The 208283-nt window shown below is 36.4% G+C and overlaps 3 protein-coding genes across 4 annotated transcripts; 2 read left to right on the top strand and 1 right to left on the bottom strand.

Moving 5' to 3' along the window:
* The first annotated feature begins 24750 nt into the window (after positions 1-24750).
* Positions 24751-26712, top strand: LOC126055510 (ctenidin-1). Its single transcript, XM_049844928.2, has 3 exons — positions 24751-24868; positions 25327-25366; positions 26227-26712. The coding sequence occupies exons 1-3, from the start codon at positions 24857-24859 to the stop codon at positions 26619-26621; spliced, it is 447 nt and encodes a 148-aa protein (XP_049700885.2). The 5' UTR covers positions 24751-24856; the 3' UTR covers positions 26622-26712.
* A 1654-nt stretch (positions 26713-28366) lies between these two features.
* On the top strand, positions 28367-32834 carry LOC110378326 (uncharacterized). The gene is made up of 6 exons (XM_064038267.1): positions 28367-28473; positions 28699-28738; positions 29253-29723; positions 31597-31679; positions 31884-31923; positions 32235-32834. Exons 1-6 carry the CDS (start codon positions 28462-28464, stop codon positions 32735-32737), a joined length of 1149 nt encoding a protein of 382 aa, XP_063894337.1. The 5' UTR covers positions 28367-28461; the 3' UTR covers positions 32738-32834.
* Positions 32835-43603: 10769 nt separating this feature from the next.
* On the bottom strand, positions 43604-204460 carry Ptp36e (Protein tyrosine phosphatase 36E). Of its 2 annotated transcripts, XM_064037990.1 has the most exons (17): positions 204301-204460; positions 122324-122891; positions 92697-92720; positions 72102-72220; positions 67771-67858; positions 65056-65132; positions 61137-61271; positions 57046-57183; positions 55159-55325; positions 53488-53623; positions 47126-47375; positions 46720-46796; positions 45226-45357; positions 44793-44921; positions 44039-44226; positions 43818-43953; positions 43604-43743 (listed from the first exon to the last, which is right to left on the bottom strand). In XM_064037990.1, the coding sequence occupies exons 2-17, from the start codon at positions 122517-122519 to the stop codon at positions 43663-43665; spliced, it is 2073 nt and encodes a 690-aa protein (XP_063894060.1). In that variant the 5' UTR covers positions 122520-122891; positions 204301-204460; the 3' UTR covers positions 43604-43662. The 2 variants fall into 2 exon arrangements, with proteins under 2 accessions (XP_063894060.1, XP_063894061.1); XM_064037991.1 differs by lacking the exon at positions 92697-92720.
* Between the last annotated feature and the right edge of the window lie 3823 nt (positions 204461-208283).

Below are 208283 nucleotides of genomic sequence, written 5' to 3'. Positions count from 1 at the left end.
AACCAATAAAGTTTTCAAAATCCTACCCGCTTCCCTCGTAATGCTCATGACCGCGATCTTCAATTGCGCCATGACCCATAACCTGTTCCCACAGGCATGGAAAGAGGCAACCGTAATCGGTATTCCCAAACCCGGTAAACCAAAATCAGACCCGTCCAGCTATCGCCCTATCAGTTTACTCAATGTGTTCGGCAAGATCTACGAGATACTTATCTATAAGCGTCTCAAAGATTACGTCGAAGCAAAGAGTCTTATTCCATTAGAACAGTTTGGTTTTCGAACCCATCACTCTTGTGTCCAACAAGTCCACCGCATCGTGGAAGGTGTGAGCCACGGATTCCAACGTGGCCAACTCACCGGCACGATTCTCTTCGACATAGCAAAGGCATTCGACAAAGTCTGGCACAAAGGCTTGATTTACAAGCTCTACCAACTCGGTGTCCCAGACCGTCTCGTCGTCATCTTACGAGACTTTTTGTCGAATCGCACCTTTCGCTATCGCATAGACGGCACTCTTTCTTCGGCCCACCCTATAAAAGCTGGCGTCCCACAAGGCTCGGTACTCTCCCCCATCCTCTTCACGCTATACACTAGCGATATTCCTAAGAACAAGCATGTTCAATTAGCCCTATTCGCCGACGACACGGCAATCTACTGCTCAGGCCGCAGCCCAGCCGCCATAGTGAGACATCTCCAAGCCTATTGCAACACCCTAGGTGTCTGGACTAGGCTATGGAGAATCGAACTCCACCCCGACAAAAGCCAGGCCATACTCTTTTCGAGCCCCCGCCGTAGGCTTCCTCCCGCGCCCCCGTCAGTCACCATGTTTGGTAGGCCGATTCCTTGGAAGGAGCATGCCAAATATCTAGGTGTAATCTTAGACCAGCGCCTCTCATTCGCCGAGCACATACGTAAGGTGCGCTCTAGAGCAGCCTTTGTGTACGGCAGATTGCACTTCTTGCTCAATTCAAAGAGCAAATTATCTCTTAAATCCAAGTTACGCCTCTACGGATCGTGCATACGCCCCGTCATGATGTATGCTTGCCCTGTGTTCGCACAGGCAAGCCATCGCCGCCTTCACAGAATGCAGGCCCTTCAAAACCGTGCTTTACGGAAAATCACAGGAGCTCCTATTATGTTCGAAATGAGATTCTTCATGTCGACTTAAAATCCCTACCATCCGCCAGTATATGAAGCGTGCCGCCATACGGTACTTCGAACGCGCTGAGAAACACGATAACTCACTTATCGTGTCAGCCAGTAATTACACTCCCTCCCGCATCAGTAGGATTCGCCGCCCTAGGCATGCCCTTCTAGAACCTGACGATGAGATAACTGTCCTCCAAGAGAGTAGTAAACTCACTAGCACCCTACACAAGCACAAACCGCGTTCGTACAAACCTCGCCGCCGAGGTCCGCCGCGACGTCCCGTTCTCTGTCCTCCCGACCCTTGCTCATCGAGCCAGCCCGCGAGCTGAGCCAGTAGCTTTAAATTCCCCATTTAATAATAATGATCATATGATCCAGCCTGTCCCTTTGCTGCCTCCCCAGCGACGCCCTAAGCCGAGGTCCGACCCCACAGGGGGTACCCTTAGCGCAGTCGCTTAGTTTATAAGTTGTTTTACGCCCCTGGCTGGAGGCCTTAAATTCTAGGCATCCACAGGGAAAAGTCCGGTTAAGCAGTACACGGCCTCCTAGGCTGAACTGCGAGATGCCATACCAAAAAAAAAATACATTTAATATACTTTATACTTTTACACCATCATCGCTGTTTCATTTGAACACTACCTGCATTGCTGCTACATTTTGGTGACCCCGAGAGAAAAATGATGGAACACAAGCAAGAAGTTAGTGAGCCTACAGACCTCGCCGTTATCTCCGTGCAGTCGCGTCTCCTTCCCTTCTGGCGTGAATATCCTCGCATGTGGTTTATCCAATTTGAAGCCGTCGTCGAGCCGCAAAAGACCAGTGACGAAAACAAATATCGTTACGTCCTGGGCCAACTACAACCGACCGATCTTCAACATGTCACAGACATCGTGATCAAGCCGCCAGAAACTAAGAAGTACGAGGCCATCAAACAACGCCTTCTCTCCGTGTACGAGCAGTCCGAGGTGAAAAACTTCAAGAACCTCATCAGCGGATTGGAGCTTGGCAACCAAAAACCGTCTCAGTTGCTACGACGTATGCGCGAACTCGGCGGCAACATGATCACCGAAGATGGCATCAAGATTGAGTGGATGAACCACCTTCCGCCGCAAATGCGAGTTGTGCTGTCAGTGAACACTGATTCATCACTCGATATGCTCGCGGCAATGGCAGACAAGATGATGGAATATTCCGAGTCGGCAAACATCGCAGCTGTCTCTTCATCTCAACCAGATTCTGCGGCAGTCAACCAGCAAATCATGTCCGCGCAGATACAAGTGCTCTCAAAACAACTCGAGAATCTGACACTCGAAATCTCCGAACTTCGAAGCCGTGGAAGACCAAACCATCGCCGTCATCAGCGCTCCCGCTCAAGGTCAAAGTCGACTGCAAGGCATCAACACGATCCCAATCGAGTATGTTACTACCACTACCGATTCGGAGATCAGGCAAGACGCTGCGTGTCACCGTGCGCTAGGCGAAATCAAAAGAAGTCGGAAAACTAGAAGAGGCACCGACCGTGGCGGACGTCGGTGTAACTACGGCAAGTAACCGCCTATGTGTCTTCGATCGCAACACGAATCACCGTTTCCTCGTTGACACCGGTGCGGATATCTCCGTCCTAGCCGCCACATCGATACATAAGAAGAAATGTTCGCCAACTTCATACAAACTATACGCTGCGAACAGTTCTCCAATCAATACCTACGGCGAGAAAGAACTACAAATCGACCTAGGCCTCAGAAGACGATTTCGCTGGTCATTTGTAGTCGCAGATGTCAAAACATCGATACTCGGAGCTGACTTCCTTCGCCACTTCAAACTCCTCGTCGACTTGCATCAAAAGAAGCTAATCGACAAGGTGACACAACTCTCAATAAACGCAGTAGAAATCTCGTCGATGCAACAAGCCGTTTACGTACTTAGCAACAAGCAGACATATCAAGACATACTCAAGCAGTATCCAGATCTACTGCGACCTATGTCCTTGAAAACGCCCGCTAAACACAACGTCGTGCATCACATCGAGACTACGGGACAACCTGTCTTCGCCCGTGCTCGCCCCCTGCCGCCCGACAAATACAAAGCGGCTAAGGAAGAATTCGAACGCATGATGGAAATGGGCATATGTCAACCTTCCAAGAGCCCGTGGGCCAGCCCACTCCATGTGGTTAAGAAGAAAGATGGCAGTCTACGAGTGTGCGGCGACTACAGGCGTCTTAATTCAGTCACGCTACCTGATAAATACCCGATTCCGCGCATACAAGACTTCACCTATGAACTACACAATAAGAAGATCTTTTCAAAACTCGACATGAAAATGGCCTATTACAAAATACCAATAAACAAAGAAGACGCACAGAAAACGGCAATCATCACACCCTTCGGGTTGTTTGAATTCACCTGCATGCCGTTTGGCCTACGTAATGCGAGTCAAACTTTCCAACGATTCATGCACGAGGTTCTGCGCGGCATCGAGGGCTGTTTCTCATACATCGACGATATCTTGTTGTACTCAGATAACGAACAAGAACACAAGGAATTACTGCATCGAGTTCTTGAGCGCCTGAACCAATACGGCGTATCACTCAATGTAAACAAATGTGAATTTGCACAGACAAAAATCAACTTTCTCGGCTATGAAGTAACAGCGGACGGCATAAAACCAACTGAAGAACGGATAAAAGTCATATCCAATTATCCTCAACCGAAAACAATCATCGAGCTTCGTCGTTTTCTGGGCATGCTAAACTTCTATCGAGATTGTTTACCAAATCAAGCCGACATGCAGAGTGAACTCAACAAATATCTGCACAATGGGAAAAAGAATGACAAAACGCCTATCACGTGGACGCCGGCCGCCGAACAAGCATTTCAAAAATGCCGCCAAAGCATATTGGAATGTGCAACACTATCGCACCCTATCGCCGGCACCCCACTCTGCATCATGACGGACGCTTCTGACCACGGCATTGGAGCGGTGCTACAACAACGCGACAACGCAGCCTGGAAACCGCTAGCATTCTTTTCCAAAGCATTGAGTGCTACGCAATCTCGATACAGCACGTATGATCGCGAACTACTAGCGATCTACGCGGCTGTGAAACATTTCCGAAGACTCATCGAGGGCTGTGACGTCACTGTCTACACTGATCACAAACCGCTGTCTTATGCGCTCTCAAGGCCGCAAAGTAGCAGCGACACTCAGCGACGTGAACGACAACTCCACTTTATCAGTCAATTCGTCAAGAACATCGTGTACGTAAAGGGAGAAGAAAACTCAGTCGCTGACGCCTTGTCTCGTATTGACGAAATACAATGCCCGTCAAACATCGACTACGACAAGTTAGCACGTGATCAAGATCAAGACGACGAACTGAAACAACTGAAGCTGCAGCCGAATTTAAAATTCATCTCAGTTACTTTGCCTGGCACGCAACGACCAATCACGTGCGAGATGTCAACGTCCACGCTTCGCCCATACTTACCACCGGCACATCGTTTTGCTGCATTCAAAGCGCAACATGATCTCTGCCACTCTGGTATCAAGGCGACTAGGAAGCAAGTGACATCGAAGTTCTTCTGGTCATCCATGAACAAAGACGTAACAACGTGGACAAGAAACTGCGTCGGCTGTCAGCGAGCAAAGGTACATCGTCACGTCGTCACGCCGCTAGGAAGTTTCCCGCCATCGCAACGCTTCGAACACATACATATCGATATAGTCGGCCCACTTCGACTATCTTATGATTATCGATATTGTGTTACTATCATGGACAGATTCACAAAGTGGCCAGAAGCTGTACCAGTGCGTGAAATAACAGCTGAGATCGTCGCAAAAGCACTATATGAAAACTGGATTGCTAGATTCGGCTGCCCACTACGTATATCAACCGATCAAGGCAGGCAGTTTGAATCGTCGTTGTTCAGCGCGCTAATGAAGAAACTCGGCATTACACGCATACGTACAACTGCATACCATCCGCAGTCAAATGGTCAAATAGAGCGCTGGCATCGTACGCTAAAAGCTGCGTTAATGGCTAGAGGCGCAACTACCAACTGGAGTGACGAACTTCCCACCGTACTACTTGGCCTCCGAACAGCGCTGCGTGAAGATAACAACCTAAGTCCCGCGCTAATGACCTACGGTTCTACGCTACGTGTGCCATCGGATTTCTTCGCGCCGACTACTACAACTAACATGTCGGACGAAGATTACGTACGCTGCCTCACACAAACGATGACGTCACTCTCACCTTCGTGCACTACCGCGAGAACAACAGCCAGTCCCTTCATACATAAGGACCTCGGTACGTGCACACACGTCTTTGTGAGGAACGACACCGTGCGAGCGCCGCTGACTCCACCCTACGACGGACCGTATCCAGTGCTACAGAGACATGAAAAATACTTCAAGATTCAGCTACCGAATCGAGAGACAGTTGTATCGCTGGATAGACTGAAACCGGCATACATCTGCAACGAAAACGAAGCGCCAAACACTACGTGTCCTACGAATACAGCACCGAGCATCGTGGATCCTGTACCTTCACAACAACCCTACGTCACCAGGACCGGCAGAGTATGCAAGCCAAACGTACGCTTCGCTGAGGGGGGGGTACTGTGAGGTACGCTACGCTACACCTCCCACAACATGGGACTGAAGACCGCTCGCGCCGAACGCGTCATATTTACGTATGTGCTATCTCGCTCGCGCGCGCATCTGTCTCGTTTCTTTTAGGTACTCACAGAGTCTTATCAGAGCGTTCTTATTGGACAATCGCGCGACGCTCTCGCCTGAGCGTTAACACTACTTCGGCCCCTGTAATTTTACACTTAAGCTCGTTCTGTATTTACATTTAATATACTTTATACTTTTACACCATCATCGCTGTTTCATTTGAACACTACCTGCATTGCTGCTACATGGGCATGCATAGGATTAAAACTTGATTCTCAGATGTATGTCTGGTGATACTATCAAACAGTGAAGGTTTAGAGCTTACCTGATGATGGAGACGTGAGAAAGTCGAGAGAACTCCTCAACGGTATGTTTTAGTAACGTCGTGTTTGGGCTTATATTATTCGTATTGACAAAAGAACTTTTCACAAAAGTCAAAAATAAAAACTTTTTACAAAAAAAAGAACTTCTAAAAACAACAAGAAAACTGTTTATATGCATCGGTCTAGATCTTGGTGGTTAAATAAATATAGATGCATTCTCTAGACACCGACTTCTAGACCGATGCACCTATCATCTTTTCAATTTCTTTCTTGCGTTTGTTTTCTTGTTGCTTTTTTATATGTTTGAAGTTGGATTTGTTTGTAAAATGCTACAAAATAAAATAAAGCCGATTTTATAAAACAAAGAAAAGGACAGAATTACACTTTTGTCAAGGCTCTAGAAACGTAAAGCCAGCAGCCCCGAATCCTACACTCTAACAGTCGTTGTTACAATTCGACAGTTATAAGTCGTCAGGCAGTTTCGAAAAAAACCTGAAACTGGGGCTCGTTAGGTGATTAATCCCTCAAAAATAAAAGATCCCATTAGTACTGAATTCTCATCACCTAAAATAAAATAAGCTCCAACACAAGGTTACGTTATAAATTGTAAAGGAGTTCCCATAACTATATCTGATCTTTGCTATCGATCCCACAATGGCAGTCAAACTTATCTATGTGGAAAGTCTTCGCCAATACGAATAAAATAAGCCCAAACACGTGGTAGTTGCAACATATCGTTCAGGAGTTCCCTCGACTCTCTGTAGTCTCCATTATCAAATCAGCTAAAAACCTTCACTGTTTACCAGTACCCTCAAAAATACACTCACATGTCTGGTTTTGACTCACGTGCCTACAATATTCAAGAGTGGCCCTCGATTTCTCAGGGTTTCCAGATCCTCATCAGATCCTGGTCATCCGAATTGACATCCTCCTTCTTTATGAAAAGTCTCTAACAATAAGAACTGGCATTGCAACCTGTACAATCCTCTGAAACTGCTTGTCTTTTATATTTTTCAAACGATCCTGGACATTCGTCTCCATGGAATTTTGATAAAATATTTATATTCAAAGAAACGTCATACCATTCTCCACGATTTAAAACTACTTTGATTCATGTCCGCCAGTTTTTACAAAATGGGTCAGATATGCCCAATGACCTTAATTAGCTATTTTCAATCAGATTTCTGAATGATGACTACAAAATGTTGTATATAAATAACTTTAATAAAATAACTTTTACAAGGTACTGGCCTACTATTTTGGTTATATTATAAAATAAAAAATATTAACTATTTTGGTCTCACAAAATAATCATAACTATGATTGTTCTAAACTGAACGGTTGGCGCGAGACTTACTTTTTATCTATACAGGATTTGTACGGAACCCTCGGTGTGCGAGTCCGACTCGCACTTGGCCGGTTTATTTTTTATTATGAGGCTTGCATACTCTAAGGCGGCCAACCGTCCCGCATTCTGCGGGACCGTCCCGCAATGCTTGACGAAATCCCGTTTTGAAATTATTAGTAAAATAGTCCCGCAAAACGTTGTATGCGTCCCGCATGTCCCGCATCCCTATTTTTCTACCACGCTTCTACACAACACCTACCTGCGCGCACGCTCAACAGTGCAGAAACACAAGATTACCTATAATATAATCTCGTTCTCTTTATTTCTACTGAACTCGTGAGGCCTAATGATTTAGAAAATAAGACATTAGTGCACGCTGTGACACGATATTGATAGGTTAAATTATAGCTTTTTGCTTACGGTTTTTATTTTATCAGTTCCGTCCGATCATTTTTCAATGCCCCCCCCCCCCTTTTTCACGAAAGGTTAAGTCCCGCATTCAGTTTTCGGAAAGTTGGCCGCCTTAGCATACTCACTGTAGACAGCAGAAATTAAAGAAATAAGAAAACTGTCTTCTTGGAATAGTCCTTCTGCAGTTTTGCGTGTAATTTAGCAAAGTTTTTCAACAGAATTTTCCAGTAGATTTTTCACTACGCAGGCCTCTATTTAAATTCAAAAATTGAGGATGTAAAGTAGGTACTAACACGTCGTCTTATTCTAGGGGACAACTAGGGGAAAATGGCTTATGTTATGTACCCTCGAAGCCAAAGACTAAACTAAACTTGGCTTAACTTTACTGTGTGCAGTAACTATACTATCTAGCTAGTGGCTGCAGTAAACGGGGCGTCTTTGACCTTAGATTGAATGAGGGATACTAGCTCCATACTTGGTCCAAGTTCTAGCTTAAATTTACGCCGATCTTCAAAGAATGAGACAGAGAAGACTAACCTTCTTGTATATCCTCTATTTAACCAAAGTGACAGTTGTAAAATTGTTTAGGAGTTAACAAAACCTGGTCACTGCTTTTTTGTCCGGACACGTAATAAACTAAAGGTTTACTTTAAGTATCTATAGAATTCTTGATTTCCTCAAAAATACTGATCACACATGAAACAAATATATATATTTTGTCGTTATTCTAGTTATTTTAAATCCATTTCCCTACTGAAAACAGATATGCAACAGATTTTAACGCTACAAAGGTGTTGTTAGCTTCGTAACGGCCATTTGAAGCGTGTTTTATCGAGTGTCCGGTACTTTAATGACGGGCTGTACGTATAGACACGGTGGTGTGAGCTGACACTAGACACTGGACACTGGACACCGGACAGTGGACACTCTGCGAGTGGTTAGCTGTCGGAACGCCTTCCGCGCGTTGATCAAAGCATGGTTGAAAGATGGCAGGGCTGGCAACGATATTTAACATTTATTATCTGTTCATTGAAAAATACCCAAGTATATAAACGCATTTACATATGAGAGTACCTTTACTGCCTCTGTGTTTTGTTGTTTTACTTTTGGCTATATAAAAGGCGTCTCCGACTTTAGTAGTTACCTTTCGATTGTCTTGCAATTTTATTTCATATTGACACGTAGCAAGAATTTGGTAAATTATACACGTATTCTTAAACATTGCTGGTATTGAAGACTAACTAAGATGACCTAGTATGGTGACCTAACACGTAGCTATTATACCTTATCTTCAATACACCATAAAAGGACCACAAACAATAACAGCACATCAAATGAGAAAGATAAACAGTTGTTCTTCAATGGACGGCGGTAATAAAGAATGAGTAACGTTAAGTGGCAGCCCTGGGGCATCAAACACAGCTGGATAGTGGAGGCGTGTGGCGCCTGTCGGCAATATACTGTGTGTGTCGAACTGTTGGGCCATTAAGGTAGAGAGAATATCAGGAATGATAATGTTGATGACGGGACAATAGTGTGTAAAGCGGCTGATAGTTTGATCGTGCAATATAACAATCAGGTATCGGTTGTCAATTGTTTTTACAGGACTCACGAATACCTTCATAGTTGGTTGACAGTTTAAAGGATGATGGGCAATTTTATATGAACCCTGGCCTGATAACCAATAAAGTTCTTATGTATATTAGATTATTGCTTACACCATACAGTTACTGAAATAAAACAGTTCATGTCAAGAATCGACCGGAAATAAGTACAGTCGGACACAAAAGAGTTATACTTTTTGCACCATTTTTTTTTTGTTAAAATACAATCCATAGTAGAAAAATTCATTGCATGGTGTATTTTCGTCAACTAATTACTTATTTAAATAAGCCTAGGGTAGACTATCAATTTAAAACGGTCTTAACTAGGCATAATTGTTTTAATAGCAAAACAAAACATAAAAACTTTTACTTCTACCACCGTATATTATTTCCATTATTGGAGATAGCATTTCCTCTTTCTGCGGCACCAGGATATTCGGCCCTGGGTTGTCGAATTATTAGAAAAGTAGCGACCCACCCCAGCTTCGCACGGGAAAACAGTATTTCGTCACTATTTAACGGATGTTATTACACATACAAACCTTCTTCTTCAATCACTCTATCTTTGAATATAATAATATATTAAAAAACCGCATCAAAATCCGTTGGGCAGTTTGGAAGAGTTAAGTTTTCAAAGTGACATAGGGATAAAAGGACTGAAAAAGCGACTTTGTATTATACTATCTATGTAGCGATGCACAAACCACAGGGTTATATTTCAAAGCAAGATGTATTATCCTGGCCATTAGATGATGTTTGTGCAAGTACTCACGACAAGTATTTGCATTAAATGGGCTACGAACTGACTGATTTGAAAAATCTTTCAGTGGTGGAAAAGCTACGTTATCTTTATCTTTATCTTATATATAAAAATGAATTGATGTTCGTTAGTCTCACTAAAACTCGAGAATGGCTGGACCGATTTGGCTTTTTTTGGTTTTAAAATGTTTGTAGAGTTCCAGGGAAGGTTTAAACGATACGAAGTTCGCGGGATCAGCTAGTTTATAATAAGAAGATAGGTATACCTATACGTGCCAAAGTGGTTTAATTCCATAGGCTGTCCTATGCTATCAAGTGTCATATATTCGTTCTCCGGTGGTTTACAAGGTTGTGCCCATAACAAAAAATGAAGCTTAGGGTCTAAGCTATCATTTGATATGCTAATGGTTTTCATTGGTTATGCCGGTTAGAACCACCAGAACGGCGGAATACGTACACCATACGTTGTAAATACTACCTGCTAAATATATATTTTTTTCAATAAACTTCCAAAATATGGGCACAGACACCTTCTGTGACTCGTTCTGACAATGATTGACAATAATAATACACTTAAACATCCCTCCCATATGCAATGAAGTGGTTCGAGTCCATGGGCTGTCCTATGCTATCAAGTGTCATATCTTCGTTCTCCGGTGGTTTACAAGGTTGTGCCCATAACAAAAAATGAAGCTTAGGGTCTAAGCTATCATTTGATATGCGAATGGTTTTTATTGGATATACCGCTTAGACTCACCGGAATGGTGGAATACGTACATCATACGTTGTAAATACTTCCTGCTAAATAATCTTTTTTTTTTCAATAAACTTGGAAAATATGGACACATGCACCTTCTGTGACACGTCCTGACTGATATTGACAATAATATAATGCACTTAAACATCGCTCCCATACAGAATGAAGTGGTTCAAGTCCTTAGGCTGTCCTATGCTATCAAGTGTCATATCTTCGTTCTCCGGTGGTTTACAAGGTGGTGCCCATAACAAAAAATGAAGCTTAGGGTATAAGCTATCATTTGATATGCTAATGGTTTTCATTGGTTATGCCGGTTAGAACCACCAGAACGGCGAAGTGCGTACACCATACGTTGTAAATACTACCTGCTAAATAATCTATTTTTATTCAATAAACTTCCAAAATATGGGCACAGACACCTTCTGTGACTCGTTCTGACAATGATTGACAATAATAATGCACTTAAACATCCCTCCCATATGCAATGAAGTGGTTCAAGGCCATGGGCTGTCCTATGCTATCAAGTGTCATATCTTCGTTCTCCGGTGGTTTACAAGGTTGTGCCCATAACAAAAAATGAAGCTTAGGGTCTAAGCTTTCATTTGATATGCGAATGGTTTTTATTGGATATACCGGCCAATTTTACCCATCATCCTGCAGATAAGGGGTTCTTAAAAAAGTTACGATGCAGTTTGCCTTGACCAATTGTTAACAGTTTGGCCACAGCGGTTCACCTCAAAGTTTACAAGAATATTCGAAAGCTCCTGCAGTGAGGAGAGAATTTAATGTATGTGGGTTGAAGGCAAACAGAGTTGTATTTACTCCATCTTTTATATAGTGTTATTAATCTGCCATTTTTTTGTATTGTGGCAGTTCTGAACTGACTTGATTTTTCTCAACTTGACCAAATCCATCATGGGTTCGGCTTCCTGTCTAACCAGATCCAACCGTGTACCCAGTTACCCCTGCGATCCGATACCACTCGGTACGACTGGTTATCGGACTTTCAGGCTTTAATTAAACCCCGCTGTCTTACTGGCTCCACTCAAAACGTTACAGTAATAATATAAATAATGTTCTGTGCTGTGTTTAGTAGGCGGCCAGTAGTCGGGTCGTGAACAAGGCTATAAATCCTGCCAGCCAGCCCCTAACGTCTCATTGCTTTAGTAATGGAGTGCCAGACAAACCATGGCGGAAGAATTTTGAAATATTGCGCTTTTGTTGTTATTTAATAAGATAAGCATAGGCTTAATCAAGTCACTCCTTGTAAAGCACTGCTACATCCGGTTAGACTGGAAGCTGACCCAAACATAGTTGGGAAAAGGGCTCGGAGGATGATAATCAGGAGAATTTATTTGATGACCGGTCACTGGGGTCTTCAAGGGGTTATTTTCAGGAAAATAACATTAAAAATTGGGTCAACACCTAAATAACAATCTGCTAACATAATCGTTAAACTTGAAAGAAAGAAGAAAGAAAGAAAGAAAGACTTGTAACTTTTAGGTGAAAATACTTGAATTAAATTAACAAAAAAGAAACCTGAGTTATATTTTAACCATTTGCATACAATGATTTCAAAACGGTAGCAAAATTGTGCTAAATACTTAGTACGTTCAATAAAGGCGTTTTATTTAGATGAATTTCAGAGGCTAAAATATCTCAAGAGCCTGTAATTTACATAAACTACATTGATACCTACCTTCAAACAAAACTGCCTAACACCCAAATTGGTTTTTGTACCGCAACGAGCCTTTTTCATTGCCAGTCTAAATTCAATACTATATGTAACTAGATAGCAAAATATAGAAAACTAGCAGTTCTCCGCGGTTCCACCAACTGAACGAAGGAACTATTTATCACACCTGGATAAAAAGTAGCCTATGTCTTTCCTCAGGCTCTAAACTGTTTGTAAAACATTTAAATCTGTTCAGTAGTTTCTGCGTGACAGACAGAGTTAATTTCGCCTTTTATTAGTAAGGACTAAAAATATTCCATTAGTAATAGACGCTATACAAATATCTTAAAACAGTTTTTCTTTTGATAACAGAACTCCCAAAGGTTTTGAAAGAAATTAATTTGCAAATGAAGGGACAGTTAACCGGAGACTTTCATCATGACTTTGACTTCAAATACATTAATTAAAAGGGATATCTAAAAAATATATTGCTCGTAGATAAAACCGACATCAAAGTTCATGCAAAAAAGGGTGATTCTTCATCTTCATTTGTAGGGTTGCTGTCATGGAGTAGACAGTGAATGGAGTTTTCAAATCCCTCGTTCACAATTTAATTAAGTACACACCGGGTAAGTACAACGTAGAAATTTAGAAAAAGTTTTATTTATTTTGTTTTTAATCGACTTACAGAAAAAGAGGTCTCATTCGGCTGTAAGTACTCTGCCTTGTTGTAGGTTTTCTAAAATACTAGCTTTTCATGTAGCAAATATGAGATGAAATATGATATGAGATCCGACAGCAAAAGTTTAGTAGGTCGACAAGAGCTTTGTAGATCTCCTAGAAAAACACGAAAACTAACGATCGAATTAGGAAAGTCTCACTATTTATTAGAAAAAAAAAGCAAAAAACATGAAAAACCAACATTCCATCGACTATCTTCTCCATGTTCCTTGTAAATTACGAGCAGGGATTAGGCCGGGGTACACGGCACATTTGAGCCTTCCAGATAAAGCATTGTCATAATTATCTGCGGTGAGAACACGCCTTATACAAAGCATGGCTGGCGTAAATAATTATAATATATTAGGCTTGATTAATTGTTACGTGGAGATAAAGGCTTCTAAATGGTTAGTATAGAAATTAAGGGGTACGGTGCTGGATTACGACACATTAGAGCGAGCTAGCTACTATTAGAAAAGGGGATACTGAAATTTAGATCGCTATGACATATGTACATAAGTAAAATTAATTTGATATTTAAATGGTAATTTTTAACTTGTGGCACAGCGAGGTTCTGTTAAATACTGTACAATGTGTTTAAAACTGAGGCTGGTAATGATTTCTAAAATTATAATCGTACATCTTACTTCGAGTACGTATCTTTAAGTAGGAAATCTGGACTCTAACTGTACATTTCTTAATCCGTTTTCAGCGAGCATGATCAACGAATATGATAATAAGGCTTTGCCTCACTGAAACCATGAAATACAACATTATTAAGCCACCTAGCAACCAGCTCATAATAGACGATTACAGACGTGTTGCGTACAGTCAACTTCAGGTCAGTGGTAACAGTTTTATAGGAAAATCGTACTTATTACTATTGAGTTAAGGTGCATGACAGTTACCACTGTTGTGCTGTCTACTGTACAAAGTGAGCTAAAGCCTAATATGCTGTACATTGCGGTGTTATCTCGCTATAAATCGTTCCGAAGCCGGCTCATGGTCAACCACGCTTGTTTCATATACTTGCAGGTATTTGTTTGGTTGGTTAAAAGGAGTATATTGGTAAGTATATGGTGGGTATGTACGAGTGAGCCTTTTAAATGTTTAGACCAGAATTAACACTATTTTTACTCTTCTTTGAAATGAATAACTGCAATTTGTGTCTTTCTTATTGAAACATGAAATATGTATTATATTTTATATTGTAGGTATATTTCAAATATATGATAGGGCAAGAAAAACTTATATTACAGTACTTTTACAACGGCGGGTTTCAAACTCGAGTTTTGACGTACAAATTACCTTCTGCACTATGTTTCATCGTTTAAACCGGTAGTTATTAAGTTTGCTACGCAGCACCGCCCGTAAGATTCGCTCTGAAAAACCTAGCCGAAAATTCGCCAGTGTGAAAGCGCTGTTACAATTATCTGAATCGACACAATATAATCACAAAATATTCGCGTTACCAGCAATCAAAACAAATGCATAAAGGCGAATCGTTTAGTCATCAACATATTTATATTATAGCTCACTATACATAGCATAATAACATTAGCGGGTAGTCCGCCCCAATCAGCGGTGCTCGGATTAATTTGATGGTAATGGCGTATTATTAATCCCTATAGTGTTCGCAATGAATGGGGTTATTAATAATTGGTGGGGCTTAGACATGATACAAAAGTAGTAAGTTTCATTATGTAATAGTCGTTTCTCAGTTTCACCCGTATCCCGTGGGAACTTCTCCCTGAATCTTTATAAAAAGTAGCCTGTAGGCTTCCTCAATAAATGGGATATTTAACACTGAAATAAGTTTTCAAATCGGACGAGTAGTTCCAGAGATTAGCGCCCACAAACAAACATTCGGGACGCGGCTGCAACCGCAAGTGAAAAAAAAAATAACATCAGATAATGGAACGAGGTCAAAATTAATTTACAGCGATGATACTAAAAACACATTTTTTCTTCAGGTATTATGTAAAAACATGAGAAGGTTTGCCAACCTGAGTGTTCGGCAGCTGCGTCAATACCAAGAGCACTCTCGTGAACCAACGAACCGATGACGTCAGGCAGGGCGAAGTTCACCAACTACATAAACGTCCGTTTTCTTAAAACAACCGTATAAATGTCACTCTCGTCGTCTCGTCGAAGAGGTCGTGCAAAGTCAAAGGTCATGAGGTTTAGAACCGCTTGGTGAGGTCGGTCCGTGGATGGACCATCCCGTCATGAAGAGTTCTTCCGAGTTTTGAAAGGCACTATAAATTGGTGTGCTATTTGAACCTTTGTGGCAGTCGTTACGGGTAGTCAGAAGTCAGTTAGAGAACTGGTTAGAAGTGGTCAGATAGGCAGTCGCTCCATGTAAAACATAGGTAATATGCTAGGCAGATGATGATGAATTTATATTTTCACGTACAACTTTCAAAGTAAACCGTAGTTTTAGGAAAAACGGACGCTTATGCTGTCGGTGAATTCCGGCCTTAGTGTAGGATTACTTGACAGGGAAGAGGTTCCCATTGCTATTATATTACCTGTTTGGCTTCACATTTTGGACTAAAGCTACCGGAGTGGAGCTTTTATTCGATAAAAAAATATTTTAGGTACTCATTAGTTAAGGAGATTATATTTTTTGTTGTGTAGAAGAAACTGTTTTAAAATGCAATGCAGCTGAATATGGAAAATCTGTGATGACATAGTTTGCGTTTTCATACAAATTAAATAGAACGTAACTAGTTGTTAACTACCGTATTGACTGATTCCAAAGCATCTTTCAGAGACGGAAATTCTCATAATTGACTTTAGTACAGTTCTTTTTTGTTTGTGTAAAATATCAAGCGACATGGTAACCATGAATGTTTTGAAATGATTAATTGCCGAGATATTCTTAATTTTATTCTAAAAAATAACATGAATTTCCATAATAAATACAGCAATTAGCAAGGGACAGTGAGTGACGTGTACATTAGCTAATTACTACATTGCTACGGTGAACAAACATATATGCTAATTAGTTGCTCCGTCCGTCTGTATGCAAACACAATTAACTACGATATGCACTGGGTGTACCGTGATAAGTGTGTAAGGGTGTAGGTACCTATATTTTATTTGTTTTATGTAGATTTATTTTAAATCTAGTCTGTGCCAAACTATCTAAAGAACAAAGTTTAAGTTTCAAAATAAATATGAGTACTCTCATCAAAATAAGTGTATGTGTTGTATTAATAGATATTCATTATAGAAATGCACATTGTTTGGCTTCTAGATTAATAAAACGAATGTTTAGAATGTTTATAAATAATCACCAAATAATGTTGTAGTAATGTTGTTTAATGTAATAACCTATTCAACCTGAATTTTTGAAGAAATTAATCCTGGTCTAGGTACCCAGTTAGTTATAATGTCGAATGTGTTATTTAACTTTTTATTGCTGACTGTACCCACGTATACCTACAGTAAAACTTATCACAAAGAAAAACTTTATAGACTCTTTTTATAGATACCACACTTGCATTGCATCAAGTAATTTAAAAGCAAAATGAAAACTGGCCAATACAAGAAAAAAAAACAAAAGATATTAACTGTTCGGTCGCCTACCGTCTCATTAGCGTGATCAATCATTGCTGGCTGACGTGGCCATGTGATCGATGCACCTCCATGCTCCTCTCAGCTGAATGGTCATCACTATCATGATCACTTTTGAGAATACAGTTTAAGGAGACTTTTGGAAACCTCTGCGGTGCTTATTTTTCTTTACTAAAATTGCACAACACACATGCTTATCCATTCATACTTCATCCCATGGAATCACTGTCCTAACTCTGGAAGTTATGATTAGTGATTTTCTTGATTATCTATGTTTGTCGTGCCTGTTGCGATTTTAATCCTGTAGCGTGTAATAAATTACACAATGTATTGTAAAATACTCGCTTTATTTACCATATTCCTACGAAAACTAATGAAGATAATGGTGCTTGATGTGTAGGTACCTAAATAAAGTAATAGTTAAATTGTTGTCAATACAAAAATCCTAATACCGCACAATCAGTTCTTAAAAACAATACACGTGCCGACTTATCAATTATTTATAAAACAATAAAGTAGGCAACTGTTAACGAAATAAAATAACTATACATAGGTATGTATGTACTAATCATACACCATGTTAACCCCGTAATCAGTTCGTAGATATTTAACAGTAGGAAGAAAAAACGTGATTAAGTAAATAATAAATAACAATCCACAATGGTATTGTTATCTTATACCTACTGAATGATGTAAACAAATAGAGTAAAACATAATCAAAATGAACAAAATTCAAAGGCGTAACATATTGCAAGTCTTACAATATGTCTGACACAACTTTCTTAAACTTTGCAAAAGACTGTTACCTATACCTCTTCATTACAAATGTTTAAATTATTCAAAAATATACAATCGCTAGCCGTATATACACGCTGCTTCGTAACGGGATAAAATACAGCCTATGTTACTCGATAAGAGTACAGCTTTCCAACTGCAAAAGATTTTTTCAAATCGGTTCAATAGTTTTTGTTTATCAATTACAAACCAAGAAAAAAAAAATGTTTTTTCCTCTTTATAAGATAAAGATAACCCTCTCTCTACTATTAGCGTGAAGATCAAAATGCAAATAGGTCAGCAAACAAGGCGCCATCGGAAGATGATCTCCAAGAGAGCCGTTACAAGGGTTAAGTGGGCGTTCCCGACAATTTGCAAGTGATGCGGCTTGCTCTCAAAATTAATTAAGTCACCGGACTGGAGGTTAAAACCCTTCCCGTGTACTGTGATTCTCGCGACCTCTAGGGGCGAGGGCTTTCAAACCAGCGGAGATTTTTACTCTATATTATGTATTAGGCTTTTTTATGTTAGGAGGCCATGTCCAGGATGCCCCCACCCATCGCTGAGATACCAAAAGTATATGTCACAATTAAGGGTTCCTTCACCATTGGACATTGGTATAAGTAGAAATGGCGTCCACCGCCGATTTCAGCCACGGCGGCTGTTCTCATTTGAGGAGATCAGCCAGTTGCGCAGGACATATTATAGTGCACGAGCATTTGCGCAGACACATGTGCACTCCCTATTCCTTCACTCTCATAACCCGATGGGACTATATAAGTAGTATATAAGAAGTATATAAGTAGTAGACTAGGTATTAGTTCGTTTTGTAGCAAGGTCTTACATAAAATATGACGAGGCTAGTAACACCGCTAACTTACTGGCCTTCTATAAGAGAAGGCCCAATGAAAATCTGTAAGTTTCAAAGTTATTAAAACTAATGGAATGTAATATTCTCCATATGAAATCGAACTACCAGGCTGTTGCTAGGTACCTACTCATTGATTGACCATAGAAGATCGAAAATGTAAAAAAAAACTCAAAAAGAGTAAAAAAGTTACCGTAAGAATTACTTAAAGCTCCAGACGATTTGAAAGATGGATTACTAGCATTCATTGCAGGATTCCGACGTGCAGTGATTAGATCTCCCCTCAGCTCAGTAATCCTTCAAGATTGATAGCATATCCATCCAACTTCTTATTGATCGAATTACTACGGCGAGACGATGACGTCATACAAAAAGATGGCGGAAAAGTACGTGTAAATGAAATAGGTCTTTTGAAGATTGAAGGCTGATTTTAAAGTGTTAAAATTGTAGGTCCAGCTCATAAATGAATTTAATTCTGGAGGTACCGAAAAATAATTGTTCAAATCAGTTGGCCAAGAACCTTTTCCTTTTTGGAAAATCGGTTAAAAATCATTGAAAAACAGACACGAGCTAAACAAAAGGCAACTACTGAGGAAAAAGTGATAAGTTTCGTTTCAAAAATACATTCATAGCACTTCTTTAAATTCCAACTAGATAAAGTTAATTTTTAAATCCATTAAACTCAGTCTTGACTCCGTTATGGATGGCTAAAGACAGAGCTCTTACTGTATTTTTATTCAATAGATTAAGGTCAGAATAAATTTTAAATCTTCTGTAATAGAGTGCAGTTTTCTGAGCGGTCCATTAAGTCATTGTGCATTATACTACGTCTGTAAGACCCGCCATTTTGAATTTTGTCAGTTGAGTACTAAAAGGGGTTAAATGCAGTCGATGGCTTGTTTTAAAAATAATTTCATTCGACAGTATCAGTCAGTATAGATGAGTTATTTATCGGATTGTCACATCACCTTTTTTGGAGTTTTAGTAATAATTAGCTTTAAACTTTGTTGGTAATATTACAGTATCGTTAGGAAAGTAGTGGGTGATTTTTAAAACTGTTAACAGTTTGTTTTGAGGCTGCAGGAAAAGGTTTTAAAGCACATAATTTGCCCATTCACATACTTCTTTCCGGTAAGTTAATAATTATATTTTATAAAACAAATCTGTTCGCGATAAACTCAAAAACTAATGCACGGATTTCCGAGCGGTTTTCATCATATTGTCGCTCTATTGCACAAATCTGTAGTAAATGTGCCATCAGGCTCCTCGCTCAGAATAGCTACGTCACAGAAAATACTCCCGTCAAACTGCATAATATCAACCTAACCAAACACAACCTCTTAGGTAACACTATTACCCGTTCCTCACCTTCAAATAATGTTCCCGTCACAAATGACACCCACTCCTGCTGACGAAGAAAAATGGCTCAAAATTCCCCGCATCTAAGTACTGAAGATAGTTCGTAATTGGACCCGTGTGACCGATTACACGAACCTGAGTGGGTTGAGGCGACGTTAGATACAAGTGTTAAATATTAATGTTTGTGGATTTATGGGTTTTTGGTATTGTATTTGTGAATGGAAAGGGTGGGTAACCAGGTTGGGTATGTGAGCGAGCTGAGTAGCATTGCTTTTGTTTGAGTGTTGAATTTGTATGTCAAAAAGTTTGAAAATTTTATTCTTCGTACTAAAATTGCAAAGAGTTTTGTTTGTTTTCGATCTGATGAAAAATTTTGGATCTATATATTTTGAAGGTTCGTTTACCAATAGAATAGCCCTATAAGTTCCTTCGCGACGCAGGATAGGAACTTTGATAAAATGGAGATATGATTCATCGTTGGATTAGAATCTAGCATAGTCGTAAAAAATAACAATAGGTATTAATAAAAAAGTTCGTAAAACTTGTAAATTGTTTTTCATACTACTTCTTTCTTTCCTTCCTCTTCTGTTTGTTGGCGAAAGGAATGTCCTCCCATAGATGTATCAGAAACCATGAATATTAAATGAACAACAACTATGAAAGATACCTCTAGTTTCATATCTCCTCATTTCAATATAACATAAGTTTGACCAGGTAAATCAAAGCACACTTCGGTCCTCCTTCCCAATTTCTTCACCAATATAAAACTGTCGCTATCTGTGGCCACAAGTATTGCGTGTCGTGTGACAAATGGAGAAGAACATGACTAGCGGAGGTGCCATAACGGAAAATCGCCTAAAAGAGTAGCGCGTCAAAATGCGACTGTAAGGGGGACGAGGAACATTACTGTTTTTGCTTTTATACGCCTTCTTTGGACCCGACTGTTTTTTGTAATACCAATAATAGTTGACAGAATTTGACCTAGATGAAGGCGCCTGACCTACCTGCATTACGGGATCTCCGCTCATCTTTCTAATCCGTGGTGTAGTGTGACAAATGGACAGACAAATGGTGGGCTATAACCGTCACACGGATATAAACGTTTCTGTGGGTATACCCGTGGCTATGTCACTGGCATACTATATTTCTACCCGCAGTGTATGGTGGATGGATTTGTGATGTTTTTGCATTTAGAGTTATATGGTCATAACAAAAGGCTTGTTTTTGTTTGGTTGGTTGGTAGATGTTAGAGTCACGTTAGTCTGCATTGTCGGCCGATGGTAGCCAAGCCATTGGGTTGGCTGAATCCAATCAATCACTTTTAGTCACATACACATTCATCTCCATAATGACGTTGGTCGACACGAAGAGTTTATAGTATGCTTGTCTCAATCGAATAAAGAGTCAAATAAGACAAAAAATTGTGGACTTGAAATTTTTGAAGGTCATGGTGCTTATAGTATACTTACCTAACTTCAGATATACACGCTTTCTCAAAACGTATCTTGAACATCACATAACTCAGCAAAAGTTGCATAACACATGCAAAACATATATTAAGACCCATGGGGAACTTCGATGGACGGAATCAAAATATCCTTACCCGTCCATCCAAGTTCTTCCCTCGAGAATAAAACCCGAAACGTTCATCAAACTAACAAACTTATCCAACTAAAGTTAGGGCAGAACAAACAGGGAAATAATTGTTCCCATTAAACGCGTGCGTGTAACATAACGATTACCATATAATCACCATTAGCAGCCCAAGAGCCAGCGACCGCTAAACCTGCGTTATTTTGTAAAGGCTGAAACTTTGTGTGTGCATCTACTTGACGGTAGGTATCAGTTCCGGATTAAGAATACGCGGGGCCTGTAGCACAAATAGCGAGGTCCCCTTACTAAAGCGTTAGGAAGTTCTAAACTTGTGACAGTGAAAAATAAATGTCCTCCTTTATATAAAAGATTATATCAATATAGACCACGAACCACAAAGCTCGATCATATCTTTTCTCCCGTATGAGGTGAATAATTGTTGTTATAGAATTGTCTGTATTGATATAACCTTTAAAATAAAGAAGGATACAACTTGGTAGTTGATCCAAAGCATTACATATTGCATATTGAGTTAGGTGAAGTTTTTCTTTTATTTTCCAAAGCCACCGTCAGTCAAACTTCGTAGTAGTCTATCGATCATACATACCCACTGTAAGGAAGATGCACATACAATAAGTTTTAGCCTTTATAAAATGACATAGGTCTGGCGGTCGCTGGCTCTCGATCTACAAGGAGAGTTTGCTGTGAACGACGGTTAGACTGATCGGTCGTCATTACCACAATGCCATCCATGTCTTTGTTGGGAAGGGAATTTGTAGGAGGAAATGAAGATTAGTCCTCTGCGGTAATGTGAGAAGTGATGGTAATGAAGTGGGCGTAAATGGAATGAAAGCTATAATTATAAAAAGTAGGTGCCTACTATTATAAATGACAATAAGTTATCTGTAAAGGAAGATATTTGTTAATCTTTAAATATAAAAGGAAGTCGTGCTAGTTACACATTTTATAAGTCAAGAATGGCTAAACCGTTTAGCCTGGGGAGATAGCTTAGACTCGGGAGAAGGATATATGACGAGTTTTTGTCATCATCCGGTTACGGGAAGCAGTTATCTCGGGACGCGGATGAAACCGCGGGCGGAAAGCTAGTTAGTAATAAGATGTAGGTACACCTCTTTGCTTTAATCGAGTGATTGTTCGTTGCAACTACACCGATGTATTATTCTAAGAAATTCGAATGAGTCAGTCGTGTCATCGTGTGTGTTCCATCAAACTGAATTAATTGAAGAATTGTCTTCTTATTCTACTTATTCACCTCTAGTTTAAAGATAATTCCATATTTTGATATGTATATTTTTTTTTACCTACCTTACACTGCAATTATGTTCGTAGTCGACAGATTAAAAGCCAGCATTTTATTTTAATTTAAAAAAGCACTCACCGGATTGCGAAGCCATTTAAATAGATTGACGATTTTGCAGAAACTATTGAAAAGCTCACTTCCGATTATCGAATCAAATTATTAAATGGAAAGAAAGTCTCATTTTCTTATAAAAGTTCACTTTTTTCTTTTCTTTCGACTTTTCTTTGCTTCTTAGACACTTATTTCACTTCGAATAGTAGGCTACCGAGATTTGAATAAATTACTGAATTGAAACCTGTTGTTTTTGGGCTTCTAGTGAACTGCAATAAAATATGAAGTAAATATGTAAAATGAGGAAAATTGAATCACATTTATTGATTCAAATTTTTTTCCAGTCAAAGTTTCAAGTAAAACATTCGAATTTTGAAAAAGCATTTTCGCATTTCAAATCAGATATGACATTTCAAAGGTCTCTATTCTTATTTTGAAATAAAGCGGCCAGTGTTATTTTACAATCAATCAACAGAGGCATGTTTGTGACAGTTCGACAAACCAACCTTTTTGGTAAAAGAATTGCACGCTGGCACTGTAGTTAACCAGAAAAAAAATTGCGATGCCCTATAAAAATATTGCAGGGATTGTTCGAAAGAGTTACCGCGGTCCTGGCCCTACACAAAGGGCTTAAGAAAGAACATGGTTTGTTTTAGTCGGTAAGAGGCTGACACTACCTCACGCTGCACGCACAGCGGGAGGAGTCATTTGATGACTTCCCATCACAAAAAAGTGTTCAAATAAAATAAAACAGCTAAAAATCTTCCAATACTAAAATCGTAAACAGCAGAAAGATAAGAATTTAGGAAGCACTATATAAATATACTTGTACTTGTTGGGTGTAACTTTCAAAAGCAGGAAAAGATAATGAAATATATTGGAAAAGTTAGTTTAAGAAGTCAAGGTCTTAGCCGACCGAATGTTTCACAGTTAGCAATTCACAACGATGGGGAATTGGCTTGATTTATTTATTTACTAAATAGGTTTTCCTCGTGACGTATGATGGGACATCTCTTCTGGCTTTCTAGCCAATAGGTACACGCAATGCGGACTACATACGTAATTCTATCACGTTTTGGAAAGCAAACAAGGTTGTACCGTAAGTTGGTCCTGCAGCTCAACCTAGCTTTCACTCTACTAGAGTAATCGTCTACTAAATGTGATTTCCTTTGACTGTTGGTAATATAGGTAATCCTATAATCGTCATCTGCCTAGTCTTTTATTTATCATCTGCCTAGTTTTTTTTTCAAGTAAGTACTTAAGTATGTTGGTGCCGGCTATCAGTCTACCGGGGTGAAGCTGACCCGATGCCTCGAAAGAATGGTTGTCTAACTTTCTTAAAATTCCTCGTTTTAGGCCGGGTGTTATAGTCATCAAACACATAGAGTAGTAAGGTAACTTAAAAATATATGATAATCGAACTCAATTGATATTCACGTGATTGAAATCAATGTGACATATTTGTTTATTTAGGGACTTTTAATTAGTTTTCCGGGATCTTTATTGTTATTTTTTATGATAATATGTATGTTTTTATATCCTAAAATGTTTGGATGTTTTCTTGTTACTTATCAGCACCAAATAACATCTATTCGTGGAATACAAGAATTAGGTTTATGTTTTTGTCAAGAACTTTAACGGAACCAAAGATAATGTTTTAAGAACGGATTTATTTGTAAATAAATATTCACGCGACGATAAGGGAATATGGTCACATGTATTCATGGTTGTATATACATAATATTATTAATTTTGTTCTGAGAACGTGTCCGTGGGGTCAGCCGATACAGATAAGTAAATGGTATATAAGGTAACATTCCAAAAGTATTCGACATAAAGTTTGAAACTATCGTTCTATTCGTTAATCCCTGTTTGAACAACATGGCTTTCAAAGTGAGTATTTCTGTGTTTTTTCGTGAATAAGTGTTCCTACTTAACATTATTAAGTCTCAAAATTCAAGTTTTTAAAATAAAACAAGTAAATAATTGATTATGTGTTAAAATTCTTCTCATTAATAGACTATTCAATGAAAATTCATTTAATTTTAGGTATCTCTAAACTTCGTTCATACGAGGTGTTTAATTTCATTGGTGTTCTGTCGAATGAGAAGCTCTAAGTTTGATAGACAATGTTAGTAGAGTTTTAAATGTTGATTATCTAAGGAATGTCTGTAGTCAATTTCTAATTTATTAGTCTCTAACATTGTATGTTTATCACACTATGTTTATTCTTAATCGTTGTGCTTAGTGAACTTGCCTTCTCACATTGTGCTAAGAACAGTTTAATTTTAAACAGTTTAATAACTCTTTCTGCTATTGTCTTATAAGTAATCCTTTTCTTCCTTTTACAGATCGCTTGCTTGGTCCTGGCACTGGCTGTAGCCTGCTACGGTAAGTCATATTTATTGCCGTGGTTTCATCCGTATCCCAAGAGAACTCTTTCCCGCTTATGGTCTAATTGGCCTACGTGATATTCTGGTATATGAGCTATATTACTGTCAAGTTTCACCAAATCCATTTGGTTGTTTTGCGTGTAAGAGGAACAAAAATCCATACCATAGGATAGTGACGAGCTGTGTTCAGTCTTCAGTACCAAACATTTAAGAAACTAATTAAAATAAGACCATAAAACAAACATGGCGTATTATTCTCCAGATATCTAGATAGCCAAAAATAGCACAAGCCGTATCTAGCATAAAACTTTTCCTATAGATAAGTGAGTGCTTTTTACTTTTAATATTATTGCAGTATGAGAGATAACCTCTGCACTTGAGATCGTAAAATTAATTAATTGTATTACGTAGATATTCTAGATATGCATATTAGTGATAACGTTTGTACTTATTGCTTATTGTCGTGGTTTTAAATGTTATTGCTGCAATAAATGGTTCTTCTAGTAATAGTAACACAATACATAAGTACTTGTAACCTTAATGTGCTTGGGAAATATAAAATGTTAAAGAAACTTTGCATTAAATACTTAAATCAAAGCTGTTATATAATTTTTAAGTTATAACAGCTAATATATCAGTGTAAAGACAGTTCATTGGATAATGGATTGAAATATTTCATTTTCTACTTTTCACACTATTTTGTGTTAATTCGCAGTACTTTCTACCATCCCATAATTACCCATAAAAATGATTAATGATCAATCCTTCTCCGTGTGAGAGGCCTGTGCCCATCAGTGGGTCGATAAAAAGGCTGTATCAGTAACAGTACTTAATGTTTATTTTCCGTTTTGTTGACAGGATCCCCTCACTACGGCGGCGGTAACCAAGGTTACGGTGGTGGCCAAGGAGGCTACGGTGGTGGCCAAGGAGGCTACGGTGGCGGCCAAGGCGGTTTCGGCGGCAACCAAGGTAGCCAGGGCGGTTTCGGCGGACACCAGGGCGGTCAGAGCGGTTTTGGCGGGCCCCAAGGCGGCCAGGGTGGTTTTGGTGGGCCCCAAGGAGGCCAAGGCTTCGGAGGACAACACGGTGACCAAGGTTTCGGACAGGGTGGTCATGGACAACAGGGCTTCGGGCAAGGTCAAGGTCAGGGTGGTTTCGGAGGCCAAGGAGGTAACAGTGGCTTTGGATCCGGAGGCCACAGCGGACATGGGGGCCACGGTCACCAAGGAGGCTACCAGCAACACGGATACTAGATATTAAAAAAAAGAACTGATTGACTGATGGAATTTTTATGTAATAGGTTTAACTGTGATTAATAAACGAGTGGAATTTTGTTTACCAATATTTTTTTTTTATTTACGGATGAAGATGATTTTGGCTGATGACACCTTTATACCTACTTAAGTTTGGGGTTATCTTAACGAATATGGCTCGATGTTTTTTTAGTTCACTTATTTGGGATGATTCATTAATTTAGTACTGTACTATGACGTAATAGCAGGTACACTGCTAGTCATGTAAAAAAGACGCTGGAACAAATCGTAAGGAGTGTATTTGTGAATAGTAGGTACCTAGAAATACTTGCGCATGATTATACTATGTAGATCTATTGAATTATTTGACCCAGCATTTTCTTCTCGACTTCGTACACAAGTAAATTAATCGTAGGTAGATAGTAAATAGATGGATAATTACTATCTAAGTCTATCAATAATTCTTTCTTATCAAAGCTTTCTCTTTACTACAGAAAAGAATGTACTTTATAGAACTTAAAGTAAAGCAGTCTTTTTCTGAACTACAAATACCTATGGGTACATACTATAATACAAAATTTCAAATTATTAAATATGTAGTCGTCACTTATTCATGTACTACCCCTATTTAATCACTGCTCCTTACGTTCCTTTTATACTGTGCTTATACACTCAAAAATGTAGGTACTCCTTCAACATACTTCCTAAGCCTATGTCTTCTCTTACCTACTGCCTCAATGTACACACTGAGGCAGCCATTACTAGGAACTGGCCCTTAACAGATACATACAGCGAAGGGAAACACTTACATAACCATCATCCTCCGAGCCTTTTTCCCAATCATTTTGGGGTCGGCTTCCAGTCTAACCGGATTCAGCTGAGTACCAGTGCTTTACAAGAAGCGACTGCCTATCTGACCTCCTCAACCCAGTTACCCGGGCAACCCGATACCCATTGGATAGTGTGTCAGACTTACTGGCTGGAAACAGTTATAACTAAAGCTAAGTAAAAGTTTGTTGGAGTTTTACAGTTCGCGCCAAGTAACTTTGAGTTTCTGAAGTTAGCCATTTGACGCCTTACGCATGCGCAGTGTCTGGCAGCTTTTCAACAGTATGAACAAAACGCGCAAGGAGTATAATGATTGTCTTCATACGTAATCTTATTTGGCACGAATTGTACTTATGTAAGTACAAACGTAGTCTGTTGGCTGATCCGTGCTAGTTACCTAGAGGTATGTACGGTAGACGGCACATCAGTGGTAACTGTCATGCACCTTATCTCAATAGTACTAAGTACGATTTTCCTATAAAACTGTTACCATTGACCTGAAGTTGACTGTACATTATCCTTGAGTAATATATGTAGCAGTAACATAGCCAGGCCATATTTAATCCACATTCGGGCTGTTGTTCCCATGAGAAACGAGTGAAACAGCGGAAAAAAATAGGTGTAAATAAACATTACGGTGATGAAATGGTTGGTCGCATTCTATAATCTATTTATCAACCGACTTCTCAAAAAAGAGAGGAATATTAATTCGGATGTTAGTATTTCTGTTTGTTTGGTTGCCCATATCTCCATCGTTTACCAACCGATCTGAAACACTTTTTTTTTAATCTAGCTATAAAACTTCCTAGGTACTTTTATCGTGTCCGTGAAGCATATAGTTAGATATGATCCCATATCAGACGAAACCAAGGGAAACAACTAGTGTTATTCTCAGTACATCTTCGGGGTCAGACGGTTTAGATAACAAACCTGTATATAAGATAATGTTTCAAAACAATTTGACATACAGTTCGAAACTATCTGTCTATTCGTTAAACCCTGTTTGTACAATATGGGTTTCAAAGTGAGTATTTTCGTGAAAATTCAAATTTTGTGAATATGTAATTAAAATAATTGAACTATGAAGATGTATATTAAAGTATAATTTAAATTGATTAATAAGTTACATTTAAATAATGAAAGTGTTATTATTTCTAATGAATTTTAAATTGATTTTAGTTGTCGTGAATAGTGCTGGTAATCGAACAAATTATAAATAATATAAGTAATTAATTTCTTTCTTTTTCAGATCGCTTGCTTAGTCCTGACGCTGGCTTTAGCCTGCTACGGTAAGTACTCAAACAGGTATATATTTCATTCTCAAACATTGTCTTCTTCCCTTCGTCAGCCAACTGTTTTTTTCTTTTGTTTTAATCTCTCTCTATTATTTGGAGCGCTTAGACCAGTTTCGTTTTGTGCTGAAGTTCTTAATTCCAATGTGAATTTTTTTCCATGAATGCATTTGTGAGGTACCCACTGTGTCATGCAATTATTTTCTCATGGATGTGAAAAATAAAGTAGTTTTATAAGTAACATTAGTGGTTATTTCTATAGGTTTAAACGGGATAACTGTTCAACGATTGTGCAATAATTCACTAGATATGTACATACCTGCTATACATTGAACTTACGATTAGAAACTGGGTCAATAATATCGTCTTATGTTGATGATCTCATGTATGTAGCATTTTAGTAATATTTATTGGGTAAACTTATTTAAATAATTCGAAGAACGAATAGTATTCGTTTGTTCGAATCCTTTCCCAATAACCTCGGGACTTATGTAAGGTGTTTTTTTTGCAGGATTCCCTCACTACGGCGGAGGTGGCTACGGTGGTAGCAAAGGTGGTTACGGCGGCAACCAAGGTGGTTTCGGTGGAAACCAAGGTGGTTTCGGCGGCAATCAAGGAGGTTTCGGCGGCAACCAAGGTGGCTACGGCGGCAACCAAGGTGGTTATGGTGGCGGCCCCCAGGGCGGTTTCGGTGGACCCCAAGGCGGTTTCAACAGTCCCCAAGGCGGTTTTGGCGGTCCCCAAGGCGGATTTGGACAGAGCGGGCCTAGCTTCGGTCAAGGCACACAGGGATTGCCGCAACACGGATCAAACATTCCTTCGGGAGCCTTTGGTCCTGGCCAGGGTGGTTTTGGCGGACCTGGATCTCATGGAAGTAGCAGTGGATTTGGAGGACCAAGTGGCAACAGTGGCTTTGGGTCTGGAGGCTCAGGAGGCTACGGAGGTCACAGCGGCCACCACGGAGGTTACAAAACACATGGCTACTAGATTACTTGTTACTTGATTTGTATTTGACTTGTGTAATTTATATTTGACTGTGATAAATAATTTTTTGTTTACATATACTTTTTCTTTTGTTTACGGATCAATGGATAGCACCTTTAATGCGTTAGGTTATCTTGGAAAAATGTAGATGGTTTATACATTATTTCATCATGTTTAATCTTTTTTTTATTATTGGACTGTACTGGGACCTTTTAGTTATCCAGTTTACATTGTAAATGATTCCAATAAAATTGAATCCGAGCATGAGTTCTAGGGTTAGAAAATTTAGGAATTAGTTGAATTAGAAGTTAACTATTCACCTAAATGGTTAAAACCAATCAGATGAGGACATTTATAGTACTTAAACAAGAATAAATTCAAACACAACTGTACTCCCTAGGACGTCCACCAACAAGGTGGACAGACTATCTTATAAAGGTCGCCGGAAGACGCTGGATGCAGGTCGCCTCCAACAGGTATCTGTGGAGATCTAAGAGAGAGGCCCATGTTCAGCAGTGGACGTCCTATAGCTGAGATGATGATGATGATGTACTCCCTAACTCCCTATTCCTATACTCTCATAGTCCAATGGGATGGCACGACCGGAGAAAGATCAAGCGCAAGACGTGCTCTGCGATGTACGAGTGTATCAATCGACATTATTCAGTCTCCAGACTGCTTTGTGAAAGTTTCTAAAACCCTCTAAGCGATTTGGATCCTACCCGGTGGACAAACCGGAGATCTCGAGCACAGCAATGCGACCACTAGACTAGAATATAATCAAAATGTAACTTTTGTAAATATTTTTGGATTTATTCCCTAAGAATAATTCAGAAGTTTTACTGTTGATATTTAGACATTAATGATTGAATGAGCTTTCGAAAAGCTTTTAATGAGAAAACATATAGGAATACATGTTTTCTTTCGACAAAGTATGAAAAGTTTGCGGGAAGCTTTGTCGTGATGTGAACTGGCGAGACGCAATGGTCTCGCGTTGCGGGCCTGGACTGTTGACAGTACGAGTAGGTACCTATAATTCTGAGGCCAGACGTTAAGTGGTTATTGTTGATGAGTTTTGAGGATATTTTCCTGTTTATGTCATCTATTTTTTTACCGTTTATGTCACAAACTTCAATGAATCGAGAGATAATGGTTTTAGGTACAAGCTTGTTTGTAAATAAATATTCCCGAGACGATAAGGGACTCATCGTCTGGGTCTTGATCGTATGTTTTAATTACTAGTATATGTCGACGGTTTCACTCGCTTCTCGAAGGCACTACTTCCGCAAACAAATCAAAAGTAACCTGCACGATAAATGAACTATATAACTGCTAACTTTCATCAAAATTCATTCAGTAGTTTTTTTACGTGGTAGAGGTACCTAGAACATCCATACATGCAATCTTTCTCATGCATAATATAAGAAAGATGTTGGTTCCACAGTTATGTGCTAATGTATAAAACTTGTTTGATCAATTTGATTAATCTCATTGGCATCTTAGATATCCCAGCATCAAGGAAGACTAAGTAGGTACATATTTTTTACTAGCTTCTGCCCGCGGTTTCACCCGCATCCCGTGGGAACCTCTGCACGAACCCGGGTAAAAAGTAGCCTATAGCCTTCCTCGATAAATGGGCTATCTAACACCGAAAGAATTGTTCAAACCAGTAGTTCCTGAGATAAGCGCGTTCAAACAAACAAACTCTTCAGCTAAATAATATTAGTAAAGATTCGGTTACCCTCGCTCAGCTCTCTCCAAATCGCGCAAAACAACGGGTATCAGCTAGTGGATTTATAATTGTATCGTATTAATTTATTCTGAGAACATCTGCGAGGTCAGACGATTTAGATAAGAAAGTTATATATAAGGGGATATTTCAAAACAATTCGACATATACTGTGAAACTATCGTGCTATTTGTTAATCTCTGTTTGAACAATATGGCTTTCAAAGTGAGTTTCTTTTTGTGAAAAGTGCAAATATTAAATATCAATTTACTGAAGTATTTTTTAAAAGATTACTTTTTTTCATAAGTCTATTAAATAAAAAGACTGTAGCTATTTAACAGATTTATGATAGTAAAGTGACTGGTAAAAGTGATCGATACGTGATTCTACACACGATTATTGATTGGAAATTATTTCTTTATTTTTCAGATCGCTTGCTTGGTCCTGGCATTGGCTGTAGCCTGCTATGGTAAGTTTTCTTTATTACTGACTGTTTCCCTACAGTTCCACCCACTTCCAGCTACCTGGTAAAAAGTAGCTCATGTCCTTTCTCAAGCTCTATTCGGCCTGTACCTAACTTTCATTTAATTCGGTTCTGTAACTTTGGAGTGTAAGTGCTATATAATAATATTAAGTAAGGAATATTACTATTATACATATATTTTCCTCTATGTTGTCATTATAATAAGTAAATTAAGCTCAATTCCCACCAGTATATCTCTTAACATTAGTAACCATACAGTACGAGTAAGATGATCATACTTTCTGCTCTATCAACAGGATTCCCTCACTACGGTGGAGGTGGCTACGGCGGCAACCAAGGCGGTTATGGAGGCAGCAAGGGTGGATTCGGCGGCAACGAGGCTAGTTTCGGCAGCCACCAGGGTTACACTAGTTCCCAAGGCGGATACGGCAGTGCCCAAGGCGGTTTTGCCAATCCCCAAGGAGGTTTCGGCAGTCCCCAAGGCGGATTCGGTGGACCCCAAGGTGGATTTGGACAAAGCGGACCTAGCTTCGGACAAGGCACACAAGGATTCCCCCAACACGGATCTAACATTCCTCAGGGAGCCAACCAGGGTTTTGGACCGGGAGGTCCTGGTAGCTTCGGACCTGGCCAAGGTGGTTTTGGCGGACCTGGACCTCAAGGTGGGTTTGGGGGGCAAGGTCCTAGTAGTGGTTGTGGGATTGGCCATGGGTCCGAAGGTCACGGCGACCATGGCTCTGAAGGCCACGGAGGACACAGCCACCACCACCATGGCGGTTACAAACACCATGGCTATTAGATTGAATGACTGGCGGAATTATTGAGTTACCTATATGATGTTTAACTTATTGTGTTTTACTGTGATAAATAAAGAAGTTGGATTTTAGTTTAAGTAACTCTTTTGTTTTATTTGGTCACAGCCTTCTTATCGTTCCACTACTGGGCACAGACCGCCTATCACACGGAGAAGGATTAAGCGTTAATCACCACGCTTGCTCATTGTGGGTTGGTGATTTCAGGCTTTACAGTCCATTTTCCTTCACCTTTTTGATTATGTTGTGTTATCATAACAGTGTCACCAATAAAATATATACTTACGAAAATGATGGAAAAAAAATCCAAAGACTAAGTAGGAAACTTGGATTAAATCAAAATGAAAGCTACTTGTATTTATTCTAAAGGTGTCTACACACCAAAGCCGCTGATGCCGGCGGCACAGCCCGGCGGCCCAACCCGCCGGCCGTATTTTGTACAATCATGCCGCCGGCTTTCATAGAGTATTTGACAATTACTAGAACACCACATGCCGCGGCAGTCGTGCCGCCGGGCTGTGCCGCCGGGTCAGCGGCTTTGGTGTGTAGACCCCTTAACGCATACTACCCCTGTGTTATGCACGAGCTAACAAAGCGGTTCTATACAACACCACCAGTTTTACCTGACCCCTACACCCTCCACTGATACTCCAACCACGGACCTTACAAGGGAAAGCTGGTTTGAAATCAGGGGTCTCACTATACTGGTTATGTGCCGGTTCGTCTAGTATGCATTGTCGGGCTGACAATCCTATTTCAAACACGTTTGGTCCAACGTCGGCTGTCTAATTCAAATAAATAGTTTATATACTACGTGGTCTGAAAAGTAAATAGTGTTAAAAATGGAAAGGCATTTTTTTCTTGGTGTGATAGATGATATACAAAGTTGGTTATTAACGGGTCTCTTAGTTATCAAACTTTATAGGCAAGTCTATTTTTTATTCAATAAAAAGTATCCTATATTCATTCTAGTACCACCAAGAATCATGATGATCGGTTAAGTAGGTAGTTTTTCTAGACTTTCACATTCTTAATATTAGTTTGAGGAAGTATCATATAGTAATCTGTGGTAGTATGTCGCTCATTGTAAAACACTGGTTCCTACGCAGCTGCATCCGGTTAGACTGGAAGCCGACCCCGACATAGTCAGGAAGATAGATAAGATAGATAGATAAAACATTTATTCAGATAAACAAAAAGACACCACAAAGATACACAATAAGAAAAATAAAATAAAACAAGAAGTGGGTAGAAAGAGAAACATAAAATATGAAATACAATCAGAGATTAACGGCGCGCTGCAGTGTCTTACGTTTGCACCGAATGGGAGTCCAATTCAGCATGTGTCAGGTAGAATACCTGACGCTGGTATTCTGCTGGATCCCTAAAAAGGACGCAAGGACGTCGAGTAGACTATTGGTGTGTGTGCTGTGTGTATTTGAAGTAAGTGTTTTATGTTCTGTGTGTGTGTTGTGCTTGAATGTGAACTATGATTAATATTGAAGTGTAGAAATGTGTTACTAGGTAAACTACTAGTATTAGTTCTCTCAGACTACGAGTGAACCGGAATACGGCGACGAAACACCATCACGGCAGGTACCTGCTATCGCTATATTATGGACGTGTTTGAGATCGTCATACCAAGTTCTTTTTGTGAGTTAATGAGGAACTTTCGAAGGTGTATTCTAAAAGTACCAAGAGTTTTGGCATTTCTTATTGGCGGGGGAATATTGTTCCAGCATTTAGTAGCAGCGTACCTAAAACTGCCGCAGTGCGGTGCGGTTCCGTGGAGAGTTGCTTTGAGCATTGTCTTACCGGGCGTTCTCTCTTACTAGCAAGCTAAGTTTGCTATACATATAGGACGGTTCTTTGTACTTTATAACCCCAAAGAGTAGGCAAGCCAGGTGTAACTTGCGGCATGACTTCATCTTAAGGATGGAGTGTTCATTAATAAATGGAGTGACGTGAGTTCTTGGCGGTATTTTAAAGCAGAATCTGGCGCAGGAAAAAGGCTCGCAAGATGAAGAGTATGATATAACCAGTAAGTATACTATTCTGTTAATGTTAACTATCTTTAATTTATTCATATAACATTGTACATTTTTTTTTTATTGGAACACAAAGCTCTGTTGTAAACTTATTTCACAAGTATGAGTTTTCTTCAGTTATGCCACTGTTTTCTCGCTGGCCCAGTTTTGACAAAGTATCCAATAGTTTTAAGCGGGGATATTATTTACAAAGTGTAGGAAAGCTGTTAAAACTTTTAGGAGTTTATAGTTAAAGGTGGCATTCATTCATGTGAACGGAAAATTAATACCTGTAGTTCATACAATACATGTTTAAGTGTGTATGGTGTGGATTTTTGTGACTATTTCACACAAAAAATGTTGAACAGGTTTGATGAAAACTTACAGATATGTAACTTAGGTATATAAAGCAGAAAAGTATCATATGAATGCTTGTTTGTATCCAAGCGCGAGAAGTAGGTAAGTCGTTCTTGCTACAGCTATCTTTTCTATTTTTCTCTCCTTATTGTGTTTTTAATTCCCCGATTTTATCTCGTAAATTTGCAACTTTATTTGCTCATAACTATGTATTATGTACATCCAAAACTGCAGTGTTTATATGCTCCCGTACTAATTTATATCGCCGCTGCACAAATTGCATTACTTAGGAAAACATATTAAATGGATGCAGAGCCCGGCTTTTTGCTCGCTTCCATAAAATTGGGCTGCATAGCACTAAATTGAGGATAGCGAATTATTCTAGGGTAATTTTTAGCTTGTGTATAATTTTAGAACTTAACTTTATTGTTTTTAGTTCTTCAAGTTTTTCTTCAACTTAGGCAGGTATATTAACTAACACATTAATAAACGGTTTTATTTATAACTAGCTTCTGCCAGCGACTTCGTCCGCGTTAGAGTCGGACTTCGTGCAAAGAGAGGAAGAAATAATAAACACCAGCCCCTCCAATTATCTAAATCTATGCGTACCTACTACTACTTTAAGAAATAAAATGTAAACTATTAATAATTTGTAATTTGAACGAATATTTAAACACTACCAAAATAACTAATAGGTAGTACCTATTTTATAAAATCACAACAAAAGAAAGTTAAAATAAATTATTTAAAACCTAAAAGTCGCGCAATAAGGTTGAACGTTCTGGTCAGTTACACAAAAATGATCCTTATAGCGTGATTCAGTATTCATGCGCGATGGCTTATCCGTTTTTCATGTATAACTTTGGTGTTTCTTCACCGATTTATATGATTCTTTTTTTAATGAATAGGTAATACTATTAACTATTTTTAATTAGTGCGAGTGAGAGTGTTATAAACGTAATAGTAGACAAATATATTCAGAAAGCTCCGAACTGCTAAGCTACCGAGAGTTTTACGTGTTATTGTGAGTCAACCATAAAATATAGATATATGCTGTCATGGGATATTTTTTACATAATTTTATGAAGAACATTTCCGTCATACATAGTTTCTGTATAGCTGTAACCATTAGGGCTGCACACGCGACGGAAGCTTAAAAAATGGAGTAACTTCTCCCGTTTTCCCAACATTTACCTTCACTGCTCTGCTCCTATTGATCGTAGCGTAATGAAAAGTATCCTATAACCTGCCCAGGAGTATGAAGAATCATTGTACCAAGTTTCATTGAAATCCGTCAAGTAGTTTTTGTTTCCATAACGAACATACAGACAGACAGACAGACAAAAATTTTTCTGATTGCATTTTTGGCATCAGTATCGATCACTAATCACCCCCTGATAGTTATTTTGGAAATATATTCAATGTACAGAATTCACCTCTCTACAGATTTATTATAAGTAAGTATAGATACAGTAATTCATTGGGTTAAACGACAAAGTTTATGTAAGTACCGAAGTCATCGAGATTCAAAGATCAAGATTTTAGACATATCCTCCTTTTTAATTTAACCTTGTCTTTTAATTTTAAGAAAAAAAAAACTTGTTTTCGGTTCAGATACCAATTTTAAGAAGACTTCAGTCAAGGCGGGGTGGTTAAGGTTAGTATTCTAAAAATTAAAAATATTATAGGTACTTAATGAATTTAGTTAGAGGCAAATCAAACTTCAATGTTTTTACATGTATAGGTACAACTATATATATTTACAGAAATACAGCCGCATCTACGTCTATTTTGCGCTATGATTTATATCCGCCATGTTCCCTAGTGACGTCACATCCGACCGCAGCCGGTGAACTGACAAAAACGTTTCCGATGTCATCCATTTCGGATTAGCGTTACAATCAACGTTTAGTTTGTGCTCGTTCTACTGAATACGTAAATGGATGGCAGTAGTATTGCTACTGATATTGTTTTGTGAAACTATTTGTTCGCAATTTTATGTGTGCTTAACTTTGCTGCAATATTAAATGAAGTAAAATTAAACAGTTGTTTAAAAAACGGGCGTGTTTTATCTAAGTGTTTATCAATAAGATGAACAACTGACTTATTCTGGGCACGCTCCCAGTCGACAGCGATGGTGACCAATTTATATTAAATTATTTAAATCTATACTAATATTATAAAGCTGAAGAGTTTGTTTGTTTGAACGCGCTAATCTCAGTAACTACCGATTTGAGTGTTAGATAGCCCATTTATCGAGGCAGGCTAAAGGCTACTTTTTATCCAGGTTCGTGCAGAGGTTTCCACGGGATGCGGGTGAAACCGCTGGCAGGAGCTAGTAGTAAATATAAATATTTCTATAGATTACATAATTACTAGAATTAGATACGGAGATAGTTTTAGAGGTAGGTATATCGCGGTATAGAACTGCAGGCGACACGAGACTACAGACGAACGAATGCAAAACCGTCGTGATAGGTAGTTTTAATTTTGACATTTAAAAGAAATAAGAAGTGGCCAGGATTATGTACAAAATCAGGTAGTAAAAAAATGTTCATATTTATGCCACTTTACCCTCAAGTGGCGTAAGCACAAATACTTATGTACGTGGTAATCTTTGTGAAACCGCGACACAAAGTTAGAATGGGCTAAAATTTCTCCAATCTTAGTGTGTAGGCTACAATTATGTTTTAAAGGGTGTGTTACGCATTTAAGCTGTTAAATTATCGTGCTAATTGTAACACGGCAGGCGCCAAGTATACGCGTTATGTAATTGCAAATAATTTAAGTACCTACACGATTTCACTTGAATTAACTTGAATAGCTAACAATGTGTTTTTAACACCCGCACACTGACAGTTAACCCGATATTTTTAGTCGGACAACTTTTAATTTTCACACTGATTTATGAGCCCGTACAAACTGTCGGACGTCTAAAAGTGTGCACTGTGCTGGTACTCTCATCATTATTTTTTGTGGTCTTGATTTTATCTTATTTAATTTTGTAATGCTGTCTTCCAATTACCCTTATTATATTTTTTTTCAAAATATATTGCGCCTGGTCTATATTTGAAATAGAAGTATGGCGGCAAGAAAAAGATACTGCACGTAGGTTTCATACATAACTTCAGTTTCATAACACTTCTGTTTTACCTTCTCTTAGATAATGTCAGATAATATTTTTCCTTAATAACATTCCGCGGTCTCCCGGGCGATCAAGGCTGTTTCACAAATTATTGTTTACGAGACAAGGTTCTTAATAAAGTTTTAATTAAGTTATAATGCGGACTTTTATTGTTGTTGCGAGTGCCTACTGGGCAGTAGCTTTATTACTGTATTTTTTCGTCGTATTGGCAAATTGTACGTAAATTGAGTTATTTTTTCTTAAATTCTTCAAACGATCTTTGTGAATGGTGAAAACCACGAATGGTGAAACCCAGGGAAAACGCTTATCTATACTAATATTATAAAGAGGAAAACTTTGTTTGTTTGTTTGGTTGTAATGGATAAACTCAAAAATTACGGGACCGATTTTAAATATTCTTTCACCATTAGAAAGCTATATTATCTGCGAGGAACATTTTTTTTTTCTTAGCCCGTACTGTCCCACTGCTGGGCAAAGGCCTCCCCATTTTGTCTCCACACCTCTCGATCTTTAGAGACTTCCCACCAATCAGGGTTGTAGGCATCCAGGTCGTCCCGCCATCTCTTTCGGGGCCTACCCCGCCTGCGATGACCATTCTGTGGCAACCACTGGCGAGTAACATAGGCTATATTTTATCCCGGTGCGGGCAGTAGCTCCCACGGGACGCGGATGAAACCGCGGAAAAACGGCCAGTATTTTATAAAAAAGTAGGATGTATACCTGATAAATGATCATGTAGGCATGGAAATGAAACAAATAATTTTATACAACAAATAAATATATTTCCCATTAAGTTCCATGTATAAATTTTAAAATTACCTTTTCAAATAACATTTATGACAACAATATTTCAATAAGTTATTTTACAATATTTTGGAAGTTGAAAATTTGAAATCACAATGTTTCTATATAAATTATGTAATAGTTACAATTTTCACCTCCTCCTAAATATATAATAAATAATCAAATTCATTAATATGTATATGGTATACAATATTCATAATTTGGTATAAGTAGGTACTTCTGACTACGTAATTAGTTTTTTTTTTCTAATTTATTTACATAAAGATGGTCGGTGCGGCGAGACGTCATTATATTCAAAGTTTTTTTTACTTAATTATAAAGAAAATTGTTCACATGTTAATAGATAACTATTACTAAAAAAACATCGAATATGGTCCACATGAAATTTTAACTTACAATAAAGCATTTACAACACCATATCTACTGTAACTATTTATTAAATAAATATTTAAATTATAAACATAGTAATATAATTTTATCCAAACGGATTATGTACAGAGGCAGAAATAACTTAAATTAAGCATCAGTGTCTTGTTAAACTATTGGAATTTCAGATTTTCCCTATATTGCTAGATGTTAAAAAGTTGAATAAATAAAATTTACAGGTACGTCAAGTCATATTTTTTACTACAAAAGATGCTCAAAAAACTTATTACCACCCCTTTTCACATAAGTAGTTTCAAAACATAAAAAAACAAACTCATAAAACTCTCGATAATGTCTTTTAAAAACGTTGTACAGTCGCCAACACAGTTGTTATCGTCTATCAAAATTGTATATTATTCCGAATTCGTATTTTTTGCAAAGCGTGTCCAATTTAAAGACATTATAAAAGCTTTTTAGACTCTGGTAAATACTCTATGGTTACAAAAATTTGAATCACTTTCACTATTGACATTGATCCTATTTTTCTCTAAATTAGCTGCTAGTTTCTTGAAAAGCGTATACTTGTTCAAAAAATTGCACTATAAAAATGTTTGCAGTCAAAAGGGTATTACCATATATTTTATATTAGTAAATGTTAGGATTGGCTTAAGGTTGTGCGTTACATTCGTTAAATTATTACAATTTGCATAAATATAATTGTAGACGAACTATAAACTAAATTTTAAATATAATTTTAACATCAAAAGGCTTAAGAAAATATTACAATAATAAGCCGTGCTTACTATAAAATAAGTTCATCAATTCATGGCGAACTGATACCAATGACTTATAAAATTTCAAGCATCGATACTTGGACATCGCCATTTAAAAATATTTAATTGAATTATTATAATTAAATATATATCCATTTATATTAAGTTATATATTACTTCAATTCATAAATAATGGAAGAACAACAATAACGGATGAGCTATAAGTACACTAAAATAAATATTTGGAAGTTTTGTTATCTAAACGTCAAACGAGGACTTGAAGCCCGTTAAATATAATTCAAAATAAGTTCCATTTATTGAAATGGTATTTCACCGAACCTAATATATAAAAATAACGTTTATAGTCATATCTTAACAACTGAACAACAAAAAATATTATCAGGATAACATTACAAACATTAAAAACTAAACAGTCAAGTTTCCAACAACTTTGAAATTAAACGAAAAGTAAATTCACTCAGTGAAGCTTAATATTCACAGAAACAATAAATGACTAAATATTTATATTTCAACATAGATTACTATGGAAGAATTGGCACATTTCAAATATATGTAAGTATAAAAACATATATCACGATATTGCAAATATTAAATATCGACATATCATTGCGAAATACCCAGCAAATTACAAGCTTACACGTAATCCGTAATAGTAATAATATATAATTTTATATATCGTCATGTGTAATACGGTAATGACATAAAATATATTTAACACATTGGAATAAACTAGACAAACATTGAATAACATCGACAAATACGACACCAAAACATTTTAACGTAAGGTATCGAGAATATAAAACGTTAAATATTGAAACACTTTTTTACAGAACAGTACCAGCTTCAGTCTAACTGCGGTAGTCGACGTGTGCCCAGAAACTCCACGTCACGTGAAGATACGCCTCAGCTCAATATAAAAAGCACATAAATCACCTAAAGGTAATGTATTTACTTATATACTATGTACTAACTAGTTCGCATCGCTCGTTATATGCGCGGCGCGGCTCTGCTGCCCGCACTCACGCGCGGCCCATTGTTGCAACTGATTCATTCACTTATTCTTGGCTCAACTATTTCATGTAGATGTGACTGGAATCCTATAAAACCATTAATAGAATGGTACCGTAAAATTATTATCAACAATTCCCGCTAGAGAGAAATTTAATAGGAGCACACGCGTCAGTGTGGGCAGCGCATTAATTAAAGTGTAATTAGCTAAACGATGACCCTGTGTCAGTCGTGGACTGCGACCGGGGTGCCCGCGGCTGCCCCGGGAACAATTTCTATCTACGAGATTTAGAATCTACGCTCTACGCACGTAGTCGACTTAGGCACTGCCTACCTAACGATACCGAAAAAGACGGCGCTACACTACTTACCTAGACGAAATTATGAATAGTTACATTTATTTAGAAATTTGGCAGTTACAGTCCGGCGACCGGCGGGAACAGGAGGGGGTCGAATGTACAGCGGGACAGCGTCGGCCGGACGAGAGCGCGCCGGGCCGGGGCCGGCCAGCGGCGCAGCGCGCGCAGCACGCGGTACGGCGACGCGGCCGCCGGGCGCACGGCGCGGGAAGGCACTCGGGGGGGCGGGGCCACGCGGCGGCGGCTGCGGCGCGACCGGCCCGGCGGCGCCGCCGCGCGCAGTCAGAGCGGGAAGCAGCGCGCCGCCCGCCGCGGCTCGCTGGCGCCGCGCCGCCGCCGCCCGCGCGCCTCGCCCTCCGCGCCGCGCGCGCCGCCGCACAGCCGCTCCGGCTCGATGGGCTCCAGCTTGTGCATGGAGGGCCGGCTCGACAGCCGCGCGCTGTTGCCGGGCGTCGACGACGCGCGACCCGACACCTCGTCGTCCAGCTCTATGCGGCCGAGCCGTAGCGCCAGCGCGTACTCGGCTCGTTCGATCACGCTGGTCGGCTCTTCTTCCACAACAGTCGTTTCAGCAATGGTGGTGTCCGCTACCGTGGAGTCTGCCGCGGCGGAGTCGGCGCGCGGAGGAGAGTCTCCCGGCACTGTGAGAGAGTGGTGAGTGCCACTGGAGGATGGTGATACGTCACCCACTGGATGTCTTTCGGGGGTCGCGAACACTGAATCAGAAGCCCAACTTCTGGACTCTGAATTTTGTCTCAACGTATCGTCCACACTTCGCTGAGAAGTCCTACGACTGTGTCGCGGGCTTTCATCATCAATAGCACGGAAATCGAGAGCACTCAAGTCCACAGGACCGGCACGGCGTCGAGACCCGTCTCGCCGAAACGACGGTCGCTGCGAGGAAAATGCCGCATCATATAATTCACAAAGACTCGTGCGGTCCGAGTGCGGCTCCTCGTACAAAGTTAAGTTCCGCGTTTCCGTCGCATCAGAAGGAGTTTCATCACGATTTGATGTGACCTCGCTACGTTCAGATATATCAAATGTGAAGCGAGCTTCGAATCTGTCCGGGCTAAGCAGAGGCGCAGATCGCGAGCAGTCGTCCATCTGGCTGGCGTCGGCGTCGGGGTCGAGCGGCAGCGCGCGCGGGCCGGGGCGGCGCGGCGACGTGTCCTCGGAGTCGGTGGAGCGGTCGGAGCGCGGCGCGGCGCACACGTGGCGCCGGCCCAGCGCCGGCTGCGAGCCGCACGGCGCGCGCCGGCAGCACGTGCGCTCGTGCCGCACGTCCGACCCGCTGCTGCCCGTCGACTTCGAGTGCGGTGGCCGGCGGCGCCGGTCGTCTTCTCGTCCATACAAAGAAGTGAAATCCTCGGAACAAAACTTCTCAAAGAGTTCCTGCGAGCTGAGCCGTGTAGAGCCGGTCGCGTTGTAGAACGCTTCGGTAGGCGATCTCTCTGCTCGCTCGTAGAGGGCGCTCGAGCTCGCCCTTTTAGATTTGTCCATGAGGCCGAACTTGTATATCTTGGGAAGGCGTCGCTCGAAGACGCCTTGTGAATGTGCGCGTGCAGGCGCGCGAGGCGACACGTCGTGCAGCACGCGGTCAGAGGAGCCGGCGCGGGGCGGGGGCGCGGCGCGCGGCGGGGAGGCGGCGAACTCCGGTTCGTACTCGTCATCGTCGGGCGCGTCGGACGGCTGCGAGCGCTCGAGCGAGGAGCGCGCGCACTCGCAGTCGTCGCCCTCGTCGAAGGAGGGCGCGCGCGGGCCGCGGACGAAGGCGCGGCGGCGCTCGGCGGCGGCGGCGTCGTGCTCGTCCAGGCGGAAGGAGCGGCGCAGCGGCGGGCGCTCGCGGCGCGGCCGGCGCGGCTCCTCCGTGGCGGCGTGAGCCAGCACCGGGCGCGGCGCGGGCAGCAGGCGGTCCAGCGACAGTCCCCGGCGGGGCCGCGCCCGCTTGGGGTCGCGCGGCGCCGCGGGGGAAGTCTCCTCGGGCGTCGTGGGCAGCGCTGCGCCGCGGCCGAACTCGATGAACCAGAGTTCGTCCTTAAGTTCGCACTCTCACTTCTTTTCATTCATGTCTTTATTTAAATAGTGCAGCACGTAATGAAGCACTAGATCGTAGCAGTACTTGTATTCGGTCTGTGGAAGACACACGTGTTATAGAAATGTTTACAATACATTACAGATATATACTGTGTAAACTCGATACATACCATGTTCTCGACGAGCTGCGGGCGGTGTCGGCGCACGGTCTTGACTGCTTGGAACACGTCCACCTCGCCGTGTTGGATCACTTGCTCGATGCACGCGTTGGCCGCGCAGTACACACCGGCGCGACTCCGACCATCCCTACACAAACAGTCATTATGTACTTAGGACCCTTAAGGAGAAACCTGAACACAATAAGAACATTTCTATTAAGGTGAATACTGACGGTGACACAACGCAGACGGGTCCGTAGTCCGTGCGCTGTCGCCACCTCTCCACCATGTTCATGAGCTCGACCAGCGAGTTGGTGGAGGAAGGCACCTTGTGACCCATCGGCCAGCACGTCAGTTGGAACAGTTGCACCGTCTTCGTGGGCGCCTTCACGCCTGCCATTAGCTCCGTGAGCGATATGATCTGGTGGAAGGAAGTTGAAACTGGTTATAACTGGTTAAGATGATTCTAAGTATCTTCTATTGTAGGTACCTGTGGAGATCTAAGGGGGAGGCCTATGTTCAGCAGTGGAAGTCCTATGGCTGAGATGATGATGATGATGATTTACCATTATCGTCCTAGCTCCTAAATATCTAAGAGTTATTTGCAAAAGATGTAAAACCAACTAGAGTAAAATTGTTTTGTACAACAATTTACGATTTCAGCAACTTTACCTTCAAATGAAGAAAACGTAAAAACCGTCTATGTTAGTAAAATATATCGTAAAACGTTTGTATTGAGGGTTGTTAAAACTTAACTGTTATTATGTCTAGGTATCCTCACGAACTTCTAAATTAGGTACATTACTTTTAATACAATTCGTCGTCTTGAGTGAGACCTCGTAAATGTATTTTTGCTCCTTGCGTTTCTAAGAAGGTAATTTTGCAAAGAACATCCTACGGCTTTCTTTCAAAAAGTAAGCTACCTACGTCTTCTACACTTACGAGGTTTTCACTCAAAGCCGAATTGTAGTCGGAAAAATTTCTTACCTTCTTATTAATTCTGAATATCCAAGTCTTGATGTTGGTATAGTGGTTGTGTGAGACGTGGTCTATCGTGAACACGGGTCCGTACTTCTTGGAATGACGACCCTCGGGCCAGAAGGGAGGGAATTGTTGCTGTAAATAAGAATTTGGTTAATACCTCTATATGTACTTGGTTAATATTCACAGTTAAGCCTGACTGAACTAGGCCCACTACCGTATTTTGCTCTTCTTCACTACCGTAAATATGGTAGTGGGACCTACTTATTCATATTGAAGATACACATAGATTTAAAAGGAATAGGGTAAAATGTAACATAGACCAAAGGTCCACACCGAAGTGATTTCTTATAGTTAACACAATTCTCGAATTTCAGCTTATTCAGAATGAAAGCTTTCATTTCTGCGTGGAAACTATAAACAGAATTATGGTACTTACAGAGTTCTTAGGAGGCACGCACAATACCACGACAGCCGCACATTCGTAGTCATACACTAAGGACCAGAACTCTCCCTGCGTTCTGACGAGAGGCCACTCCGTCACTATGTACTCCCGGGGTTTGGTGTAACCCTGCATGATAAACACGGGGTTACTAAATGCAAAAAATATATGAATGATTTAGAAGAAGTGCGAAAGGAGTCGACACTGTATATCGATGATCTGATAAGCGGCCGTAACCCTTCACAGCATCGAAAATACTAGGGAAAATTACATTTATTGTGAAGGAGGTAATAATTTGAAAATAAACATATAAAAAATAAAAAGAATATATTAAAGAAAATCACTAAAGTATTGGCGAACATTTCTTCCTATGATAAGCATAAAATCTTTCTCCTATAAAAATTAAATTCATAAGTACGGAGAAACCACAGCTCGACTTCAAAGAATTCCTACTTTTAACACTACAAGTAACTGTGCGGTGTCATAATAAAGTCGCATTAACTTAAAAGATGAACTTTCCCACTAACTCAGGGGACACTTTTCTAAGAAAATTGCATTTGTGGAATAAAATTGTGCTTCGCAGGAGCGTGACTATTCTACGCTTTCTGGTATTTCTGCGTAAAAGTGTGTAGCTAGGCAGAGTACATACTTATGCTTAGTTGAATTTCGTAGTTCGTAAAAAAGGAGAATAATCACTTTGATTGATTTCTTTGATTGCATAAATGAAAGATTTGTGGTTCTTTTTTATAAAAAAAGTAAAGGCTCATTTGCACCGATAACATACTATCCCGTTGTTCTTAAAACAACTGATTACTTTAAAAATTGAACGTAGAAAATCACAGTAAACGGTTGGTTTAAGAAAACTGACGTTTATTTTGTCGGTGAACTTGGATTCGATATAGGTTCTAAATAATTCCTAACATATCTACACGTACATCAACGTGCAAAATGCAATAAAGGAAATCACACTTACCATGTATCAAGTAACTATCATAACATACACACACTTATACATTTCCATCTTGTTAGACAAGCTAACAACTACATTGCAACACGCTCACATGAGCTTGTTACTACAATTTACATTTGCAAGCTACATACAATTATAACCATGGAGGAAGGAGATAGCGGAGATGCCATAGGGAAGGTAGGTCAAGCGCCTTCTTGTAGGTCAAGCCACGCACGGTAGGCGTGGTCAGTGACTAGAACTAACGAAACGTTTAGGTTCCTTGTCAAATCAAAACCAATCTGTCAAAGATTGGTCTTGATTGATTAGTGATTTCATATTAAAAAATGATGTCCGGGTCGGTAATGTTCCTCGTCCCCCGTTTCTTAGTAGATAGCGTTATGACATCTCCGCTGGTCATTTTGTTTTCCATGATTATAATATAACTTAAGTACTACGTGTATCGCAACCTCCTCTAAGCTTATGCTTCCTTGGTTCCTGGTAGCAGCTTAATGAAGGTTTCTGCAGATTAATGAAGTACTTACGTCTACGAACACAGCGTTGATGTAGTCCGTGAAACTGTTGCCTTGGAACGACGTTAGGTATGGACGAAAGTTGTCGGCTGCAACAAAATGGTCCGTTAAAATATAACTTGCGCTTTTTACAGTTCAAAGAACTTCATTGAAGAAGAAATTGGTGAAATATACTCAAGAAGATTTAGTTACTCGAAAAAAGACATAATTTCTTAGGCAATTTTATCGTTTTTTTGGGCAATCAAAATAAGTACGTGATCTATCTAAAGGAAACCAACTGGAAAATTCATTTAGTGCAAAGAATTTTCTCTTCATGTACTAGCAATTATTCGTGCAAGTTATTAAACACAGAACTTCAGTAGTTACTTTATCATTCAGAAAGATTATCAATTCATTTTAAAAAATGTCAACAACTTACGTGGCACAACAAGGACATCCCGATTCTTCTCTCGATTATCTCCTCTGTGTCCTCCCGCACAATCTCCTATCGTGAACCTTGGCGTCTGCTTGCAGATCTGCTGGTACTCCTTCTGATATTCATTCAGCTTCGACACCGGGTCTCTCTGAGACTTCTGTTTCAGTCTCTGCGAGAGCTCTGACACTGGGAACCATGACACTCCACAGACGACGTGCTCTTCTAAAGTGTCGTACACGAATTTGTATTGTTCCTAGGGAGAGAATAGCTGTGTTAGGCAATTGTTTTTTTTGTTGTTCGAATAGTGTGATTGTGTTTTGTTTTTATAGAGTGAACATGAGTAGAAGTAACTGAACATCTTAATAAAGTATGAGTTTGTTTGGTCATCTTTTACACTCAAACGTCTAAACAGATGGTGAAATTTAGTACTCTGGAAATGGAGATAGGTTATTTAGTTACATACTTATGTAGTTACAGAAAATCACGATATGTACTCTAGGAACGGAGACAGAATATCTGGGTGCAGTGAATTTCGTTTATAAAATATATTACGGGCTAAAGTTACGAGTGGTCTTGATTGTTCTCCAGAGACCTGATCGATAACTATGTATATATGAAGTTATATATCAACCGCTTGAAATATATATTGCTTTGCTTCACGAAGGCTTTACGGTGAAGTATCTAATTAATGGTAGTGCAGTCACGTCGAAGCGCTTCTATATAATACCCAATTAAAATGAGATCAGAGTATCGATGCGTTGATGTGAATTCTGTATTATTATAACAGATGGATGATGAAGAACAGATGGCGCTGCGGCCATGTTTACATCGTGTCTCTCGTTAAAAATTAATTAAAAATCTAAAAAGACAATTCTTTAACAAAACAGTGTACAATTTCAGTTTGTCGTGTAATAATTTAGTCGTGAAAGTGTTATCAATAAGTACCAAACAGTATAATAAAAGTTATAAACAAAAATAAAAAGTGGACTTCAAAAGTTGATAAACAGTAAATAACAGTGTAAACAGCATTAAATTTGTAATACGTACATGCATTTACATAAATAGTGATGAATAATATAAAAGTAGTGCCAAGAAAGTGACTAAAAAGTGAATTTATTCTAAAATAGTGAATGTCATATTAATGTCAACAACATTCAAATTCTAACGTTTTGTTTTAAAGAATAAGAAAACGTAAATACTTACTCCCTATTTCGCATATGAACAACAAGCGCTTCGTGGCCTAACGGTTACAGTGTGAGGCTCATCACAGAGATCGCAAGTTCAAACCCCGCTAAGTGGGATTCTTTTTGTGGCAATATTTGCAAGTTCAATTTATTATAAATATGGATATCTTCGAAAATGTTACACAACGTAAGAAACTTCCCATTCGATCGTTGTCAACAGAAAATATAAATACGTCAAGAAACTGCTCACTAGATGGCACCGCTAGTAGTCTACCCTACCTGTCAGACTATGATGATGATTTACAACTACAAGAATATAAAAAGGAAATCAATAGCCTTAAACAAGAACTTGCAACAGCCCACGAAGAAATAAATAACTTGTCATTGGAGAACACATCTCTTAAAAATACAATTAAGGAGATGACTAAAAAACAAGATTTGATAACAAAAGCTACCAAAAAACTTAGTATTGAAAACAGTACACCTATAAAAACACCTAAAACTAAATCTAAGAAGTCAAATAACCACACGACACCTATTGCAGAGACTCGTCAAAACTCCTCTATCCAGCAGAACAACAATATTAGTATTATTGGTCCTACAGCAAGCCCGGAAACCAATATCCTACATGATACGACACTTACTCGAACAATTACTCAGAAGCACGAGCACCGACCTCAACTAAAGTATAAACCTAAAATGTGTATCTTGAGCAACAACAAAACAAATAACATATTATCGTTGGCAGAAGACACTTTTCCCAACTACGAAGTTTGTCATTATTTATCTACTAATTGTGGCTTACAACAACTTATTCACAATCTGCACATAAAATTAACAAACTATACATTAGAAGATTATTGCATTATCATGATTGGTCCAGAAGACTTCCAAAAAACTAATAACTATGTTAATCTAATTGTGTATTTACGTGAAACATTATTACCAATTCAACATACTAATGTAATAGTTTGTGTACCTACCTACAAAATAACAGATTTCAATGGAATGTTTAACTGGAGAATAGAAAGTTTTTGTAATTTGTTACATCTTGATTCACTTACTCACAATTATGCAACTTTTTTAGATTCAAACTTAAACCTCAAATATGATCTCACAATGTTTTGTAAATATAAAGGTACGGTGAACAACTTGGGAATGAAAACTATCTTTGGTGATTTGAAATACTGTATAAAAGAATACCTCCAATGTAGTGCAGATAAATATGAATGTTACGATCATGTCAACACAAAATTAGACGACGAATGTTATGTTGATAATAATATACATGATAGATTTTTTCGTGAATAAACAGCTATTAGTACTCCATCAAAACATTGCTGGTCTATTGTCTAAATCTGACGCCCTTTCCGTCTCTCTTACCGAATTATCAGAAAATAACAAATCTGTTGACATAGTGTGCATAACGGAACACTTTATGATGTCAGGCTATGAATCTCAACTTGACATATCTAATTATTATCTAGCAGCATGTTATAGTAGACCAAATGCTAAAAGAGGTGGAGCATGTATTTTACTAAAGAGTGATCATGTGTGTAAAGAACTATTAGAGATTTCACAGTTGTCACAGATAGGTATTTTTGAATGCTGTGCAATAGAATTGCTCAAATATAAAATAGTTGTTATATGTATCTATAGACCACCTAAAGTTGACTGTTTAAACATATTTTTCTGTAAGATGGAACAGTTGCTGAAAAAGATTTGTACTTACAATCGATATGATAATATTATAATAGCGGGTGATTTTAACATCGACATATTAAAAAATAATAATATAACTCTAGATTTTAAGTGTTTAATGCTGCGTTTTAATTTAAAATTAGCTGTAGAACAACCAACACGTCTTCGTAGCCAAACTTGTATAGATAACATAGCGCATAATTTAAAAAAAAAGTGTAAAACTGAAATAATGGAATTTGCTTTATCGGACCATACCGCTCAGTTAATACATTTCCCAGTAAAAAATAAATGCACTATAAAATATTGGCGTAAGAAGCAGCGAGAGTATACAAAAGACAACATAAACAAATTTAAGGGTTGCTTAAAAAGTCTATCATTCTCTGATATATATGAAACCCGTGACGCAAACGTGGCTTACAATTTATTTATACAACAATTTAAACTCTTCTACAACCTATGTTTTCCTTTTAGATACGTTACTGTCAGAGTCGAAAAAAAACCTAACTGGATATCAAAGGGTATCAAAATGTGTAGTAAAAAAAAGAGGTTACTTTTATGGATATATAGACGTAATCGTACTCTTGTAAACCGACACAAATATATTGAATATGCTAAAATATATAAAAAGATAATAATGTTAACGAAACGAGCTCAGAACTGCTTTAAAATTAAAACTTCAACTAACAAATGTAAAAGTACGTGGCAAATAATAAATAAATCAAAATTTAATACACCAAAAGATACTATAGAACAACTTGAAATTAACAATAAAATAATAACTAACCCTTTAATTATAGCTAATGAATTTAATAAATATTTCGTTGACAAAGTTGTACCTATACCAAATACCAGTAATAAAAATTCCATAAATATCACAAACAGAACAAATTCCATGTTTATGGCTCCTAGCTTACCTACTGATATTCTAAATATAATTAAAGGTCTAAAAAATACAAGTAGTGTTGGGTTAGACGAAATCGACACCAAAATAATTAAATCTGTAGCTAGTCTTATATGCGAACATCTAAGTTATATTTTAAACTTATGTATAAGCGATGGTATTTTCCCCGAGATGTTAAAAATTTCTATAATAAAACCACTTCATAAAAAAGATGCAAAAGAATTAATGAATAATTATAGACCTATAGCACTAATATCTATCATTTCAAAAATATTTGAAAAATATATATATAACCAAATATATCAATATTTAGAAAAAAATAAAATACTATGCAACGAACAAAAAGGTTTTAGACAAAATATGAGCATAAATCTAGCGATCTATGATTTTTTAAGAAACATATTGTTAAAGGTCGATAAATGTACTCCTGTATGTTCAGTTCTTTGTGACATGACGCAGGCTTTTGATTATGTTGATCATAAAACATTAATAAACAAATTGGAACGCTACGGTATAAGAGGAAATATTTTAAAACTCATTAATTCTTACCTATCTAATAGAAAACAAGTCACAGCAATCACTAAATTAGATACTAATACAAAAAACCAAAGAGTCTATCTGTCTGGCGAATGTAGTGTTGCATTCGGAGTTCCCCAAGGTAGCGTCTTGGGACCATTATTATTTATACTATATATTAATGATTTACCTAATTCAGTTTCGCAACCAATGTCCCTTTTTGCCGATGATAGCTCAATAGTAATTGCAAAAAATAATGAGGACTCATATCAAAATGACATTAATTCATCCATCTCATCTGTAATAACCTGGCTAAAAAATAATAATTTAAAAATAAATTTATCTAAAACTAACGTAATACATTTTAGTCAACGCAAAGAAACTTCACATATGAACATAAGTTATGACAATCAGATAATACAAGAGGTGGATAATACTAGATTTCTCGGGCTAATAATAGATAAAAAACTCAATTGGAAAGCACACATCGAGAAGATTTGCAAAAAAGTAAGTCAATCATCCTACGCACTATATAAACTAGCACCTACAGTTAATACAGAAACCCTAATAATTGCTTACCACGGTTTGGTTGCGTCTGTTTTACGATATGGCATTATTTTCTGGGGGAATTCGGTAGACAAAGAGTTTGCTTTTAAGATACAAAAGCGTTGTATCCGTGCTATGTTTGGTCTACAAGTCACAGATAGCTGCAAACCGCTCTTTATAAAACATAATATACTAACGTTACCATCCTTGTATATTTTAGAAATTTGTCTTTTTGTCAAAAAGAATCCGCAACTGTTTCCTCTTCAGTCAAGTATATCTCAACGCAATAGGCGTAATAATAATAGACTATGCTTGCACAGCGCCAAAACTACCCTCATGTGGAGAAGTCTATTCTGTATGGCTCCCAAAATTTTTAACAAAGTACCCGATAAATATAAGTCATTAAATATTAACCTATTTAAAAATAAATTAAAAAAACTTTTATGTAAAAGAGCGTACTATAAGATAGGTGATTTCTTAAAAGATAACATTTAAAATACCTACTAAGTTCTGTTCATAGTAAGTACTTATTTTGTTTAAATATAGATTTTAGATTTTACATTTTTAGTTTAATAAATGTAAATTTGTACGCCTGACATGGCAAAACATATTGACACTGTAAATGAATGTAACACCTTTATAACATATGTTTTTAACAAATAAATTTATCTTTATCTTTATCTTTATCTTTATCTTATAATATGATATTTCCTATATTTCCTCATATATTGCGTCAGTTAAGAGTGATAATATTACCAACTAGCTATTTTACGCCGTTTCACCTGGATTTCAGGAGTGAGTTATATAAATAATAAGTAGTCTAAAAATAATGGTGAGCCTACCAGACTATTTAAGATCATACACTAACTGTTGTTTCTCATATTTTTAATGTTCTCTGTGTGTCTCTTAGTTGATAAACCTGAATAAATAAATCCATCAAAAATGAAAAAAAAAAAAATGAAAAAAAAAAATTTGCACAAATAGATACTTAAATACTTATATTATTGGCTTTTATATAAACTAAACACACAACTTAGTGCATCTAGATAAGAGGGCACAATAACGGAGAGCGTGTAGCTACTAGCTATTAACTTTCTGTACTTATTGTGTGCACTAGGAAGAAAATCTCCAATTAGTGTAGTTCATACTAAAAGCTTGCTTTCTGTAGTAAATTGTTCATGATGGAAATATTAAAATAAATCTGCTGTTGAACTACGAAATATTAAAGCCGTAATATGGTACAAACTAACTGATCATAAATTGATATGGTCCCAAGTATTTCACGATTTAGTGAATTGAATAATAAACGCAAACGATTTAGGGTCGATTCATGCAAAATGATTCATGTAAAAATGACAGACACGATTCGTTGCAAAGGACATCCATTAAATATTTTTCTGAATTCAGAAATATTTCTTTAAATCAGTGCTTGTGCTGATCATTCTGTGCATTTCGGACAAAAGCTGAAGTACCCATATTTTTATATGTTCCTAAAGAAAAAACACAATAAATCTTACTTCATTTTCTATAAGGCCTTTCCTGGATTGGCGCAGTTTCTTCAAAAAGCCGAACACATCGAAGCAGTCTTCTTCCTCCGCCAGCTCGAGGTTTGCGTCAATAGCCAGGTATACTCCGGACCTACCACCACCGTCACTGGAACAAAATGTATACGTTAAAATTCACGAAAAGTGTATTAAGAACCAGCTTACAACCCGGTTAAAAAGTAACCTAATAGCCTTTCTTGCTCAATGAACAAGCTAAAACTGTAAGAATTTCCGAATCGGTCCAGCACATCTTGAGATTAGTTGGTACAATGAAGCAAAGATTGTTTCTTTGTCTCCCTTCAGCTATGTAATTAGTTTAGATTCTAAGTAACTAGTACCAAGTGCCAATACTGACAACAGAAATGTTTTAAAAAAAGGCATATATTCTGTAGCATATGGGGTGATAAAATTCTTTAAATTATATAGTCTATTCAAACAAAATGAACGCTTGCAATCTTATAACAAAAATATAATAAGGACAACAAGTAAACAGCAATAACACAAACTTTGACATGACAGCAAATAGTTTGTTACACGCGCTCTACAAACAGAGAGTGCGTCCAACGTTATTTGCTTGCTGTACACTAGCAGAGTAAACTAATTTGTTATAAACTCCGCTACGAAGGATATATCGTATTAATCTACAATTCTCAGGCACATAATATTTTTGTTTTGAAACTAGCTTCTGCCTGCAGTCTAGCCCGCGTGCCGTGAGAACTACTGCATGTATCGGAAAAAAATAGAGCCTATGTTACTTGGGAAGAGTGTAGCAGTGAAAGAATTTTTCAAATCGGTTTAGCAGATCCGGAGCCTATTCGTGTTAAACATACAAACAATCAAATCTTTTCTCTTTATATATTACTAGCGTCTCCTTCACGAACCCGGGTAGAAAGTAGCCTATAGCCTATTGACTTCCTCGATACATAGGCTATCTAACACTGAAAGGATTTACCAAATCGGACAAGTAGTGCCTCAGATGAGCGCGTCCACGCAAACAGACAAACAAACAAACTCTTCAGCTTTATAATATTAGTGTAGATGTGCACTACTCCCAAAGGTCATAAAGATAAGACTTCTCGTGTAAAATCGCAGCGCAATTCCAAGCGCTCTGTCAAGTCTTTTTGTAAGAAAATTGCAAAAAGTCTGTATTGAAGAAATAAAATATCTTGCAGCGTAATTTACACCAGGTTGCTGAGTGCCGGCGCTATTAAATTAAATAGTTCACTTTGTGATCTGAGTGTACCTATTTAATTTGAATATATTTTTTTTGTCTTTTGCCTGCGTTTCATTTTGTGTTACTTTCTATTTTATTATTCTCATACAACAATGTAGTTTTAAGGCCTTATTGCACTTGAATAAATTCGGATGTGATATGATTCATCAGCAGCGACACTTCAACCTATTTAAAATTCATACTAGAATGTTAACTTTTCTAACTTTCTTAACACCTTTAAGCTGAAAATCTCTGGCGAAAAATCCGCCGGTGTGAAAAGGATTCTTGTGTCTACCGCTTACTTGGTATATCGACCTAATTTTAAGCAAGAAAGATCAAAAACTTCAGAACACAGAAATTTGAATTTCGAGAACCCGTATCAACCCAAAACCTGCATAGCAAGGACTACTTACTATAAATAAGCTACTTACTTGCAATGCACTACCATAGGCCCCGCAGCGGGGTTGGTGGCCAGTCGTCTGCCGACCACGGCGCGGACACGACGTCTGAACTCCAGCAGGGCGTTGCTGAACGGACACGTGTGGGAGTGCCATTGGGTGTAGTGGAACTGTAGGATGAATCGCTCTTCTACTACCACCTGGGGAAAAGAATGAGATTTAGAATGGAAGAGAAGATAATGTAGGTCAGCTGCAGGATTGTTCGAAAGAGTTACTGCGGCCCTGGTACATAAAAGGCCTAAGAAGGAACACGATGGATTTTTAGTCGGTAAGAGTCTGACACTCCCTCACCGCTGCTAACCCACAGCGGGAGGGGTCATTTGATGAATTTTGTCATCGCAAAAAAAGAAGGTAGTGTAGGTAGATAGGTATGCCAGTTCAGCTTGATGGTTAGAATTTGTATTGGGGTGGACTAATACAAAATATTGCTAACGATGATGTCGATCAACAGTCGTTATAGATGATGAAGGGAAAGAGAATCATGGAAACAGTCATTCAGCTTTACAATTCCCAACACAACTCTCACAAACAAGTTCTGTTTAATTAAACAAAATATTGTATAAGCTTGTAATAAATATGATTAAAGTATGATTTTTTAAGCTCATATCACATGAATGCGATAATACTTAATAACTATCACAATGAGTGTATTTATTTCGTAAGTCAACATAATTTAATACTACCTACTTTATGAAGTCGGCACTGAGCGGGTTTAATCGAATGCCTATTTGTCGTTCGATTAAAATAATTAATGAATGATAATCGTTTTACAGTTCATTAAAACGATAATTTTACATGATTTTAATTTTCAATTTAATTTATCGATTCGGATTCCCACAACGTGATAGAAGTTGCTTGGCTATGTGACATTGGTGAAAGATGGTTAACTGCTTGTATGTTGCTAATTATAAAACAATAGAAAATCAATTGTGTCTCGCGTATATCTGCGCTCCGACTGGTGAAAACATAAAAGTTTATAATTTAAATTTCACTAACTGGACACGTATCAAAATCTTAACGTGTCGAGTTGACGACATGATAAATGTAAAAATTTTGAGTTTCAGCAGTGGACACATTCGTGGGGACACAGCGGACACAACGGGTTCTTTTCATCTTCAGAGATACACATTGTACTCTAAGTCTCGGGCGAAAAATGAAAAAACAGTGATTACATTAATTTTCTACATCTAGTTACCCAACATAAAAGTTCGCAGTACAATATAAGTTTACGACGGAATTCAAATTGTTGATAATAAAATCTAGAATACTCTGTTGTTGAGTGAGAGTAATCTTTTTAAAAAGAAATAAATGGACGTGCGACGAGTAGAGAATGAAAAATATTTCTCTCGTACCCTTTGTGTTTACAAAGTTTTCAAATAAAGAGATTGTTTCGAATATTTCAAAGGAATTCTACTTTGAACCTTTTCTTGTTTTAATTTACCTACTTATTTTATATGTTAGGTACCTAAATGTTTATTGTGTATCGTTATGGCAGGATGTTATGTTCAGTAAAAGAAACATAATTGGTAAGATGATTCATACGGTCTTTGGGTAGGTAGCAAAAGGTTGCATCGCCTATGAATTTTCGAATAGCTGAAATAATTGAAGGTTTGTCACTAAATATCACCTTATTTTTCAACTTGTTTCTGGCTTTTCAGGCTGTCATTTGAGCTCTCTCAGGTGTTTTATGATTTTAAATAATATTTAAAGGAATATTTATTTTTACACGACACGAAAAACCATAAAGATTTTTGACAGAGTTTTGAGAGCAATTGAGAATTGAGGAAATTCGGTGATCTGGTCTATGTAATTTTCCTAAAGATAAAATACGTCGGCAAGATTATTAAAATAGTTACTCACATTTTTTTCACTCTTATAAAGTCTGAAGGTTCGTATATGGAAGTTGGCGAGTTCCTCCTCCTGCACGATGCCCACACTGATGTCTCCATATGTCTCGTCCTTCTCTTTGTTCGGCGGCCAGTATTGGACGCACATCACCTGGGAAAAGAAACCTTATTGTAATGTGTGAAGGTCCGATTTTCAACAACATAAGCCGGATTTACGACTGGTATGTAAAGGGCTTAAGAAGGAACGTGGTGGGTTTTAGTCAGTAAGAGTCTAACACTCTCTCACGCTGCACCAACAGTGGGAGGAGTAATTTGATGATTTTTCATAAAAAGGACTGAATTATTTAAATAATATTTTTGTAGAGCCAAAATAATTAAGATAACATAACTATGCCTATCGTCGATACTGGTGGAGTCGGTCGAAGGATCGTGAAGTGTGGAAGCGCGCAGGCCCTTGTTTTTTGAATTGCTCAAAACTTAAAACATAACTCACGTAAAATACACCAAACAACAAAATATCACTACTGCCTAACAAACCAAAGTATCTAACGCACGCACTAAAAGTCAGACGTTCTATCAGACCTAACGTATTCATAAACTTTCTGCACATTACCGTTCGCACGCTGAACTATTCGAACTGCTCATAACTCGTTGAAACTGGTTTTTTGCTACATGAAATAAAACCGAGAGTGCACGAGCATGCCGGTTACAAATAGTTTGCATTATTTACACTGCTTAAACCTTTAACGAGCGCATAGTTTTTTCGGCGCGTTAGTCTGAACAAACCATTATTTTATGCTGGATGTTATCTGATCGTATTTTTTGTTGAATACATTGGTTTTCGCTGGTAGAAAGATTTTTCTCAAATATTCCATATTCATACCAAGTTCCTACCAAAATTCTTTGAGAGCAAAAGAATACAGTCATGTCCCAAATACAATGCATAAAGGGCGCTAGCAACAATTACAACGAAACCAATTTATCCCGTCAAAGTTCTCATAAAAGATAAGTTCGTAGGTAATGCAAAACTGAAAATCCTTTCAGAAATCAAATATAACGAGCACAACGTTTTATTACGGGTAGAAGTTTTCAGGAAATTTCAAAACTACTGAAATAATTGGGTCGAAAATATCAAACTGCTAACTACGAATGGCGGCCATTTTGAAAATGGATTTCATACCGGGGTGGGTGCTCCTATTGTGATAATTTGAAAATCTGGCTATTGTGAGCTTAAAGTACGAAGTTAGGTATCTCCGTAATCTGGCAGGATTATACAAACAAGTGCGGATTGATCGCTAGCTGTTTGATCGCTTTATGATTTTGTTGAGGTTTTCCCCCGGGAGGAAAGAGGGAAGTTGTGCAAAAGTTAGAGGGTTGTAACGTCAAAATAGTGATACTTGGTCTTTTTAGATATAGCTGTAGCTGCGAAAAGTTTGTAAAAGTAGGTCGATACGATTGTTATAACTCTTCAACTACATTAAGAATTAAGTGAACTTAATTCGGTAGAACCCCAATGGGGCTCAAAATATTTGGTGCCGGACTTACCCAAACGGAACGGAGGTACCTATGCCTTGAGTGGCCAAGCATATTAATGATGAGATAAGATGAAAAATTGAGAAGTAGAATTCTTGTTGTATATGTATATCGTTACTAAGGGGCCATTGGGAAGAGTGCTAACCTCCTTTTTAAACTCCACAACAGTCGGGTATATGCACCAAATATAAACAGCCGATTACGAAGCTAAAATATTCATGCCGTTTATAAAACATTTTACCTAATATAATAATGGTGTGCGGAACCCGTCGAGCGAAATGTCAGAACCGTCAGAAACACGGCCTGTCCGTCCGGAATTCAGTTAGCAAATGTTTCAGACATTTGTTGGTATATGCTGAATTATTATAATGTGGGTGTGAGCCCGCCTTTTCCACGTTTTACTAATATATTGGGGTAATGGAGTGGTTTGTGTCATTTTTGGTAGACTAAAATGGTTTTAAAGGGAAATAGATGTCAATTAGAATCCAGACAAACAGTTGGAATGTTAAAAGTAAGTTTTTGGCTTAACTTCATGGTAGTAGTCGTGTATTTTGCAATAAATATTGGTAAAAATAATATGTAAGTATTGTAAACAGGAGTTCCAATACTTAATTTTTTTTTCATACAAATTATATATATTATTATAAATAAAGTAATTACATTACTGTTAGTTCATTATTATAAAGTGTATAAATATTTTAGTTAGATCATATCGTTAAGTTTCCCTGAAAAGTTTTCATAAAAAATTGAACCTTATTGTAGTTTATTTAAAATTATAGTCAAAAAGGAAATAATTTTGTAGCTTTACAATACGACGGACCTATTGTACTACACGACAAAACATACCTATACCATGGCTTAATACATTTTTACGAGTATTTATCTTTCATATAAAGCTGACACAGTCTTATTGACTGTCAAATCTGTGTACGTGAGCGAGATAAAGCCGTTTTATTACTTTTGCTGAATATATTGTGAATTCTAAGGATTTTTACGTTTGATTTATGAATTTAGGACAGATGTAGATAAGACTGTTTTTAAGGCAGATTATATAATGCCGTTATTTGCTGTTTTAGTTGTTTTTACATGCGCTTGCTACAAAAAATGTATTGCATTTTTATCAGATTTACTAGTAGAATCTGATTCAAATTAATGTTGAGGTTAAACGTTTTACTTTCAAGTTGGTCTAGTGGGTCTTTTTAAGAAGAGTCTACATTCGGATAGGTTATGAATATAGGTATTTTTAACGCTTCTATGATACATCAAGGCTTTGCCCAAATCCCCCTGAATTTGATTCAAGCTCGAAATTCTCCACAACTACATGAAGTTCATTTAATTGGAAACATGTCAAAGTTAATCAGGATTTAATAAACTATATTTCGAACAAGTTAATTAATGAATAGTTCGTTAAAAGCCATGTCAACATCATTATCAAAATTCAGTGTAGTATAGAAATGATTGTTGGAACTGCAATAGCTGGGACCAAATAAAGGTTGTCAATGACCTGAGTACAATGGCATACAGCTTTATTTGTTCGGGTTTGCCTCCTATTTGTATTCGGGAAACCAATATTTGTTTGGTGCATTTAATTCGTATGCACCTAGTGGTTATATGCTTTTTAATTGGGTTTTAATAAAGCTTTTCAGTAGTCTCTTGTATGTTCGGTTCCAGGATTGAATACGCTGTTTTTTTTTTAATTAATTGGAAAAATAAAAAAGGCATTTTTTATGTGTCTAAATAGCTGTTTACCATGAACGTTATAACACCATTAGTAAAGATTTGATTGTTTAACAATACCCTTAGGTGCTCTCTTGTATATGTATTGATAGTGTGGCAAAAAAACTTTCAAGTTAAGGGCTGTTCTTGATTCTATTAGCTATTATTAACACTAGAAGGCCAGTAGGTATTTCATTTCAAGGAAAACGCAGCGGGAAATAGCAACGAATTTGTACAAAATTGCTATGAAAGCGAAAATGAAGTAGCTTCATTTGCAAGTAGATGCTCTCCAGCAATTATTGTGAATCGTCTGTGATGAGCAGCACAGTTTTGTTGTTTAAATTTATATTCGTTTTATTTGCTGACATTTTTTGAAGTGTTTCAAGTATGAATGTGGATGGATGAAGGGGGAGCGGAAAACCGAAGAATATATAGACTTAAATTATTTATCTTAGAGATGACATGAAGAAGAAGGGTGTGAATGCTATGACTGTACTGTGACGACTCAGAGAGGATTGGAAAATATAATGTAACCGAAGAGGAATGCAATTATAATTCTAAATAAAATTGAAAATAGGGCAAGAAAATTTTTTTTTGTTATAAAAAATCATACGTATTTAGGTATTACGAGTAACATACGTGTTGCGATAGAAATGCTAGAACAGACTGTCGTAGTCCTAAAATTGATGGTGATTCTCATTAAGTTAAAATTCAGTCTGCATATAAATTTTAAATTATCAAACACACAGATGCTATCGTGCATTTACTTGGACATTATTTGTAGCCAAACCTAAGAAATCTCCTATAGGAACTTCGTAAACATAGGTATGTAAAAAAATATATAAAAATCCTTACCTTAATAAAGTCGAAAGTCTTGGTAAGCATGACAATGGCGGCGGCCCGCTCCTGCCAAATCATCCGCCAGAAATCCACCACCGTATCCTCCGTTGGACCCTGAGTTACTATGTACGCATTTGGTTTTAATATACTCTGTGGACAAAGGACATATTGTTAGCGAATGAAGTCTGTGACCCGAGGATTTGGCGTAGTTATATTTGTTTTTGGTATTGGGACTATTAATCAATCAAAATCAAAACTCATTTATTCAAACTTGGTTGCAAAACAGCACTTTTCGAACGTCAAAAAAGAAATTACAATAGACAGCCCCCAAAACGCCCACCCTTCACCACTTCCTAAGTATGTGTTTTTGCTGGGAAGAAGATTTTTAATTTTAAATGGTAGTCTCTCATTCTAACGAGTAGCATATAAGTATTGATTGCCTAGTGGTTACAGCACCTGCTTCTCAAGTAATTGTGTGAGTTCCAATCTAGGTTTGACAAGAACCAATTTTTAAAGTTATGTAGGTATTATCATGGTATTTTCTAAGAGTATCTTTATAACAACGATGATAAATTATAACCTGATCTTTTAAATCTCCATTCTCAATCAACCTCAAGCAAAGGCAAGGGTAGTTAAATACCTTCCTTCTCTGTTGAAGACAATCGTTAATGACATCAAAAATATCATGTATCTAATTGAACATACACAATTACAAACACAAAGAGACACTTCCTACATACACATTCATGTATACATATTAATAGCCTACACGAGCCATGTCATAAATACCACCTGTATACACAAACAGCTATTATACATATATATCAACAGTACATATGTAATAGTTACAGTCGCACAGAGGCTGCACAGGATATCAAACGTATTTTTACGAGAACATAAAGTTTAATGGACTTCATCTGTGTTACACGATTTATGACAATATAAGATTAATCCACCATTTGTTGAAGTTAATGGCAGAAGACTGATGATTAAAATCGATATAGAAAGAAAGATGTTACGCTCATAATAAAGGGGCACGCGACATTTTACTTTAAATATGATGTAGATTTAGAAAGTATCTAGAGATTGTTGTGTTAAGCTGTAAATTGCTAACAGTTAAATTAGATATCATGATGTTCTAAATGTTTTTACAATCTGTAGTGATAGTCATAATTATATTTACTAGTTATCTTTATTAGTTATCATGTGTGGCACTGCGAATATACGCTTAATTCAAAAAGGTCTTAGTTCTTGTTAGAACGCGTGTAAATAAATGTAAATCATTTAATAAGCATAACTTATTACTTATAGGAAAGGCGCAACATCAAAAGATTCATAATAAATCGAAACTCATAGGACATCAAAGAAAATGTCGGAAGACTTCAGATCTAAGTAGCAACATTAATTTGTCAGTTTTTAATCAAAGCGTCCTCGACCTAAGGCTTCGAGAACCTAATGGAAGATTCTAGAAATTTTATATTACCTCAGAGCAAACTGTAGACTAAACAGTCGGCCGACAGTTGATCCGACGGTTGCCATACTTAAAAAAAAATCTTGATTTCAACCTAAGTTTTCAATCATTCTGATACCGGCTACATACCTAATCTTTGTAATGTGCGTACTACCATTCATCTTCATACTGATTTATGCACCCAAACAAACTATCGGCCGACTAAAACTTTGTAGTATACGGGTCCTCTTAAGCAATATACTGTACAAAGGTATTACTTAGCAAGTTTCCTGCTTAAACGTATAGGTGACTAGATTGCAGTAGTGCATTTACGCTACTCAGCGGGATTTTAATTTCGCTAAAGCGGTTCTTCGGAGAATATTGTCTGGTAAAATAGACGTTGGCGTAAACATGAAATTTAATATCTAGACTCATTCTAGCCTTTATTATTATACTAGTCTCTAGGAAGCTGCTGTTGATAGTTTGGAAATTGGACCAGAGCAAGGATATAGTGTGTCATTTTGGGAAAACTTTGTTGTTGTCTTAGTAATAGGTGGATCAATAATAACATAATTTTTGACACCTAAACTTAGTTATCATCAGCCTTTATATTTTCTCACTGCAATGCTTAAGTCGTTTCTCATACAGAGAAGGAATGAGCGTTAATCACTATGCCAGCTCAAGTTGGATTGGCGCTGGCAAATTATTTCCTTCACCTTTACCCCATTTGTGTCTAATACACTAACTTTTCTTAGGTATTTTCTTATGTAAACTATATACCTAAAAAAAGTTCATTAAACTTGACTCTACTGGAATCGTAATCGCACACTCGTACTTGCCAGGCAGGTGCTTTAACCACTAAGCCACCACGAATTAATCTGAGAAGGTGTTTCGTTTAGCCTAAAGAACTTTTCCACCTATATTACCTAGTCTTTTGACTTCACCTCTTTTGTAACTAAATTGGGTCCTCAAGTTACTTTATCAGAAACCTTCGGCCCGGTATCAATTCTGTACAATATCTTGTTGAAATTCTTTGGTCCTCCGGGGCCGTTTAGCTTGAGATTCGGGTCTTTCGAGTCCGATTTTGGGCCCAACAATTCGTACAGCCATTATGACCAAACGTGACTGAATTCACGATGGGATCGCGAACGTTTTATGAAACTGTGAATTGAAACAGTTTTTTTTTATTTGTGGACCTTTATGTACTGGAGTCGAGGACTTTTGGAAAACTGCTGGCGTTTGTCGGCTGTCGATTTTGAGTGAGTGTTTTTTGGGAATGCTGTTTGAAATGAATTGCCGTGGTCCTCCAATTAAGGGTGATTGATGAGGTGTTTTTGTCCAATAAGCTGCTTATTTGAGTTCAAAATGATCGAAGGTGGAAGATTTTTATTCAAATATTTTTTTTGAGCAGTGATTTTGACTAAGTTTTGATCAACTGTCTAGACCATTATCTAGACCAGTGGTTCTTAACCGGTGGTCCGTGGACCACTGGTGGTCCCTGGAGGCATTCCAAGTGGTCCGCGAAGCTTAGCTTTTCGACGTTGCTATACGTTCTCTAACTTTATTTTTATCGACTTATAATTGTGAGCGGGGGTTTTCGCATGGACGTATATCGGGTGTGTCGTACCTAGTCCCCCCCCCCCATTCATGAAAATGTATGTTTGGGCTACATTTTACGTAATATTTGGTCGAAGTCCGATAAAAATTTCGCGCTCGCTTCGCTCGCGCATTTCGAAACTACTAATCTAATTTTTCTTTATTTGGATTTGCTTACCTACACAACTGCCAACATGCGTTTGGCTTTGAGTAGAACTGACCCAAAAATTCAGTTTTTTTTTTATAAAAAATAAAGAAATGAGTGCTGATTTAGGTAAACCGATGAGGTGGTCCCCGGCAAGACAAACTTTAGTAAAGTGGTCCCTCATGTCAAAAAGGTGAAGAACCACTGATCTAGACAGTATTCATTCACAAAGAAGACTAAATAAACATCCTTCAGCGATAGTACCAAATTTCAGTATCCAAGCAATTAGCTGCCGAGAAAGCTAATTAACGAGCATCGATCGCTGATCTAAGTAATTAACTGTTATTAATTAAGGATTTGGGTTTAGTAAGGCTGATTAATTAATATGTTTGCAAGATGAGCTGGGCCTTTATGATTTGGGTGTACCTTATATTCCTTAAAATTCAACTGGGTATCGAATTAAAAGCGAAAAAATAATTTCTAACTAGGCTTCATCATTCTTGATATTAAGTTTTGTGATGTTTTAATTAGCTATGAATTTTTTTGTTGTCAAAAATAGATTTACTACTGTTGATAATAATGGTGATACTTTTGTATAATATACTGAATGTAATGAAATGAAAAGATGTAACTTCAATAAAAAAAATCGTGTATGAATTGTCATGTTCTGCGTCATAATTTACGTTTATCCTATATGTAAAACAATAAGAAATAAACCTTAAATAGGTATAAATAATACTTACATCTATGTAGGAAGCATTAATATAGTCGGAGTCGGGCTCTCGGTCCACCGTCTCTAGCACCACTCGGTTGTAGTCATCTGTTGACAATAAGGAATGAGTTTAGACTTAATTGCACCGTATCTTATTAGTTGTGCATCCTTGGCAGTCGTTAAGGGTAGTCAGAAGCCAGTAAATCTGACACCAGAGTAACCAAGGGGTATCGGGTTGCCCGGGTAACTGGGTTGAGGAGGTCAGATAGGCAGTCGCTTCTTGTAAAGCACTGGTACTCAGCTGAATCCGGTTAGGCTGGAAGCCGACCCCAACATGATTGGGAAAAAGGCTCGGACGATGATGATCTTATTAGTTGTGGCTGGAGTATATATTAAATATTCACACAGTCAGTAGCAGAAAGATCCATTAAAGTTAAAGCTTGCTCGATTGCTGACTCTTTCATTGTCAACGAGATAAAAAGTGTTAGCAATAGATTTAATGAAGCTTTAAATTTAATGGATCTTTCTGCAACTGACGGATACAGTTATGCTAACTTAAGTTTGTTTGACAATGTATTCTAGTAAAAAAATATATATCAACTATAACGTTATGTGGATGAACCATAGCATCTTATTGATTGTCAGAATTATTGTTATTTATTAGTCATATTTAATTATTTATTCTACTTCTGTTGCAATATCATATTCTTTCATTGAAAAAGAAAAATGGAATAATTAATAAGTAGTACCTACTGAATAAGTAATTTCATTAACGTTATCCCGATCCAGGCAACAAAGAAATTCGAGCCGGTTACCAAGTTGTTACGCATAACAATCAAATATGAAATTATCGAAGCATTTTAATGGTACGTTTGCATTGTTTTCAATAATAAGGACATGATAATTTGCAGTTTAGTTATATGTGAACAATAATTCATTACTGAGTATAGAGGAAAATTCATACATTGATTAATGTAGTTTTCATCATTCATCATCCTCCGAGCCTTTTTCCCAACTACAACATGGTTCGGCTTCTAGTCTAACCCGATGCAGCTGAGTACCAGTACTTTACAAGGAGCGACTGCCCTATCTGACCCTCTCAACCCAGTTTTCATCATTACATGAGCGAAAATCATTGATAGATTGATTGAACTGATTAACGATTGTAATTAAACTTTAATTTACTCTGTGATGTTGGTAATATAGCAATTTATTAATGTTCGATAATTTGCATACATGTTTGAGTAATTTAGATAATTATGTACGGTTAATTGGATTATAAACAAACCATTCGTGGTACCATATGTGGATACTATTAAAAAAATCTATGTCAAACTGCTAAGATCTGATCTGAAAATCTTGGCAATGTAGCGGAAACGGCATTTAATATTTGAAGTTTGTTATAACAAGTTTTGGTCTGTTAATTAATCTTGAGTACGTTTCTGTGACGTTTGTTTACAATCATAATTTATGTTGAAAGTTTGGAGCTTGGGAATAAGTGTTATGAGATAAAAACCGGCCGCGTACAACGGTTTATATGTTTGCTGAAATTGTTGATATACATAAAAAGAGAAAGAGCCCCGATTAACTGGGTTGAGGAGGTCAGATAGACAGTCGCTTCTTGTGAATTACTGGAACTTAGCTCAGTTAGACTGGAAGCTGACTCCAACTTAGTTGGGAAAAGGCATTGCAAAATCAATCAACCTTTAATGGTCGAAACGTAACGCTAATCAGAGCAAACCCGTAACGTTGAAAGTTAACGTTAAAGAAGTTGAATGACAATGAAATTGCCTGAAAAAAGAAGTTATCACTTAACAAAGACCAGTTCTGTCTCAAAAGACTGATCCAATCTACTTTTTACTACACATTAAAAGTAAAATCGTCACCAAATTAGTTTCAATATCTCACTGAACTTAATTGAGACACACACTTCGTCTTTCCCTCTCAAAATACCAAATTACTGCTAAAAACGATCAGAGCTCCAAGATTATTAAACTTTGTCGTGAATTGTCGCCATTGTATGCACGATCTAAGTTTTACGTGCCGCCACAATGAGGTAATAAAAAAGATTTCAGTTTTACGGTGTTCTTTATAGGGAGCTAGGAATAAAAGTGTACTTTGTGGAATGTGAGAGACCATAAACACGGAGATGGACTCGCCCATACTTTTAATCGTGGACGTTTAATATGCGGCCGGTTTATGGTGTTAGTGGAACGTAAAAACTTTGTAGGTAGGTGTAGTTCTTTTAGATTGAGTAGTTTACTACATTATTTTAGATGAATTGAGTAGTTATTCAAATGTTTTTTTTACAGAAGGTGTTTGTTGTCGTCCCATTATTATAATGGAGCTGAAGCTTTAAATAATTTTCCTCCTTCAACCGATTTTGTTCCTTTCTCAGAATATTAGTACCTACCTAACCGGCTCCCTGGCTCACTAACTATGTATTCAATATTTATATGTTTTTCTTTGAACAAAGGTCTGACCATTAAAAGCTGAAATATAGTAAACGATCACAGGTACCTTACCTACCTTTTACATACTTAAGTAACGACCTATAAAGTAAATAAAACAAACTAAAAATGCCGAATAGTACATCAAAAGATGACGAGGATATACTCGTATCATCATAAATATGTAAAAGATAAAATAGAAGTTTCACTGTCAAACTATTATCGACATTATTACTGTAGCTACAGAATCTAAAATTAAAAAAAAAAACTTTAAAGAGGAAAATGATTGGACTTACAAGGTATGACTTTTTGATTTTGGTTTTTATGTGAATTTGTCTTCTTAGTTGCGTGTCGACACGAATGCGTTTCCACTTTGACTGCCGTCTGAAACAGAAATTGTACACATTAGCCTTAAGAAGCTTAACATTGCCCTTAATATAATAAAGGATACCTGCTAATGTGTGGGTACCAAAGTGCGCGTTTTTAATTTTTGTATTATGTTGCTTGAGTGGCACTAGTTCTTTGTAAGGTGGAATGAAAACAAACTTGAAATACTTAAATTAAAATATAAATGTTTACCAAGATCTCAGCCTTAATAAGTAATGACAAGGAATAACAATTAGGAAGCAGCTAGGTAAAAAATAATTTGAGTCAGACTGTAACAAACTTCATCATTTTGCGAAATTCGATCTCTAAAATCCCCTAGTCCTTCAAGACGTATTACAATTCCATCTTTACTTTTTGTTCAACTGCAAGCCTCATTCTACCAAGGTAGTAGCAATATTAATAGCTGGCAACATTTTAAAGCTTGGTGGTCAGCCAGAAAATGCTGAGTCGACAGTAGAAGATATTGCAGTCATTGAATTGGTTATCGGGAGAACCAGTTCACTGGTCACTTTCAGAGAAATAAGGTATATATTGATTAAAGAAATTGAAAATGTATAACACCCATTTTTTGTGTTGGGGGTTAACGGTAAGATTGAAAAAAATGTTTATGCAACCGTCAACAGTCGTAGTATCTTCTATAAATATAATTTAAATATTTATTATGTTATAGGCCTTTCTTTAACAATATGCATGTTAAAATGAAAATAAAGTATGATTAAATATTAACTATAGTTCGAGTTTTTTTAGAACCTTGCTTTGCCTGTACTGATTAATGAATAGAAAGTTAATTAACTTGACCAAAGTAAGCTTCCAAATCCCTTTTGGATAACTTTTACAGACTTCAAAAAAGAAAGAGATTCTCAATTTGTCGGAGGCTTTTATTTTAATGTGTAGAGCGTAGAACTACGTACATATATGCAGTAAAATGCAATTTGTGTGACAGCCGAATAGGTAAAAAAATATGACGGAAGCTAGATGACATTTCCCGTTGGTGACCGTAAAATATTTTTTATTGGAGGTTATCTCCCGCCCTCACGTTTGACGGAAAGCCAAACAAATGCGGAAACTTCACTCCCGATGCGAAGCTCCGATAAAGTTGACAAAAGACGGTACCAGAGTTTTTTTGTCATTTTTATACGTTAGCTTTTTGAAGGTGGAATATCGGAAAATTGCGCGGAGGAGAGATAGATGGTTCGCGTTGAAGATATTTTTGATGGAAGAACACTTTTGCGGGTTCACGAAAATTACTTTTAAGGGGTTTAAAATTCGGGAGAAACTTAAACTTACTGAGTAATGTTTCACAGTACCTCTGTAATCTTAAGTATACAATAAATAGAATTTAACAGGTGGCTATTTATCCGGTTACTAACTACATAAAATATAGCACTTAGTCGAATTATAGCCGACTTCGATGGAACAAATACAACGGGTACCACACCATGTATATTTACGAAAGCAATGGACACTTTTACCTTCCACAAAATACTTTAATTAATCTATTTTTTTCTCCCCTCAAAACTAAAATACCATGCTTTAATATTGCAAAACGGGAAGCTTATCCGAGCCGAATAAAGCTCTATTAGTAGGTCACGTCTGACGGGGGTGAACCTAGATAATTTATGTTCAGTGCACTGGGCTGTGATCCGAGTGCTGTGTTCAACATTTTTAATTTCACCTCTACAGAGTTTGAATATTAAAATAGTGCATTCTCATTCATTGCGGTCTAGATGAGTGCCTTTTGATAAAGTGTGATGTCCTTTTGCTGGCTAGGTTTTGTAATTAAAAGGTATATGAAAGTGAGCTTTAATTTTTTCATTTCAATGTAATTTTTTTATGGTATACGCAACACCTTCTGTCTAGCGTCCAATGTTTTTTTTTCAGTTTTGGTTTGAGACAAAGACACGTTCAATAAAATATTTTACATTAACCATGGATTCCACCAAAGAACACAGTCACTATTTTATATATTTAGTTTCCATACGCTTGTCCAATATCTTCATAAAACATACGACTGAAACTGTTGCAAAACGGATACTATGTATTTCTGCATGTATAATGTTCTGAAAGCTTTATATTCAATATCTATAAAGCCAGATACCTATAAAATATAGATCTTGCGTTTAACTGACATTTATTGGTATGCACGTGTAGCCACATATGAACAAGATTACATGAACCACAAATATTTTATATGAAGTTTTCAAAATTATCATCCTCCGAGCCTTTTCCCAAACTATGTTGGGGTCGGCTTCCAGTCTAACCGGATTCAGCTGAGTACCAGTGCTTTACAAGAAGCGACTGCCTATCTGACCTCCTCAACCCGGTTACCCGGGCAACCCGATACCCCTTAGTTAGACTGGTGTCAGACTTACTGGCTTCTGACTACCCGTAACGACTGCCAAGGATGTTCAATGACAGGCGGGACCTACAGTTTAACGTGCCATCCGAAACACAGTCATTGGCGTCTAAGATATACTTAGAAAGTACATACAAACTTAGAAAAGTTGCATTGGTACTTGCCTGACCTGGAATCGAACCCGCGCCCTCATACTCGAGAGGTTGGTTCTTTGCCCACTAGGCCACCACGACTTTTTTAAAATTATATCAACCAGTTTGCAAGGACCGCCGCAAGGGACTGACCCTACGACAAAGAAATAATATTTCTTTTATAAAACTTTAACTCGGAAACTGAATTATGCGACAACTTCATAATCTATTTCGTAAAAGTTCTGCTCTATGATTTAATTTGGATAGTTTATTGTTGAAGTTCGTGGGCTTGGGTCATTTAAGTTCCTGAAAATGTGATTTTATCTCGTGCGAAATATGGCACACGTTTTTTAAAGACATGCTATCATAAAACTTTGTCTCAATTTGTAACTTTCAATTTACAGTAGACAAAGTATCTCTTTTATGTTAGCTACAAACATTTAAAAACAATACCTTGAAGGTTTAACAGATTTTTTTTCCAAACTTCAAAAACCTTGTATAAATAAAAAAAAAACGGATTTTAGATCCAAAACAATTAGGTCATAAAACCTTATTAATTCCTCAACTTTGCAGAGTTCATTTGCTTCAGAGATCGTTTCATTTATTACAACAATGAACGTATTGTAGTATTCGTAATACTTGAGCAGTCTAAAAAGGCCTTACAAAAATCCGCTTTTTTCACAAAATTACAATTTCTGTATTAAGAAGTATGTCTCAAGGACCCAACAGACAATTTCTTTTGACGAAGTCTCATAAATTGACAATTTAATCATGTCTTCCTCCGCATTTTTTCTTTTTAATTATAACGTCTTTTAGGCTTTGAAAACGTTGATTTTGTGTGTAGATTTATTTTCTTTGGTAACTTATTGTTTATTTATGTTTCTGTTATTTGTAAGAGGGTTTATATGGTCGTCTTTTGCCTTTTGAATTTCACTGTCAAAGAGATCTAATATTAGTATATTTTCATTTTATTAATGAATCAAAAAAATATTTGTATTAAATAATATTCCTTCATTCATTACAAGCAGCAGCAAAATCTACATATCTTCCTCACGTACGATGTATCGGTCCTAAAAAGATATTAGGGGCATAAAATACCCAACGCCGTAAAAATCAATAGCAGTCAACGTTCGACAAAGGATGAACTTTAAATCCCCATATCTTCGGACACTTAATTTCCTAAGAGCGTTTATCAATGAACAAAGCTCAATGTACGTGGAAGCGGCCAAACGGCTATTACAGTGACTTATTATCTCGGGAGATGGAGTCTTTTGGACCTAAAAACGCGATGAAGCTATAAAATGCTATTGCTACTAAAAGTCTTTGTGACTCCTTTGTGAGTTGTGTCTTTTAAATTGGGGTTGAGGCGCTAAGGTTAAGTATTTTAGTTGGATTTGATTTGTATTAGCTGGGTAAATCGTTTTTTTTAGTGTAGTAACAGCTCTTTCATATTAGCAGATTTTATTACGGGTATACCTATATTAAGTTTGGTTATTTAACGCGAGACATAATATCAAGCGCGGCTTGAAATTTGTCGTGTGGTTCGGATGTCATCGATTGTACCGGTGGTAGTTGTTAATCGTTTGTCTATTGCTCCTATAGATGCGACAATACCCTTACGAACTTAGCGTGCCGCGTAGAAAATCGGAGCAGGTAATCCGCTAGTGTGAAAGTGTATGTGTGAAAGTTGATCGAGAGCAAACGACTCTCAGTGTTTTAAATCTAATAGGTAATAAAATATGAAAGTACTTACTTGAAATTCTAATTTGTATAATACAGGATATTTTCTCCGCTGGTCGCAGAGTTTGGGGAAGTTCTTGAGTTCGACGGGCCGGTCCGGTATCGTCTCCGATATGGAACCGTTCTCGTCGGCTGCGGAATAAATAAAATTAATGCATACACGGTTCATTAAATAATTAGGAAGTATTAGAATACAGTTATACACAAATTATGACAGCGATACCACATCGTGTTAGTTAAATCGAGCGACACCAATTGGGTTATTTTCAAAGCTTTGTTAATACATTTTTTGATTAGAAACGTCACTAACTCAAAAGGAGTCTAAATAATAACAACTACTATGCACTTTTTTTGAATTTTTGTCATTCATCGCTGTAGTTAAGCGTACGACTGTACTCTAAAGCAGATTTCTCCGGCGCGAACCGGTTAGAACTAGATATTATACACGGCTGAAGACGAGTAGCTTACAAAGGCACGTAATCAGTGCACCCGCATTAGTTAAGAATGCTAACTTGCTTTGTAAGTTACCCTGTACTATGTTCTAAGTAGCCAAAGGTACGTTTTAAAAGCTCGCTGCTGACTGCAATTGCCGCGAGTGCATAAAATCAGCCGCAGCTGCACTTCTGATTTGCATGAATTTACATGAAACCGTTTTGGATTGAGGCGGCAGCAGCTCGTGCAGTCGCCCTCAGATATCGACCGATTTCACTCAGCCACTGCAAGTGCGGTCGTCAGTAGAAGTCGGTAGCCAGCTTCCAAAACGCATCTCAAGTAGGTATAATCATCGGCACGAATCTTGAGCGCTGGCCTTCACCTGCGCGCAGAAGTAATTTATTGGGTCCCTTTTGTGGCATGAAGTGAGGCGCGGGCTAACGCGGTGATTGGCTCGCAGCGCATCGCGTCATAGCCATCACTCGGGATTGGTTCTTTGCTAATAAATCACTTCTGCACAGGTGAAGTTCAGCGCTTAAGATTCGTGCCGATGATTATATTGTATCACAAAGACTGGAAATCAAAAGTATATTTTGCCTAAAACAGCAACGTCTTCAAAAGTTTATGTAACCGCGTAATACAAAGCTGCTTTCTACAAAGTGTTACGGTCCCGATAAAGATTTGCAATAATCGTTACCATTCCATACAGGAATGTATTTATCGATATGGGAACGATTACGATTGAAGTTTATCGGACGTAACGTATAGTGGTTAGATCGATATAGAACGGACAACCTATGGATGTGGTTATTTCCTTTTGTCTGAATCCATCCAAAGGTTGTCTGTAAGAGATCGCTTTTAGCGAAAAGACTGCGCATTGTCTCACCTATACTTTGAAATATTAAGTTTTGTTATTTGTAATTTTAATTGGTGTACACAGTAAGTAATAAATCTATCTATCTATGTTATATTTTATTTTAACTTATGGTAGAATATTCTAAGGGTCAGTTGAACGATTTAACTATAACGATAATCGATAACCAACCGTATACTTGCCGCCCATTGGCCAAATCGGCTATTTGACAACTGTAAATGGTTCGGTTATCGTTATAGTTAAATTATACAACTGTCCATAAGAGTGTCTATATGAAGCGTCTAATCACCTAGCTAGTATAATGTTTTAGTATCATATTCTAAGCCACACCACTCTTTGTTAATTACTTTTCTATAACAATTTCTGAACGAACTTAAAAACATCTTTTCTATAATATATCTCATCTATATTAATTAATAAAGTGTATGCATCGCCTTATTGTAAGCTGCCATTTTGCTATGGTTGACGTGTATTAATAATCAACGAGAAACAATTTTACCGAACACTGAAAAACTCCACAACAAACCAAACGACATCAAGTAGAACAACACATGTGACACGGCCAACCGCGGAACAGTTACAGCAATTCTGGGCTGGTATTTGGGAAAACCCTGTCATGCATAACACCGAAGCAGAATGGATAGGAGAGGAAGAGGCAATACATACCAGCACTAGTGAAATGCTGTTTGACCATGTCGAAGTACAAACTTTCCATGAAGTTCTAAATAGGTTACACAACTGGAAAGCACCAGGATCTGATAACATTCACAACTTTTGGTATAAAAAGTTTACACACACACACCCACACCTTTTCAATCACATAAATAATTTTATTAAGAACCCCTCAACCATACCCCCCTATGTTACCGAAGGCATAACCTACATGCTGCCGAAAGACGCCAATGATGCCTCTAACCCAGCAAAATACAGACCCATCACCTGTCTGCAAACCATCTATAAGATACTGACAGCATGTATTACTGATATTATTTATAAACACCTAGACACACAAAACATTTTAACAGAAGAACAGAAAGGCTGCAGAAAGTTTAGTCAGGGCTGCAAAGAGCAGTTAACAATAGACTCGATAGTACTCAAACAGATCCAACGAAAAAAATCAGATTTATACACCATGTACATTGATTACAAAAAGGCATATGATTCAGTCCCACACTCCTGGTTACTTCAAGTTTTACATCTTTATAAAATACACCCACAAATTATTAACTGCTTGAGTAGTATGGTCCAAAAATGGAAGACAAAATTACATCTAAACACACCTGAGGGAACAGTAGAAACAGAATTTATTAAAATCCAACGAGGTATCTTCCAGGGAGACTCACTTAGTCCTCTCTGGTTCTGCCTCGCTTTAAATCCTCTTTCAAATAGATTGAATGCCCTGAGGCCCGGGTATCAACTTCCATATGAGGATACAGTAGCTGAAACAGGCACTGGTTATCAGACCTGTAAAATTAATCATCTCCTGTATATGGATGATATCAAATTATATGCATCCTCGTGTGATGACTTGGTTGAATTAGCTGACACTACGGAACAGTTTTCAAAAGATATAGGTATGGAATTTGGCATAGACAAATGCAAAATTAATTCAATAAAATCGGGAAAAACCTACACACATTCATATCAATTGCAGACAGGGGACACTATAAATTCATTAGACGAACACGAGACATATAAATATTTAGGGTATATACAGGCTAAACAAATTCTTGATAAACAAATAAAATCTACACTAACTAAACAATTTACACACCGACTAAAAACAATATTCAACACCCAAATCTACGCGAAGAACACAATAAAAGCCATAAACACGTATGCTATCCCTATTCTTACCTATTCTTTTGGAATCATAGGTTGGAATAAAACCGAGTTAAAAAATCTACAGCGAATCATTAATACCACTTTGACAAAACACAGAAGACATCATCCACGATCCTGCGTACAGAGGCTTACATTACCAAGAACTGAAGGTGGACGCGGCATAATAGACATCACAAATCTCCATAATAAACAAATAACCATTTTACGAACATATTTTAATGCTAAAGCCTCCAGTTCTACTTTACACAAAGCAGTTGTAAGTAATGACACAAAACTCACCCCATTAAATTTAGCCGACAAGACACCACAACCTAACGAAAAACAGATTGACAGACAAACAAAAATTTCTGAATGGACCCAGAAGTCTCTACACGGGAGACATCGACACGATCTTGACCAACCTAACGTCGACAAGTTAGCGTCGAACGAATGGTTAAGACGAGGCGAGCTCTTCCCAGAGACAGAAGGGTTCATGATAGCTATTCAGGATCAGGTGATAGAAACCCGTAATTACCAGAAATTTATTATGAAATCTACCATACCAACCGACATATGTAGACGATGCAATAGTTCCTCAGAGACAATCCAACACATCACAGGGGCCTGCAAAGCAATAGTTCAAACCGATTACAAGCATAGGCACGACCAAATAGCTAACATTATCCACCAGAAACTAGCCATCAAATATAAGCTGATTACCACACCACCAGTACCATATTATAAATACCAACCAGATACAGTTCTTGAGAATGCCACTCACAAATTATATTATGATAGAGCAATATTAACTGACAAAACAACACATTACAACAGACCGGATATCACATTATTAGATAAAATAAACAGAACTGCCCAAATTATTGACATAGCTGTACCGAACACCCACAACCTACAGAACACTATAGCAGAAAAATTATCAAAATATACCGACCTCAAAATAGAAATTAGCCGCATGTGGCAACTGAAGAATGTCACAATAGTCCCTGTTGTATTGTCAACCACAGGTGTTATACCTAAGCAGCTACATCAGTCAATAAAATCACTTGATCTGCCACCATACATGTACCAAAGTCTTCAAAAAGCAGCCATACTGAATACGTGCAGGATTGTTAGAAAGTTTTTACAAAACGAGAACGACACCACTACCACTTCCTCACTCACACGAACAACAGTCACCCAAAATACACAACCCCAACAACAAACACAAACACTTAATTCATCTCATCAGTCTTCTTAGGTTAGCACTTGGCTTTGGCCCGTGCTATCCTGAACATCCGGCAAAGAGCCGAGCAATAAAAACATATAAAGAAAATAATAATAATAATAAAGATTAAGCCCCGCAGGGCATCTGAGGCGGATGACGGGGAGTAGCGACCCCGCGGGGCTATATATCCGAGTGCTCCAGGGAGAGTATACTGTCCCCCATCTCCGGCTTGCCGGAGTGAAACATGACGGGGGATAGGTCTCCCGCCTCTTGGCTTGCCTTCACCGGCCGGTCAGAGTGGAGTCGCTAGAGCAATGCTCGGAGGGTAGGTGCCTCGTGGTAAGTGGCGAGTGGGCCGGTGATGCTGGACCCACAGGGAGCGCGTGATCTGCGTTTAAAGTCCGCCGAGGTATCCTCACCCTTCTCAGCCGCTCATGTACCTGTTGCCCCCTTGTTGCGATTTAGCGACTGATTCCCGGGGGCCCAGTAAGTGAGTTGGCGAGTCTCCACCTGCCATTTTTACGTGTATTTATTACATTGTTATCGGCAGGTGCCATAGTTCCCGTAGTTTCCCCATTCCTAGTCCACTAGCATCCCATCACAATAGCCCAAGTAGTTTTCATCCATAGTTAGCAATAGTTTAGTACAGAACCGGGGATTGTCCTTGGGTACATTTCTATAGTGTATACAGGGATAATCGTCGGTTTTGTGTCACCATTTCATTAAAGTTGTCTCAAAAGGGCTTCAGCGTGTTGGCTTCGGCCCCACGTTCGCCTCCCAAAAATCCGGGACTCTGTAGTCCCGAGGTCTGGTAGAGACATACAAAATAATAATAATATAATCTTTATTTCAGACCAATGTCCATACATAAAAACATACAAAAACCATTTTACAAAATTTGAGCACGTATAAATGCTTTCAGGACGTTTGAGTCTTGCTTTTCCGCAATAACCTGTAGGATGCTGTTGGTGCTGCTCCTGACTCTGCTCAGTAATGATGCGAGCCGCTTGCGTATTATAGCATGGAAGCCGTCTACCCTGGCTTCCGCAAACATACCGGAGGCACTGCAGAAACGGGGCAACCCCAACAACATCCTAAATCCGTTATTATATTGGACACGTAGGGCATTGAGCGTTCTCTGTGTATATCTGAACCACAGGCTGCACGTGTAGAAAGTCTGGCAGTAGGCTTTAAAAAGTGTGACTTTAACTTGTTCACTACAACGCACAAACCTGCGGGCCAGCATGTTACTTCGAACCGCCAATGCCCTACGTTCCCTTTCCATGTCAACTTTGTCCTCAAGGTCCTCGGTAACGTAATGTCCGAGATATTTGAACTTGTCAACCCGCTTTAGTTCAATGCCATTTAGCTTTATTGCGGGCACATTTAGTGTACATTTACCGGGGGCCTTGAAGACCATGAACTCGCTCTTCTTAGCATTGTACATCAAACCATGTTGAATGCTATATGCTTCACATATTGCGAGCAACTGCCTCATTGCACTTACAGTTGGGGTCAGCAGCACCATGTCATCCGCGTAACTAAAGTTGTTCATACAAATGTTGTCAATCCAGCAGCCTACTCGAGTGCTGCTGAGCCCAACTATAAGTATTGTAAATTAATTGGAGTTTTAAGTTGCGCTTCAATTATTGTAAAAAATAATGAGTGCTATTAATTACCTTAATAACCCTTAACGAACAAATACAGTCTTTGTCATACAGAGTCACGTCCATGCTTAAATTAACGTTACGAGTATCCAAATACTTTTATTCTCATCCTCCGAGCCTTTTCCCAACTATGCTGGGGTCGGTTTCCAGTCTAACCGGATTCAGCTGAGTACCAGTGCTTTACATCTTTTATTCTATGTATCTAAGTATTAAGAAAAAACGGCCAAGTGTGAGTTGGACTATTCCGTACTATCTACAAAAAAATCTCGTTTCTTGTTTAAGAGTTCCTAGAACATTATTTTTATTGTAGCTTTCCATTTTTATTGTCATACCGACAACAATAGTACATCATCTGTAAAAGTTTTAACACTGTCTATCACGGTTTTTGACATACAAGTTGGTGATAGACAAACGGACACAAGCTACGTCTTAATAATCCTGTTTTACTAGTAGAAACTTAAAATTCAATAAAACAGTAGATAATTTATATAGCAGAAATCAGTTCGAAGAGCGATCCTACAGATTTATTTCACAAAATTGACATTAAGAGTGAAAAGCACAGAATTGTGGCCATTCTCGGAACTGAATGAATGGAACATCCCGTTCAGAATGATAAATGAGTGAATGTCGAATGGTAGGGTGCTGAGTTGAACAACCCGAGGGTTTGTAGACGATTTTATTGCTTGATTAGATCGAGACGTACCTAGTTAGTTATTTCGAGGAGTACTTTGTATTGTAACCTGAGGCTGTGGACATGGATTCTCATTATATTTGAAATAAAACAAATGTTAAATAGATGTAAGTACGTATCTACAAAATAAAAGATTATTGCAAAAATAATGAGCAGCTACAATAATCGATTTTTTGAGATTATATTTTGTTTCAAAGGGTTTGATTAAGGATATTTGAATTTAATAGCTTACGGGGGTTCAACTACGATATTTTAATAATAAACTGTAATTTTTTGAAAATGTCACAAACTCACTGAGGCCGGTTGTAACTTATATTTTTTTACTAATGTTTTCACACGGCAAACAACGTTTCATGAATTCCAAATTTCCTAAACACACAATATAATGTGAATTACGAGTCGTGAAGCACTTAATAAAGTAAGCACAAATATAGCTATTAATCTTTTTTATTAGGTTTTTATTACTTGCCATGTTTATTCTCACGGCTTTGAGAATTATTGCTACTAGTTTGTTATGACAACACGCTTTTAATTTGATTAGAATAAAGTATGAGCAGTGTTAATTATATTTTAGCTTTTTAATGTTTAATTACAAGGAAGTTATTTTTTAAAGTTATTCGTTCTTGTTTTATGGTGGATAAAATTTGCAGCTTAGTAACATCTGCAGAGTTCATTCGGTCATTGGCGTGGTCAATCCGTGGATAGGTGACCGACCATCTTGGTCACGACGAATTTCAGTAAAATGAATTAGCTTTTCCTTTTTATATCTTTTAGATGAACCACATGGGTAATTCAGTGAAACGGTTTAGATTTGGAACAAGACCACAATGAGGATGTACACATGTGTACAGCACAAAGGTAAAGGAATTCCCGAAATTCTCAAGGAAACGAGATATCGGGTAGTCACGAGAATACCATCTACTGTTGTAACCTAGCCTTAACTTTAGACATCACTTAAGATTAATGCATAATGTGAAGTCGTTCTAAGAAGACACGAGCGAAACCACCGGCAGAAGCTAGTGTATTTATAATGGTCTTAAGAGGCTGGCGTCTTGTAGAAAGGTCAATACCGTTCAACAGAGTACAATTTACTCACATACAAATAGCAGAATTATTTAAATCGCAAAGAACCACAGCAATTTCTCGAACGCGATACAAACAGTTTCAAAGTTAACCCTTCGATAAACACGCAAAAACGGCTATAACATAACGAGTACAAGGCATTTGAAGAGGCGATGGCGGGTCGTTATGCGCGTCTAAACACAAGCGGGGGCAGGGTTGAGGGCCTCAACAGCCCTCGCCTCGCCTCTGCCTCAGTATAATGATGGATGTATTAGAGTTTAGACATTCGTGATGAGAGCTCCTTTGCGCCGCGCGTCGCATTTTCTAATTCAGTATTTTCTTTTTTTAGGTACGAAATGTTTTTTTTTGCGCTGTGTTTTTGTAGTGCTGACATGAAAAAAATACTGAACAAAAAGTTAAGGTTTTCTTTTATTTAGCTTTATTCGAATAATAATTCTAAATTCAAATCACTTACGATTACAGAATTTGACATAACAAAAGACTATAGACGACTTTAAAGATGGCTTCCCACATTCCATAGCAATTCAAAATGTCGGCCACGCACAATTCCCGCCACGGTGCGCTTTATCACTCGATCGCATCGGGGCATATCAGACCCATCACTCAGCTTGCTTTATCAATTCTGCGGCCATTTTTGTTGTTAACCCTTGAAAAGCCGTGAGCCGCTTGTATTTTTGAATTTACCCGATCAATCCAAGGATTAGGAGGGCTTGGGTGTTTGGGAAAGTCTTGGGTTGACAGATGCCTGATAAATTTTCGGATGAGTAATTTTTGCTTAGGATTTATTCAATGGATGGCTGTTGATTTTAAAGGCACTTTGTTGGTTCTTATTTGATAACAGCCACCACAATATTACTATGTAGTTAAATCTATTATAAACTAGCTTTTACCCGCGGCTTCGCTCCCGTCAACTGACTTCTCTACTTTCCCTATTTTTTTTTTTCATAAGAACCTTCTCCTGACAATAACAAACACAACAAAAAAAAGAATTAGCCAAATTGGTCCAGGCGTTGTTGAGTTATGCGCTTACCAACACATTTTACGATTCATTTTTATTATATTATAGATTAGAAGTATTATAGGTTAGAAGCGAAAACTGCACCTTCGAAAGTATTTTGCAAAATTACACTTTAATACTTCTTTAACATCAGAAGTTCTAAACTCATTGCTTTCAAACCAACTAGCACTAGTTAATACAATGTCAAAGTTAACAAACATTGAGACATTAACTGACGCCGTAAATTCATTTTGGGAAGCATTATATTCGCCGCATATTAACAATTAATGTATTGCAAAGTTACTTCGTTTCATGCGATGTTCCAATTTCCCGGAGCGACGCTGCATACCCAAATTGCATTTAAACATGGTATTATATTATGTTTCGGTATTATAAACATTAAAACATTGTTTGGCAAAGGCTACAAATTATAAATTTGTGAGATTGAGGGTTCTATTTTAAAACATTCTAAAGCAGTTAGAAGGTTAAAGAACTCGAGGAAAATTTAAATAAAATGAAATAAGTGCCGACACATAATATCTGTGTTTGCAATACACACTTCGTTGCCATCCGTCAAGACTTTTTTGTTGTTTAATAAATTCAATTCGAAATGTAATCCACTATCTTGCATCGAGCCTCTACACACTCATGTCTTAACTGTGACAAGATTCCAACTAATAAATTAAGTACTCAGAGATGGTAAAGCAGAAGTACACTCCCGCAACTTTGTCACTGTTTGCTTGAAACTGAGATCTGTTTTAACTGGAGATAAAAGGCCAACGTTAATCCTGCAATCTTACTTTCCCGAGTATTCTAAGACAATGGCTATCGGATCCCCCATTGCTGTTAAACGGCGTTGAAAACAATGAAAATTGCTGTTATGTTTATTTGTTTTGTTTTACTGCAGTCAATCTGTCTTCATTAAGATCTGCTTATAATAGAGATGAAGAGTTAACTTCGCTATTTACTTGCCCTGTGTAGCTTGGTCAAGTGATATATTTTTTACGCTTAGAGCATTAGAACCCGGTATTGTCCTGTCAATGCATTGTACTAGAATCTAGTAACTAGATGTTTCCTCGCTGTTACGATCGCAGCCCGTGGAAACTACTGCTCATAACCGGATAAAAATATACTTGTATGATAATCCTAGCTTCACAACTGTAAAAGATTTTTTTAATCGATAGTTTCGGAGCCGACAGTACAAACGAACCAATTCTGTTTCCTCTTTATTACAGTAGTACCTACAGATATCTAGAACCTGTCCTTTACACCAAAAATACCGGTTTTCTTTACCAAGATAAAAATAGAGATAATTCCATAATAGACAACAAAATTAGTCCCAAAACCAACACAAGAAAAGAGCACCGTCCCAAAAATAATTCTACAAAGACGCCTAAGATTTGTGTGGGCAGTATGTCCAATCTTATATAAAATCTACTCTATTTGGGCAAAAAGGCCATATTTTATACAAAATGCTGATGATGGAGTAAAGTATAATGGCCAGAGAACTTTGTTTGGTAAGTAAGACATAAATTATGACCCTTTGAGCGCCATGGTTCCTTCGGCAGTGCATTAGCCTTTCTTTTTTTGCTCGGAAAAAATTATATGCTTTCTTGCTTAGATGGCAATATTGTTCTAATAAGTAGTGTTGGCTATTGAAAATAATGACATAGATACATTTGTCTACACATAAACTACTACTGATATTATAGGTATAGGCGAAAGTTTGTATGTATTGATGCTTGTTACTCTTACACGCAAAATCTAGTAAATGGATTTTGATGCAACATACCAGTAATTAGATTGCATATCAAGAAATGTATAGGCTAATTTTCATACCAATGCGTACAATAGTTCTCCCGAGAAACGGGCAAAATGGCTGGCGGAAGCTAGTACTTTAATATTTAGAAGTATTTTTAAGTAAGAAAAAACTATATGTTAACTTGTTTTATAAAATCTACTTCTCTATCCTTTATTTAAGTTAAGCTTAACCTCTTTAGCACTAAACGAGACCCTTTTAGAGCTAAATAATAGCATGGTCTGTAATTTGGACGGCGCCCAACTCTGTATCACTGAGCAGATATTACGAGTAATAGATTCAACGTAAATGTCTAACCACGTGGTATGTGCGTATTTTGTACTAGCGTGTTCATTGATGCTGGGAGATATGAATAAGGATTTCTTTATGAATTGAACGTATTTTTGTAAGAAAATAGCCCTTAGTAAGACTGATAAAATGATAGATAAAAATACAATTGTTTTGCGACTAGATTTTGTGGTTTTTGAAAAATTGGGTCGATGAAAGTATATACCTTTACAAACAAGATACTTAAGTTTATATCCATTTCTAATCATCTACAAATACACTAGAAGACTACTAGCAATTCTGCTAAAACCACTTTGTACCTGTATTTATTTACCACTTTAGTTATGTACTAATAATTAATGGAATATTATTTACATTGGCACACAATTCCCCTAAGGTTTTCCTGTTAAAATTATTATTACCGTTCTGTAGCGAAATACGATAGGGAATACTTCTTAGAAGCCTGTGTTTTTAATTCCCAATTCAATAAATGAACACAAAAAAATTTAACTTATTTAAAAATATGGTAAAATATAGCTCGCTTCACTAGCTACGACTAAAAGGACTAATTTTTCGGCGAAAAGACCATTACCAATATCATTTTTGGTCATATTTCTCCCTTTTTATTCCGTCCTGGTCCCATGTGAATTCTCCTGCATTTTTCCCTGTCATCCGTCAAACTATCACTGGCCGTTTTTTTACACACTACCTAAATTAAATTTCGAACAGTAACTTTCTAACTTTGAATTTTGAAATAGGTTATATAACAACTATGATGCGACAGTTATTGTTTTAACTGTTACCATAGAGATACATTGTAGAGGTTAGTTCCAAACTAGTGTTTATATTATAACTAAAGTTGGTTCAAAGTTACAGTCAGCTTAATTTTCACGTTATAATTACTTTCAGACTGCTACAGAAGTTTAATTAGACAACTATAGCGTCCATTGAGTGAATTTAAAAGCTACTGAAATAAAGGAAAGGGTATTTAAGTTGAAATGGAAATGAGACCAATTTTATTCGCTCTGAGTTAACAAAGAGAATTGGACTGTTGTGGACAGTTAACAAGGAGGACATTTTATCTAGCTCATCCATCCTCCGAGCCTTTTTCCCAAACTATGTTGGGGTCGGCTTCCAGTCTAACCGGATGTAGCTGAGTACCAGTGCTTTACAAGGAGCGACTGCCCTGCCTGACCTCCTCAACCCAGTTACCCAGGCAACCCAATACCCCTTGGTTAGACTGGTGTCAGACTTACTGGCTTCTGACTACCCGTAACGACTGCCAAGGATGTTCAATGACAGCCGGGACCTACAGTTTAACGTGCCATCCGAAACACAGTCGTTGGTGTCTAAGATATACTTAGAAAGTACATACAAACTTAGAAAAGTTGCATTGGTACTTGCCTGACCTGGAATCGAACCCGCGCCCTCATACTCGAGAGGTTGGTTCTTTGCCCACTAGGCCACCATGACTTTTTCACATTTTATCTAGCTGTAGTATAGTTTACACTTAGATTTGTATCTATAAATATAAAATTACAGTAGCAATATCAAACTGACTTGTGAGTACCTATTTCATGATTTCTATCTACCCCTTTGTGAGTTACAAGCAAGATTAACATTTGAAATATGTTCCATAAAGAGAATACTAATGAGTTTGGGTATTCGTAAATCAATGAACGTTTTAATCATTACAAAGCTCGATGGAATTGGACATCCCTAGCATGTGGGTGAAGATATGGACAAATGGACATCCCTAGCATGTGGGTGAAAATATATGGAACTTTTCTATACATACAGGAATATATATTGTTCTTATCGTGGGAGAAATTAGGGTCATGATTAATTAATTTGCGAGCAATGCTTAGGAAATTCCTTTACTACTAAATAAATATATTTATTTACTCTAGAACGGCCGGGTTGTCAATAAATTCTTGTAAGTGCGTGGGCGAGGTCAACGCCCTCCCGTCTAAGTGAAGATTTCCTTTATTGAGAGCAAATATTAAGGCGAATGTTCAGCTATTACTTACGACTTTACTTTTGTTAGTTTGGCTGAAATAGTTTTGCTACTTTTATTTTTAAACGCGATGGGAATTTTTGCATCATATTTTCATTTTTTTACACACCTACTCCTTTCACTTGCCTTGAGAAGGTACTAGTTTCAGTGCAAAAAATTACTCTCAAACAAAGCTTGGTGAAAAAGGTAAGGTCACAAACTTGTAAACTTGACCTCTAATACTAGCAAATTCTTCTTCCCAGCAAAAACACATAGGAAGTGGTGAAGGGCGGGCGTTTTGGGGCCTGTCTTTTGTTTTGACGTTCCAAAAGTGCTGATTTTCTGCCTACTTTGAATAAATGACTTTTGATTTGATACTGTTCTCATGAGAACTATCTGAGGGCGATATTCCAAATGTAGTAGCCAATTATTCTACCATGTTTCATAATAACCAACGCGGCGCAGAGGAACAATAAAATAGAAAAATCTAATAACAAGAAAGGGGTAAGTACTTATATAAACTTTGACCCAAAAGGACCAGAGCGATGTAGCTCTCTATATGCGGGACGGTACATTATACTGTTGCTGCTTTACATGCGTCGTGGGCTTAACCGATTTCCAATTCAGAAGTTCGGATTAGAATATAAACTTAGTTCTATCACGGTCGGTTTAACTTCTATAGTTTGTTGTGAACTAGGTTAGTATTGCGAATATAGCGTTGTAATGATTGTCTCTAAGCGTCGCCTTTTGTACTGCTGTAGGTAATATCTAATAGGAGTTCTAGTTGTAATGGGTACAATACAGAAATGTACGTCTAGATAATGTTTATTTATATGAGTTGGTATTGTAATTGTATCAAAGAAGCGGTATTCCTATATCTGAAATTGTAACTATATACATGCAGAATAGTCCCAGTTATGTAGGTATTATTTGTAAACATAAGTATGACAAATGCAGATCTTATAAATAGGTACAGAACTCTATGTGATGTTTATGTTGAGAGTATAAAATATGGTTTGTCTAAAATGTAATAGAAGTACATTAGTTTCAAGACAAAATAAAAACAGTTATTGCTAGCACTCTAAAACAACGATAAATATAAAGATATCAGGAAATGAAAAGGCCGTTGACAAATATAAACCAGCCACAAATATACAAATTCCTCCCCCATCTTATCCTTGACCGTTGAACCTGAAAGTTCATTTATATGGAAACAAGAATTCCTGTAGAACCCTCGATGGGGTCGAGACGGCGACGAGACGATCCCGTAAACTCTCAAGACAATAAACACGATATAACCTCAAGTTCATTTCAACTAATCCAATTCTTGACACTTGAAAACCTCTTGGACATTTCAAAGAAGCAAGACTTAAAATAAACTGAAACGTATAAAGAGTATCAAGTTGTAATTTTGTATGGGGCTTAAAATATTTTCAAAGCTTTGTGGGTTCGTTGGCTTTTGTTTTACAGACGATTACTACTTATGTAGTAGTTTTTTTATTTCTGCACATTGTACGAATTTGTAAATTACACTTTCAGCGGTTTCAACAACACTTTTTGAGTGATAATTTAACAGGTCTCCTTCCTCAAAACAATCTAACTTTATATTAAAATTAATGTTCTCATTTCAACAATTTATTGACGTAACTAAAAGTTTTACCGTAATATTAATAATTTTTTAGAAAACAACATTTTCCTTTCTTATTTATTTCAGCGTATCTTTTTCCTTTTACGTCTGAAGCCAGTCTTAGAGATTTGACATCGCGAACAAAGCCTTTGTGGCCAGTGAAAGCTGAGAGATCATAGATACAACATAGTCCAATTACGGTGGTCCTATTATCCGAAGCTCTGATTAACTTAGCTATCGAAAGACTTGTTTGAACTCTTGGACGTGCCGCCGCCGCCGTCGCTAATGACAGCCGAGCTTGGATACTCCTTAGATAAACATCGATTGATTTCGTCTTAGAAATGGGGGCTTTAAATAGGAGCGATTTTTTTGTGACCACAAAAACTCGCACTACCTACAATGACGTAAAAATTTTAACTCCTTTTTTCGACTTTCCTTTAAATCGACTTCACAAAAAGAATGGGGTTCTCAATCCGTCGGAATCCTTTTTATTTTTTAATATTCGTTATTCAATAAAACCTTCAACAATATTGCCCGCCTAAAACTCTAATTCGAAATTTCAAAATTGAATCCGCATCAAATGTTTCACTTAAGCGATTTCAAACTTCGAAAATGGAACTCTCAACTCGTGTCCGCGGGGAGAGATGTCGCTGCACGTCGTCGCGATAAAATGGCTGCCAACATGGCGGCGACGTGTAACGTCCGACATGTTGGCGCTTTGACGGCCACTGGGGATATTGCAACTGCAAACAGTCTAGCCTAGACGTTGATAGTGTTTCTTATTCCAACAAAGGGTAATGGGAATATGGGTTTAAGTAGAACGATGAGTGAAGAGGAAGTACTTGCTTCGATACTGAAACGATTATAGTCTTGGAACTCGAGAAACTGTGACAAGAAAGGTGGATATCTTCGAAGTATTTGCAAACCTAATTTCGTATTGGAAGGTATTACTTATCCAGCGAGCGGAGTGAAAAATCGATGTCAGAAATATTAGATCTTTTTAAATAAATCGAAACATATCAGTAGATATACTTACCAAGGTTTTTTTGCAGAAAATGTTGTTTACGAGATGTCCTAAAATTCGCAATAAAAATGATTATTAATAATCATAATTAATTTTATTCTACCTTTCCATTACCCTGAATTAATTACACTAAGTGGTCTTCGTAAATACAATAATATTACTATAACAAAAAAAAAACTTATAATTTGAATGTTTACGAGACAGTATTTATAATAAAAATACTGAAGTGTACTATTGTCAGAAAATACGAACCCTATCATCAATGTGCCAATTTTCACAGCTATCAAAAGAAGCCTTTGAAATCTGAACACAGCTGTTTCAAAAACACGAAGTTATTTTATTTGTTTTAGATCCAATAACACAGCGATTTTATTAACAATCCTCAAACTCAACACTTATTTATTTTTGTGAATATGGGTACATTCTCATCGTTCATCGGTTTACTGTAATCGTAGCTTATGAATCACGTAACCCTGAACCGATCGAGGAAAAACAAGACGCTACGTGACGTTTGGGTGACATAAATCCTGTCACCCAATAGGAAATCAACAATGGAGCCGAAAGCAAAAGGTTCCGTGGAGACCGCTGCGTCGTGACAGCTACCATTTGGCCCAGAGCCAAGAATCTGCAAATGTACCCGGGAAGTTTCGGCACTGGGTTAAAGAGAATTTGTAGGTCTTCAAAGGGTTAATAGGAACAAATGTAAACAGGGATCGTTGAATTTTGTCTAACGAGTTTTTTAGGTAATTTGCACTTTTAAAGTGGCCTTTTTTGTCTTTGGTAGAGATTTGTCTAATTGTTTTTATGTTTTAAATACTTAGCAACTTACCTACGGTTTTTGTTATTGTATTTTAAACAAAAAGGAATATTTTATATCACAAATCTGACAGTAATAAGAAGATAAATGTGATGCAAATTATCGCTTTCGTCAGTCTGACATTGAATTTAGTTTTTTAAAAGAATCATCTACTTAACCTTAAATCTTTGTGGTGTGGCTTATGGCTTAGATGGTACATATATCTAAAAATATTCCATAAGTAAGTTTATAAACGTGATAATAATTTTATTTTCTTAAAATTGATTTCAGAGAAAATGATGTAGCGAAGTCTGTTCAGTTCACCGTAATTAGAATTAAAAGAAACTTAAAATAAACCTCTATTTAACACTTATTCTACATCAACGAATTAAAAATACTCCGTCTAGACAATATTGATAAAGTAAACATACTGAGATATTTTTAATTAATAATAATTAGTGCTACAAACTAGAAGCTGTTAATTACAGTATTTGTTATAAACTGAACAACCTAATAAGCGTTTGTTAGATTTTAAATAGTAATTAAAACAGACGTTCACAGTAAGCTAAGCTTAGCATCTAATTCAATTAGTCTACATGTTATTTTCACTAATTTTACAGTTATTTTCTTGAGATAAACTATAATATCTTTAATACTCTACTTTATTAATCTTAGTACCTACTTCGTACACCGACCGTTTTGGTGCAGTGAGAAGAAACCATAGGGCGCGAACCTCGATGGTTTTTTCATTGAAAACTGACAACTGTCAAATGTTACAGCTGCACAAAACAGTCGATAGATACCATAGATATAATATTACTAAACAAGATTGCGCACGCTCAAAATATATATTTACGAAAATGAACTCTATTCAAACGCAATAATGTACTAAATTGGTTGCATAATACACAGAGGCAAATCCGAGCCGAGAGGGATAGTTCGAACGGAGGCTGTTTGTCTCTTTCTAACACCTTGCCAGCATAAAAAAATGTTGTGATCAAAAGTTTTGTCTTCCCAAAAAACAATTGAATCACATAAAATTTTTATCTTATTTTAACAATTGTAAGTCAACAAATTAATAACAATCGCATTAATTTATTCGTATTTATTATTAAAACATAAACAACATAAATTTTTATTTTGTTTTTTTTTTTTTTTTTATAGCGGTAACCCTGAACATTCTTGGCGCGTAATCAGCATTTAAAATTTTGTTTATATGTTTTGTATTAAATCAATTTAAACTATTTAAATGGTGAAAAAGTGTTGTGTTTATACTTGTAAAAGGAATCCTATGGTGGTTGCAATATATCGTTCCACAGGTAAGCTAATAATAACATTTTCGTAAACCAAACAACTAGGGTGCCCATGAATTCTTGTAACGAGTCAAAATATGGGTGATGGATTTTAAAACTGTTGTGCTATTGTTATAGCTTCCCAAAAAAAGAAAAAAGGCGACATAAATGGCTCAGCAGTCTATATATGAAGTAGAAATACAAAAAAAACAGTCTTCACTTCGAATCTTCCTGCTTTTATACTGCTAATTCCCGCTAATTATTAAAAGCCTTTATTAGTATCTTAAGGTCACAAACTGCGTAAGTTAAAACTTCAATACCAATCTGTGTTTAATAATCTTAGCAAATTCGGATTTGTCTCACATAGCTTAATCTCATCTTCACCCTATTAGAAAGGGACAGACAGCCTCTGTACTAACTGTTTCACTCGGCTCGTTTTTTGGGTTTATATGCGCAGTCCTGTTTACTAATATTATGTCTATGATAGGTACTTATAATATCACTTTTCTCCGATCAATATTTTTTGTAGCCAGAATATTTGATCTTCAAATAAAAAGAACCCAATAAATCAAAAATATCTAGCGCACCTCTTTTTTCGTGAAAGATGCCAATCTTGACAGTTAGCAAGCGAAACTTTTTGCGTCTTGGGAAAAATCATGTTGTAAAAGTGTTCCGACAACGGTAACTGAGCGCAGCTTGTGTTAAAACTTGTGAAAATATTTCGTTGAGTTGCCAGTGAAAGAAATGGCGCCGTCGAAATGTGTGATCTTGGTTTCGACAATCAGCAGTTTAGATTTTTGTCTGGGAATGTGTAGGTTTGTAAAATGTTTAGTCTTTTAGAGTGTTCTCATTTATGATACGTATTAAGCATTTTTTTAAGTGGAACCGATTACGGAAAGTAATTCTGGCATGCTTTTAGTAAAATTGGTATTGATACTAAGACCCAAGAGTCTTCTTAGCACGCCAACATATCCTATTACTTTTTCTCTTGAAACTTTTACCAATCTACTTTTGTCTACAAGTACTTTACTTCTAAAACCTCAAATTTTACCAATCTACTTTTGTCTACAAGTGCGGACTTTTCTTTAGATTCCTCTAACAATGTGTGATGCAGTAATATTTTCGATATGTATAAAAGTTTTCCGATATAAGTCGTAAGATGTAGCATCTGGCACCGAGAATGTTCACGTCTTTATTATTTGTATTTCTATGTCAGATCGGCAGAAACTTTTAAGGGTGTTTGCTTCACATAGTTTGTAGGTATTGTATAGTTACATTATGACTATAGTAAAATAACTTTATTTCGAAGATAAGTTTTCACTGATAACTAAAACCCATATATTACGACTTATTCAAATGTCGCTGATAACTTAAGCGTCCGTTTTTTTGTGAAACAACTGTTTATTTTGAAAATTGAACGTGAAAATTAACAGTAAAAGTGACATATATGCCATCAGAGAATTGGACCTTAATTCGATAAAGAGTTGCTTGAGTTAAGTGGTCGCTTAAACTTGAGACATAAATAGGTAATTGTGAAAAAGTTAAAGAATTTTCACTAATTGTCTTTTTAAAATAAAAGTACGTATGAGGCCATATTACGAGATAAACCATGTTCTACTAAAAACTAAATTCTTCTACTGAACAAGCCACATAACTCAGATAAACAAATAAAACGTAATAAAATTGCTTGCAAAGAATTTGACCTAAATACGAATCTCAAGTTATATAAAGAAGTGTTATATAAAGAAGTTTGTATATATGGTTAACTATAAGAGTTGACCTATTTGTGTCAGCCATAGATCACGGTTAGCGAAGAATCTGTTAACTGAAGCTTTTAAACTAACTTTAGGATGTATAAAAATTATTACCGGTGATGTTTTTGTTAAACCTAATTTTAATTGAGTATGTATCATAACAAGGTTTTTAATTAATTTTACTTGCGTTACTCTTTAAGTTATTCCGTGAACAAAAATATGAATTATAAATACTATTCCCACTGTTCAATTAATTTTCTTATCACGTTTTTTGTTTTGATTAATTAGTATATTTTTTGTATTTTATAAAATTTCAAAAAATGCTGTTTTTTTATTGAGAACAGGATCAAATTATTATTAAATAAGGTACTGGCTATATATAGCTAATCATGATTTTTCTGATAAAAATTGAAGTCCCACTACTTCCCACTACAGTTTTATAAGAGCGTGTATTAGAAGTAGGAAATGAAATTGTGAACAAGGGAAACGGGTTCCAATATGTGCCGGTAACTATTAGCGGGAAACTGTCGGCTTGCAGCCAATATGGCGGGCTACAAACAAAGAGTCCGCATAACTTTGTTCAGCAGGGTAAATACGATGAGACGTCTATTAAAAGTTGCATCATTATTTAAAAGCCTGTATTTTTCAATATTTATCCTCCTACAATTTTACTGAATAACATGTTAATGAAAAAAAATATGACAATATTAATTTACAACGTAATTTCAATTTTTGAAAAAAAAAATTACCTAAAGTGTTAAATTAATCGCTTTTTTAACAAACAGCTGCTTCAGTAGATTTATTTTAGAATGTACTAAACTTAAAAGCTTTATTAATAATTTGCATATAGTAAACCGCGGCAACGATGCAAAATCTGCTACATAAGTTTTCATTAATTAAACTAAAACGTGTACACTGGTTAAATTACAGAACATTATGGAACTTGGCTGTTATGTACGACAAATACTATTCTCATCTACGACGGCAACAAATGGAAGCATTAGTACTGCTATTGTAGCGATTGTAAGCTCTGGCTTCATCTAGAACCTTCCAGAAAATCCGCCATCTTGCATTCCATGGAGTAACAAAAACATTCGATTTTCAAATCGATGAACATAAACAAAAAGGTTGTGACCAAAGAGTTTAACATAAAAAGGGTGAAAAGCAAAGTTTGACGTATTTTCTGTATCCAGATTAGCCTTTAGCTCTCTAAACACTAATAATTTTTCCTTTAACTTACTCTCGGGCTTAAACGTGACTCGTTCTGAAATAATAAAATATTCTGTTAATCCTTTGTAATGGCGATTTGTTGCCCATTAATGTTATATCGTTTTGGGACGCTTTTAATGGAAATCACCCTAAAGTTGTTTTACTACACTTTAAATCTAGAGATAACGCTATAAAGAGCTATAAAACAAACAATTTTAAATGTGACTAATTGTACGTCTTTAGGATCCAGTTGCACCATTTAACTATAACGATAAGCAAACCATAACCACTAACCAGCCGTTTACTTGCACCCATTGATCAAATCGGCAATCTGACAACTGAAAATGATTCGGTTACTGTCACAGTTAAATGGTGCAACTCACCGTAAGTGTACCTACACCTAAAATACTTACATTGTCTTTGACTATAAAGACAAAGCAATCAAAAGAAACATTGCCAATAAAACAACAGATTCTCTCACATACATTGCTGTCTCTCTACTAAGCTAACTAAAACCACGTCTATAAAACGAGCAATGTATGTTCGAGACACTTACAACCTTTCAACCCATTCGGAGCTATTTCAGAAATGTCTTAGCTTACTCACACACTGCAGACTAAATAGTTGGCCGACAGTTGGTTGTAAAAAAATATCCTTTTAAGTTAATAGTGAGTTTGTAGTAGATCTGATACCGATCAAATCCCTGATCGTTGTTGTTATTTGCGCACTCCTATATATTTCCGTGCTTATCAAGCGCTCAAACTGTCGGCCAACTAAAAAGTTTGCAGTATGCGGGTGCTCTTAAGGCAGTTACTGCTATCTTTAAGGCCATTGACATATGTCTGTATGTATGTCGTGTGCACACATCCTCGAAGCATGTGCACTATGTGCAGCACTTTCCTCGTTTTCCACTAAGAGGAACACAGTTAAGTGTTGTAACACTAAGTAGAAATGCTTCACTTAATGTAAGGGTTCTGATGTTTCCATTTTCACTTACCTGTATTACCGGAGCGTACATGAAACAAAAAAGAAACATCTCATTAGTTTTTATGTTAAAAACTTACATTAGGAACAAAAACCATGTATTTGAAAAGTTGCTCATTGTATTTTGAATAAACCCCTACTTTTTGAGAAAACTTGGTGAAAATGCGTAGTCATATTTTCATCAAACCTTGATAAACTTGTGCATATAGAGGTAGATATTATACGCAAATAAAAAAGACCAATGAAAATCCCGAACAAAGGCAACTAAAACAATAAAAAATTAACACAAACAAGGAAATAAGGATTGTGAACATAATCGAAACATGGCTTATACAGCGTAACAATTATTTTTATTGCGATTTCAAATCTTCAGTGAAATGGTGTTTTTTGCGGCGACGCGACGGTGCGGCGCCGGCCGCGACCCGGTTGTATCTACCTCGCTTTGGCGTGTGGTACAAGGGGTGGGACATAGCGAGGTAATTTATTTAGCTGGTGATTTGTTGGTAGGTGCATTGGTTTGCAGTATTACTGGTACTTTGTATTGAGGCAATAAAGTAAGTGGAAAAGACTTAGTTTAAAGCACTTTCACACTAGCGCATTTTCTGAGCGACGTTGTTCTGTTCTTTCGTTGTTTGTGTGTGACACGGTCAGTGTCGTTAACTAATCTATTATTATGATATGTATTTCAAAAGCGTCTCTTTATATTTGACGGAGTAAGTATTTACGTAATCTTGATTGAAAGACAATCTTTTCCATTTAGCTGTAACTAAATGTTTTTGGACATATAACTTCCATATTGTAAGTTTTATTATTAAAAAGTACCTAAATCACTTGATTGCCTGGTATTTAAAATTAAAGTAACATAAGCACAGATCGCTTTCACTTGCACCATATTCAAAGTGCTCTCCGGGCGAGGCTGTCTCCGTGCCTCCCCGAATAAACACCCAGTTACCATGTAAATAGCGATTCCACGTACTCTGACGTACTTACTGAGTAACCGCGACACATGTTAAATATCTTACAGTTTTACTGCATAACAAGCCTGTTTGATGGTGATGAAGTTTCATCTGTTTTTGGTAAATGTTTTGTAGAATAGTTTGTGGAAAATTGACTAAATTATGATGAAATCAAGTTTGAAAAGCTCCAGTACCTTAATAGCTAAGGATTCAATAAAAAATAGGTTTCATAATTTCAATATTATAGCTTTAGTACGCATCATTATGAACAATTTACATTGTACCTACCCATAAACTTAGCCATTAATTGGATGAGTTAACACAAACTAAATTCATTTTTTTACGTTTTGTGAAGTCTGTGAAAAAATAGTGTTGAGACCTCTACTAGCCCATAGCTCTACGTAAACCCGTAAGTAAAAAGGTCTTTCAACCAGAGCAACTAGCTCAAGGCTGCTAAAGGAGGTGGAAAAATATCAACAGGGTTGCCAAGTTAGTGACAAGTATTGAGTTATTTGCAGCCAACCTCCGCAGGGTTGCCACTTCATTCATTATTTATGCGGACAGTGTGCGACAAATGTGTGCCACGTTTGTACAGAGGTTTGTTGGTACAGATACTGAGGAAACAATGATTTAGATTCGTCCTTTTGAAAAAGCTTTGGATTTGTTTATACTTTTAAGCGGTTCGTATTTGGTTTTCCACAGAATACATATTATTACTGGAAATGATTGCATATTAATTGAAAATAAACTTTTAAAAATGTAGAAGATTAATTAAATTTTCTCTCGCAATATCTTAACTTCTACCAGCAGTTTCAGCCGGGTCAGAAACAACTCCTCACACCCAGATAATAATTATTCTCCCATAAATTTTCATCCCACATCTATTAGCAGAAATAATTAAAACTTCTCATTACAAGAGTGCGTGCCCAAAATGTCACTTTACTTACATAATTTCCCGGAAATAAGTGAATTAAAACTCCGTCGTAATTAAATATGAGTACTGCGGCCTTCGCACGTTTTTACAAACGATCCCATAGGGAATACTTATCATACAGCTGAAGTTAAATAAGAACTTCCCTGAAACAAGGCTGTGTCCTGAATATTTTAAACATTATCTTCAATGTGGATTATAGACGGTATAATTTTCATATTTTTTGAGCACGTAGTAAAATTTTCCATTCGAGCAAGAAGCTTTTAAGACTTTTCAATATTTCATTCGTGAAAATTGGATTGGTAAAAGTTGATTTTAAAATGTATTATTTTTTAAATAATGAATTTATTTACTCCCAAAAAAATAATACTAATGCAATAAAGCTGAAGAGTTGGGTTGCTTGAACCCGCTAAAATCTTGGAGGATTAAAGTTGCGATTTGAATTTCTTCAGCGGTAGATAGTCCATTAATTGAGAAAGGCTACAGGCGACTTTTTATTAAGTTGTGAGGAGGATGAAATAGACAATTTTCATATGAAAATTAAACTTCCTCTTTGGGAATTGTTTATATAAAAATGAATTTAGTAGGGTATTTGCAACATAGTCATGTTAGAACAAGGTAATTGCGTATCACCCATGTAATATTTACTCTGTGGCTTTTACATAGTTAGCTATCACAACTATATTGTTTACATACACGGGACGTAATATAAAGCAAACAGTTTTATTGAAAATTAATGTATTGTAAACATTTCGGCGTTATTAGCAATTAAATACACGAGTGAATGTGGATTTGTTTTAGAGCAATATTTTTAATTCATCATCATATGTACATTTACTTAGATAGTCACCCATCCTTGGACCGACCGTACGAAGTGTTGCTTGACTTTATGATCGGTTATCTGTGCAACTGTGACTTGGCCACGACCACCATTTTGAATATTCGATTCAATTGTCAAAGAAAGCAGATGCTTCTGTACTTTGAACCGAACATGCTAGGAAATTCTGTAAGATTGCTGTTTCTTCTTAGTTTCATAGGTCTGTATCTAATTATATATCTAATTAATAGTAATACTATTATATATCTAATAATTATGTATCGAATTATCCAATAAAACGACTTTCTCCAAGCCCATGGTATGATAAAGTTAATATGAAGAATTCCATGAGCCACGTAATGACCATCTCGTCGGCATTATGATCTCGTCGCCGCCATATTGTATTTCATGACGTCACAGCCTTGATTAGGTAAGCAATGGAAGGCATATTTGCACGTAGTACTATGAATGAGGGTGTGTTATATACCAAGGCGTATTGACCTTAGTAATAAGTTGGTTAGGAGTTGGTGATCCTTGAAATCTAGTAAAAATAGTTTGATATTGAACTTCTTTTGCAAAAGTGTGGTCCTAATAGTTAGATAGACATGTGTTGCTGGGGAGTTTGTTGTGCCTCTTCTTCTTCCCAGTAAAAGAAGTGATGTGTGGGCGTTTTAGAGGCTGTCTATTGTTTTGATGTTAAAACGTTTGATAATATAGTTTTAGTTCAGAGAAGTCAAACATAAGAAAGGAAAAGTTTAGTTGCAGTAACAATGCACACAAAAGTGGTGTTTTCTGACAAGCATATCCACGAACAAAACCACATACCTACAGTAGCTTTAAAGTACTAAACATCAAATTGAACTAGGCTTGTAACCATTGTTTAACATTGCATTGCTGCAAATCCCAGCTATTAGTTGGGATCAAAACTGTCAGTAATAGTCATTTCATCCATCTAATACATCAAACCATCTACTAAACAATTTAAGCCGAAGATAATTTCATATTTCCCACTAGAATTTAGACTCTATTCAAATGAGTATAGGATTTAAATTCCTGTGCAGTTGTAGTGATAGCTTTATGAGGTGCAAAGCAAGAGGTTTATCTTCGCAAATCCTGCTTTTCACGCAAACTATTCGCTCTTTAGTGAATTTTCTCATTTCCTTTGTGAAATTCAAAGCTGCTGTCTATACAATTTGAATCATTTCCTTGTTTCATATTGAAATTATTAAACGTCGGTTATATGGTTTTAACGTAATTTTGGGTATTTGATGTCGATTTGATTAGCTGTGTTATATACGGTATGACTATTTTATAATAGACATGTGATGTTTTGCACAATTTTTTCTTCCCAGGAAAATGCACACGAAGAGGTGAAGGGGTTTAAAAAGGTGCTATTTTCAGTCTAGGTTAAGTAAATGATTTTTATTTGAAGAAATGATGTTTTAAAATCCATATCCAGTAATTATTGTCTCACAGAAGATTAGCAAAGTACATACAAGGGCTATGTACTTTCAGCTACCAACGAAAAGCAATTTTGAAAATATTATAGGCACATTTACGCACTTCACGTCTAGATATTCTCATAAATCAAGCTACATATTATCTTCAAAGCAAATAATTACTTATGCTCTAAATATTCTCAGAATTTACACTTATAAGTTACTCCTTCATATGTCATTCGTGCCATTAAAGATTCACCAGTGAACTAATTCCATGAGTTCTGTCTCTGAATGTTTATACTCGTTCAAAATGTTCTCGGGAACATTATACATACATAATATAGCGTTTCTCTTACATGTTCAATTATTAATATCTTCATATACTGTTCAGTCCTACTTTGCGACAGAGAAGACAAATTAACAAAGTCATGTACCTAATTTTGATTAATGATTAATATTTTTTCTTTAACTCTATTAAATATAATAACTATCATAAGTTACCGCTTTCAGTACATACATTGTTATAAGTTTCTACGTTTTTATTTTTATAAGTATTACATTTAACTACTTTTACAATTAAAAATAAAAACTATTCTAGTAAAAAAACTATATATCCTACCTAATCTACATATTTACAAAAATAAAAGTTGTTGTATTCCATTATTATATTTATTTAGATTTGGGAGAACCTTTTTATCACTTTAATTCCGTAAAATGTTAAGAAAAGCATCATCTGCGCAGTCTTCTATAAAGGGTCGGCATACAAGCTAACCGGATGCGGCTGTTTTAAAAAAATAGTGATCAATACTATAGAGTGTTAGTTCAAAGTTTGAGATAACTGTGATTAATTGTTCTGTAGGGAGAGGTCAGTTCAAAATTACATAAAAACTTCGTAAATCCATATCAAAACCTACCACATTGTTTTAGCGATGAGCCTAAACACACAACACGCCACAAATACATAGAATAGTGATTTATCATGTAGTTTGCATGTAGACACAGATTTACGTCATTCGGTCATTAATCACGACAATCTGTATTTACATGAAACTTGACGCTTTTGTGGGTAAAACAGATCATTTTGTTTTTATAGTTTCTTTGGCAGTGATCACGGGTAGTCAGAAGCCAGTCTTACCTAGGGGTATCAGGTTGCCCTGGGAACTTAAGGAGGAGGATAGTATCAGATCAAGCGGCATCATAGACTGGAAGCCAACTCCAACATTGTTGCGAAAGGGTAAGCAGGTGATGATGAGTTTCGCTGACAAAGACGAGGGTCCTAAAGCTCATGTTTGTGACATTGTAATCTCTCGTTCTACTGAACTGATTAAAAAAAATAGTTTACCAATAGACAACGCAATTATTTGGGAGTATCATAGGTCATGCATTAGGTATACTAGAAGTAGTTTCCTTAGGGCATGGATGACACAGCTAATAAAAAACATACCTAACTCTAAAGTAAAGTAAACATGCAATAGAACAAGAAAAGCCGGTGTGATTAGGATTGAGCGAGGCTGCGCGCATGCGCGGTGCAGTCCTCGCGTTGCGTGGCAACAAGTGGCCGTGATAACGGCATGTGTAAGTAGAACAGTGGGCTTAGTTCCAACGAGGTTGTGTAGGATTTAAACTGCATGGTCTTGTGAAGAATTAAGGAAAAAAGAAGGATTATTTTGGATAGCTAAGAACACTAACACTAAGTAAATTGTTGTTTCAACGGGATGTGCTTATAAGTAAATTGTTGAATATAAACTCTGGTTTTATTTTTACTAAAGGTTGGAATGAGAAGAACCATAATCGAATGTATCCTTATTACATATCTAAATACCTACTTATATTGTAAAACTGAAGAGTTTGAATGTTTGATGGAGGAAAGTTTTGAGATAACAAAAATTACAGCATCGGTTTGAAAAATTATTTCAGTATTAGATAGCGTATTCATCGAGCAATGCTAAAGGCCACTTTTAACCGGCAAGCAGTTCCCATGGGACGCAGATGAAACCACTGACGGAAGCTAAATAAGATATGGAAAGCTTATGACACAGCAAGACCAAAAATGTCTAGCCGTTGTGGTTACCTGTCTGAAAGTACACATTTGTACTTAGCCAACCTTTTCAAATAAACATAATTCAATTTCACAAAGTTATTACTCATACCTGCCTACAGAAAGAAAAACAAACAATTATGAGATAATTAGGATTTATTACTGGAAGTTTACTAACAATGTTTGCGAAATTAACTTAAGAAAGCTGTTTCTGAGAAATAGAAATAATTTCTTAATTAGTTCATAATTTTCTAGTTTAATGGATCGGAAACATGGAGTACGAAAAAATGAGCAGATATGCCATAATGCAGGTAGGCCAGGCGCCTTCATCTAGGTCAAATACGTACGATGGGTGGGTATGACCGAAACGATCAATTACGAGTGAATTAACTAGGATTTCTGGTTCTTTGAGACAGCTATCAACGATTTTGGGTACACAAAAAATTGGCGGGTTCATAAAAGGCGTTCAAGAGTGGAGACAGTAACGTTCATTGCTCCCCGCATATCCGCATTTTGGCGCGCTATTTTCTTAGGAGATTTTCCGTTATGGCTCCTCTGCTAGTCATTTTGTGCTCCGTGATCGAAAAGTATGGAGTGCGTGCGTCACCTGAAAGTTTGCTATCTACGCAAAACAGACGAGAATTATAAATGCTGATGACTTAAGAGACGAGGTTCAGTATGTCTCGTTTGTATTAAGTTACCTTTAAGTATATGTTTCAAACTTTCAATCCGGGATTAAAAGCAATTAGGTGGCAAGTACGGGATAATTAAAGTGTAGCTTTACATGTATGATTTCAGATTTGTTTTGTAAACATAACCTTCTTTACCGTCTCTGTTTAAGTTTTTAAGATTTCTGTGGTTTCATGTAATTCATCTAAATGGTAACTTTTCTTTGCAAAAATAACTAATATAATTTCCTTCTTATATTATAACATCAGCACAACTTTCAGAAGTAATTGTAGGTACAATATTGTACACTTCTATAAATTATTAGTTAGTATCTTTCTCATTTTTTACTTGAGAATTATCTATCGGCATTCTACACAGTTCTTTTTTTATTCCTACAACTTATTACGAAATCCCGGCAATTAGAAACCACTTAACACACTAGAACTTAAACAATAATCTCAATGAACGATCACAATACAGCTTGACGTGAGTGGAACAAGATGTTCTAGAGTGGCTCATGATGAGGGGAGTATTGAGTAAAGAGGTCTTATTGTGTTAATCATGTACTTCAAGCTAGTAAGGCACTTGAGGAACATACGAGTAAAGAATTGCACAAAGCTAATAAAAAATATACCTAGGTAATTATGTTGTTTCGAAGAAGAATTTTTTAAATATTTACCTAAGGTTTTTTTTTGTAATTAGGTATATTAAGAACATAGTTTTCCCTCGCCACTTATTCGGTGTCCCAAGGAATTTTTTTTTTCAATCAAAACAAACTAGCTTTCCCAGTTATAACGAACAAGAATTATTTCCATTTTTTTAAAGATTTTCGTTTTTCTCAAAGTTTGTTTTTACAATTCACAAATCGAAGGACCATTTTCAATATTAAAGTTGCTCTCGATCGCGTCGTCGCTTCGCATTAAAAATTCAAAATTTTCCTTTTAACAAAGTAAGAACCTAATTTATACTTACATATGCTAAAAGGGTCAATAAAACTTTCAAAAACTTTCTACCAGATTGGATGGGACAGATTATTTCAATATTTGGGCTAAAAATAAAACCAAATAACCTAGTAATACATAAAAATGATTTCTTTTGTATTTCGATGGCTAGATAGGTTACAAGGTTCGCATGAAATAAGGCCACGGTATAATATTCAACAAAAAAACGCATATTAGTTTACTTAATGATAGCATTCCAAAATTTATTACTTCGGCTGTCATTAAAATATTTAACATCCGTAGAACATAAAATGTGAAATGTGAGCATAAAATTACGAACGAGACGTGTATGTGCGTATGAACCGTTCTTATATTTAAAAGACAAAATATGGTTAAAAAAAGAACTAGCACGCCTTCTATTTTCAAACACAAAAAAAAAAAAACTTTTTTTCTTTTTCTCTGTGACCGGCCATTAATTTTGATACCTAAAGAAGTTGGAACAAATTGGAGGGCGACGATAAGCCGCTTCAGTGATTTTAATAGCGTATTTAAAACTTATTTATAGCTTTTAAAAGGGCAGTTCAGTAAAAATAGATAGAAGAATGTTAATTAGCCACAAACTCTTTTTGATTGCTCGTCAATCCCGATTTATTACCTAAGGAATACAGTTCATAATTATTTTTGGGTTAATTGATATAAGTTGAAAGGTCCAAAATAAAAACGCTGAAATTTAGGTTAGGTACCCAGTTTATTTATTTATTTAGTAAATCCTTTTTGCATATTGTACAAACGGCGGACTGGGTGGTGGAGGAATAGCAATGGTAGGAGCAAAGATTTTTATGTGGCAATATTTTTATATGTGTAACAAAAACATCATATGTTCTAAATATCTATTTAAAGTAACAATCATGTGTGTGTGTTAGTCTGTATCTAGTGTATGTTATGGGCAATTACCTGAAATAAATAATATTTAATTTAATTTTAATTTGATACAGACAGACTTCTGACAGACAGATAGATATAGCCAACGTATCTGTTAGCAGTTGAGTTACAATACCTGCATATATTTGTATGCAAACAAAATCACAGCTCTTCTATATTAAAAAGTCAGAAGAAATAAATGAACAACACACAGAAGTCCATGATAAACGCAGAACAAGCTTGTTTAATTTACTAGAGCTATTCTATAATAAGTCCTGTGTCGCCCGCGCAGTTTGTAACTAAACGCTATTTGTCATTGCCTCGGCCGCAACGCGGAGATCGCGAGGAGAAATTAAACGTATTACTGCTGTTGTTTTAAAAACAAAGATTAAATTGTGGAGAGGACTTTTTAAAAGAAGTTATCTTGGATAAGAGTAGGATTTTTTGTTGTTGTACAATTCAATGTTGTACAATTCAATGTAATAATAGGCAGTCTATTTTCTACAAAATCTTTTATGGCGTAGGAAAATATTTTTATTTCAGTATTTTTACTACGTTAATTGAACAATACCTAGATAGTTTAAAGGTTAAAACATCAAGCATAGAAAGATTTTTAAGCTGTGGTTTTCAATATACAATCCAATTTCATTTCAGGGTGTTAACCTTATCCGTAAATCTACCCATCTAAATCCAAGCAATAATTCGGACATTAGATTACCTGTTCCAGTAGTTTAAGAACCAATTTCCATACATTTCTATCTTATTTCAATAAAACAAAAGACTTTCGAATGACCCTGAATTGTCCGTAGGCTCTAAGCAAATCCATAAGTACAGTAGACCGCACATCAGTGGTAGCTGTCATGCACCTTAACTCAATAGTAATAAGTACGATTTTCCTATAAAACTGTTACCACTGACCTGAAGTTGACTGTACGATATACTGGATTTTTTTGTCCCAAAATGAAGCCTGCAAATCTGGCTTTGATTGGACTTTGTGTTTTGGTAAAGTCTGTGGTAAGCCTGCTAGGTTTAAAGGGAATTGGATAGGTAGTACGGACAATTTGTTGCGGTTTTTGGGCGTAATTGATTTATATAAATACTTAACTAATTATATTATTTTAAAATAAAGTTGCTGTATTTGTAAGGTGGATAGCATATTTCTGTTCAAACCTCGGTAGCAAAATTACATTTTTTTTTGCTCACGCATTTTTTTTAATCCACTGAATTACTAGAAAATTCTTTTTTAGTTTTCAAACTGTGAATTCAAACAAACTACTAAAAATGACGTTTTAAAATGAATTCACTCTTCTATTTCTCTGAAAGTGTGGGTAAATGCAATTCGCAAAGTTTTAATTTATTCCTAGAACGGCGTGGATGTGCATAGGAATGTAAATAGGTAAAATAAAAAAGAAATCCTAGCTCGGTTCGCGGTAACCGCGCATTGAAGTTTCTCTACTTGAGGCTTTAAGGAATTCATAGACTGGGCAACGACGCCTTTTTATGAAAAGTTTTAGACTTTTTAAGCAACCTCTTTTAGTTTTACGTGTTGTAATGCGAATGTTTTTGGCTTAATAAGACTTAATTTTCAAGATTTATACTTATTTAGACAAATATTTTATTTAACACACTACTAAGTATATCTAGGTTGAATAAATGATTAGATAACTAAAGTGCAGATATTTATATTATTATTGTTTTCTATCCTTTTTTAGGGAAGATAAGAACTCCTTAAGACAAGATTAGTTTTCAACCAATATCTAAGTTGTTTTGTTTCTTTTTGCAGAATAAACAAACAAGTTCTTCCCTGTGTAATAGTTCATTTATTTTTCTTTTAAAGTTGAAAAAACTTAGAACTTAGTCCTATTGTCCTGAAATACATGTCCTGTGTTTTATGTTTTATATTAACAAGGTAAAACGCACCTTAATTGATTGTACCAATTCACCTAATCAGACAAAAGAAGTCGATGTCCGAGCGTGTTCAAATTAACTTAGACCTCAATAATCCAGCCTAAATAATAGATATTATAGAAACGCTTCCAATAGTTATTGGCCTGATTTATTAGCTATTTGGCGGTTGTATTTATAGCCAAATGCCATGTCTGATGATAAAATATAAGGCCACCAACCTTGGTGCTCTCAGACTGTGGCCGTCAGTTTGGGCATTAGAACAAGTTTCTATAGTCTAACTATCAATAATAAACTTCTCAAAATACGCTGAAACAAAGTTTTAATTGATATATACCAGTCCAGTTGCGAGTTTAGCTTTATCTTCTCGTTCACGAATTTTTGGAGAGCCTCTCTGTTATGCTGAAAATGTTAGTTCTAGCAGTACTTTCAACATTTGTACAAACAAAAGACTAAAGTTTTGTTAGTTGAAAATGTTGAGATACGAACCTAAAGCTGGGATTAATTTATATTTAGACAAAACTATTCAATCTATTCACGTTTCTAATGCAGACGTTTTCAACAAGTTATAAACTACTAGACTTTCGTCAGTCAGACATTTAAGTATTTAGGTTACTCCAAAAATTACGCAACACTTTTTACACAGTCTGGCCAAAAAATCGACCCTCTTTCGAGTTACCAGTAACAAATAAGATCTCATTAATCGATATCGCATGTTTACGCAAGAAACGTCCCGCTTAGCTTTCCAAAAGTGTAAATACGGCCATTACTCACTGAAGGAACGCATAATTTATTCGTCAGTACCAAAACTAGGCTGTTTATCTTCAATACTAATTGTCGTATGTTTGCTTTGTAATCTGTATGGAGCCTTATTGTTTAAACTGTAGGGGGCTTGTATCCCCTTCGGTTAAGGCGGTGTGAAACCACAGGGTGGGCGTTTTCACACTTATGGACGAGGGTCCGGGATCACTTCTAAGCTACGTCAAACACACGGTTTCGAGGGAATTATTGATTTTCCCTCGATACGTTTAGCACCCGCCCACGCTGATCTGAGACCTAAGATGCTCTTGTAATACTTTTTAGGGTTCCGTACCTCAAAAGGAAAAAACGGAACCCTTATAGGATCACTTTGTTGTCCGTCTGTCTGTCTGTCTGTCTGTCTGTCTGTCTGTCTGTCTGTCTGTCTGTCTGTCTGTCAAGACCCTTTATCTCAAGAACGCGTGGACGTATCAAGCTGAAATTCACATGAAGTACTAAGGTCTATTGTCCCTTTAAGCTGTGAAAATATCAAACTTCTAAGCCAAGCCAATCAAAAGATACAGCCGATTATGTCGATATTTTCAACAAATTTTCGACACTCGCAAAGGAATCAAAACCTACAGGATACTTCCCATAAACTCAGAGTCTTGAAATTTGGCATGAAGCATTGTCATATAATGCAAATATAGGAAAAATTACGAAAATCTCATTTTTTTAGTTATATAATGTAAAAAAAAATATTTTATTAAAATGAAACTTACTACCTTATTTCTCACGAACGAATAAAGGTATCAAATTGAAATTTATACCAAATACCTAAGTCTATTGTCCCTTTAGGCAGTGAAAAAATCAAACATCTAAATTAACGCGATCAAAAGATACAGCAGTTATACCGACACCTTAGACGAATTTCCGTCACACGCTAGGGAATCAAAACCTACAAGGTACTTCCCGTGAACTCAGAGTCTTGAAATTTGGCATGAATCATTGTCATATAATGCAAATATAGGAAAAATTCTGAAAATCTCATTTTTTTAGTCATATAATATAAAAAAATATATTTTAATAAAATGAAACTTACTACCTTATTTCTCACGAACGAATAAAGGTATAAAATTGAAATTTATACCAAATACCTATGTCTATTGTCCCTTTAGGCAGTGAAAAAATCAAACTTCTAAGTTAACGCGATCAAAAGATACAGCAGTTATACCGACACCTTAGACGAATTTCCGTCACACGCTAGGGAATCAAAACCTACAAGGTACTTCCCGTGAACTCAGAATCTTGAAATTCGGCAAGAAGCAACGTTACCTATAGTACAGATAAAGGAAAAATTGCGAAAATGATAAATTTGAAGTAACATAAAATATTAAAATATTATCAAATCAAATCAAATATTTTCCTCATTTCAATGGGGAATTTAAACGACCAAGTTTGACGGATTTGAGAAATCATTTCTTTGTAGTAAAAGAGTATATTCGCCGTTTATTTCCATTGTCATCAGGTCAGGATCTGATGATGGAAATCCTGAGAAATCGAGGGCAACTATCAGAAATTGTAGGCATGCATAGGATTAAAACTTGATTCTCAGATGTATGTCTGGTGATACTATCAAACAGTGAAGGTTTAGAGCTTTCTTGATGATGGAGACGTGAGAAAGTCGAGAGAACTCAAAAAAACCTGAAACTGGGGCTCGTTAGGTGATTAATCCCTCAAAAATAAAAAATAGAAGATTTCGCAGGTATGCTGGAAGAGATTTCTTAAGAAATAAGCATTACCTTTGTATATTCTTTCTTTCCTGTCATCTTTCTCTATTATGTGTGTGTACAAAAATTTGTAAATAAATAAGATCCCATTAGTACTGAATTCTCATCACCTAAAATAAAATAAGCTCCAACACTAGGTTACGTTATAAATTGTAAAGGAGTTCCCATAACTATATCTGATCTTTGCTATCGACCCCACAATGGCAGTCAAAACCTATCTATGTGGAAAGTTGCGGTTGGCGCGAGACTTGCTTTTTATCTATACAGGATTTGTACGGAACCCTCGGTGCGCGAGTCCGACTCGCACTTGGCCGGTTTATTTGGTTTGTGATCTGCGATCTCTCAAATCACTTGGTGACACATGAAGATATATAATGTAAACAAGATTTTAGATGACAGCATATGAGAGAAAGGCAGTGAAACTATATAAAATCTAAAAACCAAGACGTAAAATCTACAACTAAAATCTTGCCATCTTTAAACGTTAAGTGGCAAAAAATCTACCTTCCAAAAGCTAGCGTTTATCCTCAACATAATGTATCTAGCGGCAAAACCTGCTTTCAGCGAGTGGAACGGAAGACGGCCGAGCACCTAGTTCCGGAGACGTACCGCCAATTAGACCCGCGGGCGGCTTGTACCGCCGCGCGCCGGTTTGCACTGGATCGTGCCGGAGTAATCTGGATTTGGCCAGATTTTTGCTAGTCTGTGCACACTTTTTTGGGTGCTTTTTTTGTTAGGGATTGAGGTTTTGCTGTCTTTTTGGACATTTAGTATGAATGGAATATTTTAGTATTGTATTTTTAATTTACCTATGTGTGCAATTTTTATAATGTGAGTTTTATTTTTGACGCTTATATGGGAAGTAATATTTACGATATACTAATTTAAAAAAAGGATTATAAACAGTGTAACATTTTCTATAACGTTTGTCTACCCGTTTCCCAACAATTTTACACACAAAGAGTGCGTAACAAGCTATGGAACTCACCTATTTGAAACGCCCAAGGTTACAAAGCGTTCATTCATGAATTTTCAGGCCTTTGTACATACTCATCGGGTATGAAACGTGGCGTACTGAACTGTGAGCGCGGACAAACAGGGGGTTTTCAAATATGGGACGAAGGGGCCTTTAGTCAGACATGTCTAAGATGGGAGAAGTCTGGCAAAATAGACAGATTTTAGAAAACTGTATTACTGTAAAGGGCTTATTATGTTTTACGTGAGGATTAGTGTACCTTGTTATCAATTTAAGACATGTTAACAATTTAAGACAAGTATTCTATGGGTATGTTAAATGTGAAAACTAAACTTTTACTCAATTATAAAAATACTTACTAATTGCACTTACTATTCCGACCTGTATAAACACATAATTATTTAATTTCTCGTACAAGTTTCATCCGCCTAAACTGAGTTACTTACTTTTTTTTATTCCATTGCTCGTCAAGCAATAAGCGTATTCTATTCTATTCATCATAACTCAATAGACCGATTACTCGATTCCGATATGTCATCGCCACAACTCGATATACTATTGTCAATTATCGAACACAATGGGGGAGTATCAAACCTTATTTGTATAACAGAGCGATGCAACCGTGTGATCAGTAATGCTCTTTGCTGGCCTTTGATGAGTTAATGCCTTAGAGACAGACTGAATGCAGTAATTGGGGCAGACAGATCTTGTTAGCTAACTGTATCACTTTTGGTAGGTATATGCTCATCAACAAGACGAATAAAATTATTCTAGTGGCCAGTAGCACTTGTTTTGCATTTTTTTTAACAATTGTCAGCCTTTATTCTGTCCCAAAGAAGGAATTAGCGTTAATCACCACGCTCGCTCTTTGCGGGTTGATTTCAGACCTTTTTAAAGTCCACGTTTTTTCGTTTCCGTTAGTTGGTTTTTATGTGCAAGATGACCAAAAAATACACATAACCCTGAAGTTTTATTGAAGTCTCACCTCAATTATATTGAAGTGGTATTCAACATAAATTAGGAGTAAAAGTTGAAAGACTAAATCAAGCTACTAGACTCCCAATATTTTTTATAGACTTAAGGAATGAGTTCCGGGGAGGAAGAGACGCCCTTTAAGCAGGCTTTGTGAAATAAACACTTTCAGCTTTTTTATACGCAAACATGATTATTAACTAATATCTGGTAGTAACTATGCTTATTTAACCGCTAAGAAATTGTCAAAGCATACACAGTTAAAGCGTTTTATATTGATAGTTACGATAGTTGATAAACGTGAAAAATTTTAACGCTCCTTTTACAAATCACTAGCTTCAATAATCATCAAAATAATATCCTATAATTCCCACCTAATTAAAAACATTTTTACACAACACTTATTCATTAACTGTAAACTACACTAAAAGTTTAGTGTACATAATACATGAGGGAATCGTAGCCAGTGTTAGCCTTTTAGGCGGCAAAGCCAAACACTGGAGGGTACATAGCGAAACTTTAGGGTTAATAGTCGACTAACCTGGACCTTGAAACGTTCGTGGTAACAATTTGAGGGTTAAATAGTAGTGTAAATGAGACATGTGTCAATTTGGGGCACGAGGAGTATACTCTTAATTTTGACGGTTGAAAAATTGTTGTTTTCACCTATAAATAAACTTTAATTTTTCTCTCCTTTTTATTTTTGTAAATATATATACCTACCTACTATATAAGTAGTAGGTATATCATACCTACTTATATCTAAGTTTCTAATGAGTAGAAAGAAGGTCAGTAGATTGAAAAGGAGTAAATATAAAGATATCCATATCTAATGAGGCAACTTTCTTACCGATATTTCACATCAATACCGTGTAATGGCAAAATACCTATTAGATAATAAGTAACATTCCAACATCGCTTAATTTTTAAAAAATATGGAATGGTGAGGGATCTTTCGTTAGACATTTAATTGAGAGGTAAAAATTGTATAAAACTTGACAAAAAATTCAACCCTGTCACCATTTCTAACTATCCCACGTATACTAAGAATCCATCAGAAATTCGGTGGGTAACTGTATTAGCAGCACTTAATCTCATTTATATTACCTTTTGTTCTCAGACCTTCCACTGAAGGGACTTGCGACAACTTGGCCGGACTTGGCCGAACTTGGCCAGAACTTCGGTGTGATTCGATTTCTGATATATACTGAGACGGCTATAGGTATAGTACATGCTAGTTGCTATTCAAGAGGTCGTGTCGTTTTTGTTTTTTTTTTCATTTTAGGATTTACTTGGCTTTACATTTGTGAAGGCGTTATAGATCTGCGGAGTAATTAATAAGAAGGACTTGAAATTAACAACGAGGAACCCTGCTTTCAATCGTAGGTATATATAAGTATTGTAATGTCCATTACTGTTTTTAATGTTGTTCCAAAGCCTGTTTGTTCAACTCAGAATATGGAAAGCTGTCTTCAGTTTGAATTTGCGAATCCTTTGCGAACACAAATAATATAATCCTCCTTGGCCGAGTACATATCCAGACTAGACAACTACCGTTAGTGTTTCGTAGGTAGTAAATCTATGTACCTACAACTGTTTCAGGCAAACCCATCAATCCTACAGTGCTGTACATATTGAGCTAAATCGAAAACCGCTTTGGCGTGAATAACACTTTCAAAGCCAGGCCAAGTTAGCAAACCATCGGGTAATCTGTCTGTCTGTACCTGTATGTCTATGTATGTTAGATATTGAAATGCTCATTTTTATTACACTATGATTTACTAGGTTTCGCCCTTGACGTAACTATTTAGTTATGTGTGCCTTAGCTTTATCCGCTTCTCGTGGGCACTACGTTCCGCACCCAGATAAAAAAAGCTTTACTTCCGCATTCATCTTACATAATATTTATTATTTACATTTTAAGGATTTGGGCAAAAAGTGTCGCTCTGTTGTGTACATATGTAACACCCAGAGATAAAATCGAAAGAATCCCCAAAATCAGATATTTTTGTAGCGATTAATTTCCTAAACATAATAATATTAAGTGCACACATATACTTAATTCTGCTATTTACTGAACAACGAATGCTACAACGAATACGTATAAAAAACGAAGCAGACTTATTCAGAAATACTCCGACTAATATTAACAAACTCCTTCCATGTTTGTTCGTCTAGAAAAGCCAAATATTCGGCCAATAAGTGAAACAAAGCGTTCTCTCGCTTATCTGTGGCAGGCGGGAAATCCCATGACGCCAGCTTCAAGGACGTGCTCTTCCTTCCCCCTTTTCATCCCCTTTCGTGTTATTTCCCTCCTCCCTTTTATTTTCTTAGTCATGACACTATACTATACTATACATACTACAAAGAAAATATTTGGGTTGTGCTAGGTACTAACGTGTCTTTGGGTTCAATGTGAATAGTGTTACCTTTTGCCTAAAAATAATAAGGTTTTTGGAGATGGGTCATTAATTGGATCATGTCATGCGAATTAAGAATTTTCATATCAATAAATAGAAAACGTGAATAGTTAACATTTCTTTTTATAGGACTGCAATCTTTACTTAGATTTTTTGCGCAAATGACTGTGTTATTTCAAATCCCCACAACGCGACGCATTGTGACTGCTTTCATAGAGTTATCTATCAGGAAGGACAGTTCATTGCGAAAAGTTACACCAAAAACTACTGCTACCGCTGATGTCCTCATTTCACCTAACCTTACACAAACAACCATAATTTAACCGTTGAATTTCTAACGCAGCTGTCAAAACTATGCCACAATTTGCATATCCGTCAGACTGGCATAATAAAACTTTATTCGATTTCGACATTCGATGCCGGAAACGAAAAAAGTAGGTTGGCTATCGATACCCAATATGAATCGTTGCCAGGTGAAATAACTGGCAAAACGCCATAAAATATAGCTTGGTTAGATAGATTCACTGTAAAAGCTGTTTATTTAGTTGAAGGGGAAGATATCAGATTTATTGCTTGGCAATAATTTCTCTATTATCCGTTTTGTAATGATGGAAATCTACACGGATGATGCTGATCTTCTAAGACTAGAAGCAGCATGTTGGTAGAATTCTAACTACCTACTGCTTCTCGGAAAATTTCCGAACATAAAATGACAACAAAAAGAAAAGAGCCTATGACATTGTAAAGGGCTTTATTACGCGAAGCTTCATGTAACTCAATAGTCGCAAATCGATTACAACGTAAAACAAAAGAGTTGTCAATAAGCCGAGCTATTTAATTTGACGTGCGATGACGTCACTGGATATGTCACTCGCGACATCCTGCCATAGACACGAACGGGATTATTTCGGTAACATTCGTCATTGGTCGCGCCGCGCAAATCTGCATTGACAGCTCTCATTCGCGCGGGAAATTGACAGCCATTTTGTTTTATTGCTACCAACTTTCGTTTGATGTATGTTAGCGCGGGAATCGGTTTACGGAAACGGTGATAGTTTTATTAGGCGATTAAATTATAAATGTTTGTAAGTTTAAAATTGTTGATTGTGGTGAAAATAAGTGGTGAAGATAATTGTGATTTATGTTGTCCGGTAGAAGAAAAGAAAAATATCTTAAAAACAAATACCTACCTACTCTCAGTAAGTAACCATAGTCAATATTATGGAAAGTTGAATGAATCACATACCCAACGTAAAATAACGTTCTAGAAACAAAAGTGACTTCAGAAACCCAAGCCCATTTCCTTCTAGCATCACGTAATGGAGTTATCTATTCGCGTCAACATTACACAGACGAGAAACGGGACACCCGCAAAATGGACTCGCCCTAACAAACGACCTACTTTATTAGATTTCGGCCCAACCTCCGACACTGTCATCGGCCAGTACATAAAAATGATTGATAATCTATCAATCTCTATACCATAGAACATGAATGCCCCAACTAAATTCGTTGGGCGAAAGATTTATGCGTCTACGTGATTGAGTACAACAAATATTGTTGAAAGTATTCTCTAGTAATCGGTTTTTCTGGTTCAAAGAACTTTGTAAGCAAATATGTGTGCTGTATTCCAGCTAAATGTGTAACGAGAGCGCTTTTTTCTTTTAAGGTTGAGCTCGGCTGAATGCGAGCCTGCCTTTGCCGACAAACACAATATAAAAACATTTCTCTTCGTCGCCTCTTTCAACGTGAGCGGGATGTCAAACAACAGAAGCTCGGGGCTTGTTTTCCTTGCGAAAATCAATGAAAATCACTGATGTATAAAATAAATGGACTTACAGTACATATGTGTGTACTATATAGGTAATGTTTACCCTCGGCTGTTTGTATTAATTAAGCTTTAAGTAAATAGGTGTGAGCAATTAAGATTGTTTACCAACTATTCAAAAAGCATATATGTCAGAACAATGAAACCGATGAATGTACTAATTCCTTCCTGGAAAAGTCACACATAAATTACGTTCATTAAAAATTTTAATTGGATTTTATAATCCTATTTACTTTCTAATTATCGAAATAACACACCCGAAATCTGAATTCAAACCCGTAATAAACGATAACACAGTAATTACGATTCTCGCAATCGGATAAACCCGAAATTCATATCTCCGTCTAATGATATCCGAGTATTGGTTGAACCACCGCTTTTGACCGCTGTAGGTCCATTTTATCTCGTGTTAAAGTGCCCATTTCATTCAGAACCTCCTCAAAATTATGTATAACTTAATAACACGGCCCTTATTGGACCCTTTTTGAGGTACAGCCGACTGAGGATTCGAGAGTGACCGGGAAGTATGATATCGAATGAAGAGGAAATTTTATGCAGTTCATTGAACTTTATTGGTATTTTTGCAGCTGTATTAATGATTTGATAGGTGGATTTTACAAGGGGTTCGTTTTATAAAGAGTTGTTTATAGGTAAGTGCTGCGTGAGGGGTTCAATAAAGTGCGAAATGATCGGGGAGTAAGTTTTTTTATCGAATAGTGCTTTTTATTTTTTTATTTTGAAATCATCAAATGGCACTCCCGCTGTGGGGAGTGACAAACTCATACTAACTAAAACCGACCATGTTCCTTCTTAAGCCCTTTATGTACCAGGGCCGCGGTAACTCTTTCGAACATCCCGCAGCCCCGGCAGGACATGTCATCTTGAGTTAATAACAAAAAGAGAAAGCTTAATAACAGAACATGGCTTCTAAACAACGAATTTATCATTTTCGGCTCAAAAAGACGTAATCACGACACTTCAGTAATTTCTGTAATTACATAGACAAATCAAATATTATTTTAGCAGAGACGAGTTTTGTGCGAAAATCCAATTATTTTATGAAAAGCTTGCTTTAGAAAGTTATTATAAATATTCGTTAGAAAATGGGCAGGTTCGTTTAGTTGGAAATTGTTTGCAGATTATAATATTATTTGAATTTAGAATAAGTTTTATTAAATGGTATAGATTTGTGGTTTAAGGCCTAAAGACCTAATGGCCTATAGACAGATTTTTGGTCACGGCGACGGCTGTTGTTGAAATATTCATATGCAATTCATACCTACAAAATCTTTTATAGTGAAGATTATCAAATTTCAAATTTATATAAAAATAGAAATACTCACATTATGGCCCATTTTATTTCATACATAGAAACATAGTGACTCGATATACCATTCCATTTACGTATCCAAAAGTCATATCTCCATGGCAACCACTCTCGAAACCAATAAACTTGTTTTGCATTGATAATAAATAACATAAATAATCCATATTTATTTCCTACGATTTTCCAGAACGCTGGCTATATAATATCTTCGTATAATGTAATAGTATTTTATTGATAATAAGCGAGATTATCTGCTATGAGCGGTTATGGCATAGATAGACTGATGTAGAAATAGAGGTTTCTCGCCTGTCTGTTTGCGACAAACTCAAAAACGTATGCACCGATTCATTCCGTGATTCTTGAGGAAGGTTTTAGTACATACTTTGTCAAATTGCAATTATGTATGTGTACATTAATGACAATACATATAAAATGTCGGAAAAAATAAGCTGTCTGGGTGCTTACGTGAGGACTACAAAAAAGTCGGCTGTGGTATATTGTAACTATGCCTTAAGGTTAACAAATGATATCCATTTTACTACCGCGCGGGCTACCGCTAGTAACGAATAAAGTAGATATACATACATAAAAGTAAAAAACAAATGCCAGTCATGTAGTCATACATATGTCTATGTATTTCATTGTTCTGTGGTAATATGATATTACTTCATACAATGTGTACGGCAAAAGAAATGTAAGTTATATTGTTTGCATTCCTCGTCGAGCTCATATTGGCTGGAAGATTCTCAGAAGTTTATTGTTTTCTATAGAAATAGAGAGAGGATATTAGTTAGGTAAATAATTCAACCGACATACGTAGATATATTTTAAATACTGTGTATATTTACTCGTGCAGGAATTTACAATATGTATTTTATTTTAAATTACTAAGGGCCGATTTTTCGTATTTTCTATAGGTATTCTGATAAAAGTTATCTGGCGATGAAAAATCGGCAATCCTTATGTATAAAGGGAGGAAAGATTTTTCAATTATTACAATTTAATTTGAAAAGTCTTTTAAAAATACTTTACAAACCCTTCATTAATCATAGAGAAGTAGAGTGACGTAGCAACGGAATCAATTACATACAGCCAAGCTTAATTGGAGGCAGTCGTTCCGTGCAAACAAGACGTGACCGGCGCTAAACGTTATTTATGTCTAAATCCACCTCCTTTATGTACGTGAAAGCTTTCCCTTCGTGGTAGAACTTTCAGTACACAGAAGGGTTTTTCTGAGTACTGGAAACTAACTTACCTATATCATTATGAACGTACGTTTGTGTTACATTTTTGTTTATTATGTAATGCTTTCATGTTAAAATTCCCTCATAGATTGAGATTAACTTGTATCTAGACGACAGTTGACTTTGCATATGAAGTGGCAGTATGATACCCCGGAAAATAGCCTTAATCTACCCCGAAATCTATAATGTAACCTACAGGTAAAATCTTTCATTAGTAAAAACAAATCAAAGCAGTGAAAAACTGAAGTCAACTGACTAAAACATCACACACGTCATTTCCGAGTCAACGACAACCACATAAAAAAGTTAAATGCTTGTCTACGGAGAAAATGTCGATGATACACGCCTGAAATCGTGGAACAACGCGATTTAGCTATAGATTGTAAACAAACATGTTCTGGCGTCATTTCTCTTGACCTAGAGCGGGCCAACAGCCTTTTGAGTCTATTTTCGTACGGCCAGTACCATGGAGAACATAATGATAAGCGGAGATGCTATAACGGAAAATCTCCTAAGAAAGCCGCGTACGGGGAACGTTACTGTCTCCGCCCTTATTATACACCTACTTTAAAACCTGCCCATTTTTTGTAATACCAAAAATCGTTGTCAGATGTTTCACAGAAGCCGAGTGCTTCAGTAATTCACTCATAACTGATCGTTATGTTCATGCCCGCCATACATATTGGACGTAGAAGAAGGCGATTAACCTTCCTGCATTATGGCATCTCCGCTTATCTTTAATTACTCCGTGGCCAGTACCGATGCGAAGCATGTGTTTGAATTTCGAATTGTAACACGATTTATGTGAATTGTAATGGCAACACTTTTGGGGAATAATAAATTTATTTTGTGCTAAAACGAATTTTAATTTTGTAAAATGTAAATTGTAACATTTTTGAATGTTAAATTAATTTTGTATGAAATTGAAATACCTAAATAATTTTGTGTAAAATAAATCTATTAGCTATTTTATTTCCCGTATATTTTTGGGATGTGAAAAAATGATTTTTGTCGCGTTTCTATCTAAAAGAACTAACCATGTTGAAAAACATGAAAATAGGATGATTAAACTGATAAGATAAATCGATTTTCATAGAAATATTACCTGTTCAATTCAATTACACTCACTATAATGGCGCGAAAAGATTTTTTGAATATAATTCATCTATCATTAACGCCAGTAATAAATCAAAGATGGCGCCCGTTGTGCCGCGTAACAAGGATTTAATTTATCATCCACCGCAGTTATTAATCTTCGTTACCGCAATTACCGATCAAATTTGACATTAAGTAGGCTAATCTGTTCAATTTCGATGTTTTCAAAGTTTCCGAGGAGTTTGATCAGATGTAATTTTAACTTAACTGATTAGTTCCCTGCTTTTTCAGTTCATTTTATGATGAAAAGTATCACACGAAAGCAATCTGCTCGACCGCGCGGTCGGGCGGTGCTGCATTGGCTTCTATGAAATGTGTTTAAAAGGTTCGAGCTTACTTCATAGAGGCCAAGGAGCATTAGGAGGCCTATGAAGAGTAACCCTGGAGTTTTTGCCCGTTCTTCACCATAGGAAACTACTTTTGGAATTGACAATTAGAATCAAACTTAGTTATATTTTTGACATTCGTTAGTGCTTGTAAAGGCTTAAATTAAATAAATTATTTAACTTTGAGTTTGACCTACGTTCAGCAATGGACCGCAATTGGCTGATATGATGAAGATGATGATGAATACTACATGAGATCAGCTTGTAAAACTGGGGCAGTTCTTGATTCTGTGTGTGAATCACCTATTTTTCTATACATATATCTTCAGTACGAATGATTGTAAAACGAAAACATTATTAGTTTCTGCGAAACCACGGAAAAATACATGAAAACAACAACCGTCAATTCGTATTGAATTTTCCATGTTTACAATCTATTTTTGTTGTACATAATATTATTAGTATCATCATCATTATCTAGCCTTGTCCCACTATGTCGGGGTCGGCTTCCAGTCTAACCGGATGCAGCTGAGTACCAGCGTTTTACAAGGAGCGACTGCCTGTCTGATCTCCTCAACCCAGTTACACATGCAACCTAACAACCCTAGGCAAGACTGGTTGTCAGACTTACTGGCTTCTGACTACCCGTAACGAATGCCAAAGATGTTCAATGACATAATATGATTTATATTTCTTACAATAATCAGAGGAAACATACAATTTACCTATAGCGTAATTTGTTATCAACGTTGCTTCAGTAAACTCCATAGGAATCTATGATCAAACCAATTGGATAAACACAGTCGTTAGCTATCATGAATGGACAAATATGAAATAGAAATTGTAATTTATAAGCAACTAGTTGTTCGCTTTTACTCGAGTATTGATGGAATTCAAGAGCTTGGATAAGGGGAGTCTTAAATATGCAATCTACAAGAGATAAAATTCGGTTAATTAAGTAAAGACAAACTTATGCTGTTTATTTGTCTCATAAAGAAAGCTCAACAAAAAACTACTTTTAAGTACATTATATTTACTATTGTCACCCAGTGGACACCCCAGGATGGACACCGCAGGCGGGGTAGGCCCCGGAAGAGATGGCGTGACGAACTAGACGCCTACTGTCGAGACTGGTGGACTCGGTCGAAGGATCGGGAAGTGTGGAAGCGAGATGGGGAGGCCTTTGCCCAGCAGTGGGACATTATAGGCTAGTAAAAATAATAATAAAAGTACATTATAACATTTGTGAGGATTTTGCAGCAATGACTACAGGTACAAAAATACGTTCGTTAATTCATTTAAAATTTCTAAAATCAAAACAAGCAAAACAATATAAAATGGAGTTCCATCATCATCATTACCGTATCAGAACGAAGCACATTCTTTTTTAAAATTTCAAATTTAGAACACAACGTTTAGTTTCTCCTTATCTATATTGTTGTTACAGCGAGAGCTTCGAGCGAGAGAATGTATCGCAGTGGAAAATTCGCTCCGCTTATGCTATTTATAAATGTATGTTGTATCCGAACGAGCAATGAGATTGTTTTATGTAAGTACGTTTAGTTGGTTGGATGAGTTCGGATATACGTATTATTGTGTACTCTGTTTCTTAATAAATCTTGTCTTTATTTATGTCTAATTTTTATGTACTTTTTATACACCTAATAAGACTATTGTTTTTGGTTAATATCATAAAGTCACGTTTTCATAAAAGACAGCGTGTAAGTGTTATGGCCCCTTCTTTAAATAAGGTAATTGTAATTTTGAGTTCCGAATTCAGATTTGAAAATGACAGTTATACAGACAAACTAGAATATCGTTTTGGAACTCGTTTCTCAAAAAATATAAGTAAAAATTATCGTTCTCCGATATGTTCATATTTAGTAACGTTTATTATAAGATAAATAAGCTTTTAGTGTGATTTTACGGCCTTTTAACTCATGCTTTACATGCCAAATGGTGCGATGTTTTGGCACGAAAGTTATTTGATAATGATAAAGTACACGTGTGCTGTTTCCCATTACGATTAGTTACTGAAACTCACTCGAGATATGAATTGCTATAATGTCTGGTCTAATGGCTTATAGTAATCTGTTAAGTGGTTATTATTATGATTTCGGTTGGTAAACTTTTTTGCTTTAGGATATAGGTAAAACTCTTTTTGCTTTAAGTAAGTAATTCTTCGCGGTCGTTGCCCTTGTGGCACTATAGGTAGCGCTTTGTTCCTGCCTAAAACAAAATTATAGGAAGCTAGGTTGGCTTTATCATAACATTTGTGGTGATAAAAAAAATAAACTAAGCATAGTTAACAGGTAAAGTACCAGCATATATAATGTAGTATGTATGAAGATAAATAAAATAATAATACGTCATGATAAATATCCAGCTTTGGTGCAGTTCTTAAAAATAATATTTAAACGGGTAATGAATGAAGATTTTCAGCTGACCATCTCATTATCACCAACCCATCATCAGCCACAGATTGTTTTTCTTACTCACCGGGATTTCCGCGGAATAAATATGTAAACACAACTATTTATTTAATATTTCAGCACTTCCTACTCTTGTTTTGAATGTGAAGAAACAATTTTCAATAATTAAATTGTTTTGGTAGACGTTCTTGTGATTCATTCATTCATAGCTACTAATGAATACTTCCTAGGAAAAGCTGACGTTTTAAAGGTAAGCTATCTATATGGATTACTTTACTAATATAATAACGAGAAAGCCGTTTTGTTTGTACCCTAAAAGTTTCGAAACAACTGAACCGATTTGAAAAATTATTTCTGTACTACGAGGGCTGCCTTTTAAGTTGTGTCGTTTGAAATAAGTATAGATAATCGAATAGGTTATTACCGTTTATTATTTTTTTAAGAATACTCAGCGATATTTAATGCACTTTTGCATACGTTCAAACCAGTTTTTAAATATTTATTCCATTCCAAAGTGAGGGTAGTCAAAACGGCCGATTTGTATACGTCAACAGCTGCTTCAGGTGTGCTGAAAGGTAGACCAAGAAGAATTTTCTTAATTTTGGGGAATGTAATAAAATCATTAGTGCTTAAGTTAGAGCTGTAAAGTGGATGATCCAATATTTCAACATTTTGGGAACTCAAAAACATCTTTGTTTGGCAGGCGGTGTGCGAACTTGCATTGTCATGGTGCAGGATCATTCGACGTCTTGGATTATTTTTTCTAAATTCGGTGATGACTTTTGGCAAACAAGCAGTGGTATACTAGTCAGCGGTAACCGTCTCGCGATATTTTAGTACAATAGTGGCGACATAATCACCCTTTGCCAAAAACGAGGCAACCATTTTTTATTAAGTGTTTTGCGAGCGTACGACTTTGGTCGGTTTTGGCTCGTCTTGGAAGACCTAGACAGCTGACTGCTGCTTAGGATCCGGATCGTAAGCGTATATCCAGGACTCGTTACCACTAACTATATTATAGACCTGCTTTGACTCTCCTCGGTCGAATCGCTGCAGAGTTTGACGTCACCAACTTACTCGGGGTATTTCTTGGTCGTCGCTAAGAAAATGTGGTATCCAAGGAGAGACCATCTATCTTACGCCAAGTTCTTGGTGTAGGATTTTTTTGACTGTGGTCCCTGAAATGCCCACAGATGCCTCTATTTCACTGCATGTTACATATCCGTCTGGGAGGATTAGCTGCCGCACAGCCTCGATACAAACTTGCGTCATGGCGGTTTTTGGACGACCTTCACTTGGCTTGTCACTGAAGCTAGAGTGCCCACGTTGAAATTTTAAATATCAGCGTTCTACAATCCTCAAGCATGGTGCTACATCACTAAATACATAACCAATCTCCTCAAAGCACTGAAGTGGCGAGAATCCCCTTTTAAAGTTGGAGAAAATTATCACACGTAAATTTTCCTTACACATTTCCATTTTTACAACCGACCTGTCACCTTTAAATAGACGATGCAATAAAACTATTCGACCAATTTAAAAACATTAAATTGTTTTCGAATTCTGCATTAAAAAAGATGAAAATGGCATATATACATTTTTTTAATAATCGCGGGAAGTTAGCAAACGACAGAACTTAAAAGGCAGCCTTACGTATCCTCCAGTCACTGTCCATACTTTGTCCTTCCACGGGAAATACTTCCCACGGGACGCGGGTGAAATCCGGGAAACAGTCAGTGTAAAATAAATACCTATCTACCTATTTTAATCCAAAGTCGCGATTGGTGATATGGATAGTAGGTATTACGTATCGTCACATTTGACATTCCCATCAGTATTCCCTAATGTGTATTCCCAAAATGAATGTTTATTTACAACAGCATTGCAACTTCAAACAAAGTTTGACGTATTATCCAATACCTAGAAACCAGAAATCTAACAACGGAAAATTAGACTTGAAATAACAAGCTCAACCATCATCATCATCATCTCCCGAGCCTTTTCCCAACTATGTTGAGGTCGGCTTCCAGTCTAACCGAATGCAGCTGAGTACCATTGCATTACAAGAAGCGACTACCTATCTGTTCTCCTCAACCCAGTTACCCGGGCAACCCAATACCTCTTGGCAAGACTGGAAATAACCTGGGTACCAGTGTATTCCAAGGAGTGATTGCCTATCTTACCTCCTCAACCCCGTAAAACTACCAGCTCAACCATAGACAATTACAATTTACGCATTACGAATGTTTTAATTTATATTAATAAGGTCTTACGCGGTTGACAAGCCTGTGAGCCCGCCAAGCTATCTGACAAAAGGTTCACGTAAAATACCTGACTATCAACTGTTAAAGACACCAGTTATTACGGGAACGTTTTCAAAGCTGTAAACTTGCGTGATGATTTATAAAGATTAACTTGGGCTTTTATCGTTTCAAAGTTTTTGCGGCGATAAATTGTCGATTATGTTTTGTCTACTATTTGTTTGTTTGTGGGTTAACAACTGTCACCTATTTGCCGACTTCGTGCTGTGACATAACAGTGACGTGAATTGATACGAACGGTTAATAGATATTAAAAATATGTAGGACTCAAATATTAAATATGTTCACATCAATAAATTATAACGTAGCTAACAGAGGCATAGAAAATGCTGGCCGATTTATAAAGCAAATATTTAATTTGAATTAAAATTCGTACGCTTCGAACTCAAATATTAACATTAATATTCAAAAACAGAACGTTGAAACAAATTGCGTTCCGAATTCAAACACCCGCAATAGACAAAATATATTTTTTTCTCGCTGTAAAAAAAGGTTTTATGTGTAAAGTAAATAATTATGGGAACTCACCAAGCGATATGAGGCCACTGTTGAGCATAGGCAGCTTGATGCTGTTGGGGATGGACACCAGGCTGGTGGTGCCTGATGTCCTGAAGTCCTTCTTCTTCGGCTTCTTCTCCATGTCGTACCTCGTGGTAGACCGCGAGCGATGTTTGCGCTGGCTGGTCGCAACTGACGTGCCTCGCTGCCCCGTACGCGACGACATTTTGGCTCACCCCACGAATTTCCCGCCGATATATATTCAGATAGATATGAACGGAAACTGGCGCAATTAATGGCACACCGTCATTTTATAACACGTAGAAAATCACACACAAACACTGTTTACGTTTAGTTATTGTAATATAAAAATTTATGGTCGTTATTTTAACAAAATTTTTATAAGCTATGCGAAAGAAATTTTTAAGCGTAAATTTAATATTATTTATATCAAAACATTTAACTTTTACAATGCTATCCTAGGATTTGACACATTATTACTAAAATGGCAATGTACGGTGTTAAGGGTTGCCAGTGGGAATATCATAAGGGCCCTGTCATTTTGGCTGTGTGGTGTGTTGAGGTGTAAAGTTGTCGCCTGAAACAATTAAAAACACAAATTAGTACCATTTCATTTGGACAGTAAAACTAAAAAAAAATATATGAGTAAGGTAAATACTTTTTAATTTGTCATTTCAAAATTATTTTGGTTTTCATTTCTTTGACTCCTCCATAACAACTCCATGTTTAGTACTCAAGCGCAATATCTCGTAGACAGTAAGTATGCATATTGGTAATGTCTTGTTTATGTGCCAATTTGCATAATTATCTTCACACACAAGTATCTACATTAGCATAATCTAAGCACAAGCATCTGTAGAATGCAAATGCGTTCACTATCTGTGACGCATTTTGTAGTACTAGGTGCACTCATTCATTCATTCAATTTTCACGCCAATATGTGAACGAAAGCAAAATGGGTGAAACGTAACGTACGTACAAAGTCATGTCAAGGTGACATTTCATAAAGAGTGCATAGATAAATTCCAAATTTGAAATTACGCAATGCATTCTTGCGCAACGTTGTGGTGATCCATACAGGCTATTCAACGGATGATAAGACTAATATATTAGGGAATCTTTTTGTGTTGTATTAGTTCCTACCGATTAATTAGTCTGCTACCTAGAGAAACTGAGTACCTATAGCCCCACATCTAAACTTATTTTAGTTTTTCATATACTTTATCTGAATTGCGAAAATTGGAAAACGCAGCGCAGTGCCACAAAATACATAGGTACAGAAGTCAATCTACATACAAAGCGCGTTCGAGTCACGCAGACAAAGGTGTCTATGTGTGCGTGTTCACAGACGCGCTGTCTCAAAACAACTCAAAACAGTGCGAGCGCGGCTGCCGCTTTCTTGAGATACGCGCGCCACACACAAGGTAGATAAATGTGCAAGCGTTGTGATACCTACCTAACTGTAATTTGACTGTAATATTTTTAATTTTAATAACAAAAGAAAAAGTAATAATGGAGCAACAAAATTCGTGTTATAATTGAACAAGTTGACGCTGACGGTTGTTTTATACAACAATAAACAGTGAATTTTCGTTTTTTTAGCCTGCCGTATTACCTATAATATGTACCTACTTATTTTCTCATATTTCGATGGTTCGTTTAATAAACGCAGTAGGTAGGTAAGGTACAGTTAGGTGGGTAGGTAAGCGCCCCGGCGGCGGCCTCTGGCCCAATGCCGTAATAAGTTTTGCTAGTGTCGACCCAGGCGAACCTGCCTACCTACCCTCAAAGATTATTGCTAGTAGGAGTTGATAATTTTTGTGATCATGGCGAGACTATGTTGTAAGGTAGACGAAATAAAACTCGCACATCAAGTTTTCTGTAGGTAGAAGCAAGCTTAGATCAGGGACTGTACCAACCCATTACATACAAAAATATTTTTTTCACAAGTAAAGAGTAGGGTATATGTATGAATAACAAAATTATAAATTGCGGTTTCTGAAAAACGGTATCTCGTTCAAACAAATTTCCGTGAAAGTGTTTATTAACCTCTTGTATGCCACATTAAATATTTTATTATTATTGGTTTATATTTCATTTTTCCTGTTTTATTCTCAACAATACATCAAATAATTAGATACGAGTACCACTACCACGTTAGTTTTATGCGCATAAAACAGTTGACAACCCTAGCGCGACGGCCGAGTTTAGGCATGAAAAGTGAAGTACATACATGAGATTGACTTCTGTACCTATGTATTTTGTGGCAGTGCCTTGACTGTGCGGTATGAAAATTTCCCATGAAATTAATCGACCGTGGCTTTAATTGTATAACGAACACGTAAATCAATCTATTTGCGGCACTATCAACCTATTTATAGCCACCATGATGCAGCCCCACAGATATGCGACTACATAAGTACATTAAAACGATAGGCACTGGACTTACTCTGTGCTCTGTAAATAGCATTCCTGCGCTCGGAAAAGTTGGGATTCTTGATAAATCCGAGGAAATCGGATTCCGAGTGGATGACAAAAGTTTTCGATTGCTGGTCACTTCACTAAAAATAATCGATTCGAAGAACTCGGAACCGACAGCCTTGTTCGAATTTGGAATCGGTCACGTTGCATGCGCGCGGCACGTTTATGAATGAAGTAAACATAAGGCACGAGTACGAGTGACGATGGCATTCCACGTTCAAATTCTTGAATATTTGCAGGGAAAATTCGGGAGCGGAATCTAGACACACGGCAGTGTGTCCGCCAAGTTCGAGCAAAAAAAGCGACACACCGGCCGTGGGTTATATTACACGAACCATTTCGGGCCAAATTCGACCCCCCTGTAACTCAAAATCTATTTTATTTACGCGTTTCAAATTTCTAGTATCTGTTGAGACTCCCTCACTTATCTAAAATACAAAATTTCATTAATATACCTATTGTAGGTCTTGAGATATTGACGTTAGAAAATTGCTATTTTTACTATACACTCACTGACTGACTGACTGACTGACTGACTGACTCACTCATCAAAAACCTAGACCACTTCCAATGGTCGTATTGACTTGAAATTTGGCATGGAGGTAGGTCTTTATGTCAAGGTAAAGGGAAAAATCTGAAAATGGCCAAGTGTGAGTCGGTTTCAAAATAATGAAGGTGTTTTATACCCGGTGTAAATTTATACCCCTAAGGAACTAAAACGAACTAAATTTATATATATTTATAAAATGTATCTTCGAATGGTACAAAGGTTTGTATTTAGTCAAAGTAAAATAAAAATCTGAAAACGGCCAAGTGTGAATCACTTTCGAAAATAACGAATGTGTAACTTTGATCCACGATCATAAATATATGATAACATGTAATGTCAGTCAGTAGGTAAATCTAGTCCATTTAGTTAATCTAGTACATTTCTTTGTAAGAAACATAGTGCATATTAAAAAATCTAAAAGATAGTATAAATGAGACATTTCTTTAACTAACTTCATCATAAGAAAAAAATAAAATAAAGAACCTTACAAAAATAAATGAAATCCCACCCAAAACAAAAATGTGAAAGACTGCCAAGTTCGATAATATGGGAATACTTCGCCTATAAAAGAAGTGAGATCTGAATAAGTACCAAGTTCCATACACATACCTCAGTTAAAAATAGTTACTTTTTAATGATGTTACTTGGCAAGTTTTAATAGAAAATTAAATACTTGATTCATTGCGTTTAGTAGGTTTATAACAAGGTGTATGAAAACTTGCCAAGTAACGTCATTAAAAAGTAACTATTTTAACTGAGGTATGTGTATGGAACTTGGTACTTATTCAGATCTCACTTCTTTTATAGGCGAAGTATTCCCATATTATCGAACTTGGCAGTCTTTCACATTTTTGTTTTGGGTGGGATTAAGAACTCTTTTGAAAATTATGTTTGTATTACACGTTCTTTTTTTAAAGATTGTTTTTTCTTTTCATTCATAAATCGGTGGTCAGTACGTCTTTACAAATGCGAAGGAGTTGGAGGTTTTAATCTCTGGAAGGAAAGGAGTTCCAACGCTTTAATTTGTACAGTTTTAAACAAATAAGTTATTTAGTTTTCTTGAGTAAAACTGTGGGTAGCAGCCGGTTTATTTATAGCTCGTAAATTGGGCGAATTATTAGCATCTTATTGTTTTGAACAGAGTTCCAAATTGTTCATGTTTTCAGCACATCTCGTCATCATTGTCTCTTGGAAAGTTGGCATAGATACGAATGACGTACTTATTTCATTGAAGAGTTTTAAAACGTAACACAGCTATTAATATTTTTCGGGTTGACTAATTTTTCATTTATATATTTGCACTGGCAAGTAATAATGGACGCGTAAACTAATTTAGTGACAAAAATTTGAATTATCTTGTTATTTTTAAACATGAATTCGTTTACTGTTAGTATTTGTGTTATTCTCGGAAAAGATGTGGACTGGGTTTTATATAGCAAAGTCTATTTTTTTAAATAAACGATCCAGTGACGTATCTAAATTCATAGTACTTATAACTACTGATAATAACTTATTGTTAATTAATTAACTTGTTGCAATAACTTATGGTGGATGGTAACAAAAGCCTCGTTTGAGGTTGTTTGCGATGATCTTAAACACCATTAATTCTAGAGAGTAAGAAACTTTTTCTTACCTTTCTATTTATCATAATGTTAAAATTTCAAAATATTATAGGAATGACGTAAAGCCATTAGCAATAACAGACTTTCATTTGCGTTGAAGCTCATTGGCATCATAGAATTTACATATACATAGGTAATATTATGTAGATATATATAGATATATATGGTAATAGTAGGTATATTGGGCACAGTGCCCGAACTAATTGTTAAACGATAATCCGATTATGAGCTCTGTGACAATAATCTATGATGTTCATGGATTTTAATAGCACACTGCAGACTAAACTAAACAGTTGGTAGACAGATGACCTGATGGTTGGCAATTTCATGACTAGTTTTCCCGCGGTTTCGTCCGTGTCCTGTGGAACTGCTGCCCGTAACAGGATAAAATAGCCTATGCTCATCATCATCATCAGCCTATGCTACTCGGGGAAAATGTAGCTTTCCAACAGCGAAATATTTTTTAAATCAGTTTAGTAAGTAGTTTCTGAGGCTTTTGAGTACCTACAAACTTCATGATTTTCAGGACTATTAAATCACGGACAGCTGATGTGGTCACAATAAACAATTTATATACATCTCTGCCAGAAACACACACATTGACGTAAAATATCACTGACGAGTGTGTTTGTGTGGGTGGTGTGTGCATGTGTGGGTGTGAAATTCTTACGAATAACATTGAACCATCGGTATAGGTTTTAGAGTTCCGTATCCAAAGGGTAAGACGGGACTCTATTGCTGAGACTTTTACCAGGCTGTATCTCATGAATCGTTATGGTTGGAAACAATGAAATTTTCACAGTTGATGTATTTTGTCGCTATAACAAAAAATATTGAAAACTGGAATAAAGTAAATATTTTACGGGACATACATCAAACATGTTTATTTGGCCGTGTTACAGATAATGGTACGGAACCCATCGTGCGCGACTCCAACTCGCGTATGGCCGGTTTTTTATGAGTTTTCAATAACAACAAAATGTTATGATCTCTGTGACGTGAATAGACTTGGCTGCATCGATATTAATTTTATCTTGCTTTTTTGCGACTAAGATATCAATCATCTGTAATCTAGAAAGCATTATTAACTGAAACTCTCGTGCCAAAACTGTGGTACTGCTAAGGTTTAAAAAAAAAGTTCGGTAAATCCTTACCATATGAAGATTACGAAAAATTCGGCCAAGTGTCGACTCGCGGACCCCATAAAATATTAATTTTGAATTTTTCAGTATTTGTAGCTGAAACGGCAACAGAAATCTGTAAGAAAAAATAGCTGTCTAGCTACCATAGTTATAACTAGTTAATGGTATAAACAGACGACCTGGTGACAGACAGACGAACTGACAGGCGGACAGCGTAGTCTTAGTAATATCACCTTATGGGTAAGAAAAAGCAGTAAATGAGTCTGTAGCTGATATTTATTTTGAGTAATATAATGACGACAATGAACTAAAAAAAATAAGACGTTGATGTAAAAACATGGGCACAAAATACATAGGTACAGAAGTCAATCTCATGTATGTACTTCACTTTTCATTCCTAAACTCGGCGGTCGCGCTAGGGTTGTCAACTGTTTTATGCGCATAAAACTAACGTGGTAGTGGTACTCGTATCTAATTATTTGATGTGTTGTTGAGAATAAAACAGGAAAAATGAAATATAAACCAATAATAATAAAATATTTAATGTGGCATACAAGAGGTTAATAAACACTTTCACGGAAATTTGTTTGAACGAGATACCGTTTTTCAGAAACCGCAATTTATAATTTTGTTATTCATACATATACCCTACTCTTTACTTGTGAAAAAAATATTTTTGTATGTAATGGGGTTGGTACAGTCCCTGATCTAAAGGTGTCTACACACCAAAGCCGCTGATGCCGGCGGCACAGCCCGGCGGCCCAACCCGCCGGCCGTATTTTGTACAATCATGCCGCCGGCTTTCATAGAGTATTTGACAATTACTAGAACACCACATGCCGCGGCAGTCGTGCCGCCGGGCTGTGCCGCCGGGTCAGCGGCTTTGGTGTGTAGATCCCTTAAGCTTGCTTCTACCTACAGAAAACTTGATGTGCGAGTTTTATTTCGTCTACCTTACAACATAGTCTCGCCATGATCACAAAAATTATCAACTCCTACTAGCAATAATCTTTGAGGGTAGGTAGGCAGGTTCGCCTGGGTCGACACTAGCAAAACTTATTACGGCATTGGGCCAGAGGCCGCCGCCGGGGCGCTTACCTACCCACCTAACTGTACCTACCTACTGCGTTTATTAAACGAACCATCGAAATATGAGAAAATAAGTAGGTACATATTATAGGTAATACGGCAGGCTAAAAAAACGACAATTCACTGTTTATTGTTGTATAAAACAACCGTCAACTTGTTCAATTATAATACGTTGTCCATTATTATTTTTCTTTTGTTAAAATTAAAATATTACAGTCAAATTACAGTTAGGTATCACAACGCGTGCACATTTATCTACCTTTGTGTGACGCGCTTATCTCAGAAGCCGCGCTCGACTGTTTGAGTTGTTTGAGACAGCGCGTCTGTGAACACGCACATAAACACCTTTGTCTGCGTGACTCGAACGCGCTTTGTATGTAGATTGACTTCTGTACCTATGTATTTTGTGCTATAAGCTAATGGATTTACAAAAATAGATGAACACCCATGTCACAAAATAAATAGGTACAGAAGTCAATCTACATACAAAGCGCGTTCGAGTCACGCAGACATAGGTGTCTACGTGTGCGTGTTCACAGACGCGCTGTCTCAAAACAACTCAGAACAGTGCGAGCGCGGCTGCCGTTTTCTTGAGATACCCGCGTCACAAGGTTTATCGCACGCGTTGTGATTCCTAACTGTATTTTGACTGTAATATTTTAAATTTTAATAACAAAAGAAAAAGTAATAATGGAGCAACAAAAAAAGTCGTATTATAATTGTTCAGTGGACGGTTGTTTTAATACAAAAATAAACTGTCGTTTTTTAGCCTGCCGGTTGATTCAGAGAGGTAAGTACCTATAGTAGGTATGTAATGTACCTATAGTACCTATAGTATGTTATTTTCTCATATTTCGATGATTCGTTTAATAAACGCAGTAGGTACAATTAGGTGGGAAGGTAAGCGCCCCGATAGGCTGATGATGATGATGATGATGATGAGTGTCGACCCAGGCGAACCTGCCTACCTACCCTCAAAGGTAAGTTAGACGAAATAAAACCGGTCAAGTGCGAGTCGGACTCGCATTCAAGGTTTCTGTAGGTAGAAGCAAGCTTAGATCAGGGACTGTACCAACCCATTACATACAAAAATTTTTTTTTCGCAAGTAAAGAGGTACTTTGTTTTACATAGTGTTTTATGGTATATATGTATGAATAACAAAATTATTTTGTTTCTGAAAAAGTTCGGTACCTATCTCGTTCAAACTAATTTCCGCTGAAAGTGTTTATCAACCTCTTGTATGCCACATTAAATATTTTATTACTATTGGTTTATATTTCATTTCTCCTTTTTTATTTTCAACAATAAATACATAATTAGATACGAGTACCACTACCACGTTAGTTTTATGCGCATAAAAAAGTTGACAACCCTAGCGCGACCGCCGAGTTTAGGCATGAAAAGTGAAGTACATACATGAGATTGACTTCTGTACCTATGTATTTTGTGGTGTAGATTTCCTACGTAAAGAGCTAAGTAAAAGCTTAGCTTGTCTCCAATTTCTTTGGGAATGTAGAAAAACTGAAAATGAAGAAAATATAAGATTGATTGTTTTTATTATTCTTTGGTATAGCTCATCAGATTCAAATGTTGCAGGTCATTGAACTTGATCTTTTGCCACTTCGAATAATTTGTTCTAAAATACACCGCTCTTATGAAATGTTCATAACCTACCTATTTGTCGATGTCGATGTATTACCTAATTATCGAATAAACTATTACGTATAGGCATAACGTCATATAACGAGAATTTCCTTTGTCCGTGAAATAATGAACTAAAATATTTCCAATATCGAAATCCATCGACAAAATTACGATAGCATTTAATTCAAAAACATTGTTCATACATTCTATTGTTTGAAATCACGTCATACATTGTAAGCGAGAATATCAGTCAAAATAATTTACATCATAAGCCGAAATTTAAATTTGGAACATGTCAGAATTTGAAATTTGAAAAGCGTTCGAAAAAAGAACCGATAGGAAACGTCAACATGGAGCCAGTCAGACGGAATTGCATCGCCTATGATCCCCTGTGGGGGAAGTCTACGTGATCCGTTTGAGAATTACGAGAAAAAACTGGCTTCATCAAATTTTTACGGGTGTTATTTTTTTTAACTAGTCGAAATGTTACCTACTAGATAGAATTTTACAGATAACGGTTATATTATGCAGTAGAGTATATCCATTTCATCATACACTACTACCAAAACCCGTCTAAAAATAAAAAGTTCACAAAACGCTTTAGAGAAAATTAATCTCCAGTAAATAAATTATATTAAACTGGCCCTGGCACATTTATCTGCAACGTATTTAACCTTGTCCACGGCCAATACAGAAGTACCGTATATTGAGACCATTTATAAAGTACGCTACAAGCCGTGAAGGAGCCTCTATAAATTTCGTGTCCCGGTGAGATCGCAAGCCGCGGGAATTCGCCGACGCATTGCCGAAGTAATTCCGCGATCACTGTCCAGATAAACTTAAATAACATTTCAGTTTCAACGGGGTTGCTTTAAAATGTGTTTCTTGAAATATTATTTAAATAAGACTCTTTTTTTCAAAGTCAAAGTTAAATCATTTATTTGATTTAGGCCTTTACAAGCACTTATGAACGTCAAAAATATAACTAAGTTTGGTTCTAGTTGCCCATTCCAAAAGTAGCTTCCTATGCAGAAGAACGGGCAAGAAACTCCATGGTTACTCTTTTTAAAAATAGTAGGTATGGTAATATGGTAAATTTTATAAAATAATATAAAGTATATGTTTTTTTTTGTGTACGAAAACGGCACCCAATTATTTGAGTTAACACTTCTGCATCATATTTACAAAAAGGTCTTATTCGACACTGTTCATCCATGAACTAGGCAGGAAAAACAAAAGAAAATAATTTCAGCACAACGCTCGCACTGAATGAACGAATGAACGAGTAAACAGTTGAGTGAGTCATGCTCGTTATTGAATGGAGCGGTTGAGTTCACTCAAGGGCGGCTTGTTGTCGAAATAAATTATGGCGTTTGCAATGACATGTGAATGAGTGAATCATTTTGCATTCTTAGCTGAAAAAATATGAAGAATTTTGGTAAGTCATCAGTAGTGAGAAGAAAATTATTTTCAACTGAGATTCACCCGACTGCCAAAAAAGGTTATTTTAAATGTCCATTGACAATATAATTGCGTGTACATTAAGTTTCCGTGATAATCGCCAGGGACGGATGATAAACCAAAGCTTTCTTCATTCCCACGTAAAGAATTCATCTTGTAATGATACAGCACAACAAGACGAAAAGCGAATTACCAACCAAAAGCCATTACAAAAAAGTATTTCACTAATCTCATCAACAATATTAACTTTTAATCTCTACAAGAACGTAATGTAAGATCAACTCACGACGCCAAGCTAATCCTAAAGAGGTCAGTCTTTGTGAAAACTCCTTGCTATAATCCTAACAATAATGGCATAGTGCTTAGATCCGGGATACAAAGTGAAAGTCCCTTTTATCCAATTTCGTTTCATTGTATCAGAGGGCACGGGATAATCTGGCATGACTGTAACATGGCCGCCTCGGATCCGCAAATGTGTCTACGGAATAATCTTAGTGAGGTACTTTGAGTAACTATCTTATAGGGAAAGTTTTTGTTTAAAATCCAGCATTAAGGACCATAATATTATGTTGTAAAAGCTTCCTCTAGAAGTTCAACAGATTACTGAGGGAACTATTTCTTAAAACCAGATAGGTAGTTTTTGCGTAAAAGAGTATCTATATATTTACAAGCTATCGTGTTTTATATGAGTAAGATTAAAACCACGTTTCATTAAATATAAACCAAAGAAAAGAAGTCCACCTCTCTGTCCACGATATACTCTAAACTACTCAACGAATTTTCACGCAATTTTCATCCATCGGTTCTTAGGTTGATGAGGAATGTTTTAGACTACCTATACACTATATAAGTAACCTCTTCCCAAATAGACGGGTCACCACAACAAATATAGGTAACCAGCATCGTTCCCTACAGGAAAATTTTCAAATCCTCTCGCAAGCATATCTACCAGTAAAGTAAAATATACAAGCTTGTGAACATACCAGTTTATAAGAATTCCCTTAGAAATATTTATGCAAAGGTGTCTCAAAGGAACGGGGCTGGTAAGCTGCACAATGCTATTCTTTGTTACCACAGATTTGAGATAGAAACTTTAAAACTATCCGCTTGGTAGAATACGGTCCATGTAGATATAGTGAACAGTTTTGTTTGTATTATACTTCTAAAACAATATATGGGTTGTTTTTATTGTGTCACGGTAATAATACACAGGATGGCCCAATAGGTGACGTAAAGACCGAAAAATCTTGATAGATGAGCAGAAAAATTAAGGGACTTTACAACACTAAAGTGAGTGTCTAAGACAGTTTATTAGGCACTGATGTCTTAACAGTTATAATCTCTCATAACGTCAGATTTGAAACAAGAAACCTTTTAGCAAAATCTTGAATAGGTATAACCTACAGACTACAGATGTACTTTACTCGTACATTTTCTCCAAACTGTAGAAAGTCATATAAACGCTCAATTGCGTGTTCACAGTGTGTAAAGATCCTTATCGTGACGTAGCTACAATTACACGATGTAAGTAAAGGATAATCCTTACATTTATAACTTTACCGCTAACCGGTTCGAACCGGAATAATCTCGAATATTCATCGTTCGAATTGCAGGAGCAAAATACAATTGTTTTAGTGGAATTGGCAATTGCTAATTTTGACTGAAAATACATTTTAGTGTTGTGTTGTAGATGAACAAAAATGTTTGATAATGCAAAATATGTGTTTCAACTTTTTATTGTGTACAGTTTCTTACATTTACCATTCAATCTATGTTGGGGTCAGCTTCCAGTCTGGGGCGACTGCCTAGTTAACATTCTCAACCCACTTATCCTGTCAGCTCATTTATGATGGAAATCGCAAGCTTAATATGTTGAAATCCTTTTGGTAGAATTTATAATAATTAAATAATTAATAATAACTAATATTTGTAATAACTAATTCTAAATTACGTAGCTTTGTGTTATAATCCGCTACGGCCTCCCTTTACACTTCCTAGAATAGCTCGCAGACTCGCAGCTTCGTATATCTAGGTTTCTAGTTTCATTGGCAATTTGGCGATTCTCTCCCAGATAATAGCATGGTCGGCCGTGCTAGCCGCTAAACCACAGCATAGAATAGGGGAGATCGCCCAAATTCATTGTTTGCCTTCCTAGAATAAACGATATATGAAAGTCAACTAGATTCTAGTAAACTGTTTTCGCAAAACATTTGTTAGTTGAATTGGAGTCATGAGAAAGTGTTATTTTGACTTCAGAATTAATTTTGACCTTTCGTGAATTAGAGGTATATGCAGTTTTTTTCGTGCAAGGGGCAAATGAGCAATCAGTTTGTCTGTTGTAGTTTGTCAAATGACTTTGCCCCTCTGAAGCCAGTCATTTGACGCCTATAATGCTGAAGCATTTTATTCGTATTTTGAACCTCGTCAAGTCACTAAATACTTATAAGTTACCAACTCAAGAGCGGTGAACGAGAACTAAAAATTAAAAAAAAAAAAAAACTGAAAAAAAAGTTTGTAAGGCCGAATAATAATTAAAAAATTTAACAGTTAATACGAAAGTCCGAAAAATTTCAAAAAGAAAATCAATATTAGAGAGCACTATAGACGTAATCAAACTCAAGGAAGCTCATAACCGAAGGATAATTAATACACGAACGGCAACCGGCACCTATACTTGAAATAATCACCACCCCGGCGCCCCGACCTGTGATTAACATCCAGATTGACTTTCAAACACAATTTGACTAAAATTGTGACACTAACGAACCAACTCTTTGGTTTCACCACTAATTAAGTTTCCGTTGTACTCAATGGCCTTATGAACAAAACTTAATTAAATTGCATTTTGGTCGAAATTTTGTGGTTATGACGCGGCGTTTACAGCAGCACATTTTATTTTTGATTCGCTTTGCGTCCGAGGTCTAAGCTTTTAGAGCATTTAAGCTACCGGAGTCGCCATTGGCCTTCCTTTCTGCTAAGGTAAAGGTTACTACGAGATCGCCTGGTAATGTTTATGTGTGTTCGTCAAGTGTATGCTTGTGTTTATCGTGTCTGTGTACGTAACGTTCTGATATGAAACGCATTAGTGAGCTATCACTATTAAAATGTGCGATCGTAAATTGGCAGACTTTAAGACAACCAGCCTTACTTAGGGTGTTGGGTTGCTAGGATTACTGGGTTGAGGAGGTCAGATAGGCAGGCGCTTGTAAAACACTGATACACAGCTGCATCCGGTTAGTCTGGAAGCCTACCCTAACACAGTTGTTAAAAGGCTAGACAGATGGATGAAATTGGCAGACTGTTTTACACAGACATCGATAGTCATGGCGGTACCGGTAGTTTACATGCTCTAAGCCCTAAACCCGAGTTGACTAATTTTAATTAGAATTTTCCGAATGCTTTGCGGCGTTCAGAGCTTTGTGGCTTTGTTTGTTGGCTCAGGAATTTCAAGTTTTACTTGTTTAGGTAAATAAAAATAAAATTTTCAATTTAGTTTCTGTTTATGCCTTTGTGCTTTCATTTTCTTCTTTTTGGAGTTGGCGGTACTGACTTTGTCCAGGATTTAGTTAGAATAACTAGGAGTAATATTATAGGAGTAATATAATATATTATATTATATAAGCTGAAGAGCTTGTTGTATTGAACGCATTTATCTTAGAGACTATTGGTCCGGCTTGAAAAATTATTTTAGTGTTAGATAGCCCCTCTATTGAGAAAGGCTTATTTTATCCGGATGTGGGTAAAACTGTCTATAACTGTCCTCAATACATGGACTATCTAACACAGAAACACTTTTTCAAATCGGCCTAGTGATTCCTGAGATAAGAGCGTTTAAAAAACTTTAGTCTTTTAATATACCTACATCATAGTATACTCAAATTTAAAGTATAGACTCATCTTCTCTACAAAGGAAGGAAACCTTAATATTTCCGAAGCAAGAAGACACTATATATCGCTATGTATTCACCCTCGTCACACAGTGTATCTACTGGGGTATATGAAACATATAAGTACATAATACGGCGCTTATATACTTGTGACAGATCCGTTTAATGCAGGAGCTTATGTTACGATTAAACCTTACTATATTCGGTTATATATAGTAGTTGATAGATAACTTCATATAACGTACCTACATTATTAATATTTATGCAAACTAATATGTTTAAGAAAACCACGGATGCGTTATGTCCATCATATTAGATACTTCTGCCGGTAGTTCCACCCGCGTCTCGAGTGACCTACTTCATGCAACCGGGTAAAATAAAAAGTAGCCTATATACAGCCCTTTACGATAAAAAGGGCTACTATAACATATGAAAGAATTTTTCAGATAGGACTAGCAGTTCCTGAGATTAGGGTGTTCAAGGAAACGTACAAACCATATTTTTTTCAGTTTTATAATACTGATTATAGAGTATAGATACTATTTTCTCAATTCCGATTCAAATAAAGTCTAATCCAAAAACAATAAAGCTTGTTTCACTAGCCATACATTGTTTCCCACCTATAGTAAACGGCTTGTGTTCCCGACAACATTTGTCGTCACTCCCCAAACACTTGAGCCCGGACTAACAGATGCAATATATATTCACTTCCCCTGTAAGCTGTCACAGTATTCCTACATTATTTCACCGAAATCGTTGGGAATCACGAAAAGCAATCCTGTGGGGTCAAACAAGTAGGTTTTATTTCTTAATATAGACGGGGTCTCTCGTGGGAAATACGCCGCTAACTTTTGGAGGGAGAACGCAACAATGGCGGTCCGCTTAACTGTAAGGTTTTTTTATGCAATCTGTTTTATACAAGGCCTGATGGTGCAGGTTTATTTGTTTCTTGATGTAGTGGGAAAAGGTTAGTGGTGAGTATTATGTAATGGAGGGGCTGGTAATGTTTATAAGGTAGGTTTATGTGATGATGATCAGTATGGATAATCTATACATCTATGTCGTGTCTGTCTGTCTAGTACGGCACCGATTTTCAAGTGGTTTTAACCATTCGATAGTGTGATTATCGAGGAACGTTTAATTAGATAATTTGTTAAGTAATTATTTCTGTGTACAAAAATCTCCGCGTACGAAGTCGCGAGCAAGCGCTAATATAATATAAATTATTTATGATATCTTGTTTTGATAATTTCCTGAATTTCTGTTACGATTTCATGAAATGTGACGTCTGATAAAACCACACTCTTTGTTCATCAGTAAAGGAGATAAAATAATAAAAATCAGACAGCAGACCTCCAACCACATTACATAAAATGAAATTCAAAAATATACTAAAATAATGAAGAATAATAAAAAGCGAACCCAACAAACGGAGCTCGAATTATTTCATAAGAGCCTTTGAATTTATATTCAAAATTCGTTTATTCCATTTCGGTATATTTATAATTTCATGAATTTTTAAAACGCACTTGTTTGTAGAGCTTCCCGCAGAATTTATTATGAATAAAATATGTTATTAATTTATTATTTTCAGTACGGATTGATGATGATGATTTTTGCTTCACAAATTGTGAAGCTGAATAAAAGTCCTTTCAATATCAGTATCGTTTCAGCTATAAGAGTCCACTGCTGCTTTTACAAAAACAGCGAAAACATAATGTACTTTTTCTTAAAAAGTCGTAATTTTTAACTGAGCGTCGAAATAGTGTGTTTTTAATTCATAAAGCTATATCTAATGTACCTTATTTTAAGATGAACGATCTAGCTACGTCTATTATGCAATATTTATTCAGTAGGTATACTCACTTCAGAATAATTTATCTAACCTTAGAATTACACGGCCGTATGCAAGACGGCGCAAAATGTGCACGTGACGTTCTTTACATTCGTAATGATATATCAACACACGAACTACAGCCATTTTTCGACATCAAAAAACATATTTTATTCCTTACAACGCAGTACTAAGGGTCAAGAATGTCATTAACCCTTAGAGCACAGTGCAAACTTTTTGTCGGCTGGTAGTTTGTTTGAGCTCTTAAATCAGTACGGAAATGAATGGTAGTACGCACAACAAAGATCGGGTATTTGGCCCGTACCAGACACACAAAAAATGTCCTGCTGTTATTGAACATCCCTGGCAGTGGCTACGGGAAGTCAGAAGCCAGTAGGTCTGACAACCAGTCTTACCAAGGAGTACTGAGTTGCCCAGGTAACCAGGGTCAAGGAGGGTAGGCAGGAAGTTGCTTCTTTTAAAACATTCAGCTGCACCCGGTTAAACTGGAAACCGACTCCAACATAGTTAGTAAAAAGGTTCGAGAGGTGACGAGACCGACTAAAATTTGATTAAATTCACGATATTCTTGAAAAAATCTCTTCCTCAACCATCGGTCCCATTATTAGCCAACTGTTTAGTCTGTAAGGGTGCTCTAAGCTCACCGCGTAATTTTAAAACGAACAAATTTTTCCCCACATCGTCTGCGAAACCGCTTGAGTTTTACTTTAATATTAAAAGCCTTGAGATAATTGAAATCCTTCCCTGATTCAGGCTGGGCCGCTACAGCGGATAATGAAGCCGTACTATGCTCCCTCCAAAAGGCTTATGTTACTTTTTATATCTCGCTAATTTTAATTTACTTTTGACTTTTTTGCTCTTGAATAAGTAGAGAGTGAGATTAATGTCGTTGTTTTTTTAGGGTGATAATTGTGCTAACTGATTGAGTGATATGACAGTTATGTACTGGTTGCATGCTGCAGTTTATTGTTTAGAAGAAGTACCTAATTAGTTACAAACAATTTAATGTAATGTTTTCATTAGCATGTTATTTATCAAAGTCAAAGGTCAAAGTTGATACAATTTTATGTACTGGACCAATAGTTTCTAAGAACACAATTTCAAAACATCGCAATTGTGTTTCTTAGCTTTCGTCATATTCGGCCTTACGATTCCCGGTTTTTCGTATAATCCGGCAAAAATCCGTAAGACCGAACGACAGCGGGTTAGAACAACCCATGCGTAATTTATTGCCAAAACGTTTCGTATACGTGGGACGTTATTCAACAACAACATTGCTTTTACTGATGTTAAAAAATCAGGCGAATTCAATAGGCTTATTCAATAACTCTTGGATGTAGGTTGAATTTAAATGGGGCACAAAGATGGTGGCCATGGAGTAAGGACACGAGCAGAGATGACATAATGTATGTAGGTAGGTACGGCGCCTTCTTCTAGGTCAAATACGGTATGGTGGGCATGACCAAAACGATTAGTTACGAGTGAACTAACGAGTCGTTCGGGATTTTTGAGACATCTGTCAACGATTTTTGGTATTACAAAAAATGATCGTGTCTAAAAAAGGCGTAAAGGCCAAAGACAGTAGCGTTCCTCGTCCCGCGCAGTCCCGCATTTTGGCGCGCTACTTTCTTAGAAGATTTTCCGTTATGGCACCTCCGCGGCTCCGCTAGTCATTTGTTCTCCATGATGGTGGCTTTCTTTCCTTGGATACGATGCGGGAAGATTACTTTTATATAAGACATATTTTTATAAAGCAATTATTGAGTAGGTCCCAAGGACGAATTATGAATAGGAAATTATTTCCTATTCAGTATATTTCCGAAATAAGCGATAAATGTTAATATTGTATGTTTTTTATGAAGTATCTTTTAAATAGGAACCTGCATTTACTTATTGGTACCTACCTACAAATGTATACCCTTAACTTTTGGTCTTAGATTCATAGACTGAAGATTTTCTTAACCAATATATGTAGATATCTTTTGATCTATACTAAAATGAAAATATTTTTCAGTGACCTAAAACTGTCTTGACCCTGTAATCGATCGAAAGCTTAAATAAAGGGCGTCTTTCTCAGCTACTGTCACAATGCTCGTAGAAAAAATATTTAGATTTTCTTGATATTTAAAGTAAGATTAATGATGATATAAAATGCGTAATGCTGCTTTGATCAGATAGAGGTAGGAGAGCAATGTCATAGTTTATAGAACTCATAACTAAGTGGATACATATGTATGGGGCATATCTATACGTGAAGACGTAGGTACATAATATGCTTTACCTATGTACATTTTAGATGCGGTTTAAGAAACCATAATTTTTTGGTAATAATTTTTTTTTGCAATACTCCAAACTAGGGTTTCCAAAATGTTTCATGCCAGAGAAGATTAAAATTAAGATGAGATCAAAATAAATTCTTTTCAAGACATCAGAAGTACTAAATATATTTTATAAGCTGTCTCCACTACCCTAAAACGCTTCAACGTGATATTTTCACTGAAATAAAACTTAAAGAGAAGCATTAAGCAGGTAACTCTATTCAGCTCAGTGCTCTGAAAGCGATTATGACATCAGCAAATAATTAAGAAGTCGTAAACTAGAATTTTCTTTCTTTAATCGCGTTTTATTTTTGTTTAATTACTTTGAATTGAAAAATATCCACAGAACAGATAAATGAAGTTAGGTCGTCGTATCTTATATGTAGATTTGTGACATTCATGTATCATTCTACAGGAATGAATTTTGTCAACTTATAGTTAAATAAGTTTTATAGATACGTATATTTTTTATTTTGTAGTGTTTTAGTACAAATAAGAAAAGTTATTGATAACGAAAGATGTTTATTTTGTAACCGATAGTACGGTCACAGTCGTCATAGTATGCACGGCGGCAACGCGAAACCGGATTACTGACGGAGCTCCGCTCGGCGCGCGTAAGAATAGTTTCATATTTTGCTGATTTTAGGGCAGACAAAAGAATGAAAATTTTTTTTTACTGATGATGCAGATATGTTCTGTTAACGATTCTGGACCACCAGTTTTTTTTTGCGCACTGCTTAAAATTCATTCCTTTATATATATGTTAATGACCAAGACGGTTAGTAAATGGTTAGGAACCCTTAGTTGGTATACATGAAATTTACACTTTTAAGCGTAAACTTAACCAAACAGATGATATCAACCTCTGGTTAAGTTATTTTTATTCCGTAAAAACGATTCGTTAACGATCATATTAATCATCAATAGTTACAGTCACGCAACTAATATTGTAAAGCTGAAGAGTTTTTTGTTTGCTTTAAGCAAACAAACTCACTATATCAAAAACGATTTTTAGATACCTCATTTATCGAGGAAGGCTATTTTTTTATAGTAAGTAGTCGAGTAAATCGAGATGAAACCGCTGGCGGAAGTCATTGCTCTTATTCAATTACTTACCTACTTGCCTAATTAGTTTAGGGGTTAATTAACAAAATAAGACCGCACATAAAATATTAATAACTTAGCTAACAATATCCTCGTTCAGAAATTATTACGTTATGGCTGAGAATGCACAAATCCCCGGATTTCCCGGAGAGGATAATGATAAATAGAAGGGGATGGGTCCGTTGATCCAACTATGGATATATCTTTATTTCCAGTGGACTACCCAGAGTTGTGATTTTACCCAGGTTCGGTGAGATCTACTTCGCTCATCAGGATAAGAAGCAATCCATCAATGATAAATGAGTTATCATTATGGGGTATTCATTCTTCAAATCGGACCAGTTATGGTACAGTGTAGTGTGTTCAAGTAAAAAATAAATAGTCTTCAGATTTTTAAGGTATGAACAGATGTGCACTGTTCTCGTCAAATATCTTTGCTGCTTGAAAGACGGCTGTTAATATAACATCATCATCATACATGACTTCACGGTAGTAAGAATGTACAAACGACTTTTGCATGCATGAGGTTCAAAACATCTGTTTGTTATAATATAAAAGTCTTCTCCCAACAAAGTCCTTTAATCTAATAAAAATAACTAACTAAATAACAGTCCCTTAGTAACTCAAGAATCAAAACAAACTATCAAACTCGAAGTATTACGTCTTAACATCACTGGAGGCATTTGATGGATTATAGGAGAGAAACTTTCCGCATCGGACTGCCACCCACTGGAATTACTTCTGACCAACTTAGGAGTATATTGTCTATGTGTGTTGCTGTGATAATGACATTTGTGTATGTGTGGTCATTAATTTACTTATAGTTGGTGGTGTAGTCATGTGAATCAAGATGTTCTTTTGTTTGTTACGACTTTAATTTGTTAAATAACAGACAACATTATCATTTTCGTATCAATCATGGTATAGGCATGTGTTGCGGATTAATGAATGTCACGATGTGAGGAAGGTTTTAAGCATGAACGTGGATGGATTGTGTGAAAGTAGATTTGATTAGAAAGAAGGTTGTGAGGTGACGGCAGATAGAAGACTATGGAAGGAGAAAACATAGTAACAAAATTGGGATAAGGACAGGAGGACGATGTTAAACTCGCAAGTCAGTTATTAAATTAAACGGATATCTACTGCACTGTGAGATTTTAATTTCCTCACTAGTTGTATTAAAATTCTAAAAACACAAAATAATTTAGTTTTAAAATTATCATAACATAAAAACGCATTAACAATATTAAATTCCAATAAACTTTACAGCTGCACCAAAGAGACTCAAAAACTAAAAAAAAAATACGCAACTACCAACTTTCTTATTACTTTTAAAATAAAAAGAAAACATTAAAAAGTTTGAGAAGACTTTGGTAAATAGTCAGCCACGTAAATATTTATTTAGAAGCTAAAGTTAAAGGAAAAAGACGGTGACTCGCCTTTGTGCAGTCCAAATGGCTATTTCCCTTTGAGCACGAAGTTGGACTCGGAAAAGCTACAAAATATTGTGGAAGTATGTTTGAATTAGTACTGGTAATTTGATGGAAAGTGTGTGTGAATAATGTTGATAACTAATCGACTAGCTAATTTACATCACGTTACTCTATCTACCACACTATTGTATGTAGGTACTTTTGGCTAAAAATGTGTGATGTGTAAAATTGTCGATGTTTGTTACTCTTTAAGGTACAAACTACTATGGGAATTACTAGGAAAATGTGGATGTTTGAATGAGTGTTCGGATTTTGGTTACTATTTCACGCAAAAACTATTGAGCAAATGATAAAACTTCATACTTAATAGCTATAAACCCTATATATCAAAAGTATTAAATTTTGTGACACAGGAATACAAAAATTGCGACCATGCAACGTATGAAAATATCTAAAAAACATTTCGCATAAAAAATATCAAAAGCCATTATATACGAACAAACATGTCAAATGAGGTCAACTTGATAGAAAAATCACGTAATTACTGAGCAGGACGGGGGGTGAAGGGAGGGGGTGGGGGGGATATTTCTAAATTAGCTGACCATTCAGCTAACGGCCTCTTCAGTGGACTTTCAGTATTCATAGAATAAGCTAGTGCATAATAAGCTAGGAGTGGATGTATTCAAACGTCCAACGCACTGGCCAGCTTATTATCTGGACAATGTTGAAATTTTCATCATTAGAATTATATTTGTAGAGTTATAAATATGAAGAGTACATTTGTAAGGGTTGATGTATTTGTTAGTACTTTAAGTTCGCAGAAATACTTCCAAAGTTCTGAAGGATGATTCTCTGTTCGGTTTGCTTAAAAGTGATAGAAATTATATGCACATGCACCACTTCATTGCCTTCTACTGCAAGCGTGCCCAAGAGATTTGGATTGTAAGACAGTGCTTATTCTTTGACCAAAGCAAAAGACAGCCCGAGAAGCGTGAACATAAGATTATTACCACAGTTAATACTCACATTTAACAATCCGCCTAGTATAACACTAAGTCAATATTCACTATATTCAGTCTAACAACGCCTAAAACTAAAATCAATCACGCACCGTATTCCTGCGCCACAGAAACAAAGCCAACTAGAAAAGCCTTTATAAAACCACAAAGCGTACCTAACGCGTGTGTTCTGTTTTTTGTGAACCAACACCTTTCATTGTCGCGTCAATCCAAACCCGCTTTGTGGAACTAGCTACGATAAACTGAAAGTACTCAAAACCTTTGCCATAAAATAGGAATGAAGTTAGCGAAAAAACCCGTATTTTATAGTAGAAAAGGATTCACGTGCTTTGTACCGTGTAATTGCGTTTGGAGAGGTTCTAGTGGAGTTAGATCTTGGACATGTTGGGTGGTGTTACCTAAGTAATCATTTTTGTAGACCTCTGGCTCTCTGGAGACCGGAGTTTGATTTTGTTAAGTGCAAGTCACTTTGTTGATAGATTTTTTTTCGTGTCTTAAGTACTTATAAATAAACTGTAATCAAATTAAAATAATGGCCCTCCTAAAAAACTAGCTAATGGATTACTGTTGTGACCTTACTTTCCTAAAAAAAGTTTTTAAAGGACAAAAGCAGTGCCAAAGACAGAAGAAAATCCTTGCACTATTGCGATTTTTTTAACCCATGTTCAACAAAAATGCAAGCCTTGTAAACATTTAATATGATGCAAGAGAATTTTAAACCCATATATGTTCTACAAAATTGCAAGCCTTGTAAACATTTAATATGTTGCAAAGGAAACATTCAAAACTCCTTGTTATTTAGACAACAATATGCGGTTCATATTTATATTGTTTCTGTCTTAGAATGCGTTTCATAAGGTCGGGGAAGTAATCTTCTATCTCATATTATTTCTATTGCGAAGTCAGAGATGGTATGCCATATTGCTTCGGAGTTTGTTTTCTTGTTTATTTTGTGTTAGTATATTGTCAATTTTGGTAACCAATTTTTAAAATTGTTTCGTACATTATAATATCTGTATTTGAGTAAAGTATTTTATTTTGTATACTACATTTTTTAACTGTTTGGGGTTGAAAACCTCTTCGTGCCCACGGCATTTTTAAGGAGGCTGGTTGAAAAATATTTTATGTTTTTTTTTTATTCAAAAATCGATCTCCAACTTCTTTTGATAGATGGAACATTCCAATTCGAAAACATTCCTTGATTACTATCTATAGATATGTTACAAAGATATTTTATAGCAATGGAAATATGTTTCTGACATCCAAGCGAAAAGTCAGTCATGTGTGAAAGTGCATTCAAATTGTACTTTCTGAAAGATTATGTTCTGTAGAATGTAGGTTAAATCATATACATACGTCGCGTCGTCAAAAATATTTTTTGCATAATAAGTTTGATGCAAATCTAAGGCAAAGTCCTGTGTACCTAACCTTATAACGTCGAGATTTGCAATTGAAAAAGTATTCAACCCTCATAGTCGGTTAACGAATATTAATATCTAACAGTGACAATGCCATTATTCTTTCAATTATTTAAATATCTCCCAAAATGTTCATTTTTCGCAGCAAAACATAAAATAAAAATATCCACAAATAGCTTGCATCCGACCAGAAAGATGCAGAATTTTCTCACATCAAAATTTTATCACACTTCATGTAACGCTCAAATATCATAACTTCTATAAACGATTCAGAGTACATAATATATGTGATACAAGATTTTATTTGATAGATAGATAGATTTTTCTTTATTGTACACCAAGAAAATTAACAACACAGGACATCACAACACACAAAAAACAGTACAATTGGCGGTCTTATCGCTAAATAGCGATTTCTTCCAGACAACCTTTGGATGGAGTTTATCTGTAGAACACAATTAAAAACGGGCAGTTTAGAGTGTACATACATCTAGATTATACATCAGAAGTGATAAATACCAAAGATATAAAAATAAATTAATAAATAGTCAATAAACTGAATATAAAGATAAAAGAATAACAATACAGCGATAATAGTATGTGTTTCTTTATACAAAGAATGAAAGAAAATTTGTTTTTTTCTTTAGAAAATTCAAATTATATATGTGCTAGATACTATCAAGGTTTTAGTAAACGACATCCAGTGTCTGCAAGTTCCACTCTTCATGTAAAATCGCTGACTCGGCGCTGACGATGCACTTTTGACGTTACATTAACTCTATTAAAGGAAAAATGTGGAGGGAAATTGAATTATTTGAGCATCCTTCTTAGGTTTATTATTCAGTTAAAAGATTTATGAAGAAAAACGTCAGCCACTGAGTTGTAAATGTCATTTAGGAAATTAATTATTATTTATTGAAGACACAATACACTCTTATGCATATAAAGGTTTTTGCCCTCATGGGAAAACCGTGTAAAGTAAAGAATATATGTAGGATGAAATTTTGAGAACATCATTGTTATCCGTGTACACGAAACAGTTCCTCCGGTATCCCTGTTATAAAAAACCCATTTTTTCATCAACCAAAAACGCCGCTCACGAAACTACTCACACACTTCCATCCAGCTAGTATGAAAATGAAAACAAAACAGAATCAAGCCAGAACACGTACGGAACGGTATCAGTCGAGATCTGATAGCTATCTCTCGATATACCTGACAATCCCATCTCGGTGCCACGCCGTTTGCACAGACATGACGCAAAAACAAAAGAACTCCAATCATGCGACGTTGCGTGGTCGGTGTGGAAATTAAACCTGTACGGTCATTATTGTGAAGTAATAAGTAATATTGTTAAAAGCCTGTGAGCCTTATGATGAAGGAATCACTTTTTAATCATGAATTATTAAAAATCTTTACCGTTTTTTGGTAGTTCTTAATTTCAGCAAGCTATCAATAATTCAGAGTAATATAAAAGAGTGAGCTTAACTTAAATAAGCATGTACATTTTTCAAAAACATAGTATGTCATGCTTGATACAATTTTCGATATTTCAGCTAATACCAATTTAGCGTAAAAATAATGTGAAAAATATAAAAGCCGATACAGACATGTTGATTTGAAATAAATTGAAAATATCGACAACACTTTTTGTGAAATCCTTTGTGTTGTACGGACAGAAGCTGCAAAAATATATCGTGACAGCCATGACGTTAATATAGATGAAATAGACCACATAGAAATTGAAATAGATAAAAATTGAGCGGTTGCAATGAAACTAGGAAGGCAGACTTTTTGAAAATAAAATTTGATCGACTGGGTTTGATATAATTGTAAGACATTTATATTTATGGGTTTGATTTGATATAATTGTGAGGAACACAGGTTTTGTATAGATATTTTTGTGTATTGTTGAGTACAATGTTTGATTTTAAAACTTAAATCAGTTCCCAATATTCTTGGTATTTGCTGATTTGTATCCTGAAGATATATATAATTTTGACAATGGAATTATAAAAAGAATGACAAATTCGTATCTCTCAGTCTTTTTTTGGAGATTCTTACAAATCTTTAATCAATATATGAAAAAGTCCCGCGGTACGCATTCCCCAACGCGTTAAACCGATTGGCAAGTCAATAAAACATCCGATTCGTCGTAATATTTTTCGACCGGTTCCCACTCCCCACTACTTCGGCCCACCGAAACCACAATATTGATAAAATACGAAAACACGAATATTGGAACGTTGTTCTTCACTTTATTACATACAAATATATACGGAATCCTTTATTTGTATTGAATTTACTGTTGGTGAATAAAAGGTGGAAGTATTTTTTATATCACTTTCTTTTGTTTGATACTTAAGACAATTGTCGGATTGTCTCATTTTGAAACTTGTATATTTGGTTGAGACAAGACAAACACTAGATCAAAATTATTTATTTTAAACTAATTTATGATACGATTTAACCCTGGAAGTATTTACCTAGTTTTTTTTTGTTAAATCAAAGTCTTCTTAAAAAGCTCAGACCAGCTCTTGTCTCCTTCCATTTTCGTCTATGGGGTGCCAATTTCTGAACTTCCTCATAAGTCACAACCTTCTCTTTAATTGGCTTAGAAAAGTAGTTTTCCTATTTAGCTTTTAACTTCAATTGGCATTTAATATTTTTGAATAAAGCCCTCAATTATTTCTAAAGTTCATGATAGCGTAAACAGAGGCCCTTATTAACTAGTTCAAAAGAGACTAACATCAAAGATACAAATATCTATTCACTAGAAAAGCATAATTTTAACCGTAACAACTTTCAAATGTCCTTTTGTAACCCTGAAACCTACGATGAATATTCTGATTGGTAACATCAGAAAAGAGATTTGTATTCTAAAGGACAAAGATCGTTGTATTGGTCGGTCGCTATATGAGTACAATTCTAAACAGGTACAATGTTAGTAAGAGGTCGTCTCATATTAATTATGTAGGACTCTGCTTTGACTGTGAGCAGTGATGTCTCGAGGTTCTTTTGAAAATGTTTGCCGATATTATACTTAAAATGAAAACTTATCTTTTGTTATTGATAATTTAGTGTATGTTTTGAGATTGTAACAAAATGGTGTTGTCGAATGTTGTACACAGAAGGATTCCCCAACAATTTGAATACCAATTAAAACTACTTCTAAATCAAATTATTTCCCACCTGCTAATAAGATAATTAAACATTTAAATGTAGATGCAATTAACACGGCGTCTAACAACCGTAAAATACGACAAAAAGTTTGCGGTGAAACTTTATGTTATCGCTATACTCTGCTTAAATTAAATTAAAGCAGCCAACCTCTAGAGAAATACTTAAACGTTTAGATTTTATATTTTTGTTTTTCGCATCTGTTTTCTATTTTATTTAAATTTTCGCATTAAGTAAAGCGACCACAGGGGACTCATTTGAATTATAATTAAACCAAAAAGTTTGTATGCAATTAGGTTTTGACTTTTGGAGTACGTAAGCATGTTTTTAAAAGCGACTATTCTGTTTTTAAATATTATAGAACAAAGCCGCAGATAGATAGTAAAGCCGGCAATACACGGACCCCTTGAAACAGTCAGAGGCGACAGCTTCAAGATGTCGACTGCACAGTAAACTGCAAAGTTCTATGGACGCACATACACGAAACGCTCGAGCAGTTGCAACTGATTCGGGCGGTCGACAGCTTGAAGCTGTCGCCCCTGACTGCTTCAAGCGGTCCGTGTATTGCCGGCCTAATGAATACTACTAAATGAATTTTCAGTCAGCTACTAGATAGAAAAAGTACTATTATGATTTATCAATCTATAAGAAGCCAGGATAGACGCTAGTCACAAAAAATATCAATAAGACTTACTACGCATTCTCATTAATCATGACTCCTTTAACCTTATTGGTTAGCGATAATCGAATTTCATCCATCTATCCACACATTGGAAGATAATAAATTATGTGCTCCATATCCACGGAGTAAGGACATATGAGCGGAGATGCCATAAGGCAGGTAGGTCAGGCGCCTTCTTCTAGGTCGACACTGTACGTTGGGTATGACCAAAACGATCAGTGACGAGTGACCTCCCTCTGTGGGTAAGCAGCGGTGAGGGAGTGTCAGATTCTTACTCACTAAAAACCGTCGTGTTCCGTCGTAGGCCTTTTATGTACCAGGGCCGCGGTAACTCTATCGAACAATCCCGCAGCTCCGGCAGACCTTAGCCCTGCTGGGCTCCGCTGGGGGTGACGAGTGTCCTGACGCAGATGCAACGATTTTTGGTATTACAAAAAATGGTCTGAATGGTCAGTAACGTTCCTCGTCACCCTAATTTTCTTAAGTGATTTTCCGTTATGACACCTCCTATAGTTATTTTCTTCTCCATGTTCGTATCGAACTGTCGACGGATGACTGCCGATAACGTAGTTACATTGTTATACATCCTCCATTGTATGTATTGATCGCGCACTGAACCGAAAACTTGATTGGAAAACCCGCCATATTTCAATCAGTATGAAAGAATTTTTCTTACTGTATGAGGATCTATTGTTTCGAGAAAATAAATTGTTTTTGTGCTAGTTTTTAATTAGTTTATTGAATGAAAGCAGGAGCATCTGTTTTGACGTTGTAGTATCTGAAGTCGAGTAGAATTAATACTTTGTTAAACTGTCTTAAAATTTAAATATGGTGTAAGCACCTATCTACAGTTTCTCAGCACATAAGAAAGTACATACCACAATTAAATACTGATTTCATCTCATTATTTTTATCATTTCGTTTAGCAGATGTTAATAATGACATCAGCAAGTTCCACAATTGCAACAAAGTTGCCATCATTAAATCGATCTGATAACATCCACTCGCCATACTGAGAGTCACGTAATTGGCCGATGGTAATGGGCTTTTTGTCAAAGTTCCGAAGTATGACGTCATCGCACGTTAATACATGGAAATTCACAAATTGTCGGATCACACCATCACGACTGTTTAATTGTCAAACTTCGCTTAAGGTTCGGCAACCAATCACAACATACAGTAACCTGCACATCAGTGATAACTGTCATGCATCTTAACTCGATAGTAATAAGTACGATTTTCCTATAAAACTATTACCACTGACCTGAAGTTGACTGTACCTACTATGACTCGAAAATTACTCCAGATTCTGAGATAACTAGGTATTGAATAATTAATATTTCTCATAAATGCGAAGGCAGATAACGAGTTAAGCTAAATTGAATAACGTTTTAATCAATTTTGATTTAAATTAATAACAAAAACCTTTTAGCATTCAACAAGTCTTATCTAACCTGATGTATTTAGAGATGTCTCGACTTAAATTCAAGTTTAAAAATTCACAGACGTTTGACCTCTTTTGACGTCCTGAGTTTGTCCTAGTTTGTAACCTTTTATTATAAAAAATAATTTCTTTATTTATGCTTAAATATAATGTTTTACTTCGATAATATAATTTATGATAACTTGGAATATGATTGATAGCCGTTTTCCCGTGGTTTTGCCCGCGTCTCGTAGAAACTACTACCCGTATCGGGATAAAATACAGCTTATATTACTCAGGAAGAGTGGAGCTTTTCAACTGTGAAAGAATTTTTCAAATCGGTTCAGTAGTTTTGGAGCCTTTGAGGTACAAAAAGCACAGAAAAATTGTTTCCTCTTTATAATATTAGCATAGATATACAAACATAGATAAGTTAGAATATGTAGCAAAAGGCTTTGTGTCATAACTAATTGCATTATGGTTAACGTATGTCGTTTATGTACGAGTATGTGGAATATTTTGACGTTGCCATGGTGATGAAACTTCATTAGGTATATCGATGCGAAATTCAGGTACAATTTTCAGTTTATTGCATTTTGATCGACGTTAAATTGATGTTTAAGGCGCATACAATGTTTTCTGCTTTACATGTTCGCTAGTATGAAGATAGCTTAGGGTAAAATAAAGGACGCATGATTTTGATGCCTATTCTCAGCATTTGTTAGCAAGTTATACTAAAAAAAATATACTCTGTACTACAACTGTGTGTGTGTTTGTCTGTAATATACTGTAACAACTCAGGTAAACAGGTACGTTCACTACTAAGATTTTTAAATCATTTTTTTTAGTAGAATTTTACGTTAGAAAATGTAGGTACATGCTGTAGCTACGTGTAGATACTTTTACTCGTATTTTATTTACCAAAAACGAAATCGACACATACCAATTTACATCAGAACGCAAACTCTAAGGTAAGATCTCAGATCGATGTCAGACGAAATAAGTAAAGTCGTACATTTTGCGATACTTCGACACATCACGCGTCCCATTTGTCAAGTCACTTTTACTCCGAAATAAGAGACCTTTAGAAGTACACTGGACACTAAATAGTCGGCCGATAGTTGACCCCATAGTTGGCATTTTTTTTAAATTACATATTTGTATTTGCAAGGAAATCTTAATTCCAATCAAAGTTTTCGGTCGGTCTGATACCGGCTTTAAGGGCTTATGACGCTTGACTAAATTCAGTCCTCTAAAAGCAGTTACTAAATTCAGACAAATGTAATCGCATTTTTGTTTTGCGAAATTTAGGAAAAAGTACGGCTACTGACTCACTAAATTATTTAGAAACCTAATTAGACAAACCTAATCAGGCTACTAAATTTAGTCAAGGTTAATAAGCTCTTTAAGCCTGATCTTTGTAATGTGCGTACTGCCATTCATATTCGTACAGATTTATGAGCCCAAACAAACTATCGGCCGACTAAAAGTTTGCGGTGTCTGGGTAGGTAGGTACAACTCTCATTAAATGATTTCCAATGAAATTTGCTAATGTTCCCAAGTAATTATATTGTTGTTAACGTTTGATTACAGAGGGATAATTAATTTTATGTTTATTGATGAAAATTAAGGGTTTTAGTCATTTTTATTATATTGTTTTAAATTATTATGTTTTAGATGAAATGTGGTAGACACCATACTAAGTAATATTTCTGTAAGTGGTTGTAGTTTGGGTGAAATGCTATACTCTTTAAGTGGCTTAAATTTCAATAAAGCTTAATATAAAACTAAATATATTTGACACATTGATAAGATAAATCTCTACATTTTGACACATTTACTACATTTCACATTTTCTACATTTTACACCTACTTCGAAAACTTTGTAAAAAATTATAGGTACTCTTTCTTTAAAAGGCTCCAACTTATTCTCATTTCCAGCGTCTGATGTTTTTATCTGTAAAAAGAGCAGTCGCTTGCTTACACTCTCGTTTTTGTAAAAGGCTTCACAATTATTACAGCAGCCTTTTCTTTTCAAGACAAGCTTTTTTCCTAATTAATTTTGAGCTCTTGAAAACTTGCGAAATTTTCTTGTTCAACAAAAGCATCGGTTTATGTTAGGTTTTTTGAAATTTTATAAGTATTTCTTTAAATATAAGGTGTTCACCAAAGGTATATTTTTTTAAGTTCCATGACATTATTTTGTAGCCTTTATGCAATTTTCTGTTATTCGATTTATAAGTAATATACTTAGTACAAGAATTTTAAGAAGTGGTCGTTAACCTCTTTAAAAATATAATTTAAAAAATCGAATCCTTAATCTACAAATAAAACCCGCCTACAGCATACTATCAAAAGAAAAAATCTGTATTATAGCAAAAATAGAAAAACTTTATTCAAAGATGCTGACAAAGTATTAGGCGCAGGCTACACCATTAATCAGAATAACGTAATACAATTTATTTCTGGGCATTTTATCTTGAGTGGGACATCGATCAGTCTGCAGGGCAATAACCCAGGTGTTTTCGTCTGAACCTTATTTATAACTCAATCTCGCATGGCGTAACGATCGTCCCTCATAAATTGTGTAAACCTGCCCTAAGGCGCCTCATGCTTTTAGACGCGTAACAGCTCAGATTTTCATTTAATTTTGGTTGTCTTGATGTAGCCGTGGTTATAAAATTACGAGCTTGTAATCATTTTAATTTTGTGTAACGTGAAGCTTGCTTTGTTTTTACATGTTTTGGAATAATAATTATGAGACATGCCATACGTATAACACAAGAGACTTTTTATACAATACATGTCAATCAATCACAAAATATGTTTATTAAAATGTATTTTTTTTTAATATGCATACTTATAACTTAAAGCAACGAACGCAAGAAGCATTGCGAATATCAACAGTCTCTTAGTAAATTGTTATAAAATTACGAGTCCACAGTACATGGCTATATAATTAATTTAATTAATCTAAGAAATAGCAGAGGAAATACCTTTCGTCACCAAATTCCGTAATGTCTTGAGGTCACAAAGTTAAGTCAATATTTTTGTTTTCGCTCACATTATTTGTGTTGACACGAGTTTATTTGTTTAGTGGTTATTCTTGCTTCGTTTTTATTGGGTAGCTGCGTTTCTTATTTTAGGATTGTTTATTTGTTTCTAGTCTAATGGTTGTGGCAGATGGTGTTATAAAGGGTTAGGTAAAATTATATAAGGTATGGTTTGGGAGCGATTATGAATATTGATACTACTTACTATTCTTTAAGTGCATAGTAGATATTATAACCACACTCAATAACTATTTCAATATTTTATCAGGGCAGTTCTGTGAAAAGGCTTTAGGCACATTAAACTAAACAGCAGTGGAAGATTGGGGTTGTCCATGGTCGAAGCTTTTTATTTAATGTGTAATATTTATTTTAGTTGCATTTTACCTACGTCCAAAAACCATGTAACAGAATCAGTAAAATGTCAACATCGATATTTGTACTCTAAAATATTCGGAGAATTTTAGAGCAGTTTTTTCATACAGTTTAATCGAACAAACCGTTTGAATTGTAATCGATGTTTAATATTTGAGCTTTTGATTTGCTTTCATTTCACTTTATGTCGTGTGTTCTTACAGTTATTTATATGCTAGACAATCGGTATAATGTTAAAAAGTCGGACAACCACGGCAGACAACCTACCGAAAGGTTACATAAAACTCTGATAATTAGCAGCATCTGGTTAGACTAGAAACAGACACAAACATAGTTTCAAAAAAGCCAGGCAGATCATAATGTAAAAACAAAATACTTCAAATATTTCTCCCACTCTATCTACATACTTACAAATATACAAATGATCCAGTACATTCACAAACGGCCTAAGACTAAAACTAAACACATGTCTTGCTACACAACGTTACGGGCACATAATGCTCGTGTCATGTACTGGCAATGGTCAAACTTGGAAATGCATTTCACTTGGAAAGAGCATATAGATTTCTTGTGCAATAAACTTAAAACCATACTAAGTAAATTTTACCACCTAAGTTATCGAGTTCCTACTAGTACTCTAAAAATACTGTACTCATGTATGGTAGAATCTATAATAGACTATGCTCTTGATTGCTATGGACTTACATTCAAATCTTACATAGAAAAAATAGAAAATATACAAGTAAGGTTCCTAAAACTCTTGGTGGATAAAAAAACTAAAAATAAATATAAAACAGATTATTATAAACTATATAAACTTTGCAAGGTATTACCGGTAAGCATTAAACATAAGTACCTACTCGCAACTAATAACCATGGTAATCAGGAGCATAATTCATCATTATTAATAAATGTATCTAACAAATACAACACCCGAACGATGTCGTCTGGTAAATATGTAGTACCCAGAGTCAATAACGTTTATGGTGACCGAACGCTAGAAAAGCGTGTCCCATACGTACTCAACAGCTTACCAGACGACATCAGGGACGAAAAAAAGAAAAATAAATTTAAGCATAATCTAAAAAAATACCTACTTAGTACACTGCCTTAACGTTTTATTGTATTAAATATCCTACTAACTACTACTAATACTGCACCTACCGACTACTTTTCTTACTTAAGATATATCTATACTACATAATTTTACTATATAATTTTCGACTTTCATACTTACGTACTTAATATTATAACCTTCTAATACTACTTATATACATAACATTATATAATACCTACAAATATATTATATTTAGAAATAATAAATAAAATTATCAACATAGTACTAATACTACATGTAATTAATTTTAAACTTAATAGCTATAGTAAATACCAACGTACCTAATTCAATAGTTTTAAAAGTCTGATCCAACAGACAAACTGTTGTATACAGTTTTGTTGGACATTTTGTACCTTTTAAAATATATTATGTACCTTGTAAGCAATAATAAATAAATAATAAAAATAAAAAAATAAACATTAACTGCTAAAGTATTGCCGTCTAGCGCAGTGGCAAACATTGCGTCACTGAGTGTTAGTGACCCAATGAACGTGGAATATGATTTGTCTATGTGTTGATGCTCTTTTGTTTTCTTTAATTTAATATGAGTTTTTTAATACATATTTCTATACTTACATATAATAAAGAGGAAATAATATATTTGATTGATTGTACAGTCAACCACATATTGTGCCGGCCGCTGTACGATAAAGGCTTTGAAGCTACTGGCTAGTAGTTTCTGCGGGAAACAGATGAACCACAAGAGAAAAACAGCTTGAGGGTAACATCATCCTCCGAGCCTTTATCCCAACTATGTTGGGGTCGGCTTCCAGTCTAACCAGATTCAGCTGAGTACCAGTGCTTTATAAGAAGCGACTGCCTATCTGACCTCCTCAACCCAGTTACCCGGGCAACCCGATACCCCTTGGTTAGACTGGTGTCAGACTTACTGGCTTCTGACTACCCGTAACGACTGCCAAGGATGTTCAATGACAGCCGGGACCTACAGTTTAACGTGCCATCCGAAACACAGCCAATGGTGTCTAAGATATACTTAGAAAGTACATACAAACTTAGAAAAGTTGCATTGGTACTTGCCTGACCTGGGATCGAACCCGCGCCCTCATACTTGAGAGGTTGGTCCTTTACCCACTAGGCCACCACGACTCTAGCTAGAGGGTAACAGTACCTAATATATTTAAAGCGTTAAAAATTACAATAAATCTGATAAAATTAAAATCTGTGTTAGGTACTATTTTATTACGATATCAAAGAAAATCAAAGTTAATATTTAATGAAGTTTATTTAGTATCCTAACTCAAAACTCACAACGGTTTTAAACTTATTAAAATTCAGAAAAGTTTGATTTTCTAAAATGTAAATAAATTGATTATACTCCGTTGTTTATTTGTCTAGTTTTACGAGAAAGTTCTTTAAGTAATAAGATTGTTTTTGTTCAATCTCTTTGTTTTAATTTGATTGATGCATTAAATAATGTAAGGCCTGTTTAAATAAATGGCAACTAAACAGCAGTTTTCAGATAATTTGGAATTCAACACTCAATAATTCAACTAATGAATTAAATGCAAAATGAAATTAGTCTAAGCTTACACAAATAAGCTAATAACTTTAATACGGCTGAGACGATTTCGATGAAACGTAAGCAAATCGGTTCATCCATTTAAGAGCGTTGGTACCACATACAGATACAATAGTCACTAGTCAGACAAATAAAACAATAGAGCTGTCAAACTTATAACACCCCTCTTTTTATATCGGGGTTAAGAATGGAAATTAAACTGAAAAATGAAAATAATTTGTAAGCTTTTTCTTGAAAGCTTAAGAAGTGCGGCCGAGCCTCCGAAGTTTTGTAACAGGCTTATATAATGGCTTGACAACTGACTACTAGGTACCGCCTTTTGGGTTTGCCTGTTACTTTCAGTATCCGCACTTGTAATTAAGTTGGTTGAAGTTCATCTGCCTAGCCTTTTCCCCAAATATGTTGGCTGGGATGCAACTGAGTATCATTGTTTTAAAAAGGGAGCGACTGCCTGTCTGATCTACTCAATTCAGTTACCTAGGCATCCCTTTGTAAGGCTTTTTGACAGATTCAGGCTTCTGACTTACTGCAAGGACTGTCAAAGACGTCGAAATGACAGCTGAGTCCGACCATTATATCGTGCCTTTCATAACTTGGAGAGCTTCCTTATTTACCGATAGTAGTTCGTAGGTCACCGATCCACGCAGGTACATTGCACGTCAAGTGTTGCTTAATGTTATGAGTTATGATCGACCAAATATGATAAATCCCAAACAAAACTAAAATGTACAAACAGAAAAACGTAACATTAGAAACTCATATCCATTACATTAAAGTACGTATCTACTAATACGTTTTACGAAAGCTACATTAGCGCGACGGTGATGGATAGCGCGCTATCACTTGTCAGCGGTGAAGGGTTAGTGATGAATATCTTCTTGCTATCCCACTATTGCTGTTACTATGTGTTTTTTTGTAGATACTAGCTGTGGTGGCGGTTTCGCCTGAGTTTATGGAAGTACTTCTTGCAGCTGGATAAAAAGGATTCTTCATTATATGCCATTTCTCAAGCTCTAAACTTTTTGATCTAAATCGCTTCAGTAGTTCGGGTGTAAACAACAGTAAATTTAATTTAAACAGTACATGAACTAGATATTTTTATACATACGTATACACATAGTAAGTGTCTTTTGTAATTCTTGGTTCTTGTCATCCAAAAGGATGTATGGCACTATAATCTATTTGTGCTTGTTTTAGTGCTATAGTTTGTTAATTTCAATAGATAGGAAGGGTCAATGTTTTGTTTAAAATGTGTTTTTTTTATTAGGTTGCCATTATCTTTTATTATGACAAAATCTCTATTCTCAATACTCCTCAAAACCACACCTCTATTCAAAACTGGCACAGTTAACGCCTACAAACTTGCATAACATAATATTGCTCGTAGCAAATGCCTCTCGTAGCACACCGCGTAGCAATTCCGCGTAGCACATGCCTGGCGTAGCAGATCGTAGCGAGCGCGTGTCATCTATTCAAATAGTTTGCACGTTGCGTTCAAGATCGATTTTGAAATTTTTTGAAAACCTCTGGAAGTTGAGGTGGTTTAGAACGTTTGAATAATATTTTTGAACTACATTTTTGCAGTGGTTTTACTTGGTTTCACGTTCTGGTATAACCTTTGACTGTTTCTACTGAATATTATTATGCCAAATACTAAACGCAAAAATGTAACCAATAAAAACGCCAATGGCCTTCCTTTTTGTAGGGGAAAGAAAGAAACAAAAAACATCTGTTGACACAACACTAGACACACACTAAATACTATATCAAATTCAAAATACAACAAAAATATTGAGTTAAATACCTCTTAGCCAAATAATTCATAATCAGGCAAAATAAAACTGATTAATAAATATCACCTTAACACTTAATTCCCCCTCCTCCGCTAAAACTCCCCCAAGTCCCCCATACATAACAGCAAGTTTTACAGCGGTTCGTCCCAATTACCCAATCGTTTGTTCCGACCGGCTGGCTCGGGGGGAATTAGTCCGCAGACTACACTCAACGGCTTCGAAAGGGAACAATAAGTATCTACGTTCGTACTAAATGGTACGGTGGAGAGAAATGTTAATTTTTTGTATGTGTGTTTGAGGTTTTTCATGTGGTTTGTAGTTGAGAATTAGGTGATTTAGATTTTAATCTTGATTTTCAATTTATTGTGATAATTTGAAATTTGGCTCTTTGTGAGAACCTCTCCTTTTAATCTAAAGGATTGGAACTTGTGATTAAGTTTACTAGATACAAGCTTAGTTAAAAGTATTTTACCGATATAGTTTGAACTATAGACTCACAACAATGATATAAGTTTCAATAAATAAGGAACCGTTATTTACTAATTAAATCTGTATTCGTTTCAATACTTTAAATAAGACAGTTGCTGGTAATATCGTACACTATACCATCCAGATTATTTAAATAACGCACTTATTAACGGTTTATTGAATCTAAACACTTTGATCCTTCACCACAGATTCTATTCAAAGGGAATCTAACAAAGCTTCTGTAACAACAGTCTAAGATTAAACTCGATTCTTCATTCTAACAAGAGATTCAATTAATATAGTATACTTCCCTCTCTTATGAAACTGACGGAGTAATTTCTATAGAACAAAAACTAAATAAAAATAAAAATACGCAGGAACGGTTCCGTCTCCATAAAATTTGAAAAAAAAGACACGTTTACTATTTAGGAATCTCTTAAAATATTTATTTTATTCTAGTTTTCAGTAAATGTTTTCGAAGTTATTTTTGGCAATATACGTCCTCTGTGAACATTTTAACTGTCTAACTATCACGGTTTTTGAGACACAAACAGACGGACATCGAAGTCTTGGTAAAGGGTCTTATTTTACCCTACGGTACGGAACTCTAATAATTATAAATAAAGAAATACATCATCTGTGAAAAACAGTTTATTTATCAAGGTTCTTGAGACACAATCAGACAGACAGCGAAGTCTATTAGTAATAAGGGTCCCGCTTTACCCTTTTAGTACGGATCCCTAATAATAAATAAATAAAGGAGTTCCCAGTGAACGTGGTGGCAAGTAATGGATTTTGTAGGGAAGCGACTTTTCGCTTTTTTTATTTTTCAATTTCGTCCAACGTAGTTATTGACAACAAAGAATCCTCACTTCGTTGTAAATGGGCACGGCGACCGTCCACACAACGGTAGGGGTGGCACGCCAGAACTTTAATAAAATTGTCTACAAGACATAATAAAAACCAAACAAACCTATTAAAATAAAATGAAAGGTTCGAATTTTTAGTTAACTATAGTGGCCCACCCCGACTATGCCGCTGTGATATAAAAACGTGTACCTAATGGATATACAAATCTATTAAATCCGTTCCGTTCGTTTTTGACTTAATTTTGGACATAAGACAGACGCGGGGTTCGACTGTGCATAATGCGTAGTGATACTCTTTTTGTGTCGGTATATGACTAACTAATGAAATAACTTCATTATTTAGTTTTCCTATGCTTTCATATCTAGCATCCTTTCTTTTCAGGACAAATTAATCTTTTTTTTAGTTAATTTTATTGACGAGACAAAAACGCATCCTCTTTTCCATGCTACCAATATTACTCACTCACCCCTAGCTGTCACCTGGACAGGTCGCTTCGCTCCGTGTACCTCGTTTTATGACCGGCCATCGATTCTACATAAAACTAAGCACTTGGCACACCCCTAGTCGGTAATAGTGCAGTAACAAAGTGCCTTACATGACGCTGAATGATAAAAACGAGAGATAATACTACCTGACGTCGCTTTAAAATGGGATGAATTTCAAGTTAAGGTCTTGTTGGTTTCGTTTTAGCAGTTTTTAGTTGAAGTTAAGGTACTAAAAGTGTAGGAGCTATGGGATTGTTCAAAAGAGTTAGTATCCTTGGTATACAAGGGGCTTAAGAAGGAAAATGGTGGGTTTCAGTTAGTGATAGTTCCTCCCGCTGCACCCATTGCGAAAAGGGTAATCTGATTATTTTCCACCGCAAAAATGCTACAAAATAATTTCGTTTCCCATTTTCATCTAAAGTGTCAACGTAGCGAGGCATTAGGCCTATTCGAATTTAGCAAATTCGTTTTTTTAATTTTATTTCTAAATTGGCGACATAACATTAACTTATTTTATTTAGTGTCTGCAAAAAAAAACTGCAAAATTGTACTAAATGAAGATGCTATGGAGTCGTCAATATGTATACGCACTTACGTTGTTTGTTTCTTTGTGGACTCACTATTCTATTTGATTGGAGTTGGCGCTTACCCTGAAAAGAGAAGAAATAAAAGATTAATATTTTATTCATAAAATTTTTATAAATAAATTTACTCGACATATAGAAGAAATTAAAACAGTATAATTTTAGAGTGACGACTTTGACTTGTTTATTTATCTCTGTTTCTACAAACTCCCAATATCTCGAAGACCAGAACTTCAAATCACAACAGACAATATCACTAAATAAGATCCTCAGATCTTTACAGGAAAAACAAATTGTTTTCCTACTACAATTTAAATAATAAAATCCTCGAGCCCATTTCATTATTACTGGTTGACGGCAGAGAGGGTAATAGAAATCGTTGGGTTATCAGGCCAAACTGAGAGGCGCCGTCCGTCAATGCTTCCAGTTCAATGAACTCGTTATTGCCCCGACGAGGCAACACTGGGGCACTCAGCTCCTCTTGTTTTATGTACAAACTACTATATTGGCTTTGTATGCGGTTGGATTTATTGTTACGGGATTTCGACGAGTGGGAAGGCGGTTTCATGTCTACTGATGTCTATTTCCATGATGGGTGAGGGTAAAGGCAGAATATATATGTGCGAAAGGATCGTCTCACTGTAGAAGATTTTCCAATGAAAAGTCTAGAAGTAGGCTAGACATACATCATCTGCCTAACCTTTCTCAACTATGTTGGGGTCACTATCTGGGGTCAAATAACACTACTGTATTTCTCTACGGGATCATATTATGGACTGCTCTTAAGAATACAGATAATGTTGCTAGATACGTATACTGAAACAAAACGGATTATATAAATTGATCACCCTTTGCATACGTGTATTGAAGCTAAGAAATCAAAATCCCCTGTAATTAGTGATCTGATACAATTTTAATTGCCTTGTCGAAGTATAAATTATTTTCAACGCCAATTAGCAGAGTGTTGCGATCGTAAAAAGGGAGACAATGGGTACCTACGATGTGAGAGATAAAAACGTGTGTGGGAGGGTATGAGTAGATATCAGTTACAACGTATTTGTTTACTTTGTATGCTGTCGGAATTGATTTTGAAGTGATGCTTGAGCTGAAGGATCCGTTTATTTTGTTTTGTTTTAGAAGCTTCTAACAAACATTGGTAGGTATTTACGTGTTATATTTAAATTTTGTTTGAGATGTTTTAATACAAGATATGATCTTCACTGTAGGTCAACAATACTGTTTTTCTTATTGTTATTGAACTACTCGGGAATTACTTACCCAATTTAAAAAAAAGAGCTGTTGAACTGGTACTTTTTTACCCTATTTTATTTTGAAAGCAAAGTAAGGTCCTATAGAGTTAGATACAGTCCTGTTATTTACAAGTTTACTCTACAAATAATGTTTCATACTTTAGTTTACCTGATAACAATACAAAAACAATTTCCATACGCCGTACAAACAGGGTCTTGACTATAAAAGCCGAAACGAAATTGTTAAAAACTCAAACTAACATTACACAAAGCCTCCGATAAAACATTGTTCGTTTATAAAAGAATGGAGGCATAAATCTGAATACGGAATATATTTTAGCTAGATTAAATACAAACAATGTCCGTTGGTTCGTCTAATACGTGTACAAAAATATAGCGCGAACGTTTTTAGCAAATAAAACTTGCTCCATTACTTGATGGAACGGTTGAATACATTTTTGGTTTAGCGAAAACTGTTGTAAGTTTATCTCAGTGCATAGTTTTGTGAAAAAAATGCAGGTTTTACGCAGTCTGGAAACTATGTACTTAGATATATCTACATTAAACAAAGAATGTTGGTGTTACTTACGCAGTCTGAAAACCCTGTAGGTAAATTAAACTGCTTTGATAACAACAGAGATTTTATTTATTTATTTACAAACATACACACTATCATTACAGTTTAACCAATTCAATAGTGGAGTCCACAATAGCTACAAGGTTATTCAAACAGGTAACCCTTTCATATGTTTTTGAAATTCTGATTAATTATTTATTATTATTATTATTATTTATTATTACTAGCCTATAATGTCCCACTGCTGGGCAAAGGCCTCCCCATCCCGCTTCCACACTTCTCGATCCTTCGATCGAGTCCACCAGTCTCGACAGTAGGCGTCCAGTTCGTCACGCCATCTCTTCCGGGGTCTACCCCGCCTGCGGTGTCCATCTTGGGGTGTCCACTGGGTGACAATAGTGGCCCATCTTTCCTGATGCATACGGCTGACGTGTCCGGCCCAGTTCCATTTCAGTGTTGCCGCCTTTCGGCCCACATCAGCGACTCCTGTTCTGGAACGTATAACGGTATTCCGGATGCGATCCGTCCGTTTAATGCCTAAAAGGCTACGCTCCATTGCTCTCTGGCAAACCTTGAGTTTGGACTTCTGACACTCCGTGAGAGACCAAGTTTGTGCACCGTAGGTTAGGACGGGCAAGATACACATGTCGACTAATTTTCGCTTGAGTGAAAGGGGAAGGTCCCCTTTCATGTACTGCTTCATGGACCAGTAGCTTTTCCAGGCGTTCTCTATGCGGCGATCGATCTCCTTTTCCTGCCTGTTGTCGAAAGAAACTAACTGGCCCAAGTAGATGTACTCGTCGACATAGTGTAGAGCTTGCCCATCTACCTCGACCCTACGTTTCGTGCTGTTGGTCATTGTGTGTGTCTTGCTCATGTTCATTTGAAGTCCAACCTCTCGGCTTGCCCTGCTCAGATCTTGGAGCATGTCTTGGAGCTCTGCTGATGTAGACGCAAAAAGAACTATATCGTCAGCAAACCGCAGATTGGTCAGCCTTTTGTTTCCGATGACGATACCCTTAGATGTCCACGGCACACTGAGTTTCTGGAAAACCTCCTCCAATGTGCAGGTGAATAGATTACCTGCACATTGGAGGAGGTTTTACCAACCAAAAAAGATTTTACAATTTACGCTGACTATACCAAAATACTACATACCCACCAAAATAAAATCATATTCAGAACAGTAAACCAATTTTCGCAGTATCGTCATACACAGTACCTACGTTCGCAGCTTCTGTCACCAGCAAAAATTAAATTTAAAATTCCGACAAGCAAAAAATGTTCTTTCGCAAAACGAGCTCTTGTTACCAGTAATTAAATCAGCACAGTTGAACAAGAGGGTTTTCATATTTTGCAAGTGAAAGCCCGCATGGCTGCATCTCACACCGTCGCGTAACAAACGCCCTTGAAGTCATGAACAATTCAAGCCAAGTTACCTCTCATTTACTGCGAGCAGAGCGAACATTTATTATTTCTGAGGCGTTTCAAGAGACTTAATAAATCACTATGATTTTGCTCTTACAAATATGACGAAATGTGAGAGGACGATGTTTATTCATGCTCGAGATTCAAACTGGATTTATTTAAGCTGAACGTTATGTTTGTAAGTGAAATGAATTCTGGTTTATTTTTCATAGGTAGAAAACCTACATTTTTGTTCTTGCTGCATAAAAAATCCTCTCATGACCTTTTTAAATACAAATGCCAGTTACATAGTAATGTGACACGCCTATTTACCTTCCCATAGTAACAATACATCCAGCAAAAACGCAACCCAAATACTTTGAGCAAACACAACGAACACAAACACGAAAGCCGAACAATCAATTGTGTTTATTTGCCGATATTCGGCGCGCAGTAATCAGCAAACAGTAACGTTGTAATGGTCAGCCTCAATATCGGCTGATTTTCATGCAAATATAGTTTTTCATTGTGATTCTCTTTGTTCGGAAACTAATGAAGAGTTTACTAAATCTTTTAAAGGTTAACCAGGTTATCGAAATGGGAGATAACTTTTACATTGATTGATATACCTGTTAAAGTGATACCGACGAGCTTTACCGATACGTTTAGCCAATTCATACAAGGGTCTTTTGTTGACACTGTGTAGAAAAGTTGTCTCACGATTCTAAGGTTTTATTTTACTTTTAGATAAACGGACCTTTGTACGGTTCTCTAAATACACTTATACATAAACGTATAAATGATAATATAATCTATATAAACCGACAAACAATACACATAGTTATATGCATTGTCCTAATTAGCATTGCAGTAGCAAAACGGTACAAATGCAAATGGTATCGGTTTCACATTAATTAATTCCTTCAAGCTGAGCTTAAACTTATTGCCCTGGATGCAACTTAGTACTCGCATAAGTACCGGCTATCCGTTATTCTGTGCTTCAATAAATATACGGAGTACCGTATTGTCCAGTACTGTAAGGTAGCATTCAAGATATATTTTATTTCTCATTTCAATATTAAAAACCTGCCAAGTGCGAGTCGGACGCACGCACGAAGGGTTGCGTATCTCTGTCTAACTATCACGGTTCATGAGATACAGCCTGGTGACAGACGGACGGACGGACGGACGGACAGAGGAACGAAAACAATAGGGGCCCGTTTTACCCTTTGGGTACGGAACCCTAAAAACGAGTAGGTAAAGTAAAGAAAAATAAATAACAGTGGCTTTAAAAAGGCTTTATTGCACTGAATTCCAAAGTTAACTTAATAAGGAAAATACAAAACATTCCTCTACTGACAGATAAACAGTTAAATTAAAAATAGCTTTCGTATTTTTATGTTAATTGCACTCAATTGAATCAATAAAATGGAATGGAACGAACATTTTTGCGCGAAAAGAGCTAAAATATTAACAAGAGTATTTATTTAACACTAGTGGAAGCATAATTATTTTACCTATTTATAATGTTTTATTTATTTACAATTTTTATTTTATTTAATTATATAATTAACACTCAATCCTGCAGACTTAAATTGAGATTGATTTACTACAAAACAAATTCAAATCAACAGAACCAAATAAAACAAAATACATTACAGAAAATAACGATCGAAAACCACTGAAAACATCAAATACTCGCGAAGGGTTAGCTCTAATTAACCCCAGTTAACTCATAAAATTTCGCGTTACAAAGTGAAGTTCCGCCGAGAGGAAATTAAAGGGTGAGCGCCGAACATTTGTCATTGTGCTCCCATTAACGTCAGCAAGAATTCTTGTCTCGTCATCTGTCTTGCAATGAATTCTTGCAAGAATTTCTGGCGTTACATATTTTTATTGGGCAATTATAAACTTGTGAATGGGTTATTGATTTTTGATTGGCGTTTTAATTTGAATAAAATAAAACAATTGACAGTTTTTACGGAGAATCAGAGAGCAAAATATTTCGAACATGTTTCGGAATGTTGAAATGTTTAAAGTATGATTTCGAGTTTTCAAAAACATCCTGTAAAGGCATTTTATTTTTATGTTTTAACAAACGATTTCACTGTAAATCGGTTAGGTTTTACGTACAAATTCACTGAATACAATTTTTCATATATTTTTGTACTGATTTTATGGACCTTAAACTGTCTATATATACCTAATATTCTTCTTTAAATATGGCTCCTAAGTTTAATAGGTAGCAGCATTATTATAGTAATTGAATTATACCTATTTAAAAAAGTGTATTTTAATAAGGCTACTTTCCAAACGGTAATTTCGATACTAAACCTACTGAACTCTATAAAATATTACTTCACGGTAAAAAGCATTTCTAAGGCATGGAAACCAACACTGGCTGAAAAAATTAAAAGATTTTTTTTTTTCAATGTAAAAAGGAACGCCCTCTGTAATGCTTTGACGTGAAATCTAATTAAGACTTTCCCCTTTGTGGCTTATCAAAGCGCGTTTTTACGTGGCTGCTAATGTGGTAGACGTATGCTTGATTAAATCCTTTTTGCTTTGTAAATGTAGGTTATCTGTGACGGATCTGTAAGGGGATTTTTTTCTTCTGCGTGGTTAATGACGATATGGTATTAGATCTGAGAATAGTCTAGTCTGTACTGATATTATGTAGCTAAAGAATTTATCTATTAGTTTGTAAGTTAGTAACAACCGGCTCGATTTCATAAATTCTTTGTTAGAAAGCCGATTTATCGAGGAAGGCTTTTATACAGGTACGCGATGTAGTTCCCAGGACGCGGATGAACAATTAGAAATTAATAAAATTTAAATAAAACCGGCCAAGTGCGAGTCGGACTCGTGCACGAAGGGTTCCGTAAATTACAGTTAAATCAACCTATCTCAAAAACTATAAGAGATACTTTGATCAAACCAAAAATCGTTGAAAGAGTTAATTAGCATGCATCACCTCTATTTTTTTTAGAATTTTATACCCCGTAGTTATAAAAATAGAGGGGGGGGGGACATACTTTTTACGACTTTGAGAGCTGATATCTCAAAAACCGTTCACTTTAAGAAAAATGTTTTTTAGAAAACTTTATATCATTTTAAAAGACCTTTCCATTGATACCCCACACGGGTATGTACATCGAAAAAAAAAATTTCATCCCTCAGTTACATGTATGGGGGGCCCCACCCCCAATTCTTTTTTTTACTATTTAGTGTCATATTTTTGTAGCGGTTCATACAACACATATTCCCATCAAATTTCATCACTGTAGTACTTATAGTTTCCGAGTAAATCGGCTGTGACAGACGGACAGACGGACAGACGGACATGACGAAACTATAAGGGTTCCGTTTTTGCCATTTTGGCTACGGAACCCTAAAAAGTAGCAGTTTTTGGCGTTATTGGCACATAAAGTTAATTATTAACTGTAAAATACACCTACAGCTTTTTTTAAATTATTCGATGAAAGTAGATAACGATGTTATTCTAAGTTTTGTTTTAATTGAACTGGTGCATTGATATACAAAAATGCTTTATAGGTATATCAATGAACTGGTATATAACATTCATAGACCTTCGCTCCTAGTTATGCATATCTACATAATATACACTCAGCGGCACGGAATCTGGCCCAAGCACATATGGGCCTTATAACCATTATTTAAATGAAAAATCTGAACTTTTATTTTAAAATTGTTTAATTTACTCATTTTCCAAAAGAAAATGACTAACAAACAACAGAATTGTGAGGATTTTCATTAAGTTTCATTGAGTTAGAAAACAGAGTCCTTTACCGCAATAATCACTATAAACTTTTTAATTCAACATTTTATCAAAACAGAAAGTTACCGAATTTTAATAATGGGTGCTTCTTCCTCTTGATCTGATGACTGCCTGCATACGATCTGGCATGCTCTGGATGATGTTTTTTATCTCCACCTGAGAGATCTCCTCTCAGGCAGCTACCAGCGCAGTTTTCAGTTCACTAAGAGTCCGTGGTGGGTTACGACTTGCTTGGACCTGTCTTTTAAGCATGTTCCAGACATGTTCTACAGGATTCATAGCTGGGTTTCTTGCAGGCCAGTCCAATTTTTGAATGCCGACCTCGAACAAGTAATCGGTTACGCAAAGAGCTGCGTGAGGTCGAGCATTGTCCTGCATTATACGAAATTCTTCACTTCCTATGAATCCCTGACAGGCTAAAACATGATTTTGAAGGATCTCTTCAATATACCGCACTGTTGTCAGACGACTTTCGACAACCAATAATTCAGTACGGGCTTCTGAACTTATGCCTCGCCAAACCAAGATGGACCCACAATGAAAACCGACTGTTTGCTCGGTAGTGGTGGGAAGAAACCATTCTCCGCGGTTTCTCCATTCGCATTCACGGCCGTCTGGAGCTCTTAAGACGACTCCGCATTCATCGGTCCATAAAATTTTACTCCATTGGTCATACGTCTAATTTGCATGTTCTCTTGCAAACCTAAGTCTGGCTATGCGATAGTGCGGGAGAAGTTCCGGGCCTCGAGTTGGTCTTCGAACACGCAGATCCCGTTCCTCCATCCTTCTTCTTATTGTGCACTTTCGGACGTTGACTTCTCTTGCCGTTTGCAAAGGCTGGCGTATCTCTAACGCAGTGAGAAACCGATTTTTCATTATTGCACATACGAAAAATCGGTCGTCGTGCGCCGACGAACACCTTATACCCCCACTTTCTGGTCTTTTTGTGTAACGGCCAGTCTGGTCATACATTTTCTATGCATATCTTTAACTTGTACGCGGTGCACTTAAAGTTTCAGCCATCTTCCGTTGCTTCCGCCCTTGACGTCTTAGCAACACTACTTGAGCAACTTGAGCTGCAGTAAGGGTAATTTTCGGATCAAATTGTGAAAAAAAGAGAAACAAAAAACGATCATAATCATAATTTTTTTTTTGGAACGTGCTTAGTACTTCGGTAATTTCCATCTGAATTTCAACTTAACTTTCTGTTTTGTGTTCCAACAACGGAATCTGTTTCTAGTGTTACAAAAGTTAAACAGACACACATTTTTCTGTATTTTAATTAACAATTACGAAAGGACTGACAATATGTCATATGAAATTAGAATTTACAACAGCTATCTGGGCTGATATCTACTTGTGTTTGTTTGGGCCAAATTCCGTGCCGCTGAGTGTATTATGACATCTATATAGACCAACTAATCCTTAATCCACAGACATGTACAATACCAGATGCGTCACCTACTTAATAGTCTATTAGGGTGTCAAGTATAAATTAGGCGCTAATCACGTCATTAACTGTCCCATCTATTTCATTGGCACAGTTAATCTATTTACTGAGACCACAATATTATATTAATACATATACATATACCTACCTACCTACAGTGAGCTGCATAATCATTGGCTGGATTTCAAAATTATATGGAGCTATTAAATCATCATTAATATCAAATTAATGTGATGACGTATAATTTTTCACGAAGATTCTTATTTTCGGTTACAGTAAAATTTTATATTAAATTAAGAAAACAGAACACTACAGTCGAGTTTGAATGTTCTTTTTTGAAGAGTAAGATTAAACGAAAACGACCATTGTTATAACGAATAGATGATTACACCTCTCATTTACTTTCAGACTATCGACATTTATTTTCAGGCCTTTAGGCCATAAGGTGTAACTCTTTTCTAAACAAAACTTGCCGAAAATGCAGTGACACAGGAACATTTATCAACCATAAGATGATGCAGCTAAATCTTTCCCTACCTATGAAGCGAAAACATTGTCTTTCATTTTATTCTAAATTTTTAACTACTACACAAAATCCAATAGTTTCCCATGGCAATCGAGTTCCTACCAATTTATCATAATAGTCGTTCCTACTACACCTAACTACGTACTACATAGGTATACAAATATATATATTCTTCATTAAACGTTATAATCAAATTATCGCTAATCAAATAACTCATTTGAACAGTCAAACAGTCTGCAGTAAATTGAATTACGTACATCCACAAGTTTGCTATTGTATTTGCTAAATATTTGATCGAATTTCGAGGGTCGTGACTCTGAGGCTAATACATATAGAGGTATTTATATTAGCGTATTATGCGTGTTTAATCAGCTAATAAAAAATATTAACTAGATAAGAGAGAGTGGTATTTTGTTGTTTCATTGGAAATGCAAAGACTAAGTTGCTCAAAACTGCAATCTTCTTCCATAATTTTCTGTCTGACGATATTACGAGTGTTATTCTTTGAATTATTTTCTGAAAAGGGTGAAGTCTGATACGGTCTAACTATCCCTTTTAATGCCTAATTTTGGGAATCAACCATCAAAGTTCTTTTTTTCTGGTTAATCAAAGAAATCATAAGTATGAAGACGAATTGTTGATATCAAGTATATCAACAATTATAACCTAACCTAACATGTAAAAATCGAATAAATAAAATTATAGTAGGTACCTAATAAAAAACCAGTGTATTTTAAAGAAAAATACATTCAGAAAGCTAGTTATTTTGCGGAGCATGCAACTCAGACAAGTGCAGGTCAGAGTTCACGATTTTAATTTTAAATGCGCAGACACTTCCAGCAGTGGCCCAGAGAGCATGGCCTAGATTCCGTTGGCAAATATTTTTTATGAATACAAGTTAAGATGGTTTAATTTTCATATTGCTTCGTTAAATTATCATAAGTTAACTCCACCGAGAATATTTTTGTTTGCTTTTAATATTTAGCACCGTTTTAATATTGTAATGAAAGTCAGTTTTGTTGTCAAAAGATTCCGTGAATTTGTCATATGATTTTCCCTAACGTTTAGGTTACTAAATTGTAGTTAAAGTACATTTACTTCAACAGTGGCATATTCGTGAAGAGTTATAATTATAAGGTTGAATAGGCATTAAAAAGAAAAGGCTATCTTCGCACCTGATGACAAAGATGGCCTTCAATGTGACCTTAAATGTTGATGAAATAATGTATAAAATTTACTACATAACAATAGCCGTCGAAGCTAGCGAAGAGAATAGCGCGGTTATAAATCTAAGTCAGAGGCCAAGTTGAGGTCTTTAAATCATTCATTGATGATCCTAACCTTCCCCATGAAATTCTTCTGAATAGCAGAAGGTTATACCCTAAGTTCATTCTACAGTACAAAGTCCACTGACGTCACATAAAACATTAAAGTATGGAACGAAGCGACATCGCGGCTTTGTTTACTCGTTGTCATAGATACTATTTCAGCACAAAATCAATAATATGACGTCATTCCATCTAAGCGGAGGAAGTAGGTATCTCGAAAATAGATAGCTGCTGCCTTATTTTTAATATATTTTGTATGGAACAACTGTTTATGTTTAATCATATCGTTATTATGGCACAAAGGTTATGTATTTTTCTTATTTTTTCAGGATTGTAAAAAAGGGAATTGCGTGTATTGATCTATGTATGTTTGTTCGGTTGAATGTCGTCAATCTCAGGAACAGTGGTAAGATTTAGCACATTAAACGACTACAAAAAAAGGTTCTCAGTTTCACCTGTAGATATTTACCTGTGTAAGTATATGAGAATTTCACCTGTAGCTATTAACTTATGTACATATGTGAGATAACCGCTATCTCACGTTTAGCTCAATCTATTTTGATGTGGTTTTCAGCATAGCATTTTTCGGACTTGGGAGAAGGTTTTAGATATATTATACAATAAAGTCATTTTAAAGTCTGTTTTTATTGACACTTTTCACACATTTCACCAGTAAAAGTAAAGGTACTGACAGTAAAACATGTAATGTAACATGTTACACGGCGAGAAATAACTATGTATATAAATATACAGTCATTCCAGCTAAAGGCTTCGTTTCTCAGTTACGAACTAAAATACTATGTTTACTTGCTAACAGGATGATAGCCGCGAGCTCTAAAACAGTTGAAAACTAATTGTCTTTTCATTAAACAGGAATAACAAGCCCCAGGGGTTTGGAAAGTGATCAGCCGAGCCGCCCGCCGTGATCGTGGACAGTTAGATGAGAAAATTAATTGACTTTGGGTGATATTTGAAGGATTGTGATTAAGTATCGATAGAGAAAATGCTTATAAATAATGTGATTTATTTATTATGTTTATATTCTGAAAATGTAATTATGATTTCTGCTGAGATTAGCTCATTCGAGAATACAAACTCTTCAGCTTTATTTTATAGCTAAAGAAGCCTATATTTTTCATTAAAAAAATAATACTGAAATATTTTTTAAATCGTCGCAGTAGTTCCTGAGGTTAGCGCGTTCAAAAAGCAAACTCTTCGGCTCTTTAACATTAGTATGGATGGTATAAAAAGAACAATACTGACCCAATGTCATTACCCTAGTAAGTTCTTATAAGGCCATTACACTATCTTTCAAAGACGCGCGACTAGACAGTTGCGTGCTATTGAAGCCAAGTTCACAAGCCATCAAAGTTTATTAAACACCCATTATTTCACCCGCTCTTTTACTCCGAGACAAGTACAGTAGACTGCACATCAGTGGTAACTGTCATGCACCTTACCTCAATAGTAATAAGTACGATATTCCTATAAGACTGTTACCACTGACTTGCAGTTGACTGTACAACATTCCCAAAAGACGCGTAAAATTGTTGTTATTGTATTACTCTTATATTCTGGAGAAATTTCGACTTAATATTGGAGTCACGGCCACAATATCGCTGTGTAAGTCGCTCTCAAGGGCGTAGAACAAAAGAAATCTAACGAATCTCCCATCTCAGAGGACTTGGGTATTAGTTTCGTGTTGTTAATTAAAGTACGCGCGATATTTTTTTTTTATGTAGAGGTTTTCGGTCTAAGCTTAAATGCAGTTGAGGTGTTAGCATTTGGTAAATGTACTTTTGGAAAACCGTATTGTTTCACGTCGCGTTGTTGGAGCAGTTTGTAACTAATAGACTCATCATGTTCAAATAACATATTTATGCGTAGGTCCTACATTAAAACTGTGGATAGAAGATGTAAAATTGGAGAAAGTAAATAAAGGTACGACTATATTGTGGAAATTCAAGCAGTAAAGGATTTTTGCTTGTCTAAAGCAGTTCCCTCAGGCAGAACTCGGTTGAAACATCTCTCATTCACTTATGAAGCCATATATAACATGAACGTGACTTTAAAAAGCTTACTTAACTTTCTCAAAAATATGTTCTAAAATTGTAAAGTAAGAATATAATAATATTTTATGTTTAAAGTCTGCAAGAATAAAAATATGCTCGCGCGTTCCGTTACACGAACTTTGCTTAGCTTATCACAAGCGAGCGCGATGAGTAAGCAACTTGTCTATGCTAAGTTACCTTTTTATTTTTCACCCTTACAAGTTATTGGAGTACGTGACTTTTATAACGACTGCTATTTAAGACGCTGACTTCAAAAAGGTTTTATACCTGTCGTGTAAATACCTATGTTTTTTGAGTATGCCTTGCCTTTTTCGCTTGGGTTATTGAGTCCTCGCTTCTGTTGCCAATGGCTCTATAGAAATAGGTCACTTCCAGTATTAACATAGAACATGGTATTGGTAAACGTCTAAATATCTGCAGCAGTGCGGTTAATAGCGGTCAGACCCAAGCGCACGAAACTAAAGCCATTCATATGATCACCTATCCTATCCTTCTACAAAGAACATTCACCAATAACCCTCCGACAGCCGAGGCAACCCTTTCACATCAATATACGCCTAACCGAAGGGTATTTGCACTTGTCAAAGTAATAAGGTAAGCAAGACTCAGGTCCAGATTAAGAGATTTGAAGTGAGCCAACAAAGAGACCGTTTGAGAAGTTTCGATGTTTATCTTGAAGGCGTGAAGCAAGCAGGTATTTGATGTCTTTGTTCGATGCCACGGCGCGGAAGGGTTAAGAGATGCGGATTGGGAACAAGTGAACTGTGCACAATCGGATACGTTATTCTCGAATGTTCCGGAGTGTAATATCTTGTGTATGTGTTGTTGACAGTTGCTTGGTGTTCGGTACTGTATTTAAGTTGATTGAAAACCTCTGAGAGTAAATCGAAAAATTTAAAACACTAAACTAATATTAAAAATATAGGTATGAATTATCATGTTATCCAAAAATACGATACCATAAACCGATTGCAAGTTGTCTTGTCAGAAAAAAAACCAAGAGCATTTGCTAATTAAAATTGAAACACCTCTATTGGCTATGTGCGCGACGGTGGCGACGCGTAGCGTTTACAACATTTGCGGAAGCTGTCAAATAATAACCATGTAAACATTATAATTTTCTTTGCGAATATAATTAAAACCAAAGATTAAAATAGTGTTGTTGACATTATTTAAGTGCAATTTATTCAATAGTTTTACTGTAAAATGAATATAATGATAAAAACCGGTTTTGAAACATCCGCATTTGTTTCCAATTTCTGCCGTGTTGTGCGCTGCGATCGTTATTGTCCGCCGCTACTCGCTTTGCACACAGCCAATAGGCTCAGAAATTGAAACACAGCAAATAAAGTAATAACCCTAAAACACCCGCTTCCAAACAAAGCGAAATCCACCATCATTAACTTTTTTCAAAAAAAAGCTCTAACCGAGAGAAGCCTCATTCTAAAACTTGGTCAAAATGTGGTTGAGGAGGTAATGACAAAACTCGGTCGCCCGTTTGCACATTTAACGAGGACCGACGGTTGGGCGTGATCACAGAGAAGGAAAGATGATCGGAGGTGCCATAATGTAAGCAGGCGCCTTTTTGTAGGTCAAACTCGTGAAACTCGTACGGTGAGCATGACTAAAAAGATCAGTTACGAGTGAAGTATCGAGGCATTCGGGTTCTTTGAGACATCTGTCAACGATTTTTGGTATTTCAAAAAATGGTCGGGTCTAAAGAAGGCGTACAAGGGCGTAAACAGTAACGTTCCTCGTCCTCCGCTCACCCGCATTTTGGCGCACTACTTTCTTAGGAGATTTTCCGTTATGGCACCTCTGTCTTTTCCTTCTCATTTTGTTCTCCATGGTCGTTATCAACGAGAGTTTCAGCCATATTGTGCACAATTCATGAGCTGTTGGGACTTTGAGAATATTATCTAACACTTAGCGCCAAACTTTTAATGTGGGGCTTTCGTATTAAATATCCTTTTTTGTGGGTTAATGGTTGGGAAATTGATAGTGGGTAGGTAGGTACTTTTGACAGCAGAAAAGCAATTTTTGCAATTAGGCACCTAAATCTATTCTCTGTCCAGCAATTGAAACGCAATAATTCGCTGTCTCACATAATATCATTGATGGGATTAATCTATTAAGTACCTACCATGCAGTGTACCGATGTTTATTGCCAAATCAACAAATATCAACAAATAAATTTGAAAATGAAACTGTCGTATCGTATGTATCCTATTCATATATTTCGTTAGTTAACTATTCTATACATATACTTAGGTAGTACGTACACGTATTCAAGTTACACCTGACTAGTTTATGCAACAAGTACCTAACCGCAATTTAGGAACCGTTTTGCACGGCAAGAGTTAATTCTAGTCTTCCAAACTATTTCTACGTGTTCTGTATTTACATATGTAGGAAAACTGTAGGGTACGCCAGCAGGTCAAACTAATCGAATTTGACAATTTGCCACTATGGTGATAAGGTTGAAAATGTATTGAAGATATTTGACAGATTGAGGTAGGTTGATATGCTGACTGTACAAAAAATATTTTCCAAGCAAATTACAATAGTAGAATATAAAATGGTCTCTAATACAAATGGCAAATATAACATTATTAAATAAAATGAATGCAAAAAAATATTTTCCAACTTATCGAAAATGTAAATGACAATCTTTTCGATTTTCAATCTACGATGAAATACAGAAAGAAAGAAAAAATTATTTGTAAGAATGTAGTAGTAATGAAAAAATTACAGCCACAACCATGATTCAAAACACAATAAAATCCTTTAACCATCCGGATAAAGATTAAGCATTTACCCGCCAGCAATAAAATGACTTTGATACGAAAGATTAATTTATATACCCGTGACGTCATAACTACGTCATCATGGCTCCTAGCCCGGGGGTATTAGCATCGCGACACGTTCCATGCGAGGTCGACAAGGAATTAATATACGTAATAGGTACGGAGTCAAAGAGAGCGTCTGTGTCTGTACCTTGGTGTAATTTTTGTTGAGGTGGTTTGGTTTGGTAGGTGGTAAGTGTACTAAGGTTTTATTAGTAAGGTTTGAGTTTTAAGGCCGAGCTGTAGAACTAAGGGTCCCGTCGATTCAGTCAAGTGATACATTGTAAAATTGATTGTACAAATTGAGCACGTAAAAGTATCGCTATAAGAATCACAAGAGGGATTGTTTTTGTTTTAATTATGATTATAAAGATATTACGATATGATATATCAAAGTTATGGTTGGAATATATCACTAGCCTGTGTATTCCGAATTCGCACTGGTTTATTTCTCCACATTTTTTATTTCTTTGTTAAATATAATATTAATAAAACAGGATTTTACAGAATAAGTGATTGGCCTATTCTAAGTTAATTATATCTAGTTTAGACGACTTTTCTTGGCAGTGGCGACCAATTTCCCTCAATAGACCGTATCTTTCGTCGGCTCGAAATACTTCGAAACCACAAAAAGACAATATTATTTATTCAGAGACCTTAAGCACAGAACATAACTGTGTATCTTAACTTATAAAAGTTTAAGCGCAGCTGCCCTGCCCGCCTGGATCTAACATGAATTTTATATTTTGTGACCAAAGTTTAAACAAATACTGCTTCTTAAATTATTCTTATTTCTTCAATTTGGATTTGCGCTGAGTCTGATCCGGAGGAAACTGTATAAAAGTGACATAATTTTGCGGAGGGATGATAATTATAATATAAAGCGGAAAAATATAAGAATACTGTTGTACAAGAATGAGAACACAAAATAAATTATTTTTATAATAAGCAACAACAATAGAAAAAAAACACATCATATTTTTGCACAAACGTGACATAAAGAACGTAAAACAAATGAAAAACAGCATTTTAAAGTAACTTAAAACATCTGCCACTTTACTTATACCTACCAGATCTAGTGCAGTACAACCAAATAATTGAATTAGAACTTCAAGATGAACAGAACTCTTTACTCTTCACTTATTATATTATTATTTCGAAGTAGATGGACTAAGTCGGCCATTTTCTCGGTAGCATCTGCTTGTCAGACTCCGTTGTGGGTTGATTAATGGTGTTTATTGTCCCGGTTTATCCTTCCGACCGCTTGGGGGAGCCACTGTCCTTTGTGTGTATTAGGTTATGTCTGTGCTGAATTCTATTGCCTGTTCGTATTGTTGTGTTGTGTAGTTAGAGATATAAAGCGATTTTTCAGTGAACTGTCTAGCATTCTGATGTCAAAATTTAGAAATAAATGTTCCTTATTTACTGAGACAGGAAAATAATAGAGTTTTCGAAATCTCTCTGCTTTCGGCTAAAATATTTGAGTAGTTCGTTTGGGACAGCAAATTACTTATGTATAATGAATAGACATATTACACATTAGAAGCCGAGTCATTGTTAAAGTAATCAAGATGATTTTTTCATAAATAAAATAAAATCATTAACTTAAGTATCAATTAAAAGTATGTAGGTATGACTTTCAATTTAAAAATCCCAATATGAATTCAATGTGAATAGTTGAACACCATTACAAAATGACACAAATACTCAAACACACGACTGATGTTATAAAAGCATACTTCCCAAGTTTCAGGGCTCTGAAAAATGGTTCAAACATAAATAAATTTGACATTTGTTTCGACAATCCCGCACTTTGAATGCGACGGTAACGAATGTCGAAAATATTTCACTCATGATTTATAACCTCACCTTGTATGTTACGCTGTTACAAGTTTGATGCGCGCATTCTTTCGTAATACTTTTATGTCATCACTTTTGCGAGTTTTTTTGAAAAGTTTTGTTATTACTTTGGTTGGTGAGTACAATTGATTTGTATAGATACGTACTCATAAAGGTAGCTAACGTTCGTTTCGTGACTCCTAACACACAGTTAAGTAATTTATACTTTATAATTTATAATTACTATAAAGTAAACTATTTTGTGAAAACTGGCCGAATAGGCATTGAAATATAGAACTTAGTAGCTTTTTGTGTATCAGTCTCAAGCCACCCAGAGAAACATACAATAGTTATGTATGTGGCATTTATATAGATAGAGATATACTTTATTAGGGGAACAAATTTTTACATTTTTGATTTTAAAAATAATAAAACTAGCCGTCATAATGAGCGGTTTTATCAACGACCCTAATTATCACAACCTATAAAAATGCGCTGTATAACTCAGCTAATACATTAGCAAAATCATAAATCGTCTGTGATACGAGGTCATACACATCGCAATTTCTAATTGCGACCAGCGGATTGTGACCACAGGGATATTATCGGTACGCACTCACTAGATTAGGGGTGGCCAAAATATGTCTTTAAAAAAATGTGTTGTTTATCCAAATTAGATAGGTATGTAGTTATGTAAAACTGCACAAAAACTATGCTACAAAGAAATGAGCGGGGTCGCCTGAATTTAGATACAGTTATAGTTATCGGCACGGATAATGAGCTCTCGCCGGAAGAGTGGGGATCGCTTTGCCCAACGTACACTTATGGCAATAAACCAATAAATCACTTCTACGCAGGTGAAGGTCAGGGCTCAATATCCTTTCCGATGATTATAGGTAAGTAAGTCTTTCTTTTTAAATTACAATTAGAACGTACAGTTCTCGTCAAATAACTATGCCATTCCGAAGTCAGTCATTTGTTGGCTCTCGTGTGCTTACTACAGTTTTGTTTTAGGAATATTCTCATCACCTAGCCTTTTTCCAACTATGTTGGGATCGGCTTCCAGTCTCACCGGATGTTTAGACAATATTCTGTAAGCGAAGTTGGTCCAAATAATTTTTCTACATACAACATGCGTATCGAAACTTTGCCAGCCCTATACTAGAGGTGTCCCATAATCCGTTAATAGCGCCATCACCACTCACGCGCTAGTAATGGCGCCATATCGTAGTGGTGTTCGCGTGACGTCATACCGTGGTATTATGGTGGGCTATGGGGGTTATGGTATCGCTTATGAGCCATTATGAACGCGTCATGCTGGTTTTAAAAGGACAATAATGTGTGTAGCGATTAATAGTATGTATTTTAAGTGAATTCTTTCTGATATACAAAAGGTATAACTGGGCGTTCGTTTGCTGGTAACTATATAACTAATGAAGTAATTGAGAAGTTCATGTACATAGAGTTAGGTGAGACACGAATACGGTCGAGACTTTATAGAAGGAGACACAAACTGTGATTAATCACTAAAAGTTCATTTAACATGGAAAAATAAACCAATTAGGCTGGTACAGACACGCTTAAACTGCGGTGACTATCAGCGCCAACGGCAAAATATATTAAGTAAGTAGGTAAGATAAGAATAGGAAGCCATTTTGAACATTACCTAGCTATGAACGCGGTTAGTGTTTAGAGTTTAGACAAATGACTGTCATCACCTATTGTGAATGTACCACTACCCACCCTCAGAGATCACTCCAGGCAACACAATAATCCTTACAAATAGCAACTAATTAAAACAATAACCTATATTATTTAACCCTGCAGTACTCGTGGGTTTATCTGAAATGCAATTAGTAAAGTGTCAGCCTTGACAAAGCAGGGGTTAGCAAACGTGGGCGCTCGGACAAACAAGCGGTCGTATTTAGATATTTGATGCTTAGAGAATTTAAACTAGTGGAGACGCCATTGTTAGGGCCCAAGAGTAAAGTTAATAATAAATATAAAAGCCTTTGAAACAAAATAATAAAACCGGCTTCAATAATATACCTAAAACCTTCTCATAGGCCTGACAAGTACTATGCTTGAAACAGCATCTAAATCGATTCAGCCAAATTCGAGATAAAAATGCACAAAGATACATAGGTGCAGGTGCAACTGAGAAGCTCCTCTTTTTGGAGTCCGTCAATAAATTGGCGCACTTTTCGCATGGAGTTTGTGCTCATGGTGGTTCCTGTTGTTTGTATGCTCTGAGACTTAGTAACGGCAAGCTACTGGGTAAATAACCTTTCGGTACCTGTGTGTAATCACAATTCCTTTACCTTAGGAATATCGATCCACCCATATGAATGTTTAATTGAATAGTTAGGGTAAGTATATTCAGTTATCTCAAAACAGTGGTAATATCTCAAAGTAACTTGGATACAGGGATAGTAATTGTTAATTTGTTTTTAGTATAAGAATGCAGCTCTTGGCAGAAAACTGATTCCTACACACAAATAAAATTTTGCTTGTGTATATGTTATTCTTATTACCAATTGTCATTATAATCCGCTTAAACGATTGCGCTTAAAGAGGTAACAAAAACACACATGTTTTTTTTAAAGAAAGGATGTAAAACTTAATAACCGTTTGACTCAGAATTTGAACTTTAAAGTCGCACGTTCCTTACAAAGTAACAAAGCTGCTAGCTGCTTTACTACAGTCGAAAACACAAGACACAATTTGGCGACAGGTAAAATATCTACAACGGTTGTCTGTTTAGTTAAATTAGTCTCGCGGAGGTGCGAGGAGGTGCCTGTCGCTAATTGAACCACCCCACTCCTCCTCTTTGATCCTCCAATCAATATGTTAATTATTCAACCGGTGAATTATAAATTTTCAATATTACTTTTGTCGTTGCCCTTTGAATAAATTCAAAAAGTGATTAATTTATCTTTTCCATTTTAGAAACACGAAATTACTCGAATCTTTTTTTGTCACCATTGTTAATTATAACTTCAAAAGAGTTTTTTATTGCCATGGAACCAGACCTTGTCAAAATATTGAAAAAAGCCATAAAAGGGAAATACAATAATTATCAAAGAGAATTAAAAATTAACATCCAATATAAAACGTGATTGGTTTCGGTGACTACATAATTTTGGTATTAATTGGGTCACAATAATATTAGATTCATAATTTTAATTAATATCATAATTTCGACTTTAGCTCTGTCTTTCGAGCTTTCACACCAAAACTAGAAAACCAAAATGAAATTGAAAAATATGTAATAGTATACAGATAGTCTAGAGCCTGAGAAAGGACATAGGCTTTTACCCGGATGCGGGAAGAGATTCTACCGAGACGAAACCTCGTCAAAGATCTAGTAATTTCGTATATCCCTCACATCAGTTAGTAACACGCCTATAGATAACATACGTATTTAGGACATAGAACACATCGTTAACACTAACCTAGACACTAGACAGTACACGATTTATCATCCTGCACATCCTTTCACAATGCCTATAGGATATAGCCATGCGAACAATACTATATACACACACAAGGTTGTATACAGTACCTACCTATGTATGTATATGTATCACATTTTAGACTAATATGTTTACTACTTTCCTGCAGTGATTTCACCTGATCAACGTAAGAACTACTCCACACACTCAGGTAAAAAGAAAAATAAAAAAAACGCACATCTCTCACCCTAAACGCATATACCTGTATAATAATAGTAATGATACAGTAACACCTTATGAAAAGAAATACTCCACATTCGACTTCATGTCTGAAAAGGATGAACTTCTCGCCTTATATTTCTTTTTATTATTTTAATATCTCGTATATGCCTTTTCTTATACCTGTCAAGTACTTTTGACAAGGGATGATTTTTATACAAATTGATGTTATAGGATACGAGAGCTCTTTTCGTTGTGCTATCGAAACACTCATTTTTAACCGACTTGCCAAGGAAAGGAGCTTCTGATCTCGGATGTTTGTATGTTTTTGCTACTGCGAATATATTTGCTAAACTGATCATCACTGTAATGACGTTTTTGAATTTGATTCATTTTTTTCTTTTTACATTTTTTATACCCGCCCATATTCAGTCATCGTGCACACAAAATAAGGAAGATTTGTGAAAGATATTTCATTGAAATTAAAGTAAGTTTGTACATTCAAATATGAAATCATAGACTTTTCGTCAGTCTTATGTTTTTAAGCATTACCGGTGCCTTCCGAATTGTGATCTCTTCCAAGCTCTGGAAAAAATACTAGGTCATTTTCCATTCAAAGAGGTTGCAGCCGTAGCTTGGCACATGTAAGGAAGCCACATGCAGAAACATCACAATAATAAATGAGTATTAATGATTATAGACAGTAGTTCGGTCAGCAGCACCCTATTAATAGAAATTAAACAGGAGCGCAATTTAAGCGTTCCCATAATGACTACAAGTGATACTCATTTGGGGTGATTTATTAATATGATGCGTACATTACACCGTGTTTTACGACCAGCCTGTACAAATTGCTGGGTTAATTTGTGACGTCATTTTATAATGAAACTTCACGCCTGTATGCCTGAAAAGAATTTCAGATGCAGGTTCAATTTCTGCGCTCTTGCATTTTTTCTTATTTGACTGTCAGCAGTCATTTTGAAACAAAATAAGAAATAATACAACAGTAAAATGCGTACCTTAATAAAACTGTACCAATAATATCTTGTCGCATAGAATCAAAGTAACAAATCTGTCCTTCTAACGTGGGTTTAAAAACTGATTCCCATGAAACGCCAGGATGCTACCACATTACCTACATCGGCATTTTAATACCTGCACCAATAATATCATATGTTTGCACAGCCCGAGGCGCTCCATGTGCAGTTGACTTAATAAACAGCTGAAGTGCACTGTTTAAATATAGAACGATGATTAAATTAATCGTTTATTAACGGATTATTTAATTTTGCGTGATCCATGTTATATTGGAAATATTACAACTGTTAATAGGTTGACCCGATGGTTGACTAGAAGAGTGTCCTTTGGCATTCAGAGTACCAACACTTTTAGTCGGCCGATAGTTGGTTTGAGCACATCAATCAGTATGAAGATGAATGAATGCTTATACACACGATGAATGCACACACAAAAATTCACGACTTAAGCCTTAGCCGGTATCAGACCGATTGAAAACTTTGATACAAATACAAATTTTCCTGTGAAAAAATACATCGCCATCCACCAATGTACATTTTTTATAAATGAAGTTTAAATGAATTATTTTTTTTATATTTTTTTTTAAACATATACCACTGAACCGCAATTTAAAAGCCTATTACTTATGATGTTACCTACACACATAGGAAGCTAAATAATTTAATCAGATTAAATTCGGAAGCCATGTAAGTATTGACTTTACGTAAATTAATTAAGTTATTAGGTACCGATTATTGTTAAATACGGATTTAGTTAAACTTACTAATATTATAAATGCGGAAGTGACTTTGTTCGTGTAATTACGTCAAAACTGATGGTTCAATTGGGCTGTGGAATAGGGGTAAGTAGGTACCTATTGTGGAATAGGGGTGGAGACGGATTAAGCCACTTTTTATTCGGTGTTCAGCGACCGGCAACGGCGACGGGATTTCACCCCGCATCCCGTAGAAACTACTGCCCCTAGCGGGATAAAATATAGCCTGAATTACTCGAGAAGGTAATCGCTTTCCAACAATGAAAGAATTCTTAAAATCGCAGTAGTTTTTCAGTTTATCCATTATAAACAAACAAAAAAAAAACACCTTATTAAATTAAATTATATGAGTATAAATGGGAGAATTTTTCCATGAATGCGGGTAAAACCACGATTGGAAGCTAGTAAAATAGTTGTTACCTATGTTTAAATATTTATAAGTAGCTGCAAATCGGTAATTCTCCGCTAGAAGTCCACAATATCCCATTCAAAACTACCGGTCAGTAAAACCACAATCCTATAAACTATGCAAAGTCATCAAATAATGCGGTTACCAGACGATTAAACAATACATTAATTCATAATTAATAAATATAATTTATTCTCTTTGTTTCTATAAATAATTTTAAATAACAATAAATTATTATTTATGAATTCGTTGATGCGATTTCAAAAATATTTTGATTATCATCGCATCCTATTAATTGTCATTTTACTGTCATCGCCTTTTCTGATTAAAGAGAAAATAACTGATATCAATCATTAGTCATTCCTTTTTTACAAAAAAACAAAATTATTTTGTACCTTTTAGAAAAGAATAACTTTCTAAAGTCTTCTTTGATCTATGAGAATTCTCAATTATGTGGCAAAGTCCCATGAATTTATTTATGTACCGAAAGGTGAGTGTACTCAAAGCTGAACCAGACTGTATGACTGATTTTTACGAATGTACCTATATGAATTTTAATGATATATGTAGATGAGAATATACTAAATCATGCGTAATACTTCAGCTATCATGTTGCTAGCTTCTGCCTATGGTTTCACCCACATCCCTTGGGAACTTATGTATAAACCTGGATAAAAAGTAGCTGTAAAGAAAGCTTGCCTTGATAAATAGGATATCTAACACTCAAGATTCGAGATAAAATCGGACTAGTAGTTCCTAAGATCAGCGCGTTCAAACAGACAGGCTCTTCATCTTTATAATATTAGTATAAATTAGTTACCTACATAAAATACATCGTTCTACAACCCAAATATAATAAACATCCAACATCCATCAGCATATTCGAAGTTTTTCCTCACCGCACAAGTTCGGGATTCACGTTACACCCGGGGGCGCGCGGGCGTTTCGTTAGCCGTATCAAAAACTGGTTCATCTAGAAAGTTCTGAACTGAAAGCTTGTGTTCTACAGCCTGTGTTGCAAGTATCGTGAACTTAATCTCCTTGCACAGCGATGTTACAGACGTGTACTAGACTTGTGTTGTGGTAATCGGGAAATGGGGTATTTTTTTATGTGTTTTTTGTATTTTTCTTGTGTCGTTTTTAGGAACACCGGCCTTGTAAAGACGATGTCTCCGTGAAATTAGATTATGGACTAATTATCTGAATTTAGACATTGCTTCTTAGTTAATTTAAGAACTACCTTTAGACAGCAAGAAACTACGCACTCGGATAAAAAGTTACATACAGCGTTTTTTTGATAAATAGAATAACGAACAGGAACAATGAAGGATTTTTTCAAATGATTAACTCCTGTAGTTTTGTGATTATCGCGTTCAAGAAAACCCACAAACAAATTCTTCAGCATTAAAATATGCTGAAGAATCGAGTAAGATTAAGAACAATCATAGGTGTCAGATGCTTAATGTCCAAATGGTTTTCATATAAACTTATAGCTTTTAGTACCTACTAGTATAACAAAAACACAAACTAACAAAGAGGTAATTATGAACTTATTTTCTCACTGAAAGAACACAGAAAGGCTGACGCGTACACAAACGTGCTCTAACACAAAGTTTATCAAAGCTAAAACTATGTTGTTGGGAAGTTTATCATCATTATACTTAAACTTTTACTGAACGAAACTAAGAACTAACTGAATGTGAAAGCTGCCTGGTTATGTACTTTACGTAGGTATATTACAATTTGAACAATAGTAAAGTTGCATTTAGGCACACACTCATAAAATAATGCCTACAGATGAACACAAAAATTTATCAACTATTCACAAGAACAAATAAGAGAAATAGTAGGTATATGTGAAATTATTGGTACTGAGATTTCGGTGACATAATTTTTGGACGAAAATGAATAGGCAAGATACCTACCTATTCCAATTCAATAAGTATAACAAAAAAAAGTTAAACCGTCTGTATGTATGTGAATGACTATCATCAGCTAACCAGAAGCCCTTGAAATATCCTTGATCAAAACAAAATTATTAGAACCCCATTGTAACAACAAAATCGCCTTCAACGTCCTGAAAACCGACTCCAGGAGTTTACAACCAACAACAACACTTAAAACTCCCACAACAGGAATAAAAGTGGCATTTATGATAATAAACCTTTTATCCTTATCCTTTTGATACAATCTCAGCCCTGACGTTTCATGAAACGGCCGCCATTTCAGGAAAAATTGCGTATCTCGGAACGTGTTGGCTGTTTTTTTTTTTAAGTTACAAGGATGAATGTTACGTGAGTCGTGTCGTTGGGGTGACGTGGAGACTTATTTACCTTATCTATGTTAATGTATAAAAAAAAATGTTTTTTCTTGAAAAAAATGTATGTGTATTTTAATCGAGTAAAAAAAACGAAGTATCCTTTCTTTTGCTTTCTTTCTTTCTCATTTTAGATAACTTAATCTAAATTGCAAATAATTACCTAATTTACTACATGTTATTTCATATTGATCACGGAATCACTGTAATTAAAATACCTAATATCTGCAAGACTTCACTCAGCTGGTGTCATGAAGAAATTTCTTACAATCATCGCTCGCATTTTTGCCAAAATTAAATCATAGTTATTTATTTTTTTTACCTCATTATGAAGGTTAAAGTATCATTGAGAAATATCTGTGAGATTATTTTTATCTGCCAAAACCGCATATTATTGATTTCATTTTGAATTCCTCCATCTGTTTTTGTTATTTCTTCTATTGCTCTCAGAATACATTTTGAAGCAATTAATCCGGGTCAGTATGAAAATATCTTTGAAAATATTAGAAGGTAAGTATGTATCTGTGAGTCTGTGGAGCATTTCTCCAAAACCGTTGAACATTGAGTACCTTAACCGTAATTACAACTAAGAAAAATATAGCCTCTTTTACTAAGGTGAAAAAAAAGAAAAAAAAAACTTATACGTCATAAAAAATGTGCGGTTGAAACCTGATTATCTACACCAGATTCATTCCTCTGAAGTGTGAAACCAATACGTAATTTGAAAAACAACTTGTTACACGCAGATCTAATATTAGTTTATGTTTTTTGTGTCAATGTCAGATCTGCAAATGTCATTGCCGCGTGGTTGCTAGCTGTCATTGGCAACACAGCCCCGCGGTCTTGTCACACTGAAAAACTAAATTGTATGTATAGTTGAACGTTAAAATTATTGTACAAAACACAATACTCTAGAATAATCTTGTTTTTTTGGCAGCTCGTTTGTTTAAATTGTGTAACTTTTCTACACTAATGTGAAAAATGGAGTTCTGTTATCTGTTATTTAGTATGTGATTGCAGTAAATCATAAGATTATGGGACCAATTCATAGTAAAATTAACAAGATATTCAAAATTTCAGAAATATCGAGTTAATAACTTTTATTTGAAATAAAAGCTATGAAAACCGGCCCAATTCAAGTCGGACTCGCGTACGAAGGGTTCCGTACCATTATTTATAAAACGGACAAAAAATCTCACGTTTGTTGTATGGGAGCCCCACAAAATATTTATTTTATTCTGTTATAGCGGCAACAAAAATACATCATCTGTGAAAATTTCAGCCCTCTAACTATCACGGTTCATGAGATACAGCCTTGTGACAGACGGACGGACGGACAGAGGAGCGATAACAATCCCGTTTTACCCTTTGGGTACGGAACCCTAAAAACGACTAGGTAAATGTTTGATCCAGTCAAATTTGGAGAACCGATTTGCCGCCGTGGAAACCACAACAGACGTTAACCAGAACCACGAAAATGTGGTTCGGATCCTCAGGGAGGAAGGTTCGAGATTCTGTAACATGCAGCGTAAGGGCAAGAAATCAAAGCTTTCGGAAGAGACATTAGGGCTTATGAAGAGACGACGTGAAAACCCACCTGTCACTTCGTCAGCTAAGCGGGCTCTAAACCAAGAGATCAACAAGCACGTACGACGCGACCTCCGGTGCTCCAATACTCTTGACATTGAAAGAGCAATTGAGCTGAATCGGGGGTCAAAGGTGTTCGTACAATCTCTTGGAAGAAGCCACTTGACGAAGCTGACCACAACAAGTGGAGAAGTCGTTTCTTCGGTGCCGGCAGTCCTTTCGGAAGTGGAAAATTTCTATGGCCGGTTATACGCATCGCATGCATCTCGACCTGATCCCGGAAATGAGGATTCTAGAGCCACATTAACGCGCCATTTCACCGAAGACCTGCCAGAAGTCAGCAGTGGCGAAATCGAGATCGCTCTGAGACAGCTCAAAAATGGAAAAGCCCCTGGCGAGGATGGCATTACAACAGAGCTATTAAAAGCAGGAGGAAAGCCCGTACTGGGGGAGCTCCAGAAGCTTTTTAATGCCGTCCTGTTTGAAGGGAGAACTCCAGAGGCGTGGAGTAGGAGTGTTGTCGTCCTGTTCTTCAAAAAGGAGACAAAACCCAGTTGAAGAACTATCGACCCATTTCCCTAAGCCACGTATATAAGCTGTTCTCAAGAGTGATCACGAACCGACTTGCGCGAAGACTCGACGAATTCCAACCACCGGAGCAGGCTGGGTTTCGGAGCGGATACGGCACCATAGACCACATCCACACAGTGCGGCAGATTATACAGAAGACCGAAGAGTATAATCAGCCCCTGTGTCTAGCATTTGTGGACTATGAGAAGGCCTTTGACTCGGTTGAAATCTGGTCTGTTCTGGAGTCCCTGCAGCGTTGTCAAGTAGATTGGCGATACATCCAAGTGATGAGATGTCTCTACGAAGCCGCTACAATGTCCGTCCAAGTACAAAATCAGCAAACTAGGCCCATACCGTTGCATCGAGGAGTGAGACAAGGGGATGTTATTTCCCGAAACTGTTCACTAATGCAATGGAGGATATGTTCAAGACGCTGAATTGGAATGGACGTGGCATCAACATCAATGGCGAACACATCTCTCACTTGCGATTTGCTGACGATATCGTCATCATGGCAGAAACGCTGCAGGACCTACAACAAATGCTGAACGACCTGGCTGAATCTTCTCTACGCATCGGCCTACGGATGAACTTGGACAAAACCAAGGTCATGTTCAATGAACATGTTCTACCGGAACCGATTGCGATACACGGCGCCGTTCTCGAAGTTGTTCGGAAATATGTATACCTCGGGCAGACATTGCAGTTAGGTAGAAACAACTTTGAGGACGAGGTGAATAGGAGAATTCAGTTGGGTTGGGCTGCATTTGGGAAGCTACGTCGAGTCCTAACATCGTCGATCCCACAGTGCCTAAAGACGAAAGTCTTCAATCAGTGCGTCCTACCTGTCATGACTTACGGAGCCGAAACGTGGACACTGACGATACGGCTGGTCCACAAGTTTAAAGTCGCTCAGCGGGCTATGGAAAGGGCTATGCTTGGCATTTCTCTGAGGGATCGCATCAGAAATGAGGTAATCCGTCAGAGAACCAAGGTCATCGACATAGCCCACCGAATCAGCAAGCTGAAGTGGCAGTGGGCTGGCCATATTAGCCGAAGAACCGATAACCGTTGGGGTAAACGAGTTCTAGAGTGGAGACCACGACTCGGCAAGCGTAGTGTAGGACGTCCTCAGGCACGGTGGAGTGATGACTTGCGCAAGACGGCTGGCAGGAGCTGGATGCGAGTAGCCGAAAATCGATCTCAGTGGCGTGCACTTGGAGAGGCCTATGTCCAGCAGTGGACTGCGATAGGCTGATGATGATGATGAAATGTTTGATCAACATGAACTAGAAGCGATATGTCATATTTGTTGTATTACTAAAATACAAAAGGTAACAACCACTAGTCAGTATTTTCGTACAAACAAAATAGTTGGAATATTTGGTTTACGACTGTAACCCGATAGGATCCAATCCAATGTAATAGCTAGTTTTTATTTTTCCGTTTTAGAATAAAAAGCTTTTTATTTATTGTTGGGAATGCCTGCGATGTTACGTATTTTGTTGCCAGCATTGCATATTTGCAATTCTGTGTATAGTATATTTCTCGTTTTCCTGTTATTTATTATGTGTTAAATTATTATTGAACATCTTTTTTACCGATACAAAATATTTATATGCTTTAGACCTTCAGGCATTGATTTAAAGTAATTACGTTATAATAAAGAAATCTCATTATTAAATAAAAAGCGGATTGTAAACAACGCTCTATATGTACAGTATGGCACCCATAAGAATTTAAAAATACACTTAACAACTTGTTACATGTTTTACGTTTTCCCACCCGGCTAGGTTATATATACAACACGGAAAAATGGAGAAACATGAAGAAAAAAAAAACAAAGAAAAAACGATCTCGAAAATACCGTAGCGTAACAAAATAGATAAATACGTAATGTTTATGAGATTATAAGGCGTATAAGTGATAACGTTCCTGGGAATATAGTAGGTAAGTGTAATAAAAACGAGCGGTTCTCAACACCGGCAGGGGAAAATTGTACACAGATGGCAAGAATGCGTTGAAATTGTGTAAAATACCACTGAATTTTCTAAGGACAATTATTATTATGATAAGGAAGGAGTATTTATGGTGATAGGGATTTTCTACGATACGCTCTTGCAAACTAAGCTGTCTGTGGCACAGTGCTTCTACTAATATCTTAGGTATGAACCTACATGTAGGTGGGTATATCTTTCAGTTCCTATCTTATTAATGGCACAGATATCTAATAAACACATAGAAACCTTACATATTAAAACTGTCATCAGAATTACCCAGCGTAGATATAAGTTCACATACACACGAAGCCAAATAAACGGAGCCAGTCTTAATATCCGTCTTATTACATTCCAGCATTTCGTCCGTCTCTGATAAGTCAGAAATGAATCCAATACCATTTAGCGAATGTTCTCAAGTCTTGGACAATTGAACAAACTTGTGATGCACTCAAGCGGGATTGCAACCGATTTGTTTGTGTCTAGCCTGTCTTTTTGCTCTCTCGCTAAACAAAGTCGTTGAACTAGGGAAAAAGGAAATTAATTGCTCTGCCGTTTGGTTTGCACGTTTTTGCGTTGGTGTTATTTTTATTGCAATTAAGTGTAACTCTTGTTTAAAGATACGTAATCTATTCTTTCAGTTTAAAATTATAGTCTGTTACATTTAAGCAGTGTTTCTTCACATATTCGCAACTAGCCGTTTTTCCGTAGTTTCCCAAGCGCCCCGTAGGAAGGCCTGTACCGGGATAAAGATGACATATGTTACTCAGAAAATTGGAAAGCTCCACGCTTTCCAATTGTGAAATAATTTTTCAATAGTTTCCCAGCCCTTAACGAATAAACAAAAAATGATTCCTCTTTATCATATTAGTATAGATTGAGTGTGTTTTCAATAAGCATACTTTAGCGTATATTTAGTTTATGTCAATTAAATGCTGAATATTTTGCGTTTTAAGCTCGCCACAAATAATTCCGATGACCATCAAGCCATGACAGAAATAAATGAAGCGAACATTTTTGTGGACCGTTGCGATTCAGTATCGGCACATTATTGGTCGCTCTGCTCAATAAATATATCTATTATAAGCTTGATATGAGCTGGTCCAACTATATTTAGATTTTAGATGCATTCGCTGGATGACTGATCGATTTTAAAGCGCTCAGTGATATCATGTTGTATGTTAGCTCATCGTTTTGCGTTCAGGATTTTCCGATAGCTAAAAACAATAAGTACCCATGAGTATATTTTCTTTTAGATACATTTTGTATGATATTATGTATTGTAAAAAAGCATTTATTTATTTCTCCGTATTTAACATAATTTGAAACCAATACAAAATTTTAATTCCTTAAAAAGGATGAATAAGAGAATTTAACGTGAAATAATCATTTGGCAATTATAATTTTCCTATAATTTCTATGTTATGAATTGCACTGACTTCACCTAAATTGCCGTGGAAAAACATGACGCTTTTAAAATAATAAAACATAAAGAAACCCAATAAACTAAACTTCCGTACATTAAAACCACTATGTCGTACAAGTCTCCTCTCAAATACGTGCACCCACATTTTATATGAACGTAAAAGGAAATAGTTTCCGAGACGATCCAACATGGCCGCTTAATTCTTCTAGGATGTTCTAGAATCATTGTTATGACGAACTTGTACAAAGAAGCTTTGTATGTAGCACATGTGTCTGGTACTGACGTATATAGAAATATACATAGTTATGTCTAATAGATACCTACGTCATTGAGTACCTGAACTGAGTACCTGTGACCAGACCTCATCTATATTATATTATTAATATTATAAAGAGGAAAACTTTGTTTGTTTGGTTGTAATGGATAAACTCAAAAACTACTGGACCGATTTTAAATATTCTTTCACCATTAGAAAGCTATTATCTGCGAGTAACATATGCTATATTTTATCCCGGTGCGGCCAGTAGCTACCACGGGACGCGGGTGAAACCGCGGGAAAACGGTTAGTTTATCATATTCTTCAACATACCTATAATAGCATCTGCGTTCTAAGATTGCCTCAAGCTTGGTACTTTGTGCAGGTTTTATGAAATAGGTACAGCAATTTGAAAATCCATAACATTTTCTTTGATTTTGGTACTATGAACTATGAACTCAGATAACCATCCACACTAAAGTAAGTACCTATCATAAGCTCTAAATTATTCACGTTCAACTTAATCTAAGCTTCAAGTTATGGAAGGTGAAATAGTTGCGCCACACGACGAATAGTTCTCCAAGTATCGTGATTAGTTGATATAGTGTTATGCCTTGTATGACATGATACTAGACGTGGCTCGTGGTTTCACGAATTAGTGGAATAGTTAGTGTTCATGCTCAGTCTAAAATTCTTTTGAAAGTTATTCCTACAGCTTATAATAATCCATCCTCAATAAATGAGCGTAATTCTTCACTTTAATTATTGTTTTATAGAAAAAGCTATAAAGTCTATTTCTACTAAACTAATTTAAAAATGAATATGAAGAAATAAGTCATCCTCAGTTTACTTGCTGCAGAGGGAGGCAGTGTGAGAGATGATTGTAAATAATCATTAAACAATACCTATATGTAAATTGGGTTGGGCACTGATGACATGAATCCTTATCTCCCATCCTTTTACAATAAACGAAGGCCAACGCGCTGCAATAAAAAAATGCAAATCATGCCAAAATCCCCGCTGAAAATTTTAGAAATAAAATCCAAAAATTGTCTTACGAAAATCATATTAATATCATGAAAAATTGACGAAGGTTCTTTTAAAATGCAAGCAAGCATTACTTAGCGGATCCAGTAATATTTAAAACCTTCTAAAATGCCTTTGGTACATGATTTTGATTCCATTACTTTCCATTGTTTCACAAACTCAATTACGAAGGGTTTATCAAACGAAATGGGGAGTCGTCAAATGGTTGGGCAGCCATTTTGGAAACCTATTATTGTTTTTGGTTAGAAAGAGTTACTTTATGTTCTGTTGGTTTGAATTCTCGTGGGTCTATTGGGTGCAAAGGCGATGTCTAATCGGTCACACAAATGTATTTATGGTAAAAAATTCCACTCCAACACAATTAAACAATTGTGTACAAGTAAAATGTCTGTCGGTCTTTCTGGACTTTTGTGGTGATGACAAAAGATCAACACATATTGATATAATAATTAAGCCAAGGCAGTTGGCCTCACTAGTTACTATTTCGTTAATAGACTCAAATTAAACCGTAAATTTTTTAAAGGTCTACATAAAACATTAACCAAACTAAACATTACCAAATACTTCAAAAATCCTCAAGAAAGCAATATTTAAAAATCACTTTGTTATTCAGAAATCTCGTGACACCGACCGGCTGTCCACCGAAGCAGAAAAAGCCATCATCTCCCCACGACGCCAGCAAATAGGGCTGAATTGAAAATAATCTTCTTTTCCCCTTTTTTTTCTTTTTTGTCAAATTAACAGGTATTGAGGCTCGTGATGTTTCTATTGAAAGCTTTGGGATGCTAAAATACAGTTTGTTGGATTAACTGCAGGTTGCAAAAAAGGTTTTTATAAAGGAGCCTCTTACATTTTACGGAATAATATGGCTATCGCATATCTTACGGATAACTTTTCACATGGTTCTTATGGTTATTTACAAAGTGATATTTTATATGCACATAAAAATAACTCCTAACTAGCTTAGAACTATCAAATCGCGTAATTTCGTACAGTACTACATTTCGTAAGTAAGTATAACTCGAAACAAAACAACAACGACGTTTCACCCTTTATTACGAAACCCTAAAAGAATCCTGTTCGATGCACGAAAAAGGTTTCTCTCTCTGCTCATAATTAGATTAACATAAATTACGCCAATATACTGTTAAAGCGAATTCGTCGGATACGGTTTCAACGGTCAGCCAATTATTTTTCCAATTATCATCGCAAAATGACCAATAACAAGGCTTCGGTACAACGCCGCAGATATGCGATTATTTTCACGTAGGTACGTTATTTTCAGCGGTTAACATCAGCCACTTCACCACGGTCCCGCATTTCTGCATGGTTTTAATATTTCTGCGGAATTTTGTATTGAGAAAACTTATTGAACGATAATTTGATTCTGAAATGTTAAAAACACTAAGAAAATGTTTCAATTTATAAAGGTATTCGTGATACACAATACTTGACAAAATATTCTGTAATGCCATCACAATGCAATTACTGCAGATATCTCAAAAAAAAAGAAGGCCCTAAAACACTCATATACAGGTATTATGTATGTTGATACTTCTGACACAAGATACTTAGTCATTCTCAACCACAAACGAAAATTCTATCAAAAACCAAATAAAAAACTATCTCAAGATCCATCAAAGTATCCTAACAGACTAATCTTCTAAACTTAGTTGCACTTTTTTAGCTCCGATGCACGTCTTAAGGCTCCTTACTTCCCCTTCGCTCCGTCTTCAAACTTGTAAAAACCGGTTGCAACCAGAAATCCTAATTTTACGAGAGACAGTCACATAAAAGTAAAGAGTCTACACTCGGGTCCTTTTAAGCTGATATTAAAAATCTAGTTCTTTTAGCATCTGAAAAGGCTGGGACATGAAAAAGATAGTTGAAAAAACTATTTGAAAGACGGATTTTGAAATTTTATATGTGCAATTTATTTTTTTAATTTTTGTCCTGCTTGAAAAGTTTTTGACCACATTAGGGTACATTTTATACTGGTTAAAATTGAGTTGATTGTTGTTCGGAATACTTTCACTGTGTTAATATATAACTTTATATGTATTACTTACATATTGGAAAACCTTAAGTTTTTTAATTGTGTTATTAGCTACGAAATTGTGAAATCTTAAAAACAGCTTTTATTCCTAAACTTAGCTTCTGGATCCACTTAGCTTTCCAAGATAATTCAGCGCTAGGTCCCCAACTTAGCTCGGATGAACGTACCAGAAAACAATCGCACAGGTCAACGACCCCGACATTAGGGTAAGCCAACACAGGATAGTGATCGAGTTGGATCTTGGATTTAGAACTCTCAACTGTTTTGTTTTGATTTTCGTAAGCGAGTTCGCTTGTTCATTTACTTGATTGATGAAGGAACTGAAATGACTTTCGTAAAGTGATAACTCATTTTGGGAGTGTTTCTTTCTTTCTATTTTTCAAACAATGGCAGTCTATCTTTACCTACTAATATTATAAATGCAAAAGTAAGTCTGCGCAAAACTATGTACTAAAACGATTTATATTAAATTTTGTACAGATGTAATATAAAGACCAGAACAGACATAGGCTTCATTTGTATACGGCTATAGGAAAAAGTGCTCTCGGCAAAAGGGTGAAACCGTAGGATGATAGTTTAAAAAGTTTTCTATGTACCTATAATACCAATGTCCGAGGTAAGAATTGACCAGCACTCCCATACAGTGCCAGCAATACGATATTAGGTATATTTTCCGAGCGTTTCTTGCGATGCGTCCGTTTCCGATTTCCAATCACAGTCGTAAATTGCTGTTACGACCTCGTAAGGAGGATAAAACACCTTTTTCTAGAAGAAAACTTCTAGCTTTGTACCCTTAAAACGAGTGCTACAAAGTTCTCAAAGTTAATTTTAACATGTTTCTTTACAGTTTCCAATAACTATGTTTCTTTAAACGCTTAAGTATTTTCTGTTTCTATTGTTCATTAACCAACGGGCCAATTAATTTACATAATTCCCTAACTACTAAACCTTTTTTTGTCTCTATTTACTAAAGAAACGCTTTTGAATTCCATAGAAAGAACATAATTGGGACTGCGAACTTGCTATAACGTAATGAACTAATATGCACCACGTAAAAGTCTGCAACGATTACAAAAAAAATCTTCGACAGACAGCCTGCATAATCCTGAGCTACAATCTATATGCAAACATCGCAGATGACGCCATTTTGATGCGGTGACGTCACTGACATCAAAAAGATGTGCCTTGCGTCAAACGCATCGAACCTCCAATGAGTTGAGCGGAAAATATAACGCTCCTAACGCTCCCACCGCTCCGAGCGCTCCCAGTGCTCAGCGCCAGCTTTGCATGCAAATGCTAGGTTAAAATGGAAATAGATGCGCACAGCCCGCAGCACGACTGAGTTTGTAGTCACAGGGCTCTTCTGCACTATCTGTAGATATTCAATAAGGTTGTGGGTGTAGGGATGTCGAGTATAGCTAGGTTTGGTAGAATAGAAATTGTTTAACTATTTAATTATAACAATTTCATACAGGTGCTTTTGACATTTCACAAGTCTGCGCAAAGGTAGATAAACTTCATTGTAAAGGACATTGGGCTTATCTATTTCTAATTTAGAACATTCCTATGTTTAAATTATTGAAGTGTTTCTGAGCTTAACTAATTAAACACTACTGAAAAATAATCATTACAAAAAATAATGTACACAGTACCTAATATTGTAATATTTTCTGGACCTAGACAGAAATGATCCCATAATCCTCTTTAGAGAAAAATGTTATTTTAATTCGTTTTCTTTGTCCTATCCAAACAAAATATACATTAGAAAATTCTGTACTTTCAGAAACAACATACATACGTACAGAAAAATCGAATTACTTCAAATCATTCGTCTACACTGACAAATGCGTATTGACGAGCACCCCCTATATTTTGTAACCCACCGCCAAATCTTTGGAGCGGGTTACAAATCGTTTTTCTAGTAACCTACTTGGATTGTGACCTACATGCTCATGGAACTAGTCAATTCTAGCATTTGTTTAGCTAACAGGAATGGAAATTGTGTTTAAACTGTATTTTATTTAAAGAATAGTCTTTAATTTTTTTTTTAATATCGGTCTTTGATAAATTGTAATAAATTGATGATTGTGCCAGTGACATGGATGTGCCTACTGTAAAAAGAAACATTTGTTTCAAGTAAATCTGATGAAGTTTTGCAGATTTCAAATTGAAAATTGTGTAATATATATGTACATGCGAGTATAATAAGTATCACACTAAGGTTCATTGACACCACAATTTGAGCCAAATTAAATAGTTTTGCCACGGGCATATATGTTCATAATAAGAAATACTTAATCTATTTCTATAGAATATAACACAGACCATACAGATATTTACGATGCGCAACTACGCCTGGAATGCTTTTTCTAAACTACTTTCAACACTTTAGGCCCAAATTACGGTCTGTTCTGGTTTTAACCGGATTTTACACGGATGTTATATTCGCGACTGAGAGTATTCGATGTATTTTGTTTGTGCCGCACGATGCGAACTTTTAGTTGGCTGTTCGTTTGATCGGGCTCATAAGTCAGTATGGAAATGAATGACCATTGTGTACAACGATCTGCAATCCAGTCGGTATCAGACCTTCTAAAGAGTTTGACGAGATTCACGATTACCATCGATAGAAACCCTAATAAATATCTTAATGTAAGAATTCAGAAGCAAAATTACTTCATCTTTACTTTTCAAGCATACCTTTCCAAAAATAAACCATTCCCTGCACAATTCTACATAATCTGTCAATCACACAAAGCCAAAGCATTTAATCTTTTGCTCTCGAATCAGACAATGTAGAAGCACAAAGAAAACCTCTTTGATTTACTTTTCTATCTGCCCCTGACATAAGGAACTTGATTAGCCTTTTCTATAAGAAGAACCCCGTTGAAGTACCTGTAGTACTTGAGATCCCATATGTACACGCTGCCCGCCCACGTCCGATAAATCGGTAACCGATTTTTTGTAGGAAAACAAGAAATAGAACACACTGATAGTAAAAGCATCGCACATATAGTTATCGGCATGAATCTTGAGCTCTGACCTACATCTGCGCAGAAGTGATTTATTATCAAAGAACCAATCCCGAGTGACGGCTATGACACGATGCACAGCGGGCCAATCACCGCTTTAGCCCGCCCCCGCGCCTCACTTCATACCACAAAAGGGACCCAATAAATTACTTCTGCGCAGGTGAAGGTCAGAGCTCAAGATTCGTGCCGACAACTATACTTATCTGTAAAAAAGTCGGTCAGAAAATCCTAGTCCGACAAAAAATCGGTCCGATTATTTATCTGTCCTACAAAAAGTCTGACATGACCCAAGTACATAGTTTAATTTGACATAAGCTGGCATGTAATTGAAATCCACATTGGGGACAATCGGCTAATTGGACGTAGGACTGCACGGCCCACCGCGGCTTACGACCAGCCGTGATTAGCCCAAATTGCTATAGATTGAGGTTTGCGGTCCCTTTGTAAATTTTAGTTAACGATGGCATTTGGGGGTTAACTATTGAGTTTTGTTTGAAACGGATGTTATTCGTGTCATTTGACGGTTATGGTGTATTTGGAATTAATATTGGTCGATGTATTTTGTGTGTAACGGTGGTGGCAGCCAGGGCGATGAACACAGAAGCTAGTCTGACATTTAACCCTAGCATCCGAGGGATTCTAGCGCTCTTTAATAATGCGTGCGTACATATATTGATTTATACGACATAAATATGTATGCCAACATATAACATAGCTCCGATATTTTCCGATATTTCCCAAACGGCTAGCAAGAGGCCTACATTTAGTTTAGGTATCCACTGAAATTTCACCAGTTGCCTTTAAGACCTATATCTGTAATAGTTGGTGAGCCTATAGACCTAAGTGGAACGCATATCGAGGCATTGGGTTTCCACAGAGAACCATTTGCAAAATGATAACAGTTTACCCTAGGTCAGGCACACTAAACACTAACCTAACCAATATAAATAAAAATGAGTTTGTAATGACGTATTTACATTATTTGGTATGATGCATTTTATATTTGGGTTCGTAAATAAATTCCTTGAAGAGCTTTGATTTAGGCTTTAAATTTTTTGGTATAACAATGCGAAAATAACGATGATGAGGCAAGCCTAATTAACCAAATTAATCATAATTAAGACAGCATAATCATGATGACATGAACAAAGTTAGAAACTATCTCGGAGTCAGAACTAGCAACTGTTTCCTCCGTCTGAAACAATCTAATTCCAAGTTTAATGAACTTAAGAGACGCCTCCCTTCATAATTATCAAGTAACAGGGTCTGACATGGGCAGCCGAGTAAATACTAACATAAGTTTAGGGAGCATCCTATGTCGTGACATTTAAATAGCTCGGTGGGTTGGTTAATAGAGGTACTTAAATAAGTTTAAGTAGGTATTGAATATCAAGTACCTATTTTCTTTGCGATATAATGTGGATTTTGTTCGTGACTTCAGGATACTCTCTCAGGATTTTCGATGCCAGGGAAAGTTCATAGAAAGTTCGTTGAGTATATTACGTGTTTGGAGACGGCTCCGAAATTAAAAGATAACAGACGCATCTGACAGATCTACAGCAATTAAATTCCATACACGAAAAAGTATTAAAAACATGGATAATCCCGTAGATTTTCCTTCTATTCCTTATACATTTTCCAACTTTTCTCTGACCAACCTCATCACAACTACTCGGAACACTTAAATACGACTATTCCCGAATACATTTAAAGTAAATTGGCTATACCTTTGTCTACATGAATGACAAAACAGGCTAATATCGCAATCGAAAATCGTGACCAATCCTTAGAACTGATAAGGGTGTAATCCAAAACGAGAAGGGACAATTAATCAGGACAAAATGTCAATCATGACCCCGACCTGAGGCAATGGGTTTCGTTAAATTGGGGTCTTACCTTAATGGGAAATGCATTTCCACTTCAGTTGATCTTCATTTAAACACAATCTTTACAAAAAATATTCATATTTATTCATTACGTCGAACAGATTTTAAGGTCCACCTTTCTTCAAGATGTTTTCTTTCACCTTTACTCAGTCATTCGTATCCAAGATACAATATATGGAAGCATACTTAGAAAAGTTACTTTGGCACTTTCCTGACCTGGAATCGAAATAGCAACCCGTACTTCTGAGGCTGTTTTACCCACTAGGCCACCACGACGTGGAATACTTTTTCCCTTAATTGTAAGTTACTACGCAAATAAACATTACTGCTACGTGTGATTTATCAAATAATTAGCTGTTGTAAATCTGTGCAGTTAAACTTAATTACTCGCGCGATAAATTTGACCGCGGTCACGGTAGCCGCATAAATACGTTAAGTGTCATTACCAGACCACATGCGATGCTTGTTAATGCTTTATTAACGTTAGTTAAAAAGTCCAGGTATTTCTTCATTTGTTTCATTAATGGGGTGGTTGGCACCTGTTCAGTATATGGTCTTAGTATACCTTCTTTCATTCATTGAAAGGTTTATCCGAGCGACACTACTCGAAACGTCAGATTTTAGACACTCGGAATGTGTTGCGCGTATAAGCGCAAGAAAAACGAGCGAAAAATCCGCGTTGTTAGTCCGCAATATGCTTTTCAAAGAAGCATCAAGTAAGGGCATGGTCATGTTCAGTACTTCTGCCCTGAACCACAATAGTTTATCACATGAAAAATGACTAGTCTACCTCTAAAAGGACAAAACGGTCAAACCGTTTAACAGTTTAACCTCAACCTCGTGTGACCACATCCCTATAACCGGAACGGTTCCGAGCGTACGTAATATCCGTTCACCATCAATAACCAGGGTCCATGTACCGGTATTTGTTCTGCAACCCTGATGGCTTCGGCGGAGATAAACGAATCACTTCGGGCGTTTCCGCCGCTCGGTTGGCAGCTGTCAGGCATTTGATGGCCATCTATCATAGCGATTGTTAAGAGCTGCGATTTGAGTAATCGGTGGTATGTGAGATTGATTAAAGAAGTATAAATGTAAACTGGCCGTTTAGGGGATAACAGGATACGATAGACGTAGCAAGCTATGTAAAAAATCATATTACTTATGTCCTACTTAATCAAAAGTCGATCAAATTATATAGTACTTGTTTATACCCGGTTTCTCCGAGTCCCTGGGGAACTACTTCCCTCGATAAGATAACAAGTAACCCTTACGCTATTCTGATATATTAGCTATATTTCTGCCTTCGCCAAGTTTTATCAGAATCCAGCCAGCAGTTTTGCATGCAATATATCGGGTGTGTCGTTCATAATCACATTAAATGAAATGCGTTAATATACTGGTTAATATATGTCGATTAACACAAAGATAAAAGAAAAATACGTAAAAATAAAAAAATGTTTTTTTCAAACAAAGTAAATGGAATAAAAATGTGCAAAAATTAGAACACCATATAAAAGTCATTCATTACAAACAACTGAAATTCTCCCTTGAAAACTGACAGCTGTCAACTGATCAAAACATACAATACTCCTAACTTTATCTCTGCTTTACACATGATGTTGTAAATTATAAAAACGAAAAATGACTCCTGTGGCCAAACCACTGAATGGATTAGGGTATTTTTTTTACAATTCGCCATAGAATATAATAAAGTATATGCGATATGATTTAATGTGATTGTGAACGACACACCCGATATACGTTTACTTTTTTTGAAGCACAACTATGGCTTCATCCAAAGAGAAAGATGTATCCAAAATCAAAATAATCCTACGTTCAGAAACACATATTCGATAATTCTTTTCATATACCCTACATTTCGCTACGTTCTACTCTTGTTCCTATTTTCCGAACGTGGAAACCTGTTAAATGTGAATAATCAGTATTCAATGGCAGCTAATTGCGTTCGTATTGAGCACTGGCAACTCACTATACATAGAATGAAACGAAAATCATTTAAACTACCTACATATGATTTTGAAACATATTTTTTTGTGAGCTGATCAAATCATCGTTCTATATCGATGAGCCTTGCTGTTGTATATGAAAAATATAATGATGTTGAAATACTAAAAATATATACGAGTACGCAAAAAAATATGCCACATACTTATAGATGCAGTAAGTGCATTGTTGCGATTATTGTTTTGTAGCTTCGAAGCTTTTTTTTATGAAACGCACGTTATTATTTTGTAGTTTTTCATAAAATGATTATTTGCTCATTAAATACACACCTACATATGTTTAAAATACATTCATATTTCGAAATACTCAAATGTTACTCAACTTTTAAGTTAAGTAGTATGCAAAAGATAGAATTATATTTCAGCGGCCATTCAAAGTGTCGTTTCAGTATTTGACCGTTAAGCACAGAACCAGACTCTAGGCTATTGACACCCCGTCTGACCTAACAATGACCTCAGCAGTAACGAGAGCAAAGAGTCGCAATAAATAAAATAACTAGGACTATTTGTTGCTAATGTGCCAATTTCTGGGTATGCCAATATCTCGTAAGGTTATCTTGAGTAGGATCTTGATTTTGATGAGGAAGTTCTGCTTTAAATTCATTTGTCTAATTTCCGAATAATAAGGGTCGGTGTAAGGTTTTCGCCTTGCTATAAAGAGCATAAATGTTGGTCATTATTTTTTGTTTTCAGTATTATTTACTAGCTTTCCTCGTGGTTTCACTCGCGTCCCAAGAGAACTAGTTCATCGCAAACGGATAAAAAACAATTTTATGCACTTCCTTTGCTCTAAATTATCGGTGTTACAAGCATTTACCTAAATCGGTTCAGTAGTTTTGCTGAAAGTACGACACACAGAATTTCTTTTGCAATGGTTTCCTTTAATTGCATAAATACCTAGGTAGGTTATAATTATACACTTCCAAAAAGCTATGCACAATAAAAAAGCTCGAAAATATTTCTGCAGATATCTATTTTCTTTTAGACGTATGCGTTGATAGCCACGCCTTTGCACAGTTCAATGGTGAATGCAGAACATTTCATAAAGGTATGTATCTATGTAGGTTTTCAGTTTCACTTTTTAGTTTGAACCAAGAAGACCTACACGATATTGGAGAAATTTTCATTTGTTAAGAAAAGGGCATGACACCAGGAAAGTAATTTGGATAGTGATTTTAACGTAGACTGCAAATAAAATTGACTAGGGTATTTAACCCTGTCCGAAAGATTTTGAGTAATGTAATAATGCTTTAGGATTTGGTAGGTATCTGAAACATGTTTAATTTCGTTTGCTAGGGAAATTTAGGACCATCATCACTCTTCATTAGCACCTTTTAATCGAAATTTCATGTTGCTATTTGGATACTATTATTTCGTGACTAATTCTCAATCATTAATATAACTAATGGATAATAATGGCTGGAATACAGTTTACTGTCAGATATTGGGAACTAGATTATTAATGACATTTATCAATATTATCGTGTTTCTAGTCCAATGGACATTTGTTTAGCAAAACTAAGGTAATAAAATAACGAAATAATCGCGTGTTCGTGACTAAAAAGCTCAATTATACCAGAACGGTTATAAAGTGCGAAATAAATAACATTAATGCTTGTGTTAACTCATAACAACAATATAATGTTTAACATATTTCGAATTACTAACTCTATAGCAGAGTAGAAGTTGCCAACGATTTTTTACGAGAGTATTTTACAGCTACAGACACGTAGCGGAATACGTACACATCTCTAGTACGTGTAAAGTGTATAGTCAAGATTCTTACAGCGAATTCTTTTCTTTTCATACCTGTAATAGCTCGTGAATAAAAATAGATAAACTTTATGATCTCGTAATGTCTACAAACAAGCGATCGTCTCATTTTTCGTACTTTACGACACCGGCTAAACATAAACTCGTGAATATAACAAGGTGTCACAACCTTGACATGAATCTCGCGGTGTTTTCACACAACTTCCACAATATTAATCGTTCGGAGCTCATACAAATAAATCTCACGGCCCGATACATTAATGAAATTCCTTCGACGCTATTTCGGTAATAAGCTGAACGATCGCGCGCCGTCAAGAAAAATCATAAGTCAGCTGCGAGTCACAATGACCAAAATACTGACAACGACTCAAGGTTGAGCGTTCGTATAAAATGGCCGTAAGCTCGACGGATGATTGAGATAAGTCGCCGTCAAAGTTTGAGGATGTACTCACTGTGTCGGCGACGTGTGCGGCGAGTGAGTCACTAGCACTAGCAGGCAACACTTCACTATCAGTGGGTCAACGCTGTACCAGAGCAGAGTTACTGGCGTGTAAAATTAGCGCGGCTGGGCAGTGCGCGGCACGCGTGCTCGCTGTTTCAGCGTCGGGCGGCTACTGGGGCGTCTGGCCGGCGCCCGCCCTGCCGCCGCCCGCCCCGCGCCTTATCACACGAATAAAATTTATTTAATGGATAACCGGCCCGACGATGGGATGCCCATTGAAATTTTCCCGTTTTACGACGATTATTAATGACTTAAATGGTGTTTGGCATATTGTTGCCGGCTCGTTGCACATTTACGATTATCGTAAACGTTTCATCATGAAGGAATTATTGATATTAAAATTTATTTGGGTTCTAAACTGAACTGGAAATGGGTCAGAGATATAGTATTGGAGCTTTTTGAAACGGAACTTGTTTTAGTTTGTTCAGTGTGAGCTGGTAGTCGGTTCGTCGGAGTGGTATCGACTGAAGGCGTTCGTTGGCATTCCTCGGCGCGTGTGGCGCCGGGTTCCGGGTTCGACGGCGCCGCATCGCAACATGCCAATGTTATTTCATCAATAAAAATGTATGCAATAACACGTTCCCGTCTAATTGAGTTACATATTTTGATATAACGTCAACAAATCTCGTGAACACTTTGATGCGTTTATTTTCATAAATTTACGAACACTCAAAATTTTATCTTGCACTGCAATGCAACTCTGATTTTATAATATAATATAGGTACTCAACATATAACAGACCTATGTGACTTAAATAATAGATAAAGTTACCAAAGACATTTGCAGAGTACTCCAGAGCAGAGTAAACATAAAACCATTGTTTATTTACAAAATTCCTTCAATTCTTTATGCATAATTTGTATTCGAACATTCAAGTGAACTTAACTCGGCATATTAAGAAAGCTTCACATACAAGCCACTCTTCGTTTCTTTGAAGTCGGTTCATGGGTTGTCACTGATCGAGAACTCGGTCCTTTGAAGAATTCTCGGGTTCTCAGAAGCAGTCGTTTGTAACGCTTGATAGCACACTGATTGCTCTTTATAAGTCAATTAAGTATTATTATTGATAAGATGATTACTTGGCAAGTTTTAATAGAAAATTAAATACTTGATTCATTGCGTTTAGTAGGTTTATAACAAGGTGTATGAAAACTTGCCAAGTAACATCATTAAAAAGTAACTATTTTTAACTGAGGTATGTGTATGGAACTTGGTACTTATTCAGATCTCACTTCTTTTATAGGCGAAGCATTCCCATATTATCGAACTTGGCAGTCTTTCACATTTTTGTTTTGGGTGGGATAGATTTCACAATACATAATGTATACCCTTTACACCTGTATTTTCTTCAGCATCAAGTATAAATTCAAACTCCTGTTTTCATTTTTCAATCCAAAGGTTACAAATACAGGCTTTGAGCTTCGATTTTCCACATGGAAAAACCCAATAACTCGTTGCCGTTTAGAAAATCGAGCTGACAGCTCAGCAGTCTTAAATCCCAAGAACTATTTAACTTTTGACTTATAAATGGCCATTTCTCAAAAGAAAATCTGACACAATAAGGCAAAAAGTGAACCAGGTCAATTTAAATCGCAAATTACATTCGAATGTACGCTCAGTCTGAAAGTTCTGAAGTCTGAAAACTTCTGACGATATCTTGATGACTTTAGAGTAGTTGTAGAGTAGTCTGAAGGAGCCGTTAATGGGGGGTACCAGTATACAAATCAAGTTACACGCTAGTCATGTTTGAAACTGGAACTTTGGAAAACGGGGGACGTGACTACACGTTTTACGTTTAATATTTCATTTATCCTTACGAACATATCTAGTAGGTAATATGGAAGTAACACTCTCTGAAAAAGAACTTACTAAACCGATTTAAATTAAAAGGACTAGGACACCACCGGGAGCGTACTTACCCTAGAGGCTGGCAATATTGCCACGTTGGATGTCAATAGAATTTGGTATCCATGTACGGGAAGTCCTTTCCTTGAAATGAAACAGACAACATCCAACATTCAATCAATTAGTTTCAAATCCAAATTTGAAAGAATCCATCATCATCATCATCATCTCAGCCACAGGACGTCCACTTCTGAACATAGGCCTCCCCCTTCGATCTCCACAGATACTTGTTGGAGGCGACCTGCATGAAAGAATCCAATACAAAGATTTTTGAAACACGTCTCAATCGTCCGTTTAACTTTTTGTTACTTAAAACACCGCTAGTATTTAATCAGTTTTAATAACGTTGGAACTTACCAAGTTTGTGTATGAACACACTAAGTTACAAGTAAGTTACAAGGTTACTAGGCAACATGAGATGCAAATGGCTCTTTAGTACATTCCGTGGGTAGTAATTGGCACTTTCGTAGAAGTTGTAAGTGCGTTTGCAAGCGTTGACTTTGGTATGACTACACATTTGACCTATACTTAGCGATATAAGACAGGCTAATTCTTAGTAAGCTTAGATAAAATTGCTGAAATTATTTTATAACATATAATGTCTGGACATATAATATAATATCTGGACACATTTTTCACACACGGTCGGTTAGCCCCATGGTAAGTTATTAATTAACTTGTGTTATGGGTGCTAACACAACTGATAAGCTACATATAGCTACATACATATTGATAAATGCATATTGTAACACCCAGACCACGGCCAACAAACATGCTCATCACACACATGTCGACCGAACCGGGAATCGAACCCGGGACCTCAGGTTCGGCAGTCCGGCATGGTGACCATTGCGCCATCGAGGTCGAAAACAATTACGGGTAACTTTTTGACAATATGGTTTAATTATGAATAGAATAGAAATCGTTTATTTGCAAAGATCCATCAATAATTTCTAAAGCTGTTTTTGCACGACTTTTTAAGTACCTAAATCGAATAAAATCCTCTTTACCTATACCTGTGATCAAATACATATTTTGGTCTCTCTCTCCCATATTCTTCCATATTACTATCAAGAATAACACCAGCAAATAAATTATTTATTTAATTCCCAACAAAGAAAACTAAACATAACTACAGCAAAAAAAGATTTACCAAATAAGATTTGGACCACAGAACACTAAGGGCAGCCCACGTTAAAGTTGGTACCGCGTGGGTGTGTCAAAGGACCACTGTTGTGTATTGTTATATACAGACGTGCTAATGACCGATGTTAACATGATGCTCACAATTAGTTGGGTGGAGGTGATGATTACGAAGTGTTTAGGATTTTGTGACATAAAAGTTTTCATTAAATAAAATAATTAAACATTTGTATAGTCCTGCTATTGTAGTGATTGTGTTAAGAAAAAATATTTACAGTAGCTGTCTGCACTTAGTGGCTTATGTAGTTCCTTTTGATAATATTAAATTTGACTTTATAGTGGATCACGGGCCATATTAACGTGGATACTCTGTTAAAAGCCTCTATGGAGAAATAAGCATGATTATGGTGTTAAAAATATACTTCACGTAAACAGAGACTACAAATCACTGATTTGTTACCTACTATTCGATACACAAATATCGGAAAAAACACATCAAACAACTATCAATGTACGTAAGATGTATAACCAATACAAATAACATTATATACATGCACGCTACACAAAAGTAACCTAATTTTTTTCTGTCACAATAAAGCATCGCATGCGTGGGTACTGTAAAGCTTTTGTCACATTGAAAGCGGGTGAAGAAATAGGGAGATTCTCCAGACGTGGCTTCGTTTTCTTCTAGTCTGAAAAAGAAAAGCTTTCAATAAGTAAAGATTACAAGTGGGTAGGTTGCTACCAAATTAAGTAAACCACTATAATCTACAGAGCGAAAATACTTTAACAATACAGAGCCGACTTTAAGTAGATCTTTAAAACATTTTGAATTGAAAACCAAATTTTCAAAAATAGCCAAATAAGTAGTACCTAGTATGTAA

This window comes from Helicoverpa armigera, chromosome 15, assembly GCF_030705265.1.
Source record: "Helicoverpa armigera isolate CAAS_96S chromosome 15, ASM3070526v1, whole genome shotgun sequence".
Taxonomy (NCBI): Eukaryota; Metazoa; Arthropoda; class Insecta; order Lepidoptera; family Noctuidae; genus Helicoverpa; species Helicoverpa armigera.
The sequence above is the reverse complement of the archived record's forward strand: the minus strand, read 5'-3'. Positions and strand labels throughout refer to the sequence as shown.

Coding starts and splice junctions, on each gene's coding strand:
- LOC126055510 (XM_049844928.2), top strand. Junction 25,367..26,226: donor ACTGGCTGTAGCCTGCTACG/GTAAGTCATATT, acceptor TTTTGTTGACAG/GATCCCCTCACTACGGCGGC.
- LOC110378326 (XM_064038267.1), top strand. Junction 29,724..31,596: donor AGGTTACAAAACACATGGCT/ACTAGATTACTT, acceptor GTTATATATAAG/GGGATATTTCAAAACAATTC. Junction 31,680..31,883: donor TGAACAATATGGCTTTCAAA/GTGAGTTTCTTT, acceptor TTTATTTTTCAG/ATCGCTTGCTTGGTCCTGGC.
- Ptp36e (XM_064037990.1), bottom strand. CDS start 122,519: ATGTCGTCGCGTACGGGGCAGCGAGGCACGTCAGTTGCGACCAGCCAG. Junction 57,184..61,136: donor AGACTTTCGACTTTATTAAG/GTAAGGATTTTT, acceptor TTCTTTTCCCAG/GTGATGTGCGTCCAATACTG. Junction 55,326..57,045: donor TTTATAAGAGTGAAAAAAAT/GTGAGTAACTAT, acceptor TCTTTTCCCCAG/GTGGTAGTAGAAGAGCGATT.